We start from the raw sequence: 284,177 nt of genomic DNA on the forward strand, positions 1-284,177 counted from the left end.
TGAGCGTAACTGACGTGAGGTTAATCCAGTCAATCGCGCACACACACTAGCTGAATATGCAGAGCTAGCGCGCAAATATTACCTATTAAGCTAGCTAGTACCTATTCCATTTATGTGGCCTCGTCAAAGATGGAATCTTTGCTATCGTCAATTTATTCCAAGATCAGCATGCAGATGATGTAAGTTAGTGCTTCAAAGTCCCTGTGATAAGGTTAGCGATAAACTGAAGTCCAAACTGAACAGAACTACACTCTCTTCTACCATTGTCTTAAATATATTTAATGGTCTCGTTGCAAAAGCTAAATTGTCGCAAGGGAACTTTTATTTATTTATTTTATTTCACCTTTATTTAACCCGGGTAGCAAAGATTATAGCAAACACCACTGAAACGGAATTGGTGCTCGCTAGCTTTGCAAATTCAGCTATTGTTGGAAGCCAGCCAATATGAAACAAACTATTAAAATTACAAAAGGTTGCAGCATATGTTGTGTAAATGGTGAACTCATACAGCTGTCAACTCTTGTCATTTTAATCCGTTTCACATTTGCTAGCTACCTTTTAGATCGAAGCCCAAATAGAATGATAAAAGATAAGATGATAGAAGCCCATCTCCTACTGTAAATAACCTACACACTGTGTGTGTAGCCAGCCAGGTATTAAAATGGCAGAAAAATAAAAGACGGACATCAGAGTATTTTTCAATACACCAAAACGCATAGTAAGAACCCTAGTAGCCTAATATCTCAAAGACTAGTTGATAAAATGTTCATAAGAAAGAAATGAAATTCTAATGGAAATGTTTCACAATGATGTCATTAGGCAGAGCAGGCAACAGATGGCACACAGACAGCAGAGTTGGGGACAGATATGCAGGGACAGACTGGCAGAGACAGGGAGTCTCAGGTAAGTTTGTTGAGTCTTTGTTTGGCAACATTATGAAAGGTTCTAAATTTTTTTGACTTGTAAAATAGGAACATAATTGGAAAATGCCATGGATACCCCCACTCTCAACTTAAACTGGTGACTGAACTAAGATTTGTTAAAAGCAATGGTATTGCTGTTGTGATTAGTTGTGTAGTTTTGGGTACCGGTAGTTAGGAGTACGGCAAACACCTTATTTCTTTGGTTCCTCAATATACATTTACCATATTACAATGTAGGCTATGTGTTACAGCACTACCTTTGGTGTCCCCCTCAGGAATTGCTCTTGAGAAAATGTAATGTAATTGTCCCCTCCAAAGTTGATATCAGATTTTCGCCCCTGCATTAGGAGGAACCCAGGGCCAACCGCACCAGCATATGGTCTCACAAGGGGTCTGAGGATCTCATCTCGGTACCTAATGGCAGTCAGGCTACCTCTAGCGAGCACATGGAGGGCTGTGCGGCCCCCCAAAGAAATGCCACCCCACACCATGACTGACCCACCGCCAAACCGGTCATGCTGGAGGATGTTGCAGGCAGCAGAACGTTTTCCACGGCGTCTCCAGACTCTGTCACGTCTGTCACATGTGCTCAGTGTGAACCTGCTTTCATCTGTGAAGAGCACAGGGCGCCAGTGGCGAATTTGCCAATCTTGGTGTTCTCTGGCAAATGCCAAATGTCCTGCACAGTGTTGGGCTGTAAGCACAACCCCCACCTGTGGAGGTCGGGCCCTCATACCACCCTCATGGAGTCTCTTTCTGACCGTTTGAGCAGACACATGCACATTTGTGGCCTGCTGGAGGTCATTTTGCAGGGCTCTGGCAGTGCTTCTCCTGCTCCTCCTTGCACAAAGGCGGAGGTAGCGGTCCTGCTGCTGGGTTGTTGCCCTCCTACGGCCTCCTCCACGTCTGATGTACTGGCCTGTCTCCTGGCAGCGCCTCCATGCTCTGGACACTACGCTGACAGACACAGCAAACCTTCTTGCCACAGCTCGCATTGATGTGCCATCCTGGATGAGCTGCACTACCTGAGCCACTTGTGTGGGTTGTAGACTCCGTCTCATGCTACCACTAGAGTGAAAGCACCGCCAGCATTCAAAAGTGACCAAAACATCAGCCAGGAAGCATAGGAGCTGAGAAGTGGTCTGTGGTCCCCACCTGCAGAACCACTCGTTTATTGGGGGTGTCTTGCTAATTGCGTATAATTTCCACCTGTCGTCTATTCCATTTGCACAACAGCATGTGAAATTTATTGTCAATGTGTGTTGTTTAAGTGTCAATGTGTGTTGTTTAAGTGTTCCCTTTATTTTTTTGAGCAGTATATATGTATGTATATGTATATACATATACATATATATATATTACATACACACACACACACACTGCTCAAAAAAAATAAAGGGAACACTTAAACAACACAATGTAACTCCAAGTCAATCACACTTCTGTGAAATCAAACTGTCCACTTAGGAAGCAACACTGATTGACAATACATTTATGCACATATATATTCAGTTTCCTATTCCAAATACCATAGGCTAGACAACTACATTGCATCCATTCATTTAATTAATCTGATTTGTGTCTCCAAACAAAATGACTTAGAAGACAGTTTATATTATCACTAGACTATCCACATAGACACCTAATGGAATAATCATAACCCCTATAATAATGTGAAGGCTTCATTGAGACCACCTCAATTTCATTCAGGATTAAACACTAGACTACTGTGTTGGCTATATTGTTTGATATAATTTAAGACTCTAGATTTCAGGAAATGGCAGTTACCGGTTTTTCAAAAATGCACACTACTCCAACTTCCTGCTTAGGAATTCATCAGCAACACCTTGTCAGGAAATCGTCGGGAGAGCCCTGATTCTACATTAAAACACTTTTCTAGGTAGTTTCTGTAGAGCAGCCATTCCCATAAGTCTATAGCCTACTACCATTCATACTGAGCATGGTTACGAATCAGATTAATATAATAGTTTGTTTAAAATGTTTACATGCGTTGCAAGAACAATTTCCTTAATAATCCTGTTTACATGGACACATCTGAAACCAGGCTACCTGATGGGACTTGCAGAAAATCGGCAATCACAATAAACGTTCTACGACAGTAACTACGTTATTTTTGCGAAGTCTATTTGATTCTGAGTTCAGACATATTTATTTGTTGCCATGTGTTCAATAACATTCCATTTATTCCATTCCCGCCAGTACTATGAGCCCATCCTCCCCAATTAAAGTGCCACCGGCCGCCTGTGGTCTCTTACCATACCACTAACCACTTCCATATGATTTGGGTTATTTTTTTGCATAAGTAGAAGCTCATATGCAGCTCCAGAAAAATACACAAGAGGGCAGTGCTAAACTAGGGTTTTGCCTTTGGAGGAACCTTCTGTCCTGGGAGTTGTATGTGCCTGCAAAAATAAACTTATTGACATATATGGCAGGTGGTATTTCAGTGTTTATTCTAGCATTGAGTTGCTACCTGTGTTAATTCGATATAAGTGGGGATACATGTCCGCATTGTACCCACAACTGCATCCTGCATAGGAATTACGGCAAAGATCAGAGGCAATATCACCATAACTGATCAAATTCACGGCACTACATAAGACTGTAAAAAGAATATGTACGAAGCCATCAATGAAGTCACCCCATTATTTCCTATGTGAAGTCTCGGTGGCGAATTTGAAAATCACAAAGTGTCATTTTAGCGTGTAGCCATCTTGCTTCATGGGGAAGTTTTTGGAAACATCTAATGCTCAGTTTTAGCTACTCCAAGAAGGGATGTTGCAGTGTTGTCCCCTCTAATTGAGTATCTCAAGTTGAAGGCCAACCTGGGATCTGCAGGCTGCCAGTAGCAACTGAATTATTCTTAACTTCTTGAAATAATCGGTTCAAGGACATACATCTAATAATAAGAAGTTTAAATGTTTCTAAATACCATTTCACCTGTGTGATTCTTCCAATGATCTACAGTGCCCTCAAACTATTCATACCCCTTGACTTATTTCACATTGTTGTGTTATAAGATGATGCAGGCACCACTATGCTTGAAAATAGGGAGAGTGGTACTCAGTAATGTGTTGTATTGGATTTGTCCCAAACATAACACTGTATTCAGGACAAAAAGTGAATTGCTTAGCCAATTTTTTTGCAGTATTACTTTAGTGCCTTGTTACAAAAAGTATGAATTTGTAAAAATGTCTAAAACATAATTCCACTTTGATATTATGGGGTATTGTGTGTAAGCCAGTGAAAGAAATAACTAAATGTAATCAGTTTTAAATTCCGGCTGTAACACAACAAAATGTGGAAAAAGTCAGATGTGAATACTGGGTCCCGGTTGAGGCAGAATGCATGCAATTTATATGTCTTACCATCTCTGGGGCTACGAAACAGAAACAAAAAGAGACAAATACAAAAACATGTAGTTACTGCTTATGTATTTAGAATGATGTTACCATTACTACATGTCATGAGAGTTGGAGGGTTTAGTATTGTTTTTGCTTCAAGTTTGGTCCTTGCTTTGCCCTTCGGTGGGATGAGATCTGAAAGCTCCAGCTCAAGACAACAGCAAAGCTCATAATATAGCAGTTGTCACGAACCGAGCCTTATATTTGGTTTAGTATAATACAGGATTTTCTGTACTGAATCCATTACCCCCAACGAACTCAGCCAACGTGTATACTCTAACACTTAGACACAAACAACCATTGCACATTGGCCATATATGCACACAGAATTTAACTACCTGTAATTTCATTCCCTAGTATATCTCTGTGCAGCCTTATGAATAAGTGGAATGGTTCAGTTGGTGTGGCAAATGGCATTTTAGGGCCCACATAACAGGATGTCAATTTTAGAGCATAAAATTCACAGGAAGATATACAACGAGCTGTGTAAAACCCATTTTGGGCAACTGTGGCTTTGTTTGGCTCAGCCTCCAGTTTATTTCCCTCCCCCATCGTTGATGTTAGTTAAACACTCTCACAATAACCCACTGTCAGTGTAGTATTTCCCCAAGACTCTTGAAGCAATGCGAACTATGAAAAAAGTATAAATTACTAATGGCACTAAACGTCCACATCCTTTGCTGGTTCTTGTATGGGAAGGCAAATAAAGATTTTTGAGAGTTTCCCCATAAGCTATGGCTTTGGTAAGTAGTTGTTCTAGTGTGGTTACCACATCCCCTTTTGAAATGGGAGTGCACTCATGACATAAAACTTTGGAAAAAACATTGTTCCACTCTGATGGCATGCATATAAGCATAGCTTTTAAGACATTTGACATCTCACAGTGTATGTCATCATTTCCATGAAAATGCAATCAAGTGCTGACATTAAGTAGCCTAAAAGAATAAAATGAATTCATGAATATTCATTTCAGATCTGTGAAGCGATGTCACCTTAATTTTTGTTTAAATTCTCACAAGACTTTGATGACTGATTGATATCACCGTGTTCACCATATAAATGTTGCCATGTTTACATAGAATTTTTGCAACCAGGAAATGGCAGAGCGATTTCTGCATATTGCACCTTTTAAAGGTTACTTTACACTTTACCCTGCACATTTATTCTATTAGTAAAGGGATCTTACTTTATCAATGTTATGTTATTAGTGGTGTAGAATAAATGTTAACTCAAAAATGTACCTTGGAAAGTGTGAGAGCCTCATGTAAATTAAGTTGTTTTTAACGGTGTAATGGGACACCGTTAAAACAAAGAAAGCACACCAACCCAGGAACTGGAGGGTTATTTTATACCTGTGAGAGACCTGTCCCAATAACAGCCAATACTTGATAAACCTTGTTTCCATTGTCCTGTCCTCCTACACCCTCATAAAAAAAAAAAGTTATCACGGCTCAGGCTAAGACCCAGATGCAGACACAAGAGGCGGATAGTACGAGTCTCAGAGATGATTACAGTACAAGGGGCAGGCAATCGGTAGGTCAAGGCAGGCAAAGAGTCGTAATCCAAATCAGAGTCAGGCAGGATCAGGGTCAGGACAGGCAGAAAGGTCAGAACTTGGAAGACTAGAAAAAGCAAAAACTAGAGCACAAAGAACACACTGGTAGGATTTGACAGGACAAGACAAACTGGCAACAGACAAACAGAAAACGCAGGTTGGAGACAATCACAAGACAGGGTGTGACAATTTAGTGTTTGGGATGTGTGTGGTCATTGGCGAACACAATCATTTCCCACAGGAGTCATATACAACACAGCAGAATCTCACAGAATTGGGAATAATCACTTTTTAACTCAAGTTTATTTCCAGGTGTTTTATTAAATTAGTATGACAGTATGACCACGTATGGATAATAATGGTTGTGTTCTTCTTTCTCCCCTTGTGCTATTGAGTCTTCCCCTGTGAGTTAAAATCTTACCAATTAATCCTACGATCTTGCTTTCTTTCTCACTCACAGACACAGTTACGCATGCATATATATATATATATATATATATATATATATATATATACACACACATACATTCTGAACCCACCGTTATATAGTTGCCCTCTTCAGCTTTAAACAGTCCTGTGCATCAGTGAATGGCAACAGGAGAACCTCTCAGACACTAGTGGGATCTGCCTAACTAAAATCAACAGCCTTAACAGAGATTCATAGGGTACAGATCTCCAATCAGAGAAACTTACACAACTCTCATAGGAGAACACATTTATCTACACTTTTCTTTCAATTTTGTAAAAAGTACACAACTTTGGCCGAATAACGATTGATCCGGTTCAGGCTTGCATGTGGAAGAAAATGCAAATAAATATTTAGGGGTGAGTCTCTTGTGATCTTATCATGTTGTCATGTTTCACTGTAAGGTTGCAGAGGGAGGTGTTTAGTCCCAGGGTCCTTAGCATATTGATGAGCTTTGAGGGCACTATGGTGTTGAACGCTGAGCTGTAGTCAATGAATAGCATTCTCACATAGGTGTTCCTTTTGTCCAGGTGAGAAAGGGCAGTGTGGAGTGCAATGGACATTGACATTGTAATAAAATGTATGCACTCTACTGTAAGTCGCTCTGGATAAGAGCGTCTGCTAAATGACTCAAATGCAAATGCAAATCATCTGTGGATCTGTTGGTGAGTATGCAAATTGGAGTGGGTCTAGGGTTTCTGGGATGATGGTGTTGATGTGAGCCAAGACCAGCCTTTCAAAGCACTTCATGGCTACAGATGGGAGTGCTACGGGGCGGTAGTCGTGTTCTTGAGCACAGGAACTATGGTAGTCTGCTTAAAACATGTTGGTATTACAGACTCGGAAAGGGAGAGGTTGAAAATGTCAATGAAGACACTTGCCAGTTGGTTAGCGAATGCTTGCAGAACACGTCCTGGTAATCCGTCTGGCCCTGCGGCCTTATGAATGTTGACCTGTTTACCCGCCAGTCGTTTACCCGATGCCGACGTAAAGGCTAATCTGAAGATGGTGCTGGCTAAGGCTAAAATTGGCGAGTGTAGAGGGTATAGTGATATTGTTATCAACGTCGGCACTGTCGTTGTCACGCTTGTGTGTAAGAACGGACCAAGGTGAAGCGTGAGTATCATTCCACATCTTTTATTTGAATGTGAAACTTTGCAAGACAAAAACAATAAACTATAAACAAAACATCCAGGATCCTTTTCCCGTCCAAGATGTCCTCCCATGTCCACTCTGCTTGGTCCTTTGGTGGTGGGAGATTCTGTCACGCTTGTGTGTAGGAACTGACCAAGGCGCAGCGTGAGTATCGTTCCACATCTTTTATTTGAATGTGAAACTTTGCAAGACAAAACAATAAACCATAAACAAAACACAAACTGTGATGACAGAGGTGCAACATGCACTAACTCAAAAAGAATCTCCTACAAACACAGGTGGGAAAAACAACTACTTAAATATGATCCCCAATTAGACAACGATGACCAGCTGCCTCTAATTGGGGATCATCCAAAAAAAACAACATGAAAAAACAGAAACTAGAACCAAACAACATAGAACTAAACAAACTAGATAAACCCCCCCAGTCACACCCTGACCTACTCTACCATAGCAAATAAGAGCTCTCTATGGTCAGGACGTGACAGTAGTGTCTTTGGCTATGCCTGATTAAGTGATATGACATGCTATTCTTAAAATCCTTTCTCTGTAATTAATATTACCTGATTAAGCTAATCATGTAAATGTAATTAACTAGAAAGTCGGGGCACCACGAAAGAGTGTTTATAGAGCTGTTATCTTCTGAATAAACTCTTAAAGACCTAGTAATATTTTACATCAATAGCAGTCAATATTAACCATCACCTTATTTCAGTATCATCTGAAAGTTGTACATTCTTGGTTATCTTCATGAACCCTGGCTAACAAGTTGAATCAGCAATACAAACTTTGGTTTAATTATTTATTTACTAAATACCTAAATAATCACACAAAATTATACACAGAATGCAAATTATGTCATACAGAAAACGTCCCTGGTGGACGGAGCCGACATGACGGCTGGTTACACAAAGGAAAGGGGGTTGGTTTGACTGAAAGAGCGGGAATACTGAGGAACAAAGGGAGAAACTATGCTATCGTAAATACAGTATCTTATGCATTCTAAATTACCGGCCATTTGGAAAAGGAAAATGCAATAAATATTTACTCTGAGCTGCGCTTCGGTAGGTTGGTCATAGATGCTGGCCGTGTTGCCCAACAGAGATCTTCCTGTCCTCGGAAGAATGTCTCTGGTGGTAAATTGGATACGTTGTAGTATCGTCGTTGTGTGTCAGACTAGATCCGTCGTCCATCCTTTCCTAGCCCACGTTTACAGCGGCCGCTGCTAACTCAACGGCTAGGAGGTATCACTTCTGTAGTGAATAAGAGTTCAAAGTTCATACCATTCGCAACCAAAGCTCAAGCTGAGGTTGGCTTAGTTCTGTAGTTGACATGTTAGTCCTTTTCACGTGGGACCGACGTCCTCGGAACAGCTTATTATCTGAATCCTTCTGACATCGGACCGTCGCCCTACTGTACCCGGAACAGTTTATTATCGGAGTCCTTTTAATGTGAGGCTGCAGGCCTCGCATACTCAGAACAGCTTATTATCTGAATCCTTCTGACATTGGACCGTCGCCCTACTGTACCCGGAACAGCTTATTATCTGAGTCCTTTTAACGTGAGGCTGCAGGCCTCACGTACTCGGAACAAAGTTATATTTTTCGTAAAGCGCTATATATAGGAGGGAAGAGAAGGGCGTGTTTCATAGTTTATAACCAATGTCTCTTCACATGGGCGGGCCACTGAGTGAGCTAAAATTCCATTTAATCTTTTCACAAATAGTTTCATATTTAAACATTTAAATTGCAAAACAATTCCATGTGAATCTGATAACTATAATGTGTAGACTTTCCACGATACAGTTTGTGTCATCCTATCATTAATAAGAATGTCTCAGATGACAACCGAACTGACATCATATTCATTAAGTACCAACGCATAACTGGTTGGATTACCGAAATATGGTTCCTTTCCCCCCACCTTTTGATGTTCCCCGACTCTATGTTTAACAAAGGCTTTTCAAGAGTCCTTCAGTAGAGTCAAGAGAGGAAAGGGAGAAAGGTATTTATGGGGGGTCATAAACCTTACCAACAGGCCAACGTCATGACAGCACCAACGATGTTATGATGAAACAGTCAGAGGCCACCAAGCGCAACATAGCTTCAGCGTGTAAATCAGCTAGAAAGATGTGTCGGCATCGTGTAATTGTCCCAGGCCCCCTCCCAGCTAGACTCTCATAACTCAATCACTGGTTGAAAACTGTTTTCCACCCCTCCCAAAATATATAATTTGTTGATAATTTGCCCTCTTTCTGGGACTCACCCACAAACAGGACCAAATCTGGCCTGCTGAGGAGTGACGGACTCCATCCTAGCTGGAGGGGTGCTCTCATCTTATCCATGAACATAGACAGGGCTCTAACTCTTCTAGCTCCACAATGAGATAGGGTGTAGGCCAGGCAGCAGGCTGTTAGCCAGCCTGCCAGCTTAGTGGAGTCTGCCACTAGTACAGTCAGTGTAGTCAGCCCAGCTATCCCCATTGAGACCGTGTCTGTGCCTCGACCTAGGTTGGGCAAAACTAAACATGGTGGTGTTCACCTTAGCAAAACGGTGTTCGCCTCTCACTGGAATAAAGACCTCCTCCATTCCTGTCATTATTGAAAGTGATTGTGATACCGCACATCTCAAAATAGGGCTACTTAATATTAGATCCTCACTTCCAAGGCAGTTATAGTCAATTAACTAATCACTGATCATAATCTTGATGTGATTGGCTTGACTGAAACATGGCTCAAGCCTGATGAATTTATTGTGTTAAATGAGGCCTCTCCTAGTTACACTAGTGACCATATCCTCTGCGCATCCCGCAAAGTCAGGTGTTGCTAACATTTATGACAGCAAATTTCAATTTACACAAAAAAAAGACTGCGTTTTCGTCTTTTGAGCTTCTAGTCATGAAATCTATGCAGCCTACTCAATCACTTTTTATAGCTACTTTTTCCAGGCCTCCTGGGCCATAAACAGCATTCCTCACCGAGTTCCCTGAATTCCTATCGGACCTTGTAGTCATGGCAGATAATATTCAAATATTTGGTGACTAATATTCACAGACCCACTCCAAAAGGCTTTCGGAGCCATCATCGACTCAGTGGGTTTTGTCCAACATGTCTCCGGACCTACTCATTGCCACAGTCATACCCTGGATCTAGTTTTGTCCCGTGGAATAAATATTGTAGCTCTAAATATTTTTCCTCATAATCCTGGACTATCGGACCACCGTTTTATTACGTTTGCAAACACAACAAATAATCTGCTCAGACCCCAAACAACGATCATCAAAAACCGTGCTATAAATTCTCGAACAACCCAAATATTCCTAGATGCCCTTCCAGACTCCCTCCACCTACCCATAGATGTCAGAGTACACCTAACTGAGGATCTTAATTTAACCTTGCGTAATACCCTAGATGCAGTCGTACCACTAAAAACAAAGAAGATTTGTCACAAGAAATTTGCTCCCTTGTATACAGAAAATACCCAAGCAAGCTTCCAGAAAACTGGAACAGAAATGGCGCTCCACCAAACTGAAAGTCTTCCGACTAGTTTGGAAAGACAGTACCGTGCGATATCGAAGAGCCCTCACTGCTGTTCGATCACCCTATTTTTCCAACCTAATTGAGGAGAATAAGAACAATCCAAAATGTATTTTTGATACTGTCGCAAATCTAACTAACAAGTATTCAACAAGAGAGGATAGCCTTCATTACAGCAGTGATAAATTCATGAACTTCTTCAATGAAAAGATCATGATCATTAGAAAGCAAATTACAGACTCCACTTTGAATCTGCGTATTTCTCCAAAGCTCAGTTGTCCTGGGTCTACTCAGAACTGCCAGGACCTAGGATAAATGGAGACACTCAAGTTTTTAAATCTGAGACTGCACTCGTGAACGAGGTAATTACATTTTAATGGCGTCAGACCAAGGCTCTGCATCTGTCCTCGTGCTCCTAGACCTTAGTGTTGCTTTTGACACCATCGATCATGGCATTCTTTTGGAGAGATTAGAAACTCTAATTGGTCTACACGGACAAGTTATTACCTGGTTTAGATCTTATCTGTCGGAAAGATATCTGTTCATCTCTGTGGATGGTTTGTCCATTGTTTTCACTATATATTGGCCTAGGGGTGCGAAGGTGAAGGGCAAGGCACTGGAGCGACGAAATGCCCTTGCTGTCTCTGCCTGGCCGGCTCCCCTCTCTCCACTGGGATTCTCTGCCTCTGACCCTATTACAGGGGCTGAGTCACTGGCTTACTAGTGCTCTTCCATACCGGCCCTAGGAGGGGTGCATAACTTGAGTGGTTTGAGTCAGACGTGATCTTCCTGTCCAGTTTTATGCCCCCTCAGGCTCATGCAGTGGAGGAGATCTACGTGGGCTATACTCAACCTTGTCTCAGGGTAGTAAGGTGGTGGTCTGTTGATATCCCTCTAGTGGTGTGGGGGGGTGTGCATTGGCAAAGTGGGTGGGGTTATATCCTGCCTGGTTGGCCCCGTCCGGGGGTATCGTCGGACGGGGCCACAGTGTCCCCCAACCCACCCCTGTCTCAGTCTCCAGTATCTATGCTGCAATAGTGTATGTGCTGGGGGGCTAGGGCCAGTCTATTATATCTGGTGTAATTCTCCCATCTTATCTGGTGTCCTTTGTGAATTTAAGTATGCTCCCTCTAATTCCCTCTCTCCTCTCCCGGAGGACCTGATCCTGACCTGAAGACTCCTGGCTGTCCCCAGTCCACCTCGTCATGCTGCTGCTCCAGTTTCAACTGTTCTGCCTGCGGCTAGGGAACCCTGACCTGTTCACCAGACGTGCTACCTTGTCCCGGATCTGCTGTTTTCGTCTCACTCTCACCTGTTGTCTCAACCTATGAATGCTTGGCTATGAAAAGCCAACTAACATTTACTCCTGAGGTACTGACCTGTTGCACCCTCTACAACCACTATGATTATTATTTGACCCTGCTGGTCATCTATGAACGTTTGAACATCTTCAAGAAGAATTTTGCCTTAAATGGCCATGTACTATTATAATCTCCACCCGGCACAGCCAGAAGAGGACTGGCCACCCCTCAGAGCCTGGTTCCTCTCTAGGTTTCTTCCTAGATTCCTGCCTTTCTAGGGAGTTTTCTTAGCCACCGTGCTTCTACATATGCATAATCCAGCCGCTGTGTTAGATTTCAAAAAGACTTTACGGCGAAAGCACACCATGCGATTATGTTAGGACAGCGCCTAGCCACAAAACACCATAAAGACATTTTCCAGCCAAGGAGAGGACTCACAAAAGTCAGAAATAGCGATTAAATTAATCACTTACCTTTGATGATCTTCATCTAGTGGGACTCCCAGGACTGCATGTTACACAATAAATGTTTGTTTTGTTTGATAATGTCCCTCTTTATGTCCAAAAACCTGTTGGTGCGTTTAGTTCAGTAATCCAAAAGGCACAAAGCGCGCTCTCAACATCCAGACGAAAAGTCAAAAAGTACAATAAAAGTTCGTAGAAACATGTCAAACGATGTTTAAAAATCAATCCTCAGGTTGTTTTTGTCATAAATAATCAATAATATTTCAACCGGACAAAAGCTTCGTCAATAGAAAAGGAGAAACAAGAAAGGCGCGCTCCCGATCACACTCTGGACTCATGTCTGGAAATGTCCACTGTCCACTCATTGAAAGTGCTGTATCTCCCTCATTTTTCACAGTAAAAGCCTGAAACAATGCCTAAAGACTAGCCACATGTAGAAAAAGCCATAGAGATCGTGAACTGGGTCCTAAGTCTTTGTATGGTGGATAGGCTTTCAATGGAAAAACAGCCTTTCAAAATAATAGTACATCCTGGATGGATTTCCCTCAGGTTTTTGCCTGCCATATCAGTTCTGTTATACTCACATACATTAGTAGCAGGCAGTTTAATTAGGGCACGCTTTTCATCCAAAATTCCGAATGCTGCCCCCTACCCTAGTGAAGTTAATAACATTTGCCCTTGTATTTCAAGATTGAAACATATAATAACAATTGCATGGACCGAGCTAGCCTTTAAGGTCCCTCAACGCTCAAAGACAGATTCAATGGCTGTAGCATAGCATATTCGACTGAATGATTAGCTAATAAATATTTGAGAAATGATGAATAATAAGCATATGCTTTTACCTAATAGACTACTAATGATAATATAACAACTTCAAATATCGAGCTAGTAACGTTAATTAGCCTAGGTTAACTTAGCTGACCTTCAATTTTGGGAATTCAGCAGAGTTCTCTGAGACATTTTTACAACTCATTGAAACTCATGAGCAGATGTTACCAAACATCATAATAATAGGCCTGCATTACGGTAGGCAGCTAATTGTTAAATTACACTTTCCATCCTTATCTTGGAAGGTCACTGTCTCTGATCGCCTGTGAGTGAGACGCTAGCTAGCCAATGGGAGCATAGTAGAACGCCCCTCTGAATAACGGGGCGTGGTTTTGGCTTAACTGCGCTGGGGAAAAGAAAGACGCATCCAGAACCTAGATACTAGGCAGTGTCAAAGGAAGGCCCAAAAAATTGTCAAAGACTGCAGTCACCCAAGTCATAGACTGTTCTCTCTGCTAACAAGCGGTACCGGAGCTAGGTCCAAAAGGCTCCTTAACAGCTTCTACCCCCAAGCCATAACACCTCTAAACAATTAATCAAATGGCCAGACGGACTATTCCCATTGACACCCCCCTTTGTTTTTACACTGCTTCTACCTGCTGTTTATTATCTATGCATAGTCACTTTACAAATTTTGTATTTTTTCCCCTTTAGTTTATTTAGTCAATATTTTCTTAACTCTATTATCTTAAAACTGCATTGTTGGTTAAGGGAATTGTAAGCAAGCATTTCACAGTAAGGTCTACAAAATTTGATCTTCTAATCTACAATTAGACACTACCGCCATGTCAATAGGCTCTTTGGAAGGGTTGCCAGAAAAAAAAACTTTTATTGAGAGCAACCAACAAATGTAAACACCATTGACACTTGGATTGGAACCGGTGCTTTGGTCAGATGACATGAAAATAGAGCTCTTTGGCCACGCACCACAGTGGTGGGTTTGGTGTAAAAAAATATCAAGATTTTGCAATGGCCATCTCAGTCTCCGGTTTTGGACATCATTGAAAACCTGTGATTTGAATTGAAGAGGGCAGTCCAATAAGCACCGATGAAGGATATAAAAGATCTGGAAAGATTATGTTTGGAGGAATGGTCTAAAACCCTCTTCAATTCCCCTCCATTCTCATAAAACATTTTAGAAAAAGGCTCAGTGACATTATTCTCGCAAGGGGAGGGTGGCGGTGTGTTGAAAATAGGGGTGCCAATAATTTTGACACCTATCTTTTTGAGATTACTTGTTTAACAAAGCTCTTTCTCTGAGCCGTTGTATTAGTATAAAATAATATATAAAAAATGTTTAGCATACAATATAGCGCAGTATTTTTATTAATACTTTTTTACTGTATTTTTTGCTCATCTTTATCAAGGGTTCCAATCATTTTGGACCTGACTGTATATCAATGTTTTTCTTCTTCTGCCATGCTGAATTTTGCAAGTTTTAAAAACCATACTTGGCACGCTATTAAAACATGCCCCTTAAGTAATCTGTGCACACTGACTAACTTGCGCATGCATGCATCTCAAAAAAAGTATTAGCAACGTAGATGAGCAATTAAAGCATGAAATAGTGACCATACCTCTGCAATTATAGTTTGCCAACGCACTTTTGTACATCGCGCTGTAACATACAATTTACCTTCTTTCAGCACCCCAAAAAGTAATACTTCCAGGTCAACTGTAATATCAATACCATTGTAAAGCACAATTTCTCCCCTTTCCAGCAAAATCAATGACGAGACCTTCATACTGCCCATCTCTGCATGATTGAGGAAGGCAATGAGCTCCGTTGGGTCTTTTTAAAGTGTAACCTACTGTGTGATAGGGAAAGGGGGATAAGCCGTGTGGGGAAACTGCTTTTTTCACTTGATCTGTCCAACTTATCACCTCTAAAATGTAAATAAAACACTAAAGGATTTATATAATGTGTCATTACATACCTATTTGAAGGTTTGTGTTGAATTTGAATCGGATATTTAGGGTGGCGCTAAAGTTTTCAGAAGTAAACAGTGGCTGTCCTGGCTTTTGAGAGTCATGATGGCTTGCAGAGATGATGGGAAAAATGAACACATTCAGTTGTACAATTGACTAGGCATCCCATCCCCCCTTACCCGGTCACTGTCCCCTTCTTGTTTTTAACCTGAGAGAAGCGCTACACCTGGTGGAGAGAAGCTGTACGACAGAATGAGTTGAATTATAAGTGCTTTACGTTACGTCATGACACGTCATTATTTAACGTACAGCGTCAGAGAGGCCCGTTTTTTTCCGATACTATCGGGCCATTACCATGTCAATCAACGCTTGAATAGAAACGTAGTTCACACCCCAGATTTTGATGCCAACACAGTCACTACGGTCCCATTAGTTTTCCTTGCAGCCTCGTTTGAATGCCGCGGTTGCGCAAATTTGTACAGAATGGAGTTAGTCAACAGTAGTTTTATAGGGAGGTTGCGGATTGGAAGTCATGAACAGCCTAATTATAGACAGACTTTTGGATGTCCATGTAAGTGGGTTTGGATACTGCCTGTTGTTTTGGTTGGTGATGGTAGTGGACATTTTTTTATTCCACCATGACTGGATAATGTAATTTTTCATTAATCTATTAAATGTCATGTTCAAATCTGGATTGTGTTACTCCATGAATTGGTTTTAAATAATTTTGAGATGATTTGGGCATGAAATGTACTACATGCTTAACGGGGAAATACTGTACAGGTGTCTGCCAAAATAAAGGAAAACACCAACTGTGACGTGGTGAGGTTGGACCCAGGTGCAGATAAGAGACCAGAGGAGGAATCAGTGGTTAAGGATAAACATGAAATACTTTACTGAGAAAAAGTAGCCACAGGATCACAGTAGAAAAACAACACTACGTCTCAAACTCACTCAGGAAACGACCACACACGGTAAACAAATCAAACTTGTGCAAAGAACCACAGAAAACACACCTCTTTTAACAGGGACACAATCATGAAATAAGACACACCTGAGTCCAATAAAAGTCTCTAGGGCGGTCTCTGCCGCCCTCTGGTGTCAGAAGAAACCATGACACCAACAATGTCTTAATAGGGCGTTGGGCCACCACGAGCCAGAACAGCTTCAATGCACCTTGGCATAGATTCTACAAGTGTCTGGAACTCTATTAGAAGGATGTGAAACCAGTATTCTACGAGAAATTCCATAATTTGGTGTTTAGTTGATCGTGGTGGAAAACGCTGTCTCAGGCGCTGCTCCAGAATCTCCCATAAGTGTTCAATTGGGTTGCGATCTGGTGACTGAGGTGGCTATGACATTTGGTTTACATCATTTTCTTGCTCATCAAACCATTCAGTGACCACTCGTGCCCTGTGGATGGAGGCAATATCATCCTATGGGAGCAAAGCCATAGTAGCCATGACCCTAAGCATGATGGGATGTTAATTGCTTAATTAATTCAGGAACCACACCTGTGTGGAAGCACCTGCTTTTAATATACTTCACATCCCTCATTTACTCAAGTGTTTCCATTATTTAGGCAGTTTCATGTACTACCCTACAAAGGCAAAATGCAGTAACTATGCCAACAGTGAAACGGAGAAAAATGGCTTTACATTTTCTTTGCTAGCCAGCCACATATGTTGTAGGTAGATAAGTGATAATGCACCGATGTAAAATCTTATTATGAAGTAACTGTTATGCATATCAACCATGACCACCGATTTGCCTTGGTTTTTACGTGGATTTTGTAGTTACTATTTCGCAAGCAATTTTCTCTGAAACGGAACATAATTCAACCAGGACACTTTGTCACAAGATAAAACAGATACTACAAAGCCTGATTTCTGTATTGTTGGGCAGTTCACATAGGGAATTGATCTGGAAATGCTAATGTTACTGATTGTGCTTTATGTTTTGTAACTGCTGTTCTGGAGAAATGACATTGCATGATGTAAAGTCTGTCCCCTTGGTCACCAGTATTATCCAATGGAGCACCATGCCCTGAATACATTCCCCTGAGTGGCACCAGCTTGGCTCTGTCTGTCACCATGGAAACCACTCTCATGGCTTGAGATTGCCCCTCATTATCACTGTTTGTGTTGGACTGACGCTTAAGTGAGTGTGTGTGTGTGTTTGTACTATAACATTGACTGCAGTCAAGGCCATTCTTCACAGGGTGAGAGCATAGACATTAGGATAATTTAGTGTCTCTGGTCTTTAACTAGTCAGTCATGACATCCATAGGTAACACTTTTTTTTGCACTGAAAAATGCTAAAAAAAAAAATCCCTGCTAGGGGGAAATGCAGGTTTTAACGAATTAAACAAAGAATATGATCTACATGATCGGTCTCTGTGTGTAAAATAACAAGTGGTTAATGTGAACCTAACTCAAACCAAAAAAATGTAAGGAAAGCAATCCAATGTTATTTGTTGCCTAGACTTTACTGCAAATGACACTTAAGCCTTGAGAAAAAAACAATACACTAATATTGCAGTTAGCCATGACAGCCTTTATAATAGAATGCTTGTGACCACACACACACACACATCTAAATATTGCACTTGGGAAAAAACATCTTAAAGTTGAATGAAACAAAACACTATAGTAGACATCGATCAAGTGCACAAGGCTACATGTGAGCAAAAACTTTCACTGAGTAAAACATATAATAATCCCCAGTCACTAACACACAAGTGTTACTGTCAAGTTCAAAACAAAAGCAATATCTTTGGGCTACACTGCACGTTATTACATTGTACACTTTCTGCCTGTGGACATCTACAATGTGCCAACAGAGCATGAGACCCTTTGTTGGCATAACTGATCTCTTTCAGGCAGAGAGTACACCTGGCATATCCCTTTTTAGTGTGTTGTGTTCCTTTCACCTCTATAGTGGCATCCAGCTAAAGCCAGGCAGCAGCGCCAATTTTCACCTGATTCTCTCATTCTGAAAATTAACCACATACTGTAGAGGGAAAACATTAGTTCATAGACAGTAGTTAGTTTGTTAGCTGGTTAACATTTAACACAGATTGCCAGGGTCCAGTAAGCAACTAACGTTATAACTTCAGGAACGGCAAGAAGTCGTATACCAGTTAATACTATAGATAATTGGTTAGGTTACTAACGTTAGCTAGCTAACATTACAACATCAGATGAGCTAACGTTAGCTGTCTGACTTTATTGCCCAGCTGATTTTCACACCATAAAATCAATTATTTTCTCAGCTAAGTTGGCTAATGTTGCTCAACATTTCTCTGGCTAGCTAACGAAGAATTCGATCCAGCTAGCAAGGTACTTAACAATGCTAACAATTCTTGTTCCACACTTTCTCCCTCACCTCAAACTTTCCAAATGCCAGCTGTTTTTCGGTTCCAGCTCATGAAGTACGCTTCATCACTTTCTCAACCCAGTCTCCGTGGTCAGGCTTCTCACCTACCTCTTCTTTATCGTTCAGGGACGCGCTGCTCTAACTGTCAAACCGCCTTTCCAGAGCGCTAGCTGATGCTGTAACTAGCATGTTGGTTGTCTCTTCTCTCTTCAGTCGCTTGCTGTGCTGCATTCTGTTATGGAAACGAAACGCTCCAAACTTTTCTCATCGGCTCTACACAAATCACGTAGGTTACCTATTTTGGATTTAAAACGGCGAATTTCGCCGAAAGGTGACTAGTTTGCATTCCTGGTCGATGAAGGGGAGGAGACAGGTTAATGAAAGATGTTTATGCCTTGAGACATGGATTGTGAATCCGTGCCATTCAGAGGGTGAATGGGCAAGACAAAAAGATTGAAATGCCTTTGAACGGGGTATGGTAGTAGGCGCCATGCAAACCGGTTTGTGCCAAGAACTGCAACGCTGCTGTGTTTTTCACGCCCAACAGTTTCTCGTGTGTATCAAGAACGGTTGGAACCATTGGAGTCAACGTGGGGGGTGGAGGGGGTGCAACTCAATATTAGGAGGGTGTTCCTGTACACTCAGTGTACATCAGAATGGCACAATTTGTCAGCCATTTTAGCTGGGGCCTGATTGAGACGTCAAATAAAGCTACAATTCCAGTATATTGATACAGTGCCTTGCAAAACTATTCAGACCCCATTGGATTTCTTCACATTTTATTGTGTTGCAAAGTGGGATTACAATTGATTTAGTCAACAATGTACACAAAATTATCTGTTGTCAAAATGGAAGAAAAATTCATAACTAAAATATTGCTTAAGTGTTCAGCCACTTTTTTTTCGGCAAGCCTAAACACTGTGAAATAATAGCGGTTGACATGATTTTGAATGACTAACCCTTCCTCTGTCCACCAAACTTACATCTGTAAGGTCTCGCAGTCAAGTTTTGTATTTCAAGCACAGATCAACTACAAAGACCAGGGAGCTTTTCGAAAAGCCTCATAATGAAGAGCAATGATTGGTAGATGGGTAACAATAACAAATGAGACACTTAATATCTCTTTAAGTATGGGCAAGTTAATAATTATGTTGTGGATTATGTGTTAAACCACCCACACATCAAAGATAGTCATCCTTCTGAACTGAGCTGCAGGACATGAATGAAACCGCTCAGGGATGTTACCATGAGGCCATTGGTGATTTTAAAACAGCTACAGAGTTCAATGGCTGTGATGGGAGGAAACTGAGGATGGATCAACAACATTGTAGTGACTCAACAATAATGACCTAAATGACAGAGTGAAAGGAAGACTACAAATAAACAGAATAAAAATATTCCAAAACATGCATCTTGTACGCAACAAGGTACTAAAGTGATACTGCAAATCCAACACATCACTGAGTAACTGCCTCCTTATTTTCAAGCATGGTGGTGGCTGCATTATGGTGTGCTTGACATCAGCAAATACTGGGGAGTTTTTCAGGATGAAAAGAAATGGGATGGAGCTAAGCACAGGCAAAATTCTAGAGGAAAACCTGCTTCAGTCTGCTTTACACTAGGGACTGGGAGAGGAATTCACCTTTGAATAACATACAACACAAGGCCAAATCTATACTGGAGTTGCTTACCAAGAATGTCCCTAAAAGGCCAAGTTACAGTTTTGACTTAAATCTGCTTGAAAATCTATGGCAAGACTTGAAAATTGCTGTCTAACCATGATCCCTAACATCTTGACAGAGCTTGAAGAATTTTTAAAAGAATAAATGGGAAAATATTGCACAATCCAGGGGTGCAAATCTCTTATAGCCTTACCCAAGAAAACTCACAGCTGTATTTGATGCCAAAAGGTGTTTCTCAGGGAGCTGAATACTTACTTATGCAACGACTATTTTAGTTATTACATTTTTATTAATCATAAAAAATGCTAAAATTGTACTTCCACTTTGACATGAGTATTTTGTGTAGATTGTTGACAAAAAAAAAGAAAATTAAATCAATTTGAATCCCACTTTGTAACACAATAAAATGTGAAATCCAAGGGGTCTATGGTAGGAAATTACAAGATGATCTTATAATACTGTTTATGCATCGAATAACTTTGATGAGTGCTCTCTCATCTGTGTCTGTGTGACTGAGTTGGGCCTCTGGGGCTTAATGCTGGCAATTGATTTACGATGCCTTGGTGATAGAACCTATAGCATTCCATTGAATGATTAGTGTCTGTGAAATGCTGGCCTGCCAGGGCCAGGTGAACCCTCCCTCCAGTTTCTCTCACACATGCAGATGAACACTGGACTTGTTGCATTAGTATCTGTGTTAAGGAGTGCGAAACTGAGAAGATAACTCTGTATAAACAAGCCGTAAATGACCAAGAGACAGAAACCTGGCGCAATGTAAGTCTTGTTGTCTGTTGCTTGATTGCACAATGTACCTTTGTATAATTCTACACATCTGTTGTTTGTCATGAACATTCAGGAGGATGTACTTTGCTATAAAGAGCTATAGCCCAAATCTGCTTGTTGGGTTCTCAGCGATCAGGTTCGAGTTGTCGTTGACCAAATCCATTATTGCAATTGTTAATCGATAATAAAGATTGATTGTTTGTTATTTCTTCAAAGTCTCTCCCTCTTGGTTAGAATTTCCACCACAGGTCTGAATATGTTTGCAAGGCACTGTATATGGTATGGTCTGTGATGACAGCAGTGTTTCCAATCAATGAAAAAAATAGGCCTGTCATATGCGAGTTGATATCTCATGTCAATGTCATACTGAGTCAAGTCAAGTCAGATCTATCTAAAGTGTTGGGTCACAACACACTTATCATTAAAAATGAATTGTCGTGGAAATTCTACACCATGTCTTGGAAATTACCACAAGGGACACTCAAAGTCAATCTTAAATGAATCATTGTTTATTATTAGCACGCTGGAGAGGTTCCAACCAACTTAATGCACCATAGTGAACGAAGAAGTTCTAACGAGGCAGTTCCATTTAATTATCTTATATACTGCAGACAAGTCATATTTGCATGATTTAGCTTATTCATAATTGATTAATCAATAACGCTTGCTTCATAAATGTGACCGATCAATACTGGTTCAAGCATGTGACAGACCAATACCTCACAAGGCTTCTTCTCTCCAACCTGAGATCTTGAAACTGAGATATCCCTTTCTCTAAAAAAGGTTCTGGGCGTACTGCCAAATTGCAGACACTGATAGTGAGGATTTGTTCAATCAGTCACTTGCATGAACACAGAACTTGGTTTATAGAAACACAAACATAGAACATAAAAATTGGTAAATAGAAAAGCACCAAAAGAACAGTTTCCATCACAGAATAAAACTGATCCTCCTGATTCCTGCTTACAAGCAAAAACTAAAGCAGGAAGTACCAGTGACTCGCTCAATATGGAAGTGGTCAGATGACGCAGATGCTATGCTACAGGACTGTTTTGCTAGGACAGACTGGAATATGTTCCGGGATTCATCCAATGGCATTGAGGAGTATACCACCTCAGTCATTGGCTTCATCAATAAGTGCATTGACGACGTCATCCCCACAGTGATCGTACATACATATCCCAACCAGAAGCCATGGATTACAAGCAACATCCGCATCGAGCTAAAGGCTAGAGCTGCCGCTTTCAAGGAGCGGGACACAAATCCGGACACTTATAAGAAATCCCGCTATGCCCTCAGGCGAACCATCAAACAATCAAAGCGTCAATACAGGATGAAGATTAAATCCTTCTACACCGGCTCTGACGCTCGTCGGATGTGGCAGGGCTTGAAAACTATTACAGACTACAAAAGGGAAACCCAGACGCGAGCTTCCCAGTGACGCGAGCCTACCAAACGAGCTAAATGCGATTTATGCAAGCTTTGAGGCAAGCAACACTGAAGCATGCAATAGAGCACCAGCTGTTCTGGACAACTGTGTTATAATGCTCTCGGTAGCCGATGTGAGCAAGACCTTTAAACAGGTCAACATTCACAAAGCCGCGGGCCAGATGGATTACCATGACGTGTACTCAAAGCATGCACGGACCAACTGGCAAGTGTCTTCACTAACATTTTTAACCTCTCCCTGACCGAGTCTGTAATACCTACAGTTGAAGTCAGAAGTTTACATACACCTTAGCCAAATACATTTAAACTCATTTTTTAAAATATAATTCCTGACATTTAATCCTAGTAAAAATTGCCCGTCTTAGGTCAGTTAGGATCACCACTTTATTTTAAGAATGTGAAATGTCAGAATAATAGTAGAGAGAATGATTTATTTTAGCTTTTATTTCTTTCATCACATTCCCAGTGGGTCAGAACTTTACATACACTCAATTAGTATTTGGTAGCATGGACTTTAAATTATTTAACTTGGAGCAGTGGCTTCTTCCTTGCTGAGTGGCCTTTCAGGTTATGTCGATATAGGACTCATTTTACTGTGGATATAGATACTTTTGTACCGGTTTCCTCCAGCATCTTCACAAGGTCCTTTGCTGTTGTTCTGGGATTGATTTGCACTTTTTTTTGCACCAAAGAACGTTCATCTCTAGGAGACAGAATGCGTCTCCTTCCTGAACGGTATGACGGCTGCGTGGTCCCATGGTGGTTGTACTTGCGTACTATTGTTTGTACAGATGAACGTGGTACCTTCAGGCATTTGGAAATTGCTCCCAAGGTTAAACCAGACTTGTGGAGGTTACAATTTTTTTTTCTGAGGTCTTGGCTGATTTCTTTTGATTTTCCCATGATGTCAAGCAAAGAGGCACTGAGTTTGAAGGTAGGCCTTGAAATACATCCACAGGTACACCTTGAATTGACTCAAATGATGTCAATTAGCGTATCAGAAGCTTCTAAAGCCATGACATCATTCTCTGGAATTTTCCAAGCTGTTTAAAGGCACAGTCAAGTTAGTGTATGTAAACTTCTGACCCACTGGAATTGTGATACAGTGAGTTAGTTATAAGTGAAATAATCTGTCTGTAAACAATTGTTGGAAAAATTACTTGTGTCATGCACAAAGTAGATGTCCTAACCGACTTGCCCAAACTATAGTTTGTTAACAAGAAATTTGTGGAGTGGTTGAAAAACGAGTTTTAATGACTCCAAACTAAGTGTATGTAAACTTCCTACTTTAACTGTACATGTTTCAAGCAGACCACCATAGTCCTTGTGCCCAAGAAAGCGAAGGTAATCTTCCTAAATGATTACCGCACCTTAGCGCTCACGTCGGTAGCCATCAAGTGCTTTAAAAGGCTGGTCATGGCTCACATCAACAGCGTCCTCCCGGATACCCCAGACCCACTCCAATTCGCCTACCGCCCCAACAGAGCCACAGGTGACGCAATCTCAATCCACACTGCCCTTTCCCACCTGGACAAAAAGAACACCTACTGTATGTGAGAATGCTTTTCATTGACTTCAGCTCAGCGTTCAACACCATAGTGCCCGCAAAGCTCAACACTAAGCTAAGGACCCTGGGACTATACACCTCCCTCTGCAACTGGATCCTGGACTACCGCACGGCAAGCGGTACTGGAGGACCAAAAGGCTCCTTAACAGCTTCTACCCCCAAACCATAGGACTGCTGAACAATTAATCAAATGGCCACCGGACTATTTACATTGACCCCCCCTCTATTCTATGCTTATTATCTATAAATAGCCACTTCACCCCTACTTACATGTACAAATGACTTCGACTAACCTGTACCCCTGCACATAGACTTGGTAGTGGTACCCCCTGTATATAGCCTCATTGTTATTTTATTGTGTTACTTTTTAACTCTAGTTTTTTTTGGTAAATATTTTCTTAACTCTTTCTTGAACTGCACTGTTGGTTAAGGGCTTGTAAGTAAGCATTTCACGGTAAGGTCTACACTTGTATTCGGCGCATGTAACAAATAAGTTTTGATTTGATGTTTTTTAGCTAGATGTTTGATTTTCCTGGATGTCATACTTTTCAGTGACCTACTGTTTCTTGTGTAATTCTAAAAAACTAAAAAAAACTATTGCTTGTTCTCAGCAGACTCACCTGGTATACAATCTGAATACAATCTGAATACATGAATGTTTGAATGTTGTTTAACATCTAATCAATAGTTTTTACTATTTCAAATATCTTATTTTCACTGTACACATAGCCTTTATGCATCTCAATCTGGTTTCTAGTGGGATAGAATCAGTATCTACAATCCATATACAGTACCAGTCAAAAGGTTGGACACACCTCTCTCTCTAGGTTAGTTGAAGTAATTTTCTACAGGGTAGAATAATAGTGAAGACATCAATACTATGAAATAACACAAATGAAATTATGTAGTAATCAAAAAAAAAAAAAGTGTTAAACAAATCAAAATATATTTTATATTTGAGATTCTTCAAAGTAGCCACCCTTTGTCTTGATGACAGCTTTGCACACTTGGCATTCTCTCAACCAGCTTCATGGTGTATTCATCTGGAATGCATTTAATTTAACAGGTGTGCCTTGTTTGAAGTAAATTTGTGGAAATTATTTCATTCTTAATGCCTTTATAGCCAATCAATTGTGTTGTGTCAAGGTAGAGGTGGTATACAGAAGATAGCCCTATTTGGTTAAAGACCAAGTCCATATTATGGCAAGAACAGCTAAAAAAAAAAGCATAGGGAAATGACAGGCCATCATTACTTTAAGACATAAAGGTCAGTCAATGCAGAACATTTCAAAAACTTTGAAAGTTTCTTCAAGTGCAGTCGCAAAAACCATCCATCAAGCGCTATGATGAAGCTGGCTCTCATGAAGACCGCCACATGTAAGAAAGACCCACAGTTACCCCTGCTGCAGAGGATAAGTTCATTAGAGTTACCAACCTCAGAAAATGCAGCCCAAATAAATGCTTCACAAAGTTCTAGTAATAGACACATCTCAACATCAACTGTTCAGAGGAGACTGCGTGAATCAGGCATTCATGGTCGAATTGCTGCAAAGAAACCACACTATAGAACACCAATAATAAGAAGGGACTTGCTTGGCCCAAGAAACATGAGCAATGGACATTAGACCAGGGGAAATCTGTCCTTTGGTCTGATGAGTCCAAAGTTGAGATTTTTGGTTCCAACTGCTTTGTCTTTGTGATATGCAGAGCTGGTGAATGGATGATCTCTGCATATGTAGTTCCCACCGTGAAGCATGGAGGAGGAGGTGTGATGGTGTGGGGCTGCTTTGCTGGTGACACTGTCAGTGATTTATTTAGAATTCAAGGCACACTTAACCAGCATGGCTACCACAGCATTCTGCAGCAATACACCATCCCATCTGGTTTGCACTTAGTGGGACTATCATTTGTTTTTCAACAGGATAATGACCCAAAACACACCTCCAGGCTGTGTAAGGGCAATTTGACCAAGAAGGAGAGTGATGGAGTGCTGCATCAGATGACCTGGCCTCCACAATCACCCGACCTCAATCCAATTGAGATGGTTTGGGATGAGTTGGACCGCAGAGTGAAGGAAAAGCAGCCAACAAGTGCTCAGCATATGTGGGAACTCCTTCAAGACTGTTGGAAAAGCATTCCAGGTGAATCTGGTTGAGAGAATGCCAAGAGTGTGCAAAGCAGTCATCATAGCAAAGGGTGGCTACTTTGAAGAATCTCAATCTAAAATATATTTTGATTTGTTTAACACTTTTTAGGTTACCACATGATTCCATGTGTTATTTCATAGTTTTGAAGTCTTCACTATTATTCTACAATGTAGAAAATAGTACAAATAAAGAACAACCCTTGAATGAGTTGGTGTGTCCAAACTTTTGACTGGTACTGTATAACCTTGTCCGCATTTTCGAAACGTAGGTCATTGTCAGATTTTAAATAGCTGCAGTAGACAGTGTGTGTATGCAAATGTCTTTCGGCATGTGTCAATGTTTCACACTGTGTTTAACATTGAGTGAGTCTGTGGGTGTGTGTGTGTGTGTGTGTGTGTCCCTTATTGTCGAGTCATCTCCTACGGTCACATGCTTGTCAGAGGGCTAGAGGAGAAAGACTAACCGAGGGGGGGGTGGAATTTGGGGGAGGGTTTAAAACATTAGTTGGTGCTCAATGATTGCGAGTGTAGAGTGTGCGTTTGTCAGGGCGAGTGTGTGCGTGTCGTGTGTTAGGGGGAGTGCAGAGACAAGACAGGAATACAGCACTAACCACAATCTCCCTCACTCTCTTTTGCGCTGCCTCTCTCTTCATCCCTTACACACACGTTCTCTCCCTCTCCATCTCTCTCACAAACAATGCACACACTCCCTCTTCTCGGTGTTCTCTCCCTCTCACTGCCTTTCTGAATTCAGTGGGATTTGACTCTGTCACTATGATGTTTGCTGTTGCGAGAAGCTCTCTGCAGTGAGCAAGCTGAGGTAAGCTCTGTCACTCGCTCACACACACCTTGGTCACGTCGTCTGCTGCGAGCTCATAGACACACCGTTCAGACTTAACTCACTTTATACTCCTTGTCTTTTGAAGTGTTGTACATTATACACTAGCACTGTCTAGTGGGGATTCGCGGCAGTTATACTTATGGTTATGCTGCGGTTGAGACTCCTTGCTGTAGGCCTACCTACACTTACTGGGATAGGAGCACCCATTGTATAAGAGCATTCACTTAAATTATTTCAAAGTATGTGTTGCCTCTTTTAGCTCCTCTCCCTTAAACTCTGTCTTTCTCTGTTTGGGTTTCGGTGTCCGTTGTGAAGAAATATCCTCTCTCCTTTGTAAATGGAAGCCTCTAAGAAGCGGTTGTAATGTTATCATGTCACACACTGTAGCGCGACACAGAGGAGGTTTTGTTAGAGTTTTGTTTTGCCACTGTGTGTGTTTGTGTATGTGTGTGTGTGTGTGGGGGGGGGGGTCTGTGTATGTGTGGAAGGGGGTTGTGGATTCCTATCTCTTGAGTGAAGTGAAAGCAGAAGAAAAAATGTCAAGTGTTACTGACTTTTTTTATGACTGTTTCCTGTTGGATGGTAAAACAGATTTCTCTCCATTTTGTGCCTATGAGCACTAGCTGAGTAACTTGAGTCTGCATCACTACTCACTCAGCAGGTCACTACAATACAGCTGTGAACACACAACATGTACTGAAGGGGGCGATGAAAAAATCACGTTCTTTTGCAGCTTTCAATATGTCCTAAATCGCTGAATGTAGGCACTTCCTGTCTCTTTCTTTTCAATAAATTTCCCCCTCTCCCTTTTTTTCTCTCATTCTTTGAGAAGAGAAGAATGATAAGGTCTTGAGTTAGAGATGGTATCTAACTCATGACATCCACTATTTTGGAGAGATCAACGTTACCGCTTTGTGAAGCAAAGGGACATCTTTATGAATGATAATGACCAGTTAACGGATCATAATTATTCGTTTGTCATTTTCTCTAGTCTATGGAGTGTCTGTACTAGCCTCTAATCTTTGGAGACCAAACTCTTATTTTACATAGTAAATCTTGCCGGTATAGAATATGCTTAAACTTAGATTTTTGTGTGTGTGTGTGTGGCCTAGGCCCGTATTCTCAAAGCCTCTTAGAGTAGGAGTGCTGATCTAGGATCAGGTCCCCCGTTCATTTAATTATGATCTAAAAAGCCAACTTCTACTTTGAGACACTTTAAGAATACAGGCCTAAGTCACACAAAACAAAAATCACATTTTAAGCATATTCTATAAAACGGCAAGATTTACTTAATATGGGCCCTGATGAAGATCCATCTTGGATAGAAACGTTGTTGCAAAATTGGTGGTAGAGGAATAGCCCATGGGTCTTTATGTGTCTCTGCCTTATCATGACAATTTGTTTACCTTGGCATGTCTAGTGTCTTGCTGCTCTCTTGGGTCGCTAATACTCAAAAAGAACACTGCATCGCATAACCATAATAATACAACCTTGGTGCTGCTAGTTAGCCACTTCGCCAGCAGGCAATAATTTACTTCTCCAGCCACTGTTCAATACTGGACATATGCAGCTGGTGCAGTCACTGGCTGTTCAAGTGGCATAAGTGGCTCATGATATTTCTGCATTCTTTCCATCACCGAGTGCTCAGCCAAGCTGAAAGTCAACGGAGGGGCATAGCAACTACAGCACTGTACGTGTGTGTTCGCACCTGCTTTTGTTTTTGGCCAAGGCATGGCATGTTCACACCGATTGTGTGTCCCAAATGGCATCCTATTCCCCATATAATGCACTACTTTTGACCAGAGCCCTGTGAACCCCCGTCAAAAGTAGTGCACTATGTAGGGAATAGGATGCCATTTGGTACGCTGTCCAAGTAAATCTAGAGGGCAGGCCAGGCCGGTCAGCTAGCTCTGATCAGCTTTGACAAAACTAGGCATCGTCAATTACCCAAGATGGTGGGAATGACGTGTACTGCAGACCTAATGAGGTCATGACCTTTATTCCACATGCACTAGTGGTTGCAGACGCCATTGAAAACTCTGTTTTGACAGGACAGGGATGGGAAATGGTGTAGACCAGGGAAACACTTTGAATGAACGAAATTAAAGCCCCAAGATACTTTTTGAGAGTGGTTCTTATCGGCAACCATCAAAGCAGTTACACTTTTCAATCCATTGAAGGAAATGTTGCGTGTCTTTGTTGCACCAATATTTAGGCCATTTTATATCAGGGCTCACAATCCGATAGTCTGCCCCAGAGTGCGTGAATATCAGATGTGGTTTGCTGCTGAGTCACTGTCCTCTGTTACCTTGAGTCATGCCGGTTAATGAGAGGAGCTGGGGAGACATTTTCCACTTCTCTGATATAGCCTACTCAGGTGTCATACATACTGAAATATATATGGTAGTTGAATATATAAGCTGATGTTCAAAAATAAGGGGATTCGCACACAACAGTTTTGTGTTCGAATCACCCTTACATTTTTTTTACTCCATTATTTATTGGTTGTATTCACCAACCAGACTACTTACTTTTTCTAAGTTTAAGGACAATTCCACAATAATGGAATTACTCTTTGACTCAGATTTGTATGCCAAACAAAAACCATTGATTTCAAAGTTTATCAAACTGTGCAACTCTATGCATAAGGACTATTATGAACAATATACAAAGAACATTTCACAAAAACAGATTTGCTGGAAGAACTGCAGATGCGACCACATTTAATCTGTTCCAAATTACGATTCAATGATGTCAGCAGAAAGAATGGGGTGTCAGCTATGACATAACACCTTGAATTTGGGTTATTGAACTACAGTAGGTGAAGTGGATTTACATCTGGTAATGGAATTACATCATGGGGCCCTGAGCTGCACTATAGAGAAATGCATAATTATGGATATTAATATCATTCTCTTCATGGTGATCCTCGTATCCTGAATAGGTATACAAAAAGGTAGAAATATGCAATATCCCTCTTTTGCATATTTGGGTATTATTCTATTCTTGTAATGAGCTCCGCCCCCAAACAAGACCACATTTGGTTGGGTCCAGACCAAATCTGAAACAGAATTCCCTTGTTTCATAAGTTTTGACATCACAGCACAGGAAAGTAGATATGTTCAGTACAGTTGCATAAAACATCTTCATGAGGACAAATTTTCCCTTACCTAAGGGAATTGTTTAAAGGTGTGGCATATAGAGCCCATCTAACATTTCCTTAGGTAAGAGCAGAATTTAAGGTAGTTTGAAGGCATGTTGTAGTGGTTTTGACTTGAGGTTATCGTTTATAGGGGTGCCAGGTAGGTTGTGCCTACCAGAGAAAATATTGGTTTCTCCTTTTGGTTTGGGAGGGAATGAGTCCCATCTGGTCCGTCAAGTCTACACCAATACAAAGGACTCATGTAAAAGTCAGGATGGAAATACACTTGTCATAAACCCTTAAAACATCGTAAAGAACTTAAACTGTATTCTTGTGCGTGGTTGTATTACTAACATAAATGATCACACACACACAACAATATAACAAATAATGAGCTCTAAACAGCTCTGGTTTCGACAGAAATGTCCTGTAACTCGGGCCTAAAAAGAGTCCAGCCCGGTAAACAAGTTCAGGGAACTCAAGTGACCTTAGTCACGCAATGTTTGTCCGTTCATCCCAGTGTAGCGTAAACCCAGTGCAATCAAACAATCAAAATAACAAATATTTTACCACACATCTCAATAAGTCCTCAACTACAACTAACTACATAAATCATCACAGTATACATCACACGAAAACAAATGAAATACCGTATACAAAAAAGGTTGTAGTCAGTTGGTCAGTCAGACAATCCAATCCGCCGACAGATCTCCAGCGGAGAAAGGCCACGAAGAACAACGGGGAGGTGTAGTCCACGGACGCAAAGAGTGGACCCGGTCCTGGGTAAACTTGCTATTAGGCTACACAAAGCACACTTTTAAAGCAACACAACAAACGGAAGCGAGCAGCTTCAGAACTGAGGGTTGAACACATCCTCATTCATGTTTCCATCACAACCCCACTTTTGCGCAGCTGATGCTGGCTTTTTAATTGGGAATTAAAGGGAAATCGGCCTATTGGAAGGAGAAGCACTATTTAATTGGGAATTAAAGGGAAATCGCCCTATTGGAAGGAGAAGCACCATTTCATTGGGAATTAAAGGGAAAGCGCCCTATTGGACGGAGAAGCACTATTTAATTGTGAATTAAAGGGAAAGCGCCCTATTGGAAGGAGAAGCACTATTTAATTGGGAATTAAAGGGAAAGCGCCCTATTGGACGGAGAAGCACTGAGACGGTTCAGAAACATTCAAGGCCGTCACAATGTACTGCAGAAAGAGTCTCTGGTTAACATGGAGATGACATGATTCACTGGCTGAATCACATTTATTTTGGGAGATCACAAAATTGAACTTCTACATTCAAAACTGGAGAAATAAATTGATTCAGAAGATCACAAATCACATTTCTTTTAGTTAATTTCTTCTGAACTTATTTTTATTACTTTCTAGCACTAGCATGCTAACTTACAGAGTAGGTAGCTAGCCAGCTAGCTTTATAGCCATGGATTGTGCACCTTGCAATGTTTAGCTAAGTAGCCAGCTAGCTGGTGAAGGTTTTCCTTTTGAAACCAGGGCAGAGGAAAACAACATTCACCTCCACAAATGCTGTTTACATTGATATCCATACTGAATGAAGCACTTAAGGGACCTCATGGGCACCCTTAACTTTTTCACTTAATTTAAGTGGGAACTTCAGCAATGATTTTTTTTGTGCAGCTGACTAAAGTGAAGGAAACTTGAATGGAAAAGTTAAGGGAAAAATGTACTTAAGATGCTTTATGCAACCGGGCCCAGTACAATAAAGTACATTATACAGTACTCTAGTGTGCTGTATTGTACTCTACTGTGCAGTACATTTCTCTACTGTACTGTGCTCTCCAAACTTGTGAAACATAAACAACTATGATTGGTTCAGATTTGGATCGGTGCTCAGTGTTTGAGGATGCTTGTTACAGTAAATGGAAAGAGGGTAGGTGGTATGTGTCAGGGTAGGTGTCAGTAAGAGCCGGGAGAGGTGGCATTAACTGGAGAGGAAAGGAGAGAGGGAGCAGCAGAGAGAGAGAAAGGGAGAGAGAGGGAGGGGTTGTCCAGACTGTTTTAACAGCCTTGCTTTGACCACCAGACGACAGAACGAGAAAATAAAGTTATGAGCTGAACATAACAGTATGCCAGTGGAAGGGAGGACACTAACAGGTGGCCCAACTGTGGTTTGTGACTACTATGATTTCCCATTGTAGCCATTTCAATTGCAGTAATCCCGTTAGATTCTTCTATAATTCTGTTACCAATTTGGTAACAGGATTATGAGTTATAATCACGTAATAATTCATAAAGAAACTTGATATCAGTCAAAGCACTAACTAATTGGTAGGTATACCTTTACTTGTTACTTCTGTGAACTTTCATTATCCTCCCTCCTCATGAGGGCGAGAAATTAGAAGATATCTTACAGATATGTGGGGTTTTGGTAACGGAATTACAAGGCACAAGCCAATGTTTCTTAAACGTACAAAAGGCGAATAATTTATCCAAAACAAAATCTAATTGTTTTTGATATTAGTTGGCAGGGGTCTTAACTCCAACATGATTATTTTTTGATGTATTTATAATACTTTTTAAGACTATTTCAAAGCCTGAAAAATGCATATATGCCTTAATTTCTCAAAAATATAGCCAGACTCTTAGCTTTCACTTGACACCCAATTTGACATGCTACTGTGAACTCTACGATGGTGCTCATGGATCCTTTTAGATGGAAATGCCCTTAAGTGCAACGTTACCTGCTTTCTTTAAGCTGATATACAGTACCAGTCAGAAGTTTGGACACATCTACTCATTCAAGGGTTTTTCTTTATTTTCACTATTTTCTACACTGTAAAATAATAGTGAAGACATCAAAACTATGAAATAACACATATGGAATCATGTAGTAACCAAATTTTTTTTAAACAAATCAAAATATATTTTAGATTTGAGATTCTACAAAGTAGCCACCCTTTGCCTTGATGACAGCTTTGCAAAATTGGCATTCTCTCAACCAGCTTCACCTGGAATGCTTTTCCAACAGTCTTGAAGGAGTTCCCACATATGCTGAGCACTTGTTGGCTGCTTTTCCTTCACTCTGCTGTCCAACTCATCCCAAACCATCTCAATTGGGTTGAGGTCAGGTGATTTGTGGAGGCCAGGTCATCTGATGCAGCACTCCATCACCCTCCTTCTTGGTCAAACAGTCCTTACACAGCCTGGAGGTGTGTTGGGTCATTATCCTGTTGAAAAACAAATGATAGGTCCACTAAGCCCAAACCAGATGGGATGGCGTATCGCTGCAGAATGCTGTGGTAGCCATGCTGGTTAAGTGTGTCTTGAATTCTAAATAAATCACTGACAGTGTCACCAGCAAAGCAGCCCCACACCATCACACCTCCTCCATGCTTCATGGTGGGAACAACACATGCAGAGATCATCCGTTCAACTACTCTGCGTCTCCCAAAGACACGGCGGTTGGAAGCAAAAATCAAAAATTTGGACTCATTAGACCAAAGGACAAATTTCCACCGGTCTAATGTCCATTGCTCATGTTTCTTGGCCCAAGCCAGTCTCTTCTTCTTATTGGCATCCTTTAGTAGAGGTTTCTTTGCAGCAATTCAACCATGAAGGCCTGATTCAGGCAGTCTCCTCTGAACAGTTGATGTTGAGATGTGTCTGTTACTTGGACTCTGTGAAGCATTTATTTGGGCTGCAATTTCTGAGGCTGGTAACTAATGAACTTATCCTCTGCCGTAGAGGTAACTCTGGGTCTTCCTTTCCTGTGGCGGTCCTCATGAGAGCCAGTTTCATCTTAGAGCTTGATGGTTTTTGCAACTGCAGTTGAAGAAACTGTCTCAAACGCATTAAGAACGAAAGAACTTCCACAAATTAACAAGGCACACCTGTTAATTGAAATGATTTCCAGGTGACTACCTCATGAAGCTGGTTGAGAGAATGCCAAGCGTGTGCAAAGCTGTCATCAAGGCAAAGGGTGGCTACTTTGAAGAATCTCAAATATAAAATATGTTTCACACTTTCTTGATAACACATATGGAATCATATAGTAATTTCATAGTTTTGATGTCTTCACTGTTATTGTAAAATGTAGAAAATAGTAAAAATAAAGAAAAACACTTGAATGTGTAACTGTCTCCAAACTTTTGACTGGTACTGTATGGCGGGGCAGGGCAGATTGGCCCGCATGCATCGCGCCAATAGTGTTAACCCGCTTGGTGGGAATTGTAACGAGGCTCATATAATGAGGGTTGCTACACTGCCCCATTCGAACACAATGGCCTCAGGGTTGCCATCCCACTTCTGACACCAATGTAGCTAATTTAGGGGGTAGTCCCAACCAGGACTCAAACCCGGGACCAGCGACTGTCAAGCCAACACCTTTACACCAAGAGGTCTGAAACCTCTTGAGGTCGCTAGGTGTTGAGTTAAGGTCGCTACATCACCCCCCACGCTTCTCTATACCAAGTCCCTCACGTGTGCACTCCTCTCCGATGGCCTCACGGGCACCATCACACTTCTGACACCAATGTAGCAAATGGCAGGACAGGGATGCGAACCCAGGTTGCTGGCTTGAAAGGCAAACACCCTACGCATAGCGCAAATAGGGTTAACCCACTTGGTAGGAATTGCAACGTGGCTCATATAGCGAGGATCACTACATTATGTACTTTGAAGAGAGTGAAGTAAGGAAGTAAATGAACTGTAAGGAAAAGACACAGTGCACTCATAGCTATGACCTAAAAGAAGGTCAGTCCTCTTGCGTTTCATGCCCTAAGAACTACAGTAGAGTAGCTCCTGGCCTACCACATATCTTTAGAGTACCTGTAACTTTCCCAAAACCGTTTGGTCCGTTTTGGACCAAAAGTGCCAAAGCTTTTATCAAGTCTGACCAAACAATATTAGTTAAGGTCTTCGATCCATACGCTCACGAGTCACACGTTAACAATCACACTAATCTTTTCACACAAACATTTATTAGCCCTGTAATCCCTAGTGGGTTTCCGAATGCTGACCTTGTAGCCTTTTAATAATCGTCCCACCACCTGCAGGTCCACCACAGATTTACCTTAACATACCACCGACCACTAAAACAACGACAACAAAGGCAAGAGTAGGTACGGCACCGTAATCTCCCATATGCCTTTTGCCTTTCTCATTGTTGGCTGGCGAGTCATTGGTGCTGTTTTTCCACTAAGCGCTTTGATATGATTAAGCCCTTTGAATCGATGAGGGGTGTGGTGCTAGGGAAGAGGGTCGTCACCAAAGAAAACCATGGTCCCTTTGTGTAGACGTCTGCTCTCTAGGGTTTATACAGTCAAAAATGGTAGTCAGAGATTTCACTTCAGTAAACGCTGACGTGTGTAGTATGGTAATTTGTGTAGTTTTAGGCTTAGTGCATTTTTTGTGACCTCACGATCCTCTCTAAAATCACAGCTGTTTTCAGTGGGTTTTGAAAAGGCGTGAATAATCCTTGCTGTGCAATCGGCAGAGGAGATTATAAATTAGAAGCTTTGTGTATTGATATGGAAAGCTAATAACGCATTTTCTGCTGGAACTACTAGTGCTTCTTCTTTGGTGTTATTCTAACTGTTTTTGTCCTAGGAGAAGTATCGATTTGATTTCAGGGAGAGATGGGTCATGATTGAGTCATCAGATGGATCTCTTCCACTTTAATGAAATGAAGGTTGAACTGAACGAACCAATAACGTAATCAGACACACACACACACACACTGCTTCTATATCTGGAAGTAATATTGAGATTTATGAGGTCCCCTAATTGCTCTCTTACATGTGCCCTATGTATATCTGGCTCTCTGTGTGTGTCTGCCTGCTTCTGTGTCCTTTGAGGGCTTTCAGCTTCACAAGTTTCACCATAAAAATGGACCACCAAACCTCAAACAACACTTTGTAGTGAGTGATGACAAAATCTCAACATGAATCTCTAATGAACTCCCCTGTGACCTCACATGATTCAGCACTATCTGTACTGTAGATCCACAATTCCCACCCCCACTCAAATATAATAATATGATTATCACATATTATACATATGCGTAATATATGAGTATCATATCATTCCCAACCACACTCTTAGAAAAAAGGGTTCCAAATGGGTTCTGCTGCTGTCCCCATAGGAGAACCCTTTTTGGTTCCAGGTAGAACCCTTTTTTGGTTCCAAGTAGAACTCTTTTGGGATCCATTTAGAACCCTCTGTGGAAAGGGTTCTTCTACATGGAACCTAAAAGGGTTCTACCTGGAACCAAAAGGAGTTATTCAAAGGGTTCTCCTATGAGGACATTCGAAGAAATCTTTTTGGTTCTTTTTTTTTTTTTTTCCTAAGAGTTCATGAATTGTCATAGGATACCTCTAATGAACATCCTCCATCCCATTCCTCCTCCTCAGTTTGGGGCTGTGTTTTCCGAAGGCGGTGACATTGCAGCAGTGACCTTGTTGATGTAAACCACACTGACAGTCTCGTCCTGCAGTGGCGAGACTGGGGATATATTCCTTATCACTCATAGGGAGAGTAGTGTCCTCTCAGTTCAGTGCATGTAACGGCTGGGGGATGAGGAGAGGAAGCACCCTGTAGACTATTGAGATGCATCCATGGAAATCAGAGGGAGACATGGGTCCCATTTTGATTACACGAAAGTGAGAGAAAATTAAACATCTTTATTTTCATATGCCTCTATATGTAAATGTGTACATTTATTAATGCATATCCTTATTTTCAAATGTTAAACGAGACCAACATACTGTCAATACTTGGTGATATTCTACATATAATCACAAGAATGATAGGGAAAATGCTGAGCATGTCAATTCACTCACTGAAATGGTTTGGGCTAGTGATTAGGGGGATTTCCAAGTGGACTCTGCCTACACAATATGGCAACTAGAGCCTGTCCGATATGTTTCTTTGGGTCTGATACCGTTTCCAATTTTGGGGGGACAACTTACCGATACTGACATATCTGTATATACGGTTGTACAGTGGGGAAATGAAAAAGTGTAATTTTCCCACACTGAATTCTCCAAAATTTCCATCCAAAAGAGCAACTGTCCAATAACTATGCTTCAAATGTTGATTTCATATATTGTGAAAATGACATCATGAGAATGGCCACAAGTGTTCAGATAAGCATAAGATTAACTGTTTTTTATTCTATTTATAGAATATCAGTTATTGGTTGAATTGATAATATAGGTGAACTGATATATCGGTCGGGTTCTAATGGCAACCCCACTGACCACAGCCAGAACACAATCTGGCAACCCTGACCCTCAAGCCCTGCATTCAGATGTTCTGATGTCATTGAAGGGAGTCCTTCAAGATATTCTCTAAATATGTTATCTAAATACCATGTAGCAATCTGGCAACCCTGACCCTTACCCTCAACCCTGACCCTCACTGCTTCTAAAAAGAATACAGAGCCCTAATAACTGTAAATGTTATTCTCTTCTGTTGACAAACACTATCAGAGAAGCTCTCAGCTGTTTATGAATGTTATCTAACTTCTATTAGATGAGGAGCAGTGCATAACCTACCAGGACTAGGTCAGTGTTATTGGGCTGGCACTCGTACCATTGTTGGCGCCAATGTGACCTACTGGGTTCGTGCCCGGGTCGGCTTTCCGCCTGAACACTGTTAGCCCACTGAGCTAAGTCTTATGCGTTAGCTTGGAAACGTAATTTAAGTCTTCAGGTCTCAGCCAAGGTTACTTATCACGCAAACCAGGTGACCACTAATAGACCTTGGTAACACCAGCTGTCTACAAGTAGAGGTCGACCGATTAATCGGAATGGGTGATTAATTAGGGCCGATTTCAAGTTTTCATAACAATCGGTAATCGGCATTTTTGGCCACTGATTTGCCCATAAATATATATATTTTATTTAAAAAAATATATATTTTACACCTTTATTTAACTAGGGAAGTCAGATTAAGAAACATTCTTATTTTCAATGACGGCCTAGGAACGGGGGTTAACTGCCTTGTTCAGGGGGGATTCGTTTTTGCAACCTTCTGGTTACTAGTCCAACGCTCTAACCACCTGCCTTACATTGCACTCCACAAGGAGCCTGCATGGCAGGCTGACTACCTGTAACGCGAGTGCAGCAAGAAGCCAAGGTAAGTTGCTAGCTAGCATTAAACTTATCTTATAAAAAAACTATCAAACATAATCACTAGTTAACTACACATGGTTGATGATATTACTAGCTTATCTAACGTGTCCTGCGTTGCATATAATCGATGCGGTTCCTGTTAATTTCTCATCAAATCACAGCCTACTTCGACAAACGGGTGATGATTTAACAAGCGCATTTGCGAAAAAAGCACTATCATTTTACATTTACATTTTAGTCATTTAGCAGACGCTCTTATCCAGAGCGACTTACAGTAGTGAATGCATACATTTCATACAATTTCATTTTTTTTTCTGTGCTGGCCCCCCGTGGGAATCGAACCCACAACCCTGGTGTTGCAAACACCATGCTCTACCAACTGAGCTACAGGGAAGGCACCAATGTACCCAACCATAAACATCAATGCCTTTCTTTAAAATCAATACACAAGTACCGTAATTTCCGGACTATTAAGCGCACCTGAATATAAACCGCACCCACTGAATTAAAAAAATATATATATTATTTTGAACATAAATAAGCCGCACGTCTATAAGCCGCAGGTCCTACCGGTACATCTAAACAAATGAACTTTACACAGGCTTTAACGAAACACGGCTTGTAACAAAAATAAATAGGCTTTAACGAAACACGGCCTGACCAGTAATAGGGGTTATTTGTATTGTAGTTTGGTCAGGACGTGGCAGAGGGTATTTGTTTTATGTGGTTCGGGGTGGTGGTTTGTTTAGAAGGGTGTTTGATTTATTATTTCCGGGTTATGTTCTATTCTCTCTAGTTTAGTATTTCTATGTCTAGGTAATTGGGAGTTGGACTCAATTGGAGGCAGGTGTTTTTAGTTGCCTCTGATTGAGAGTCCTATATATAGGTATGTGTTTTGTTTGTGTTTTGTGGGGGATTGTTTCTGTGTATAGCTTCAAGCCTTACAGGACTGTTACTCGTCGTTGTTTCTGTACGTGTTTATTTTTGGTTTCACCTTCTTTGCCAACTAAATAAAAAAATAAGATGAGTGCACATTTCCCCGCTGCGTCTTGGTCCGCTTTATCCGACGACAACCGTTACAGCTTGTAACAAAAATAAATAGGCTTTAACGAAGCACGGCTTGTAACAAAAATAAAAATTTGCAGTAAACAGTAGCCTACCAAGAAAGTCATTGGTCACTATCTTCCTCCTCCTGTGCACTGAAACCATCTCCTTCGGTGTCGGAGTTGAATAGCCTCAGAATTGCTTCATCCGATATTGGATCATTTTCATTGTCGCTCTCGTCACTTTCATCCAGAAGCAAATCCCCCACTGAGCCCTCTTCAACACGCAGCAGTCCAGCCTTTCGAAACCCGTTGATGATAGTGGATTTGTTGACAATGCTCCACGCTGTCAGGACCCACAAATTTGAAAGCAGGAAAAATCCATATATTAGCCGCGCCATTGTTTAAGCCGCGAAGTTCAAAGCGTGGGAAAAAAGTTGCGGCTTATAGTCCGGAATTTACGGTATATATTTTTAAACCTGCATATTTAGTTAATATTGCCTGCTAACATGAAATTGTGATTACTGCTCTTGCGTTAATTGCCTGGCTCATTGCGAACTAATTTGCCAGAATTTTACGTAATTATGACATACCATTGAAGGTTGTGCAATGTAACAGGAATATTTAGACTTAGGGATGCCACCCGTTAGATAAAATTCGGACCGGTTCCGTATTTCACTGAAAGAAAAAAAACGTTTTGTTTTCGAGATGATAGTTTCCGGATTCGACCATATTAATGACCTAAGGCTCGTGTTTGTGTGTTTTTATGTTATAATTAAGTCTATGATTTGATAGAGCAGTCTGACTGAGCGGTGGTAGGCAGTAGCAGGCTCGTAAGCATTCATTCAAACAGCACTTTAGTGCGTTTTGCCAGCCGCTCTTCGCAATGCATTGCGCTGTTCATGACTTCAAGCCTGTCAACTCCCAAGATTAGGCTGGTGTAACTGATGCGAAATGGCTAGCTAGTTAGCGGGTGCGCACTAAGTGTGACTTGGGAGTGGTTGTTCCCCTTGCTCTACATGGGTATCGCTGCTTCGAGGGTGGCTGTTGTCGATGTGTTCCTGGTTCGAGCCCAGGTAGGAGCGAGGAGAGGGACGGAAGCTATACTGTTACACTGGCAATACTAAAGTGCCTATAAGAACATCCAATAGTCAAAGGCATATGAAATACAAATCGTATAGAGATAAATAGTCCTATAATTCCTATAATAACTACAAACTAAAACTTCTTACCTGGGAATATTGAAGACTCATGTTAAAAGGAACCACCAGCTTTCATATGTTCTCATGTTCTGAGCAAGGCACTTAAACGTTAGCTTTTTACATGTCACATATTGCACTTTTACTTTCTTCTCCAACACTTTGTTTTTGCATTATTTAAACCAAATTGAACATGTTTCATTATTTATTTGAGGCTAAATTGATTTTATTGATGTATTATATTATGTTAAAATAAGTGTTCATTCAGTATTGTTGTAATTGTCATTATTACAAATACATTTTAAAAACCGGCCGATTAATCGGCATCGACTTTTTTGGTCATCCAATAACCGGTATTGGTATCGGCGCTGAAAAATCATAATCGGTCGACCTCTAGTTACAAGACACTGCCTTACCAGCTTAGTTGATTTGCTTGCTTGGAAAAAAAGTGTATAAAAAAAAAAAAGGGGTTTTCCACCCTAAATTGGATGTTGTGGTCTTGCCAAGGGGGGTACATCATAAGCTCCTCTGAACCCTTCAGGACACAGCAATTCTTAGCAGTGTTTTCATGATGAAGCTATCACCTATGTTTTCATAAAAAAATACGTAACTTTTAGCTAAACTCAGAGCTACAGTAGAGAAATTGATTGCTTTTGTTATTTGCCGCTGTGTTGGCCCCATTCACAATCACAATACTGTAAGCTTGTTGTTCACTCACAAGGGATTGTCGATATGGTTAGAGCCAGGACTTTTTCCAGACCCTGAATCTTACCCTACTTTTTCCTGGTCTGGTGATGTGGCCCTAAATGTGTAAATGGCGTCATGACAATGGCGTTGCCTATGTCGTTATTATGGAGGTATAATCATCATGTAGGACGTACAATGAAATCACTAACCAAAAGATCATTTGGGTGACTGATGTAGCATTTGACCCAATTTACCAATAGTCACTTGACTAAGACCAACAATACCATTCCTGTCCTTTTCGCAGGTTATGCTACCCAAAAGTCCTCCGTTGAGTAAGAAAGAGAGTGAAAAGGGCTAAGGACTGCGTCGCAACATACTGCCCTGACCTTGTGATCCACACGAAGCCATGAGCAACCCTAAGGATGCCAGCGACACCAACGCTATGGCCACAGCCACCTCAGCTGTGAGTTTAAACCTTACATCTATCTATTAGTTATTCTATACACAGGTTCTATACACACAAAATTAGCTATTTATTGATGCATTTCTTTTTGAACTAATTAGTCAGGTAATGCTTATATCCGTGGTTCTGTGGTTGCCATGGCTCTGTGAAGCCTACCCACATGAAAAAAATATCATTGTGTGTACTATGGTAGGAATACTATAGTATTCACTGTAATGTTTTTGCAGACTAAAGTCTGACAAAATGTCAGTGAATACTGTTGTATTTATTATATAAATACTGTAGTATTTTTTTGTTGTTGTTGTATATACTATAGAAGTATGCTGTAGTATTTACTGTAGGTTTTTTGTGTACATTACTGTAGTATTTTTAATAAAGTGTTTTGTTTTATTATCTTTAACATAGAAGTGTGAGGCTTTCTCCTTGAGGAAACCTAGTGGAGAAACTAACAGATCTAACAAATATTCCATAATCTGTAGGTAGGTGGGTGGGTGGGTGGGTAGGTAGGAAGGAAGGAAGGACTGGGTTATGAACAGAGAGTTCAGGGCTTCTGCTCTTTTCTATAATCACAGGGAACACTATATGGTCTATACTTGACATGTAGGTTTCTCAGTTACGGTTGGCACAAATTGGGATGTGGGGATGGGAATGGCAAGGTATATGCTAATTAAATTACTATTTACTATAGTTAAAAAAAAAAAACATTGCTGACATTTCTGTAGCATTTACTAGTGTTTTTTCTGTGAATAATAATGTAGAATTTACTATAGTATACTACAAAATTCTATACTAAGTACTAAACATGATCGAGGGATACTACAGTGTGTAGTATTGTATACTACAGAAGTCTATAGTAAGTACTGTGATATTCTATAGTAAACTGTAGTATTTCTTTATGTGGGATATATCAATAAATAATATCCCGATATGTAATGGTATCTGTAAATACTGTACATATAATTTAAGCATTTTTTGTTGCATTTAAAAACAATGTACAAATGTATTGGTTTTATATAACCTGTTGTGAGTTGAGCTATAGTATCTGGTGGTGACATATGTAGGTATTGTATTGGTTTTATATAACCTGTTGTGAGTTGAGCTATAGTATCTGGTGGTGACATATGTAGTTGTATTGTATTGGTTTTATATAACCTGTTGTGAGTTGAGCTATAGTATCTGGTGGTGACCTATGTAGTTGTATGTATTGGTTTTATATAACCTGTTGTGAGTTGAGCTATAGTATCTGGTGGTGACCTATGTAGTTGTATTGGTTTTATATAACCTGTTGTGAGTTGAGCTATAGTATCTGGTGGTGACCTATGTAGTTGTATTGTATTGGTTTTATATAACCTGTTGTGAGTTGAGCTATAGTATCTGGTGGTGACCTATGTAGTTGCAGAACTGACGATGGCAAGTTTACTTGGCTTGGTTAGCTATAGCTAGCTAGCATATGTAATTTGAATGATGCATCAACACAGAACCATTTTTTTGTTCCACCTGCCCTGGCTTCTGGAAGGATTTGTACTGTGGTGTGAGGCGACGACAGAGGCTCGCCTCTTAAAAGACTGTTCCTGATTACGAGGCCAAACTGGGGGTGGTCTCTTGGGCGAAGGTGCCGAAGCATCATCCAGGATGGTGCTACACATTTGGTGGTGGATGTTCCAGCCTACCTACATAGAAGGAGTAGCTGTGAACTTCAGAGAGAGATGCCTGGTGGAGAGTTCCGGGCCTGCCTGTCTGACGTTTCTCCTTCCCTGGCTGTACCATCAATGCCACCTCCACTCAAGCTACTCCTTTACTGAACTGCTCCCATGAACTGCCAGCCCCCTGAATTTGTTTTTATTTTGAGATTCTGTATGAAAAGCGCTATATAAAATACATATTATTATTATAATATTGCACCAGAGGAAGCTGTAAAGCCAATTTAAAACTCTTCCAATATATTTCAGGTAGACAACTGTATACTACTCACACACTGTTAATATTTCATATTCAAAATATTTATTTGACTTCGTTACCACCCCACTAAATTTGTGAAGAAATTGCAATAAAGGGAGAACCATGGACAGTAGCGATCGTTTTGATTAACCTTATATCACAGATACATTTTTAAATGTTATTTGCACACCAAATTAACAATAGTAAAACATTTTTTACCAGATTTTCCAAATCTTTAAATTGAATTTAGAGAAATATAATCTATATTGTTCTGTCATTAATTATGTCATTAGATGTTTAAATGATCACTTATCTTTATTTTGGCGTTTCGGTGTGAAATGTCAATCATAGATATAATTGGACTCCAGATGGATATAACTCATTTTAGTATAGACATTGCCATTGAGGGCTTCCACCATTTAAAAGTAGTCAACTAGGTTAGTATTCCTATGTGTTGGGAGTGAATAGCCAATGATCAGAAAGCATTGTCTTCTTCAAATTGGTTTGTATTGGTTTGTAAACCAAAGACTAAGGTAATATCCAGGAGCCAAGACCAAGATTTATACCAGGACATTGGACCCAAGATCCAGACTCAGACCCAGTGAGTTGAGACCATGACAAGTTAAAGCCCGAATATGTGGTCTTGAGTGGTCTCAAGACCAAGACCACTAGATTAAGAGTCCATAGATCCTTTCTTCAATTGTAAGAAACTCATGTAGAGTAAACTTGAGTACAGTACAGTATAGCACAGTACAGTACAGTAGGGTACAGTATAGTAGAGTTCAGTATAGCACATCATACATGTCTAGGCCAAATAGACTGAACTAAAATATAAACGGAACATGTAACAATCTTTAAGATTTTTGACTTAGTTTATATAAGGAAATCAGTCAATTTAAATACATTAATTAGGCCCTAATTGGTGGATTTCACATGACTGGGAATACAGATATGCATCTGTTGTTCACAGATACCCTAAATTGAGGTGATGGTGGCGGATGAATGGCACGACAATGGGCCTCAGTATCTCATCACGGCATCTTTGTGCATTCAAATTGCCATCGATAAAATGCAATTGTGTTTGATGTTCGTAGCTTATGCCTGCTCATACCATAACTCCACTGCTACAATGGGGCATCTGTTCACAATGTTGACATCAGAAAATAGCTTGCCCAGGCGACACCATTTGCCATCTGCCCGCTACAGTTGAAACCGGGATTCATCCGTGAAGAGCACACTTCTCTAGTGTGCCAGTGGCCATCAAAGGTGAGCATTTGCCCACTGAAGTCACTCACGACAGTCAGGTCAAGACCTTGGTGAAGACGACGAGCACGCAGATGGGCTTCCCTGAGACGGTTTCTGACAGTTTGTGCAGAAGTTCTTCAGTTGTGCAAACCCACAGTTTCATCAACTGTCCGGGTGGCTGGTCTCAGATGATCCCGCAGGTGAAGAAGCCAGATGTGGAGGCCCCGGGCTGCCGTGGTTACACGTGGTCTGCGGTTGTGAGGCCAGTTGAACGTACTGCCAAATTCTCTAAAACAATGTTGGAGGTGGCTTATGGTAGAGAAATTAACATTCAATTCTCTGGCAACTCTGGTGGACATTCCTGCAGTCAGCATGCCAATTCCATGCTCCCTCAACTTGAGACATCCGTTGCATTGTGTTGTGTAACAAAACTGCATATTTTAGTGGCCTTTTATTGTCCCCAGTAAAAGTTGCACCTGTGTAATGATCATGCTTTTTAATGGTTTGGCCTACAAACCATTATGGAAATATGTGACTCACGAACACGGTGTTGTTCTCCATTTTGCTCTACGGCCCCCACAAGCATCTTGGGACTCGTCTAAAGTCGGTAGAGCCAATCTGCCAACTTCTGTCTGTAGCGTCCGAACAGTTTGGGCTACACACTAATATGACAAACATGTACATGTCGGTTGTTTTGCTTAAGGATGCCCACAGGCCTCACAAGACTCGTCTGAAGGTCTCCCGGTACCAGTTGAAAAATGTTATGGAAGTACAGTATACTGTATACAGTCTATGGAGTGCCACAAAGAACGGGTTAAATACACACACACCTATCTATCTATCTATATACACACACATACAGTTGAAGTCGGAAGTCATTAAAACTTGTTTTTCAACCACTCCACAAATTTCTTGTTAACAAACTATAGTTTGGGCAAGTCGGTTAGGACATCTACTTTGTGCATGACAAGTAATTTTTCCAACAATTGTTTACAGACAGATTATTTCACTTATAATTCACTGGCTTTAGAAGGTTCTGATACACTAATTGACATCATTTGAGTCAATTGGAGGTGTACCTGTGGATGTATTTCAAGGCCTACCTTCAAACTCAGTGCCTCTCTGCTTGACATCATGGGTAAATCAAAATAAATCAGCCAAGACCTCAGGAAAAAAAAACTGTAGACCTCCACAAGTCTGGTTCAACCTTGGGAGCAATTTCCAAATGCCTGAAGGTACCACGTTCATCTGTACAAACAATAGTACGCAAGTATAAACACCATGGGACCATGTAGCCGTCATACCGCTCAGGTAGGAGACACGTTTTGTCTCCTAGAGATGAACATACTTTGATGTGAAAAGTGCAAATCAATCCCAGAACAACAGCAAAGGACCTTGTGAAGATGCTGGAGGAAACTGGTACAAAAGTATCTATATCCACAGTAAAATGAGTCCTATATCGACATAACCTGAAAGGCCGCTAAGCAAGGAAGAAGCCACTGCTCCAAAACCGCCATAAAAAAGCCAGACTACGGTTTGCAACTGCACATTGGGGACAAAGATCATACTTTTTGGAGAAATGTCCTCTGGTCTGATGAAACAAAAATAGAACTGTTTGGCCATAATGACCATCGTTATGTTTGGAGGAAAAAGGGGGAGGCTTGCAAGCCCAAGAACACCATCCCAACCGTGAAGCACGGGGGTGGCAGCATCATGTTATGGGGGTGCTTTGCTGCAGGAGGGACTGGTGCACTTCACAAAATAGATGGCATCATGAGGTAGGAAAATTATCGGGATATATTGAAGCAACATCTCAAGACATCAGTCAGGAAGTTAAAGCTTGGCCGCAAATGGGTCTTCCAAATGGACAATGACCCCAAGCATACTTCCAAAGTTGTGGCAAAATGGCTTAAGGACAACAAAATCAGGGTATTGGAGTGGCCATCAGAAAGCCCTGACCTCAATCCTATAGAAAATTTGTGGGCAGAACTGAAAAAGTGTGTGCGAGCAAAGAGGCCTACAAGCCTGACTCAGTTACACCAGCTCTGTCAGGAGGAATGGGCCAAAATTCACCCAACTCATTGTGGTAAGCTTGTGGATGGCTACCCGAAACATTTGACCCAAGTTAAACAATTTAAAGGCAATGCTACCAAATACTAATTGAGTGTATGTAAACTTCTGACCCACTGGGAATGTGATGAAAGAAATAACAGCTGAAATAAATCTATATTATTATTCTGACATTTCACATTCTTACAATAAGGTGGAGATTCTAACTGACCTAAGACAGGGAAATTTTACTTGGATTAAATGTCAGGAATTGTGAAAAAGTTGAAGTGTTTAAATGTATTTGGCTAAGGTTTATGTAAACATCGGACTTCAACTGTATATATACACACACACACACAACACCGTTCAAAAGTTTGCGGTCACTTAGAAAGAAAATTAAAACAAAAACATTGTCCATTAAAAAAACATCAAATTGATCAGAAATAAAGTGTAGATATTGTTAATGTTGTAAATGACTATTGTAGCTGGAAACTGCAGATGTTTTATGGAATATCTGCATAGGCGTACAGAGGCCCATTATCAGCAACCATCACTCCTGTGTTCCAAAGGCACGTTGTGTTAGCTAATCCAAATAAAATGATATAAGGCTAATGATCATTAGAATACCCTTTTGCCATTATGTTAGCACAGCTGAAAACTGTTCTGATTAAAGAAGCAATTAAACTGGCCTTCTTTAGACTAGTTGAGTATCTGGAGCATCAGCATTTGTGGGATCGATTACAGGCTCAAAATGGCCAGAAACATAGACCTTTCTTCTGAAACTCGTCAGTCTATTCTTTTTATGAGAAATGAAGGCTATTCCATATGAGAAATTGCCAAGAAACTGAAGATCTCGTACAACGCTGTGTACTACTCCCTTCACAGAACAGCGCAAACTGACTCTAACTAGAATAGAAAGAGGAGTGGAAGGCCCCGGTGCACAACTGAGCAAGAGGACAAGTACATTAGAGTATCTAGTTTGAGAAACAGACGCCTCACAAGTGACCCCAAACTTTTGAACGGTAGTGTATTAAATAAGCTCAGCAAAAAAATAAACATCCCTTTTTCAGGACCCTGTCTTTCAAAGATAATTCGTAAAAATCCACTATAAACAAAAAAATTGAACTATATACAATTAATGAACATGCACCTGTGGAATGGTCGTTAAGACACTAACAGCTTACAGATGGTAGGCAATTAAGGTCACAGTTATGAAAACTTAGGACACTAAAGAGGCCTTTATACTGACTCTGAAAAACACCAAAAGAAAGATACCCAAGGTCCCTGCTCATCTGCGTGAACGTGCCTTAGGCATGCTGCAAAGAAGCATGAGGACTGCAGATGTGGCCAGGGCAATATATTGCAATGTCCTTACTGTGAGACGCCTAAGACAGCGCGACAGGGAGACGGGACGGACAGCTGATTGTCCTTGCAGTGGCAGACCACGTGTAACACCTGCACAGGATTGGTACATCACACCTGCAGGACAGGTACAGGATGGCAACAACAACTGCCGAGTTACACTAGGAACGCACAATCCCACCATTAGTGCTCAGACTGTCCGCAATAGGCTGAGAGAGGCTGGACTGAAGGCTTGTAGGCCTGTTGTAAGGCAGGTCCTCACCAGACATTACCGGCAACAACGTCGCCTATGGGAACAAACCTACCGTCGCTGGACCAGACAGGACTGGCAAAAAGTGCTCTTCACTGATGAGTCGCGGTTTTGTCTCACCAGGGGTGATGGTCGGATTCGCATTTATCGTCGAAGGAATGAGCGTTACGCCAAGGTCTGTACTCTGGAGCAGGATCGATTGAGGTGGAGGGTCCGTCATGGTCTGGGGTGGTGTGTCATAATATCATCATTTGACTGAGCTTGTTGTCATTGCAGGCAATCAAAGCTGTGCGTTACAGGGAAGACATCCTCCTCCCTGATGTGGTACCCTTCCTTCAGGCTCATCCTGACATGACCCTCCAGCATGACAATGCCACCAGCCATACTGCTCGTTCTGTGTATGATTCCCTGCAAGACAGGAATGTCAGTGTTCTGCCATGACCAGCGAAGAGCCCGGATCTCAATCCCATTGCGCACGCCTGGGACCTGTTGGATTGGAGGGTGAGGGCTAGTTTCATTCCCCCCAGAAATGTCCGGGAACTTGCAGGTGCCTTGGTGGAAGAGAACTGGCAAATCTGGTACAGTCCATGAGGAGGAGATGCACTGCAGTACTTAATGCAGCTGGTGGCCACACCAGATACTGACTTACTTTTGATTTTGACCCCCCCCTCCCTTTGTTCAGGGACACATTTTTCAATTTCTGTTAGTCACATGTCTGTGGAACTTGTTCAGTTTATGTCTCAGTTGTTGAATCTTATGTTCATACAAATAGTTACACATGTTAAGTTTTCTGAAAATAAACACAGTTGACAGTGAGAGAACGTTTAATTTTTTTGCTGAGTTTGCACAGTTTTATGATGCTGCTGTTGACATGTGGGGTTGACCTGTTAAGAAAGTGATATTGTTTACCGGTTGTCGTACTGGAGAGAAGACCAAGGTGCAGCGGAGTTAGTGTTCATCATAAGAATTTAATAGACCAACGTGAACACTTTACAAAAAACAAGAAAACTGACAGCCAAAACAGTCCTGTCAGGTGCAAACACTAACAGAAACAATTACCCACAAAACCCCAATGGAAAAACATGCACTTATGTGTGACTCCCAATCAACAACAACGAACTTCAGCTGTGCCTGATTGGGAGCCACACACACGGCCCAAAACAAAGAAATACAAAAACATAGAAAAAGAACATAGAACGCCCACCCAATGTAACACCCTGGCCTAACCAAAATAAAGAACAAAAAAACCCTCTCTATGGCCAGGGCGTTACACCGGTTGAAAGTACAGTGCTCGGTTAAATACTGCCTACGAATCTGATCATTTTTTGATCTGTTAGTTTTAACATCGACCTGTGTAATAGGCATGACAATAATTGTTTGAATATTTGTTCATTTAGTAGAAGGCAACATGACTTCCCTATATATAAAATGTAGGAGTGATTATATGGATGATATGTTTTTGCTGGTCCTGTAGATTTGATACATCAATGGCCCTGGTACAATATATTAGCCATCCATATGTTTTTGGTGGACATTTATATAGATATTGTCTGTGTGGTTAGTTCTGTTGCAGAATTGGTAAGTTGTAAAAAACAATTGAAGGACTTTAAGCAAGTAAAATGGATGCCACAAACATTTGTGAATACTCACCGAATTCCCTTCGGAATCTTAGGAAACTTACTACACCTCTGGCTCCATACATCAAAGGAAAAAAAATTGAAGCCGTCCAATAGGAACTCCTTGGCTGAGGTCAAGGTTGGCCGAGGTAAACAAAAATCTGCACTGTTGTTGATATCAGGCATGCCAAAACTATCAGTCATGTAGAAGTACCAAGCGACAGTCTTCCCTGTAATAAAGAAAGCAGAAGATGCAAAAGCTTCCCAATGTCCGCCAAATACCCTAACTTGCAATTCTAGATCTCTGCTAAACAAAGTGGATGAGTTTGAACTTTTACTCATATGATCCAGGGCTGAAATTGGTTGTGTAACGGAAACATGGGCACATGACAACATTCCAGATAAGTCCCTAAACATAGAGGGTTTTCTGGTGTTCATGTAGGTCAGAAATCCTAGCCTAAATATGAGAGGAGGAGGAGTGGCCATATATGTGGACGATAGTCTCCAGGTTAAGATACACACTGACCTTGAAAGAGATGAGTTTGAGTGTTTCTGGATTGTTGTTGGAACACTTTACCATCCTCCATGGGCTTATTGAGAATAAACTGCAACAGCAAGCTATTAGCTATCTCATTAACACCATTAACTCTGTGAAGCTGAAATCACCTGAAGTAGGTATTGTCTTATGTGGGGATTTCAATCATCTACCTACCAAGGCCCTAACCCTAACCCTTAACTCCCAGCCCGATCTAAAACAGGTTGTCAAAAATAAGACCTGTGGAGACTCCATGATTGATCTGATCAGCACCCCTACCGCACCACTCCCAGCAGTGTACCTAAACATGGGAAGGAAATGCAATACAGAGTAGGGCTACAGGTTGTTTGAGAGAAAGGAGGTCTAGCCTGGTGTCTGGCCATCACTGACTGGCCAGCTGTCTACAATGAGGAGAACATGGATGAAAAGTTGTAGATCTTTAACACCAACATACAAATGGCCCTTGATGTATGTATGCCCATTCAAAATAATAATAAAAAAACAGCCCGGGACAAGCCATGGATGACAGAACAACTAAAAGTGTCCATCCAAAAATATTTGACAGATGGGGGAAAACTGAGAAATAGAAAAAAGCGAGAAACACTGTTCAAAAGCTTATCTGAGGGCAATGAAAAACTACTACACAAATTAAATTCAAGCCCTTAAAAAGAAGAACCCAAACGAGTGGTGGGACTTCATCATTAAAGAGCTTGGTTGTTAAAAATCATTTAGAGGGATGATACAGATTGCGAATGTGGAAAATGACAATGTTGCTGAGGTCTTGAAAAACGTATTTGCTGAAGCATGGCAGGAAATACATCCTTCACTGTTTTTCCTCTTCCTAGGCTTGTTGGGGAAGGAGAACTATGCAACATTGGACAAATGAAACAAGCTCTTTCAAGACTCAGCCCTAAGAAAGCATGTGGTCCAAATGGTTACTCAAGGAATTTTCAGAAGTTCTAGCACCAGTGTTCACTCACTTAGTTAACACCTCCTATCAACTGGGCTCTGTACCTACAGAGTGGAAGACCGCTAACATCTGCCCCATTCCTAAGGTCTCCAGTCCTGGACAGAAAAATGATTGGAGACCAATCTCTCTGACATCCTGTCTAGGCAAAGTCCAGGAAAGGCTCATTGCCAAGAAGCTCATACCAGTTGATCTTGAAGAATGCAACAAAAAAAACAGCATGCATACTTGCCTAAACACAGCACAACAAATGCGTTGGTCAGAGCCTCACACACCTGGCTTACAGAGACAGATTCAAAGCAACCCATAATGGTCCTGGTTCTGCTGGCGGACATGCCAAAGGCTTCTGATCGTGTCGACCATGCTAAACTCCTCCAGCATCTGGCCAGTCTGTGTCTGTGTCCAAGGTTACTCACCTGGTTTCACAGCTGTACAACAGGGAGAACACAGAGGGTGATAGCAAATGGAATGTACAGCTCATGGCCAGAGGTAACATCTGGGGTCCCAGAGGTTGGGATCGTCTCGTCTTACCTCTTCCTGCTTCACATGTCCACTCGGAGAAAGTCATCTCTGAGGATACACTGGACACTGGCTGTGCCAATGACATTGGCCTGTCCTGTGCTTTAAGGCTAGCAAACATTGAAAATGGAAGAGGAGGCTAAGCAACTGGAGGAATGGACGACAGAGAACAACATGCTTCTTAATGGGAAGAAGTCTGTCGAACTAAGAATCTGCTTCTCACAAAATCCTCCCCAACCGGCTACACTAATACTGGGTGGACAGGCTGTTCCAGTTCTAACGAGCACAAAATACCTTGTCTTCTACTTGGACAACCAACTTAGTGGGAACCAACACATTGACCAGGCAGTGAAAAAGGCTTCAAGGCGTTTCCACTTCCTGACTGTAATGGCATGAAATGAGACCATGCCTGGAGTATGCCAGTGTGTTGCTGGTGGACTGCACAAAGAAGCCGCAAGCTGCACTGGATAGGGTACAGAAAAGGGCAAGCAAGATAATAACAAAAAACAGAGACATCCCACTGACCCTTCCACCACTAACATTCACGGATAGAGCAAGCAGAAGATTGGTCACTGACATGCACCAACCTGACCACCCTCTACATGATCTCCTACCACAGAGAAGGGGAGACAGCACTGTCAGAATCCTCCACATCCAGAGCCAACTGTCCATCATTAATGCAAGGACAAATAGACAAACATTTTAGCACTGCCATCAGACTTTAACAACCAAATAGACTTTTAAACTGTAATTTTTTTAATGAATGTAGTATACAGTCTTTTTTAAGCTTTTATCTAAATGTATCTGGTGACTGGTAAATGTCAGTCACCTGGCATTTACCTGTGGCCATGTCTCCCTCTAGTGTTGCCTATGGTAATCCATTTTTTATTTTAAAATGTAATCTTCATTTAACTAAGCAAGTCAGTTAAGAACAAACTCTTATTTATAATGACGGCCTACCCCAGCCAAACCCTAAAACGGACAGCGCTGGGCCAATTATGCGCCGCCCTATGGGACTCCCAATCGCGGCCGGTTGTGATACAGCCTGGAATCTAATCAGTGTGTGCAGATCGGTAAAAAAATCTATAAATATTTAATCAATTTTGAAATCAGGCTGAATCACAACAAAATGTGGAATAAGTCAAGTGGTATGAATACTTTCTGAAGGCGCTGTAAATCCATTTTACATGTTTGAAGATTAAGTATTGTAATTAAGGCTTGAAACATTTTCAGAAATGATTGAATCAGACAGCTTTTTGGGCACATTCTTACCACAATTGTGTGAGTAATTTGTCATGGGAGTCGTAGTGATGAGACCAAGGCGCAGTGGGTTGCGTGCTCAACATATTATTTATTAAAGCCATGAACACAAAAAAAAAAAAATAATAATAATAATAAAAATAAAAAAATACAAATAAAAAAATACAGTAACACAACAGGATCAGTTTAGCAGGCTAACAAAACGCAGTGCAAAAACAACTACCCACAACTAAACAGGTGAAAACAAGCACTTTAAATATGACTCCCAATCAGGAACAACGATGAACAGCTGTTCCTGATCGAGAGCCACACAGACCACAAAGAAATATACAAACTAGAAACCTAGAACACAAAATCCCAGAACATACACCAAAACCCTGGAACACATAAATACAACACCCCTCTACATACACATAACCCCCGAACCACATCAAACAAATACCCCCTGCCACATCCTGACCAAACTACAATAACAAATACTCCCTCTACTGGTCAGGACGTGACACATCGTTACATATCTGGCACACCCTGCTCCTTGGGTTGTGTATTCTACATCACTATGAACATTTTAAGATATTATTGGGCATACTACAATTATATTTCATACAGGTATGGTAATGCAGAGTTAATCCAATAAGATGCCATTGAGCTGTATCTCTCAAACATGTTTAACACCCTGTTCTAGCTGTGTATTTAACACCCTGTTCTATCACCAAAGTTACAATCCAAAAACATAGCTGCCCCACTACATGAAATTCTACAGCTAAGCTTCCAACATTTTGATATCAATGGCACAATAAGGGCTATTTTTAAACAATAGTTATAGCTGGTGCTTTCTAAGTTGGTTTTATTTTACATCATTTGAAAGTTAATTTCATGACCTTTCAGTACCACTTGTCAAACAAAGATTAAAACGTATCAGGATTTACTTTTTAAAGCAATTTATACAGGTATTCTGATATGTACCCTAGAGGTCAAATGTCAAGGTTCTGTTGATCTGAACATTCCAAAAATGTGTCTGATTGATAGCTGTGAATCTAAGCTAAGCTTTCCAATTATATATGATTAAAGGGTATACGTGAGCAATAACTTGTTGTATACTAAAATTGTTTGTTAAAGGGCAATGCACAAAAAATATAAAATCTTATGTAAATATGAATCCATGACAATGATGAAATAATCACTAACCTCGAACCACCCATCGACCACCCACCCTCCCCGGTCAAGCCACCGGCCCTTTCTAGGCGGAGTGAAGATGATGATGAAGAGCAGGACCTGAACAAGACCCTGGGGGTGCAGCTCTTCCAGCAGATCCTCCACCCACCGGCCCGTGGACCCCCAGAGAAACACCGTGCTTACAACGAGGAAGACTTTGAGTGTGAGCCACCAATGTTTTACTTGTTAACCTTCATATCTATTAAATCACTGTTTTATGTACCATAGAAAGAGTATCAGTTACCGTGTACAGCTTGACATCACATTCTGGTTGGAAGTAGTATTGAGTATGGGCCATGCCTGTACATCAAATATGTATCTTTCATCAAATCAAATCAAATCCAATGTATTTATATATCCCTTCTTACATCAGCTGATATCTCAAAGTGCTGTACAGAAACCCAGCCTAAAACCTCAAACAGCAAGCAATGCAGGTGTAGAAGCACAGTGGTTAGGAAAAACTCCCTAGAAAGGCCAAAACCTAGGCAGAAACCTAGAGAGGAACCAGGCTATGAGGGGTGGCCAGTCCTCGTCTGGCTGTGCCGGGTGGAGATTATAACAGAACATGACCAAGATGTTCAAATGTTCATAAATGACCAGCATGGTCAAATAAGAATAATCACAGTTGTCGAGGGTGCAACAAGTCAGCACCTCAAGAGTAAATGTCAGTTGGCTTTTCATAGCCGATCATTGAGAGTATCTCTACCGCTCCTGCTGTCTCTAGAGAGTTGAAAACAGCAGGTCTGGGACAGGTAGCACGTCCGGTGAACAGGTCAGGGTTCCATAGCCGCAGGCAGAACAGTTGAAACTGGAGCAGCAGCACGGCCAGGTGGACTGGGGACAGCAAGGAGTCATCATGTCAGGTAGTCCTGAGGCATGGTCCTAGGGCTCAGGTCCTCCGAGAGAGAGAAAGAAAGAAAGAGAGAAAGAGAGAATTAGAGAGAGCATACTTAAATTCACACAAGACACAGGATAAGACAGGAGAAATACTCCAGATTTAACAGACTGACCCTAGCCCCCCGACACAAAGTACTACAGCATAAATACTGGAGGCTGAGACAGGAGGGGTCAGGAGACACTGTGGCCCCATCCGACGATACCCCCAGACAGGGCCAAACAGGAAGGATATAACCCCACCCACTTTGCCAAAGCACAGCCCCCACACCACTAGAGGGATATCTTCAACCACCAACTTACCATCCTGAGACAAGGCCGAGTATAGCCCACAAAGATCTCCGCCATGGCACAACCCAAGGGGGGGCGCCAACCCAGACAGGAAGACCACGTCAGTGACTCAACCCACTCAAGTGACGCACCCCTCCTAGGGACGGCATGGAAGAACACCAATAAGCCAGTGACTCAGCCCCTGTAACAGGGTTAGAGGCAGAGAATCACAGTGGAGAGAGGGGAACCGGCCAGGCAGAGACAGCAAGGGCGGTTCGTTGCTCCAGAGCCTTTCCGTTCACCTTCACACTCCTGGGCCAGACTACACTCAATCATAGGACCCACTGAAGAGATAAGTCTTCAGTAAAGACATAAAGGTTGAGACCGAGTCTGCATCTCTCACATGGGTAGGCAGACCATTCCATAAAAATGGAGCTCTGTAGGAGAAAGCCCTGCCTCCAGCTGTTTGCTTAGAAATTCTAGGGACAATTAGGAGGCCTGCGTCTTGTGACCGTAGCGTACGTGTAGGTATGTACGGCAGGACCAAATCGGAAAGATAGGTAGGAGCAAGCCCATGTAATGCTTTGTAGGTTAGCAGTAAAACCTTGAAATCAGCCCTTGCCTTAACAGGAAGCCAGTGTAGGGAGGCTAGCACTGGAGTAATATGATCAATTTTTGTTGGTTCTAGTCAGGATTCTAGCAGCCGTATTTAGCACTAACTGAAGTTTATTTAGTGCTTTATCCGGGTAGCCGGAAAGTAGAGCATTGCAGTAGTCCAACCTAGAAGTAACAAAAGCATGGATACATTTTTCTGCATCATTTGTGAACAGAAAGTTTCTGATTTTTGCAATGTTACGTAGATGGAAAAAAGCTGCCCTTGAAACAGTCTTGATATGTTCTTCAAAAGAGAGATCAGGGTCCAGAGTAACGCCGAGGTCCTTCACAGTTTGATTTGAGACGACTGTACAACCATCAAGATTAATTGTCAGATTTAACAGAAGATCTCTTTGTTTCTTGGGACCTAGAACAAGCATCTCTGTTTTGTCCGAGTTTAAAAGTAGAAAGTTTGCAGCCATCAGCTTTTGATGTCCATTAAAAGACAGACAACGCTGCTCAACAAATATCATCTCAATGCAGACAAGGAAGTGTGTCACAAAATGACTACTTGACCAGACACGGTTTATTTCTCCTGTCTGCAGACCACCGCCACTCCTCCCACCACATCCACCACCCGTTGTCCAAACTACCTCCAGAAAGGAGGAAGAAGAAGAGCAAGAAGAAGGAAGCGGGATGGAGGAGAGGATCCGGGCCTGGCGGAGCACCCAACATAGAGGAGGACGAGGAAGAAGAGGCAGATGAGTCCTACAGCCAGAACGATGGAGAGGGGGGGCAGACCACCACACCCACACCTGATACAGACACGGACACACACAACGAGGATGTGCAGGTAGAGTCGCAAGCTTATAATGGTTTACATTATATTACAGTGGTTTATAGTATACACTGTATTTGTTACAGTATATTCGTTTTATAGTATACACACATACATATAGTACATACTGTACACACACACTCAGCTACTTTCTTTTTTATTAGGTAGGCCTCCTCCTCATTGACCCCAATCTTTCCTCTCTGTAGTTCTTCGTGTCTGAGGATGACCCTGCCAGTGTCACTCCTGCCCCCATGCACAGCAAGGCTGGCAGTGCCACCCTTCCCAGACGCCTCACCATCGTACCTGAGACTGCCCTGGGTACCAACCTGCCAGAGGATGCCACACCCACGGAGTAAGTGAGAAAGATGCACACAAACACACGTACACATAAACACATGCACAGACTGACACACACACACACACACACACACACACACACACACACACACACACACACACACACACACACACACACACACACACACACACACACACACACACACACACACACACACAAACACACAAACACCATGGAGGCCATGTGCTTGATGTATTTGATCCCATCTCCTATTCCGCTCCAACCACTAACCTCCTGTGACACACACACAAACTGATAAAGCAATTTACACACATTTGCAAACACATGCATGGAGTTAAGTGTGCGCACAGAGAAACACACAGTCACAGTACTTTATCTGTCTGCCTGCCTGTCCATCCGTCTGTCTAATTACTTGTACGTCATCATCGTTGTCCCAGTGAGCCAGTGGACTCAGTGTTGGCCCCCAACAAAGGGAGGAATGGCCTATCCTCCAGCCCCTCCCGGGAGTCCCACAACCCTTCCACACGGGGCTCCACGCCTCCCTCCTCCTCCGTCTCCTCTTCCTCCTCCAGAATACCGCCCCCTGGCAGCCGCAGCTACGACCTGCAGGAGCGCCGGCGTTTGGGCAACATGACGGGCGGGCAGCAGGAGCGCCACCAGCGCCAGGCCACCGACGACAGCGAGGCCCAGATGCTGGGGTCCGCCGACCTGGATGGCATCAAGAGTGAGTTCTAATCAATGAGTCAGTCAGTCAGTCTACAAATCAATTAATCAATAAATATAATTTTTCCGACCTAGAACCCCAAAGATCAAGCAGTACCACGTGGCAAGGAACAGCTATCTGGAAAGAGGAAAACTTTACAGGAACTATACTCAGAGGGGTATGATTTTTGGAGCATAGAATTACATCATGTAATTTTTAGAATTAAATAATTGCATTTCCATGACACAGGGGGCTGATTCACACTTTGTGACATAATAGCAGCATGTCATGACTAAACTTTTTTCAGCATGATTTCAATGACTTCACAGGGGATTCATTTTAGTATTACTATGACATCATTGCAGCAACTTTTTAATGACTTTACAGGAGACTAAATGTATATATTACTGTGACATCATTGCAGCATTATTTCCATGACTTCACAGAGGATGAACTTTGATATTACTGTGACATCATTGTAGCATTATTTCCATGACTACACAGGAGATTCATTTTGATATTACTCTGACATACGTCACAGCAGCATAATTTCAATGACTTCACAGGGGATTCATTTTGATAATACTATGACATCATTGCAGAATTCCAGGCCTACACAGGAGATTCATTTTGATATTACCGTGACATCATTGTAGCGTTATTTCTATGACTTTACCTGGGATTAACTTTGATATTACTGTGATATCATTGCAGCATTTTCATGACTACACAAGGGAATACTCTGAGTTGGTATTCATTTCATAAGAAATGAATATACAACTTCGTCTTAATTTTTTTGTAATACAGAATAATAAAACATACCTAAAAGCTGCTGTGTTGTTAAATGTAAATGTTACCAGGTCAAAAATCCCGACCTCCGGTTCGCTATTCTCCCACATAGGGAAATAGAGCCTGCAAGAAGAGCCCTGTGGCTTCAGGCTATTCAGCGTGGGAGAGTGGGAAATTGTGGGGACCCAGTGTCCAAGTAGGCTACCTGTAGCTATGTGTGTGGAAAACATTTCATGACAGGACAACTTGTTTAGTATAGTCTGTTTAGCACACTCACTATTTGTAGCTGTATAGTCTGTTTGTTTGTGTTGTTGGTCTTGACTAGCTTAATGTTCTGGTTGGTTGGTAGCTAGCTAGCATTTAGTCATGTGGCTAATGTAGCGCCATCATGAAAAGGGGCATGAGGGAAGCGCTACAATATTATGTTTTTCTAAGTAGTGAGAACGGTTGTAATCAGGGAATGTTGAAAAGTAATCTTTAGACATGTACTTTACTTAAATGTAGTTTGGTAATTGATTAAAACAAGCAGACAACAAGAAAATTGCATTTGAAAAAGTTTTTTTGCTGAGAGCCAAAAGTAACCATTGGTTGTTTTCCCCACAGGTTGGTGGGGTGGCAACTTTCTATTTAGTACTGACTGGGACTATACCTTTGATATTACTTTGACATCATAGCAGCATCATTTCAATGACTTCCCATATGTAAGAATGCAAGAATGATGTCATAGTAAAATCTGAAGTTATATCACACCACTGTGTGGTCATAGAAGTTCTACAGTACTATGATGTCACAAAAATGCCATGTTAATCTATAGGGTATTTGTCAGTAACTTTCATGGATAACCTATCCAACTGAAATCATCACTAGGAAGAAACAATAATGACTTGACCAAGACATGTTTTTATATCTGGATTGTCCTTACCCTTATGGAAAGCTTACAAAACCTTGATATTTAGACACAAAAAGCCCATTCTCCACAGTCAATTTGCATTTGTTATCTTAAATCTGATCCTAATACGGAATTTATTGTTCTGTGTACAAGCAAACAAGGCCATCCATCCCACATGCTCACTGCGCACCGTTGGAATGTGAGCATTTTCAAAGAGCCCATAGCTGCCCACCACCGGAGTTCTTTTCCAGTTTTCCATTGTTTGTTTCATGTTCAGATAAAAGTCTGTGAGCGCGTGTGTGTGACGTGTGCCCATTTGTCATTCTTTGGAAAACAATCATTCATTTTGGAAGCGTGGTTTGGTTCTGTGTTTTGAAAGTCAAAACGTTGCAACTGCGCTTTTCTTTGAGTCAGAGGGAATTTCTTTGTGAGTATCCATGACATATATAATTACATAGTTATTATATATACATATATATAACATATAATAGAATATGCAAGTTTGTCAATAAGATCAACATGTTAAAAATGTGTATCAATGGTTTGCTAACCATTATCTTAATGTGATAGCCACGAATGTGCATCTATTTGAGCAATGCGAAGTGAGCGAAGAAATGTTGGCTCGTTGATGATGGTGGGGTTAGTCTTGACAAATGTTAATTTGTTTTCTTTGGGTTTTAAAACCTTAGTCTCACAATGATTGCCTGGAAAGCTTTCCTACCAATCCTGAAATGTTATTTTCTAGAAAAGTACTCCTGTGGGAATCTGAGTGTGTTCTCACCGTACTTGTTAAAAGACACTGCAGGTGGCAAAACTAGTTGCAATGACGTTATTCTGAAGTTTTTTGTGAAGTCATGGTTTGAATGTAATAGGAGGTATTTTAGACATAATTTCAGCGACCACAAAAATACATATTTAACTGTTTGTAACCTGGTCAGATAACCAAAATATGGTGTCTTTCCCAAATGTGTTGATGTTGTCATGAAAAAAGACGGCTTTACCTGATCTGATGACTCAACAAGGAGAAAATCAGTTTGGGACCAGAAAATAACTTTATCTCTACTTTTCTCTTTCCATCTCTCTTTCTCTCTGTCCCCATGTTCCTAAGGTCACAGGTTCGAGGATGTGCCTGCGGTGCACCGTCACCTGGTCAGGAAGAGCAACAAGGGTCAGGTGGTGCACATCAGCAAGGACCACAAGGAGCCTAGTGCCCCCTGCAGCAAGTTGGACCGTACCCCACATGAGGTGGGTACCATGGAACAAGAGGATAATGAGTTTAATGGGCAGTGATTTTGGCCCAATTCCATGTTTTGCTACCGCTTCACCGGAATGGTCTATCATAGACTTCCATAACATTGTTGTATGCTATTACACTTAATTTGACCCCTACTGGTGTAGGCCAGTAGTGTTACTGCTGGTTATAAGTAGCAGGCAATGACGTGAGTAGCACACCTCAAGTTGTTTTTATGATGGAGAGTTTGGGTTAAGAAGTCAATGTCTCACCTGTACATTAACTCCCTGCTTTGGTACTTAATAAGTCAGTCAGGGAAAGGTGAGACGTTAAAAATGAACTTAAGAACGCCTTTCACATGCCACAAGTAAAAGAGGAGAGGTAACACGACACAAGGGGCTCTAGGAAGTAAGCGAGGGAGTTAAGTTTGTTGTATTAGGGTAGGGTAGCCAGGTAAACATAACTCTCTTCTCTGTGTGTGTGTGTGTGTGTGTGTGTGTGTGTGTGTGTGTGTGTGTGTGTGTGTGTGTGTGTGTGTGTGTGTGTGTGTGTGTGTGTGTGTGTGTGTGTGTGTGTGTGCGTGCGCATGCACGCGGGTGTGATAGAGTGAACGTAAAACAATGGACAGACCATTTCACATGCGCTCTCTTGTTGAGCCAGTAAATGTGTGTGCGTTAGTGTGTGCGTTAGTGTGTGTGTGTAAGGTAAGCCTGCCCTATTAGATTTGTCAGTATCTCTGCTTCTCACTCACCCAGCCAGTACTTGAGTATCGGTCCACCTCGCGTTCGGACAGAATGGTTCGCTTGGAGTTCGTGGGTCGTATGGCACGGCACCAGAAGGTAGGGTCGTTTTGAACCAGTACAACCTGGTTTTAGCCCAGGTAATTTTGGATTTGCTGTGTTAGCCTTCAGATTGGTTTGGACTGCACTTACTTACCTTCTAACACCACACCTATACAGCATGGTGTGTTTGTAGACACTTGATGCATGCTGGATGCTGCCATAATATCTTCATGCACCAGTTTTAACGTGTTATTGTTGTTCGTGGGAGCTTAGTCTGGTTGATACAGCACTTCTTTTTGATGTGGAAACTTTTGGATTTCTTCTTGGTCTCAGAGTATTAACACTAGAAACACTAATAAGTATGGTCCAATGTACTACATTTCTTTTGGTTATTGAGACACATGAGTTGGAACTCACCTAAAATTGGAAAATGTGTGTGTGACTTTCTAAACCCCCCAGTTCGTCTACAGAAAGACCCCGTGTTCCACCCAAATGTTTGCTGTGTGTTTTTGTGTGTTGTGTCTGAAGTTGGATTCGAGATTAGATGGTTTCTAGATTAGATGTTTCAGATCAGTACTACTGTGTACTATAAAGAATAGTGTTCGGCACAAACATCGATAATTCATTTGATATCGATTTGTGCAAAGCATATTATGATATCGGTCTATCATTCCTGTTAAGCTACTGTATTATGTAAAAAGGAGTACTGAGAAACCATCTCATAGACCTTCGCACAGGCTCTCAACGTGTGATTGCCTGCTGATGGGCCATCAAGGGCTTCACATTGTTTTCAAACTGATTGGGATATGTTAAAAGACTTCCAAAACATTCACACCTGGCCCAATGGACAATCAGGAAGCAGTTGTCTGGACTATATATATTGATATCGTATAAAAAAAAATCTCCCAGGTATTTGTGGAGCTGAATGAGTTGGTGATGGATAAGAACCAGGAGTTGCAGTGGCGGGAGACGGCCCGCTGGATCAAATTTGAGGAGGACGTGGAGGAGGAGACGGACCGCTGGGGCAAACCCCACGTTGCCTCGCTCTCCTTCCGTAGTCTTCTGGAGCTCCGCAAGACCATCTCCCACGGTGAGAGAAAGAGGGGAAGTGAGGAAAGAAAGGGGGAAGGGAGGGACTAGGTGGGAATAAAGAGGGCGAGGGGGGAGAAGGAGTTGGGAAAGGAGAGGGTGAAAGAAGGAGGGGAGTGGGTGAGTTAGGAAAAGAGAAAAAGGAGTGATGAAGAGAGAGGGGAGGAAGAGATTGGGGAGGAAGGGAAGAAAAGGGAGGAATAAATACAAATCGAGGGATGAGAAAGGCAAGAGAAGGAAGTAGCGTTTGTGGCATTAAAGGGACACATTGGGGGTGTTTTTTAGGTGCGGTGCTGTTGGACCTGAACCAGCACACCTTGCCTGGCATTGCCCATCAGGTGGTGGAGCAGATGATCATCTCTGACCAGATCAAAGTGGAGGACCGGGCCAATGTCCTCAGAGCCCTACTACTCAAACACAGGTATGTATTTTTTTCTTGCTGTATGCAGTCCTTTATCTACCCTGCTACCTTACGGTATTCACAGTGTTTATATACATCATTGGTACTTCTACACAATCTCAGTTCAGGCGTTCTCTCTCTCCTCTTCTCTGCCTGCAGTCACCCGAGCGACGAGAAAGAACACAGCTCTTTCACGCACAACATCTCTGCCGCCAGCCTGGCCTCCCTGATGGTGAACCACCACAGCAGCAGCAACCACATAGGCCAAGCCGAGCCCTCTGTCACTGACACCGTCATGGGTGGAGGAGAGGCCGCCTGCATCCTTCCAGACACCCGCATTGACATGGAGAAGAGCGAGGTCTTCACTTGAAAGTGTGGCTGTGTTTTTGGGAGTGTGTGGGGTTGAGTTTGTCTGTGTGTGCAGGATGTTTGTGAGTCTGAGCGTTTTTGTGTGTTGTTTGAGTTGTGTTTCTGGGTGGGTGTGTGCATTCATCTTTATCCACTTGTCTAGGTGATTGTTTATGTTTTGTTTTCTCTGAGTGTGTGTGAGTTTTTGGTGTCTAAACTACGTTTTCTTCTACAGAAAGACAATCCTCCCAAATTGGGTATGCACAGGTCCAAGTCCAAACATGAGCTCAAGTTGCTGGAGAAGATTCCGGAAAATGCAGAGGCCACAGTCGTCCTCGTAGGTATGCCTTACTATTCAAATAAAATAAAATGTTATTTGTCACATGCTTCGTAGACAAGCTGGTCAGCGCATGCTTTGAGTACGTGTCCTGGTAATCAGCCTGCGGCCTTGTGAATGTTGACCTGTTTAAAGGCCGTACTCACATCAGCTACGGAGAGCGTGATCACACATTCGTCTGGAACAGCTGGTGCTCTCATGCATGTTTCAGTGTTGCTTGCCTCGAATTATTAAAGTTCAATTACATTTAATAACTGTCTCTCGCAGGCACCGTGGCCTTCCTGGAGCAGCCATCCATGGCATTTGTGCGTCTGCAGGAAGCTGTGCTGCTGGAGTCTGTGCTGGAGGTGCCCGTCCCTGTACGTTTCCTCTTCCTTCTAATGGGCCCGCCCATCGCCAACATCGACTACCACCAGATCGGCCGCTCCATCTCCACACTTATGTCTGACAAGGCGAGTTAACCGTTGGGTAACCCATACTGCCCTGTGTGGCTCAGTTGGTAAGAGCGTGGCACTAGCAACACAAAGATTGTGGCTTCAACTCTCACAGGGATCACATACAAAAAAATGTATGCACTCACTGTCCTGTAAATCACTTTGAATAACTCTGATAAGTGGCATATATTATTGTTATTATTTTTCCGCAGCACTTCCACGAGGCGGCGTACCTGGCGGACGAGCGGCAGGACCTGCTGAACGCCATCAACAGCTTTTTGGACTGTAGCATTGTGCTGCCGCCGTCTGAGGTGGGCGGCGAGGAGCTGCTTCGCTCAGTGGCCAGGTTCCAGAGAGAGATGCTCCACAAGAGAGAGGAGCAGCAGGGCAAGAAGCTCAAAGTCAAAGAACCCAAGAGCCCAAAGGATAAAGGTAATAGTGACAGGCATACACTGATACACTCAGATGTGCACAGACATATACTACAGAGAGGAACCGAAGGTCAAACTACTGGCCAAAAAGCCCAAAGGTCCCATAGACAAGGGTGACAAAGACACGTACTGGAGGAAGGAGCTTGAGGGCTAACTGACCAGCAAATAACCCCCTCCCTCCCTCAGCTCTGCAGGCGTCCTTCAAACCTGGGGATGACCCTCTGCGCCGGTCGGGCCACCTGTTTGGGGGGCTGATCAGTGACGCCGCACGGCGCTACCCCAAATATGCCAGTGACTTCCGCGATGCACTCAACCCCCAGTGCATGGCTGCCATCATCTTCATCTACTTCGCTGCTCTGTCGCCCGCTGTCACCTTTGGAGGACTGCTGGGTCAGTCACTCAGAGCCCCATTGGGGGAGGGAAGAAAGGAGGGGAAGAGGGAAAGAAGAGGGACAATTACTAAATAGAAATGAAGCTTAAAAGAGTGATAGAGTCTATAGTTGGCTGTATCATTTTGAGTTGGTACTCACTTTCTCCATCCCTTCCTCTCTTCTTCTTCTTCTAGGTGAGAAAACGGGGGGGTTGATTGGCGTGTCGGAGCTGATCATCGCCACGGCGATGCAGGGGGTCATCTTTTCCCTCCTGGGGGCACAGCCTCTGCTGGTGGTGGGCTTCTCTGGACCCCTCCTGGTTTTTGAGGAGGCCTTCTACTCAGTGAGCAACTAGCCCAATTCTTCTATTCTGTTACTCCCCCTTCTCCCCAAATTTTGGTCACTCCCCTGGCAAGGATTTACAAGTAATAAACTGGTTTCAAAATTAATGGATTCCCAGTTGAAGGATTTCCTGCTTATTCCTTCCTAATTCCAGAAATCTTTTAACTGAAAAAAACTATAAACTTTGGGAAAGTTTCAGTGATTTTGCAACCCTAGCTGGTGCAAGGAATATGGTTGCAATGTGTGCATGATAATGTCACTTTCTGAACATAACCCAAAGTTGCCTCGTGGTTCTGTATTGCAGTTCTGCAATGCCAACCACATAGAGTACCTGACGGGCCGGGTGTGGATTGGCTTCTGGCTGGTGCTCATCGTGGTCATCATAGTGGCCTTTGAGGGCAGCTTCATGGTCCGCTTCGTCTCGCGCTTTACCCAGGAGATCTTCTCCTTCCTCATCTCCCTCATCTTCATCTACGAGACCTTCTCGAAACTGGGCAAGGTGAGGTTTAGAGGAGGAGCGCCCTTTAAAACCTGTTGAGCGGAACGCCTCGCCAATATCCAATGGTAGAGCGTGGCGTGAAATACAAAAACCTCAAAAATTGTATAATTTCAATATTTCAAACTATTTTACACCATTTTAAAGACAAGACTCTCGTTAATCTAACCACATTGTCCGATTTCAAAAAGGCTTTACAGCGAAAGCAAAACATTAGATTATGTTAGGAGAGTACATAGCCAAAAACAATCACACAGCCATTTTCCAAGCAAGCATATATGTCACATAAACCCAAAACACAGCTAAATGAAGCACTAACCTTTGATGATCTTCATCAGATGACACTCCTAGGACATTATGTTATACAATACATTTTGACACCCGCCAAGTTCGGGGCTCACTAAACTCAGAATTACTATTAGAAAAATTGTATTACCTTTGCTGATCTTCGTCAGAATGCACTCCCAGGACTGCTACTTCCACAACAAATGTTGTTTTTGTTCCAAATAATCCATAGTTATGTCCAAATACCTCCGTTTTGTTTGTGCGTTCAGGTCACTATCCAAAGGGTAACGCGTGAGCGCATTTCGAGACCAAAAAAAATTCAAAATGTTCCTTACCATACCAGGAAGCATGTCAAACGCTGTTTAAAATAAATTTTTATGGTATTTTTCTCGTAAAATAGTGATAATATTCCAACCGGACAATAGTGTATTCATTCAAAGAGGAAAAGAAAAAACAGCACGGTCGCGGGCCCGCGCATATCCAATCTCTTTGTCACCAGGCAGACCACTGACAAACTGTGCTAGTATACTCTGCCCAGAGACAGGAGACGCCTCAATCCGCTTTCTGAAGGCTTTAGAGAGCCAATGGAAGCCTTATAGAAAGTGCTTCGTAACCCCACATATACTGTAGTTTCGATAGAGAACCAAAAGAAGAACTACAAATTCTCAGACAGGCCACTTCCTGCTTGGAATCTTCTCAGGTTTTTGCCTGCCATATGAGTTCTGTTATACTCACAGACACCATTCAAACAGTTTTAGAAACTTCAGAGTGTTTTCTATCCAAATCTACTAATAATATGCATATTCTAGTTTCTGGGCAAGAGCAGTAACCAGATTAAATCGGGTATGTTTTTTTCATCCGGCCGTGAAAATACTGCCCCCTATCCACAACAGGTTATAAACACTGGGCTGGAGCTGATTGGGCTTGCTTGTCCACTGGCCTACAAGTTCATAGCTTTCATTGCTAGCATACCGCTGCATGCATTATGACTCCGTCAAGAGCATTTGAAACGGAAGTCATCTATCGCACACCTGACACAGAGGAAATGGTGCAGGAATGTATGAGACTCATGAGAAAACTGTCTGTCTGTGTGTTTACCTGTGTGTCTGCCTGTGTGTCTGCCTGTGTGTCTGTCTCTGAGTCTGTCTGTCTGTCTGTCTGTCTGTCTGTCTGTCTGTCTGTCTGTCTGTCTGTCTGTCTGTCTGTCTGTCTGTCTGTCTGTCTGTCTGTCTGTCTGTGCCTGCCTGTCTGTCTGTCCACCCAGATCTTTCAAGAGCATCCTCTCCAACGCTGTTACCTGGTCAACGACACATGGACATCATCATCATGCAACAACACTGTGGTTGGCGTGCCTGGCAAGGTGGTGGGGGAGCCCAACACAGCCCTCCTGACGTTGGTGCTAATGTCTGGAACGTTCTTCATTGCGTTCTACCTGCGCAAGTTCAAGAACAGTGCCTTTTTCCCAGGCAAGGTAAGTACAGTAAGCCTGGGCTGCCTGACCAGAGCCATACAGTATTGGTCCTTAAAAATACTTATTCAAAATGCATTAAAGGTGCACTATGCAGAAATTGCTCTGCCATTTCCTGGTTGATAAAATTCTAATAGTTCACCTAATTTCAGTTTATGTGACAAAATAAGCAAGTATAGTGTAGAGAATCATTGTACCATCTAAACTGCTGTGAAATATATTTTCCATAACCCCAAATAATTGTATTTTCAGGTGTTTGAAGTTGGTGTACAAAACTGAAAGTAAAAGACGCAGAAACGAAACTTGAGACAGGAAGCATAGAAATAGTGAACATCGAACAGATCTACCGCCTTTTAGACTTGCTTTTGGTAACATTGACCGATCTATGACTCTCATTTCTATGTATATTTTGTCAGGTCGCCCCAAAAGTTCCATATTGCAACAATGTTATATTCAATCTGACTTGTGCATGTTCTTTGTCTCAGCTCCGTAGGATGATTGGAGACTTCGGGGTTCCCATCGCGATTCTCATCATGGTGTTGGTGGACTACAGCATAAAAGACACCTACACCCAGGTGAGATATAGGTCAAGATCAAATGTCAAGAGAGAAATCAGAAGTGAGAATAGCCCAGGCTAACTTTTTCCCTTTGACCACTCCACCCTATTCAGAAGCTAAGCGTGCCCACAGGCTTCTCGGTGACCAGTCCTGAAAAGCGGCGATGGCTGATCCCCCCGCTGGGCTCAGACGGACAGTTCCCTGTCTGGATGATGGCCACCAGCATCTTACCTGCCCTACTCGTCTTTATCCTTATCTTCATGGAGACACAGATCACCACGTAAAGCCGGGTGTACACTACAAGGCCATGATTTAGCTGTCCCAGATACGTTTTTGAAATCGGAGACAAAATCCCCATGTCGTTGCTTACACAGGGTGCGCGGCTGTCACCGATGCTCGTTTAATATGAACGGGTCAGAGACACAATCTGAGGGCTACTGATCTCGTCTATGAGCAGTCCCAAACGTCCCAATATTTTCAAACATGTTTGATTTTAGAAGCAAAAAATCTGCAATGCTCTCGTAGTGTGAGATGTGCATATTATAGAGTAATACAACCCGTTACCTCTGCACCCTCATCTTACATATTATAGAGTAATACAACCCGTTACCTCTGCACCCTCATCTTACATATTATAGAGTAATACAACCCGTTACCTCTGCACCCTCATCTTACATATTATAGAGTAATACAACCCGTTACCTCTGCACCCTCATCTTACATATTATAGAGTAATACAACCCGTTACCTCTGCACCCTCATCTTACATATTATAGAGTAATTCAAGTCATCTCTCTCCCTACCCCCTCACTCTTTCTCTCCTTCACTCAATCCCTCTCCCTCCATGTTCCTCTCTTTTTATACACTCTTTCTCTCTTTGGTCCATCTCCTTCCGTCAGGCTGATAGTCAGTAAGAAGGAACGGATGCTGTTGAAGGGCTCCGGCTTCCACCTGGATCTGTTCATCATCGTGGCCATAGGTGGGGTTTCGGCCCTGTTCGGTCTGCCCTGGTTGGCCGCCGCCACCGTGCGTTCTGTTACTCACGCAAACGCCCTTACCGTCATGAGCAAGGCGGTGGCCCCCGGCGACAAGCCCCGTATCCATGAAGTGAAAGAGCAGAGGGTGACGGGCTTCCTCGTAGCTCTGTTTGTCGGTAGGCATGACCCCTCTAACTTAGCGCCCAGGACTAAATTGAGAGTAGGGTCGCACATTTCTTTCTCCCAAAAATCACATTTTCACATGTGAAATAGTTGTTTTCACATGTTGGGTTAAGATTTCACGTGAGACCATATTTTCACGTGAGTAGAATAACATGTTTTCAATCACATGAAAACTCCATGTGAAAATGGCACTTTGACATGTGGAATTGCAAATTCCCATGTGGGGTTGAAATAATGTTCGCCTCACGTGAAAAGATGGTGTTAACATGTTGCAGTAACAATGTTTCCACCGTTGGAATTAGGGTGACCACATCTAAAAAGGTAAAAAGCGGAACAAGGGAAAGATTTTGCGGGACATTCGAGGAACAGTGGACAGAATACATTTCTTGGGGGTAGGTTAATGGATCACGTTCAAATTGCCCCGCATTGGCTCTGCTCATGCTGGCTCTGAGTCTGTGAGTATCCATAGCAATGGCATCGCTTTGGCTGCTCTGTTCAATGAAGAGACACGAGACAGAAATTAGCTGTTAGCAACTTTTGGTCAATCTAAACTCCGACAAAACTCAAGACCATTGTTATTTTCTGTGAAATAATCTCTCCTGTTTTATATTTGGCAAGGTTAAATCACTGTTGTGACACCTTGTAATGATCTTAGTCAGATATGACGGTACGGCGCAGCAGAGCACGCGCAAATGGTTCAGCTTCAAATTTAGTGAAAAAACAGGTCCTATCTGGCCCCAACCCAATGTATAATGTCTGGGTCCGTCAGACGGGTTGCGTAGTAGAGCTTTACAAGGAAGTGGCCCCTGGCGACAAGCCCCGTATCCAGGAATTGAAAGAGCAGAGGGTGACGTGCTTCCTCATTGCTCTGTTCGTCGGTAGGCTTGACCCCTCTAACTTAGGGCCAAGGCCTAACTCGAGAGTAGGTTCGCAAAATTCCAGAAACTTTCCCAAAATGCACAGGTTTTCCAAAAATCCTGGTTGGAGGATCTCCCTGGAATTAGGAGGGAATAAGCAGGGAGAGGATCCTACAACCAGGATTTCTGGAAGACCTGGGAAGTTTGGGAACGGTTCTGGAGTTTTACAATCCTACTCCCCCTACAAAAAAAAACACATGTCAAATTTGCAGTTTCATATGTAAAATATCTGTTTCACATTTATTGAATTTAGAGTTCACATGTTAACACCACCTTTTCACATGTGAGGAGAATAACATGTTTTCACCTCACATGTGAATTACAGTTTCACATGTGAAATTTTACATGTTAAAAACATTCACATGTGAAAATCGGATATGCACTTTCACAAATGTAAAACAAAAGTTTGTGTGAATATCTGACTTTCACATGTGGAATTGCATTTTCACATGTGAAAAAAAATCATGTGTCTAAATGTAATTTGCGGTTTCACACGTAAGAATCCTCCACATGTGAAAATCTCATGTGGAGTTGAAATAATGATATTCTTCTCACATGTGAAAAGATGGTGTTAGTGTGTTGCAGTAGCAATGTTTCCACCGTTGGAATTAGGGTGACCACATCTGAAAAAAAACTAATGCGGGACATGGGAACGATTTTGCAGGACATTCGAGGAACAGTGGACAGAACCTTATTTTGGGGGGCAGGTTAATGGAGCATAGTTCTGCACTGTTAAGGGCTTGTAAGGAAGCATTTCACAGTAAAGTCTACACTTGTTGTATTCGGCGCATGTGACAAATAAAGTTTGATTTGATTTGATAGTTCTGCTGTATGAAGGCCACTGCCTGCTAAACGGGTAATATTTATTTACTACATCCATTTTTGGATTTATAAATTCCTTATATGTACCCATTTATTCCTGAAATGCCTCATGAGCTTAGTTCAACTGTTGTAACCCATTAGAACCCTAAATATAAGCTTGATTTAAGCCAAAGTAAATGTAAACAAACACATGTATATAGCCTTAAAACATGGTTAAAAATGTAATTTTTATATAATGGATGGTCAGTCCTTGCATCAAAAGCATAGTCTATGGATTCGTGTGTTTGCATTTCTCCAGCCACATCCCTCAGCTTTTTATCGAAACTGGCGGGGACAGGGGCGATTTTATCATGTGTATCTTGGTGGGGAAAACAAAACCAAAAAATGTAGATGCACGCCAGCAGAGCCAACAATACATTAAATGTACTATAACGGTGAAAAACAGTGTCCACAAACTGTTGGAGCCTACATAAAGCTGTCCCAACAGCAGAGCTTTCTTTTTAGCACTATGAAGTGAATCCTTACCACAGCTACACCTGGCTATCAGCAATCTCATTTATTGCCTTTTCAACAAGCATAACTGACAATTAGATGTACAAACTACAACACTGTCATGACGTGGCCCTTTCTGGGTGTAGATCGTGGCTTCTCCCCCCCTCACTCTCTCTCCTTAACCAGGTTTAGCACCCCAGGTCATAAATACAGGGTAGAACCTACCATGCAGTATTCAGAGAGAGAGAACGAAGGACTTCACTTAGCCAAACTCCTAAATCCCCAAAATGGGAGAATTAAACATTCGTTCTAGTTTTGAGAATGTGGGAATGATCCGTGAACACTTAAGGGATAGCTATGTTGAGTTCATTTGGTGATCTCATGAAAGACGAGAAACACACATAACAGTCTCTTAAAGTGTAAATTTCCCAGCTGTCAGGTTTACATCTAAATATTGTGAAACATATGTGATTAAATATGAAACTATTTGTGAAAAGATGTAATGTGATATTAACCTTCTAAATGAGAGTATGGATTTTCATATAAAGATTAACTAGTCAGTGGCCACACCCCCGTGAGCCCAGACATCACATTAGGCATCATGGAACCGTCCCTTTCCTACTGAAACGTAGAAAACCCACTCCTGATGAAATTCACACCAGACCACGTAAACCCTGATGTAAGCTAAGGTTGCAAACGGTTGAATTTCTAAGACCAAAACATGCCGGGTGATGCTGGTGTGTGAAGTGGTTTAAACTACAACTCTACCAAAGGACAAGACTATACCACGTGGAGCATTGGCTACACGGCTGGAAATGGTTAAACTCTGAGACTATCAATCTCTACAGAATAAGAGTAAATCTTAGACACAAATTACTAGTCTGCAGCTAGAAATTATGTAAACCTAGGACGAGAATACAGACATTCTATTCCGCTCTGAAGTATCCATTCTAACCACCTACAGGACGATTGAGGATTCCAACAGAGAACAACGACATACGGGCGTAAATATACAGTTGAAGTTGGAAGTTTACATACATTTAGGTTGGAGTCATTAACTCGTTTTTCAACCACTCCACAAATTTCTTATTAACAAACTATAGTTTTGGCAAGTCGGTTAGGACATTTACTTTGTGCATGACACAAGTCATTTTTCCAACAATTGTTTACAGACAGATTATTTCACTTATAACTCACTGTATCACAATTCCAGTGGGTCAGAAGTTTACATACACTTAGTTGACTGTGCCTTTAAAAAGCTTGGAAAATTCCAGAAAATAATGTCATGGCTTTAGAAGCTTCTGATAGGCTAATTGACATAATTTGAGTCAATTGGAGGTGTACCTGTGGGTGTATTTCAAGGCCTACCTTCAAACTCAGTGCCTCTTTGCTTGATATCATGGGAAAATCAAAAGAAATCAGCCAAGACCTCAGAAAAAAATTGTAGACCTCCACAAGTCTGGTTCATTCTTGGGAGCAATTTCCAAATGCCTGAAGGTACGACGTTCATCTGTACAAACAATAGTACGCAAGTATAAACACCATGGGACCACGCAGCCGTCATACCGCTCAGGAAGGAGACGCGTTCTGTCTCCCAGAGATGAACGTACTTTGGTGCGAAAAGTGCAAATCCATCCCAGAACAACAGCAAAGGACCTTGTGAAGATGCTGGAGGAAACGGGTACAAAAGTATCTATATCCACTGTAAAACGAGTCCTACATCGACATAACCTGAAAGGCCGCTCAGCAAGAAAGAAGCCACTGCTCCAAAACCGCCATATAAAAGCCAGACTACGGTTTGCAACTGCACATGGGGACAAAGATTGTACTTTTTGGAGAAATGCTCCTCTGGTCTGATGAAACAAAAAATAGAACTGTTTGGCCATAATGACCATCGTTATGTTTGGAGGAAGAAGGGGGAGGATTGCAAGCCAAAGAACACCATCCTAACCGTGAAGCACGGGGGTGGTAGCATCATGCTGTGGGGGGGCTTTGCTGCAGGAGGGACTGGTGCACTTCACAAAATAGATGGCATCATGAGGCAGGAAAATTATGTGGATATATTGAAGCAACATCTCAAGACATCAGTCAGGAAGTTAAAGCTTGGTCGCAAATGGGTCTCCCAAATAGACAATGACCCCAAGCATACATCCAAAGTTGTGGCAAAATGGCTTAAGGACAACAAAGTCAAGGTATTGGAGTGGCCATCACCAAGCCCTGACCTCAATCCAATAGAAGATTTGTGGGTAGAACTGAAAAAGCGTGTGCGTGCAAGGAGGCCTACAAATCTGACTCAGTTACACCAGCTCTGTCAGGAGGAATAGGCCAAAATTCACCCAATTTATTGTGGGAAGCTTGTGGAAGGCTCCCGAAAAGTTTGACCTAAGTTAAACAATTTAATGGCAATGCTACCAAATACTAATTGAGTGTATGTAAACTTCTGACCCACTGGGAATGTGATGAAAGAAATAAAAGCTGAAATAAATCATTCTCTCTACTATTATTCTGACATTTCACACTCTTAAAATGAAGTGGTGATCCTAACTGACCTAAGACAGGGAATTTTGTACTAGGATTAAATGTCAGGAAGTGTGAAAAACTGAGTTTAAATGTATTTGGCTAAGGTGTATGTAAACTTCCGACTTCAACTGCATATACTTTGCAATTACTCTCGAATGAGCGGCCGTTCATGTACAAACGATTAGCATTTCAATTAATATAATTATAGACTGTGTGTAATGAATCCATTTGTCTTTCCCAGTCTTTCTCAGTCCCACACCCTTCCCTTTGTCTACCAAGCCGTCATATTGGCTTAGCCCACTAGGGACTTTTCTACCATTGTTAGTAACCAATATCTACTGTTTGTTTGTGATGTATTTCTGTGATTATTTACTTAGTAATTAATGAATTAAGCCAGTTTGTATATTCCTGATTCATAATTTACGCTTGGGTTTGTGCAGATACCAAGAATATTACGACGTTCAGATGAGACTGATAGAAGGTAAAGAATAATTAATGATTGACTGCTATTGTCACGGTTGTCGTATGGTAAAGTGGACCAAGATGCAGCGGGTTGCGTGCTCATCATTATTATTTATTAAAGAGAACACGAAAAAACAAGAAAACACGACAGTTCAACAGTTTTGCAGGCTAAACAAAAAGCAGTGCAAAAACAATCTCCCACAAAGGGACAGGTGGAAAACAGGCTCCCTAAGTATGGCTCTCAATCAGAAACAACGATGTACAGCTGTTCCTGATTGAGAGCCACACCAGGCCAACAAAGAAATACACAACATAGAAACCCTAGAATACAAAACAAGAACATAAACCAAAAACCCCGGAACACATAAATCCAACACCCCTCTACATACACACACCCCGAACCATATAAAACAAATACCCCTCTACCTAAATACATAGCCCAAACCACATGAAACAAACACCCCCTGCCACGTCCTGACCAAACTACAATAACAAATAACCCCTATTACTGGTCAGGACGTGACAGCTATTGATATAAAAGATCTTCAGATTTTTAAGAGTGGATTCGGGAGATAGCCGCTCTATATAAACTAATTCTTCTGTGGTGCCCCGGATTCCTAATGAGCTAGTTATTGCCTGATTCATTTAATCAAATAATGAAATGTTAGGTAACCGATTTGAAAATAGCATGTCATCTCATTTAATCATACTAGAGACACGACAGCATAAAGGAACGATGAGCGGATAAGAGGCTATCCATAATTTAGATTAAGACGTTAATTAGCGAGCTAAGACAGGCGTAGTCAATTTAACTATTTGTTCAACACTTTTGAAATGTACAGCGACAGAATTCAGAACATGGGCCGTTCTTACATTATTCTCCCTGTTCACCAAGTCAGACCTGTAGGATAAATAACAGGGGCATATAAGCAGACAATGGAAGCTCTTACAATATTTGATGATGACATTTTCTAAAACAGGGACACTCTACACAGGGACACTCAAAGTCAATCTTAAATGAATCATTCTTTATTATCAGTGAGCTGGAGAGGTTCCAACCAACTCAATGCACCAAGTATACATGTCGATCAGGACCTTCACCCGGGGCAGTCCCGTTAGTTCTCATATATATATATATATAGACAAGTTATATTTGAATGATTTAGCTTATTCATCATTCATAATTAATTGATCATTAACGTTTTCTTTATTCATGTGACCGACCAATACTGGGTCATGCATGTGACAGACCAATACCTCACGAGGCTTCTTCTCTCTAAGCTGAAACTTTGAAACTGAGATATCACTTTCTCAAAACAAGGTTATGCGAGTAGTGTCAAATTGAAGATACTGATAGTGAGGACTTGTTCAATCAGTCACTTGCATGAACACAGAAATTGGTTATTAGAAAAGCACCAACATAAAATGTTCCATCACACAGGCTATAGGCTACATGTGCACCACCAAGTCAGAATAGTAGGCTAAGTTATGAGGGGGAAAGGGACCAAATTATTAGGGTGAGGCACATGGGCTACTAACAGCTTGCTACACAACATACACTTAGCATTACTTTCTTAGCTACAGTATACATATCTCCCTAGCATATTACATAATTTATGCAGCAGCATACATTTTTGGACTCACCTTGCTGTTCTGTGCTCACTTGAACAGGAAGGTGACGTGGCGGTCCTTCTTGTTGGCAAATTTTGTCATCAAACTTTGTCATCAAAGTCTGGCATTCTCTGGATTGATGGTGCTTTCAAGACAACTGGGAATTCTGAAAAAAACAAGGTTGAATCATGACGTCAGTGATCTTCAGGTCAGAGCTCTAGAAAGAGGCCAGAGTTCCCGACTTGGAATTCCGAGTTGGATGACCGTTCAAAATGTGTTTTCCCAGTCGGAGCTCATTTTTCTCACTGAAGTCTGAGATTTCCTAGTTCCGAGTTTCCAGTTCTTTTGAACACGGCAGAAATCATGCTGGATTGACAGCATGGCCAATGTATAAAACCTTTCAGGCCGATGGTGTTGTATGTGAATGTTTATCCTTTTTAAGCTTGGAAAAGAGACCCTTTAAACCCAGTGTTGTGTCTTTACTATCCTTAATGTGATGACAATTTCTTTATCAAATAAATTAACTATGTTTAATTATTACGATGATTAAATTAATCCTGTAACAATTAACTCATTAGCAATCTTGGGCACCACGGAAAAAGTTGATTTAACGAATTACCGTTTTCCGAATTAACTCTTAAAGATATAAAGATATAAAGATTTCAGCCATCAATCAGTCATTAATGAATTTACCTTCAGTCTCATTCTGAATGTCGCAAAATCTTTGGATATCTGCACAAACCCTAGAATAAATGATGAATCAGCGATATACAAATTGTCTTCATTATTTATTTACTAACTAAATAATCACACAGAATTACATAAACACACAAACAGAATAGCTGAGACATTGATTACTACATAATGCAATGAAAAGTCCCTAGTGGACTAAACCGATATGACCGATATGACGGCTTGTTACACAAAATGGGGGATTCAAAAGAGAGGGAAAGGGAGGGGCATGTAAGAAAGAGCGGGAGAAAAAGACAAAGGACTTCGCTAACGTACATACAGCTGAGAACTATGCTCATGGAAATGCGAATACTTTGCACATGAACGGCCGCTCATTCGAAAGAATTGCAATGTACATATTGACGTGAGTATGTCTTTGGTGTCTCTGTTGAAATCGCCAGTCCGTCTGGGGAGTAATTCGACAAAGTCTCTGGTTTGTTCACCAGAGATCAAAGTCTTTCGTAGTTGTAGCTCTGTCACGCTGTCCATGTACTGGTCTTGTAGAGTCTAACCATTCATGACGTGTGGTTCACACCGTCCCCCTGCATGGTCTCTAGTTTTAAACCATTTCTCATCCATGTAGCCACTGCTTCACGCTGACTGGTCTATAGAGATTTTCTTCTTCTCTGTTGAAAATTTCAGAGTGTCTAACCATTTTGTACCTTCCAGCTCACGCTGTCTAATGTAGAGCTAGAACCATTTTACACGCCCATAGCAACCCGGCAATGTACTGATCTCTAGAGATTTGAATTTCTTAACCATTTCAGCAATTCACCATTTCAGCACCCAAGGGGCTCGTCCTCACGTTCTCTGGTCTAATGTACATTTTGTCACTGGTCCTTTTATGCACTCTGGAAAAAGGGGCGTTCCATGATGCCGACATGTTTGTGCTCACGTGGGTGTGGTCACTGACTTGTTAAGACTTCATATGAAAAACAATTCTCTCATTTAGAAGGCTAACATCACATTACATCTTCTCACAAATAGTTTCATATTTAATCATATAAGTTCCACAACATCTAGATGTGAATCTGATCACTGGAAAATATAAACATTCAAAGATACAGTTATGTTGTTCTACTGTTCTTAGTTACATCACCAATTAGTAATGAATTTGACATGATTGTTCTTTAAGTACCCACGGACACTTCCAACTGCTTGGATTACAGAAATATTGTTTCATTATCCAATCTTGGATGTCACAGTACTACAAAATTTCTCTCTGTTGTAAAGAAGGGATTTTTAACTTCCCTTTCATTGTGTGTGAGAGAGAGAGTTCCTGCAGTTATTTACGATGTCATAAAACTGTGGTGGGAGGGGGGGTCTGGTGCCTATGATCCTCACCCAAAAGAGCAAGTCATAATACCAGACTTGGACTACACACCCTCTCCACTGAATAGCAGGCTAGTGATTGCTTTCCAACGCTTGCAGTTAGCCACTAATTCCTTCCAAACCACTCATTGTTGAATTTACGATTTCCAACTTGTGTAATGTTGTGTAATGTTTATGCCCAATGGCTGATGAGCGCTGATACGTTTATCTATAATTTCTTGAAAAGGATTGAAAAGGATTTGCCAGTAGATTGTCGACTTGATTCATGATGATGACTGCTAGCTAAGATTTTGAAAGTATGATGTTGACATGATCAGTCCAATCAAAGCTATGGTAGATATAATGTGATTTGACATAATTTTATCCGTGTCCAATGACCATGAGCCTTCTTAGATGGGCACTTCTAATGTAACTTTATGGCAGCACCCAAGGGGGTTGAATTTTCAAGCTTTCCCTGTAGATTTTGCGGTGACTTAGTGTCCCCATAAGTGACAGGAAACTGAGCCAATCATGGTGCAACTAGAGAACATTACCAACCCCTACGCTCTGTATTTTCAACTGGCTGCCCCACCACCACAGATAGCACTGAGCTAGCCTGAAACACCTGCATTTTGGAGCTGCCTTACTCAAGAAAGTTAAAAAGAGACCATGTTTGTATGCGACTTTATTAACTCCATTTTTTTTTTACATTGTTGCCAAGTGATATGTGACACGTATTAATGCCAATATAACAGACAACAACAAAAAACAGGTCTCTACCCCACCTGCCATGAATGACGGGTCACCACTGGGCAAGGAGAACACTTTGTTAAAGTTTCAATTAAGGATTGCCACTAAACTCTAAACACCTTAAATAGAGTCATATTGTTATTATATGGTGCCATCCTCTAGTGAGTGAGATGCTTTTCTGCCATTAATACTAAGCAAAACTTCTGATGTCGAGAACCAAATTCTTAGTATTGCAAACAATATTGAAAGCAAAACATATACCCAAAAGTATTGACAGCAAAACAAAATATTGCAAGGAAATTATTTTTGCAATGCGAGAACAAATGAATTGTAAATGTATGCAAAAAAATGTTTGCACTGAAATATTTTTTATGATAACATGACTAAACAAAATGTCTCCCTCTTCTCTGCAATCTTTGTTTATGTTATGGCCTTTTTCTAGTTGCAAGATTTGGCACATTCATTCAAGCAACAGAGCACTCTGCACCCCACTGCTGGTTTGTCTCTGAAGATAAGCAGGGTTGGTTCTAGCCAGTTCATGGATGGGAAACCAGATGTAACTTGAAGTTGTGAAAATTCTACAGGCAAAAAAATAAATTTAAATTACAAAATGTACTTGTGAAACTTCACTTGTCTGAAAATATGAAAATGTCAACAACAATTGTTTTTATTTTTCACAAGTGATTTGTTCACATGTTTATACATCTTGGAAAACGACGGGTTTTTTTCATGTCATTTTTTAAAATGTAATTTTTTTTTGAGATCCAGACACATGCTTCAAATAAATGGTGTGTTCATTTCCTAGGAAAAATGTTCTTCTCACGTCTGTTCCCCTGGCTAGGTTTGTCCATTGTGATCGGAGATCTCCTGCGTCAGATCCCCATCGCTGTGCTCTTTGGGATCTTCCTCTACATGGGCGTCATGTCCCTCAACGGTATCCAGCTCACCGAGCGCATGCTGCTGCTTTTGATGCCTCCCAAGTATCATCCTGACCACACTTATGTCCGGAAGGTCAGTACCACTAAACCACAACAACATCTATGTTTGCAAGGTCAGTACCGCCCAAATCCCAACCATACCTAGGGCTGCAAGGTCAGCACTGCTTGAATCCCTACCACACCTATGTCTGCAAGGTCAGTGTATTGCCCAAACCTCGACCACACATACGTCCACAATGTCAGTACTACCCAAACCCCAACCCCACCTGAAAATCCTGTGCTGCCGAGTAGCTGATCAAAACTTTATAACAACACTGGTTCTATCTTGTAAAAGTGTCCTTAGGATCTGAAGGGCTTTGAAAGCCAACTATTGACTCTGACTAGAACTGCTACTCTAATATGTGTGTGTTCCAGGTGAGGACCCTGCGCATGCATCTGTTCACGGGGATCCAGCTGGTGTGTCTGGCGGCGCTGTGGACAGTCATGTCCACCGTGGCTTCGCTGGCCTTCCCCTTCGTCCTCATCCTCACCGTGCCCATCAAATGGTTCCTATTGCCCCGCATCTTCACCACTCGCGAGATGCAGTGTGTAAGTCTAACCACACACACACCGTCTAGCACTGTTACCACCGCCTAAAGGAGTTGGGGTTTTATTGGTTTTAGTTTACAGTGGGATGTTGCTTCGGGGGCCTTTGTCTGGGAAATAAGCTGTGGGAAAGTCTGGTATCCTATGCAGCTGAACCCTGGCAATAACCTTGACCCTTGACTTCTACTCCTGCTCTCTCTTTGTGTCTTAGTTGGATGCAGATGACGCAGAACCTAAGTTTGATGAGAGGGAGGGCCAGGATGAGTACACAGAGATGGTGCCAACGTGATGGACATTCTGCCAACCAATATACACCTTAGCCCTACAGTATACTCCAGGAAGTTGCTCCAAACCCACCAAATCCTTTGTTTGTTCACCTGATATTTTATAACGCACCACTGATGGTTTGAAATGTTTTACTCAATTTATATTTAATTGTCTTGAAAGTTTTTTAGGATCCCAACTCCCAAATAATGTTTTTTGTCTATTTTCACTACATTGCTTTTTGGAAGGTGGATTTGTCCTTCGAAATAATTTGAGTTACAATGTCAATTCCTGTTTTTAGGTATCTTTGGGGTGTGTTTTAATGTCAGGTGGGAGTTTGAATTGCTATGTGTCAAAGACTAGAACCCAATTCCAAGTCTCCACCTTCTGCTCAAAGTGCTTTTAGCAGAAACTACATCCTCTGAGGTCATGACCTAAGAAGAAGCACTTTATTACGATAGGATCAGTACAGATGTAGTATACATCTTATCACATTGTACTGATAAATATATACAACATAGTCATAGACAAACATTTACCATTCAGTCTAGTTCCCACGATTAGGCGTATCATTGCAGTAGTCTTTTGAATGTTACATATTTATTATTACTATGGTACATTTTTCATTCAAGAGTGGGTAAAATGTACACTACATGGTTCTCAATTGACATGATTTTACATGGCCCTCCAGTATGGCAAATTCATTTAATTAATTTTGTAGCTTCACTGAGAAGCACTTACTATAATGCACACTCACAGAAGTAAAAGCAACAAAAACTTGATAAATCTAATGGTCCCCCATCAAAAGGGCAACTAGGCCACGTTCAGTTAATTGTTGTTTTCAATGAGGATGGTTTCTGTGCCCATTCCAATTGCCTTTAGTCCAATACAATATGTTTAACTTGTACTGTACCTCAAATTGCTTAAATACAAGAGTAGAAAAGCTTTGCATTGTAGAGCAATCAACCAATCATTTGCAGTGTGTGTTTTTGGGGCCTGTCCAACTCTCTTTCGGCAAATAGCATGTGACTGTGACACCATTATAACTTTATGTATAATACGGTTTGAATGGTATTTGTATTTATTATGGATCCCCATTAGCTGCTTCCAAAGCAGCAGCTACTCTTCCTGGGATCCAGCAAAATAAAGGCAGTTTATACAATGTAAAAATATTACAATACATTCACAGAATTCAAAACACACTGTGTGCCCTCATGCCACTTCTCCACCACTACCACATATCTATAATACTAAATCCATGTGTATGTATAGTGCGTATATTATCGTGTGTGTGTGTGTGTCTGTGCCAATGTTTGTTTTGCTTCACAGTCCCTGCTGTTCCATAAGGTGTTTTTTTGTCTGTTTTTTAAACCTAATTTTACTGCTTGCGTCAATTACTTGATGTGGAATAGAGTTCCATGTAGTCACAGCTCTCTGTTGTACTGTGTGCCTCCCATAGTCTGTTCTGGACTTGGGGACTGTGAAGAGACCTCTTGTGTCATGTCTTGTGGGGTACGCATGGGTGTCCGAGCTGTGTGTCAGTAGTTGAAACAGACAGCTCGGTGCATTCAACATGTCAATACCTCTCATAAATAAAAGTAGTGATGAAGTCCAGCTCTTCTCCACTTTCAGCCAGGGGAGATTGACCTGCATATTATTAATATTAGCTCTCTGTGTACATCCAAGGGTCCGCCGTGCTGCCCTGTTCTGAGCCAGTTGCAATTTTCCTAAGTTGTGGCAAATTTTCCTTCTGTAGCACCTGACCACATGACTGAACAGTAGTCAAGGTGCGACAAAATTAGGGCCTGTAGGACCTGCCTTGTTGATAGTGTTGTTAAGAAGACAGAGCATCGCTTTATTATAGACAGACTTCTCCCCATCTTAGCTACTACTGCATCAATATGTTTTGACCATGACAGTTTACAATCTAGGGTTACTCCAAGCAGTTTAGTCTTCTCAACTATCACAGTCAAAAGCTATTTGCCACTCTTGAATTTAAGCAATTTGAGGTACAATACAAGTTAGACATATTGTACTGGACTAAAGTCATTTGGAATTGGAATGTTTTATACAGTATATGGACCCACCTCTGGGTAGCTGATCGTTTTGTACGTGTAGGTGGTAACCAGATTTGACACTGTTGTTTAAAAGCAGCCCTTATTCAAATTGATTCATTATTTGCAATTGAATGAATACAACCCTAGAAATAAAGTAGCACTACAGTACCCCATTGTGTATATTTGGGATGATAGACAGGGGAAGCCTTCATTAATTCATTTGGCAATCTGTGCCTAAGAAAGTAAATGTGCCAACAATTTAAAAAAAAATAATCCTATCCTGTGGGACTGACAAACCACATTATATTATTTGAAGAGCACACACTGTAAGTCGCTTTCTACCGATTACTTGCTGCTTAGATCTCGCCATTGTGCTTCTCCAAATATGTTAAATATGTTTGGTCCCATTACCTACATAGTCTATCATACATGAATACACTACATACCACAATTTACTTGATTTTCACTGTTGTGCACTCCTAGTTGTATAGTCTTGGTTTAACTGTCTGAACAACAGTATGTACAGTATGTCAGCTTTAATGTACAGTAAACAAAAGTAGGAGACATTCTATTCAATACAAATTAAGGTATTTCTAAGTATGCACATCTTGTTGGGCCCCAGTAGCTAATCATGTCTATAAAGCCAATGAGGATAGTCCATTAATAACAGCTGTTTCCATCTTAAAATGTCAATGAATGTGTTGTAACATACACAGTCATAATACAAGTTATTGAGATTCTGTTTACTTTCTACCACAAAGTTAAACACTGAAAAATTTGAGTCATTTGCAAGTATTTCAAAAGTGTGTAGTAGGAAGACTGTGTCTCATTCAATCACTGCAAAGGAAGAGCAGTGGCTGCCATGTATGTGTATGTTGTCATCATGTGGTCCAAATGGCCTCCTTTGCAGATTTGCTTGCTGTTGTTAGTTTTCAATTTGTGTGCTTTGTCAAGTTCACCAGGTCATATCATCTTTCCACTCAAAATACAATGTGAGAGAACATAAGATACCACAAATATTTTAGTATATTTCTGGATGCTAGCTTTGCAACATTGCTTTGGGATAATTAACTGCAAATAGTATAGCATGAGTGAGAAATAAAGAAGAAAGAAAATATATTACATACAAATATATCCATATATTTTCTTAGGAAACAATCATGGTTCAAGTGCTTTGGTTTTAGATACATGTAATGCTCGGGCGTAGCGGGAGAGGAATCAAACGCAGGAAGCAGCGATACAGGGCAGTGGCTTTTAATGAGCCAAATGGCGATGAGAGCGCACACAAAACAAAGTGCCCCAAAGACAGGGGCAAACACAGTCGGCGCAAAAACCATGCACTAGCGCAAAAACACAATCAGCGTGTACACAAGCAAACAACAGAGAAACAGCTAGCTCATATAGCCCCGCTAATCAACCCAACTACGGACAGGTGCAAACAATAACAGAAAGGGGGAAACAAAAAAGGAATCAGTGGCAGCTAGTAGGCCGGTGACGACGACCGCCGAGCGCCACCCGAGCAGGAGGGGGCGCCACCTTCGGTGGGAGTAGTGACAATACATTGCAAGATGTTAAAATAGACAATCTGCCTTGCTCTTATCCATAGCTAGCTGTACAATGGTAGACAGTCCCGCTTGTCGGGAACTGTTTTCCCGCAGTTCTGTTAACGCTTAGCCAGCTAGTCCTAAGGAGGACTCCGGTACACAACAGGTGGGAGGCTGGGACGACACTGTGTGCTAGCTAGTCAACTAGCAACCTAGCTAGCACACAGTGTCGTTTACTATCAAGCTAGGTAGTACACGGTGTCACCCAAGCATCCCGCCTGCTATACTATGCTAGTGGGGACAACCAGTAGGCAGTGTCCTTCGCTCCCGCCTGCTGTGTACCAGAGAAATCTGTGCCCGACAGTGTGCTAGCTAGCGAACTCGCATGTTAGCACACGGTGTCGCCCCAGCCTCCCTCCTGTAGTGTTAGTGGGAGGCTTGGGCGACCGGTAGACAGTGTCCTTCCCCCCCGCTGGTCGGGCACTGTTTTCCCGCAGTTCTGGTAACAATGGCAGGAGTGAAGGACACTGTGTTCTAGTTTAGCCAGCTAGTCCTAAGGAGGACTCCGGTACACAGCAGAACGGGGCAAAACCGCGTGCTAACTATTAAGCTGCTGTGCCCCGCCTGTCGAGTTTTCTCCAGGAGCCGGGGGCAACATTGTGTGCTAGCTAACTAACTAGCAAGCTAGCACACGGTGTCGCAGCCTCCCGCCTGCTGTGCTGACATGAAGCAGGGCCGACCGGTAGTGTCCTTCGCCCTCGTATGGTGAGGGCAGGTTGGAGCGAAGGACACTGTCTACCGGTGAAAAAACTCTACTTTTATTGCCCTTTTGACCCACATTCAAAAGTGTCACACAAGCGTGAAGATGTTGTGCTTGTGGGGAGGGGGGAACAATGAGGTGCTCAGGGTGGGTGTTCATGCAGGAACCAATGGGATAGTCGACATGGGGGGGCTCATGAAGGAACCAATTGGACGCTCAATAGGAATGCTCCGAATTGCGGGCTGCAGTTGCACTGGGTGCTCGAGGGGGGGCGTTCATGCAGGATCCAAGGGGGAGGGTGTTCGTAAAGGTGACACAATGGGACTCTAGATCACATGCAGGAACGCCCTGAATTCCTGGCTGCAGTTGCAGACTATTGGTGTTGGAAGCCTACTGAGGAAAAAGTGAAGTATGTCCATTGTCAAGAGTTGTCATTTCAGAATAGGCATTAGCAAACAAGACCTTGGATATTAACAGGACACATGCATGCAAATGTATGGCTTGCTACTGCTATAAGCTCCTTGAACGTTTCATTTATTTTCCCTTGCCTTTCGAATCCGAGCCTTGAATGAAACTTTCCATCCATCCTTGGATCGCTCAAGTCCCATTGTGGCTTGTTATTCCGAGGATAGGCTAATCGGTTTAGCACGTCATGGACTCTGGCTAAAATGAAGGGGGTGGCAGATAAATGTCTAGTTACAATTAAGTATTTTAAATAATAACACACTATTGATAATCACTATAAGAATAAAATACAATCATGAATTGTCAACAAATATCGAAATGATTTTAAATTGATAAAATGTGTAAACTAAATGCGTTATTCATTAAAGATATTACAGAACCACAATCAAACAATTTCTTATGAAATACTGCCGTCTTTGTCTCCTTTTTTCTCGCATGTTTTCCCTTGGAGTTCCTCCCCCTGCGGCGCTGGGCGGGGTTTCATACCGAAACAGACGCTTCTTTTGTCGGATCCGTTTCAACCTGACTCCCTGGGGTTTACGGCTGAAAAATAGACACTTAAACAGCCCTAAAATAATTAACACGAATACCTTGATTTTTAGTATCAACGCTGGTTTCTAACTGTCACGAAAGGTGAGTGAAAAGTTGTGTTTTGACGACGTTATAAGCGATTTTCAAGTCGTGTCTCCCCCAGTCTTTGTAACACTCATGGCGGCTCTGCAGTGAGAGCTTTGGGGCAAGAGCAAACAGATGCGCCCGCTCGCGTATCTGTTTTTCAGGAAATCCTCACTTTATAAGCGTTTCTGAAATGTGCACTTACTCTTTTTGGTAGTTTATAAAACCACATTGACAGTTAATTGTGCAATCTCCTCCAAATTATACAATTAAAACGACTTTTCACAAAATAACGAATTATACTACCAAAATGCACGTGTCCTACACATCCAGGCTGCTAATAAGAAATTAAGTCGACTGAGCGTTTTTTTTATTTAACATTTCGTTGTATAATATATTATTTTCAAAAATGTGTTTTGGTAAGAATACTTTTCGTGCCAGCGGAAGCTGCGTTTTGACTCCTGCCGGAATAAGGGCGCCATTACTGGGGTAGAAAGCAGAAAACGGTCGGTGTTCCCAAGACAAATTTACAAGGCTATGAGTAGCCTTGACTCAAAAATAGAAGTACATTACATTAACAATGCCACGGCCCCTCGAAATATTTGAATGAAGTATATGATGAGCGTTGTATATATTTTCATACATTTTGGGAATATCTTTTAACAGCCTAAAACTATCGGTAGATGTAAAATGCATGCATGTGGCAAGTTTTTTTGTGTGTAATGTATGCTTATGTTTTCGAATAAGTTTGGAGGATCTGTTGTGTGTGTTCCGAAGTTTGACCTTGTGAGCGGGCCATAACACTAGCCTATACACCGAGAAAGCGGCGCCTCGGTCGGGTGCACAGCTGCGCCACCGAGCGGGGGTAGTCGCGCACTTTCTGGCAGTTCGATTCAGCCCGCCGCCATGGAATGTTAAAGCTGTTCCAACATTCTATTCCCTTCTCTAAAACGCTCCCTCCGCCTAGGCTATCTACCAAGGCTAGCCTATATACCAAACCAGTCGCGGTTAGTTAGGCTTTCGGTCAGGGGCCTGATGAAAATAAGCTGAAAAAGGCCAGCCTGGCCGCGGAACTAATCGGCCCCTAGCCCCTGATCATGACTCCGTTCCATTACATATTGTCATTAGACCTAGGTGTCTTCTGTACGGGAGTTATGTTAAGAGCCCTGTAGCTTGGTCTAAACATTAACACGCGCTTGCGGTACAGTTCTGGAAGCTTAAGGACCTTATTTTCATATCTGCAATAAAAAATAGTTCTGCTGCCATTGAAAAACCACACGATGAAACAATACATTGATCGGTCCTACAATTATCATATTGTGTGCCACTGCCCTGAAGTAGGCTACGCAATGTTGTTCTCTCATATGATAAAGGTAGCATAGATAGATAGATGGATAGGATGGACTTGGGCCGAGGGTCCATGTAACGCTTATTAGTCTAATGATCTAATACACTCAGATTTGATGTTAGTTTCAATTTCTTAAGTTCTCTATTTTCTGATCCACATGTTTAAATTGATTAATATAAAGCTGTTTTTAATTGATACATTTTCTACACTGTAAAATTGAGATTATGATATTGTTTTGATAATTTAGAAAAGTATCTTTATTCCTTTGAAAATGAAGGGTACTGTCACTGACTGCGAAGACATGGAGTTGTGTGCATCAGTCCCTACAGGCTTCCCTTCAAATTCACTACAATGTTATCCTCAATCCCCTGCATATGCCAACACCTTGCATAGAGAATCTAACAGCTAGGCCTAGCCAATATGTCGAAATGGATGGTTCATTTACAAATCTGCCTAACGACATGGTGTTTTGCGTACAATTCCAATGAAGTAGCCCAATAGGCCTAAACGTATTATCTTGTGAATGTAGCCTGATGCACGGTTTGCGTCGAAGGATTGTGCGTCGAGACGATGCCCCTGTTTTGGGATAACCTATGCAGCCTTCATTCCTCCCATCCTTGAAGACATCACCGATAGATGCGTGAAAATAGATTTTATGCAAGGCTACCAACCAAGTCATGTCAGATCAGTGATTATTTCTATGGCCTATGATCATTGGTCACCAGTGATCATATATATAAACTCAGCAAAAAAAGAAACGTTCTCTCACTGTCAACAAACTTGTGAAAATATTTGTATGAACATAACAAGATTGAACAAATGAGACATAAACTGAACAACTTCCACAGACATGTGACTAACAGAAATTGAATAATGTGTCCCTGAATAAAGGGGGGTCAAAATCAAAAGTTACAGTCAGTATCTGGTGTGGCCACCAGCTGCATTAAGTACTGCAGTGCATCTCCTCATGGACCGCACCAGATTTGCCAGTTGTTGCTGTGAGATGTTACCACACTCAGGAGGGGTCCTTGAATTGCTTCTTTTCCCACAGACACGTTTGCGGATGATCCCTGCTTCACTCCCCACACAGCCGTTGGATAGGCCTATAATGCTGATATGCTATAGTCTAATTTAAAGTCCCTTGCCCAGGTCCATATAGGACATTATTTACTAAATAAACTAAAGTAAAAAAAGTAACAATAAAATAACAATTAACAAGGCTATATACAGGGGTTCTAGACTATGACTATGTAAGGTGTTCACCTAGGCTACGCAGTAGAACTTTGCAGCAAATTCGGAGGGCAGACTGACAGGGACTCAGTCCCAGGTCTCTTCGCGGTCAACAGTGCAAAGAGAGTTTCTTCATTTGGTTGTGCTTATAACGCATCATGGCCGTTTTAAGAGTGTATGCCTATAGTCTGAAGTTGCCCAGGGGAAACCTGTGTGCACAGTGACGCCTGTAATACCAAACATTAGGAACACCCCCTGGCAACTGTGCATGGCCTATTGGTTAGCCTACTTGTAGTAAAGACGTTTGGCCTTCGTCAGCTGAATAATTGGCACGACGTGCACCCTCTCCGTGTCAATGTTTTTGAACATATTTAGTCGTGGACATAACCATAGGATAACGTATTAGGACCCGTGGTTGGAACGTCAAAAGTCAGTTCTTGAATTTGAGAAATCTTCTTGTGTAGATCAATATCTTTACATATTGGAATATCTGCCTACATGTACAAATTACCTCAACTAACCTGTACCCTGCACACTGACTTGTACCGGTACCCCCTGTATATAGCCTCGTTATTGTTATTTTATTGTGTTACTTTTTTATATATTTTTTTACTTTAGTTTATTTGGTAAATGTTTTCTTAACTATTCTTGAACTACACTGTTGCTTAAAGGCTTGTAGGTAAACATTTCACGGCAAGGTCTACACGTATTCGGCACATGTGACAAATAAAGCTTGATTTGATTTTGTGGTTCCAGAATCTCTAGGAATCGGGTCAGTTGAGCTGCACCATGAACGGCAGCAGCAGTGTGCCCTCTGCCTCCCAGACCATTCAGATAAAAACTGAGCCAGGTAGGCCAAATAATCAAACCACCATTCATCAACCACAAGCTATATTATTTCTTCAAGTAATAGTTTTTTCAATTTTGTGTATCCTTCCTTCATGCTTATGTAATTAGATGTAGGAGTATGTTTTTATCTTGTAATATTGTGTTGAATTCTGGTTGACTTTGAATGATCAATGTGTTTGACATTTACTTAGGTATGTCTGTCAGTTGTTTATCTATTCCAGGGTCAGCTTGAGGTTTATTGTGTCTACTAAAGGGGCCAGTCAAAACAAATGAAACACATGCTCTTTGATGTTGCTTGATGGTTGTGTGTTTGTCTATGTTTTAGTTGTGGATGCATGGAGTAAGGAGGACTGCCTCACTCTTTTGGAGAGGATTCAGAGCCTGTTGCCTGATGGTGATGCCATGAAATACAAAACCACAGAGTCCCACTTTGACTGGGAGAAGGTCTGCTTCGGAGACTTTACTGGCGACATGTGCAAACAGAAGTGGGCGAAGGTGTCTACTGAGGTTAGCCAATCACAATTTCAGCCAATCACAAAAGCAGGAAATCTATTTTCTGTGTTGAATCTGTGGAGGGAAGAGTGTCACAGAAATTGCAGAAAAAAATGTCTGTAGTCTCAATCTACTGGCAAAATGGCACTATGAAAATGTTTACAACAGAATTTCCATTTTTTATCTATTTGATACTGTCTTCAGGTGCGGAAGTTTAGGACTATGACAGAGCTCATAGTTGACGTCATTGAGTTTGTGAAGAACCCTTACAAAGGGAAGAAATTGAAGGTAAAGAATCAGATTATACCTTGTACTCATGACATTCCATGAAATACTAGGGTTATTTGGAGGAGAAGACTTGATCATTCACAATACTGTTGCCAATCTCACGCCTGCTACCATATGAATGACAATTATTCTGTTTTCCACCCTATTAGACACACCCAGACTTCCCAAAGAAACCCCTTACACCGTATTTCCGGTTCTTTATGGAGAAGCGAGCTAAGTATGCCAAGATCCACCCGGAGATGAGCAACCTTGACCTCACCAAGATTCTGTCCAAGAAATACAAGGAGCTCCCAGACAAGAAAAAGGTGATGATCAACTCTGCCATGCTCTTTCATTATGCCTTTGGGATAATCTTTATTTAATTCAAAGCCGCTCTCGCATCTAAACATGACATCACTGTATAGAAAACTGAGTGGTTTGTGAATACACTTACCTGAACTAATTACTTTTATTTTCTTGCTTCAGATTTGATAGCTTTCTGTACAGCTATACTTCTTCAATTGTAGCAGCTCTGTTTAGTTTTTCAGTTAATAGCTAATTGACTGAGGGTTACTCTCTGATCCCCACAGCAAAAGTACATCACAGAGTTTCAGCGAGAGAAGGAGTCCTTTGAGAAGAATATGGCCCGATTCAAGTGAGTGGCATTTTCTGTCTCGTTCAAGCCGGTTAACAAGTTACTTAGTGTTCAGTGGCCAAATTAACTTCCTCTTGAAAAAAAAACACGCAAGTGATCACTCCTCTATCTGTTTGTTGAAAGGGTATACCACCCATAACGTCTTTGCTCTTGTTCACGTCCAGAGAGGACCACCCGGAGTTGATAGAGGAGAGAAAGAAGTCGGACCTTCCTGAGAAGCCCAAGACGCCCCAGCAGCTGTGGTACAACCATGAGAAGAAGACCTACATGAAGCTCCACCCTGATGTGAGTGTTTGCAGAGGACCCATCCAGCTAAGTCTGGGATTTCACTGAATGGAACTGTTGAGTGTTGTGCTTCAAAAGAAAATGTCCCTGTTGGAATCCTTTGTGGTGAATGATGAATGCCTTTCCTTTCTCTGGGGTTACCAGGTGAGCCAAAAGGAGCTGAAGGAGGCTCTAAGAAGACAGTGGTCCCAGCTCTCAGACAAGAAGAGACTAAAATGGATCAGCAAGGCCCTGGAGCTGCAGAAAGACTATGCGGTAAGAGGTTAGAGGTGAAGGGTCAAGAGTAATATTCCATAGTATAGCACCTTATCAGGACACAACTTGGTAATCCTTTACTACCTTTTCCTGGTAGAGTAAACCAGCACATTTTCCACTTCATCATGCGTGATATACACTGCCTAGAGAGTAACATGCACATGCACATTCTAAATAAATAGTATTTAATCCCTTTTCGAAAGTCACAATCGATTTCGACAATTTCACAGATTAAGTCTTGATGAGGAAATTGTCCATAATTTCTCATTGTCAACCAAAACGTTTGATTGAATCTATGGTTCTCTACAGGGTAGTATGAAGGTCTACCAAGAGGCCCATCCAGATGCTGAAGAGCACGTCAAGTCCGTCCTCACCAAAGCTGAGCGGCAGCTCAAGGACAAGTTTGACGGCAGGCCAACCAAACCACCGCCGTAAGTTGCTTGATCGGAGTCACATTATTTGAATGAAAGAACAGTGGGCAAGTGGAGGGAGGGTAGAAGAATGTATAGGGGCACAGAAAAGCGACTGAGGTGGCGCTCAATCCCCCGTCGCCAGGAAATATGTGGTCCAGTGTCGGCAGCGCTACCACTGCCAGACCCCTGTGGTCTCTAGGCAGTTCTGTAAAGACCAAAATGGATTTTTGCCCTCCTTTTTTTTATCCAGAGATTATGGATAGGAGATCCTTTATTTATTTGCAAACAGTAAGTTAGCTCTTGGTTTCTGTGGGGTTTAAAGACCTGTGGTGTAGTTGAATTCTATGGCGCTGAGCTAATGGTTTTCGGTCTTCAGGAACGGTTACTCCCTATACTGTGCCGAGCTGATGGTGAACATGAAGGATGTTCCCAGTACGGAGCGCATGGTGCTGTGCAGTAAGCAGTGGAAGATGATGACACAGAAGGAGAAGGACATGTTTCAGAAACGCTGCGAGCAGGTCAGTCTTGTTCAGCTCTGTTCATGAGGAAATGCAATGAAACACCAGTATTTTCCTCTTTCATTTCGTAAACAAGTCCTGGACTAGGTCCTCTGCTTCTTTTTAATAGCTGCTTCAAGTATTTTGGCCTCTATTGGTTTCAATTGTTTGTTTTTTGCTGCCATGTCATGCTGCTTCTGGGAAACCTTGCAGAAAATATAGAGAAATACCTGTTTAGAAGTGTTGTGAAGGTTTGAAAGGGTTTCTGTCATGATAACAAAGTTTTTGTCATTCACAAATCTGAGAAATGCTCTTTCTTTCACCCTGCTGCTGGTGTTTCTGGCTACAGAAAAAGAAGCAGTATGAAATTGACCTACAGAGGTTTCTAGAGGTAAGTAGAACTGAATATAACCATATCCGTAGTACTGTACATATCACACTACACATGCTTAGCTGACCTGAGTTTTAGAAGTGGAAGTCTATGAAAGCCTCTGTCGGTTCTGTTTCCCCAGAGTCTCCCGGAGGAGGAGAGGGACCGCGTGATGACGGAGGAGAAGCTGGGGGGCTCGCGGCTTGGCGTGGGGGCTGCTGGCAGCCCGCATGGAGCCAAGTCCCCCTCTGCCAAGGTGGGTCTCACAAAACTACAACAGGTATGTCACCACCTATCAGCCACTTGGCAAGTTGGGATATAGCTTTCTAAGTTACAGTAAACGCTTTTTTCACCTGGTCAGTCACAAGTAAGGTTTACTAAGTATTTCATATGTTGGGTCATGGGGATGTTTGAGCTGATAAGATACAGTGAGGGTGGATCGTTTACATTTTAAAGCAGTGGAGGCTGGTGGAAGGAGCTATAGGAGGACGGGTTTATTGTAATAGAAAAATGGAACAGTCTCAAACATAGTTTGATATTGTTCCATTTATTCCATTACAATGAGCACGTCCTCCTATTTATCCTCCCACTAGCCTCCTCTGTTTTATAGGTGTACTAAGTACACAATGTATATGTCACCTGCATTGACGCCAGGTTTGTCTCTATTGCATTCCTTCAGGAGTGCTGTCGCGAAGCTGAGCTGGAGCACTGGGTGCACGCTGGCCTGACGGCGAAAGAGAAGCGCGACGGCAAGAAGAGGACCAAAATCCCTGAGACGCCCAAGACTGCCGAGGAGATGTGGCAACAGAGCATCATAGGAGACTACCTGGCCAAGTACAGGGTGAGAGAGCAACATTTTGTGTCTGCAAAACAGCCCTAGATAAAAATATTTTTTCATAAACTGTAGGTCCATAAACATTTTTATAGTTTTCTATTTGGTTTTAGTGTTTCACATTTATATTAAAGTAGTTATCTTTCCCAACAACATAACATAAAATTTTTAAACACGGTATACCTTGGTGGGTCAAATCAAATTGGCTCGTGGGCCAGTTGTGGCCTACGGGCCGCCAGTTGAAGACCCCTGCCGTACTGCATCTAGGGATGCGCTTTAATCCATACAGAGCTAAGGTGGGATAAAAATTCTGTGTCCCGTGTCTTGTGGTTACAGAGTGACCGCAAGAAGGCCCAGAGTGCCATGGAGTCGGCTTGGAAGGCCATGGAGAAGAAGGAGAAGATCCCGTGGATCAAGAAGGCGGCTGATGACCAGAAGCGATACGAGGTTCAGTACCGGCCCGTGGTCAGTGACCAGACGTTTTGACCGCTGTCTTCTTCGGTTGTGCTGAAGAAATGTCAAAATGTTGGTTGCCCTCCCCACCCCCTGCCCCTTCTCTTTCCTCTCTCTCCATCATCCCTCTTCGTCGCACACCCTCCTCCAAGCTACCCCCGACAGAGGTGGAGTTGGAGTTGGTGGATCCGTCCCGTCTGAATGCGTTTGAGTGATCTCAGTTTTTCTCGTTCTTCTTTGTTTCTTCTGCTTTCTGCCATTGTACCAGAGTCTTGACATTTGTGTGTTTGTTTGCTGGATGTCACTGTTTGCACACTGTTGAAGTATGTAATGTGAGGGCCTCCCGAGTGGCACAGTGGTTTAAGGCACTGCATCGCAGTTGCTAGCTGTGCTACTAGAGATCCTGGTTAGAGTCCAGGGTCTGTCGCAGCCGGCCGTGACCTGGAGACCCATGGGGTGGCGCACAATTAGCCCAGCTTCGTCTGGGTTAGAGGAGGGTTTGCCTGGCAGGGATGTCCTTGTCCCATCGCACTCTAGCGACTCCTGTGGCGGGCCTGGCGCAAGCACGCTGACACGGTCGCCAGGTGTACGGTGTTTCCTCCGACACATTGGTGTGACTGGCTTCCGGGTTAAGCAGGTATTGTGTCAAGAAGCGGTGTGGCTTGGTTGGGTCGTGTTTCGGAGGACGCGTGGCTCTCGACCTTCGCCTCTCCCGAGTCCGTACGGGAGTTGCAGCGATGAGACAAGACTGTAACTACCAATTGGATGCTATGAAATTGGGGAGAAAAAGGGGTAAAAAAAAAAGTATGTAATGTGTATTTCTATTGATTATCCATTCAACTGTCCCTGTGTGTAATTTTCATGAGCCATACCATTAACCATATTGCTGACCTGGGTCAAATACTTGATTTAATTTTCCCGATACAATGGAACCCTTGGGATAGTATTCCAAGTATTTGACATGTCCACTACACCCGTGTGTGTGTGTGTGTGTGTGGTGGACTGTGCTTGTGGTGTAATAACAGTTATTGTCCCACAGAGGGAATTGTTGGAGTCTAGAACGCCCCAGTCAGGAGCAGGCCAGAGGAAACCCAAGTTTGAAGGGGAGCCCAAGAAGCCACCAGTGTGAGTATCCACACGCCGACTCTTTTGAGTGTTATTGCTATTACTGCTGTCTTTTTATCATATGGTTTCTTTTCTTGGCTTATCCTGGCCCATGTTCTTTTTCATTTTCTGTCTCTTTGCTCAGTCCCTTTTCCCCAAATGTCTTATTTTCTTTTCTTATTTTTCCACACCCTCTCACTATCATTGTTTTGCTAATTTTTCATGTCGTTCACCACCTTATTCGGGCACTTTATGTCTAGAAGCTCTTAGATTCACTTACTTTTGTGTGTTGCTAATTGTGTAGGTCCTTTTTATCAATTTATATAGTGCCTTCAGAAAGTATTCACACCCCTTGACTTTTTCCACATTTTGGTGTTACAGACTGAATTTAAAATGTTTTGAGTTTTTGTTCACTGGCTTACACACAATAGCACAAAATGTCAAAGTGGATTTATGTTTTTCAAAATGTTTACAGATTTTTAATTAAAAATGAAAAGCTGATATGTCTTGAGTTAATAAGTATTCAACCCTTAAGTCAATAAGTTATTGCAAGCCTAAATAAGTTCAGGAGTAAAAATATGCTAAATAAGTTGCATGAACTCACTCTGTATGCAATAATAGTGTTTAACATGATTTTTGAATGACGACCTCATCTCTGTACCCCACACATACAATTATCTGTAAGATCCCTCAGTCGAGCAGTGAATTTCAAACACAGATTCAACCACAAAGAAGAGGGAGGTTTTCCAATGCCTTGCAAAGAAGGGCACCTATTGGTAAATGGGTACAAATAAAAAAAGCAGACATTGAATATCCCTTTGAGCATGGTGAAGTTATTAATTTCACTTTGGATGGTGTATCAATTAACTTAGTCAATGCAAAGATACAGGCGTCCTTCCTAACTCAGTTGTCGGAGAGGAAGGAAACCGCTCAGGGATTTCACCATGAGGTCAAAGGTGACTTTAAAACAGTTAGAGTTGAAGGATGGGTCAATAACATTGTAGTTACTCCACAACACTAACCTAACTGACAGTGAAAAGGAAGCCTGTACAGAATAAACATTCCAAAAGATGCATCCTGTTTGTGACAAGGCACTAAAGTAATCCTGCAAATGTGGCAAAGCAATTAACTTTTTGTCCTGAATACACAATGTTATGTTTTCAGCAAATCTAGTACAAAACATTACTGAGTACCATTCTCCATATTTTCAAGCATAGTGGTGGCTGAATTATGTTATGGGTATGCATGTAATTGGTAAGGACTGGAGTTTTTCAGCATGAAAAATAAATGGAATGGAGTTAAGCACAGGCCAAATCCTAGAGAAAAACTTTTTAGCAGGACAATAACTTAAAAGGCAAAATCTACACTGGGGTTACTTACCAAGAAGACAGTGAATGTTCCGAGTTAGGCAGATTTATGTCTAAACTATGGCAAGACTTGAAAATGGTTGTATAGCAATGATCAATTTGACAGACCTTGACGATTGGGGGAAAGGTTGCACAATCCAGGTGTGGAAAGCTCTTAGAGATTTACACAGAAAGACTCAGATTGTAATCGCTGCCAATGTTGATTCTAACGTGTATTGACTCGGGGTGTAATATGTAACTAATCAAAATATATTAGTGTTCAAATGTTTCTTCCACTTTGACATTATTCACACCCCTTGACTTTTTCCACATTTGGTTGTGTTACAAAGTGGGATTAAATGGATTTAATTGTAATATTTGGTCAACAATCTACACAAAATCTGCTTTGGGCAGGTGACATTTTATCCTGAAGACAACCGTTAATTCATGTTGACTTCCTTCCATTTCATTGTGTGCATTAGCGACTCGCAACAAAGAGTAAACAGCCAAGTGATCAGTTCCTCTTCTCCCTACATTCTCCTTTCCTTCCATTTACGTTTCTCTCACTCAATTTCCATCTGACCAGTCTTGGCTAGGTTTATTTTAGGATTTTTTGCAAACTGCTATAGTGTGCCATTTTTAGAATAGGTTACAACCCCCATAACCTTAGACCGGTTCCAGACTGAAATATGCAACAAAAACATTGTTTTGATGGAGGCAAATTGTGTATTCATTATTCTAGGGGCCTACTTTGTTTCATGTTTAACAAAATCCTGCCCACTAAGTTTAAACTCACAAATGAAACACAGGGCAAAATAAAACAAGCACCAAATGTGGGTATCTACCGGTTAAAAGGGGAAGAAATGTAGCTTTCTAATGCTGCTAGCTGTATGTCTCAACTCCCACTATAAAGAGAATAACACCCCGTTGGAATAGGAGTAATGGTGAACAGTGATATTGATGAGAGACGCACCTGTTTCAGTAGCGCGAGTTGCGGCTCAAATGGGCTTGGCAGTCCTTCATTTGGCCACATATCAACTGCAATCATTTCTGTAATCAGCGCTTTGTTAAAGATGTGTGTCGTGCTTTGTATCTGTGGCAAATCATTTGAAAGATGCTGCATATCCCTTCTTACTAATATTACAGCATTGTTGCGTTAGGTTAGGCCTATTTTGTTAAATATTCCCCTTTATGATGAGGAGTGGGACCTGTTAGTGGTCATTTTGTGATAACTGCACTGTGATTTAAAAAAAAAAAAATCTGTTTAGGGATTTTTTTTCTTAATGTTAAGGATTACATTTCATTTAAATGTTCACACCTTTAGTTTGTATTGAGTGATCTGTGGATGTAATTAATCTTGAATTAAACCATTCTCCTCGTCGCTCTCTCCCTCTCTCTCTGCAGGAGCGGCTACCAGATGTTCTCCCAGGAGCTGCTGACCAACGGCGAGCTGAACCACTTCAGCCTGAAGGAGCGCATGGTGGAGATCGGCAAGCGCTGGCACAAGCTCAGCCAGAGTCACAAGGACAAGTACAAGAAGCTGGTGGAGGAGCTGCAGATTGAGTACAAGGCCGAGCTGGAGGCCTGGGTCAAGGTAAGGGAGGGTAATCTTTGGGGTCAAAGAATGACTATTTGTTAGGCAACTTTCTGAACAGTGGACACCGAAGGTCACCTTGCCTGAAAATAATCAAATAAGCATTAAAATATCAAACGGAATGAGAGATCGCATAAGGAGACATTGATACAAGACGCAAACTTATAACCTGTGTATTCTTCTAAAATCATTAAACAGTTGAAATGATAGATCAAATGTTAACATCAGAGGCTTTGGAAGAAATCAGTCTTAACAGAATTTATTTTGTCATTTCTTCCCCCTTATTATTTTTTTCGTCTTTCTTTCTCTTTTCCCCTTCAGTCTCTCTCTCCCCAGGAGCGAGCGGTTTATAAAGAGTTCTCCACCACAGTGAGTTGCACTCTCTCAAATATGTTCTTGACATCCCACTCAACCCTCATTCAACATAGCACTTCATATACAATGCCACAAACATGCATTCATGCTATAACCCTTCAAATCAAATTGTATTTGTTACATACGCCGAACACAGCAGGTGTAGACCTTACAGTGAAAGGCTTACTTACAAGCCCTTAACCAACAATGCAGTTAAGAAAAATAAGTGTCAAGTAAAAAATAGATAAGTAAAATTGTTTCAATAAAAGTAACAAATAATTAAACAGCAGCAGTAAAATAACAATACAGGGGGTATAGTCAATGTGTGGGGGCACAGGTTGAGGTAATTGAGGTAATATGTTCATGTAGGTAGAGTTAAAGTGACTATGCGTAGACAGAGTAGCAGCAGCCTAAAAGGGGGGGGGTCAATGCAAATGGCCTGGGTTGCCCTTTGATTAGCTGTTGAGGAAAGGGGGATACCTAGTCAGTTGTAAAACTGAATGCCTTCAACTGAAATGTGTCTTCTGCATTTAACCCAACCCCTCTGAATCAGAGATGTGCAGGGGGCTGTCTTAATCGACACCCACTACTTCTTCGGCACCCGGGGAACAGTGGGTTAACTACCTTGCTCAGGGGCAGAACGACAGATTTCTACCTTGTTGCTGAATCAAATCCCTGAGCTGACCTTTCGGTTACTGGTCCAACGTTCTAACCACTAGGCTACCTGCCGCCCCAGGAGTCTTATGGCTTGGGGGTAGAATCTGTTAAGAAGCCTTTTGGACCTAGACTAGGTGCTCCTGTACCGCTTGCAGTGCGGTAGTAGAGAGAACAGTCTATGACTGGGGTGGCTGGAGTCTTTGACAATTTTTTAGGGCCTTCCTCTGACACCGCCTGGTGTAGAGGTCCTGGATGGCAGGAAGCTTGGCCCCAGTGATGTACTGGGCCGTAGGCACTACCCTCTGTAGTGCCTTGTGGTCGGAGGCCGAGCAGTTGCCATACCAGGCAGTGATGCAACCAGTCAGGATGCTCTCGATGGTGCAGCTGTAGAACTTCACACTTCTGCTATAACCTGTCATACTCCTGGTATAACCCCTAACACTAATGCTATAATAGTTGTATTCCCCATTCACATCCTTCATATGCCATAGCTACAGCTACTCTCTTCTCTGCAGCTGGAGTACTAAAAGCTGACACCAAATATATTTGATTTAGATTAAATTGCCTTGTTCTGTCTTTGTAGCCTGATGTGACTGCAATAGTGACTATCTGTATGCACAAGCGGGCATCTAACATTACTGCATTTGAATGGGGGAAAAAACGTAATCATATTAGCATCTAGCTACTAATCATCATTGCTTTGAACTTGAACCGTGTTTGTGTGCTGCCCACCCTCCATCTTTGCCGCCCTGTTCTCTCCCTCACCACCCACCCACCTTCCTCCATCCTCCTCTTCCCTCCTTCCCAATCTCGCCTCCACCCGTCTCAATTGCCCGCTCCCCCCATGCAGAAACGGCGGAGCACCACCAAGGCGCGGGGCGCCCAGGGGGCCAAGCTGTGTATGATGGCGACAGTGAAGGGGAAGGCGGTAGGTGCCAGAGCCGCAGCAGTAGGGGTCGGAGGGGGCAAGCGGGCCATGGCGTACCGGGCCAAGGTAACTCCGCCGCTCTCGCTAGACTGCTTCTCTCTCACACGCACACACACAAGCGTTAGTCACACTCACTCACTTACACACAGGCAGCGGCATGGGTGGTGGTCAGACTGTGGTACCCTGGGCTGTGTGTGTGGGCTCCTGCAATTTTAATGGTTTAGGATAAGTTAAAGCAGGGGCCCCCCGGGCACTAAACAGTATAATTATTTGAATCAGCTGTGTAGTGCTAGGGCAAAAAACAAAATGTCCACCCAGGGGGCTCCCAGTACTTTGGGAAACCCTGAGTTAAGGTAGATCATCAAGACCTGGATTCCTCTGTGAGCTTTAGTAGTCCCTACTGTGATTAAGGCTGTCTGCATTTTGTCTGTGGCAGTTGGAGTATGACACTGGTTACTCTTACATGCTTTTAGTTTGTGTGTTTAACCTGTTATCTTAGGGTGTTTTGTGTGCGTGGTATTTGTTATGCTATCGTGTTTGTCCTGTAATTGTGTATTCCATGTGCTGTTATAAGTGTGTATGCTGTGCACCATTCTGTAAACGTGTGAGTTTGCGGTAAAGGCGTGACCCTGTGCTCTCCAGCAGGATACGTCCGACTCGGACGAGGATGATAAGACGGACTCGTCAGACTCTGATGATGAAGAATCGTCCGGCAGCTCCGACAGCGAAGATGATGATGATGATGAGGTAAACGGCACTATGCTTTAGTGTAGACTTAAAGTATTTGAGGTGTGCTTAGTTTACCTGAGTTTGCATTTTGAGTGATCTGATTGCCTAGTACAATGGAACCAATCGAAATCAAACACAGCACTAATAGTAAAATGGATTTGACCCAGATGTTCTACTGTCTCTGTCCTCTAGAATGATGACGACGACCCATCCGAGGGCTCCAGCAGCTCTTCCTCAGAGGACAGCAGTGACTCGGACTCAGACTAGCCCCCCCCCCCCAATAGGAGGGGCTGTGCGGGACACACCTCCTCGCGAGTCAGGCGCAGTTATAGCGGCGTCATCAAATCGCTCACACATTGGCTGCTCCCACCTCTTTCTCACAAGGAGAAATGAGACTGGAGAAAGCGAGATGAAATAAAGGGAGGAATGGAAAAGTCATGCTCCCCCTGTTGACCTGGAGCACTTTTATTCAACTGGGACGAGATCTTTTACAGGGGCTTTGTTACACGTTCAATGCCTTTCTAGGTGTTTATTATGAACTTGTTGCGACATTTTCTTATTTTAAACTTTGAAGGAAATTTCTAATTAAAGCGGTTGAGGCTTTTATGTTTTTGAACAAGACTGGTTTCTACAGAGTTTTTGACTGGGAGGGGCATATTGAGGAGTTTGCCGTTTTTTTGTCGTTGGGTCTAACAGTCCGTGCAGAGGGAGGACTGTTGCTGCTTTCCCTCCATTGAAACATCTGGTCAAACCCTCTAAAATAAAATGCACTTTTTTCTCGTGAATTCTTCGTGTGATTTCAACCGTTAATTGATGTATATTTCATTGTACTGGATTTATAGAGCTTTAATGTAAGAAGTATGCTCAGCTCTGTTACTGATGGGGTAGGTTTGCAACCTATTCCATATAATACACAACTTCTAGCCATAACTTATGCTGCGTTCATAACCAAGTGGCACTTGAAAGTGTACTTATTAGTGGGAAACTAGTCTCATCATCCCTGAGCTCTGACTTTTCACACATGCGGACCTCTGTCACCTAAGGAAATTACATGCTACAAAACACAAGTTTAAAATGTAAATGCATCCAACTGGTAATTTACTTGGGCATGAACGCAGCATTAGACATTTCTATGAAGGGACGATCCACAAAATACAGCCATACTTTTTTCCACTAACCTTGGCAATAGTCGATTTCCCTAAACAATTGTTAGTACCTGTATGTACTAAGCTTCAGTATTTGACATTGCAGAAGTATCCCTTTCTGAACACATCTGCAAAATAACTTTTTGGGCAACCTGACCAAATTCACAAATGTGTGTTACAGATCCATCACTCACTGAAAGCAAGTCTAAGACACGGTAGATCTATTTCTATGCTTCCCGTTCTTCAGTTTTTGCATAGCAGTTTCAAACAGCTGAAAATATATTTCTCAGCAGTTTAGATGGTACATTGATTCTCTACACTATATACTAGCTTGTTATTAGAATATTTGCAACCAGGAGATGGCAGTGATAGCTGCATAGTCCACCTTTAAATTCTGATGCATCAATGTCAATTCAAAACTAAGTCATGCAATTTTCCATTAAACATTCATTACAATTGCTCATACTGTCTTTATGTAAAATGTACATAATTCACAAAACAAAAATTACATGTTGCTTTTATAGACATTTCTATATATAAAAACAATCTTCAAACTTGTCTTTCCCCAGATATAATACACATACAGCCACACATCCCCTGTACCAGGAGTGATACCAATAAATACAAACACCTGTGCATAGTGCTTTGTAAAGACTTGCAACAAGCATTCAGAACAGCCCATGGATCCTTACAAATGCATTCATTAATATAAACCCCGTAAGGTCTGTCCACAACTCTGCGGAAATCTAATTAGCATAACATCCCCATAAAAATCTGTAATTTATACATTGGATGCATCTCAATCCACCGCATCCGCGGTGAAAGACAGAGCCGTGTTTGTCAGACCATGAGACATCCCGAAAATCGATCTTCTCACAAAATTGTCTGTGGCATCTGAACAGTTTGGCCTACATACTATTATGAATCCTCCATGGAAAGATGACTCTCGCGAACACGTACAAGTCGGTTGTTTTGGCCTCAAGCTTTGTCTGAAGGTCCCCTGGTACCAGTTGAAAAAAATGTACGGAAGTATATATGGACACTGTTTAGTGCCAAAAAAGAAAGGGGTTAGATACACGTAAACAAAAATCCTGATCTTTCAGATAAAGGACAGACACTTCAGAACAAACTTCCTTTAGATTTTTTGTTTGGGGGGGGGGCTAGCTGTTTCATGTAGTGAATGTTATACAATGTGTTTGCATGGGCTAATAGTAGTAAGGCCCAATTTCTTTCTTCTATCAAATAATGTACTTTTTTTTCTCCTTCCATACTTCAAGGGGTCTTAAGCCAAAATCAAATAGTAAAATGATCCTTGGTATGACCTTAAAACAATTGCATTTAGCTTTGCCTGGGGAGTGCCAAGATGAAGGCACGGTAACTTCATCACAGCGCCCTCTATCAGTCCTCTAGTGTAAATATAAATCCTTGGCGTTACCCTATTCCCTTCCTGATCGGCTACATAAACTGAGAGCAAAGACGAAACCACATTTACATTTAAGTCATTTAGCGGACGCTCTTATCCAGAGCGACTTACAAATTGGTGCATTCACCTTATAATATCCAGTGGAACAACCACTTACAATAGTGCATCTAAATCTTTTAAGGGGGGGTTAGAAGGATTACTTTATCCTATCCTAGGTATTCCTTAAAGAGGTGGGGTTTCAGGTGTCTCCGGAAGGTGGTGATTGACTCCGCTGTCCTGGCGTCGTGAGGGAGCTTGTTCCACCATTGGGGTGCCAGAGCAGCGAACAGTTTTGACTGGGCTGAGCGGGAACTGTGCTTCCTCAGAGGTAGGGAGGCGAGCAGGCCAGAGGTGGATGAACGCAGTGCCCTTGTTTGGGTGTAGGGCCTGATCAGAGCCTGAAGGTACGGAGGTGCCGTTCCCCTCACAGCTCCGTAGGCAAGCACCATGGTCTTGTAGCGGATGCGAGCTTCAACTGGAAGCCAGTGGAGAGAGCGGAGGAGCGGGGTGACGTGAGAGAAATCCCACAAGCCATTTCTGCCTACCTTACAAAGTCCAAGTGTTTGGGGTCGTGTAAAAAGGTAATGGACTGTCTCTACAAATATTTGTATCGCTTTGAGAAAAAAACTTGAAATAAAACGGGTCATTGTCAGCAAGTCCAGTATCAAACACCAATTTGCAATTTGTCCATGCAAATCACTGCATGACTTAACATTACCTCAATCATGCGAAACCTAGGTCAGGGTTCCATTTCAAATGCCACTGAGAAAACAAAAGGTTCTCAGATTAACTGTATCCACTTGTCTATTTCATAGCAATACACTCACTGTACTATGGAACTGACAATACATCTAATTTAACTAGACTGGTGTCTAGCAATTCCCCACTGGAAAACTTGTTTTATTGTCAATGCAATGGTGGAAACTCAATTAAGGAATTACAAATTCCTCTCTGAATGTCATAAGTAAAGTACCAAAGACAAAACAAAGAGACCAAGTAGAAAATAGACGATCCAACGTGCATTGCTTAGTTCTGGACCCTGGAAAAGCCATTCTAGTGAAGACAAAAATATATAACACTTTTCATTAACTTCATTTATCCATTTACATCCTACAGACCATTCGTCTACATACGTTGCACACAAGTATTAGAAAACACAATGAAGAGGCCCCATTTGTTAGTCTCAATATCACCCAGTTACATTTGATCCGAATGAACAGTTGCGGTTCTGACGTCCATAGCGAACCTATTACACAGTCCCAACCAACCAAAGTAGTCCCGACATGCTTTACAACTGCAGTTCAATAAAACATAATTATTATGATTTCTTTTTTAAAGGGACTTTTTCATACACCACCAGAACATTGTCATCTCCATATGACTATTATAATAATAACAACAACTTACTTCCCACTCGTCCACACCAAACCATGATCAAATCTAGAACTATAGAAATACGCTGGTCAAAATCTAAAATCAACACAACTATTTTGTCATGCTATTGTGATATATTCGAAATAGTCCGTAGATCAACAGCACCTCTTCAACCTCAGGAGGCTGAAGAAATTTGGCTTGGCCCCTAAGACGACAACTAACTTCTACAGATGTTACCATTGAGAGCATCCTGTCGGGCTGTATCACCGCCTGGTACGGCAACTGCACCGTCCGCACCCACAAGGCTTTCCTGAGGGTGGTGCTTTGAGCCCATGCATCACCGTGGGCACACTGCCTGCCCTCCAGGACATCTACAGCAACCAGTGTCACAGGACCTCAGCCACCCGAGCCACGGCCTGTTCACCCCGCTACCATCTAGAAGGCGGAGACAGTACAGGTGCATCAAAGCTGGGACCGAGAGACAGCTTCTACACTACATTTACATTTTAGTAATTTAGCAGACGCTCTTATCCAGAGCGACTTACAGTAGTGAATGCATACACCATGAAAAACCATGAAAAACCTCCCCAGACCATTATTCCTCCTCCACCAAACTTTACAGTCTGCACTATGTATTGGGGCAGGTAACATTTTCCTGGCATCCGCCAAACCAAGATTCGTATGTCGGACTGACAGATGGTGAAGCGTGATTCATCACTCCAGAGTGTGGCTCAGTTGGTAGAGCATGGTGTTTGCAACGCCAGGGTTGTGGGTTCGATTCCCACGGGGGACCAGTACGGAGAAAATGTTTTATGAAATGTATGCATTCACTACTGTAAGTCACTCTGGATAAGAGCGTCTGCTAAATGACTAAAATGTAAATGTAGAACGCATTTCCCCTACTCCAGAGTCCAATGGCAGCAAACTTTACACCACTCCAGCCGAAGCTTGGCATTGCGCATGGTGATCTTAGGCTTGTGTGTGGCTGCTCGGCCATGGAAACCCATTTCATGAAGCACCCGATGAACAGTTCTTGTGCTGACGTTGTTACCAGAGGCAGTTTGGAACTCGGTAGTGAGTGTTGAAACCAAGGACAGATGATTTTTACGCAGCTACGCTCTTCAGCGGTCCCGTTCTATCAGCTTGTGACACCTACCAATTTGCAGCTGTGCCATTGTTGCTCCTCGACATTTCCACTTCACAATAACAGCACTGACAGTTGACTGGGTCAGCTTTAGCAGGGCAGAAATTTGACAAACTGACTTGTTGGAAAGGTGTCATCCTATGATGGTGCCACGTTGAAAGTCACTGAGCTCTTCACTAAGGCCATTCTACTGCCAATGTTTGTCTATGGAGATTGCATGACTGTGTGCTCGATTTTATACGCCTTATACACAACAGTGGGGGCTGAGATAGCCAAATCCACTCATTGTGTCCACATACTTTTGTATATATGGTGTATTTCTTTTGTTTCGGACCGACATTGCTCGTTCTTATATTTCTTTCTTTCTTTATTAATTCCTTTCTTTTAGATTTGCGTGTATTGTTTTTGTATTTTTAGGCATTACTGTACTGTAGAAGCTTGGAACATAAGCATTTTGCTACACTCGCGATAACATTAGCAAATTATGTGTACGCGACCAATAAAATTAGATTTGAACCGTTGTGAAGTGACAATGACAAGATTACATTGACAACAAGCGTGGCAACCTGATACTACACATGCAATCAACTGGGGACGTGACTGGTTGCAAATAGGCTGGCGCCATTTTGATAAATGCAAGTTGCCAGAAACTCTTCCGTTTTAGACTTTGACCAGGGTTTGTCTTCCACCCCAAACAAAGCCCCCTTTCCCAATCCCACCAACAACCGTCCTATTCCAAGCAGCCAAAATGGCATACACTCACACACACAAACACGCACTCAAGTCTTTTGTTGTCATAAGGGGACCTCCAGGAGCTTTTTGTGGAGGTACTGCTTCACCTCCTCTATACCATTCAGCTTCTCCAGCTCATGATAGGGCAGCTGTGGAATAGAGGAACAACAGAGGGAGTGAGGAAAAAGAGGAGCAGAGGAGAGAGAAAACACAAGGAGGGATGTCAGTAACACTGTTAGTTTTTACTTATTGGCAAAGCGGACCATTAGTAGACCAGTTGCCTGGTAGCAGTTGCCAATTCAAAAGCGTCATCGGATGATTGTAATGGAGGTAAAGGAATACTGACATTTGGTTGAAATGTGGCTGTAAGATGTTTAAAATGTGGTTTATAAAATGTTTTTAAAAAATGTGGTTTTTAAGATGGTATGGGCTTACCTGCAGAATGACGTATCCCAGGAGCAGCAGATGACGGTCTCTCATGGCCCGGGAGCCCACCAGCACCTCAGAGTTGTGACAGTAGTGCCACTTGTCATTCACCGACATAACCACTCTGAAAGAAGAAAGGAAGTGGTATATAGCGATTAACAAATTATTTCTCATTTAGAAATACATTTCTTATTCACACAAGTGGCAAAAGACAGTAGAAAGATGGCAGACCTCCCAGCAAAACAATCTTTCTTAAAGTTATTCGCTAACTTGCATTGCTCCACTGATGCATTATCAAGCATTTAGTTGAGTAGTATAAGGATAGAAATCTGACTGGACAGGTTTGGGGATCCCATCAGCACTGACCTCTTGAGCTGCCGCTGGTCCCCAGCTCGATCAGCCGGGTGCAGTTGAAGTGGTGAGGTGGGCTTCACGTCCCCGTTTGCCTCATAGAATGCAGGAAGCTCGCAGTTGAGCCCCTGACTCGCCGGCCCCACATGCGCCCCTCCCTCGTCCTCCAGGATTTTTCCAATGGAGAATTGGAAGAGGGAATTGGGGGCAGCCGTGGCAGATCCCCCTACCCCGGAGGCCCCTGGATGTGCCAGGCTGTCTGAGGGAGGGCTGCTGAGCGTGGAGCTGTCTTGGCTCTCCAAAGAGTGCTCCTTGGCCAGGCTGGAGTAGTAATCGGCCGACGTGTAGTAAGGGTTGTAGTCCAGAGGGCCCCCGCCGTTAGGGCCCGCCCTCTGGGCCGAGGAAGGGTTTGCCCCTCGCTGCATGTGGTAGGGCAGAAAGTTCACCGCATCGTCCCCCTCGACGGGTTGCTGGTCCCCCCCTACCTCTAGTGGGGCGAAGGGGGAGAAATTTTGAAAGTCTGAAGTGAGGACTGTCACGGCTGTGGATCCTTCTGGGGTTTTGGGGGCCATACTTAGGGAGGTCCCTGCCCCTGTCCGGATAGGGAGAACTCGGCCAGAGCCATCAATCCACAGCAGGAAGTCTAAAAAGGAATGGGGATATAGAGGATTAGGATTGCAACATTTAGGGTTGAAACTTTCCCTAATATTCCTCAAACTTGGAATTTAGGAAAACCTGGGAATTTTGTGAAAGTTTCCAGAATTCTACAACCCCAAAGAGATTACAGTACTACATAATGATATACCATTGTGTTCAACTGTGTGGTATCTTACAGTAGAGTCTACATCAGGTTGGATATCCGCAGTACCCCGCGGTTGACCTGCAAAAAAACTCTGCTGGTGGGTGAGAATGAAAACATTCTTTCAACCCGTATGTCGGCTCGCAGTTTGAACAATTATATTACGGGTCAGAAACATTTGAAAACAAGATAATGTTTTACAAACCCAGGAGCTTGTTGTGTTACAGAATGGAATTCGCAACATCATGCGAGTGATGAGGCAGACATGCAGCTCTGGAAAAAATTAAGAGACCGCTGCAAAATGATCAGTTTCTCTGGTTTTACTATTTACAGGTCTGTGTTTGGGTAAAATGAACATTTTTGTTTTATTCTATAAACTACTGACAACATTTCTCCCAAATTACAAATAGAAATATTGTCATTTAGAGCTTTTATTTGCAGAACAATGACAACTGGTCAAAATAACAAAAAAGATGCAGTGCTCTCTTACATTTTTTTCCAGAGCTGTATACTGTAGGGCACAAGCCATGCACACAGTGAATCAGAGAACTGTCCATTATTCGTGTGGTGCTGAAAACATATGTTTCATTCCCCCACGTGAGAATACGTTGCCAAGCTTAGGCTACTTTTCCTGGCTTGCATAGCTCACGTGAAAATGGCTAACGTAACTGGAGAAATAGAAAGGTTCTGAAATACACCATAGTGGAAACAGGTGGTACGTGAGTGAAATCTCCGGTTTGGAAGGATTTTGGAGTCATTGTGGACAAGGACAACAACCCCAGTAGATGGATACACAGCCTGCAAAAAGTGCAAGCCCGTATTTGTTTACCATAGGCTAATTCAGTTTATTACCAGTGAATTATTACGTTAATTCAGGCTTTTGTTCATTTAGACCATAGACTACACAGGCCACATCAAGTTTATTTGCCAGCAACATACCACCCTGCATCCCACTGCTGGCTTGCCTCTGAAGCTAAGCAGGGTTGGTCCTGGTCGGTCCCTGGATGGGAGACCAGATGCGGCTGAAAGTGGTGTTGGAGGGCCAGTAGGTCTAAAAACATATCCCAATGCCCCATGGTAGTGATTGGGGAAATTGCCCTGTTTAGGGTGCAGTCTTTCAGATGGGAAGTTAAACGGATGTCCTGACTCTCTGTGGTCACTGAAGAGCCCATGGTATTTATCGTAAGAGTAGTGGTGTTATCCCCGGTGTCCTGGCTAAATTCTCAATCTGGCCCTCATACCATCATGTTAACCTAATCATCCCCAGCTTCCAATTGGCTCATTCATTCCCATCCTCATCCCTGGTCGTTGCTGCAAATGAAAACGTGTTTTCAGTCAACTTAGCTGGTTAAATAAAAGTTTAAAACAGTGCGAAAGGTAACATTTTGAGTTAGGCTATAGCCTACAAAATAAATGTATTTTTGCAACCTATATTCGATTCTGGGAATTGTTTACTTAAGTTTCAATTAAACTATTTGATTATCATATTAAATGTTAATGTCTTGTTTTGTTGTTGGCTATAGGATTTCATTCGGTAAGAAAGCTAATTAGAACACGCTTTTCCCTCCAGAGCGATTCAAGTTGTCAATGTGCCGCATCTCATTGTGAAAATACAAATATATTGTTCTTAGTTCATGGCATGGTTTCCTTTATCCCAATATTGATTATACATGTAGACAAATTAATTCATGCAGGGAGGGGAAAAATAGCCTAATCTAAAACAATTAAATAAATTGGTGTTATTTGGTGTGTCACGGATCAGCTCTAAGAACAATTCTATTTGGGTGGGTCGGGATGTTGAGAATAATCTGTCCTGGTGTCGGGTGGTGTTCGGAATTGATAAAGGCCGGCGTGGGGCAGGTGTGGCTAAAAAAAAAAACTGACCCGTGCAGGTCTCTATCTTACAGTGGTTGTTGGGTTTAACACACAATCTGGTGTTTGTTCAATGTACCTGTGTAATACCCAGGGGCCAGGACTTCATCTTGCTTGTAGCCATGCTCTCCAACCAACTGTCTGAGGGCTTCAGCAACAAGACCCTTGTAGCTGAAAAACACACAGAAATACAATCAGGTCAACCAGATACTTTTCATGCTTCACTGGGATTTGCAATGAAAAGGCAGACATAATTCAATAAAGAAAATAGATGACCATGCACCAACTAACAGTTGGTTAACCAATCACTCTAGTACTGCACCGTACCTGTATTTGCGGTTGACCTCATCAGCGGTCAGCGCATGGTCAAACATAAGCACCTTGTGCGTGTCCTGGAGCCGTGGACCGGTGTAGTCCTGGTACTCCAGCTCAACCGCTGCGTCCAACAGAGACAAGTAGCGAAGCACGATCAGCGCATAAGGACTGTCTACAAATGGGGGAACCAGATCCACAGAAACAAAGACATGAGCGAGAGCAACTGTCTAAAATGGCCGATCATTAAAATGAATCACATACAACTGAATGGGATTGAGTTGGGGTATGTGGGGGTACTATTGCACTTCATGCATCAGTTCATTTATGTGTGAGTTCATTAGTTGTTTATTAGGGGTCACAGCTTGAGGTTTATTGTGTCTACTGAAAGGGGTAAGTCAAAAGAAATGAAACACAGCTGTTCTTTGATGTTGCATGATCACTATATGCGTGTGTGCGTGCCCCTCACTGGTGACGTTGCTGATGAAGGCAGTGGAGAAGACCCTGTGCAGCACCAGGCCGGGAAAGTGGCCCAGCTGGAACAGGGACATGAGGATATTGACGGTGGCTAGCGGGGAGCTCAGGGCCTTAAGCTCCAGCATCACCTCCAGCTTGGAGAAGAACTGGACCTTGTTGGACGGCAGGTAGTTCATCCGGCTGAAGGGGAACACCAGCTTCTGGATAACCTGTGGGGAAAAGAGAAAAGCCATTATCGTGATATTACCAAGTATCAATTTTTGCTGCGAAGAGACAATCATTAGATCATTTGTTTTGGTGCTGTCCATATTTAGCTTGTTTTTGGTCGCAGGTTCAGGAATGTCTGAAAAATTGCAACATTTACCTGGAGCTAACTCTGCAAATAGCACTGCTGGGTGATTTAAAAAGTCAGTCAATCGATCAATAATATAATAATACTCTTAGCAAAAAAATGTATCTTTAATTTACAATCTGTAAAAACTGAGAATAGAAAGGTTCAGAAAGTTAGTGAAACATCACAGCACAGTTGAAAAATATATGGCAAATAGAAATCAAAAATGGATGGTCTTCAGCGATAGAGGGGAGTTGTTGAGGGTAGCTGAAGGATGGGACTAAAAACAAACAAAAGATAACTATTGTAAAATATATTGTGTCTGTAAAATGTATATAGTATGTATAAACTGGATGTAAAAGCCTAAGTGGTGTTGTCCATTAGTTTACTCCAAACAGGGGAGGGGTGGTAGGGTTAGGGAAAAATAAAAGGAAAATATATAAAACAATTCATATTTTTTCTAGATAGATACACACACTACCGTTCAAAATTTTGGGGTCACTTAGAAATGTCCTTGTTTTCCATTAAAACATACATGAAATGAGTTGCAAAATGAATAGGAAATATAGTCAAGACATTGACAAGGTTATAAATAATGATTTTTAATTGAAATAATAATTGTGTCCTTCAAACTTTGCTTTTGTCAAAGAATCTTTGGCATTCTAGTTGTCAATTTGTTGAGGTAATCTGAAGAGATTTCACCCCATTGGCTCCAAATTGGCTCCAATTAAGTGCCGTCCATAGGGTACGGCATGGCGTTGCAAAGTGGAGTGATAGCCTTCCTTCTTCAAGATACCGTTTACCCTGTACAAATCTCCCACTTAACCTCCACCAAAGCACCCCCAGACCATAATATTGCCTCCACCATGCTTGACAGATGGCGTCAAGCACTCCTCCAACATCTTTTCATTTTTTTGCGTCTCACGAATGTTCTTCTTTGTGGTCCGAACACCTCAAACTTCGTCTGTCCATAAAAAAAAAGTCCAATCTTCCTCTGTCCAGTGTCTGTGTTCTTTTGCCCATCTTAATCTTTTCTTTTTATTGGCCAAGTCTGAGATAGGGCTTTTTCTTGAGACTGGTGTTTTGCAGGTACAATTTAATGAAGCTGCCAGTTGAGGACTTGTGAGGCGTCTGTTTCTCAAACTAGACACTCTAATGTATTTGTCCTCTTGCTCAGTTGTGCACCGGAGCCTCCCACTCTTTCTATTCTGGTTAGAGCCAAAATGATCAAATAGCCTTTTAAAATGATAAACTTGGATTAGCTAACACAACATCCCATTGGAACACAAGGAGTGATGGTTGCTGATAATGGGCCTCTGTATGCTAATATACATATTACATAAAAAAATCTGCAGTTTCCAGCTACAATAGCCATTTACAACATTAACAATGTCTACACTGTATTTCTGATCAATTTGATGTTAATTTTAAATGAACAAAAAAAAAGTGCTTTTCTTTCAAAAACAAGGAAATTTCTAAGTGACCCAAACTTTTGAACGGTAGTGTATATACAGAACTAGTCAAAAATGTGGACACATCTACTCATTCCAGGTTTTTTCCCCCATTTTTTCCCTCTATTTTCTACATTGTAGAATAATAGTGAAGACATCAAAACTATGAAATAACACATACGTAGTAGCAAAAAATATATAATTGTTAAACAAATCTAGAGATTCTTCAAAATAGCCACCCTTTGCCTTGATGACAGCTTTTCACACTCTTGGCATTCTCTCAACCAGCTTCATGAGGTAGTCACCTGGAATGCATTTCAATTAACAGGTGAGCCTTGTTAAAACTTAATTTGTGGAATTTCTTTACTTCTTTTCTAATGTGTTTGGATGCCTGGGAGAGGTGGACCCAGCCATGACTAAGCATCTTTAGTGTCAGCTACATAAAAACTCTGAATTGTCTGTAAGGGTTAGGCTGCTCGGCTTGACTAGTATCATTATTGCAGTAATTAATCGATATTAAATAAAGATGATTGTTTGAAGAAATGACAAAGTCTCTCTCAGTATTAATTTCCACGACACTTGCTTGGGCCAAGAAACATGAGCACTAGTCATTAGACTGGTGGAAATCTGTCCTTTGGAGTCCAAATTTTAGATTTTTGGTTCCAACCGCTGTGTCTTTGTGAGACGCAGAGTAGGTGAACGGATGATCTCCGCATGTGTGGTTCCCACCGTGAAGCATGGAGGAGGTGGTGTGATGGTGTGGGGGTGCTTTGCTGGTGACACTGTCAGTTATTTATTTAGAATTCAAGGTACACTTAACCAGCATGGATACCACAGCATTCTGCTCTGGGACAAGTCTCAATGTCCTTGAGTGGCCCAGCCAAAGCCCGGACTTGAACCCGATCGAACATCTCTGGAGTGACCTGAAAATAGCTGTGCAGCAACGCTCTCCATCCAACCTGACAGAGCTTGAGAGGATATGCAGAGAATGGGAGAAACTCCCAAAATACAGGTGTGCCAAGCTTGTAGCGTCATACCCAAGAAGACTCAAGGCTGTAATCACTGCAAAAGGTCCTTCAACAAAGTACTGAGTAAAGAGTCTGAATACTTATGTAAATGTGATCCTGCAAAAATTTGTGAAAACCTGCCTTTTTATTTTTTATTATGGGGTATTGTGTGTATATTGATAAACTATCTACACACAATACCCCATAATCATTTTAAGTAAGTAAGTAATGAATCTGCTAGCTTCTGATATGACTTAGTGCATCTATAAAAAAAAGCAGTTGATGAGTTACCAAAGTAGCTCTATCTATTGATTGCCAGGAGCTATTCCTAATCTGTTTTCGATTTGAAACGCAAAGAAGTAGAAGAAGATTGTATATGCCCTAAGTTTCTGACTTGTTGGGGGTGGTCAAAAACAGCAGTTTGGAAAAAGTTGGTAAAAAAATGTGTTACTGTAACAGCAGTATCGTTAGATCCGTAGCAGATATTTTTGTTCCGCTAACAGATTTGAAAAGCAGAGTGTTCTAACTTGTCTAAGTTGTTGGCAAAGTGGTTGAAGTAGCTGATTTGTGTCAAAATTTGCATTTACAGGGAATGTAATGTTGGAAGTGATGTCACAATGGGGACCATTTAGAATGTTGAAAAAAGTCCCATGAAAGTGAATGAAGATGGGCAAAAAGGAAAAAAACTTTAAAAACTTGGATACAAACAACTCAATCCAGACCAGTCTACACGTTTTAAAATGTCAACGGCATTTCTAGCTTAAACGGTGTAAGAGGAGTTGAATGCTAAAGAATAATAACAAGTATGTATAAGATTTAAGCGGGGACTCTTGTTTCGCAAGCCCCACAATAATAATAATAATAATAATTATGAGTATGTAAGAAATCTATAGTTGTGCATTGATAACATACAAATTACATTCAAATTATTAATTTAATAAAACAACTATCTTTTCCATGTAGTTTCTATGACGTGCGCCCCATAAAAAGGCCGGTAGCCTTCACATCTGTAGATTGTTCATGTTGGTAAATGAAAGCGTTAAAGAGGCTGAGTGTGTAGCAAGTGGAGTGAAAGTTCACTAATGCAATGCAAGATGGAATAAAATGAGGGAATTAAAAGTTGGCGAAATGAGAAGGAGTAGGCTACAATGAGCAACTAACAGGTTGGCTGTTGTTTTATCTGAATGGGGTTGGGGAGAAAGCCTAAATTAGCCTAGCTAGCTTAGCTTCTCTGGGCTACTCCAGTCACGACAGGCACTGTTATATGGGATGATAAATAACATTGGGACTGCTACAATTTAGCTAGTCTTGGTTATAGTTTCCGTGGCTACTGCATCTCTCTCTCGGTCTGCTCGCCCCCGCACACACCAGCCCCTCGGCAGTGGCAGCCTCTCTCCCTCATGCAGCAGTGCTCAGATTAAAAACACAAGTTAAAAAAACATGTATTTAGCAAGAATCCGGATATCGGACAAAAATATATGTTACTACTCGAATAGTGAAATTATTTCAAACCCCCATCCAGTAAATAACCAACATTTCAGGTGTAATAATAGCCATTCATAAAAAAACTGTATGCCCAATAATAAGCAGCAATAAACAGATAGAGTATGGCCACAGTCGCAACACCGGAGTTGCTCAACAGTAGTTTAAATGTATGACAGAGATTTTCTAGAGATGAGTGGCCAGCTACCTTGCTGTCCAGGTATTCGCCCTTTTTGACCAGAAAATCAGCGATTGTGTCAAGAAGTCGAGTCTCTCTGAGCCGGTGGCGGGCAATGTATTTGGCAATGAGGGCCATGGTGAATGGGGTTATGCTGTCCACTTTTTCAGGCAATTCCTCTATCGAGAAAAGAGCAGACCGTTATCTTGGAAATTATAGAAATATGTAGAAAGACAGATTAAACAGCTGCCAGATAATGGCAGAGGAGGGGAAGGGAGGAAAGGAAAACTCACCAGCCAGGCTGTACACAAACCTCTCCTGCCTGTTCTGGTAGAAGAGGTGCGAGCTGAAGATGAGCTCTAGGCTCTTGTTGTTAGCTTCACGTGCACACACAGCCAGCATCTCGTCCAGCAGCGCCATCTCCTGGTCGCGCACACCACTTACGCTAGCCAGAGTGTGTTTGACCAGTCGCAGGATCTTCCTGTTGGTAGGTTGAGCGGGACAATGGTGGTTGTTACTAAATGGAGTACAGCTACAAGTGGAAGTGAATTTTCGTAGCTGGTTAAGAGAGCATTTTAACTAGCCCTAACCTTAACCTAATTCTCATAACCTACTGCGAAAAAGTCACTTCCGGTTTTAGCTGTATATCACATTGTCTCCATTGATTTCCTATCGAAAGCAACCCAGTTGTACTTCATAACCCTGCATTGCCTCTACTTGGATGGCTAGTAATGAATTATGAATGGACCTCTTACAAACAAGAGAACCAAATATAACATGTAAAGTTGTATACATTTGTCTATATTACCCTAAACGGGTAATTAACCATCATACCAAACCTACCTGTTGGCCAGAAGCTGCTCTGGGTTGGGGCGTACATTGGCAACGTTCCCGGCCGTCGTAGTGTCAGTGGGTTGCAGCGAGTGCCACTTGAGCCGGTAGTAGGAGAGTAGCAGAAAGAGGGTCTGCGGGTGGCGCTCCCGCTCCAGGTTCTTCTCCAAGCCTGCGAGGCAGGCCTCGGTCAGGGGGTGCTGGCTGCTGGGGTGCAGCTTCATGCTGGAGCTGAACACCATGGAGACATCCTTCTGGTTGAACTGGTCCAGCCGCGACTGTGACTCTGCCTCCAGCACCTGCACCACCTGCGAGTCGCTGGGAAGGCCTAGAGGAGATGGGAAGTTCAAGGTTTATTTGGTTTACTTAATTTCTTTATAAGGAATATAGTCCGTTTTATATATCAGGGTTATGTACAATAATTCCTTTCATATCCATAAGAAAACAATTGAATACACGTATAAACCAGTAATTAGCATTTAAAGTAGTAATTGCCATTTCACTATGTTCATGTCTCATTCATAATATCAAATGCATAAAAACGATGATTAACCTGCACTAGCAATATTACTTCAAACTGCCTCCATGCGACCACCTAGCCTCACCTAGTGCAGCCACAGCGTACAGGCAGTTGACGATGCTGAAGTTGTCGAACTTGACACAGTCGCTCACGATGGCGTTGCACAGCGTCTGGAAGTCCTGGTGCTCCAGGATCTGTCTGCCTTCGTTCTCCACTCCTCCACCGGCTCTGGGAACCAGGGCTGCCTCTGAGTCACCACCGCCCCCTCCTGCAGCCCCGGCATGTAGTAGCTGGCCAATCTTCTGCAGGGCGATGGGGTAGTGGTTGTGCGAGATCTTGCCCGGGTTCTGCGTCACCCAGCGCAGCACCTCGTCGCCCCGATGCGAGCGCTCTATCAGCCGCTTCATGGTGAAGAAGGTGTCGTAGCTCATCTTCTCGTGGATGAAGTTCCACGTCTTCTTCTTGTTGCCAGCAGCGCCAACAGTGGCGTGGTGGTGCAGCTGGGCGTACAGGGGCATGGGGGGAGGCAGAGGAGGGGGGGCCAGGTGCGGGTGGTAGTGCTGCTGGTGGTGGTGACTGTGGAAGTGGGGCCCCCGATGAGGGTCAGGGCGCCCCTGGTAGAGGGGCGGGTAGCTGGGGGTTGGAGTGTGCACGTGGTGGGGGTGGTGGTTCTCCAGCATGGGCAGCCCTCTACCCCCCAGGCCCGGCCGGCGACCTGGCTTTCCCCCTCCTCCTCCCCGACCTCCTGAGCTGTACAGGCGGGCAGCGTGCATGCCGGCGAGGGCAAGGACACTAGGGCGATGGGCGTGTCGTGGGCAGAGGGGCGAGGGGATGATGATGCTGCCGCAGCTCAGGAGGCCCAGGCCGGAGTGCAGCCACAGCATAGTATATGGGTTAGTCCACCGCTGGGGCACTGCACACTACACCTACAAGGAGAGAGGAAGGGACAGAGAGAGGAAAACAAATAGGCTAAATAAAACACACTCCAGTTTAGAATGTGTGAGAATCCCTGGAGGATCACAAAGTACATGTACACACTAGGGGTGAAATTGGGATACTTTAGTATTTTGGGTAATTTCCTACTTAACCAGAGTCAGACCAACTCATGTATACCATTTTTTTGTCTGTGTGCAGTTTGAAGGAGGTTGAAGGTAGTATATCGTTAACTTAATGCAATTTCTGGTAGAGCATGGTGTGTGCAACGCCAGGGTTGTGGGTTCGATTCCCACAGGGGGCCAGTACAAAAAAAAAATGCTGAAATGAAATGTATGCACTCACTACTGTAAGTCGCTCTGGATAAGAGCGTCTGCTAAATGACTAAAATGTAAAATGTATCTACTAGCCAGCTCCTCTCAAAAGCAGGGAAATAGACCCAACTAGTCCAAAGCTGGGTGGTTAGTAACTTATAGTCTTAAAAAATGTTATGGACAGGCGTTCCGCTAGCGGAAGGCCTCACCAATATCCAATGGTAGTTCCTGGCGCGAAATACGAAAAACCTTAAAAATGCTATAATTTCAATTTCTCAAACATATGACTATTTTACACCATTTGAAAGCAAAGACTCTACTTTATCTAACCACATTGTCCGATTTCAAAAAAGGCTTTACAGCAAAAGCAAAACATTAGATGTCAGAAGTGACACTGCCATCCCACATTGTTTATGAAAATGTATAACACTCCAAAATATACCGTAACCCTAAAGATCTTTATTTATTAAATGTTTTTAAGTTAGTATTCAGACCCCTTGACTTTTCGCCACATTTTGTTACGTTACAGGCTTATTCTAAAATTGATTTTTTTTAAATACTAAAATGTTCATCAATCTACACAAAACACCCAATAACAAAAAAGCAAAAACAGGTTTTTAGGAATTTTTGCTAATTTATACATATATAAAAAAAACACACCTTATGTACATAAGTATTCAGACCCTTTGCTATGTGACTCGAAATTGAGCTCAGTTGCATCCTGTTTACATTGATCATGTTTCTACAACTTGATTGGAGACCACCTGTGGTAAATTCAATTGATTGGACATGATTTGGAAAGGCACACACCTGTCTACAGTATATAAGGTCCCACATTTGACAGTGCATGTCAGAGCAAAAACCAAGCCATAAGAGTGAATGAATGGTCTGTAGAGCTCCGAGACAGGATTGTGTCAAGACACAGATCTGTGGAATTTCTGCAGCCTTGAAGGTCCCCAAGAACAGAGTGGCCTCCATTATTCTTAAAAATGGAAGAAGTTAGGAACCACCAACACACTTCCTAGAGCTGGTCAGGGAGGTGACTAAGAACCGAATGGTCACTCTGACAGCGCTCCAGAGTTCTCTGTGGAGATGGGAGAACCTTCCAGAAGGACAACCATCTTTGCAGCACCCCAATCAGGCATTTACAGTAGAGTGGCCAGACGGAAGCCACTACAGCCCGCTTGGAGTTTGCCAAAAGGCACCTAAAGGACTCTCAGTCCATGAAAAACAAGATTCTCTGGTCTGATGAAATCAAGATTGAACTCTTTGGCCAGAGTGCCAACTGTCACATCTGGAGGAAACCTGGCACCATCCCTACGTTGAAACATGGTGGTGGCAGCATCATAATGAAGGGATGTTTCTCAGCAGCAGGGACTGGAAGACTAGTCAGGATTGAGGCAAAAATGAACAGAACAAAGTACAGAGAGATCCTTGATGAAAACCTGCTCTAGAGTGCTCAGGACCTCAGACTGGGGCGAAGGTTGACCTTCCAACAGGACAACAACCCTAAGCACACAGCCAAGAACACGCAGGGGTGCCTTCGGGACAAGTCTCTGAATGATCTTGAGTGGCCCAGCCAAAGCCCAGACTTGAACCCGATCAAACATCTCTGGAGTAGAGGTCGACAGATTAATCAGAATGGCCGATTAATTAGGGCTGATCTAAAGTTTTCATAACAATCGGCAATCGGTATTTTTGGCCACCGATTTGCAGATTTTTTTTTTACACCTTTATTTAAGTCAGATTAAGAACACATTCTTATTTTCAATGACGGCCTAGGAACGGGGGTTAACTGCCTTGTTCAGGGGGGATTCGTTTTTGCAACCTTCTGGTTACTAGTCCAACGCTCTAACCACCTGCCTTACATTGCACTCCACGAGGAGCCTGCATGGCAGGCTGACTACCTGTTACGCTAGGGCAGCAAGAAGCCAAGGTAAGTTGCTAGCTAGCATTAAACTTATCTTAGAAAAAAAACTATCAATCTTAACATAGTCACTAGTTAACTACACATGGTTGATGATATTACTAGTTTATCTAACGTGTCCTACGTTGCATATAATCGATGCGGTTCCTGTTAATTTCTCATCGAATCACAGCCTACTTCGACAAACGGGTGATGATTTAACAAGCGCATTTGCGAAAAAAACACTGTCGTTGCACCAATGTACCTAACCATAAACATCAATGCCTTTCTTTAAAATCAATACACAAGTATATATTTTTAAACCTGCATATTTAGTTAATATTGCCTGCTAACATGAAATTGTGTCACTGCTCTTGCGTTCATTGCACGCAGAGTCAGGGTATATGCAACAGTTTGGACCGCCTGGCTCGTTGCGAACTAATTTGCCAGAATTTTACGTAATTATGACATAACATTGAAGGTTGTCAATATAACGGGAATATTTAGACTTAGGGATGCCACCTGTTAGATAAAATACGGAACGGTTCCGTATTTCACTGAAGGAAAAAACTTTTGTTTTCGAGATTATAGTTTCTGGATTCGACCATATTAATGACCCAAGGCTCGTATTTCGGTGTGTTTATTATATTATAATTAAGTCTATGATTTGATATTTGATAGAGCAGTCTGACTGAGCGGTGGTAGGCACCAGCAGGCTCGTAAGCATTCATTCAAACAGCACTTTAGTGCGTTTTGCCAGTAGCTCTTCGCAATGCATTGCGCTGTTTATGACTTCAAGGCTATCAACTCCCAAGATTAGGCTGGTGTAACCGATGTGAAATGGCTAGCTAGTTAGCGGGTGCGCGCTAATAGCATTTCAAACGTCACTTGCTCTGAGACTTGGAGTAGTTGTTCCCCTTGCTCTACATGGGTAACGCTGCTTCGAGGGTGGCTGTTGTCGATGTGTTCCTGGTTCGAGCCCAGGTAGGAGCGAGGAGAGGGACGGAAGCTATACTGTTACACTGGCAATACTAAAGTGCCTATAAGAACATCCAATAGTCAAAGGTATATGAAATACAAATCGTATAGAGAGAAATAGTCCTATAATTCCTATAATAACTACAACCTAAAACTTCTTACCTGGGAATATTGAAGACTGATTTCAAGGTTTTACTGCTAACCTACAAAGCATTACATCCTACCTATCTTTCCGATTTGGTCCTGCCGTACATACCTACACGTACGCTACGGTCACAAGACGCAGGCCTCCTAATTGTCCCTAGAATTTCTAAGCAAACGGCTGGAGGTAGGGCTTTCTCCTATAGAGCTCCATTTTTATGGAATGGTCTGCCTACCCATGTGAGAGACGCAGACTCAGTCTCAACCTTTAAGTCTTTACTGAAGACTTATCTCTTCAGTAGGTCCTATGATTGAGTATAGTCTGGCCCAGGAGTGAGAAGGTGAATGGAAAGGCTGGAGCAACGAACCGCCCTTGCTGTCTCTGCCTTGCCGGTTCCCCTCTCTCCACTGGGATTCTCTGCCTCTAACCCTATTACAGGGGCTGAGTCACTGGCTTACTGGTGTTCTTCCATGCCGTCCATGGGAGGGGTGCGTCACTTGAGTGGGTTGAGTCACTGACGTGGTCTTCCTGTCTGGGATGGAGGCCCCCCCCCCCTTTGGGTTGTGCCGTGGCGGAGATTTTTGTGGGCTATACTCGGCCTTGTCTTAGGACGGTAAGTTGGTGGTTGGAGACATCCCTCTAGTGGTGTGGGGGCTGTGCTTTGGCAAAGTGGGTGGGGTTATATCCTGCCTGTTTGGCCCTGTCCGGGGGTATCATCGGATGGGGCCACAGTGTCTTCTGATCCCTCCTGTCTCAGCCTCCAGTATTTATGCTGCAGTAGTTTATGTGTCGGGGGACTAGGGTCAGTCTGTTACATCTGGAGTGTTTCTCTTGTCTTATCCGGTGTCCCGTGTGAATTTAAATATGCTCTCTCTAATTCTCTCTTTCTCTCTTTCTTTCTTTCTCTCGGAGGACCTGAGCCCTAGGACCATGCCTCAGGACTACCTGGCATGATGACTCCTTGCTGTCCCCAGTCCACCTGGCCATGCTGCTGCTCCAGTTTCAACTGTTCTGCCTGCGGCTATGGAACCCTGACCTGTTCACCGGACGTGCTTGTTGCACCCTCGACAACTACTATGATTATTATTATTCGACCATGCTGGTCATTTATGAACATTTTAACATCTTGACCATGTTCTGTTATAATATCCACCCGGCACAGCCAGAAGAGAACTGGCCACCCCTCATAGCCTGGTTCCTCTCTAGGTTTCTTCCTAGGTTTTTGGCTTTTCTAGGGAGTTTTTCCTAGGGAGTTTTTCCTAGCCACCGTGCTTCTTTCACATGCATTGCTTGCTGTTTGGGGTTTTAGGCTGGGTTTCTGTACAGCACTTTGAGATATCAGCTGATGTACGAAGGGCTATATAAATAAATTTGATTTGATTTGACATACATACATTTTTAAAGAATATACCTTTATTATTATTCCCCGCAAACCCTACCACTGATCCCCCAATTGGAGTAAACTAATAAACACTTCGGCTTTTACCTTAAATTTATTCATCTTATACACATTTTAGACAGTCGATTTTACAATAGTTATTTTTTGTTTGTTTTTAGTCTTTCCTATATTTCTGATGTCCATCCAGTTTGATTTCTATTTGTAACTGTGCTATTTCACAAAAAGTTCTGAACCTATATACATTTTACAGACCCCGTATGTTTTACATTGTTTATCTTGTTATTAGTCCCACCCTTCAGCTCCATTCAACCCCTCCCATCTATCTCTCAACAGCATCCATTTCGGATTTCTATTTGCCATATATTTTTCCGCTGTGATGCTTCACAAAACAATTGAACCTTTCTATTCTCATAGCTTCTACAGATTGTAAATTAAACATTTTTGCTAAAATAATTATTCTATTATTGATTGACTATGGCTTGTCAAATCACCCAGTATTGCTATCTGCAGCATTAGTTCTAGGCAAATGTTGCAATTCTTCAGCCATTCATGGACCTGTGACCAAAAACGAGCTACATATGGACAATACCAAAATAAATGATCTAACGACTGCCTCCTCACAGCAGAATCTGCAGAGCTGGGAAGATTGTTTTATATATATATATATTAGGGGATACATTCTATTAGTTGCAAGAATTTTGTATAGTAATTTGAATTGAAAAATGTGAAGTTTTGAATCCGGCGTTGTTTTGCGTATCAATTCATAAACCTTGTGCCATGGAATGGGTACATCGAAAATCTCTTCCCAACTATTTTGCAATTTATATGGCACAGCTGTCAGTTTTTTGGTCCTTAAATGAAATTGGTATATGCTTTTATTTATCATACTTTTCTTTAACCATTTATGTTCTTTAATACAGGGCCAACATACAAGTTCCTTACTTTTTTCCCCTTCTACTTGCTTCTTCCATTTTTGTGGTAATGCCGCAATTAATTGGTTGTAATTTTGGGTAGAGCAGACATTTCCATATGTATGTGTTAGCTGTATGTGTGACATCACTCCACCAGTCCTATTTATAATATCATTCACTAAAATTATACATTTTTTAAACATTTCTTCGAAGAGTACAATTTTTTTAATCAATTACTATATTTGAATTTAACCACAATATTTGTTGTATTATTTGTTCTGTCTTTTCAGGTGGATTAAACTGAAATTGCAACCAACTTTCTAAGGCTTGTTTAAAAAATAAAGATATTTTGGAGATTATTTCCTTTTCAAACAACCGAAAGTGGGCAGGTGTAATCTGCATAAAGGGAAAAAGGCCCTTCTTGAACATAGGATGAGACATTCGTACCAATTTACTAGAAAACCAGTTTCGATTTAAGTATAACTTTGGTATGACTGATGCCTTTAGTGAGAGGTCTAATGCTTTAATATTTAATCATTTCTGCCCTCCGAATTCATTTTCGTTATATAAATAGTCCCTTTTAATTTTACCTGGCTTGCTGTTCCAAATAAAATTGAATATTTTTTGTTCATATAATTTAAAAAGCAGGTCACTAGGTGTAGGCAAAACCATAAGCAAATAGGTAAACTGTGATATGACTAAAGAGTTAATCAGGGTGATTTTTCCACAAATAGACAGGTATTTTCCTTTCCATGGTAGCAATATCTTATCTATTTTTGCAAACTTTCTATAAAAATGTATTGGAGTGAGATCATTTCTTTCTTTTGGGATTTGTATACCGAGTATGTCCACATCTCCGTCAGACCATTTAATTGGTAAACTACATGGTAATGTAAAATTGGCATTTTTTAGTGATCCAATACGTAATTTGATTTTAACATAATTTGGTTTTAATCCAGAGAGGATAGCAAAAGTATCTAGATCCTCTATGAGGCCGTGGAGAGACTCCAATTGTGGTTTTAAAAGAAAACATGAATCATCGGTGTACAATGACACCTTAGTTTTTAAGCCACGGATTTCTAATCCCTTAATATTATTGTTTGATCTAATCTTAACCTGTTAGGGCTAGGGGGCAGTATTTGCACAGCCGGATAAAAAAAACGTACCCGATTTAATCTGGTTACTACTCCTGCCCAGTAACTACAATATGCATATAATTGTTTGATTTGGATAGAAAACACCCTAAAGTTTCTAAAACTGTTTGAATGGTGTCTGTGAGTATAACAGAACTCATATGGCAGTCAAAACCCTGAGACAAATCCTGACAGGAAACTGAAATCTGATGTGTGGATATCACTTCAAATATTTGCCATTCATTCACACAGGGGCTTGCAATTCATTCACTTCCTATGGCTTCCACTAGATGTCCCCAGTCTTTACAAAGTGGTTTGAGCCTCCTACCATCAAAATTGACTGAAAGAGAGGATGTTTACCTTGGTCACAGGGGATGGGCCATTACCATTGTGACGTCGGCGCCCATGGGTACTCTCCCTTTTCGAAACGTTTTGAAAGACAATGCAACCGTCCCAATGGAATATTATTGAAGCCCTGGTTGAAAAAGCCCCTAAAGATTTATGTTATACAACGTTTGACATGTTTGAACGAACTTAAATATATATTTTTTGCTCATTCCTGACGACAAGTCAGACGCACACGGTACATTTTTACTAGCCTTTGGAGCGCGCTAACACTATTGGGACATAAATTATTAACTTTTTTTAAACAAAACTACATTTGTTATGGACCTGGGACTCCTAGAAGTGCCTTCTGATAAAGATAATCAAAGGTAAGGGATTATTTACAATAGTATTTTTTATGGTTGATCGTTCCAAGATGGCTCCAACATAGACTTCTTTTCTGGGCATACCACGTCGTTTATTGCAAAGTGTGATTTCCCAGTAAAGTTATTTTTAAATCTGGCAAAGAGATGGCATTCAAGACATGTTAATCTATAAGTCTTTGAATGACAATATTACATTTTAACAATGTTTTCGAATAGTAATTTTGTAAATTGTAGCGCTGATCATCGGAAGCATTTGAGGGAAAAGATTTTCTGAACATCATGCGCCGATGTAAAATGCTGTTTTTATACATAAATATGAACTTTATCGAACAAAAAATGCATGTGTTGTGTAACATGATGTCCTAGGAGTGTCATCTGATGAAGGTTGTCAAAGGTTAGTGCTGCATTTAGCTGTGTTTTGGGTATTTGTGATGCATGCTAGTTGCTTTGAAAATGGCTGTGTGATTATTTCTGGCTGGGTACTCTGCTGACATAATCTAATGTTTTGCTTTTTCTGTAAAGCCTTTTTGAAATCGGACAACGTGGTTCGATTCAGGAGAAGTGTATCTATAAAACGGTGTAAAATAGTCATATGTTTGAGAAATTGAAGTTATAGCATTTATGAGGTTTTGCATTTAGCGCGACGCGATTCCACTGGCCCAGACAGGTTAACAGCTAACATTTCGATGGCAATAATAAATAAATATGCCGATAGTGGACAACCTTGTTTTACTCCTCTAGATAGTTTAAAACTTTCTGAGATGTAGCCATTATTTACTATTTTACACCTAGGGTTACTACACATATCTTTTACCCATTTTATAAGAGATTCCCCAAAATTGAAATATTCTAGGCCTTTATATATAAACTCCAGTTGTACTTTATCAAAAGCCTTTTCAAAATCAGCTATGAAAATGCAATGGAAGTTTGTTAAAGATTATAGCCAACCACTTCCTTGGTTTGTAATTGCACGTTTTTAGAGCACACCCACAAACCATTCTCAATATTGGACAAGTGATGGTAGTCCATCGATGTAAAACAAGTCTCATCACACATAGCTACGTAAGCTAGCTAGTAACAGTAGCTTGAAAATACTTCCAGCAGTGTTAACAATCTTCACAGTCATTGCTGCGAGAAAAAATATTGCTTTGGACGAGCAATGACAGTCTGTTGATAAACTCTTCTTCTGTAGGGTTTATCGTTGATGTCTTCTCACACTTTGCTTACTTGATATCTAGCAAACACGATAGAAACTGTGAAGCTGTGTTGACACTCATGCACGGCCTATCCTTGAGCCAGCCCACATCACAGCGGATGAGACAAATAGTTATAATAAAAAAAAAAAAAGTTCAGACAAACAAATATAAATATTATAATTTCATATAGACTTGTAAAGAATACTTAGAGTAAAGTGCTAACCACCCAGCTTTGGAGGAGTTAGGTCTATTAACCTGCTTTTTGGAGGAGCTGGCTAGTAGATACCCATAGACTTCCACCATTGTGGTAAGCTAACGATATGCTACCTTCAACTTCCTTCAAACTGCATGCAGAGACAAAAATGTTTACGAGGTCGTCTGACTCTGGGTAAGAAAGATATTACCCAAAATATTGAAGTATTACTATAACGTTAAATTAGAAATAGCTATTGATAACAAATGTGTATTTTGTGGTTGAGACCCATAGCTCTGAGATATGAATAATAAAATCATACACGTAACGTTAGCTAATAAAAAAAATGCTAACGTTAGCTAGCGAGCCAGCTAACGTTAGCTAGCGAGCTAGCTAACAGTACACTTTAACTTGAAATGAAACCACTTTTCTGCATCTACTTAGCTATCATACTCGAATTCCACTGAACTCGGTCCTCCAGAAAGTGGAGAGCAACACTTGTGCAGTTTTACTACGCGATACTTTTTTTTTTAAAGCTGCGTTAGACAGGATTACCAACCCATACTGACCAGCTCAAATAGACGGAAGCGTGCTATATGGCAGACCAATCCAATCTCTCTGCATGTCCAGCCCACTCATTCTCAGTCAATCATGGCTAGCGGAAAGGTTGCTGTCTTTTTCTGTGGCTTAACCAACTAGGCTCATAATTTAACAATTTTATTCATATTTACAGACGGCATACAAGTAAGTTATTAAGACACATAAACGTTTACATGTTCGAGACGTGAAGTAGTGACCCGCAACATATGCCTAGTTTCCTGAAACGGGTCACATATGAACTGTAACTCAGTAAAATCTTTGAAATTGTTGCATGTTGCATTCATATTTTTGTTCAGAATAATAACAAGTGAAATGAAGAACGCAATGTCCTTCATCACCTAACATATTGCACAAGTTGACTGCAGGTATTTGCTTAATAAAAAGTAACAAAAAAATATTCAAATGTATTAAAAAACTTCAAAGAAATAGCTTCAACAGTATTGAAAAGCCATCACGTGGCTTTTTCCAAATACCCCAGTTACCACCCAAGCCTAATTCCAACCTTGTTTAGGATTAACTAGTACAATTGTGGCATGTTTTCACTATTTGTCTCTGTTTGCATCAGTTTCAAATGGGGGACCTTTACTTTGAAGGCAAACTACCGATTCCATTATTGTTGTTCACTACACACACACTCACTAGGGCCAGGAACATTTTCAGCTACCTTATTTATTTTATTTCACCTTTATTTAACTAGGCAAGTCAGTTATGAACAAATTCTTATTTACAATGATGGCCTACCAAAAGGCAAAAGGCCTCCTGCGGGGATGGGGGCTGGGATTAAAAATAAAAATAAATAAAATAAAAATATGGGACAAAACATACATCACGACAAGAGAGACAACATTATATAAAGAGAGCCCTAAGACGAAAACATAGCATTGCAGCAACACATGACAACACAGCATGTAGCAACACAACATGACAACACAGCATGTAGAAACACAACATGGTAGCAACACAAAACAGGGTACAAATATAGTTGGGCAAAGACAACAGCACAAAGGGCAAGAAGGTAAAGACAACAATACATCATGCAAAGCAGCCACAACTGTCAGTAAGAGTGTCCATGATTGAGTCTTTGAATGAAGAGATGGAGATAACTGTCCAGTTTGAGTGTTTGTTGCAGCTTGTTCCAGTCGCTAGCTGCAGCGAGCTGAAAAGAGGCGACCCAGGGATGTGTGTGCTTTGGGGACCTTTAACAGAATGTGACTGGCAGAACGGGTGTTGTATGTGGAGGATGAGGGCTGCAGTAAATCTCTCAGATAGGGGGGAGTGAGGCCTAAGAGGGTTTTATAAATAAGCATCAACCAGTGGGTCTTGCGATGGGTATACAGAGATGACCAGTTTACAGAGGTGTATAGAGTGCAGTGATGTGTCCTATGAGGAGCATTGGTGGCAAATCTGATGGCTGAATGGTAAAGAACATCTATCCGCTCAAGAGCAGCCTTACCTGACGATCTATATATTACGTCTCCATAATCTAGCATGGGTAGGATGGTCATCTGAATCAGGGTTAGTTTGGCAGCTGGGGTGAAAGAGGAGCGATTACAATAGAGTAAACCAAGTCTAGATTTAACCTTAGCCTGAAGCTTTGATATGTGCTGAGAGAAGGACAGTGTGCTCTCTAGCCATACTCCCAAGTACTTGTATGAGGTGACTACCTCAAGCGCTAAACCCTCAGGAGGTAGTAATCACACCTTCTTCTTACCAAACCACATGACCTTTGTTTTGGAGGTGTTCAGAACAAGGTTAAGGGCAGAGAAAGCTTGTTGGACACTAAGAAATCTTTGTTGTAGAGCGTTTAACACAAAATCCGGGGATGCTGTCAGAGGCCATTAGTTAGGTCGGCTACAGCTAGCTACATTACCATCGTATGGCTTAATATAAAAAGCACTGGATAAACAAGGTATCTAGCTAGAGTAGCTAACTATTGATACAATGGCATGCCAATCACCCATTGATGAACATACTTACATGATGTCAACGCAGAAGAGGGATATCCAGATCGGTGGTGGTGGTTCTATCTAGCAGGGAACAATAACATTTAATCTGACAGTGACACTCCCAATAATTTACCACAAAACTCAGTAGTAGCTAGCTAGTTATTAACGCAGTTTTATCAAAGGGATATTTCGCTTGGTAGCCCATTAAAGGCCTTGCCTTCTAGGGGACTTGATGGGACGTCTACTGTTAGATAATTTAGCTAGCTACGTAAATTAACTAGTCAGCTAACTATCTAATCCGGTGACGAATTAACGTTAGCAGCAGTGTTAGCTATCAAACATAGGAGTGACTACCAGCCCGTCAGTGAAAACCTTGACAATCTATATTGACCATTTCACTTAAAAGGGAATAATGGCATAATACTCTAACTTATTGGTCGTGGCCGTCCATGCAATGATACCGTCGTTTGCAATCTATCTAAGGTACTATAGTTGCGCTAACTAGCTATACTGCTAGGAATTCAATTTGACACGCTGTGCCCAGCAGCAGTGGACATGGGTTGGTGTATATTCACACTGACCAAGGGAGACTTTACTCTGGTAGCTTGGACGCATCTACACTTGGAACACGATTGATGTCATTTGCCGCAAGAACGACTCGGTTCCCCGTCCTCTCAGTCCACGTTACTAACGACGTTTGCGTCCTCAGTGTCGCCCATCTTCCCAGCATGCAACTTTTTGGTCTTGTTCTGTTGATGGCTTTGCCAACATTTGGTGCATTACAGCCACCTACCGGTCTGGAAGAGTATGATGACGGCAGAAAGGCCCGTCAGTCTATTGGTGGGCTCAATTCACTAATAAAGCCTTAGGACAGCACTCAGGCAATCTGGCCCAACCAAATTATAACAAAAATAAAATTAAAATATCACCTATTGGAGAGAATCCAAAGCACACTTGAATGGTATTTGGTCTCCAGTAGTACTCTGTAACAGATGTATGATCACTGTGACTAATAGAAAACGGAGGAAAATACTGACTTGACTATGTACAGACTCAGTGAACACAGCCTGGCTGTAGATACCCTAGGTTCATTATGGTACTTATAACCTTGTAGAAACCGGGCGTCACAGGCAGACCTGGCTGCCCAGAGAGGACATGCAGGCTGTGTGCACTCTGCCCTGAGAGGGGTAGAAACAGAGCTGCATTTTCTCTTACGCAGCAAGACAGAATAAGGAGAAGAAGAATTTGATGAGTGCTTACATTTCTTAAAATCAAATGCTAAGATTTTGAAAAAAACGAAGATCCAATAATTGCTTTCTTGTTTCATTTGTTGTTTCTTTCTATGTAAATGTTTTTTGGGGGAGTTCCACCCGTCATATACTGCTATACTGGTAAATTTTGTGTAAGCTTGACTCTATATTCAAAAGTAATATTCTTTAGTAAGCGTACAACATTGTAATAAGCAGTGGTGTAATCCATGTGCATCTTAAGTAGTAGAATGTTCTCACTTTTGCTGTTAATATATGTGGAGAATCAGGAAAGAAGGGTAAGTTTAGCATTTTGCCCTATGTGGTTTAAGGCAATTTAACAATCCCAATTTCGTTCATGTTCACACTCCTAGTACAGTATAATGTTCTGTATTGTGCTGTACCCCACTGTACTTTACACTACTTAACTAAACTCTACGGCACTGCACTGTAATCTACTGTGCTCTTCTGTACTGAACTTTGCTGTCCAAATTTATGAAACATAGACGTCTCTGACTGGTTCAGATTTGGTCCGGTCTGGAACGACCAAATGTGGTATTTTTTTGGGTGCGGATCTCATTAGAATACTCAAGCTCTGCGCCTGCAGGCCTATGTATCAAAACCATACAATAATAGCTTACAATGCAAGTAGCAGATTGATTAGAAACTATAATGCATTAACAATATATTGCATGCTTGGTCACCTATTCAAATACTGTATGTGTCGGGCAAACAATATATAAAACATAAAGAGTAAGTACATGGACTACAAGTTTACTTTATACAGAGCACATCTGAACAAAGGTAAGACTGGTCATCGTTTGGTCCCACTTCTCTTGATATCACTGAGACAGAATCAAAATCCACACTGGCTAAATGATTACGGCCAGTCAAATATTGATGAACTACTTCCACAGACTGATTAGCCAATTGTTAAGAGTGCATGAGACAAACATGCTGATATCGGCAGTCATTCAGTAGACTGGTGGATCATATCTTATCATAACTGATAGAGGTAATGATAAAACTATGTACATTCTGGAGTGTATACAGGATACATTCATGTATAATTTAGACAAGATGTCAATCAAAAAAGCAACTGTGTATCTTATGTCAGGTTCTGATGTTGTCGCTCAATTCATCATAGTTGCTACAGTATTTAAAGTTACTGTAAAGGGTTAACAACTAGTTACTGTAGAGGGTCAACGACCAGCACGCCCAGGGTGTTATTGAAGATAACCCTTCCCTCTACCTCTTTACTATAGTCTGGGTGTCTCAGCAGCTCCAGAGCTCTGCAGGAGCCGTGCTGCTGAAGTTCAACACCTCAGTCAGGAAGTCCAGCGGTAGCTCTCCTCTCTGGTCCCCCTCAGTGAAACACTCTGTGATATCAATCTGAGAAGGTAGCTCGTAGCTCTGGAAACTCACTGTCTTAGAGTCCAGGTAGGTTTTAATATCACCTGTAGTGACACAGTGACTGCTCTCTGTGTTACACAGCTGGGTTTTGAAGGTCCTCCAATGCTTCCCCCAGCCACTCTCACCTACAGAAAAAGTATAACAATATAACAGTTCACACAGTATTTTTGATTTTGTGTATCATGTGTATGCCAGGAATCCCTGTATTGTTGCCAGACAAACATTCCTATTAGACAAGTATGTATTCAAATCAATAAGTAAAACATATAACAGAGCTCTGGCAGGCATGGGTTCTGATAAACCTATTTGACTCACCAGACACCAGATGATGAGTAGTTTTCCTTTCTTGTCCAGAAGGCTCTGGTAGAATGACACTGTAGCACAAGGATCCTTCACCTAATACATCTGGATGGAACCCAGAGGAACTATCTGATTATTCTCATAAAAAAGACTCATTGTGATCTTAATAATGCAATACAAATGAATAGCAATAGCTATGTATGGTACATACAGTGCATTCGGAAAGTATTCAGACCCCTTGACTTGTTCCACATTTATAAAAACCAAAAACATAAATACCTTATTTACATAAGTATTCAGACGCTTTGCTATGAGAGCTCCGGTGCATCCTGTTTCCATTGATCATCCTTGAGATGTTTCTACAACTTGATTGGAGTTCACCTGTGGTAAATTAAATTGATATGACATGATTTGGCACACACCTGTTTATATAAGGTCCCACAGTTGACAGTGCATGTCAGAGCAAAAACCAAGCCATGAGGTTGAAGGAATTGTCCGTAGAGCTCCGAGACAGGATTGTGTCGAGGCACAGATCTGGGGAAGGGTACCAAAACATTTCTGCTGCATTGAAGGTCCCCAAGAACACAGTGGCCTCCATCATTCTTAAATGGAAGAAGTTTGGAACGACCAAGACTCTCCCTCGAGCTGGCCGCCCAGCCAAACTGAGCAATCAGGGGAGAAGGGCCTTGGTCAGGGAGAAAGATCACTCTGACAGAGCTACAGAGTTCCTCTGTGGAGATGGGAGAACCTTCCAGAAGGACAAACATCTTTGCAGCACTCCACCAATCAGGCCTTTATGGTAGAGTGGCCAGATGGAAGCCACTCCTCAGTAAAAGGCATATGACAACTCGCTTGGAGTTTGCCAAAAGGCACCTTAAGGACTCAGACCATGAGAAACAATATTCTCTGGTCTGATGAAACCAAGATTGAACTCTTTGGCCTGAATGCCAAGCGTCACGTATGGAGAAAACCTGGCACCATCCCTACGGTGAAGCATGTTTTTCAGCGGCAGGGACTGGGAGACTAGTCAGGATTGAGGGAAAGATGAACAGAGCAAAGTACAGAGAGATCCTTGATGAAAACCTGCTCCAGAGCGCTCAGAACCTCAGACTAGGGTGAAGGTTCACCTTCCAACAGGACAATGACCCTAAGCACACAGCCAAGACAATGCAGGAATCGCTTCGAGACAAGTCTCTGAATGTCCTTGAGTGGCCCAGCCAGAGCCCGGACTTGAACCCGATAGAATATCTCTGTAGAGACCTGAAAATAGCTGTGAAGCGACACACCCCATCCAACCTGACAGAACTTGAGAGGATCTGCAGAGATTAATGCTCTACTTTCCGGCTACCCGGATAAAGCACTAAATAAACTTCAGTTAGTGCTAAATACGGCTGCTAGAATCCTGACTAGAACCAAAAAATTTGATCATATTACTCCAGTGTTAGCCTCCCTACACTGGCTTCCTGTTAAGGCAAGGGCTGATTTCAAGGTTTTACTGCTAACCTACAAAGCATTACATGGGCTTGCTCCTACCTATCTTTCCGATTTGGTCCTGCCGTACATACCTACACGTACGCTACGGTCACAAGACGCAGGCCTCCTAATTGTCCCTAGAATTTCTAAGCAAACGGCTGGAGGTAGGGCTTTCTCCTATAGAGCTCCATTTTTATGGAATGGTCTGCCTACCAATGTGAGAGACGCAGACTCAGTCTCAACCTTTAAGTCTTTACTGAAGACTTATCTCTTCAGTAGGTCCTATGATTAAGTATAGTCTGGCCCAGGAGTGTGAAGGTGAACGGAAAGGCTGGAGCAACGAACCGCCCTTGCTGTCTCTGCCTTGCCGGTTCCCCTCTTTCCACTGGGATTCTCTGCCTCTAACCCTTTTACAGAGGCTGAGTCACTGGCCTACTGGTGTTCTTCCATGCCGTCCATGGGAGGGGTGCGTCACTTGAGTGGCTTGAGTCACTGACGTGGTCTTCCTGTCTGGGTTGGCGCCCCCCCTTGGGTTGTGCCATGGCGGAGATCGTTGTGGGCTATACTCGGCCTTGTCTTAGGACGGTAAGTTGGTGGTTGGAGACATCCCTCTAGTGGTGTGGGGGCTGTGCTTTGGCAAAGTGGGTGGGGTTATATCCTGCCTGTTTGGCCCTGTCCGGGGTATCATCGGATGGGGCCACAGTGTCTTCTGATCCCTCCTGTCTCAGCCTCCAGTATTTATGCTGCAGTAGTTTATGTGTCGGGGGCTAGGGTCAGTCTGTTACATCTGGAGTATTTCTCTTGTCTTATCCGGTGTCCTGTGTGTATTTAAATATGCTCTCTCTAATTCTCTCTTTCTCTCTTTCTGTCTTTCTCTCGGAGGACCTGAGCCCTAGGACCATGCCTCAGGACTACCTGGTATGATGACTCCTTGCTGTCCCCAGTCCACCTGGCCGTGCTGCTGCTCCAGTTTCAACTGTTCTGCCTGCGGCTATGGAACCCTGACCTGTTCACCGGACGTGCTTGTTGCACCCTCGACAACTACTATGATTATTATTATTTGACCATGCTGGTCATTTATGAACATTTTAACATTTTAACATTTTGACCATGTTCTGTTTTAATATCCACCCTGCACAGCCAGAAGAGGACTGGCCACCCCTCATAGCCTGGTTCCTCTCTAGGTTTCTTCCTAGGTTTTTGGCCTTTCTAGGGAGTTTTTCCTAGGGAGTTTTTCCTAGCCACCGTGCTTCTTTCACATGCTTTGCTTGCTGTTTGGGGTTTTAGGCTGGGTTTCTGTACAGCACTTTGAGAATATCAGCTGATGTACGAAGGGCTATATAAAAATAAATTTGATTTTGATTTGATTTGATTAATGGGAGAAACTCCCCAAATACAGCTGTGCCAAGCTTGTAGAGTCATACCCAAGAAAACTCAAGGCTGCAGTCGCTGCCAAAGGTGCTTCAACAAAGTACTGAGTAAATGCTCTGAATACTTACGTAAATGGATATTTCAGTTTTTTAAATTCTAAAAAACAGTTTTTGCTTTGTCATTATGGTGTATAGTGTGTATATTGATGAGGGGGGGAAACAATTGAATTCATTTTAGAATAAGGCTGTAACGTAACAAAATGTGAAAAAAGTGAAGGGGTCTGAATACTTTCCAAATGCACTGTACTGCAGCACACATACCAGGCATCCACTACACAAATCCATGTGGTTAGTTCTAACCTGTATCATGTGTATGAAGTCCATCTTCTTGGTATAGTTCTTCTCTCGCCAGTCCATGTCAAACTCAGTGGCAGTCATCTTATTCCAGGTGAATTTAATGTCATCTAGATTTGGTTTCTGGGACACCAAAACTACACAAGATGAAGATATACACTGAGTGTACAAACATTAAGAACACCTTCCTAATATTTAGTTGCAGCTTTTGCCCTCAGAACAGCATAAATTAGTCAACATGGGCCACAAGGATGCTGGCCCATGTTGACTCTAATGCGGGGCGGCAGGTAGCCTAGTGGTTATAAAATCAAATTTTATTTGTTACATACACATGGCTAGCAGATGTTAATGCGAGTATAGCGAAATGCTTGTGCTTATAGTTCCGACCATGCAGTAATATCTAACAAGTAATCTAACGTAACAATTTCACAACAACTACCTTATACACACAAGTGTAAAGAAATGAATAAGAATATGTACATAAAAATATATGAATGAGTGATGGCCGAACAGCATAGGCAAGATGCAGTAGATGGTATAGAGTACAGTATATACATATATGAGTAATGTAGGGTATGTAAACATTATATAAAGTGGCATTGTTTAAAGTGGCTAGTGATACATTTATTATTATATCAATTTTTCCATTATTAAAGTGGCTAGAGTTGAGTCAGTATGTTGGCAGCAGCCACTCAATGTTAGTGATGGCTGTTTAACAGTCTGATGGCCTTGAGATAGAAGCTGTTTTTCAGTCTCTCTGTCCCAGCTTTGATGCACCTGTACTGACCTCGCCTTCTGGATGATAGCGGGGTGAACAGGCAGTGGCTCGGGTGGTTATTGTCCTTGATAATCTTCTTGGCCTTCCTGTGACATCGGGTGGTGTAGGTGTCCTGGAGGGCAGGTAGTTTGCCCCCGGTGATGCGTTGTGCAGACCTCACTACCCTCTGGAGAGCCTTACGGTTATGGGCGGAGCAGTTGCCGTACCAGGTGGTGATACAGCCCGACAGGATGCTCTCGATTGTGCATCTGTAAAGGATTGTGAGTGTTTTTGGTGACAAGCCGAATTTCTTCGGCCTCCTGAGGTTGAAGAGGCGCTGCTGCGCCTTCTTCACCACGCTGTCTGTGTGGGTGGACCATTTCAGTTTGTCCATGATGTGTACGCCGAGGAACTTAAAACTTTCCACCCTCTCCACTACTGTCCCGTCGATGTGGATAGGGGGCTGCTCCCTCTGCTGTTTCCTGAAGTCCACGATCATCTCCTTTGTTTTGTTGACATTGAGTGTGAGGTTATTTTCCTGACACCACACTCCGAGGGCCCTCACCTCCTCCCTGTAGGCCGTCTCGTCGTTGTTGGTAATCAAGCCTACCACTGTAGTGTCGTCTGCAAACTTGATGATTGAGTTGGAGGCGTGCATGGCCACGCAGTCATGGGTGAACAGGGAGTACAGGAGAGGGCTGAGAACGTACCCTTGTGGGGCACCAGTGTTGAGGATCAGCGGGGTGGAGATGTTGTTACCTACCCTCAGCACCTGGGGGCGGCCCGTCAGGAAGTCCAGGACCCAGTTGCACAGGGCGAGGTCGAGACCCAGGGTCTCGAGCTTAATGACGAGTTTGGAGGGTACTATGGTGTTAAATGCTGAGCTGTAATCGATGAACAGCATTCTTACATAGGTATTCCTCTTGTCCAGATGGGTTAGGGCAGTGTGCAGTGTGATTGCGTCGTCTGTGGATCTATTGGGGCGGTAAGCAAATTGGAGTGGGTCTAGGGTGTCAGGTAGGGTGGAGGTGATATGGTCCTTGACTAGTCTCTCAAAGCACTTCATGATGACGGAAGTGAGTGCTACGGGGTGGTAGTCATTTAGCTCCGTTACCTTAGAGTGTTGGACTAGTAACCGAAAGGTTGCAAGATCAAATCCCCGAGCTGACAATGTAAAAATCTGTCGTTCTGCCCCTGAACAAGGCTGTCATTGAAAATAAGAATTTGTTCTTAACTGACTTGCCTAGTTAAATAAAGGTTTAAAAATAATAATAATTTAAATGCTTCCCAGAGTCGTGTCAAGTTGGCTGGATATCCTTTGGGTGGTGGACCATTTTTGATACACATGGGAACTGTTGAGCGTCAAAATCTCAAAAACTCAGCAGTGTTGCAGTTCCTCACACAAACTGGTGCGCCTGGCACCTACTACCATGGCACTTCAATATTTTGTCTGGCCCATTCACCCTCTGAATGGCACACATACACAATCCATGTCTCAATTGTCTCAAGGTGTGAAAATGATTATTTAATCTGCCTCCTCCCATTCATCTACACTGATTGAAGTGGATTTAACAAGTGAAGGGATCATTCATCTGTTCAGTCTATGTCATGGAAATGTTTTGTACACTCATGAAGTCAATCAACATAAAAAGTGCCTGTAAGATTAAGTTGTTCGGATATTCCATTGAATGAAACATGTACTACACAATCATACTGAAATTAAAAATATACACTTATAGTTGTCTTAAACCTTTCCGTTGGAGTCTGCAGTCCCGTAATTGTAATAACGTTATACCCTTTTAATTGTGGTACGGGTAAACCCTTGCATTACAGTCTACTTTACCTTTATAGTTGTATTGTACTACTGTCTAACTCTAACCATACCCTTATAAAGGTGTAACTGCTGCGTAGAGGTCGACCGATTAATCGGAATGGCCGATTAATTAGGGCCGATTTCAAGTTTTCACAACAATCGGTAATCGTTTTTTTTGGCCACCGATTTGCCGATTTTTTTTAATTAATTTTTTTATTATTATTTTTCTTTTATATTTTTTTTTTTTACACCTTTATTTAACTAGGCAAGTCAGATTAAGAACACATTCTTATTTTCAATGACGGCCTAGGAACGGGGTTAACTGCCTTTTTCAGGGGGGATTTATTTTTGCAACCTTCGGTTACTAGTCCAACGCTCTAACCACCTGCCTTACATTGCACTCCACGAGGAGCCTGCAATGCAGACTAACTGCCTGTTATGCGAGGGCAGCAAGAAGCCAAGGTAAGTTGCTAGCTAGCATTAAACTTATCTTATAAAAAACTATCAATCTTAACATAATCACTAGTTAACTACACATGGTTGATGATATTACTAGCTTATCTAACGTGTCCTGCGTTGCATATAATCGATGTGGTGCCTGTTCATTTCTCATTGAATCACAGCCTACTTCGACAAACGGGTGTTGATTTAACAAGCGCATTTGCGAAAAAAGCACTGTCATTGCACCAATGTACCTATCCATAAACATCAATGCCTTTCTTTAAAATCAATACACAAGTATATATTTTTAAACCTGCATATTTAGTTAATATTGCCTGCTAACATGAAATTGTGTCACATCTCTAGCGTTCATTGCACGCAGAGTCAGGGTATATGCAACAGTTTGGGCCACCTGGCTCGTTGCGAACTAATTTTCCAGAATTTTATGTAATTATGACATAACATTGAAGGTTGTCAATATAACAGGAATATTTAGACTTAGGGATGCCACCTGTTAGATCAAATACGGAACGGTTCCGTATTTCACTGAAAGAAAAAACTTTTGTTTTCGAGATAATAGTTTCTGGATTCGACCATATTAATGACCTAAGGCTCGTATTTCTGTGTATTTATTATATTATAATTAATCTGATATTTGATATTTGATAGAGCAGTCTGACTGAGCGGTGGTAGGCAGCAGCAGGCTCGTAAGCATTCATTCAAACAGCACCTTCGTGCGTTTTGCCAGCAGCTCTTCGCTGTGCTTCAAGCATTGCGCTGTTTATGACTTCAAGCCGGGTGGGTATAATTTGTGGAACGTTCCAACAGGAATCTATTCCAAAAACTTCGTAAATAACAAGGTTGCCAAAAAACAACGCATACAAAGTTGTATAGCGGCAGAATAAGATACCGGGTAGGGAGTGGTCTATTTCATTGCGTTTTTCACTCGTCACGTTTATTCCGAAAAATGTCTGTCCTCATTCTGGTTGCCTATGGACAAACATTAAGAATAAGCTACGTGGTGAGTTGATGCCTATTCGGCAGCTAGTTAGCTAGGTTTGTATGCATTGCAACTTTGTATGCGTTGTTGGTTGGCAACCTTTTACTTTACGTTTTTTGGAACAGATTCCTGTTGGAACGTTCCACAAATTATACCCACCCCTTCAAGCCTATCAACTCCCAAGATTAGGCTGGTGTAATCGATGAGAAATGGCTAGCTAGTTAGCGGGGTGCGCGCTAATAGTGTTTCAAACGTCACTCGCTCTGAGACTTGGAGTAGTTGTTCCCCTTGCTCTGTATGGGTAACGCTGCTTCGAGGGTGGCTGTTGTCAATGTGTTCTTGGTTCGGGCCCAGGTAGGAGCGATGAGAGGGACGGAAGCTATACTGTTACACTGGCAATACTAAAGTGCCTATAAGAACATCCAATAGTCAAAGGTATATGAAATACAAATCGTATAGAGAGAAATAGTTCTATAATTCCTATAATAACTACAAACTAAAACCTCTTACCTGGGAATATTGAAGACTCATGTTAAAAGGAACCACCAGCTTTCATATGTTCCCATGTTCTGAGCAAGGAACTTAAACGTTAGCTTTCTTACATGGCACATATTGCACTTTTACTTTCTTCTCCAACACTTTGTTTTGCATTATTTAAACCAAATTGAACATGTTTCATTATTTATTTGAGGCTAAATAGATTTTATTGATGTATTATATTAAGTTAAAATAAGTGTTCATTCAGTATTGTTGTAATTGTCATTATTACAAATAAATAAATAATAATAATTTTTAAAAAATCGGACGATTAATCGGCATTGGCTTTTTTTGGTCCTCTAATAATCGGTATCGGCGTTGAAAAATCATAATCGGTCGACCTCTACTGCTGCGCGCTGGGCTCCACCACCTGATTGTCCACGGTTACGGCAAGATGCTTTAGACGCAGCTCCGAGATATCTCCAGGTCAACCTCACCTGTTAATGTGGGAACATCAGAAACACACAGACAACCTATGAAGAGCTGGAACCAGACCCTAAAGCAGGGGCACTCAACTCTTACCCTACGAGGTCCAGAGCCTGCTCATTGTATCTGATCATTAATTGCACACACGTGGTGTCCCAGGTCAAAATCAATCCCTGATTAGAGGGGGAACAATGAAAAAATGCAGTGGAACTGGCATCGAGGTCCAGAGTTGAGTTTGAGGCCCCTAAAGGAAGGCTTTTCTTCTAGAATCAAACAGAAAGAGTTCGAACCGCAGGACATAAAGTCATGTTATCTTATAAATAATGTTAGCTACCAAATAAGTGACAGACATTGTGTGAACCAAAAATAGATTGTCTTCAGTTATGATTTGCAGAACTTGGTGGACGTAATCTGCCTAGAATAAAACAGGTAAATTACTTTACTTGGTATGCTCTTAGGTAAATCAATGTCGTTAAACAAATATTTGAATTGTTTATCTATAGTACTTTAATGCCTTGTATATTTCTCACCTGCTCGACTTCCGACTCCCGTCACATTAAGATTGGCTTTTCCCTCTCCAATGCTGGGGAAGACAAAGGCAGGATATTGTGCTATCGGGACAGGTAGCTACTATCATAAAACACCCCAGAGTCTTAGCTACATCCTTGTTACCTGGCTAGTATGTCAGGCAGGATGACGTGGATGATGTCCTGCATGCACTGATGTTCAGAGGAGCATTCCAGGAACAACTGGAAGGACTTGAGGTATCTGTTATCATCCTCCACCAGACTCCTCATAGCATAAGACATTGCTAAATGGTCTGTCAAAACAATCACATCTTACACTCCTTTCAGATGAGAATGACAGGACACATGAGTATGACAGGACACATTCACTGTACCATCAATTCCGGACTATAAGCCGCAACTTTTTTCACAGTTTTGAACCTCGCGGCTTAAAACAATGACGCGGCTAATATATGGATTTTTCCCCCTTTCAATTTTTTGCGATTGATCTGGCTGTTGGAAAAGGAAATAGAGCTGCTGCACGGGAGCTTGGTCTTAATGAGTTGATGATAAGACGTTGGAAACAGCAGCGTGAGGAATTGACTCAGTGCAAAAAGACAACTAAAGCTTACTGCTAATTTTTTATTTTTTGTTACAAGCCGTGTTTCGTTAAAGCCTATTTATTTTTGTTACAAGCCGTGTTTCGTTAAAGCCTATTTATTTTTGTTACAAGCCGTGTTTCGTTAAAGCCTATTTATTTTTGTTACAAGCCGTGTTTCGTTAAAGCCTATTTATTTTTGTTACAAGCCGTGTTTCGTTAAAGCCTATTTATTTTTGTTACAAACCGTGTTTCGTTAAAGCCCATTTATTTTTGTTACAAGCCGTGTTTCGTTAAAGCCTGTATAAAGTTAATTTGTTTCAATGTACCGGTAGGCACCTGCGGCTTATAGACATGTGCAGCTTATTTATGTTCAAAATAATTTTTTTTTTTAATTCAGTGGGTGCGGCTTATATTCAGGTGCGCTAAATAGTCCGGAAATTACGGTATTTATATGAATGCAATAAGGCAATACAGCACAACAGTGCCACCAAAGAAACATAACCCCTCCCACTGTACTTCGTTCTTTGTGAAAGCGGGGGAAGGCTGATCCTTTTAAGGTTGTATTGTTCTTTAATTCCCATGGGGACAATTTGACAATGTGAGGATGAACCAGCTAATCAAGGGACTTGGGTTTCCAGTCAATCTACCTCCTCATTCATTTTCGGAACATCTCCTTAATATTCATGATGTTCTTCCTTTGCACTCAAATCAGTCAAACAACATTAAACGCTATTAAAGTGATGTGTGTGGCGGTAACTACGGTAACAGATAAATCATGATTAAACTGAGATCTAGATCTCCCAGCTGTTCAGAATGAGCTGATGCCTGGGACTAAAACAGACTGAACCAGATTAATTAGATCTAACAAGAAGCCGTGTTCAGGGCTGCTCATCTGGCTGGCTGTGATACTACTGCTCTAATTCACTTCAGCCTTAAATAGAAGTGACAATCTTAACTAAATTAATTGGATTAAACAAAATATTTTAACTCCACTTCCCCCATCCCCTGAATAGATTGAAATTAAGTGAGAGGCCGTCTGTCAATCTATGCAGAGTGTGTATCACATGATGCATCAATCTGAAAGGGAAACAACTTGTTCATAACATCATCAACAACTCCATTAACAATCAACAACTCAAACTATTTTGTCAAGCCAGGTCAACCAATCATCTATACTCTGAGGTAAATGTTCTTGCTTTTCACACACAAACAACAAAACAGAGAACTAAAGTAAAACCAAATTATGAAATGAATTAAAATGTTCCTCTGCTGTTTAGTAAGGAAGAACAACATTATCTCCATAATTATTATCACAAGAGACAACAGAGGCACAAATAAACCACACAGATCAGTGCTATATTCACGATTAAACTTCACTCAGTCTCTGATCAACTCATAAACTGATTCAGCAAGTTGCTGAAATGGTATACTGTATACTGCATTTTCACATTTCACATTCATTTTGATGGGATGAGTTGTATGAACAACCGACTAAATAAAAATAAATAGCAACATTAAATAAAAAATATAATTTGCATTATAAATGAATAATTATGGCTGTAAATAAAGTAGGAAATACAGAGAAACATTTTAGGACCTTAAACCTATCTGGTCATAATTATTATAGGCTGCAAAATACAAACACAACATTGTCTTGTGGGTCTGTTATCTGTATTCCCTGCATGTCTACAGCCTGTGCTCTCGTTGGAGCTCCATTCTAATGCACTAATTCACAGCACAGCAGGGAACTTAAAGACGGAGGAGAACCCAGGCCGGATGCCATATCCTTACATATCTCTGCTTATAATCATAACAGGAATAGCCTAACCTGCTTACACATACTGTATTTAAAAAGGTAGAACTTTCTGTACAAGTCTTTTTCTAGTGTTTTTCCATCACCCCTGTTTATCAGATCAAAAAAGACACTTATGACAAACAGATGACCATCGTTCTGTACAGAACATCATGGCCCAAGTGGCCAAAGTCTCGCTGTCTTCATTTTTCAATGTATCAGCTCCCTGTCAATTAACGTCATGGACAACAGTTACCAGAATCTAGACACTGACAATAAACGAATGTTTTATGACAGGAAGACACTGAATAATCATGATATAATAATGAAGAGCATAAAACATTGACAATGAAGACACATCATTGCATTAGCCTTTGCATTGTCACATGACCATGTCTACCCCAAAGCTCTGTATTAAAACTTTTACTTTAACCGGATCCTGGAAGTCAAGTCTTTAACCTTTTCAAAGTCAACATTACACTCTTCAGTTTGGTGTCAAATAAGGAGGATTGTCTTGTTGATTTAGGGGCTTATTAAATGCTCACACATTGTGATAATCGTAACTGCATACAAATAGTAGTAATATATATGGCAGGGGTCCCCACCTGGCGGCCTGTGATTTAATATTTTATTTGTACCCCCCAAGGTCTTTGAGCCCCAAAAAAGAATAATGTTGGACATAAAAGACTAAAAACACCAGTAAATCATCTCAACGTGATTTTGAACATCTGTTCCAAAGTATTCCCACGCATAATAGAGAGGTAGATATATGGGATCATAAGACATTTTAAGGTTTGAATTTATTATGCTTTAGTCAAATATTATATTTGTTTGGGCTACTTGCGGTCAATTTGCAGTCAACAAATGATTCATAATTATGTTCCGGCCCTTTGACCATTCGCTCAATAAAATGTATTTATTTAAAAAATCAGAATTTAGTTGATGGTCCCTGGTATATGGGGGATGTATGCACTTGGGTGGAAGGGTTTCTCGCATCCCCTCAAAATATGCCGATTTGGCTCTCGCCTTCTGTAAGAAGAGGGCGACTAAATTACCACCCCATCGACGGGGGGATTGTGCGATAAATCTCCTGGTAGACTCAGCACTTCCCAGGAGTCACGTGTATCCCCTGTCACAGGAGGAGACGGCGGCTATGGAAACATATGTCTCCGAATCCCTGCGTCAGGGATACATTCGGCCCTCCACTTCACCTGCCTCCTCGAGTTTCTTTTTTGTGAAGAAGAAGGATGGGGGTCTGCGCCCGTGTATTGACTATCGAGGGATCAATCAGATCACCGTGAGGTACAGCTACCCGCTGCCTCTCATCGCCAGTGCAATCGAGTCAATGCACGGGGCGCGCTTCTTCACAAAATTGGATCTCAGGAGCGCTTACAACCTGGTGTGTATCCGGGAGGGGGATGAGTGGAAGACGGCATTTAGTACCACCTCAGGGCACTATGAGTACCTTGTCATGCCGTACGGGTTGATGAGTGCTCCATCAGTCTTCCAGGCCTTTGTTGACGAGATATTCCGGGACCTACACGGGCAGGGTGTAGTGGTGTATATCGACGACATTCTGATGTACTCCGCTACACCCGCCGAGCATGTGTTCCTGGTGCGCAGGGTGCTTGGTCGACTGTTGGAGCATGACCTGTACGTCAAGGCAGAGAAATGTATGTTCTTCCAACAGTCCGTCTCCTTCCTAGGGTACCACATTTCTACTTCACAGGTGGAGATGGGGAGTGACCGCATTTCAGCCGTGCGTAATTGGCCGACTCCCAGCACGGTAAAGAAGTGCAGCGGTTTCTAGGGTCTGCCAACTACTACAGGAGGTTTATCCGGGGTTTTGGTCAGGTATCAGCTCCCATTACCTCACTGCTGAAGGGGGGACCAGTGGTCGGCTGAGGCGGACAGGGCTTTTGGACACCTGATGGCTCTGTTTACCTCGGCTCCCGTGCTGGCTCATCCGGATCCCTCTTTGGCGTTCATAGTGGAGGTGGATACGTCCGAGGCTGGGATAGGAGCCGTGCTCTCTCAGCGCTAGGGCACGCCACCAAAGCTCCGCCCCTGTGCTTTCTTTTTGAAGAAGCTCAGCCCGGCGGAGCAAAACTATGATGTGGGGGACCGGGAGCTGTTGGCTGTCGTCAAGGCTCTGAAGGCGTGGAGACATTGGCTTGAGGGGGCTAAACACCCTTTTCTCATCTGGACTGACCACCGCAATCTGGAGTACATCCGGGCGGCGAGGAGACTGAATCCTCACCAGGCAAGGGGGGCCATGTTCTTTACCCGTTTTGTTTTCACTCTGTCCTACAGACCAGTTTCCCAGAACGCTAAGGCAGACGCCTTCCCTGTAGCTCAGTTGGTAGAGCAGGTGTTTGCATGGTGTTTTCAACGCATGGTGTTTGCAACGCCAGGGTTGTGGGTTCGATTCCGACGGGGGGCCAGTACGAAAAAAATATATAAAAAAATAATGTATGAAATGAAATGTAAGTCGCTCTGGATAAGAGCGTCTGCTAAATGACTAAAATGTAAATGTATGACACAGAGGAGCGGTCCATGGATCACACTCCCATACTTCCGGCCTCTTGCCCGGTGGTGTGGGAGCTGGACATTGAGCGGGCATTACGCACAGAGCCCACTCCCCCCCAGTGTCCATCTGGGCGCCTGTACGTTCCGTCTGTTGTCCGCGACCGTTTGATCTATTGGGCCCGCACGTCACCCTTCTCTGGTCACCCTGGCATCGGTCGGACAGTGCGTTGCCTTAGTGGGAAGTACTGGTGGTAGAGGTCGACCGATTATGATTTTTTTTTTCAGCACCTATACCGATTACTAGAGGACCAAAAAAGCCGATACCGATTAATCGGCCAATTTTTTATTTGTTTGTAATAATGACAATTACAACAATACTGTATGAACACTTATTTTAACTTAATATAATACATAAATACTATCAATTTAGCCTCAAATAAATAATGTGACATGTTCAATTTGGTTTAAATAATGCAAAAACAAAGTGTTGGAGAAGAAAGTAAAAGTGCAATATGTGCCATGTAAAAAGCTAACGTTTAAGTTCCTTGCTCAGAACATGAGAACATATGAAAGCTGGTGGTTCCTTTTAACATGAGTCTTCAATATTCCCAGGTAAGAAGTTTTAGTTTGTAGTTATTATAGGAATTATAGGACTATTTCTCTCTATATGATTTGTATTTCATATATCTTTGACTATTGGATGTTCTTATAGGCACTTTATTATTGCCAGTGTAACAGTATAGCTTCCGTCCCTCTCCTCGCTCCTACCTGGGCTCAAACCAGGAACACATCGACAACAGCCACCCTCGAAGCAGCATTACCCATGCAGAGCAAGGGGAACAACTACTCCAAGTCTCAGAGCGAGTGACGTTTGAAACACTATTAGCGCACACCCGGCTAACTAGCTAGCCATTTCACATCGGTTACACCAGCCTAATCTTGGGAGTTGATAGGCTTGAAGTCATAAACAGCACAATGCTTGAAGAATTGCTTAGAGCTGCTGGCAAAACGCACGAAAGTGCTGTTTGAATGAATGCTTACGAGCCTGCTGGTGCCTACCACCGCTCAGTCAGACTGCTCTATCAAATATCAAATCATAGACTTAATTATAATATAATAAACACAGAGAAATACGAGCCTTAGGTCATTAATATGGTCGAATCCGGAAACTATCATCTCGAAAACAAAATGTTTATTTTTTCAGTGAAATACGGAACCGTTCTGTATTTTATCTAACGGGTGGCATCCCTAAGTCTAAATATTCCTGTTACATTGCACAACCTTCAATGTTATGTTAGAATTATGTAAAATTCGGACAAATTAGTTCGCAACGAGCCAGGCGGCCCAAACTGTTGCATATATCCTGACTCTGCGTGCAATGAACGCAAGAGATTTGACACAATTTCACCTGGTTAATATCGCCTGCTAACCTGGATTTCTTTTAGCTAAATATGCAGGTTAAAAAATATATACTTCTGTGTATTGATTTTAAGAAAGGCATTGATGTTTATGGTTAGGTACAGTCGTGCAACGATCGTGCTTTTTTCGCAAATGCGCTTTTGTTAAATCATCCCCCGTTTGGTGAAGTTGGCTGTCTTTGTTAGGAAGAAATAGTATTCAGACAGTTTGCAACGAGCCAGGCGGCCCAAACTGCTGCATATACCCTGACTCTGTTTGCAAGAGAAGTGACACATTTTCCCTAGTTAAAAGAAATTCATGTTAGCAGGCAATATTAACTAAATATGCAGGTTTAAAAATATATACTTGTGTTTTGATTTTAAGAAAGACATTGATGTTTATGGTTAGGTACACGTTGGAGCAACGACAGTCCTTTTTCACCCCATCAATTATATGCAACGCAGGACAGGCTAGATAAACTAGTAATATCATCAACCATGTGTAGTTAACTAGAAATTATGATTGATTGATTGTTTTTTATAAGATAAGTTTAATGCTAGCTAGCAACATACCTTGGCTTCTTACTGCATTCGCGTAACAGGCAGGCTCCTCGTGGAGTGCAATGTAAAGCAGGTGGTTAGAGCGTTGGACTAGTTAACCGTAAGGTTGCAAGATTGAATCCCCAAGCTGACAAGGTAAAAATCTGTTGTTCTGCCCCTGAACAAGGCAGTTAACCCACCGTTCCTAGGCCGTCATTGAAAATAAGAATGTGTTCTTAACTGACTTGCCTAGTTAAAAAAAAATATATATATATATATATATATATATTTAAAATCGGCGGCCAAAAATACAGATTACCGATTGTTATGAAATCTTGAAATCGGCCCTAATCAATCGACTATTCTGATTAATCAGTCGACCTCTAACTGGTGGTCCACCTTGGCCAAGGACGTGAGGGTTTATGTTTCCTCCTGCTCGGTGTGCGCCCAGTGCAAGGCTCCTAGGCACCTGCCCAGAGGGAAGTTACAAGCCCTACCCGTTCCACAACGGCTGTGGTCGCACCTGTCGGTGGACGTCCTGACGGATCTTCCTCCCTCACAGGGCAACACCACGATCCTGGTCATTGTGGATCGGTTTTCTAAGGCCTGCCGTCTCCTCCCTTTGCCCGGTCTCCCTACGGCCCTACAGACTGCAGAGGCCCTGTTCACTCACGTTTTCCGGCACTACGGGGTGCCTGAGGACATAGTCTCTGATCGCGGTCCCCAGTTCACGTCCAGGGTCTGGAGAGCGTTCATGGAACGTCTGGGGGTCTCGGTCAGCCTCACCTCAGGTTTTCACCCCGAGAGTAACGGGCAGGTGGAGAGAGTAAACCAGGATGTGGGTAGGTTTCTGCGGTCATATTGCCAGGACCGGCCAGGGGAGTGGGCGGTGTTCATCCCCTGGGCAGAGATGGCCCAAAACTCACTCCGCCACTCCTCCACTAACCTCTCTCCCTTCCAGTGCGTACTGGGGTATCAGCCGGTTCTGGCACCTTGGCATCAGAGCCAGATCGAAGCTCCTGCGGTGGACGAATGGTTTAAGCGCTCGGAGGAGACCTGGGACGCCGCCCATGTGCACCTCACGGCAACGGGCCGTGAGGCGGCAGAAGGCGAGCGCCGACCGCCACCGCAGTGAGGCGGGGGACCGGGTCTGGCTCTCGACCCGAAACCTGCCCCTCCGCCTGCCCTGCCGGAAGCTGGGTCCGCGGTTTGTGGGGCCATTCAAAGTCCTGAGGAGACTGAACGAGGTATGCTTCAGGTTACAGCTTCCCCCAGATTACCGTATTAATCCCTCGTTCCATGTGTCTCTCCTCAGGCCGGTGGTGGCTGGTCCACTCCAGGAGTCTGAGGTGCGAGAGGTTCCTCCGCCCCCTCTGGACATCGAGGGGGCCCCGGCGTATGCTGTTCGAGCCATCCTGGACTCGAGGCGTCGGGCGAGGGGCCTTCAGTACCTCGTGGAGTGGGAGGGGTACGGTCCGGAGGAGAGATGCTGGGTGCCGGTGGAGGACGTCTTGGACCCTTCGTTGCTGCGGCAGTTCCACCGTCTCAATCCGGATCGCCCTGCGCCTCATCCTCCGGGTCATACCCGAGGTCGGTGTCGGCGCGCTACTGGAGCCGTGCGTCAAGGGGGGGGTACTGTCACGACTTCCACCGAAGTCGGTCCCTTTCCCTGTTCGGGCGGCGGTCGGCGGTCGACGTCACTGGCCTTCTAGCCATCGCCGATCCACTTTTAATTTTCCATTTGTTTTGTCTTTGTCTTACACACCTGGTTTCAATTCCCCAATTACTTGTTCATTATTTAAGCCTCTGTTCCCCTATGTTTTTTGGTGAGTAATTGTTTATTGTATTGCGGTCCGTATTTTGTGGCCTTGTATTTTTACAACGTGTATTGTGATATTATTGAGTAAAATTGCTTTCATGACTCATATCTGCTGTCCTGCGCCTGACTCATCTCACCAGCTATACAAAGACACTTTACATGGGCAAATAAGACAATGAAACATGGAAGATATGCAACCTTGGTTAACGCAGCAAACAAGCTGGTAAGCTTTATTATGTTTTCCTCAAAAGATTTCTGCATTTCTAGCTTAGGGAAATGATAGGCCCTATGCACTTATTTGTTGTCTCATTGTTGTTGTCTCATTTAAGACTGTAAATCTAAATGTCATTATTTGACTGATATTTGTTGTGTTTCTGGAAGTTATTTTGTCATTAATGATTCCAGGTACATAGGTTCCACAAGGTAGGAGTGTACCCCCTGCTACTCCTCAGCAAAAGGAAGGATAACATTTTGTCGTCAACTGCACTGTGTCAGACCTCAATGGCAGCAATCCAAAGGTTGTATGAGGCAATTGTGAAAGGTATTTGGACAGAAATATGTATGTTTGTCTACCTTAAGACCCTATCCCTCAACCACCACATCCGTCAGACTGTAAAAACCAAATTATTCCACTTATGCAAATTCACCAAAGTCAGCCCCTCCCTCTCCTGTCCTGCTGGCTGAAACTCTCATCCATGCTTTCTTCTTCTCCCGAATAGACTATTGCAACTCACTACTCCCCGGCACTAACACAAACTCCCTCGATAAGCTCCAAATGGTTCAAAACTCAGCAGCCCATCTCCTAACCCACACTAAATCATCCTGGCAGCATATCACCCCCATCCTCTGTGAACTCCACTGTCTCCCTGTCTCCCACCGCATTAATTACAAGATCCTTCTGACCTAAAAAGCTCTCCACCACCTTGCTACCCCTGACCTCTCTGACCTTCTTCTCTCCTACCAGCCCTCATGCTCTCTCCGCTCAACCACAGTTGGCCACCTTGTCATCCCCAGGTCCAAGCTCCAGAGTTTCAGTGACAGGGCCTTCTCCAGGGTTGCTCCTAGGCTCTGGAACTCCCTCCCCCCAGCCATCCGTGGCTCTTGAGTCCATCGTCATCTTTCAGTCCCGCCTAAAAAACCCACCTCTTCACCATGGCCTACCCTTCCCTCCCCCTCCACCATTCCCACACACACCTCTTCTGTTTCACACCCTCGCACACACACACTCACACATACGCGCAACACCTGCTCGCTCACTCACCTGCTGTTTCACTCACATACTCACACATCACACCCTTTCCTTGAGCCCTTCCTACCTCTATTTAGCCCCGTTTATACCTGGTTCTAACATGCATTATATGTCCTGATCTTGTCCACAGTTTGATTGTTCCCACATTTTCAGACAGGTGTAAAGGATTAAAAGAAGCATTGTGATCCGATTTTCCTGACCGCATCTGGAGTTGACAGTGAAACCATTAAAATCATCCCGTCTTCTAAAATCATTGACAGGTGGCACCATTGACTTATGGAATATATATGTGTCTTAAAATAAATAAATAAGTATTATTTTGAAAGAATATCTGTCAAAGATTAGCATACAAGGCGGGACCAGTAAATCTGTTCACAATGCGGACACAGTGGACTGACAAGACCACGTGTAGACGCATTTCTAAAAATGTGGGCACAATCAGAATGTGGACAAGATCAGGACAAAGGATGCATGTTTGCGCCAAAGTATTTTGTTTAATGTTTTTCTTCCTTTTCTTTAGTCTGCTGTTGTTTAGTTAGATTATTTATTGTTTGTTTGTCACAATGGGTGGCCTGAGGAATCAGGAGAGGTGGAGACAGGCGCAGGAGACAGATGATTCCGGGAATACACTTTTAATAAATATTTGCACGGAAAAAATGACAAAAGAACGGAGTGCAGGGTGTGCTAAATAAAAGGCACCACCCTCTTACGAACGATAACCAGGGACGCAGCCCAAAACAATACTTCGTAATCCCAAGAGGGAAAAACACTGATCCTCATAAACAACATACAACCCGGACAACAAACAATCCCCTACAAACCTAACTAGCTAGGCTAAATACCCTTCCCCACTAACAACTAATACAAAACAGGTGCGTAACTAACCTAGGCCTAACTAACAGAACGTGAAACATAAATCAGTGGCAGCTAGTAGGCCGGCGACGACGACCGCCGAGCGCCGCCCGGGCGAGGAGGGGCGCCACCTTCCATAGGTGTCGTGACATTGTTAGTTTCTACAGTTGTAAAGCTATGTATGTTTCATGTATAATTATTGTTATTATTAAAGTAGAGGAGTTAGTTCAGGCAAGCAACATTTCAACACATTCTTTTCACATATCCTGTGTAAAAGTTTATTTATAAATTGGGTGGTTCCAGCCCGTAATGCTGATTGTCTGAAAGCCTTGGTATATCAGACCGTATGACAAAACATTAATTTTTACTGCAATAAGGCACCTCGGGGGTTTGTGGTATATGGCCAATATACCACGGCTAAGGGCTGTATCCAGGCACTCCGCATTGCGTCATGCGTAAGAACAGCCCTTAGCTGTGGTATATTGCTATATACCACACCTCCTCGGGCCTTATTGCTTAAATAAACATGCTCACCTCTGCCAATGGAAACTGTTGCCCACTTGTCTGTCCCATTCCCTTAATATGTTCTATTTCACAGTGGCAATCAACACCCATGCCCCCACACTACAACCCTCCAACCCTCCTCCTGTTGCTGCCTAAGAACTCTCTGATACAGTTGCTCCCCAGGAGACCAGCTACACCCCCATCCTCACCCAGGTTGAACCCCCGATATCCCCCACCACCCAGGAGACCAGCTACACCCCCATCCTCACCCAGGTTGAACCCCCGATATCCCCCACCACCTAGGAGACCAGCTACACCCCCATCCTCAACCAGGTTGAACCCCCAATAACCCCCACCACCCAGGAGACCAGCTACACCCCCATCCTCAACCAGGTTGAACCCCCGATATCCCCCTCCACCCAGGAGACCAGCTACACCCCCATCCTCAACCAGGTTGAACCCCCAATAATCCCCCACCACCCAGGAGACCAGCTACACCCCCATCCTCAACCAGGTTGAACCCCGATATCCCCACCACCCAGGAGACCAGCTACACCCCCATCCCCAACCAGGTTAAACCCCCGATATCCCCCACTGCCCAGAAGACCAGCTACACCCAAACCAAGCCAAAGAAGACGGGGAGAAAGTCCTGTCACCCTGTCACCGTCAAAAAACCCTCCAACTCGCTGAGCATGACACAGTCAATCCCATCCAACCCCATCCAACACCGACCAAGGAAGAGGAAATATGACTACATGCAAAAACATAAATCAGTATCTAACTTATATTGTTTATTCATAAATGTTAATGATGTCAATAACTTCATTTATGTTTTTAATAAATTAATGAAACAATTCCAGTGATTCATAGTCCCCTACTTTTCAGGAGGCAGGCATACTGTACACTCTTAGAAAAAAGGATTCCAACAGCTGTCCCCAAAGGACAACCCTTCTGGTTCCATGTAGAACCCTTAAGACAAAGGGTTCTACATGGAACCAAAAGGGTCCTACCCGGAACCAAAAAGGTTTCTCCTAAGGTGACAGCCAAATAACCATTTCTAAGAGTGTAGTCTAAGGCTAGGCATAGATGTAAAATGAATAATGCAAATGACTGTCCCGCTAACTTTATTCATGTTCTGGTGGGTGGTGATTAAATAAATACATGGATTCATTGTTTCAGAGTGTCCAGTGCATCCGGGGCAAACGATTTTCCCTATTCTCAAGATTCTTGCCAATAGAACTTCAAAGGAGGTAAATCTGCAGTACATTTAAATTCCTGGGACTGTATTTACAGGCTAATCCTAGTGCAACACCAATTGTAGTTAACTTGCAGTGCATAGACCTTGTAGTTAAAGTGGCAATATGTAACTTTTTGGGTGGCCTGACCAAATTCACATAGAAATGATAGTTACAGATCATCATTCTACTTGAAAGCAAGTCTAAGAAGCGGTAGATCTGTTCTACTGTGTGCCTTATTTCTATGCTTCCCGTTCCTAAGTTTTGTTATTGAGTCTTTTACTTTGGTTTTGTACAACAGCTTCAAACAGCTGATATTAGCTACCATGACATTGTGGAGCAATTTCTGCATGGTGCAGATTTAAAATCAAACAGACATTTGTATTTGTTGCATAATAAAGGGTCAGGAGCAGAAAGTGAGGTGGAAGCCATGCTCTGGATGGTATGTTACTTCATCTAATCTCCTAGAATGAATTGAGGATATACTGTACAACCAACACCATATTTATTTTGACAATGAAGCTAAAATGTAAAATTTTACTCTAAACTCCAGCATTTTGGATTTGAGATCAAATGTTTCATATGAGGTGATAGTACAGGGCACCTTTTTACAATTTAGAAAGGAAATCACTTCATGTATATAGTCCCCCCAATTTGAAGAAGCCATAAGTATTTGGACATATTCACTTGTGTGAAGTGTATTAAAGTTGTAGTACATGAAACCTTTTATTTAAAATACTAAATTCTGGAGTATGGATCCAAATTTCACATTTTATCTTCACTCTCCAAATACAATGGTTTTGGCTGTACCTTGGTATTGGACGTTACAGTGCCTTGCAAAAGTAGTCATACCCCTTGGAAACGCCTTTGACAGTGATTACAGCTGTGAGTCTTCTTGGGTAAGTCTTTTAGAGCTTAACACACCAGGATTGTACAAAATTAGCCCATTATTCTTTTTAGAATTCTTCAAGCTCTGTCAATATGTTGGGGATCATGTCTAGACAACAATTTAAAAGTCTTCAATAGATTTCCAATCAGATTTAAGTCCAAACTTGAACTTGGCAACTCAGGAACATTCACTGTCGTCTTGGTAATCAACTCCAGTGTAGATTTGTCATTGTGTTGTAGGTTATTGTACTGCTGAAAGGTGAATTCCTCTCCCAGTGTCTGGTGGAAAGCAGGCTTTGCATTTAGGCCAGAAAGTAAATTCCTTTGCAGTTCTTTTCAGTATTAATACCAGTGCCTTGTTGCGTGATTAGATTTTTTTTTATTCTGTATATTTGTATTCTTCTTTTCACTGTAATTTAAGTCATTATTGTGGAGTCACTACAATGATGTTGATCCATCCTCAGGTTTTCTACCATGACAGCCTGTAACTGTAAAATCACCAATGGCCTCATTGTAACACCCCTGAGCAGTTTCATTCATGTCCTGCAGCTCAGTTCAGAAGTACGACTATCTTTGATGTGTCTGGGTGGTTTAATACATAATCCGCACCATAATTATTAACTTGATCATGCTTAAAGAGATATGCAATGTCTGATTTGTTATTGTTACCCATCTACCAATCACTGCCCTTCTTTATGAGGATTTAGAAAAACTCCCTGGTCTTTGTAGTTTAGTCTGTGCTTGAAATTCAATACCTGACTGAGGGACCTTACAGATGTTCTATGTATGGGGTACAAAGGTATGGGTAGTTAATTCAAAACGAATGTCAACCCCTATTGAGTCCATATAACATATTATGTGATTTGTTAAGTCAAATGTAACTCGTGAACTAATTTAGGCATGCCTTTATAAAAAAATCTTAATTTTCTTCCACTTTGACAGAGTACACCATTTTGAGTTGCTTGTTGACAAAAAAAAATCGAAATTAAATCCATTTCACTCTGTCAAGGTTATGCGCTACTGGTACGAAGTCAGGTGCAGCAGAGCAGTGAGTTGTGATCAGGCGCACTTTATTTGGCAGAGGCACAAAAGACAGAGGCAACTGCGTCCAAAAACCTCCAGCCATATGTAAAAGTAAACAAGCGCGAAAACACTCACAAATATACAAAATGTATGACAAATACATACAACGGGTCAAAATACGATACCCGGGAGAAAACCAGTCTGGCGCATCACACTAAACACGTAACAAAACAATTTCACACAAAGACATAGGTGGGGAACAGAGGAATAAATACATGCAGTGTGATTAGGGAATGAAAACCAGGTGTGCAGGGAACAAGACAAAACAAATGGATACATGAAAAATGGAGCGGCGATGGCTAGAAAGCCGGTGACGTCGACCGCCTAACGCCGCCCGAACAAGGAGAGGAGCCGACTTCGGCGGAAGTCGTGACACACTCCAACGTTGTAACACAATAAAATGTGAAGAAATCCAAGGGCTATGAATACTTTTGCAAGGTACTTTATGTAGTTGAAATATTATATTTGAGAGGAGAAGGCACTTGACCAACGTGAGATTAGGTGCAACCAAAAATCATAAAACCCTTTGAAAGGAATAGGTGCAACCCTTGCTCACGATTATTTATTGAATGATTTATTTTCTATTTCTGCTTAAAAACATGACATTCCTTTTTATGTTTTCTTTCTTGTCTTACAGTGGCAAGAAATGGGACGATGACTGGATCAATGCCGAGGACCGCGTTTCTCCAGTTTAACCTACTTTATGCACAAATGTATTCCTCACTCTCCCTTCACATGTATCCCTGTCAATCATAAATGTTTGGTCAAATTCACCATGATTTACCATTGAAACATTCATGGAGCGTCAGCATGCCAACCATTTGATCTCAATCAGTTTCATGAGAATATGCATTTAGATATTCTTCATATAAAGTGAGCTACAAAAGTATTGCAACAGTGACACATTTGTTGTTGTTTTGGATCTGTACTCCAGCACTTTGTATTTGAAATTATGCAATGACTATGAGGTTAAAGTGCAGACAATTAGCTTTAATTCGAGGGTATTTTCATCCATATCTGGTGAACTGTTTAGAAATTACAGCACGTTTTCTACATAGCCCCCCCCCTCATTTTAGTGGACCAAACGTATTGTGGTAAATTCACTTATATATGTATTAAAGTAGTCAGAAGTTGAGTATTTTTGTCTTTTATGTTTGTATTGATTCATTTTACTATGCTATTAAATATACACGTTTAATTTCACTCTCATTTTTTACCTTTAGTCTATGCCCATTTCTATAACACAATGCACATAGCTGATTATCTTATGGAATAGATACAATTATATTTACTAAAGACAGTTCATTTGCAAGTTTAATAGTCTATTTTTCTCCAGATCAAACGTGTTGTTCGTTCAGCCAAAGCACCCCATACAGAAGCAATCAGTTGATATAATAAAGAACAAACATAAATCAGGCTATGTGAATCAGACAGTAGAAGGTCAGATGGTTGAAAATCACAGAGTCATATTGTGATTTGAAATGCCAAAGTTTACAGTAGGCAAAAATCATCTTGTGGTCTTCGTTTTTGTTGTTAGTGACGCTCTCCAGTCTCCACTGTCGTGGTTCTGAACTCGCCACGGCATACCCTGCATTTCTGCCGCACAAGCTAACAGTAGCTGTCCGTGGTCCTGAAATAAAACTCCAGCGCACTATTAAAAAAGGCGCACAGGTTAACATACACAGTTCTTCATTTTACCTGGGCCTTTTCCAATATAGTAAAGCTACAATATTCTGTTTGGGAAAAAAATTATGGAAATCTGAGACTTAAAGGTCACTTGTTTCCTTCTGTTTTTCTACTGGAAGACTGTTAGTAAAGGTACTGGATCATTTCTTTCCAAATGCCACCCTATTCCCTTGAAAGTGCACTACTTTTGACCAGAGGCCTAGGCACATAGTGCAATGTTGATACATTAGATATGAGCAGTGGATTGGGCTGATCAACTGTAGTACTTAGTGAATGTCTCAGTAATGAGAAAAGAATCATCAAAAGTGATGAGAATGTAGCATTTTGGCCGACTGACCTTGAACTTCACAATTCATATCAAAGTTTATTATAGGCCTGTAGGCTAGGCGTAGCTAGGCTATATATTATAATTCATAGGACTACGTATATATCAACATAGTTTACATATGTATGGATTATATATACAGTATATATAATGCTATTACATATATTATTTGACCTGCATTTTTTCTGTTGGATATAGGCCTAACCCTGAGTCATATTGGCATGCAGCATGTTTAGCGCATAGAGGCAGACCGTCTATCTGCTTGGTCTCTAGGCTAGTTGTCCACGGAAAATATTTAATGGAGGTGAAAGCCAAATCATTCCACAACTGCTTTTTTAGAATAGGCAGTGAGAATACATTTTCAACATTGTTGCTTATCAGGAATATGATGTGCCGAGGACCATGGCAATAGAGCGGTTATGGGGCCTTGTGGGGCCATGTGGGTAATGGGTATCGGGGTTGAAAGGCCACATACTGACTGTTGAATGTCTATTTTTGAACTTCTAGAAGCGTCACTATCGATGTAACAACGTTTATATAAGCATTTCTATACATACACTTGTTTTCTGCCATGAACCTTTATACACCCCTAGAAACCTTTGTAAGAGGTCAGGTCTGGACATAGAGTCCCCCAAAAATATGTTTTGGTTGTTTTTTGTAGCTCAGTCTTATGGCTTGGCACAAATAATCCTATGCATGAATTAGACATAATTATGCAATCCCATACCCCTGGTGGCCATGGGGTGCTCAGTAGCCCCACCAACAGTTGACTTTTTCCCAAATTTTGATGATTTAAAAAAAATCAAGAATAGATTAACATATCCGAACGTTATTTGACATGAAGGTTTAGTAAGGGGACCTTATTAAATCAAAAGAATCACATGTCAAGCTTAAATAGTTATGACGAAAAACACATTTCAAAAAGTGCACTACTTCAGACATTGAATTGGCATGTGCTGATGCAGTACAGCGTTATGTATGTCCTAATGAATGTACATATCATTCTACACATCAATTAGAATGATATTGGCGAAGATATTGATAAAGAACAAACCGGTTAGGGTTAGTAAGAAAAAACTACAAATTGGCGCCACATTTGTAGTTCACAACTTTTACGGTTTCTGTAACATAAGAATGTATCTGTTACATCAATTATTTAATAGAATCCGACAATGTTTACGACATTCAAATGAAAGTAACATTGCGCAAAAATAATTTATGAATAGTTTAAAAATGTAATCAGAAAATTCTGAAACATAGTCTATTACGTCACGGGCATTGCGACGCACATAACCAAAACAAACTCTGACCGAACGACCCAACCGAAGACGTGGCCAAACGCTGTGACCACGCAGATATATATATATATATATATATATATACGTGCATGTTCAAAATTCTCCCACTATGTCAGACCTGCCTGCAGAAGTTTCATTTTTTTCATCTAATTTTAATAATACGGTGTTGCTAATAGTACCGTTAAGAGTATGTCACTTACAACTGGCCTGTTCAGGATGGGACAACTCCCATTTCAATAGGAACATTTCCAAGTTTGCAGCTTAACACACAAGGGCTATGCATTATTCTCCCCAAAATATGTCATGGGTCATAATTGGGTCAGCATAATAAAATACAATAATCACTTCAATCATGCTGTGTCCATACTTTTGATGATTCATTGCAAGTGCCTCTAGATTCTAGGCAACATTTTTCAACTAACCTGTTTCATCTGCAGCTGATGGGAGTCAGTTCTTGTACTCAAGTACAAGTAAAGTAGCCCTCTCGAAAACTACGAGAGTAAAGTAGTAACTGGTCAAAGTACTCAGTACTAGGTAAGCATTTGTACATCTCATACATACATAAGTAATTGTTGACTTAAAAGCCCATGACTAATGTACTGATGTAGCTCCATCAGGATGCAAATGATTACTTGAAGACAAGGATAACCTGTTTTAGTTTTTTATTAACTAAACTAATAAGCACACGAGCACAGTACATTACAGTTTAACAATGTTTAAATCTGAAATCAGCAGGTGAAACAATAAATCGTTCTCCCCGCCAATGGTTCTGTAAAAAGCAGAGGGATGGGGCTGGAGAAATGTAACCATAGTTTAAACCATGTTTCCAGGCTATAGTCCATTGATGTCAATCTCATTCCAATGAGAGCCTAGTGTCTGCTGGTTTTAGTTTTTTCCTTTCAATTAAGACCTAGACAACCAGGTGAGGGGAGTTCCTTACTAATTAGTGACCTTAATTCATCAATCAAGGGAGGAGCGAAAACCTGCAGACACTCGGCTCACCCGTGGAATGAGTTTCACACATGCTAGTGTATGTTTACATTTACTTTGTTTACACACATTGGAGTAAATATATATATATATATATATTTTGAGATCTGATGGGGTACGGCAGTTGAACTATGTTCATGAGGCATTTATAAATTATATTCTTCAAGAATCCAAAAGTGGATGTAGCAACTGCAGACTGGCCATTTAAAGGGGTGCATCGGACCTGGTCATGTAACCGGGCAAAAGCAGTAACAGACTAGCGCCCTTCTCAAATCTGTGTCACATGATCACATTGTCAACAAGGAAGAAACATAAGTTTATTTTCCATAAAATGTTCAAACTATTTTTCCTTTGGAAGGCAGATAAAGCACATATGCAAAACAAATGGAATCACTTTTCACCCAGTGCAAACTGCACCCACCCAAACGAACACCTTCAGTCTGTGATAGATTCCTCGTCATCAGAGCTGTAGTGGATGCTGTCATAGATGTCATCTAGGTCCTCTTCCAGGAGGTCATCTATGAAGTTATTTTCTAGGAGGGAGGTGTCTTGGGCCCATAGCTTTGCTGTATATCAGTTTGACAGAGTCCTGGTGTCTTCTGAGGCTGCTGACTCTCCTCTGAAGCATGGAGAAGAGACCTCTGCTCCCAGCTTCCGACTGATTCAATTGCCAGCCTAACACCAACAATCGTAATGTGTAGGGTAAATACAATGAAGTATTCCTTAAATACAATAGCAGTTACAGGTTGCCAACATCAATTGTACATATTAATGAAAGTTCCCCTACTTTGCCTGCTTAGGTCAGGTGCCACATGTGAAGCAAGGTCTTGCACATTCTCCGATTCCCTCTTTAGGCTTTCCCAGTGCTGCTTGACTTCCTTTAGGACAATTAACTCCTCCTCCTTCAGCTGTCTCAGGAGCATCACCCGGTCAAAGGCTATTTTCTTTGTGAGTAGGTCAGCTGTAAATTCATAAGAATGCAATGTGGATTTGTAACTTTAATGGCAGTGCTGTCTGTATTTGCGCAACTGAACAAACACAGATAGCAAAACAGAAACATAGTTATTGTGACACACAAACATACTACTTACTTTGTCCATGCAGCTCCCAAGGTCATGCATGAAGGTCTGGGGAAAGGATCTCATCTGCAGATGGTATTGCTGAATCTGGTACAAGGGTGTTGTACTCCATGGCAGCTGTCAATTTGGCCTTTTCTTCAAATATCTTTCTGTGCAGATGGTATCTTTTCTTGCATCCATCTGCCATCAATACAAGGAGAATGGAATTATTTGTTACATTTCATGACTTTGAAATGAAAGAGAAATGAAGTGTGTGCAATTCAATATTCATGAAGTTTAACAAACCTGTCTGACGGTAGAGGTTCTGTTTGGTTAAGTATGGTCAAAAGTTGCAGATCACATCCGTACACATGAATTGTATGTTCCTGCTGCCAGACAATTCCTTCTGCAAGAACAGTGGGTACGCAAAGATCTCTCTACGCATCATGTTGAGGCTCCTCAGAAGTATTCGTGGCGGCAAACAGCAACTGTGAGTCCCTCTTCATCAAGTTTGTCTTTTGTTTTCCTTGACGACTCTTTAGCTGCTGTCCACTGGGATGCTCCACATACCCCTTTTCCATAACCCTAGACAAGGAAGTAGAAGAGTATAGGTTTACATTTTTTGTGGGGGGGGGAAGTGTTAACGGGACAGTGGTAAGGTTTTTAAAATCTAGCTGAGGGCGCTGAGCTACCCCCCTGTGTTTGCTACAATGGAGATCAGAAGTTGGAAATTGACTGTAAAAAACAAGCACTTGTAAAGTGTGTTGCATTTCTGAACAGAGGGAGTGGTGTAACGACCCTGGACTTGAAGAGAGAGGATTACCATCTCTCCAAAATGATGTTTTTATTGGAATAGTGTATAACGAGTCTGCCTTTAAGTCAGATGGCCCGAGGCCAGTCCTATTTCACAGATTAGAAGATACACAGGAAACATACATGTTTAGTCTTTGTATGGACATAGTTCAAAGTCAGACACATCCTCATCCTTGCAAATAAATACGCCATCAAAGAATCCTTTGTCATCAGTCCTTGAAAGGATGCATGAAATACATTAAATATATGACATATGAAATAGCAAATCAACCTCAGTAACTGATTGGGGGACACATAACAATGTTGATAATTCAATTCATTTCATTACAAACTCAAAAACATTTAAGATAATAATTAGCTCAACTGTATTTGAAAACTTTCACACTGGACAAAGAAAAGACAAACCTTGTTTGGATTGTTTAAATGATAGAGTACGGTGTTATTTGATCAATTACGAATAGTTTTACATACCCTTTTTTGAATCGATACAGCTTCTTGTTCCCATCTACAAACACTGCAAGCATTCCGGGGGAACAGATCGCAGACTTGATCAATTACAGAGCGGCAGTACATCCACTCAAAGAAGCTTTTTTGAAAAGTGTCCCCACAGATCATTCTGTTCTGGTAAGGGAAAAATACATATGGGAAATATATGAAATAAGTTACAACAATACTATAAACAAAACGTACTATAATTCACTATGGCTGACTGGATTTGAGTTAAAGCAGGGCCAGTGCATAGTGTTGCCAGCAAAGCAGGTGAAAGCCAACGCAAAATTAGGACGAGTACTTATGTTGTGAAGAGCAGGAAATATTGGATGCAAGAGGGGCACAGATAAGGGGCATGGTAGGACAGTGGTGTAGGAGGCTAACACATACTGTAGCAAGAGACCTGCAGTTTTAGCATAGTTGTAGTACTGGAAATACATTTTGTTACAACGCTTTGTGTAACATAACTAACATATTGTTAACCTGAAGTCATACATTGGTAAAGCTGAGTATAATTGATTGTTACCCTGCCAAAGAAATCAGTTCGCTGCTCCAAAATCCGCATAAACACCAGCCGGGACATTCCTGGGGCTGACACTTTCAGCTCCTCAAAAGAGCTTCTCAGATCTCTGGTAAATGGTGTCACAGTTGACAGTGGCAGGCCAGTACCTATTCTTTATCAGATCTGCCAAGTTTGCTGTCCAGGTGCTGAGACAGGTTGTGCAGGTCAGCACAGGCACTGTGACATTGTAGCGACCTTGAGGAAAAAAATGTAGTCTGAATTAATGTTGTTTTACATTGCATTGCTACATCACTGTTTGGTTCTTGTAGATATTGCACATACCATTTATTCCTACGAGGATTATATGTTTCCCAGGGCCAACAAGGATGGTGCTTGTCAGGCAACCACATATCACCTCTGGTACGTCCAATGGTAAGAAACAATCTAGGGACAATATTTTATACAACAATAAACAAGAATACATTTGAACTTTGATGTAATACATTCAACCGCCAAAAAATATAAAACACACCCTGTTCGTGAAGTGCATATTTGCCATCACTGTGGAGAGATATGGCTGTGGTTGGAGGAAGGGGTGTGTAGAATCCCTCGATCATGGACTCTGTTGTGCAGGGGGAACTTTGCATGTGTAGAGACATCGCAGTCTTCACAGTAAAGCTGTTTCGGCAGACAGTCTCTACATCGCAGAATAGCCCTTTTCACATTGCATGACTGACAGATCTTCTGAGAAGCATTCTCTGCAGCCAGCAGTGAATCTACGATCTCAGGCCTGGACTCCCTCCACCTATCCTGTGAGAGTTCCTTCCTCACATTCCAATTGTATGATGCATCAGGCACAGCAGGATTTGCACACTCAGGGTCTTCTAAGTCAGCTAGGAGGATGTTAATTTCTCGTTGAAGTATTGCTTTTTTGAAAACACAATAAAAATGGGAAAATTATTAAATAAAAAATATATATAATGACTCTATTAAAATGCACATAGGGATGTAAGTAGGTGAAAGCAAATATATCTCTGCACAATCTATGGTGTGACAAGCCAAAAACTCTGATTCTACAGTAAATTCAATTACAGGGCAGACCAAAATATTGAGTAAAGTCTAAATTGGAATATCAAACAATAGAACTTGATCCCATCGTCGAATAGAAATCCTGAATGTTCTTAAAACAGCAAAAACACACTGAGTGTACAAAAAATTATCTTTCCCTGACAAACTGACCAGGTGAAAACTATGATCCCTTATTGATGTCACCTGCTAAATCCATTTCAGTGTACATAAAGAGGAGGAGACAGATTAAAGGAGGATGTTTAAGCCTTGAGACAATTGAGACATGGATTGTGTATGTCTGCCATTCAGAGGATGACTGGGCAAGACAAAATATTTAAGTGCCTTTGAACGGGGTATGGTAGTAGGTGCCAGGTCCAACGGTTTGTGTCAAAAACTGCAACGCTGCTGGGTTTTTCACGATCAACATTTTCCTGTGTATATCATGAATGGTCCACAACCCAAAGGACATCCAGCCAACTTGACACAACTGTGTGAAGCATTTGAGTCAACATGGGCCGGCATCCCTGTGGAATGCTTTCGACACCTTGTAGAGTCCATGCCCTGACGAATTGAGGCTGTTCTGAGGGCAAAAGGGAGTGCAACTCAATATTAGGAATATTTTGTACACTCAGTGTATTTTGACTACAGAGTAAACTCTCCTTACATTTTAGTCATTTTAGCAGACGCTCTTATCCAGAGCGACTTACAGTAGTGAATGCATACATTTCATTTCATACATTTTTTTTTTTCTTTTTATTTCTCCGCACTGGCCCCCCGTGGGAATCGAACCCACAACCCTGGAGTTGCAAACACCATGCTCTACCAACTGAGCCACAGGGAAGACCAAAGGCAAATGCTTCCAGCTTCCACAATTACAGACAGTGGTTGCAAAAGGAACGACACTGTGTAAACCTTACAATAGTGGATTTGAATGAATTCAACTAAGATTAATTCCATAATGTGGAATGGCAGATTGCTTCATATTAAAGGAAATGTGCAGGAGAAATCTCTGCCAGGATGTTGTTATTACACTCTCCTACAGAAGAATTTGGACAGTGATGCTAAAATGTTGAATTAGTCTCTATACTCCAGCATTTTGAATTGCATTGTCGAGAAGCAACCTGCAAGCAAGCATTTCGTTGGATGGTGTTACCATCAGTATCCTGTACATACGACTAATAAAACTTGCAACTAGCCCCACCATTTGACGATGTCATAAGTATTTAGACACATTTCATGTATGTATTAAAGTTGTCAAATGTTTAGTATTTGGGCCCATATTCCTAGAACACAATGACTACATTAAGCTTGTGAATCTACAAACTTGTACAGCTTGTTTGGTTGTGTTTCAGATTATATTGTGCCCAATAGGAACTGAATGGTGAATAATGTGTCATTATGTAGTCACTTTTATTGTAAGTAAGAATAGAAGATCTTGATGTAGTCATTGTGTGCAAGGAATATGGGACCAAATACTACACATTTGACAACTTTAACCCACTAAGTGATATGTGTCCAAATACTTGACATCTTCAAATGGGGGGAGGGGGTGGACTAGACATATAAAGTGCTTTCATTTCCAAACGGTAAATCAGAAAAGTCTGAAAATGCCCTGAAATAAAAGGTGACATTCTGTACTGTAACCTCATATCAAACATTTGATCTCAAATCTGAAATTCAGGAGACTTGAGCCACATTTAAAAATGTTGCATCACTGTCAAAATAAAGATGTAGTGCTGTATAATTCAGTAACACCAAGATGACCCCAATTTTGAAAGTAAAACAATTTAAACATATCTATTTCTTCATAAATGTTTAAACTGGAGTGGATTCCAATCCACTGGTCCTTGTCTCTAAAATAAGATCTGCAAAAAAGGAAAGGATTAGACTTAAAGGGGCATTCAGAAGTTGATAAAGCCATTTTTGGACTTATATTAATGATATATACCATTGATTCTAGAAGATTAGAACTTATTAATGCCTCATGAGTTTAATTCAACTGTTGTAACCCATCAGAGCCCAAACTATAAGCTTGTTTTAGTCAATGTTTGCAAACAAAGTAAATGTAAAAAAAACACTGTATAGCCTTAAAACATGGTTAAAACTATTATTTTAATAACATTGATGGTAAGTTATTGCATCCATAGCTCTGTCAATAAATTGAAAGTGGTTACATTTCGCCAACCCCATCACTCAGCTTTTAACCAAAACAGGGGAGGGGAGTGTGCTTTGTTATTGTTTCAACTACCGATTACAGATTTAATAAAAATACAATAAATGAATTACAAGGCCACTGAATAACAAGGAATTGTAAAGATTAATATAGTCAATCGCTCATCAATACCTGATTCTTCCTCCTCAGTGACTGGCCCAAAATGTTGCACTAGTCTGGCTCTTGATGTACTAGCCCTTGGAGCTGAAATAAATGATAATAAAAAGGTTTTGAATTCAAAAGATTTGCTGGAGTTCTGACTCTCCTTTCGTTAAATATGTATTTTCATCAGAGACAGACAACAGTTAGACACAGGGAAAAGTGGGATCAGACCTGCATGTAATGTATTATGTGCTGTGGGTAGATAGTACTAGACAGGCCTATGGCACGGCAACAAACGTTTGATATGCTATGATACAGCATGTTTGAAAGGAAAAAGTCACATCAGGGACGAATAAAATTAAACACCTAGACGGGATGAAATTTACCAAGAGAAGTGGATGTAGTTGCCTTCCTGGTTTGAGGAACAATCTGTCCTCTCTCATCCCTTTGTCTCCATCTGAACCTAATCCCTTGTTTGTCTTTTTCTTCTTATTTTCCTAAAAAGTAAATTTAAAATATCATGGCTGGCCCACTAATAAAGGTCTCCCACAAGCATGGCTGGCCCACTAATAAAAGTCTCCCACAAGCATGGCTGGCCCACTAATAAAGGTCTCCCACAAGCATGGCTGGCCCACTAATAAAAGTCTCCCACAAGCATGGCTGGCCCACTAATAAAAGTCTCCCACAAGCATGGCTGGCCCACTAATAAAGGTCTCCCACAAGCACGGCTGGCCCACTAATAAGGTCTCCCACAAGCACGGCTGGCCCACTAATAAAGGTCTCCCACAAGCATGGCTGGCCCACTAATAAAAGTCTCCCACAAGCATGGCTGGCCCACTAATAAAGGTCTCCCACAAGCATGGCTGGCCCACTAATAAAGGTCTCCCACAAGCACGGCTGGCCCACTAATAAAGGTCTCCCACAAGCACGGCTGGCCCACTAATAAAGGTCTCCCACAAGCACAACTGGCCCACTAATAAAAGTCTCCCACAAGCATGGCTGGCCCACTAATAAAGGTCTCCCACAAGCATGGCTGGCCCACTAATAAAGGTCTCCCACAAGCACGGCTGGCCCACTAATAAAGGTCTCCCACAAGCACGGCTGGCCCACTAATAAAGGTCTCTCACAAGCACGGCTGGCCCACTAATAAAAGTCTCCCACAAGCATGGCTGGCCCACTAATAAAGGTCTCCCACAAGCACGGCTGGCCCACTAATAAAGGTCTCCCACAAGCACAACTGGCCCACTAATAAAGGTCTCCCACAAGCACGGCTGGCCCACTAATAAAGGTCTCCCACAAGCATGGCTGGCCCACTAATAAAGGTCTCCCACAAGCATGGCTGGCCCACTAATAAAGGTCTCCCACAAGCATGGCTGGCCCACTAATAAAAGTCTCCCACAAGCATGGCTGGCCCACTAATAAAGGTCTCCCACAAGCATGGCTGGCCCACTAATAAAGGTCTCCCACAAGCATGGCTGGCCCACTAATAAAGGTCTCCCACAAGCATGGCTGGCCCACTAATATGGAGCACAAGCAATACTTTTATTTTCACATAAGGTGAAGTGATTTGTCAGCTGAGGAAAGGCACCTGCAGTAGACCCACGTTCTGGCTCACTCACACAGCTAACATGTGTAGAAGTTCACAAGGATCCTAACAAGTACACCCTTGTGCCTAATGGGCAATGGGCAATATCATTGATGCCCGTGTTCAGGTCATATCACAGAGTCTACGTTTAAATTCACATTTGTGCCATGTGGGGTCTACTTTGACAAACAAAAAGCAATGATAAATCATAACGATGTGGTGCTGGGGTTGTGTTGTGAATATTTGTGCACGTATGGGAGGGGTTACATTACCTGTTCTGGGTTGAGCTCCTCAGCCAGCCTTTTTGCCTCATTAATGGCCTCATCCAGTTGGGCTTGTGGGTCCTCTTGGTTGAGCTCCTCAGCAAGGCGTTCTACCTTTTTAATAGCCTCATACAGTTGGTCTTGGGGGTCCTCAGAGGCCATACCATCTCAAAAGAAACAGAGAGACAACTTCCAATCCTAACACATTCCTTCACTTAGTAACCTCCCGTCTATGAGAAAAGCTGCATGTCATTGATAGCATGTGTTTTACTATGTCCTGCACGTCACTAAAGGTCTTCATCCTCTTCCACACACAGACTGACTGATCTACAAATCACTTTGCATAACAAATACATATTTATTATTATTACTTGCACATCAGTCAGTGTGTCACCATTTACCAACAATGCACTATTAGTCTGTCACTTTCTTTTTCATGTTGTTCTATGATGTGTGCAACTCCAGTCCGTAAAGGCTACAGTGTCTACAGGTTTCGATCAATTTAGATTATTGAGTAGTTAGGACCTCCTCTCACCTGATTGTCTGTCTTATCAGGATTTCATCAATTCCTTTATGTCCCTCCTAGGGTTCCTCTTAGGGTCCCTCTCTCCTTCTTCCAAGGAGATGTCACAAGATGAATACAGATTGAGTGGCAATGTGCATTTCTTTGAAGATGCAAAGAGGAAAAAGGGGAATATATAGCCTAATGTATAGGTGGCTAAAATAATAAGTGAGAATGATATCCAAATATATGCAAGTAATGCAACAAAAATATCCACACATTCTATGTTGTGTATGCAACTTTCTTTATTCACCTTAGTTACGTAACCTTCCTTACTGGTTTAACACGTTTTTTAAATCAAACCCTTTAACAAACACGAAAACAAATGTGTATGTTTTCTGTATTTCTGACAAGGGACGAACTGGCGACCTACCTGTTATCTGTCCAGGGTCCAGACATCTGGTGTGGGCGAAAAATCTATAAACAAATGTCACATGACCGGATGAGGTAACCATTCTTGTTCTTCTTGTAACTTTCCGGTAGGCTAGAAGCTTTCCGGTGTTTTGCTGCTCGTCACAGGTCGACGCAGGTATTGCACTTGATTTATCGTTCTCATAACCTTAGGTGCAGCCAAGTTGAAATCGAAAGTTTTCTAGCTATTTCGCACTGACGGTAATTTGAACACAAGAAAGTTTCTAGTGAAAAGTTGCTTACACTCAGAGCCATGTATTTACACTCAGCCAGCTCATAGTACAATTCCACCCTAACCTTTGTACGGGTTAACGTTTTGTTCATTTTGGTTGGCCAACAAAATGTACATTTACAATGACAACATACATTTCCCAAAATGTTATACGAAAAAAAAAAACTGTTTTGGTATTGATGGACAATGGCAAGGCTGCTATTGTATTTTCAGTTACATTCTGGTCAATAAAAATGGTTTACACGTTTGTTTTTCACTGAATGTGAGGTTGGGCTGAACCCGGACGACGATTTGCCAATTGTGCGCCGCCCTATGGGTCTCCCATTTAGAGCTGTGAAGTGAAGACCATGAGCTCTGACGTCAGATATTGCATGTTACTGTAGAGTTACTTCGTTCCAATTTAAGCACCCATCAGTGTCCTAATCTGCCATTTTCAACCCGTACGAGTGTAAAGGGTTAACTCTAAAATCTGTAAAGGGTTACATTTATCCTATAGATCTACATAACCTATTCCACATTTTTTAAGTGAAAAAAATGTTTTTAAAACATTTCCCAAATTACTAAGAAATACAAATAGAGGTTGTATTGATTGAGTATGTCTTCACACCACAGAGTTAATACTTGGTGGAAGCACCTTTGACAGCCATTACAGCTGTGAATACTTTTTTATAAGATTCTACCAACCTTGCACAATTCTGAAAGAAATACATTTTTATAGAAAGTTAGCAAAAATAGATAAGATCTTGCTACCATGGAAAGGAAACTACCTGTCTATTTGAAGAAAAAAAATCACTTTGATTAACTCTTTAGTCATATCCCAGTTTAACTACAGTGCCTTCAGAAAATATCCCCTTGACTTATTCCACATTTTGTTTGGTTACAGCCTTATTCTAAAATGTATTAAAAGGTTTTTTTCCCCTCATCAATCTAAACACAATACCCCATAATGACAAAGCAAAAACATGTTTTTAGAAATGTTTGCTAATATATTAAAAATCAAAAAATGAAATATAACATTTACATGAGTATTCAGACCCTTTACTCAGTACTTTGTTGAAGCTCCTTTGACAGCAATTACAGCCTTGAGTCTTCTTGGGTATGACGCTACAAGCTTGGCACACCTGTATCTGAGGAGTTTCTCCCTATCACGGAGGCTCTCTGCACTGCCAAAGCTGAATCGCTCCCTTTCTCATCCTCCTAGATCTACAGTGCCTTCGGAAAGTATTCAGAACCCTTGACTTTTTTCAACAATTTGTTAGGTTACAGCATTATTCTAAAATTGATTAAATAGTTTTCCCCCCTCATCAATATACACACAATATCCCATAATAACAAAGCAAAAACAGGTTGTTAGGATTTTTTGCTAATTTTAAAAGTATTCAGACCCTTTATTCTGTACTTTGTTGAAGCACCTATGGCAGCAACTACAGCCTCGAGTCTTCTTGGGTATGACGCTATAAGCTTGGCACGCCTGTATTTCTCCCATTCTTCTCTGCATGTCCTCTCAAGCTCTGCACAGCTATTTTCAGGTCTATCCAGAGATGTTCTATCAGGTTTAAGTCCGGGCTCTGGCTGGGCTACTCAAGGACATTCAGAGACTTGTCCCGAAGCCACTCTTGTCTTGGCTGTGTGCTTAGGGTTGTTGTTCTGTTGGAAGGTGAACCTTCGACCCCAGTCTGAGAGCTCTGGACCAGGTTTTTATCAAGGATCTTTCTGTACTCTGTTCATCTTTGCCTCAATCCTGACTAGTCTCCCAGTCACCGCCGCTGAAACACATCCCAACAGCATGATTCTACCACCATCATGCTTCACCGCCAGGTTTCGTCCAGACGTGACGCTTGGCATTCAGGCCAAAGAGTTCAATCTTGGTTCCATCAGACCAGAGAATCTTCTCGTCATCTGAGAGTCTTTAGGTACCTTTTAGCAAACTCCAAACAGGCTGTTATGTGCCTTTTACTGAGGAGTGGCTTCTGTCTGGCCTGATTGGTGGAGTGCTGAAGAGATGGTTGTCCTTCTGGAAGGTTATCCCATCTCCACAGAGGAACTCTAGAGCTCTGTCAGAGTGACCATTGGGTTCTTGGTCACCTACCTGACCAAGGCCCTTCTCCCCCGATTGGTCACTTAGTCCGGGCGGCCAGCTCTAGAAAGAGTCTTGGTGGTTCCCAACGTCACTGTGTTCTTGGGGACCTTCAATGCTGCAGAAATGTTTTGGTACCCTTCCCCAGATCTGTGCCTCAACACAATCCTGTCTCGGAGCTCTACGGACAATTCCTTTGACCTCATTGCTTGGTTTTTGCTCTGATATGCACCGTCAACTGTGGGACCTTATATAGACAGGTGTGCGCCAAATCATGTTCAATCAATTGAATTTACCACAGGTGGACTCCAAGTTGTAGAAACCTCTCAAGGATGATCAAGCTCAACGGCGACAAGACTGAGCTGCTCTTCCTCCTGGAGAAGTCCAGCCCACTCAAAGACCTCTCCATCACAGTTGACAACTCCAAAGTGTGGCCCTCCCACAGTGCAAAGAACCTTGGCATGACCCTGGACAACACCCTGTCGTTCTCTGCAAACATCAAAACAGTGACTCGCTCCTGCAGGTTCATGCTGTAAGACATCCGAAGAGCACGACCCTACCTCACACAGGAAGCGGTGCAGGTCCTAATCCGTCTGCACTACTGCAACTCACTGTTGGCTGGGCTCTCCGCTTGTGCCATCAAACCCCTGCCTTCAAACTCTCCCGAAAGGGGGAGTAGCAGTGGTCAAGTGTTTTCCAGCGTGAGTACTGTGTTGATAGAACTTCGGTAGTGTTTTCCTCAAATTTGCTTTGTTAAAATCCCCATCTACAATAAATGTGGCCTCAGGATATGTGGTTTCCAGTTTGCATAAAGTCCAGTGTAGTTCCTTGAGGGCCGTCGTGGTATCGGCTTGAGGGGAAATATACATGGCTGTAACTATAACCGAAGAGAATTCTCTTGGGAGGTAATACGGTCGGCATTTGATTGTGAGGTATTCTAGGTCTGGTGAACAAAAGGACTTGAGTTTCTGTACGTTATCACAATCACACCATGAGTAGTTGATCATGAAACATACACCACCACCTTTCTTCTTCCCGGAGAGTTCTTTATTCCTGTCTGTGTGATGTACTAAGAACCTAACTGGCTGTATGGACGGGGACAGTATATCCGGAGAGAACCATGATTCTGTGAAACAGTATGTTACAGTCCCTAATGTCTCTCTGGAAGGAGATTCTCGCCCTGAGCTCGTCTACTATATTGTCCAGAGACTGAACATTAGCGAGTAATATACTTGGATGCGGTGGATGGTTTGCACGCCTCCTGAGTCGGAATAGAAGTCAACTCTGAAAACCTTTTCTCCACTGGCGGCATCTTTCCAGCTGTATGTAATAACACAAAAAACGTTCGGGACTAATAACATAAGAAATAACACACAAAAAAACAAAATACAGCAAAGTTGTTTAGGAGCTAGAAGCAGAGCTACCATGTCTGTTGGCGCCATCTTCCGACCATGGTGCTTACCTACAGAACAGCAAGAGGAACTCCCCTCCCTACTTTTAGGCTATGTCATAGGCTATGCAATTGTCCAGGCCCTGTGTGTCCACAGGCACTCTCATTTGTTGACTTCTGCAACCGTAAAAGCCTTGGGTTCATGTATGTTAACATCAGAAGCCTCCTCCCTAAGTTTGCTTTATTCACTGCTTTAGCACATTCTGCCAACCCTAATGTCCTAGCCGTGTCTGAACCCTGGCTTAGGAAGGCCACCAAAAATTCTGAAACTTCCTCCCCAATTACATTTTCCGTCAAGACAGAACTGCTAAAGGGGGCAGAATTGCAATCTACTGTAGAGATAGCCTGCAGAGTTCTGTCATACTATCCAGGTCTATGCCCAAACAGTTCGAGCTTCTACTTTTAAAGATCCATCTCTCCAGAAATAAGTCCCTCACTGTTGCCGCTTGTTATACACCCCCCTCAGCTCTCAGCTGTGCCCTGGACACCATATGTGAATTGATTGCCCCCATCTATCGTCAGAGTTTGTACTGCTTGGTGACCTAAATTGGGATATACTCTTCAAAAGGGGGGACACTCTAGACCCAAACTGTTACAGACCTATATCCATCCTGCCCTGCCTTTCTAAAGTCTTCGAAAGCCAAGTGAACAAAATTTCGAATCCCACCGTACCTTCTCCGCTAAACAATCTGGTTTCCAAGCTGGTCACGGGTGCACCTCAGCCACGCTCAAGGTCCTAAACGATATCATAACTTCCATTGATAAAAGACAGTACTGTGCAGCCGTCTTCATCGACCTAGCCAAGGTTTTCAACTCTGTCAGTCACTGTATTCTTATCGGCAGACTCAACAGTCTTGTTTTCTCTAATGACTGCCTCGCCTGGTTCACTAACTACTTCTCAGATAGAGTTCAGTGTGTCAAATCAGAGGGCCTGTTGTCCGGACCTCTGGCAGTCTCTATGGGGGTGCCACAGGGTTCAATTCTCAGGCCGACTCTTTTCTCTGTATATATCAATGATGTCGCTCTTGCTGCGGATGATTCTTTGATCCACCTCTACGCAGAAGACACCATTCTGTATACATCTGGCCCTTCTTTGTAGAAAAGGTTCTACAGCTGCAACATCGAGAGCATCCTGTCCGGTTGCATCACTGCCTGGTACGGCAATTGCTCGGCCTCCGACCGCAAGGCACTTCAGAGGGTAGTGTGTATGGCCCAGTACATCACTGGGGCAAAGCTGCCTGCCATCCAGGACTTCTACACCAGGCGGTGTCAGAGGAAGGCCCTGAAAATTGTCAAAGACCCCAGCCACCCCAGTCATAGACTGTTCTCTCTACTACCGCATGGCAAGCGGTACCGGAGTGCCAAGTCTAGGACAAAAAGGCTTCTCAACAGTTTTTACCCCCAAGCCATAAGACTCCTGAACAGGTAACCAAATGGTTACCCGGACTATTTGCATTGTGTGCCCCCCACCCCTCTTTTTACGCTGCTGCTACTCTCTGTTTATCATATATGCATAGTCACTTTAACTATACATTCATGTACATACTACCTCAATTGGGCCGACCAACCAGTGCTCCCGCACATTGGCTAACCGGGCTATCTGCATTGTGTCCCACCACCCGCCAACCCCTCTTTTTACGCTACTGCTACTCTCTGTTCATCATATATGCAGTCACTTTAACCATACCCACATGTACATACTACCTCAATAAGCCTGACTAACCAGAGTCTGAATATAGCCTTGCTACTCTTATTTTCAAATATCTTTTTACTGTTGTTTTATTTCTTTACTTACCTACACACACATACCTTTTTTCCCCGCACTATTGGTTAGAGCCTGTAAGTAAGCATTTCACTGTAAGGTCTACACCTGTTGTATTTGGAGCACGTGACAAATAAACTTTGATTTGAATTGCACTCACATAGGTGTTCCTTTTGTCCAGGTGGGAAAGGGCAGTGTGGAGTGCAATAGAGATTGCATCATCTGTGGATCTATTAGGGTGGTACGCAAATTGGAGTGGGTCTAGGGTTTCTGGGATAATGGTGATATGAGCCATGACCAGCCTTTCAAAGCAATACATGTCTATGTAGCGTGGTTCGTTCTGCGTTGTGTACTTTTAAATAGGACACTGCCACAACTGGAGGTCTGCTTGTTGCATAATTTTTTTTTGCCCTGCACACGAAGAGACAACACACAATATTTTAGCCCTTGGCGCAGTCACAGCTCTCAGGCACCTCGCTAGCCGAAGGTCAGGCAAAAAAAAGAGAGTGCCAAAAAGAAATAACAGGTGCTGTGTGCACACATTCAGTGCACAACAGCACACCATACAATACAAGTAAAATGACATAACATAATTCTGACAAAATAAAAGACATACCTGCACACGAAGAGACAACATACAATATTTTAGCCCTTGGCGCAGTCAGAGCTCTCAGGCATGTGCACATGGAAACTTACTCAAAACACTGTCCCAAGTGCTCACAAGTTACAATAGGTACCCTAGTTATCGAGCTAGATATGAAAAAGTGTTTGAACACCAAAAAATAACATTAGCTATGCAGCTGTAATTAAATTTAAAAAAAACACTGAATTATTATCAACATCCCCTCTTGACCTGGCCTATTTGAATTGGTCCTTGTGTGCAACTTGATGCATAATCTAGGGGAACATCACACTGCTACATCTACAAACATGAGTGCTACGGGTCGGTAGTCATTTAGGCAGGTTAACCTTAGTGTTCTTGGGCACAGTCACTATGGTGGTCTGCTTGAAACATGTTGGTATTACAGACTCAAACAGGGAGAGGTTGAAAATGTCAGTGAAGACACTTGCCAGTTGGTCAGTGCATGCTCGCAGTACACATCCTGGTAATCAGTCTGGCCCCGCGGCTTTAGTGAATGTTGACCTTTTTAAAGGTCTTAATCACATCAGCTGCGGACAGCGTGATCAGTCTTCCAGAACAGCTTGTGCCCCCATGCATGTTTGTGTTATTTGCCTCGAAGCGAGCATAGAAGTAGTTAGTAGTAGCTCGTCTGGTAGGCTTGTGTCACTGGGCAGCTCTCAGCTATGCTTCCCTTTGTAGTCTAATGGTTTGCAAGCCCTGCCACATCCGACGAGTGTCAGAGCCGGTGTAGTACCATCTAGTTAACTGTTAGGCAATTTTGAACTAGCTATCACGGTAGCTTACATGTCCATGTTGACGTCGCTGGACTACAGATACAATTATTTGTAGTTGTCGTAAGCTAGCGGAATGCCAATGAGACAATGATTTTTACCTGCTACAGTTGTCAATCATGCAATTATGACCCAAATGCAAACACTTGTAGAAAACACTTCTGGTTTCTACCTTCAAAATAAAAGCGCCTATAGACAATGAGCTCCAAAGGCTAAAAATAAAATGAAAATGCTTAATGTATGCTTAGAACTTTGTCCATGAACTGATGAGTCAAAGTTATCACAGTCATGTAACTAAAAACAAAACAAGTCAGTTATTTTGCTCCTTTATTCATACAATCCCATTATTGCAGGTACAGTTAAATAATGACAAAATAATAAAAAGCTATTTTAGAGTAAAAGGAAATAAATTGGTACAGGCGGCTAACTTCCTACTATATCTGAACTGTGGAAAAATGCACGCGTTCTCTACCACATTGATGGATAAATTATTTATTTTAATTGAGAAATCAAGATACCATATGTATGCCTGTGAAGGGGGTAGCAATGGAAGGCAACTAGGTCGCACCACAACCTTCCAGCAGCCTATAAAAAGAGGCTTTAAAAGCAGGAGGAATTGGGCATCTTGAAATGGAGTAACATGCTTCGAGTTATATAGCCACGTGAAGAGGGAATGGGAAAAATGGGAGTCCACAGTCTTGGGACAGTGCAGTCTTGAATCTGGGGAGGTATTTCAATTTTCTATACACCATGAGAATTTTTGTCTATCTTCTTTTTCAAATGGTCTTTGTAAGCCAAGATGTCCCGGTTCCATTTGGTGATGGTTTGCTTTTCGCACACCCAGATCTCCTGGGCCACCTATGGAAAACAAAGGAGAAAGGGGGTTAAATAGGGACACAAAAACAGGACAAGCACATACAAGTGCATTAATCCCAGTTCTTCCAACAAATCATTTCAATAAGTAAACTAGAGCCATTTCTGATAAGCTCATTCAAAATGTTGACTCCACTGCTGTATACTAGTGGAGTTTAACGGCTCAGCACCATTGTGCTATTGGCATGGTCGAGTATGTTCAGACACTGTGGCCCACAAATGCATTGCCCTCATTAGGGTTGGAGTAAATTTCTGTTAATTTTTAAAGCAACCCTTTCAAACAAATCTGGTTCCAATTGTCCGATCCTCACCTGCTGGATGAGCCTGAAGTCATGGCTAACCAGCATCATGCCGCCCTCGTACTCGTTGATGGCGTCGGCCAGGGCATCGATGGTCTCGATATCTAAGTGATTGGTGGGCTCGTCCAAGAAGAGCATGTGGGCGTTCTGCCCGGCCAGCCAGGCAAAGCACACCCGGCACTTCTGCCCGTCAGACAAGTTTCTAATGGGGTTCACCTGGGGGGAAAAAAACCCAGAAACGTCACCAATTGTCAGAAGACAGTTCCCTCAATTCATATATAGGGGTTTAATTCAATTACCGACTTGGGTTGAATTTCAAATGACTACAACCCTGCCTGGGTTCAAATAGTTATTTATTTTCCATACTTAAGCTGTCCTTGGAGCTTTCGTGATACAAATGTAACAGTCCCAAAAGTACAAACCCCACTCCCCTGGCACAACAGACAGTCTCCAACGTTAAAATGACTTGAAAGCAAAACAAAATGTTATCTGAAGGCAGGTCTGCAATTGGGAGATAACAATATTTGAGGATCACAATTGATCACTAATGATCAAACTGACCTGCTGTTTGCCTGTCAGCCCATAGCGGCCAATGATCTTCCTCATCTCCTCCCTCTCCTTGATCTCTGGGTAACACTTCATCATGTAATCCAGGGGGGAGAGGTCGAGTTCCAGCTGCTCTGTTAGATGCTGGAGAAAATAGAGTAGGTTCAGCCATGTGAATCATGGAGATTTGTAAAAAATGTCTAACTTAACTTCAATCAAGTTAAATAAAAAAGTAATCCACTTCACAACCACGCACAAAATCAGTTGGTGGAACCACAGATTCACTCAAATTTGCAGACTACTCCAATGTTGGAATTGTAGAGCATACGCACTTAAATGATCTAAGACAGTTCAGGATACCAGTGTGCTTTAATGGAATGGTACCTGGTGATATCTGCCAATCTTGACGTGGGAGTTCTTGCGGATCATACCGTCAGTGGGGAGGAGCTGAGGACAAAGACAATGAGGAGACATTGGTAGGGATGGAAAGATGGCAGTTGTGGGATATCTGTTCAAAGAAATGCATAGGCAACTGAACAGGAAATAAAAACAACAGCTTACATTTGGTTTCTTATTGACCATTCTCACATCAGTAAAAATTAAACTATAAACTATTATGGTAACGTGTCATGGTATGGCTGAATAACAGGAGAACAATTCAAGTCTGCTAAATGACCATAACAATGTCAAGACTAACCTCTCCCATGAGGAGTTTAAGCAGGGTGGACTTCCCGGCCCCGTTGGGCCCCACAAGGGCCACTCTGGTGTCGAGGTCGATACCGAACTCAAGGTTCTTGTATATATGGGGCTGAATCGTCAAACAAGGGAAAACATAAGACAACAATATTGCGAAAAACATGATACAGTATAGTTTGGAGCTGGAATCTCTTTAGTCTTTCGTTTTAGGAACAGTTATAAAAAACAAAGTTGAGCAAAACATTCGTTAGGCAGAAGTGAGGTTGGACAAACGCATACCTGGTCATCAGAGTACTTGAAGCTGACATTTTGGACCATGATGACAGGAGGGGGAATCTTCCCACAGGGAGGAAAACAAAATGACAGGGTCTAAAAAAAAAGGAAAAGGATGAGTTAAGAGTTTAGGATGGTTTGCAGGTGTTATTCTTTGATTCCTGCCTTGTGATACCCTGAAGGAAGCTATGGAATTATGAATCCTCTTTTGCATTTTACTATTATCCTGGAGCTAACAGAACCTGTGGCGTCAGCTCTACACTCCTTGGCATGCTGCTTAGATCAGGAAAACTTGTCGGCCAATTTTTTGTCACCGTGCCCCTTCACGGAGAACACACTGCCTGGCAGGGGCACTATAATTCGGCCTTTTGTTGATATCATACCACAGCAGCAATAATAAGAGTACACCCAAACTCTGGTCACCTGCCTGCAGTAATATCCACTATAACTAAGGTCCATAGATTTCTGATCATGTGACTCCAAACTTGTTATACCAAAAAGAGCACCTGTTCCTAACCTATAGGGAAAAGCACAATCAGCCCTGTCAAAGTCACTAAACAGACTTACTTGGTCATTCTTAACACTCTCAGTCAGGCCCGAGGCCACCATCTTCTGCAGAGTTTTCTCTTTACTCTGGGCTTGGCGAGCCAGCTTGGCTGAGCCGTGCCCAAACCGGGCTATGTAGTTCTGGTGGGGTAGTAAGGAGAGAGAGAGAAGGGTTTAGAAAATTACTTATGTTTGATGAAGCAGTTCACTCCCAACACTTCCATCGGCCACAAGCTAGGTGGTTCCAAAATAACCCATCACCATGGGTGATGTATCACATTACTGGCGTCAGCCCGAATTTCACATACTACTTGTGTATGTGAAAGTGTCCTGAGAGAAAGGGGAGTTTACCTTCATGTGTTTGATCTGGTCCTGCTCCCAATTGAACCGCTTCATCTGGTTCTCTTCCAACTCCTCCCTGGTCTTAATGTACTGGTCGTAGTTGCCCTTTGAGGAAGTAAACAAATATTTGTTTTCAGATGATTGTGTACCATTTAACAATTAAAAAAAGGGATGTACCCCCACATCTTTCATTTACTTTGTTTTTATGACTTGAACATAGTAAGCTTTTAAATCATAGTAACTCACCAAGACAAAATAGACTATCACATGTAAACGCAGAGTTCAATACACATCCTGACAGATGGAATTTCATGACATCTAACCAAATTACCATTACCACCAATTGGTGGCGTCTATGCATGTCTAAAAAAGTAAGCGTATTGTGGTATCGTCGCTGGGAGGCTGCTATGATCCCATGTACCATCTCTTGTCATTGTGTAAGGTCAAGCAGCAGCACAAAAATAAGTGTACAAGACACCTGTCTGACTTGTGCCTGTGAGTGGACTGACCCATTGTGGAGGCAGTGGAGATGGCACAGTCCAAGACCTGTGCTACTGAAAAATTGTATATGGTGCAACAAATAAAAAATATTTTAGAACAAAAAGGCGCTTTCTCCCACGTTAGATACTGGTCGCAGTCCTGAAACGCATCAGTGCGCTGTTGAATTGGCGCCTTTTCCTAGACCATGTTCCTATGTGCGTAATAGCAAAGTTAACCACCACATTGGTTTGTCAAAAATCTGTCTGTTTTTAATCTAGGCCATGCATTAACTTTTTAGTGACAGGGGGCAGTATTCGAAATTCAGATGAATGACGTGCCCAAATTAAACTGCCTGCTACTCGGGCCCAGAAGGTAGGATATGCATATTAGTAGATTTGGATAGAAAACACTCCAAAACTGTTTGAATGATGTCTGTGAGTATAACAGAACTCATATGGCAGGCAAAAACCTGAGAAAAATCCAACCAGGAAGCATGGAAATCAAAGGTTTGTAGTTTTTCAAGTGATTCCCTATCCAGTGACTTAGGGTTCATTTTGCACTTCCTAAGGCTTCCACTAGATGTCAACAGTCTTTAGAACATTGCTTCATGCTTCTACTGTGAATAGGGAGAGAATAAGAGCTCCTGGAAGTAGACGACTGAGAGAATGACATGAGTTCAGTGGCGCGTGAGAGTTAGCAGTGTTCCTTTTCTTTTCTGAAGACATTGGAATTGTCCGGTTGGAATATTACTGAAGCTTTATGATAAAAACATCCTAAAGATTGATGCTATACATCATTTGACATGTTTCTACGAACGTAAATATAACTTTTTTTTGTACTTTTCGTCGTGACATTTTGCGCACGCTTCCTGCATTTGGAGTAGTGGACTACACGCGTGAACAAAAAGGAGGTATTTGGACATAAATGATGGACTTTATCAAACACTTATTGTAGACCTGGGATTCCTGGGAGTGCATTCTGATGAAGATCAAAAAGGTAGGTGAATATTTATAATGCCATTTCTGATTTTAGTTGACTCCAAAATGGCGGGTATCTGTATTGCTTGTTGTTGTTGTCCGAGTGCTGTACTCAGATTATTGCAAAGTGTGCTTTCGCTGTAAACTTTTTAAATCTGACGCAGCGGTTGGATTAAGGAGAAGTGTATCTATAATTCTTTGAATAACGTTTGAATATTTTATCAACGTTTATGATGAGTATTTCTGTAAATTGATGTGCTCATTCACTGGAAGTTTTGGGAGGCAAAACATTTCTGAACATTACACGCCAATGTAAAATGGGGTTTTTGGATATAAATATGAACTTTATCGAGCAAAACATACATGTATTGTGTAACATGAAGTCCTACGAGTGCCATCTGATGAAGATCATCAAAGGTTAATGATTTATTTTAGCTGTATTTCTGGTTTTTGTGACGCCTCTCCTTGCTTGGAAAATGGCGGTGTGGTTTTTCTTGTCTCGACGCTGTCCTAACAATGTTATGCTTTCGCTGTAAAGCCTTTTTGAAATCGGACAATGTGGTTGGATTAACGAGAAGTGTATCTTTAAAATGGGATATAATAGTTGTATGTTTGAGAAATTTGAATGAGATTTTTGTTGTTTTGAATTTGCCTCCCTGCTATTTCACTGGCTGTTGAATAGTGTGTCCCGCGGGTGGGACGCTAGCGTCCCACATTTCCCAGAAAGGTTAATAGAGGCTGTACATTTTGTTAGACCAGCCTCTCTGGTATTATTTATTTAGTGTTGTTTACACTGTCCCAAATTTTCTGAAAAATTATTAATATTAATCCACATTTTTTCCTTGATCTCATTATCATAATAATTCTAATATTAAGTAATGTCATTATTATTAGTAGGCTTAGTATAGCAGCCTTGTATAACCACCACCGAGCTGTAGGCCTAAGAGCGCATCTTGTTTAGTCTAAAATACCGTAACTTACTTAGGCCTATATTTCAATACTTATATAGGCTACTGTATCAATAAATGATTTATTTGTTCATGTCACACAGCATAAGAGTCATTCATGATTTGAAATGCAATCAAGCATTTAATTTAAAAATAAAGCAACCATTGAATAATTAGCGTAAAACAATTGGCGTAAACCGTTCCATTTCGGAAATTGAATTCACGAATGAATGCAACTTTAGTATTTACTGTAATAAAGGCTTAACAAAAAATGACAGATACGCTTATAATCTCTACATTTTTATTTATTTAGGGGGTAATTTATTTAGTGTTTGCTTGTCTGAAGTAGAGGACCTCATAAGCTTTAGACCACACCATCTACCAAGACAGTTCTCATTTATATTTTTCATCAAGGGTCTCTGTACTTCGCTCCGTTCATCTTTCCCCTCGATCCTGACTCGTCTCCCAGTGACCACCGATGAAAAACATCCCCACAGCAAGATGCTGCTGCCACCACGCGTCACCATAGGGATGGTGCCAGGTTTCCTCCAGACGTGACCCATGACATTCAGGCCAAAGAGTTCAATCAGAACAGAGAATATTGTTTCTCATGGTCTGAGTCCTTTAGGTGCCTTTTGGCAAACTCCAAGCGGCCTGTCATGAGTCTTTAACTGAGGAAAGGCTTCATGTGGCCACTTTACCATAAATGCCTGATCGGTGGAGTGCTGCAGAGCTGGCAGAACCTTCCAGAAGGACAACCAACTACAGAGAAACTCTGGAGCTCTGTCAGTGACCATCGGGTTCTTGGTCACCTCCCTGACCAAGATCCTTCTCCCCCAACTGCTCAATTTGGCCAGCTGCAGAAATTTTTTGGTACCCTTCCCCAGATCTGTGCCTCGACAGTAACCTGTCTCGGAGCTCTACGGACTATTTCTTCGGCCTCATGGCTTGGTTTTTGCTCTGACGAGCACGGTCAACTGTGGGACATTATATAGACAGGTGTGTGCCTTTCCAAACCATGTCCAATCAATTGAATTTACCACAGGTGGACTCAAAGTTGTAGAAACATCTCAAGGATGATCAATGGAAACAGGCTGCACGTGAGCTCAATTTACAGTCTCATAGCAAAGGGTCTGAATACAAATGTAAATATGTTTTTTTCCCCTCTCGCAAAAATGTCTAAGAACCTGTTTTGCTTTGTCATTATGGGGTGCTGTGTGTAGTTTGATAAGGGGAAAATATTTATTCAGTTTTAGAACGAGTCTAACGTAACAAAATGTGGAAAATGTCAAGGGGCTGAATACTCTCCGAATGCACTGTAAATAACATTCACTCCCTAATAGCTAAACAGTTACCTACAGGGTACAAGATATGTTTTGAATTGCCAACCTAGTGAGTCATATATTTCATAGGCTAGGCCTACCTGATGCTGCAATGTCCGACTTTCTCTCCTTGAGCAACGGCCCACTTGTCTCGCACACATGTAGGTGATGCACACAAACACAGACGTGTCATTCCGATCCTGGCAGATGTCGCTTTAAATTTTATTGATATAATATTAACTGCCTGAATAAATTACACCAACAGAAATTAATGTTCAAGACTTTTCAAAATTCTCAGATTTGATCATTTTCCAAAACTTATCCAAGCCTGGAAAACACCATTTTAAAATGATGACTTTCACAGTATTTTCATGACCGTACAAATCCTGTAAATGGTGGAAGTCTGAGCTTTAACTGGGTCCATTTGGGTAAGTTTAGTGAACTAGTGATTATTTATCAACTGAGGGCAGGAAATGCAACTGCTCAGACCTGGAGAATTATTGTAAACCATACAAACATCTTGTTGGTCCATGGTGGCTCATGACAGAGTGCAGTTGCTCTTACCGTGTAGTATTTCAGCTTGCGCTCGTGCAAGTGCATGATGTTGGTGCACACGCCGTTGAGGAAATCTTGCGAATGGGAGATCAGGACCAGAATACGTTTGAATCTGTAGAATAGGAGAAAGGTTGAAACTTCGGACACTTCTAAATAGTAACAATGACAATTCTTGAGTTACACGACCAATAGGCATTATCCGTACAATGTCAGGGACCAAAGTCAAAAGGTAACTGCCAAAGTAATGGAAACACTTGAATAAATGAGGGCTACAAAGAATATGGAAAGCATGTGCGGTTCCAGAGCTAGCTAAGCAATTAACATCCCATCCTGCTTAGGGTCATCTATAAAAATGCTGGGCAGGCCATTATTTTGGTTACCACGGCTATGCCTTGCCTGGCTACCCAAATGCCTTGCTCTGGCCAAACGCTACGCACACGGACATGAGTTTCTCCGTAATAAGTCAGGATTTGAGTACCTCTAATGATTTATAGAACGAACACATTCTTAGTTATTCTGAATAAAGCTGCATTTAGAAAAATATGTCATTGGCTGTGATACCGATTGGTTAGAGATAATCCAATCGCTGATGACAGTTTTGTACAACACCCCTCCTTTTGACATCACCACAAACGACTAACGATGGCAGTCACTGACTGAAACATGTGGTTAACATAGAGCAACGGAGGAATTCAGTGAGTCACCAGGCAAGGCTATGACCCCCACAGGGCACGAGTGGTCACTGAATGGTTTGATGAGCATGAAAACCATATGCCATCTCAGTCACCAGAGCTCAACCCAATTTAACACTCATGGGAGATTCTGGAACAGCACCTGAGACAGCATTTTCCACCATCACCAAGAAAACACAAAATTATGGAATTTCTGGCAGAAGAATCCATCCAATAGAGTTCCAGACTTTCTGGCTTGTGGTGGCCCAACGCCCTATTAAGACACGATGTCAGTGTTCTTTATTTTGGCAGTTACCTGTATATAGCTAGTTAGCGCATAACTATAAACTCCATGAGCAATGTCTAAAACAAAATCGGTTATCTTGGAAGTAACAAACCCTGTGGCATCAGCTCTACACTCTTTTTGGAATGCTGCTTAGATCAGATAAACGCTTCGGTCTAGTTTTTGTCAACGCGCCCCCGCACCGAGAACAAACTGCCTGGCAGGGGCACTACAATTCGGCCTTTTGTTTACATCATGTCACAGCAGCAATAAGAGCATGTAATAGCAGATAAGAATTAGTAGATCATGTAAATATTGCACGATTTTCCAGTTTACCTCTGGAGATGTCACTTTAATGTCATAGAAGAAACCTGCCTTCAACCAATCTAAGGTGGCTTTTCACATGAAAAGTGATTATACAGGCCCAATTGTTTCTATAAACGTCATGTCCGACGTCTCACACGTCTAAATGGCCTTACTGGCTAAGCTCTTCCTCCAGCCACACACAGGCATCCAGGTCCAAGTGGTTGGTGGGCTCATCCAGCAGCAACATGAACGGCTTCAAGAACAGGGCCCTGGAGATGAGGAACGCACAAACCCAGGTTAGTAGGTCTTCAAAATAAGTGCTAAAATAGGCTTATTCACACCCTCACCAAAACAACAGGGCATTTGTAAATGAAAAACACAATTCACAGGTACGTCTTATTGGAGGTTGTGAATTAGATGTTTTAAATATAAAACCTCTTAAATAGTTATGACTAAAGGCATTTGGGCAAAGTGAAACTCAAGAGTGAACAGAACGGCAGGGATCAGATAAACTTTTGTCACTGTGCCGCTGCACTGAGAACATACTGCTTGTTGGCGGCGTTATCATTCGGCCTTTCTTTACATCACTCCAAACAGTTCTGAGTCAAACGCCTGTGCATCATTAGAATATAGTTGGTGTCCATATTTTGTTAGGATTCGACCAGTCAAGTTAGGACAGTCAAAGATAAAGTGGGAAAGAAAAATGTTTGTGGCTTGATGTTATTTAGCCAACTCCAAACAATCCAATTCCCCATCGCTCTTCATGTAGATTGCCAGTTTTCTGGACAGGTGTAGACAGTTGAAGCGAGGATTGAGAGAGTCTAGGAAAAAAGATTGCGCTCAAGGCCTGTATTCATATAGTGTCTCACAGTAGCAGTGTTGATCTAGGATCAGTTTTGCTTTTTACATTATAATGAATGAACAGGGGCTTGGGGCAGAGCTGGGACCATATTCGCAGAGTAGTGGTGCATATCTAGGATCAGGTCCCACCTGTCCATTATGATCCAAAAGTTAACTGATGCTAGATCAGCGTGCCTACACTTTGAACCTTTATGAACAAGGGCCCAGATCCCAAATATGCACTGAGACGCTTTATTAGTATAGGTAAAGGTTTGTCTTTGTATTGTAAAGGGTGGGTTTGTACCTGGCCAGAGCGACGCGCATCCTCCAGCCGCCGCTGAAGTCCTTAAGCTTCTTCTGCTGCATGGCGGCGGTAAAGCCCAGGCCGTGGAGGATCTGGGAGGCCCGCACCTCAGCCTTATCTGCGTCCAGCTCCTCCAGGCGCTCATAAAGCTCCATCAGCTTCTCACACTCGGCTTTAGGGGGGAGAGAAAAAGGAGAAATAGAGAGATGAGCGTTTGGGTGGAGGACAATGGAAAAGAGGGAGACGAGCAGGATAAGAAGAGAAGATAACAGTTGGGGTGGGTGGAGAGAAACTTTTACTCTACGGTGTTTATTTTAACTGGTTGGAGCAAAATGGAATCACAGTTATTATCCCACCAATTAAGCCTTTGTGCCCTTGTCCCGATGCTACATCATCAAGGGAACACATTATGCAGGGCTATGCGGGACATGGGAGGTAGTGTACCACACCTAGGAAGGGAAGCTGCCACAGTGAGCACAGTTCCCATGGTAATTCACAGTACTACAACCAAACCACCATTATAAAGCAACTCACAGTCCTCGGATGCCAGGCGCTCTGCCTCCTTCTCCAGATGGATCCTTTCCGCATCCACCTCCATGACACACTGCAAGGCCGTCTTCTCACTGGGAGACATCTCACGGGTCAGGTGGTAGATGTCAATGTGCTCTGGGATAGGTACCTCACGGTGGCCAATGGCTGCCAGCAACATGGATTTACCTGGAAAGAGAAAGATTGGTAAATGTGTCATTTAAGTGTCCCCGTAGAGCTCAAATTTGTATTTGTAAATAAGGTGGGGATAGTTCAAATAAACTTCTACACAGAAGAAAAGGGTCTACGGCTGCTGTTCTGTTATAAATGTTATAAGAGGCCAATACATACACACAAAAAGTAACCCTACCCCAGCTAGAGGTTGCTCCTGGGAAAACTAGGGCATATTATGTCCTGAGGAGATAAAGGCTGAGTTGGCTGAAAGATGTCCCGTGTGGACAGGTGTGACTAACGAAAATGACCAATGGCGTAGCAAAACGAGGTGTCCCAAAGGCACTGTTCATTAGAGTACACCATAAAATGTTTTCCAATGAAAAGTCTTAACGGATAAATTCTTACCCAAAACGCATTCAAAAGCGCTTACTTCCTCTTTGTGCCTACTGAACACACCCCATGTGATGTAGCCACTTACCGGTGCCATTGAGGCCAATGAGGCCGTAGCGGCGGCCCGAGTTGAGCTCCAAGCTGGTGTCCTGCAGCAGCTCCTGTCCATGGAAGGTGAGCGACATGCTGGTGACGTGCACATCTGTGCTGTTGGGGTGCGAAGCCAGCACGCCAGTCACCGCCCGCGCCTCAGTCTTCTTCAGCTCAAACTCATCCATCTCCTTGGTCAGGCTTTCCACACCTGTAATTCAGTGACATGGAGGGCCATTTAGTAAGAAATTTCTCCAAATGAAGGGTTACCCATCTCTACTTACATTAATCTGCATACCAGCCTATCCATTTAACATGAGAGAACAACCACCTGGAATACAAATACATTTCTGAAACCTGAACTAGCAGTGAAGAGGATTTAAACTTGAGCCCTTCTTTAGTTGCTCTATGATTATCAACTATTACCGTTGCTTATGGCTCCATTCTCCTGACCTTCATCTGGTTTCTCTCCCTCTCCATCCTCTGTTTTTTTTGTCTTCTGGCGGGATTTGGCGGCTTCCTTCTTCTTCTGCGCCTTCTTCTTGGCCAGGTCTGAAGGCATGGCTGCTGCTGACCTCGACAAAATTAAACTTGAAGACAGAGAGCTGGGGGACAAAGCAGGGAAAACTGGTTCAGTAAGTAACATTGTGTTGCCTGCATCTGGATTATCAGGAGTATCTAATATGGTAAGCAGTCATCACGTGAATCAAAAGGCTGGTGCCATTTCGGTTTGTTTGATACACCTCATTACCACTACCAAGACAAATGGAAGTAATATCAATTTGGTTGGAAAGGGTCGCCCGTTTGTTATCTTCATTCATGAAGTATGTTGCTGACCAGCCAAATGACAAATTAAATGTACCTAACCCTCTTAAAGCTCTGCTTGATCTGGCTTTTGTCGAACTGCTTTCAAGTCCTCCCTTCGTTGTCATTCATATGAATCACAATCGAAGACGATACGTAAAGAAATTGCTCATCCAGCGATGGTTAGACCGAGGATAGATTTTACGCGCAGTTACCTAATCATATTGCGCAACTAGCAAGCGTTAGTTAGGAAGCTAATCATATTGCGCATTACATTATAAATGCCAGCATCCTTTACCTGGTCAGTTGAGTTAGTCATCTTCCAGCATAACAGTAAACGCTGAATAACTGGGGTAGCTAGCCAGGTGGCCTAGTATGGCTAATCTCACGTATCGTCCTCATACTCCTTTCCTGCCATTTAATTTACCATGGTTGGCTACATGACTATGTTATATTCGCTCAGAACTGTAACTAACGTTCGCTAGCTATCAGCATTTAAATCAATTTGCCAACTGCAAATTAAAGTTAGTTACCTAGCTGTTAAACTGGCATCCTGGGCCATTGTACTTTAGTGACTGAAATATTTAGGCCCTACCAGTTAGCTAAAACTGGCTAACCAAATTACCTCCGAATCTCGAGCTAGTAGCTAAGCAATTTGATCACAAATCCAGGAAGTCCGTGTGGGCTTTGTTATCTTTCGATTTGTCAGATGCCAATCATCCCACTGGATAGAAACCCCCAAATGATTTTAGAGTCACAGACGCCGGTAAGATAGCTGGTGGCTAATGCCGAGAAACTCGTGGTCCTCTTTTCATTGCATTGTGTAGTAACTAGAAACTAAACGTTAGCTAGCTAACGTTATCAAACAATTCCAAACTAACAGATCCTGCCAACAGTTTATCAGATACAGTTTTACTAAATCCAACAAGATTTAAACACTATTGGTGACTATGTTAGATATTTACGGTATATTTTCTTACCGGTCTTTTTCCACTTCACCCGCGGCTGCGACGATGTTGGAAACGCACAAGAAAGAATGAGCTCGTTGTCGCGTGTCCCAATGCCGGCTCACCGACCAATGAAATGCCGAGTTGTCTTTCCAGACCGGCATTCGCATTTTAATAAAGGGCGGGTTAAATAAGAAGGCTTGTGGGAAATTGTGTTTTCTGAACGTTATTATTAAATAAAGACCAGAAATGATTCATTATTGCAACATCATTGACAGAGTGGACCTCATTTTTCACAGACCGTTCATGGTTACCGCTTGTCAGAAATGTCACTTTTTTTTTATTGGAACACGGTTTAGGCTACATAGAACTCCAGTGAAACAAAAATAATGATTGTTATTCATTAGGCTTAAAATAAATAATTGTAACTATTGAGCTTATTTACACATCTAAAGACTCAAGCAGGGTTGGGGTCAGTCAATTCCATTTAAATTCAGTCAATTCAGGAAGTAAACTGACAATTACAATTTTTCTCATATTGAGTAAAATCTCAAATTCAGTTACTATATTGGTTTGGATCAGTTTAAAAAATATATGACAAGATGACAACATTCAATCATAACAACAGCAAATACATATAATCCGTAACCAAATACATCTATCTAGATTTAGAAATTGCACTATGGCTTAGCGGTCAAGGGTTAACCCTTGCTTAATAAATCAGACTGTGATACCAGCTTTCTGGGGACACAGTTTAAATTAAAGCACAGCAAAAATGTGGATAGTTTCCTTACAAGCAAGAATGCTGAATAAAATTACATTTGAACTTACTGTACTGGGTGTCTGAAAAATATCCACAGGAAAGTATTATTTACCCAACTTTTTGGAGCGCCTGTACTACAGTTGAGATTTCTGTCACCTGGCACATGCACAAATGAATTGAACCATTTTAACACCTGCAAGACTTCAGTTAGAATGCATGCATCGCATGCCTTAGGTGACACGCAAACAAATCGTGATAACCACACACAGAGACCTGCATTTTGAAGTCGATTTAGTAATACCATCAGAACCCAAAATATAAGCTTGTTTCACTCCATTGTTTGTAAACAATATAATTAAACAAACAGTGTAGGCTATATCCTCAAAACATGGTTAAAACTATCATTTTGATCTCATATATGATCTGTCCTTGCATCCATAGCTTTGTCTATGAATTTGAGAGTGGTTACAGGCTGGTTGAGAGTAACCGCTTGTTTGAACTGCAGATTGACCCTTTAAGTTTCCGTTCTGACGGTCGAATATACACTTTCTGAAGCTAGGGCATACGTTGCATATTTTGATTTGTGATAAAATATTGGTGTTAATATGTTAAACATAAATTCAAGGAAGTTTTCACTTGTCAACATACTGCTTTTCCATGGCATTCTACCTTAAAACAACCACATCACAATATTGCTTCCTTCGTCACAAAAAGGAAGGGCTTAGAACAGGTCCCACCCAAGACATGCCTATTTAGATTTAAGGTTGTCTTGAACACAGCAGACTCCTTCCGCCACAAGCTTTGACAGAAGAGACAAAATGCAGCGGGTATCTTTGGCATTGGTCATTTTCACCATTGCAATAATTACAATCCAATCTGTGCCAATAGAAACAAGTGGTGAAATGGTAAGCTTGTTATATGATTTCTTATTCACTATCTTAAAAGGTTTTGGGGAGTAACATTGTTCTTTGGGATTGATTTTGATGAGTAGACTAACATTGGTTAGCAATCCTTTGATTCTTTGACTCTTGGATCAGAGGAAACCTTTTTAATGTGGGACATTCATTGCATCATTTCATTTCGTTTGCTTTGGAATAGGATGGTAACATGTAAGAGCTTTGACATGTAGGGGCACTAGCTATCGAGATTATTTAACAGTTAATCATAATCATCAAAGGGTTAAAAGCACAAAGGTCCCCTGAATGCATGTCCCGCCAACAAAAAGAAATACAAAAAAGCAAACACCTGATCATAATCAAATTTGCAGATGTTCTTATTTTCCCTATAGTCCCAAGCTTAACTCCAGATCTGTGTGTTAGTCTTTACTTTCACATGAATTGTGCATTGATGTCAATGGGAGATTTGGGTAAACTTCTGAATTATACCTATAGATATAGTAAACAGTAAGTGTTGGTTCACTGTCCTCCGCAGATTGAGAAAACACAACATGTCAGCATGAGCCCGTTTCGCAGGAGACGGGGGACTGATGACTCATTCAAGAAACCCTCACGCTCCTGCTCTGGCTGCTACTCTGTCATAGGAGACCCCACTGCAACATGATCATCACGCTAGTGAGGTGAGCCATAATTTCACAGCCCATAAAGTACCCTCAGATCAGTAGGACTACATGTACTGTATTGAAATGTAACTTAAGTTGAGCTGTTTATTAATACTATATACAACCACCTTGACTCACCCTGCAGGAGCTGGTTTCACTTTTCCAGGGGACAAATCAACAAACGCGGAATCACCAGAAACTCCACTCCAAAGAGCAAGAAGAAAATACTAAACCAAGGAACTATCCTCAATGTAAACATCATCACTGGCACCCCCTGTTTTCTAAGACAAATGAATGACACTTTCATATGAATCGTGCATTGTATTGATGAACGCTGGCTGTGTCTTGTGGGAGCGCCTGCTGAAATGTCCTTTCCCCATCCTCATTTTGACTCATAAGGGCAAGAAGTACAATTTAGGCATGTCATTATCAATGACTTCAATTTAGAGCTTTACACATGCTGAGTCACAGCCTGGTTAAACCAGACTGAATGCTGTGCTAATGATTGTTTCAGGTCATGTTGAGCACAAGTCTCAGTGTGGTTTAAGCAGGCCAGCTGAGTCATAGGCTGGTTGAGGCACAAGTGGTATTTAACAAATGAGTCATTGAAACCATGCCACAACTCCAAAACCATATTGGCTAAGTTTGTAACCAATTAGCGGTTTTAACCAATCAGCATCCAGTATTGGACCCACCCCTTTGTATAAGCTTTGTTAATGTATCAACAAAGTAGTCTTATGTGCCATAACTGAAAGCAGTGTCCCCAAAAGGAAAATTCCAATCTAACCCCAGTCTATTTGAATAAAGAGGCCTAGTTGAAAAAAGAGGACCAGATGCTTTCTTGCAGAGGTTTCAATTTTATTACACTCTTTAGTAAGAACATGGTCTCTGAAGGAAACTGCACAGATACCTTGGAGATCAACGGTGTGAGAGCTTCATGTTCATTGGTGTTATTCCAAACCCAAGGACAGTTGATCATAACTTGAGCTCCAACATTAAGAAGTGGCCTTGTCCCCAAATGGTCCTCAGTCTTTCCACTAGTAACTAGATGTGTTGGAACCTGATAAGACAAAAAATGCATAATAAGTAGTTCATTATACCAGAATAGTATCGGACCCCAGTAAGACTAGCTGTCACCATTGGAGTCGGCTATTGCGGACCCTAATAAATCAAATCAAGTATAAAGGACTTGAACAATGTTTAATAAAGATATATAATTTACAAATAGTATGAAGAAAGGTGAGAATGTGTTTCTGCACTTGCAGAAATTATTTCCGTCCTCAATGAAACAACAACCTACTAGTATGGTGGACCAGGAGTGACAACATTTTTTTTCAAATAAATGTGAACATAAACCAATGATTAAATTAGAAAAGTAATTGACTATTAATGCGTTAATAATGTACTTCTAAATTAATAAACAAATAATAAACCATTTGAAAACTGATGAGGAAATATATACATTGATTTCTATACATTTTCATTATTCATGTATACATTTTTCTAAAAGATTTCTCACTCCTGGTCCTCCATAATTACAAGCAACCTAACAACAACTTACCCCTTCTGGTTTCTACAAGGGTGACTAGCACTTGGAAGATGCTCCAAAAAACAGGGAACAACGTCACACATCGCTCACACGCTAGTCAGCTTTCACATGCAGGTGTGTGAAATGTTTGAGGAAATCAAAATCATTGTCATCTGTATGTGGATATGCTTTAGGAACAGATACACAGGTAACTGCCAAGATAAAGGAAACACCAACATAATGTGTTTTAAAAGGGTGTTGGGCCACAATGAGCCATCAGAGCCCCAAGAACAGCTTCAATGCACCCTGGCATAGAGTCTACAAGCCTGGAACTCTATAGCAAGGATTCGACACCATTCTTCTATGAGAAATTCCATAATTTGGTGTTTTGTTGATGGTGGTAGGAAACGTTGTCTCAGGCGCCGCTCCAGAATCTGCCATAAGTGTTCAGTTGTTTTGAGATCTGGTGACTGAGACACACACACCCTTTAAACCCCCTATGCTCCTTTGACACCCCTCTTTCAAAGTCACTGAGATCTCTTCTAATAGCCAAAATAATGGCCAACTGGACATGACCCTAAGCATGACGGGATGTTTAAATTGCTTAATCAGCTCAGGAACAACACCTGTGTGGAAGCACCTGCTTTCAATATACTTTCTATCCTTCATTTATTCAAGTGTTTTCTTTATTTTGGCAGTTACCTGTATATGTGAATATTCTAAACAATCAGGCTGTTTTAAGATATTGTTCAATTGAACTTGCCACCACAATAGAGGTATTTTAATATCATGATGAGTGCCTTGCTCCTCCTCGGTTTTTGAACGGGACTGTAGTAGACTTTACCTTGAGGTGCTGGGCCGCCATGGGGCTCCGAATGGGGAGGAAGGGGAGTTTGTCCCCCCTCAGGCTCTGATGCACCTGTGCACCTGTTGAGAGGAACATGTGTCAAAGGAGGTCATGCAATCTCACCCATTGGAATATATTGCGTGGAGTTCACCTTGATATCCAGTGCTTGACTTGAGCAGGATTTCACCTGAGCTGAGTACCGGCACCTAAAATGTTCTACTGCTTGAGCTCCTGTTCCTCTTATAGAACATTAGCTCACCTAAATATAAACAGTACCGGCTCCCAAAATGAGTACTGGAACCTATTTCAGTCCAAGTCAAGCACTGTTACTATAATAGCATAAACAGAAAACAAGTTTACAACCAGAAAATTATATCATTAAGAAGTCATGTGCCAATGGTATTTTGCCTGCTGGGCTATTAATCTTCTTTTTTGATATTGCCTTTGCCTCAGAGGTTATCTCTAAAGTTAGCTACTCACATCGAGGGGTGGTAGCGGCTCTCCTCCCCATCCAAGATGCCGTGGTAGGTGCCGATCTCCAGCTCCAAGCGCATTTTGTTACCTAGCAACGTCTCATAGTCACGGCGTTGCTGTTCAATGTCGCCGCGGACATCGCCCAGCTCTGACTCCAGCTTGCCAATGACGGATCCCAGGTTCTGCAGCTCGATGTCATGCCAATGCTTGGCGTCGTTCAGGGAGTTCTCCAGACCGCGCTTCTGTTGGAGCAAGTTGACACAGTTGATGCAGTTGACACCTACGAAACACACACACACACTTTGTGTTTCATTCGTTCCATTCCAACCATTCCAATTAGCCCGTCCTTCATATTTCTACCTCCACCATTCTCCACTGACATACACACTATTGGTGGTGTTGGGCTGTCCCCAAAAACGTTGCCCTATATAGGGACACTGTAGAGGTGACGGCACAATAAATACCAGTGCTCTGATGGACTCAGTTTCGGCCTGCAGACTCTGGATTTTACAACCAGCGTCGTTATACTCCGTCTTCAGACTCTCCAGCTCCTCCTCCTCATGACTCAGCTTACTGCTCACACCCTCCTCCTGCTGAACACACACACACACACACACACACACACACACACACACACACACACACACACACACACACACACACACACACACACACACACACACACACACACACACACACACACACACACACACACACACAGCCGTCAAGCTATGTCAAATAAGCAGGTGTATTCCATTTGTTTTGACTGGCCCCTAGTAGACACAATAAACCTCAAGCTGACCTCATAATAGATAAACAACTAACGACAAATGTAAATACATTTCAACTACACATTGATCTATCATAAGTAAATATCGATTTCTCCCCTTTTTACTCAGATGTTAAAGGTTGTACGTTTGGGGAACTACAGTATGAACTTACCTTGTGTTCCAGGTAAGCATCGGTCTCGGCACGGTTCTTCTCGATGACTCTTTCCCAGTGGGAGCGGATGTAGGCCAGTATCTGGTCCAGATTGGTCTCAATGGGAGAGTCCGGCTCATCCACCTCACGGCCTGCCATCTGTTTGTAGAGCACCCTCACGTCCTGGAGGGAGCAGAAGAACACCTGGAAAAAGGGCCTTTGTTCCACCCCAACACTAATACACCGGATTCATATAATCAATATGATCCTAATTATCTGATTTCAAATAACAACCAGCTGGATGAGGTGTGGGCTTCCACCCTGGGTTGGAGGTAAATGCTTGTCAGTGGACAAACCCCACAAGGAGGAATCCTATGGAAATGCTAGCAGTTAGGGTTTCAAATGTGCTCCATTTATTTCTATGCTGGGTAAATAAACTAAACAAATACACAAGAACTGTCTTGGGGATTCAACTAAGTGGGAAATTGTATTTTGTTAGATTGTATGTTGACGGGAATATCCCTTTCTCTAATATCCCCCTCTGAAAACCCGACAAGGAACCCTATGACAAAGTTAGCGGTTTGCTGGTAATCTGTTTTTTCCAGTATGTGCTCCATCCTTCATGCTTGACTCACCTCCTCGTGGTTGCGGGCCAGGTCTCGGAGCTCAGCCCTCATGCTGTCCATCTGGCTCTCCAGGTCTGACTTGGTCAGGTTGGCGTCGTCAATCACCTTGTACAGAGAGCTGATCTCCTCCTCCACCGCTTTCCTGAAGGGCTGCTCATTCTCATACCTACAGGATGGAGAGAAAGTGAATCTCAAAAGTCAAAGTGTTCTTCTCCATGCTCTTCTCGATTCCCCAGGTTCTGACATTTTGGGAAGGAGGTGAGGAGAGAGGAGCTGAGGAGAGAGGATGTGAGGAGATAGGATGCGAGGAGAGTGTATGCTCACCGGTCCTTGAAGTCCTCAGCGTTGGCCTGCACATTCTCTGTCTGCAGCATTAGCCTGGCATTGTCAAGGATGGACTCACTAACCTATGGGGGAGATTTTGCAATATTTCAGTCTGTCCACTAGGGTGCATGTATGCGCCTTTACAATGTCTTATTACAAGGCTTATGGTATGTTAAGTCTCTCTATGCAGGTCATTTTCAATGGACTCAAAATAGCTGTTATTAAGTGAGGATCATTATGAGATGATAATAAGACCAGACATTATAAGCAGGGATGTAGAGGAGGGTAAACGCAGGTAGACATCATTTACACAACTTTTTTATTTTGCACGAGTGTTTACCCACCTATCGCTGTAAACTGCATACAGGGAGTGTTACTTTATACACCGCGAAAGGTGGTCAGCTTTTACCCACCTATTTTGTTTACTCACTACATCACTGATTATAAGGGGGTCATGCATGCCTGTGCCAAGTCTTGGAGTGCATTATAATGGCATCACAATGCATTGCACCTCATCTATGGAAGACTGCTATACTTCAACATTATTTCTTAATTGGAAATCCAGTCGCCATCAGACTCCCTCTCAAGACTGGCTGGCTCTAGAAGTTCCGTGGGTCTCCACAGAGTCCGGAAGATTGGATTTCTTTATTGTGCCCCTAGCGCATGGAATGACCTGCAGGCCACTTTGAGGCTAGACTCTCTGGTCTCGAGGGGTCAGTTTGGGACTTTGATGAGGAATGTGGTGATGTTTTGATAGAGGTATAATTTTATCTGTCACTTTTGAATTTGATTTGTTGTAATGTGTCATTGTAACTGTATAGTACTGAGGCTGATCATGTTGATGTATTGTTCCCAGAGCAGCCTTATAAATGAGACCCTGGTGTCAATGGGTTTCCCCTGGTTAAATAAAGGTAAACAAATTAAAATATGCTAACAGTCTCACAGTGCAATAAACAATTGAGGATCATGAACACTGCTTCAATGTTAGACTCCCCATTCCAAAACTGTCACTTTTAAATGAACGCACTATCCAGCGCAAATCCTGCCACAATCTCTAGCTCCAATCACCCACTCAATCAATGCTTCAACCTACTCCCATCTGGTCGGAGTCATAGAACAGTAAAATGCTGCACTGCAAAATGCTGCTGCAAAATCTTAACTTAATTCTAGGACTTGTGAACAATTCAACAACTCCCTCTCTTATTTACCTGTACCTAGTTGTCTTCCCAGTCCTTCTCTACCCCTCCTCCCGTTCTTTCTCTTTCCCTTCTTATCAGTCTGTACCCTCTACCCATCATACTCAACTCCCTCCTCCCTCTCCCTCTTCCTGTAGAAGTCCTCCTAGTCCTTCTTTACCCCTCTCCTCCCTGCTCTGCATTCTCCCCCTTACCTATCTGTAACATCTCTACCCATCATCCTCAACTACCTCCTTCTCCCCCCTTCCTTACCTGCCTGTAGACGTCCTCCCAGTCCTGTCTGAGGGGACCCCAGGCTCCGGCGCTGAACGCCTTACGATCCAGGTAGTGTCTGATCTGCTCCTCCAGCTGCTGGTTGAGCAGCTCCAGGGCGTGCACCTTGTCCCTGTACTCCATCAGGCAGCCGTTAAGGCTCTCAGCACCCCCGGGGTGCTGCCTGCCACCAGCCCCAGCCCCATGCGGCATAACAGGCACGGCCGTGCTCCTCAGCCCCTGCAGGAACACACTACTGATGCCCAGGGCACGCCGCGACACGCGCGTGCCCAGGCTGGTGCCGCCCATTGGGGCTGTCCCCACAAAGACGCCCCGGGGGGCTGTGGTGATGCCCGCGGTGCTAGTCCTGGTGCTGGCGCTACCCGGGCGCTCTGCAGCGGAGGGCTGGCCCAAGAAGGAGGATCGACGTCTTGGCAGAGGCATGGCCCTTGTTCTTGGAGAATTTGGGTATGAGACGAGAGAATGCGGGAGCGTGTGCGTGTCAGAAGAAGGCTAGTCACCATGCATAGACATCATTGAGTGGCTTGAGAATCTGTTTGGTGACCTGTGGTGTCAAACAGCCGGTGTCCCTGGGCGCATGGCTCTTTATTGTGACCTGGGCTTCTGGAAAGCAGAGGGGCTTATTGTTCCCCTGTGGTGTTTGTGTTGTCATTGTGACAGTGGCCTGGTTCAGGTTGGTGGATTGGGGCTCTTTGTGTGTGGGTGCTGGTTGTTTTTTTTGGCTGACTCAGCATTGGAGTCCTCTCAGGAAAACTCCATTGAGCGCTGGCTTGCTCACCCTATCCCCAAGCACAAACTGCCACCGGTGCGTCGTCTGACTAGACAAAATCTGACTGGAGATGCTTCTACCTCCTCTTTTTGCATGTGTGCATGAGTGAGTGAGTTTGTGTGTGTGTGTGTGTGTGTGTGTGTGTGTGTGTGTGTGTGTGTGTGTGTGTGTGTGTGTGTGTGTGTGTGTGTGTGTGTGTGTGTGTGTGTGTGTGTGTGTGTGTGTGTGTGTGTGTGCGTCAATTTATATGTGAAAACTTCCTAAATCAGGTCATGCAACAGTGTGGAGAGTATGCCCAATGGCTGTAAACATGAAAGACTGGAGAAGGGGCCAGAGGAATGTTCAGTATGGCCTGTTTTTTAAAGTCCAAAGTTGGGATATGTTTGATCAAAATACATTGAAGGCCCAAGGATTTATTAAATAATTGTTGTATATTTTAAATAGAAATGTTGTTCTAATTTCTATTTTCAATAATATTTCAATGATATTCTGAGAGCCTGATTATATTCATATTTTCAATGATATTCTGATTTAATCTCTTCAGTTTGTGTTGGAAAGGAAAGGGTTAAAACCGAGAAAAAAGATTGAATCAGGATTTTGCTTATTAGTGATGTGATGGTGATGTTGGCTATCTAAGCTCATGTGTAGCAACACATCACCGGGTCCAACGGTTGTCTCACACTGAACTGTTCATGTGCAGGCCGTCAAGTTAAAGGCACTTCTTCGATATAAAGTAGTTTTTGACCAAAATGAAAACGTGTCAGTTTGTCACTTTCACAAGGTTGGAGTAATATCATGACCAACTACTTAAGACATTGGCTCAAATCTAGGTCATGCCTTTCGATTTCGAGAGAATTAACAGCTAAGGAATATTTGTTCATATGTCTCATTGACTTCTCAAAACCAAAACCCCGACCTGGTCTGCTTCTGCTTCCTGGGAAGTCTTGTGATGTTGCACCTCTGGGTTTAGAAACTCAGTAGATACATCTATAGATAACTCACCACTGACTAGGCAAGGGTAGGCAACCCTGTTTCTGGAGTGCTGCAGGTACTGCAGGATTTTATTCCAACTAGGCACCACACCTGACCAACTGATCTAACTGATCAGGTCAATGATTTCCTAAATTCAAAACACCTGGTCTTCCAGGTCGGTTAAATCAAAAACATGAAGTGTCTGCGGCACTCCAGGACCAGGGTTGCCTACCTCTGGGCTAGGCCCTCAGAAGTTTGATAGAAGGCTGTCTTTCAACTGTATTAGGGCAGACAGTGGAATCAACCAATCACATTTTGACTTATAATGGGTGGGACCATTTTTACAAAAACATATGGAAACTTCTGCCTTCACGAAGGCCAACAGATCACTGCTCAATACCGAGCAGTAGTTTTCCCATGGTCTAAGCTAGCTAGTTTTTGTTGTAGGATAGTGTGCGGCGGCTGCAATAGCTACAGGTGTTATCAAAGAAGATGTTGATGCTCATTTATTATCTTTGCCCTTTTCAAGATGAACTTTCAACAAGAAGTTACGTTTCAAATGATCATCATCTGGTGAGTGGAAGTTTTCTTTTTTTATTGCAGCTCACTTGCAGTTGTTAGCTATCGCTTTGATAAAAATGTGTTCCGTGTGTGAAACATTGTTGCATTTAAACTTTGTTCACTGGTTATTTTTTGTGCTGAATGTAATGAAGATGTTTGCAATGGGAAGTACAGTATAAGTACAGTATAAGGAGGACCAAAGTACTCAAAATGAAATATATATATATATATATATATATATATATATATATATATATATATATATATACTGCTCAAAAAAATAAAGGGAAAACTTAAACAACACATCCTAGATCTGAATGAAAGAAATTATCTTATTAAATACTTTTTTCTTTACATAGTTGAATGTGCTGACAACAAAATCACACAAAAATAATCAATGGAAATCCAATTTATCAACAAATGGAGGTCTGGATTTGGAGTCACACTCAAAATTAAAGTGGAAAACCACACTACAGGCTGATCCAACTTTGATGTAATGTCCTTAAAACAAGTCAAAATGAGGCTCAGTAGTGTGTGTGGCCTCCACGTGTCCGTATGACCTCCCTACAACGCCTGGGCATGCTCCTGATGAGGTGGCGGATGGTCTCCTGAGGGATCTCCTCCCAGACCTGGACTAAAGCATCCGCCAACTCCTGGACAGTCTGTGATGCAACGTGGCGTTGGTGGATGGAGCGAGACATGATGTCCCAGATGTGCTCAATTGGATTCAGGTCTGGGGAACGGGCGGGCCAGTCCATAGCATCAATGCCTTCCTCTTGCAGGAACTGCTGACACACTCCAGCCACATGAGGTCTAGCATTGTCTTGCATTAGGAGGAACCCAGGGCCAACCGCACCAGCATATGGTCTCACAAGGGGTCTGAGGATCTCATCTCGGTACCTAATGGCAGTCAGGCTACCTCTGGTGAGCACATGGAGGGCTGTGCGGCCCCCCAAAGAAATGCCACCCCACACCATGACTGACCCACCGCCAAGCCGGTCATGCTGGAGGATGTTGCAGGCAGCAGAACGTTCTCCACGGCGTCTCCAGACTCTGTCACGTCTGTCACGTGCTCAGTGTGAACCTGCTTTCATTTGTGAAGAGCACAGGGCGCCAGTGGCGATTTTGCCAATCTTAGTGTTCTCTGGCAAATGCCAAACGTCCTGTACGGTGTTGGGCTGTAAGCACAACCCCCACCTGTGGATGTCGGGCCCTCATACCACCCTTATGGAGTCTGTTTCTGACCGTTTGAGCAGACACATGCACATTTGTGGCCTGCTGGAGGTCATTTTGCAGGGCTCTGGCAGTGCTCCTCCTTGCACAAAGGCGGAGGTAGCGGTCCTGCTGCTGGGTTGTTGCCCTCCTACGGCCTCCTCCACATCTCCTGATGTACTGGCCTGTCTCCTGGTAGTGCCTCCATGCTCTGGACACTACGCTGACAGACACAGCAAACCTTCTTGCCACAGCTCGCATTGATGTGCCATCCTGGATGAGCTGCACTACCTGAGCCACTTGTGTGGGTTGTAGACTCCGTGTCATGCTACCACTAGAGTGAAAGCACCGCCAGCATTCAAAAGTGACCAAAACATCAGCCAGGAAGCATAGGAACTGAGAAGTGGTCTGTGGTCTCCACCTGCAGAACCACTCCTTTATTGGGGGTGTCTTGCTTATTGCCTATATTTTCCACCTGTTGTCTATTCCATTTGCACAACACCATGTGAAATTTATTGTCAATCAGTGTTGCTTCCTAAGTGGACAGTTTGATTTCACAGAAGTGTGATTGACTTGGAGTTACATTGTGTTGTTTAAGTATTCCCTTTATTTTTTTGAGCAGTATATATCCCTTGCGAGTGGCCATGAAATGAAAAATACAATGAAATCGGAAATACATTATGAAATGAAAAATGAAATGAAAAAACCATTGGGAAATGCAATGTATTATAATGAAATTAAATATGGTAACATTATTGTGAAAAGTGACATTGTGAAAAAGATTTCAAATAATGTGGCACTTATTCTTAAAGTATTTTAAAATAATATATTTAATTATTTACTTCATTTTGAGTAATTTGGTCGTTCATAGAATGAATGGTTCTGTTTTTGTATTCTTACGATTGGGACCTACTGCCTTATTATGTCTGAGTGAATGGGCTGCTTGTTCTTTAACATCATGCTGTTTTTCTATCAAAAGTGCACTCTCCTGCATGGAGTGCATAGGTATTACGGTCGCTGTCCTTCCAGCATCACAAGCCTGTCAAACTCATGTCTTTGATGTGTCACTGTTGTCGCTTTTGGGGATGTTGTGACAGTGGTGGCGTTAGGCTGCCATAGGTTGTTGTTGCTGGTAACGTTAGTGCGCTGTCTCTGTTTTTCTTAATTTTTGAGTTTGGTACAACGTTTTGGACGATTTTTTTCTCCCACTGAAGGCCAAGGTCAAATAGCCATGGTTCGTCACTGATATTTTCAAGGATCATTTTCTCAAGTTTTAAAAGAAGTGTTAAAGAATTCAAGCGTTAAAGAAGAGTTAAATAATTATATTATTAAAGAAGTGTTGAATACCTGTGCTAAATTTAAACTCATGCCCTGAATTAACTGGTCAGGTCCAAGTGCCGCTTCCGAAGCAACCGGGGATGCCTCAACTGGCTTGTCAGGTTCTCAAGCATCGGTTGGCTCAGCAGGCTCCCCATGCCTCAGCCGGCCTTTTCAGGCTCCCATACCGGCCTTTTCAGGCTCCCATGCCGGCCTTTTCAGGCTCCCATGCCTCAGCCGGCACGTCAGGCTCCCATGCCTCAGCCGGCAAGTCAGGCTCCCATGCCTCAGCCGGCAAGTCAGGCTCCCATGCCTCAGCCGGCAAGTCAGGCTCCCATGCCTCAGCCGGCAAGTCAGGCTCCCAAGCCTCAGCCGGCAAGTCAGGCTCCCATGCTTCAGCCGGCAAGTCAGGCTTCCATGCTTCAAGTCAGGCTTCCTGCACCTCAGCAGAAGTGACCGGCCCGCTCCTGGTCCTCAGGACCGTCCCTCTGATTGGTGTCCTCTGGCGGCTGGAGCCGAGTGTCAGGGAGGGGGTACTGTTACGTTTACTCCCGCTCTCCCTCTCTGGTGCTCGACGTCGCCAGTTGTCTCATTACGCACACCTGCCACCATTGTTACGCACGTGCGCCTCATGACACTCACTTGGACTCCATCACCTTCCTGATTACCTCCCCTTATCTGTCACTCACCTTTGTTCTTTCCTCAGGCGTTATTGACTCTGTTTCTGTTTCATGTTCATGTTCTATTTATTATTAAATGTGCACTCCCTGTACTTTCTTCCCGACTCCCAGCGTACACGTTACAAAACTGTAACAATGTGCTCTATTGAGGTATTTTGTGCTGTGTTGTGATATTGCATCATCCTTACCAAAGTAACAAATGTCAAAATGTAAATTCATTTTAATTCTTTCCACTTCATATAGATTTTTGACTTTCTTGAGATTGTACAAATTTCGGCATATCAGTGTGAACACTCTTTAAGTGTTTCTAGGAGAGGGTCGTGGCTTCGTGTCAATAGTTCCGGCAAAACACTTGCAAGAAAGAACTTTTCAGCCTTAGGTAGGGCTTTTTGCAGTATTTCTTCATCTCTGATTATGCGACGCACAATGACCTCAGCACTTGTCCAAACCACAAAGTCACAGTATTGGACATTGCATACAAACATGTGAAGTTGAACTTGGTGGTAATATTCATGATTCTTCTTTAGGTGCAGTGATTTGTCCAAGCAGAACTGTGTGTCATCACTGCACCCTGTAAGGCCATCACGGTATTTGTATGGGCACTTAACTTCAAGGGTTCCTCTCCCACAACAGGAACAGTTCACTAATCCATCTGGAGATGCCCCGAGATGTGGTTGATTTGTCACGACTCCCGCCGAAGTCAGCCCCTCTGCTTGTTCGGGCGGCATTTGACGGTCGACGTCACCGGCTTACTAGTTGCCACCGATCGATGTTTCACTGTTTGTTTGGTTTTGTCTTTATTGTGTACACCTGTTTTTGATTTTCCCTAATTATGTTCATTATTTAACTCTCTGCATTTCCTGTTTGTCTTGTCGGTGATTGTTTCCTGTTTTGTGTGGTTGGAGGTGTTTCTCCGCAATATGTATTTTTTCTATGATAAGATTTATTGATTTTTCAAGTAAACACGTTTGTTTACATTGATCCCTGTGTCCTGCGCCTGACTCCTCTACTTCTCCAAGGAAAACCATTACATGATCATTCTGCACGACAAGACCAGAGAGCTTCACACTGAAGTTGGCATGGATTTTGCTCATTTCTGCCGTGTAGTACTTTCTGGCTTTGTCCTCCATGTCTCTTCCCCAAAGTACAGCTGGGACATGATGCAACTCACTGTCATTGTAATGCATTGTCTTTTTCACCAAGTTGATTTTGTCTGTGTTTCTGCCTGCTGTGCACACACGATGGAAGGCGGTGCTTGTTATCCATCTGATTCGGTTGGTGTGCCAGGCCTGGCATTTGGACTGTTCCTTGGAGGTAAGCTCAAGGGTTTCACACTGATCACGGGTCAGTTTCTGTTTCGATCTCTGGAAAGCTTCTTCACTTTTCTCCTTTATTTCAGGTGGTGAGAGGTCACTTAGATTGGCATCATACAGAGCTGTGAGTGGCTCTGGCAGGTCTTCTGTGTTGGTGTTTGCATCTACTGATGCAGTATCTACATCATTGTGGTCCTTCGCCATCCTGGTGAGTACAGTTGATTTTGGTGTAAGGAATTTCAGCTCTGCCATGTTTTATCTATTCTTTGAATTTTTACATTTTTATTTTTTATCCTAGGCCATGAAGCCTGCTACATATAGACAAAGTGGTTGCTTCGAGACAACTTCTTCACTGAACGTAGATACTGCCATCAACACGTGCACATCCACATATCGTGCTAGTATTTGTACACAAAGGAAGCGGTCTATAGCGATCTGGATTCTTCTACAAAGACCTACACTATTCAACCCGTACATTACCTCTACAAAAGCTTTTCAGGACCAAAAGCTGTTGGGTAGTTCCACGAAATGAGTCACTTTTGGGTAGTGTAACTTGGTGGGAAAAAATCGTTTTATTTCACCTTATTTTGACATTCTGTCATGACGAGCACATGTTCAACTTAATGAAAAAAAACATGCTTTCCCATCTCAAGAGGGATAATAAAAGATGACTATAGTACGTGCCTATTAAAGGCCCAGTGCAGTCAAAAACATGACATTCTTGTGTTTTATATACAGTGTACAAAACATTAACACCTGCTCTTTCCATGACATAGACCTAACCAGGTGAATTCACATCAAAGCTATGATCCCTTATTGATGTTACCTATTACATCCACTTCAATCAGTGTAGATGAAGGGGAGAAGACGGGTTAAAGAAGGATTTTTAAGCCTTGAGACAATTGAGACATGGATTGTATATGTGTGCCATTCAGAAGGTAATTGGACAAGACAAAAGTTTTAAGTGCCTTTGAACGGGGTATAGTAGTAGGTGCCAGGCGCATCGATTTTAGAGTTAAGAACTTTTTTCAGACTGCGCTTTTATGCCACTCCACAGGGGACTATCTAGAAAAAACAGCAGAGATGCACAATAGGTTTCAAAGGAGGCTACTTTCCACAATGTGTGGAGGAAAAAAGTTAATGAAATCAATAATTTGCTAACATCAGATAACATTCATACATTAGCCATTGCTGAGACTCACTTAGAGAATTCATTTGATGATAAAACAGTAGCAATACAAGGATATAACATCTATAGAAGAGACAGAAATGCTTATGGTGGTGTTGCTGTATATATTCAGAGCCACATCCCTGTAATGCTTAGAGAAGATCTTATGTCAAGTGTTATTGAAGTGTTGCTGTTGCAGGTTCATGTAGCACATCTAAAGCCTTTTCTTTTGGGGTGTTGCTATAGGCCACCAAGTGCTAACAGTCAGTATCTAAATAATGTGTGTGAAATGCTTGATAGTGTATGTGATGTAAACAGAGAGGTCTACTTTCTTGGGGACCTGGAAATTGACTGGTTTTCATCAAGATGTCCACTCAAGAGGAAACTTCTCACTGTAACCAGTGCCTGTAATCTGGTTCAGGATATTAATAAACCTACCAGGGTGTTTACAAACACTACAGGAACAAGATAATCCACATTCTACAGTATTAGTAAAAACAATTGATTTTACTAATACTGTAGAACTTTGTTCTAAAGCTTTATCCGTATCCTTTGGATGCAGTGATCACAATATAGAATGGCGCAAATGTTTCTGCCGCCATCTCTTATGACCAAAAATACCTTCTGGATATCAGAACAGTGATTACTCACCTCGAACTGGATGAAGATTTTTTATTTAACGAGTCGGTCAAGAAGGATTTAGTCCAGATACCCGACCAGGCCCAAATCCCCATCATTCACATGAAGAGAAGACACCGATACAGGGGACGCAGGTCAGGGTGCCTTGTTTGAATTCATTGGCGAGTGGGTAACCCACCTCTACCGTCCTTCCTATTGGCCAACGTGCAGTCATTGGAGAACAAACTGGATGAGCACTGTTCAAGACTATCCTACCATGAGACATTAAAAACTGTAATATCTTATGTTTCACCTAGTCATGGCTGAACGACGACATGGATAATATACATTTGTCTGGTTTTTCTGTCCATTGGCAAGACAGAACAGCTGCCTCTGGTGAGATAACGGGTGGCAGTCTTTGTCTATTTGTCAATAACAGCTGCTGTGCGAAGTCAAATATTAAGGAAGTCTCAATGTTTTGCTCGCCTGAGGTAGAGTATCACATGATAAGCTGTAGACCACACTATTTACCAAGAGAGTTTTCATCTATATTTTTCGTAGGTGTCTATTTACCACCACAAACTGATGCTGGCACTAAGATCACACTCAACGAGGTGTATAAAGCCGTAAGTAAGCAAGAAAATGCTCATCCAGAGGCGGCGCTCCTAGTGGCCTGCGACTTTATTGCATGGAAACTTAAATCCGTTTTACCTCATTTCTACCAGCATGTTACATGTGCATTGAGAGAGAAAACAAATTCTAGACCACCTTTACTCCACACACAGAGACGGGTACAAAGCTCTCCCTCGCCCTACATTTGGCAAATCTTAAAAGCAAAAACTAAAGCAGGAAGTACCAGTGACTCGCTCAATACGGAAGTGGTCAGATGACGCAGATACTGAGCTACAGGACCACATCAGTCTCTGACTTCATCAGTAAGTGCACTGACGATGTTGTCCCCACAGTGACTGTATGTCCATACCTCAACCAGAAGCAATGGATTATAGGCAACATCCGCACTGAGTTAAAGGGTAGAGCTGCCGCTTTCAAGGAGTGGGACTCTAACCTTGAAGCTTATAAGAAATCCCGCTATGCCCTCAGACGAACCATCAAACAGGCAAAGTGTAAAGATAGGACTAAGATTGAATCATACTACATCGGTTCCGACGCTCGTCAGATGTGGCAGGGCTTGCAAACTATTACAGACTACAAAGGGAAGCCTAGCCGTGAGCTGCCCAGTGACACAAGTCTACCAGATGAGATAAATTACTTCTACACGCTTTGAGGCAAGCAACACTGAAGCATGCATTAGAGCACTAGCTGTTCCGGATGACTGTGTGATCACGCTCTCGTAAGCCGATGTGAGTAAGACCTTTAACCAGGTCAACATTCACAAGGCCGCAGGGCCAGATGGATTACCAGGATGTGTACTCAGAGCATGCGTCTTCACTGACATTTTCAACCTGTCCCTGGCCGAGTCTGTAATGCCTACATGTTTCAAGCAGATCATCCTGGTCCCTGTGTGACTACCGACCCATAGCACTCACGTCGGTAGCCATGAAGTGTTTTGAAATGCTGGTCATGGCTCACATCAACACCATCATCCCAAAAACACTAGACCCACTCCAATTTGCATACCACCCCAACAGATCCACAGATGACACAATCTCTAGGCAACAACACATCTGCCACGCAGATCCTCAACACGGCGGCCCTCAGGGGTGCATGCTTAGCCTCCTCCTGTACTCCCTGTTCACCCATGACTGCGTGGCCAAGCACAACTCCAATACCATCATTAAGTTTGCCAACGACACAATGGTGGAAGGCCTGATCACCAATAACGATGAGACAGCCTATAGGGAGGAGGTCAGAGACCTGGAAGTGTGGAGCCAGGACAACAACCTCTCCCTCAACAAGATCAAGACAAAGAGGATGATCGTGCACTGCAGGTAAAGGAGGGCCGAACACACCCCCAATTCTCATCGATGGGGCTGCAGTGGAGCAGGTTGAGAGTTTCAAGTTCCTTGGTGTCCACATCACCAAAACACTATCATGGTCCAAACACACCAAGACAATCGTGAAGAGGGCATGACAATGGCTATTCCCCCTCAGGAGACTGAAAAGATTTGGCATGGGTCCTCAGCTCCTCAAAAAGTTATTCAGCTGCACCATCGAGAGCATCCTGACTGGTTGCATCACCACCTGTTATGGCAACTGCTCGGCCTCTGACCGCATGGCGCTACAGAGGGTAGTACGTACGGCCCAGTACATCACTGGGGCCAAGATTCCTGCCATCCAGGACCTCTATACCAGGTGGTGTCAGAGGAAGGCCCTAAGAATTACATCAACCCTAGTCATAGATTGTTTTCTCTGCTACCGCACGGCAAGCGGTACCAAAAGGCCCAAAGGCTTCTTAAGGCTTGCGGGTAGAAGCTGTTAAGACTGCTGAACAGCTAATCAAATGGCTACCTGGTCTATTTGCATTGACCCCCCCCCCTTTTTTTGCACTGCTACTCGCTGTATGTTAGCTATTATCTATGCATTGTCACTTTACCCCTACCTACATGTACATATTTCCTCAATTAACTCGACCAACTTGTACCCCCGCACATTGACTCGGTACCGGTATCCCCTGTATATTGCCTCGTTATTGTTATTCTATTGTTTCTCTTTTATTTATTTTATTTTATTTAGTAAACTCCTATTTTTCTTAACTGCATTGTTGGTTAAGGGCTTGTAAGTAAGCATTTCACTGTAAGTTTTACACCTGTTGTATTTGCCGCATGTGACAAATACAATTTGATTTGATTTACATCCAGGAATGACACATTTCCAAAATCTGGGCTTAAAATAGTGTATAAGATATCATACAAAATATTTTGCTGTGACTCTTATTTGGATGATGTTGAAAATATTTGTTGGTCTGATGTGATTAATAAAGAGCACCCAGACGCTGCACTTGATGAATTTATGAAATTGCTTCTTCCAATTATTGATAAACATACACCTGTTAAGGAACTGAGTGTTAGATCTGCTCCATGGATTGATGAGGAATTGAAGAACTGTATGGTTGAAAGAGATTGGGCAAAAAGAGTGGCTAATAATTCTAGCTGCACATCTGATTGGCTGACTTACTGCAAATTGAGAAATTATGTGACTAAACTCAACAACAAAAAATAAGTCACTATTATGAAGACAAGATCAATGATATGAAGAATGATGGAAAAAAAACTTGAGTGCTTTAAATTAAATTATGGGCAGAAAAACTAATTCAACTCCATCTTTCATCGAGTCAGATGGTTTATTCATCACAAAACAATTTGTTGCCAATTATTTGAATGATTACTTCGTTGGCAAAGTGGGCAAACTTAGGTAGGATATGCCAACAACGAACAATGAGCCATTGTATTCATGCATTAAAAATAGGAATAATGAAAGAAAAGCATTGCAAGTTTGAATTTTGTAAAGTTAGTGTGGGAGAGGTGAACAAATTATTGTTATCAATCGGTAATGACAAACCTTCTGTCATTGACAACTTAGATGGAAAGCTACTGAGGATATTAGCTGACTCTATAGCCACTCCTATCTGTAGTATTTTTAATCTGAGCCTAGAGGAAAGTCTTTGTCCTCAGGCCTGGACGGAAGCCAAAGTCATTCCACTACCCAAGAGTGGGAAGCGGCCTTTACTGGTTCTAACAGCAGACCTATCAGCTTGCTGCCAGCTCTTAGCGAACTGTTGGAAAAAACTGTGTTTGACCAAATTCAATGCTACTTCTCTGTAAACAAATTAACAACAGACTTTCAGCATGCTTATATAGAAGGGCACTCAACATGTACTGCACTGACACAAATGACTGATGAATGGTTGAAAGAAATCGATAAGAAGAAGATTGTGGGAGCTGTACTGTTAGATTTCAGTGCAGCCTTTGATATTATTGACCATAACCTGTTGTTGAAAAAACCTGTGTTATGGCTTTTCAACCTCTGCATTATCGTGGATTCAGAACTATCTATCTAATAGAACTCAAACGGTTTTCTTTAATGGAAGCTTCTCTAATGTCAAACATGGAAAGGGTGGTGTACCGCAGGGCAACTCTCAAGGCCATCTACTCTTTTCTATTTTTACCAATGACCTGCCACTGGCATTAAGCAAAGCATGTGTGTCCATGTATGCTGATGATTCAACCATATATGCATTGGCAACCATAGCTAGTCGAGTCACTGAAACCCTTAACAAAGAGTTGCAGTCTGTGTTGGAATTGGTGGCCAGTAATAAACTGGCCCTGAGCATCTCTAAAACTAAGAGCATTGTATTTGGTACAAATCATTCCCTAAGTTCTAGACCTCAGCTGAATCTGGCAATGAATGGTGTGCTGTTGAACAAGTTGAGGAGACTAAATGACTTGGTGTTACCTTAGATTGTAAACTGTCATGGTCAAAACATATAGATTCAGTGGTTGTAAAGATGGGGAGAGGTCTGTCTGTAATAAAGAGATGCTCTGCTTTTTTGACACCACACTCCAAAAAGCAAGTCCCGCAGGCTATAGTTTTGTTTTATCTTGATTATTGTCCAGTCGTGTGGTCGAGTGCTGCAAGGAAAGATCTAGTTACGCTGCAGCTGGCACATCTTGCTCATCATTGCAATCAGAGGGCTGATATAAATACTATGCATGCCAGTCTCTCTTGGCTAAGGTTTGAGGAGAGACAGACTGCATCCCTTCTTTTCATAAGAAACAATGTGTTGAAAATCCCAAAAATTGTTTGCATAGTCAACTTACATGTAGCTCTGACACACACACTTACTGCAACAGACATGCCACCAGGGGTCTTTTCACAGTCCCCAAATCCAGAACAAATTCAAGAAAGTGTACAGTATTATAGAGAGCCATTATTGCACGGAACTCCGTTCCATCTCATATTGCTCAAATGAACAGCAAACCTGGTTTAAAAAAAAACAGAAAGCAACACCTCACGGCACAACACCTCTCCCCTATTTGACCTAGTTTTTGTGTACAGTATGTATTCATATGTAGGCTGAGCTGTTCTTGTCCATTCATGTCTGTATTATGTCATGTTTTGTGTGGACCTCAGGAAGAGTAACTCCTGCTTTTGCAACAGCTAATGGGGATCCTTGTCAGATGTCAGTTTGTGCGGAGGTGAGGATAGAGTCAGACGCAGGACACAGAACTGAGTAAAATAATGTACTTTACTCTCTGAAAAAAATCATAAGCCAATAATCCACGCAGGGATAACAATCCTGACCCAAACAACTAACATAAAGACAAGAAACAATCACGCACAAAACATAATGAGAAGCAGAGGGTTAAATAAGGAAATAATCATAACGAGATGGGAACCAGGTGTGAACATTCAAGACATAACAAATGGAAAAAGAAATGTAGATCGGTGGCAGCTAGAAAGCCGGTGAAGACGACCGCCGAACGTCACCCGAACAAGGAGAGACACCAATTTCGGCAGAAGTAATGACAGTACCCCCCCCGATGCGCGGCTCCAGCAGCGCGGCGACACCGGCTTCGGGGATGACCCGGAGGACGAGGCACAGGGCAGTCTGGGGGAGACGGTGAAATTCCTGCAGCAAGGAAGGGTCCAGTATGTCCTCCACCGGCACCCAGCATCTCTCCTCCGGACCGTACCCCTCCCACTCCACGAGGTACTGAAGACCCCTCACCCGATGCCTGGAGTCCATGATGGCTCGCACAGTATACGCCAGGACCCCCTCGATGTCCAGAGGGGGCGGAGAAACCTCCCGCACCTCAGATAGCTGGAGCGGACCAGCCACCACCGGCCTGAGGAGAGACACATGGAACGAGGGATTAATACGATAATTAGGGGGAAGCTGTAACCTATAAAATACCTCGTTCAGTCTCCTCAGGACTTTAAATGGCCCCACAAACCACGGACCCAGCTTCCGGCAGGGCAGGCGAAAGGGCAGGTTTCGGGTCGAGAGCCAGACCCGGTCTCCCGGTGCATATACCGGGGCCTTACTACGGTGGCGGTCGGCGCTCGCCTTCTGTCGCCTGATGGCCCGTTGCAGGCGTACATGGGCAGCATTCCAGGTTTCCTCCGAGCGCCTAAACCAATCATCCACTGCAGGTGCCTCGATCTGGCTCTGATGCCGTGGTGCCAGAACCGGCTGATAACCTAGTACACACTGAAACGGAGACAGGTTAGTGGAGGAGTGGCGGAGGGAATTTTGAGCCATCTCTGCCCAGGGGATGAAAACCGACCACTCCCCCAGCCGGTCCAGGCAATAAGACCGCAGAAACCTACCCACATCCTGTTAACTCTCTCCACCTGCCCATTACTTTCGGGGTGAAAACCTGAGGTCAGGCTGATGAGACCCCCAGACGTTCCATGAACGCCCTCCAGACCCTTGATGTGAACTGGGAACCCCGATCAGAAACTATATCCTGAGGCACCCCGTAGTGCCGGAAGACGTGTGTAAACAAGGCCTCTGCAGTCTGTAGGGCCGTAGGAAGACCGGGCAAAGGAATGAGATGGCAGGACTTGGAAAACCGATCCACAACAACCAGAATCATGGTGTTTCCTTGTGACGGAGGAAGATCCGTCACGAAATCCACCGATAGATGTGACCACGGCCGTTGTGGAACGGGTAGGGGTTGTAATTTCCCTCTGGGCAGGTGTCTAGGTGCCTTTCACTGAGCGCACACCAAGCAGGAGAAAACATACACCCTCACGTCCTTAGCTAAAGTGGGCCAGCAGTACTTCCCACTAAGACAGTGCATTGTCCGATCGATGCCAGGATGACCAGAGGAAGGTGACGTATGAGCCCAACAGATCAATCGATCCCGAACATCAGACGGAACATACTTACGTCCAACTGGGCACTGTGTGGGAGTGGGCTCCGCACCTAACGCCCGCTCGATGTCCGCGTCAACCTGCTTCCTGCAGAAGCAGGAATTATGGGAGTGGGATCCTTGGACCGTTCCTCTGTGTCATACATGTGAGAGTGCGTCTGCCTTAGTGTTCTGGGAACCTGGTCTGTAGGATAGGGTGAAAACAAAACGGGTGAAAAACATGGCCCACCTTGCCTGGCGAGGATTCATTCTCCTCGCCGCCCGGATGTACTCCAGATTGCGGTGGGCAGTCCAAATGAGAAAAGGGTGTTTAACCCCCTCAAGCCAATGTCTCCACGCTTTCTGAGCCTTGACGACAGCCAACAGCTCCCGGTCCCCCACATCATAGTTTTGCTCCGCCGGGCTGAGCTTCTTTCAAAAAGAACGCACAGGGGCGGAGTTTAGGTGGCGTACCTGAGCGCTGAGACAGCACAGCTCCTATCCCAGCCTCGGACGTGACCACCTTTTCTATGAAGGAGGAATCAGGATGAGCCAACACAGGAGCCGAGGTAAACAGAGCCTTCAGTTGATTAAAAGCCCTGTCCACCCCAGCTGACCACTGCAGTCGCACCGGTCCCGCCTTAAGCAGTGAGGTAATGGGAGCCTACCTCCGGTAGTAGTTGGCAAACCCTAAGAACAGCTGCACCTCCTTTATCGTGGTTGGAGTCGGCCAATTACGCATGGCTGAAATGCGGTCATTTTCCATCTCCACCCCTGACTCTGACAGACGATACCCTAGGAAGGAGACGGACTGTTGGAAGAACAAACATTTCTCAGCCTTCACATACAGGTCATGCTCCAACAGTCTACCAAGTACCTTGCGCACCAGAGCCACATGCTCGGCACATGTAGCGGAGTATATTAGAATGTCATCTATATACACCACTACACCCTGCCCATGCAGGTCTCTGAAAATCTTGTCTACAAAGGATTGGAAGACGGATGGAGCATTCATCAACCCGTACGGCACAACGAGGTACTCATAGTGCCCAGAGGTGGTACTAAATGCCATCTTCCATTCATCCCCTCCCGGATACGCCCCAGGTTGTAAGCACTCCTGAGATCCAATTTGCTGAAGAAGCGCGCCCCATGCAATGACTCAGTCACACTGGCTATGAGAGGCAGAGGGTAACTATACTTCACAGTGATCTGATTTAAACCTCTATAGTCAATGCACTGGCGCAAACCTCCATCCTTCTTCTTCACAAAAAAGAAACTCGAGGAGGCAGGTGAAGTGGAAGGCCAAATGTATCCCTGTCCCAGAGATTCGGTGACATGTTATCGGACAATCCCCCCGTCGATGGGGTGGTAATTGAGTTCACCTTTTTACAGAAGGCGCGAGCCAAATCGGCATATTCAGAGGGGATGTACATGGTGGAGACCTGGTTTGGACTCTCCACCATAGTTGCACCTATGGAAACACCTATACACCTCCCTGAACACTGACGTGACCATCCCTTGAGAGCCTTTTGTTGCCAAGAAATAGTGGGGTCATGATAAGCCAACCAGGGATACCCCAACACCACAGGAAACGCAGGAGAATCTATCAGGAAGAGACAAATTCTCTCCTCATGACCCTCCTGCGTTCTCATGCATAGTGGAGCCGTGACCTCCCTAATCAGACCCGATCCTAAAGGACGACTATCTAAGGAATGTACAGGGAAGGGCACATCAACAGGAACAATAGGGATCCCTAAACTACGAGCAAACAAACAATCAATAAAGTTCCCAGCTGCGCCTGAATCTACTAGCGCCTTATGCTGAGAATGTGGGGAAAACCCAGGAAATTCTATAGATATATAGATGTGCGCAACAGGAAGCTCTGGGTGAGTTGGGTGCATACTCACCTGGGATGACCCACCAGTGCCCTCCCTGCTGCCTCGACTTCCTGGGGTAACTCTCCAGCACCAACCAGCAGTGTGTCCTCTGTGGCCACAGGTAGTGCAGGAAACAGCTCCCCCTCCGGTCCCCCTTAAAGCAGCACCTCCGAGCTCCATAGGTGTAGGATCGGAGGTGCTGGGGAACGGAATGGACGGACCCTGATCCGGACGTCCACGGGTAGCCAACAGGTTATCCAGCCGGATGGATAAATCCACCAGCTGGTCGAGGGTAAGGGTGGTGTCCCTGCAGGCCAGCTCTCGACGGACGTCCTCACGTAGACTACATCGGTAATGGTCGATCAGGGCCCTCTCATTCCATCCCGCGCTGGCAGCCAGGGCCCTGAAGTCCAGTGCGAATTCCTGTGTGCTCCTCCTCCCCTGCCTTAGATGGAACAAGCGTTCCCCCACCGCTCTCCCCTCAGGTGGATGATCGAAGACCACCCGGAAGCGACGGGTGAAATCCTCATAGCGGGCCAACGTGGCGTCTATACTCCCCCATTCCGCGTTGGCCCACTCAAGCGCTTTCCCAGACAGACAGGAGATGAGGGCGGACACGCTCTCGTATCCCGAGGGAACCGGGTGAACGGTTGCCAGGTAGAGCTCCATCTGAAGCAGGAACCCCTGGCACCCGGCAGCCGTCCCATCATAAGCCCTCGGAAGCGAGAGCCGAATCTCACTGGGTCCAGGTGACAGAGGGGTGGACAGCTGTGGGGATTGTGGTGTTGGTTGGAGTGATGTGGATGAAGTTGTGGGAAAAAACCCTTTTTCCCATCGCTCCATGGTGAGCAGCACACGATCCTGGGCTGTGCCAAGATGTTGTAGCATTGTCGTGTGCGGCTGGACGCGTTCCGCTACTGGTACCGGAGGAATGGATGCACCTGCTGACTCCATAATATTGGTGCATGATTCTGTCAGATGTCAGTTTGTGCGGAGGTGAGGATAGAGTCAGGCGCAGGACACAGAGCTGAGTAAAATAACGTACTTTACTCTCGGAAAAAATCATAAGCCAATAATCCACGCAGGGATAACAATCCTGACACAAACAACTAACATGAAGACAAGAAACAATCACGCACAAAACATAATGAGAACCAGAGGGTTAAATAAGGAAATAATCATAACGAGATGGGAACCAGGTGTGAACATTCAACACATAACAAATGGAAAAAGAAACGTGGATCGGTGGCAGCTAGAAAGCCGGGGACGACGACCGCCGAACGCCACCCGAACAAGGAGAGGCACCAACTTCGGCAGAAGTCGTGACAATCCTAATAAAATACCAATACCAAAATAAGTTCTGTAAACAATAACTCATTTACCATCATTTTTAAATTTAAAAAAAGTTTACATACACTTAGGTTGGAGTCATTAAAACGTGTTTTTCCAACCACTCAACCATTAAAACTTGTTTTTCAACTGCAAACTATAGTTTTGGCAAGTCAGTAAGGACATCACTATGTGCATGACACAAGTCACTTTTCTAACAATTGTTTACAGATAGATTTATTTCACTTATAATTCACTATATCACAATTACAGTGGGTCAGAAGTTTACATACACTAAGTTGACTGAGCCTTTAAACAGCTTGGAAAATTCCAGAAAATTATGTCATGGCTTTAGAAGCTTCTGATAGGCTAATTGACATAATTTCAGTCAATTGGAGCTGTACCTGTGGATGTATTTCAAGGCCTACCTTCAAACGCAGTGCCTCTTTGCTTGACATCATGGGAAAAATCAAAAGAAATCAGCCAAGACATCAGAAAAGTACTTATAGACCTCCACAAGTCTGGTTCATCCTTTGGAGCAATTTCCGAATGCCTGAAGGTACCACGTTCATCTGTACAAGCAATAGTACGCAAATATAAACACCATGGGACCACGCAGCGTCACACTGCTCAGGAAGGAAACGCGTTCTGTCTCCTAGAGATGAACGTACTTTGGTGAAAAAAGTGCAAATCAATCCCAGAACAACAGCAAAGGACCTTGTGAAGGTGCTTGAGGAAAAGGGTACAAAGGTATCTATATCCACATTAAAACGAGTCCTATATCAACATAACCTGAAAGGCCACTCAGCAAGGAAGAAGCCTCTGCTCCAAAACCATCATAAAAAAAGCCAGACTATGGTTTGCAACTGCACATGGGGACAAAGATCGTACTTTTTGGAGAAATGTGCACTGGTCTAATGAAACGAAAATGGAACTGTTTGGCAATATTGACCATCGTTACGTTTGGAGTAAAAAGTGGGAGGCTTGCAAGCTGAAGAACACCATCTCAACCGTGAAGCACGGGGGTGGCAGCATCATGTTGTGGGGGTGCTTTGCTGCTGGAGGGACTGGTGCACTTCACAAAACAGATGGCATCATGAGGTAGGAAAATTATGTGGATATATTGAAGCAACATCTCAAGACATCAGTCAGGAACTTAAAGCTTGGTCGCAAATGAGTCTTCCAAATGGACAATGACCCCAAGCATACTTCATAAAGTTGTGGCAAAATGGCTTAAGGACAACAAAGTCAAGGTATTGAAGTGGCCATCACAAAGCCCTGACCTCAATCCTATAGAAAATGTGTTGGCAGAACTGAAAAAGCGCGTGCGAGCAAGGAGTCCTACAAACCTGACTCGGTTACACCAGCTCTGTCAGCAGGAATGGGCCAAAGTTCACCCAACTTGCTGTGAGAATCTTGTGGAAGGGTACACAAAACATTTGACCAAAGTGAAACAATTTAAAGGCAATGCTACCAAATACTAATTGAGTGTATGTAAACTTCTGACCCACTGGGAATTTGATGAAAGAAATAAAAGCTAAAATAAGTAATTCTATATAATATTATTCTGACATTTCACATTCTTAAAATAAAGGATTACTAGGATTAAATGTCAGGATTTGTGAAAAACTGAGTTTAACTTCCGTCTTCAACTGTACACTGAACAAAAATATGAACGCAACCTGTAAAGTGTTGGTCCCATGTTTAATGAGCTGAAAGAAAAGTATCCAGAAATTTTCCATACGCACAAAAGCTTATTTTTCAAAAAATCTGTTCACAAATTTGTTTAAATCTCTGTTTTTGAGCATTTCTTATTTGCCAAGATAATCCGTCTACCGTCGAGGTGTGGCATATCAAGAAGCAGCATGATAATTATACAGGTGCACCTTGTGATTTCCAAGATGGCATAGCAGTCAGACGTCTTTTGTCCTCGTCTTGTCGTGTCCCGTGTATATATCTTTTTGTCTTTTTTCTTTGCATATATTTGTAAAAAAAAATCTTAACCTCAACTTCAACATACTCTCCTGCAATTCGCCTCACCCAATGTGGTATGGATCTGCTATTTTCTTTACTTTTGAACCGGAACCCCCAACAGAAGCTAGCCAGCTAACTAGCTACTAGCTAGTAGTCAGCTAGCCACAGCTAGTGGTCATCAGCTACCTTTAGCCCGGACAACTCTCGCCAGTCTGCACAGAGCGACTCAAACCAGAGCAAAATCAGACTTATTTTTCTCCATATCTCCGGATTCCTACTGCAAGCTCTGTACCTTTTCACCTGGATCATCGCAGCTAGCTAGCTGCTATCCGAGTGGCCACTCCTGGCTAACGTCTCTATCCCGAGGCAAGAACCAATTAAGCTGGAGCTAGCCTTTGCTAGGCCCATCTCCCGGCTAGCCAAAGAGGTCCATCAGCCACTCCTTGTGCTACAATACCTATTTTGCGAAATTGTCTGGACCCCTTTTACTGCCGACACGGAGGTCCGCTGACCCATCACAACTGGACTACCAACGTAATTCGCTTAAGGAGGTTTTTCAACTGGCTCATCCATCGCGACGTCCCCTGAATGCCAATGTGCTAACCTGCTAGCCGCGGCTAGAGCATATTGGACTGTTAGCTGAAGAGGCCCATCGGACAAATTCTTTGGCCGCTATACCTATTCTGCCAATTGGCCTGGACCCTTTTACCACACGGAGCCCTGCTGATCCATGACGACTGGTCTACAGACGTAACAGCACAAGGGGGCTACAACAGACTTATTCCATCGCGACGTCCCTCTAAGGCCCTTCTGCTAGCTTGCTTCCCCCGGCCCGCTAGCTGTCTGAATCACCGTGTCTCTGGCCCGCCGAGCTACTCACTGGACCCCTATGATCACTCGGCTACGCATGCCTCTCCCTAATGTCAATATGCCTTGTCCATTGCTGTTTTGGTTAGTAATTATTGCCTTACTTCACTGTAGAGGCTCTAGCCCTGCTCAATATGCCTTAGATAACCCTTTAGTTCCACCTCCCACACATGCGGTGAACTCACCTGGTTTAAATGATGTGTCTAGAGACTATCTCTCTCACTATCCCTCAATGCATAGGTTTACCTCCACTGTATTCACATCCTACCATACCTTTGTCTGTACATTATGCCTTGAATCTATTCTACCATGCCCAGAAACCTGCTCCTTTTACTCTCTGTTCCGAACATACTAGACGACCAGTTCTTATAGCCTTTAGCCGTACCCTTATCCTACTCCTCCTCTGTTCCTCTGATGATGTAGAGGGTAATCCAGGCCCTGCAGTGCCTAGCTCCACTCCCATTCCCCAGGCGCTCTCATTTGTTGACTTCTGTAACCGTAAAAGCCTTGGTTTCATGCATGTTAATATTAGAAGCCTCCTCCCTAAGTTTGTTTTATTCACTGCTTTAGCACACTCCGCTAACCCGGATGTCCTAGCCGTGTCTGAATTCTGGCTTATGAAGACCATTTCCATCCCTAACTATAACATTTTCCAACAAAATAGAACTGCCCAAGGGGGCGGAGTTGCAATCTACTGCAGAGATAGCCTGCAGAGTTCTGTCTTACTATCCAGCTCTGTGCCCAAACAATTTGAGCATCTACTTTTAAAAATCCACCTTTTCAGAAACAAGTCTCTCACCGTTGCCGCTTGCTATAGACCACCTTCTGCCCCCAGCTGTGCCCTGGACACCATATGTGAATTGATTTCCCCCCATCTATCTTCAGAGCTTGTGCTGTTAGGTGACCTAAACTGGGACATGCTTAACACCCCGGCCATCCTACAATCTAAGCTTGATGCCCTCAATCTCACACAAATTATCAATGAACCTACCAGGTACCACCCCAAATCCGTAAATACGGGCACCCTCATAGATATTATCCTAACCAACCTGCCCTCCAAATACACCTCTGCTGTCTTCAACCAAGATCTCAGCAATCACTGCCTCATAGCCTGCGTCCGTAATGGGTCTGCGGTCAAACAACCACCCCTCATCTCTGCCAAACGCTCCATAAAACACTTAAGTGAGCAGGCCTTTCTAATCAACCTGGCCCGGGTATTCTGGAAGGATATTGACCTCCTTCCGTCAGTAGAGGATGCCTGGTTATTCTTTAAAAGTGCTTTCTTCACCATCTTAAATAAGCATGCCCATTCAAAAAAAAAATGAACCAGGAACAGATATAGCCCTTGGTTCACTCCAGACCTGACTGCCCTTGACCAGCACAAAAACATCCTGTGGCGTACTGCGTTAACATCGAATAGCCCACGCTATATGCAACTTTTCAGGGAAGTTAGGAACCAATATACACAGGCAGTTAGGAAAGCAAAGGCTAGCTTTTTCAAACAGAAATTTGCATCCTGTAGCACCAACTCTGTAACACTGTAAAGTCCATGGAGAACACTGTAAAGTCCATGGAGAATAAGAGCACCTCCTCCCAGCTGGCCACTGCACTGAGGCTAGGAAACACTGTCACCACTGATAAATCCACGATAATTGAGAATTTCAATAAGCATTTTTCTACGGCTGGCCATGCTTTCCACCTGGCTACCCCTAACCCGGTCAACAGCCCTGCACCCCCCACAGCAACTTGCCCAAGCCTCCCCCATTTCTCCTTCACCCAAATCCAGATAGCTGATGTTCTAAAAGAGCTGCAAAATCTGGACCCCTACAAATCAGCCGGGCTAGACAATCTGGACCCTCTCTTTCTAAAATGATCTGCCAAAATTGTTGCAACCCCTATTACTAGCCTGTTCAACCTCTCTTTCATATCGTCTGAGATCCCCAAAGATCGGAAAGCTGCCGCGGTCATCCCCCTCTTCAAAAGGGTGAGACACTCTAGACTCAAACTGCTACAGACCTATATCTATTCTACCCGGCCTTTCTAAGGTCTTCGAAAGCCATGATAACAAACAGATCATCGACCAAGTCACAGGCGTCGTATTGAAGAGACCAAGGCACAGCGTGTTGAGTGCTCATCTTTTACTTTTAATGAAAGCACTTCACAAAGATAACAAACGACAGCCAAACAGTTCTGTCAGGTATACTAACAAACTAAATAGAAAGCAACCACCCACAAAATCCAATGGAAAACAGGCTGCCTAAGTATGGCTTCCAATCAGAGACAACGAAAGACACCTGCCTCTAATTGGAAACCATACTCGGCCAAACATGGAAAAAGAAACATAGAAATAGAAAACTAGAACAAATTCCCCTAGAACCAAAAAACCCCAAAACACACAAAACAACCCTCCTGCCACGCCCTGACCATTCTACTATGGCAAATGACCCTTTTCACTGGTCAGGACGTGACAGACCATGTCGAATCCCACCGTACCTTCTCCGCTATGCAGTCTGGTTTCCGAGCTGGCCATGGGTGCACCTCAGTCACGCTCAAGGTCCTAAACGATATCAAAACCGCCATCGATAAGAGACAATACTGTGCAGCTGTATTCATCAACCTGCCCAAGGCTTTCGACTCTGTCAATCACCACATTCTTATCAGCAGACTCAACAGCCTTGGTTTCTCAAATGACTGCCTTGCCTGGTTCACCAACTACTTCTCAGACAGAGTTCAGTGTGCCAAATCAGAGTGCCTGTTGTCCGGACCTCTGGCAGTCTCTATGGGGGTGCCACAGGGTTCAATCCTCGGGCAGACTCTTCTCTGTATACATCAATGATGTCGCTCTTGCTGCTGGTGATTCTCTGATCCACCTCTACACAGAGTATACTTCTGGCCCTTCTCTGGACACTGTGTTAACCAACCTCCACACGAGCTTCAATGCCATACAACTCTCCTTCCGTGGCCTCCAACAGCTCTTAAAATCAAGTAAATGAAATGCATGCTCTTCAACCGAACACTGCCCACACCTGCCCGCCCGTCCAGCATCACCACTCAGGACTGTTCTGACCTAAAATATGTGGACAACAACAAATACCTAGGTGTCTGGTTAGACTGTAAACTCTCCTTCCAGACTCACATTAAGCATCTCCAATCCAAAATTAAATCTAGAATCGGCTTCCTATTTCACAACAAAGCATCCTTCACTCATGCTGCCAAACATACCCTTGTAAAACTGACTATCCTACCAATCCTTGACTTCGGTGATGTCATTTACAAAATAGCCTCCAACACTCTACTCAGCAAATTGGATGCAGTCTATCACAGTGCCATCTGTTTTGTCACCAAAGTCCCATATACTACCCACCACTGCGACCTGTATGCTCTCGTTGGCTGGCCCTCGTTTCATATTCGTCGCCAAACCCCACTGGCTCCAGGTCATCTATAAGTTTTGCTAGGTAATGCCCGCCTTATCTCAGCTCACTGGTCACCATAGCAGCACCCACCCGTAGCACGCTCTCCAGCAGGTATATTTCACTGGTCACCCCCAAAGCCAATTCCTCATTCGGCCGCCTTTCCTTCCAGTTCTCTGCTGCCAATGACTGGAACGAACTGCAAAAAATCCCTGAAGCTGGAGACTCAAATCTCCCTCACTAGCTTTAAGCACCAGCTGTCAGAGCAGCTCACAGATCACAGTACCTGTAAATAGCCCATCCAACTACCTCATCCCCATACTGTTGTTTATTTTATTTATTTTGCTCCTTTGCACCCCAGTATCTCTACTTGCACACTCATCTTCTGCACATCTATCACTCCAGTGTTTGCTATATTGTAATTATTTCACCACTATGGCCTATTTATTGCCTAACCTCCCTTATCCTACCTCATTTGCACACACTGTATATAGACTTTTTCTATTGTATTATTGACTGTATGTTTGTTTATTCCATGTGTAACTCTGTGTTGTTGTTTGTCGCACTGCTTTGCTTTATCTTGGCCAGGTCGCAGTTGTAAATGAGAACTTGTTTTCAACTAGCCTACCTGGTTAAATAAAGGTGAAATAAAAATGTTTTAAAAACTTGTGCTGGGGACAATAAAAGGCCACTTTAAAATGTGCAGTTGTGTCACACAACACAATGCCACAGATGTCTCAAGTTGAGGGAGCGTGCAATTTGCATGCTGATTGCAGGTATGTCCACTAGAGCTGTTGCCAGAGAATGTAATATTAATTTCTCTACCATAAGCCTTAGAGAATTTGGCAGTACGCCCAACCGGCCTCAACTGCAGACCACGTGTATGGCGTCGTGTGGGCAAGCGGTTTTCTGATGTAAACGTTGTGAACAGAGTGCCCCATGGTGGCGGTGGGGTTATAGTATGGGCAGGCATAAGTTTCGGGCAACGAACACAATTGCATTTTATCGATAGCAATTTGAATGCATAGAGATACCGTGACAAGATCCTGAGGCCCATGATAATGCACCAGACATGTCACCCATGTCACCCATTGACAAAGTTTGGGATGCTCTGGATGGACGTGTACGACAGCGTGTTATAGCTCCAGCCAATATCCAGGAACTTCGCACAACCATTGAAGAGGAGTGGGTCAACATTCCACAGACCACAATCAACAGCCTGATGTGTCGCACTGCATGAGGAAAATGGTGGTCACACCAGCTACTGCCTGGTTTTCTGATCCATGCCCCTACATTTTCTTAAGGCTCCCATTTGTGAAATCCATAGATTAGGCACTCATGAATTTATTTCAATTGACTGATTTCCTTATATGAACTGTAACTCAGTAAAATCTTTTGAACTGTTGCATTTATATTTTGTTCACTATATATTGCGTGAACATCAATGGAATATTATGTTAAACCGAAAACAAATATGCTATGAACGTCATAAAAACAGACTTATTTGAAATTGCAAAACATTGTGCAACATTGTGGTAATGTCTTGTGCAACCTAAATGAATATCACAATAATCTTGCAACATCCCAGAAAACTCGCATAACTTAATGAAATGTTCTGGGAACTTAGACCAGGTGTTCTGTCAACATTCTTATAACATTATATGAATGTCATCACATCTGAGCATATTTTGCACTTTGGGAACCTATCTCTTGTAATGTACCCACAACATCAAAGGAATGTTTCATGTACCCTGATACAAACATGATTTAAATGTCAGCACAACTGAACTGGACAGTTTTAGTCTTTTGGGAACCTTGTCATATAAAATCAAATTTCATTTGTCACATGCGCTGAATACAACAGACCCTAACCTCTCCTGGTTGAGAGGGTGTGTCAGGTCAGTGGCAATTCTTGCTCCTGATTTTATTTAATCTCAGTTGTTGTTGTTGTCCTTTTTAGTATATCTGTTGTGTGTTTGCAGTTCAGGAGAGTCCAACCAGTTATTACTATGTTGGGTTGATAAAACTATCTGAAAACTGTTAGCCGTGACCCTTTAAGATTCTTCAATTTGTTGAAATGATGCCTTGACAGGATAGCTTTTATGTTGCGTGACCCTTTTATCCTAGTCTCAGATTAATTTTGCCCCTCAGTAGACAAGCTTGGGGTTAGATGGATCTGTTCTATACCTTACATTGAAATGGTTGGCTGCATGTTATGTTGCAGGTTTGACTTTGCACAAGGTATGAAGTTTCAGCTGGACTGACATTTCAGCCATGAAGAAGGTAAAGAGAAGAACAAAGATGGTGGTGGAGCATTTTTTTTTACTCTGTCCCTCTAACTTGTTCAGCATGTTCTTGTAGATGTACAGTAGCTGAAATATACTATTATCACTTTTTTTCCTGGACATAGATATGGCATCCGAATTACGTATTGATTTGGATGCCAAGTACACAAGCTTGAAGAATGAACTGGACTTTGTCACCAAAATGCAGGAGGTACAGAGAATTAAATCTTTACGTTAAGAAAGTATGAGAATAGTAAATGTGTCATTATTTTGATATCTGGTTGTCTAAATGTTTGTGTTCATTGCAAATACCTGACTCTGTACATCACTGTCCATCATCTATCCACACAGGAATTGTCCACTCTGCAGTCCAAACTGTGCGCCACGGCTATAGACACGTCTGTGTCGATGATCGAGGTGGACACAGGCAAGTCTTTCGGCATCTCCACCACTCTCAACAAGATCAGGATGGAGTATGAGAAGTCTGTGCAGTAACACAGAGAGGAGGCGGACGCTTACTACAAACTGAAGGTGTGTACAAGCACCTTATGCTAACTTCAACAATTTACTGCACCTACAGTATCTACCCAGCTACCTGCCTACCCTTGCCTGGTGTCTGTTTTTGTCAGCAACAAAGCATTCTTCTGATACTCTCTGGTAATCAGTATAGTGCAACACTATACTGAGTGGTAACTTCAAGGTACCAAGTCACAAAATGGTGCTTGTTTAAATTAGCTAATCCCAAAGAAAGTAAATGTAGAAAAATAAAGTGTAAACAATACGTCACACACTGTTTTAACAAGGCGCGTCTCTCTCCTCTTGCAGGTAGAAGAGATACAGACAGCTACTGCCAAGAGTTCAGAGACCGTCTCAGAGGCCAAGATGGAAATGTCAGGGGCCTGGAAGGAGCTGCAGGCGCTCAGTCTAGAGTTCCAATACCTGGTCACTTCAGTGAGTTGACCCTCCATCTAGCTACTTCACCTCACACTAAAATTGCACAATGGGCCAAGATCACAACTTGAGATCTGCATACGGCATCCATGTTAGGAAGTTGTCATTTCATTTTTTCACGCAAGTCTCTTTGACATCAATGCATGATTAATGTAGAGGCCTGTCTATAATGTATTATTGGCTACCTCTGGTGTAATCTCTATACATTAAAGTCATGGGGGATTTGGGGGTGGGAGGGGACACCTAACATTTTGATTTCAAAAGTCCCAGTTTATCTGTTCTATCGTGGAGTACAACGGCCACTAACACCACACAGTGACACAGTAGAACTGTTACCACAGAGAATCCCCACCAGAGTAAGATCACATTTACATTTTTTTTTTTTACATTTTAGTCATTTAGCAGACGCTCTTATCCAGAGCGACTTACAGTAGTGAATACATACATTTCATATGTTTTTTTTTTTTTTGCGTACTGGTCCCCCGTGGGAATCGAACCCACAACCCTGGCGTTGCAAACAGCAAGGTCAATTTCAGAAGATAAAACTACAGTAAAAACAACTTAGCAAGACTTTGCACATTGTGCAAACTGTGCCTTTACCAACAAAGCAAAAACATTTTTCACACGGTTTCCTAGCTAAAGCAACTGTTTACAAAAATGAACTTTCTTCAGTACACTGTAGTGCTGAGCGATTAACCAACATTTCATTTTTTGGGGGGTTACTAAACTAATTGGCCGACATCGGTTCAATTACATGAATTCCATTCAGTTCAGTTTTTTTGTGAGCCCAATGCGCCTGTTTTTTCCGGCTCAGACAGAGATGGATGCACTTTGACCCTGCTACGTTAGGTTAGATACACACAGACCGCATGAGAGAGGAAATTACACAACGATGACAGAGGGATAGAGACAGTTTGTGAAAGTGTGCCTCATCTACTTTGAAGAACTAGTAACCAGCTCTGCAGCAGGCTAGCCTTGCTAAATAGGATGACTAAAGACAGTACAGTATGGAGAGCACAGCGAATGTTGTCTGTCTGCTACTGCCTGAGCAGAGATGAGATTATGAGTTGAAGGAATTAAAAATAAAGTAATCAAATAGCAACTAAGTAATATGCACACCTGAAATATTTTATTTCATAGTAATTTCCTATTGTTCAATTGATGTCTACCCGATGTGAACCGGATAGAGACAATCGAATATTTTCAATGTTTTGGCAATTGAATGCTCACTATTTTTGGCTTTTGAATTTCCAGTAAAAAGGTCAAATCATTCTAATGTCATTATTTCATAATGCATTTAATGTGAAAAATGTATTTGAAAATGAAGAAAAGTTCTACATTTTTCATAATCGAACCGAAACCCAGCAGATCCCTATCAGACTTTACGATAAATCACGTCAGGAAGTAGTATGCAGAAGACAAAGGAAGTGGTTGAATTTGTATTTGGTTATCTGTATGAAAGTCCCTACTGCCACAGATCACACAGCTATGAACGTACTAGGCAGACTTTCAAAGAGGAAACAGGCACCAATTCAGTTGCAGTCAATGTTTTTTCCTGTTGAAAAAAAAAAAATGTTCCTTCATGAAACAGACATGTCAAAACAGCTAGATCGCTAACACTAAAATACCCACTACTAGCAGTCATGTATTAATCTAACAGTAACTGTCCTAAAAAGAGAGCTGCTGTGATGAGCAAGCCACTTGATGTGCTCTCCAGCAGAGAGAAAAGGCTTATGATTGTTGTTACGGATACAGGTATCCTGTGTGTGTGTGTGTGTGTGTGTGTATTTCTTTTCTCTCCTTCTCCCCTCACAGGTGGCAATCATCATTCCCCAATCAGTCGCTAATCAGAAGACACCTGCTCCTTTTCCCTTACCCTATCACAGCCTCTTTCTCTTGGTTTAAAAACCCAGTCGTTCAATCTCTGTTACTCAATCTCTCTGTTATTCCTCTAGCAACTATTTTACAACCAAGATATTTGGTATGGCTTTCAGATACGAAGTCTGCAAAGTAAAACGTTTTTGATCCCCTGCTGATTTTGTACGTTTGCCCACTTACAAAGAAATGATCAGTCTATAATTATATTAGGTTTATTCGAACAGTGAGACAGAATAACAAAAAAATCCAGAGAAACACATGTCAAATGTTATAAAATGATTTGCATTTTAATGAGGGAAATAAGTATTTGACCCCTCTGCAAAACATGACTTAGTACTTGGTGGCAAAACCCTTGTTGGCAATCACAGAGGTCAGACGTTTCTTGTAGTTGGCCATCAGGTTTGCACACATCTCAGGAGGGATTTTGTCCCACTCCTCTTTGCATATCTACTCCAAGTCATTAAGGTTTCGAGGCGGATGTTTGGCAACTCGAACCTTCAGCTCCCTGCACAGATTTTCTATGGGATTAAGGTCTGGAGACTGGCTAGGCCCCTCCAGGACCTTAATGTGCTTCTTCTTGAGCCACTCTTTGTTGCCTTGGCCGTGTGTTTTGGGTCATTGTCATGCTGGAATACCCATCCACGACCCATTTTCAATGCCCTGGCTGAGGGAAGGAGGTTCTCACCCAAGATTTGACGGTACATGGCCCCGTCCATCGTCCCTTTGATGCGGTGAAGTTGTCCTGTCCCCTTAGCAGAAAAACACCCCCAAAGCATAATGTTTCCACCTCCATGTTTGACGGTGGAGATGGTATTCTTGGGGTCATAGGCAGCATTCCTCCTCCTCCAAACACGGCGAGTTGAGTTGATGTCAAAGAGCTCCCTTTTGGTCTCATCTGACCACAACACTTTCACCCAGTTGCCTTCTGAGTCATTCAGATGTTCATGGGCAAACTTCAGACGGGCATATGTATTCTTGAGCAAGGGGACCTTGCGGGCGCTGCAGGATTTCAGTCCTTCACGGCGTAGTGTGTTACCAATTGTTTTCTTGGTGACTATGGTCCCAGCTGCCTTGAGATCATTGACAAGATCCTCCCGTGTAGTTCTGGGCTGATTCCTCACCGTTCTCATGATCATTGCAACCCCACGAGGTGAGATCTTGCATGGAGCCCCAGGCCGAGGGAGATTGACTGTTCTTTTGTGTTTCTTCCATTTGCGAATAATCACACCAAATGTTGTCACCTTCTCACCAAGCTGCTTGGCGATGGTCTTGTAGCCCATACCAGCCTCATCCTTGGAGAGCTCTTTGGACTTGGACATGGTGGAGAGTTTGGAATCTGATTGATTGCTTCTGTGGACAGGTGTCTTTTTCACAGGTAACAAGATGTGGTTAGGAGCACTCCCTTTAAGAGTCTGCTCCTAATCTCAGCTCTTTACCTGTATAAAAGACACCTGGGAGCCAGAAATCTTTCTGAGGGGGTTAAATATTCATTTCCCTCATTAAAATGCAAATCAATTTATAACATTTCTGACATGTGTTTTTCTGGATATTTTTGTTATTCTGTCTCTCACTGTTCAAATAAACCTACCATTAAAATGATAGACTGATCAATTCAGCAGGGGATCAAATACTTTTCCCCCCCCACTGTATGCATTTCCTGCTATTGGATTTTGAAATGTTATACAATCATAAGCCTTTTCTCTCTGCTGGAGAGCACATCAAGTGGCTTGCTCATCACAGCAGCAGGCCCAGGTGCTCGGCAGACACTTTCATTACAGGAATCATGAGGATAATGCACTTTACTGTTTTACCAAATCATGGTTTTGGGGGAAACTTGAGTGAGGCGACCATGGAATGATCTCTCATTGAAATGTTGCATCTGGTCTACGCCATAGTTAAAGTGCTCCAAATATCACCCCTTTTTAGCCAGGAGCTTTTACCACTTGGAGTAGCCATGGCTTATTTACACCAAAAATAAATTCCCTGCCAGATTGCGGTAACACTGAAAAGATCAATCTCTCCAAACTATTGTCCAGTCCACATCTCGTTTGTCAACCCAAATGAAAAATAATTGATTTCATTTTTTCTGAGTCATCTCGTCAATTGCAACAAGTGTTTGACGAATGTTCATCACTAGCTTAGTTTCCGAAATTAACACTGCCCCTGAGACAGACACGTACTGGATTGAGCAGAGTAGCGTAGCGCTGCCTCCACTTTTGTTTTAACAGTATGGTCTGGCGTCAGAGGCTTCGACACACCATAACTTAATACAGATGTAGCAAACAAGCATCTTTATTAGGCAAATTCATAGGACAGCATGGAGTACATGACTTAGTAGGGAGCCTATGCAACTCAACCTGAACAGGCCTATAAGAACAAACTGGTATAAGGAGCAGGCTATGATCATAATTACACACTAGGTGACAGTGCACACAATAGTGAGAACACACGGTTACACTGCAACCTGAGCAGCAAAAAGGTTACACTAACATGTGACTGCACTGCAAATAAGGGCTTAGCCCAATAAATAGCAGTTCTACAAAACGTGCAAATTCCCTGCAAACAGGAACCAAATACACACGGTCAAAAGACCCACACGTGATAAAGTAATATAGATCCCAGCCAACTAAGCTAATATCTGCAGTCACCTTTCTGCTTGCCCCTCACAACCCACGCTGTATTTTAAAAGGCTAAAGACCAAATGGGAGACATTACATTGAACATTTAAAATGTCGCATTTAAAAACACTTCACTTCTCCAACTGATGAGACCCCTCCATGAGGTTTGAGTATGTGCATTCCTATTGAGCTGGCCAGCATGGCAAGCTGTAGACAGTGTATCCATGGTGCACTGAATTATCTACAATGGACTAAACAGGATCAACAGCTAGGCTACACTAGGATTCAGGTTAAATCACTGTGAATGCAGAAAACCACAATAGGGTAGAGAAATGCCGTAACCTATGCTCGGGCTTAGCCTGATTAAATACATTGAATAGAAGGGTGCGCTGCAACTCACTAACACAGGGGAGAGGGCTATCACTCCTAGAAACCCCACTATCTTACCTGGTTCCCCAAATTCCCCCTAAATACCTCGCTTCGTCGGCAGCCACCCTACACAGCAGCGAATGACAACCTCCCACCATCAGTGAGTGCAAACCGGTTAATTGCGAGGGTTACAAAACCCCATGTCCATCAGAGAACCAGCTCCCCCACAACCCCTTGCCTGCTTTCTCGGCTCTGACTTATAACGAGATTTCCAGAGTCTTCCTGCAGAGTTGGCAAGCACACACAGGTGCGAGCAATTAGTTAATGATTCGTTGACGTTATTACTTGCAAGCTGTAATCACAGTTTCTTCAGATTTAATATAGCTAAATACTGTGGTGTAGTGTTCATAATCTCCCTCCCCTCGTTGCTTTCCTGTTCTTCTTTCTTCTCCCTCTTTCCATTCCTGTCCCCTTTCATTAACCTCTTTTCCTCTCCTTTTCCCCATCTCCCTTAATCTTTCTCACTCCTTTATTCTCCTAACCTACTCTGTCCTGAATCCCCACCCTCACACTCCTCCATTCCTCTGCTCTCTCTACCCTGCTCTCCAGAACATGTCCCTGGAGCAGAACTTTGCAGAAGCACAGTCCTAGTTCAACATGGGTGTGGCAGGGTACCATGCTCAGTTCTCCAGCTTAATGTTGGCCATTGAGATGGCCAAAACTGACCTCCACAACCAAATCCTGGCCTACCATGAGCTTCTGGATGTTAAGCTGGCTCTGGATGTGGAGATCTCAACCAACAGAAACCTGCTGGAAGGAGACGATCTCAAGTAGGTATAAGCACTACATACAGTATTAAAGCTGGTTTATCAGTGTAATCCAAGTCTGTCAGCCAGCTCAGCTAAAGCCTATAGGCTTTAAACAACTGTGGTGTAGGTGGAAGCATGTTTACACATGTAGTCAAATATAAGATAATGTAATTTAAAAAGACTGTAAGGAAGCTGTTTACACTCATATTTTCACTCTTTCTCTCCAGATTTCTAGAGAAATCTTTACAGCAACTTCCTATAGTTTCTCAGGTGAGAGACATTTTAAACAAGGGTATATAGTGGAGCTGAGTAGTGTCCAAAAATACCATGTGGGAAAATACAACAAAAAATGTCTGAGCCATCCTAGGCTTTCATTTTGTGGTGGGTAGCTTTTTGGTAGCACAAAAAAATTAGACCCAAATGGGTAGCACACAACAGTAACAAAATATACAATAATTGTTATTATTTATATATAATCTCACAAATGAAATTGCCCATCTTAGAAACACTTTCTAGTGCTCTCAAATCATATATCAACCTTTAAAATTGATGTGGACCCCCTCGACTGGCTAATTTATTTATCAAGAAATGTTAACTAATCCATTGTGGAGATGGCCCAGTCAGACCACCTGAAGGATGGTTTATCAGTTGCGCCGGGGGAATTTCCGGACCACATGAGCTGACCTGTTTCACAAGTTGGCCCGCAGGGGGCAGGAGTGTAGGGTAGACATAGCCCTCACTCACCTCACTCATTTCCATCCTGCAGGCTGGGACTCCCCCTTACCTTCTGCCCAGGCTGGATACAAAAGCACGTTTCCACACATAGAGGGAGCATCAGGGTAGGAGAATGGTTACCTCGCTGATTTGGAAAACTGTATAGTCATATTTTCTCTGAACTATTTAATAGCTATTTTGTCTTTTTGAACACATCTCATTGACAAATGTACATTTTGAACTGAAGAAACTGTCTGGCTTATATGATCATGTACTCTTAACTTCAACCTGGTACAGCCAGAGGAGGCTAGGCCTCCCCTTTTGAGTCTGGCTCCTCAAGGTTTCTTCCTTTTAAGGATGTTTTTCCATTCCACTGTGATTATTCTTGCTCTTTGGGGGTCTAGACAGGGTTACTGTTAAGCATTTTGTGTATTAAGTGCAGAAGCAAAAAGCTTTGTAAAATAACACTGATTAATTTCATGTATTTTATGGGTGAAGAGGTAGTAGTCTGTGTATGCAGAACCGATGACATCGGTAACACATTTATCTTCAGTAAAAAGTTGTGAATATGGCTAAGCAAATTATCTCCCTTGCTATCTCTTCTGTGCTCTTTCTTTATCCCCACACCCCATTTTCCTTTCATATCTCTCTTTCTCTAGTAGGAGGGGGTTTTCAAGTTAAAGATATCAGGTCAGTCAGTCATTTTGATATGGTATCTTGACTTCAATGTGTCATAACATGTTATGCAATGCTGACACCATTAAACATACACAAGGTTTCTGCATGTTATCATGTCAGGCTATTAGTCAATATAAAATAAATGCATAGATATGCATGTATATAATGTGAAGTGAATACACATGCAGCTCAAAGACCTACCAGCTCTCACAGTCTCATGTCAGAATTAGATCAAATCAAATTTATTTTTATATAGCCCTTCGTACATCAGCTGATATTCTCAAAGTGCTGTACAGAAACCCAGCCTAAAACCCCAAACAGCAAGCAAAGCATGTGAAAGAAGCACGGTGGCTAGGAAAAACTCCCTAGGAAAAACTCCCTAGAAAGGCCAAAAACCTAGGAAGAAACCTAGAGAGGAACCAGGCTATGAGGGGTGGCCAGTCCTCTTCTGGCTGTGCAGGGTGGATATTATAACAGAACATGGTCAAAATGTTAAAAAGTTAAAATGTTCATAAATGACCAGCATGGTCAAATAATAATAATCATAGTAGTTGTCGAGGGTGCAACAAGCACGTCCGGTGAACAGGTCAGGGTTCCATAGCCGCAGGCAGAACAGTTGAAACTGGAGCAGCAGCACGGCCAGGTGGACTGGGGACAGCAAGGAGTCATCATACCAGGTAGTCCTGAGGCATGGTCCTAGGGCTCAGGTCCTCCGAGAGAAAGACAGAAAGAGAGAAAGAGAGAATTAGAGAGAGCATATTTAAATACACACAGGACACCGGATAAGACAAGAGAAATACTCCAGATGTAACAGACTGACCCTAGCCCCCGACACATAAACTACTGCAGCATAAATACTGGAGGCTGAGACAGGAGGGATCAGAAGACACTGTGGCCCCATCCGATGATACCCCGGACAGGGCCAAACAGGCAGGATATAACCCCACCCACTTTGCCAAAGCACAGCCCCCACACCACTAGAGGGATGTCTCCAACCACCAACTTACCGTCCTAAGACAAGGCCGAGTATAGCCCACAACGATCTCCGCCATGGCACAACCCAAGGGGGGGGCGCCAACCCAGACAGGAAGACCACGTCAGTGACTCAAGCCACTCAAGTGACGCACCCCTCCCATGGACGGCATGGAAGAACACCAGTAGGCCAGTGACTCAGCCTCTGTAAAAGGGTTAGAGGCAGAGAATCCCAGTGGAAAGAGGGGAACCGGCAAGGCAGAGACAGCAAGGGCGGTTCGTTGCTCCAGCCTTTCCGTTCACCTTCACACTCCTGGGCCAGACTATACTTAATCATAGGACCTACTGAAGAGATAAGTCTTCAGTAAAGACTTAAAGGTTGAGACTGAGTCTGCGTCTCTCACATTGGTAGGCAGACCATTCCATAAAAATGGAGCTCTATAGGAGAAAGCCCTACCTCCAGCCGTTTGCTTAGAAATTCTAGGGACAATTAGGAGGCCTGCGTCTTGTGACCCTAGCGTACGTGTAGGTATGTACGGCAGGACCAAATCGGAAAGATAGGTAGGAGCAAGCCCATGTAATGCTTTGTAGGTTAGCAGTAAAACCTTGAAATCAGCCCTTGCCTTAACAGGAAGCCAGTGTAGGGAGGCTAACACTGGAGTAATATGATCAAATTTTTTGGTTCTAGTCAGGATTCTAGCAGCCGTATTTAGCACTAACTGAAGTTTATTTAGTGCTTTATCCGGGTAGCCGGAAAGTAGAGCATTGCAGTAGTCCAGCCTAGAAGTAACAAAAGCATGGATTAATTTTTCTGCGTCATTTTTGGACTGAAAATTTCGGATTTTTGCAATGTTACGTAGATGGAAAAAAGCTGTCCTTGAAACAGTCTTGATATGTTCTTCAAAAGAGAGATCAGGGTCCAGAGTAACGCCGAGGTCCTTCACAGTTTTATTTGAGACGACTGTACAACCATCCAGATTAATTGTCAGATTCAACAGAAGATCTCTTTGTTTCTTGGGACCTAGAACAAGCATCTCTGTTTTGTCCGAGTTTAAAAGTAGAAAGTTTGCAGCCATCCACTTCTTTATGTCTGAAACACAGGCTTCTAGCGAGGGCAATTTTGGGGCTTCACCATGTTTCATTGAAATGTACAGCTGTGTGTCGTCCGCATAGCAGTGAAATTTAACATTATGTTTTCGAATGACATCCCCAAGAGGTAAAATATATAGTGAAAACAATAGTGGTCCTAAAACAGAACCTTGAGGAACACCGAAATTTACAATTGATTTGTCAGAGGACAAACCATTCACAGAGACAAACTGATATCTTTCCGACAGATAAGATCTAAACCAGGCCAGAACTTGTCCATGTAGACCAATTTGGGTTTCCAATCTCTCCAAAAGAATGTGGTGATCGATGGTATCAAAAGCGGCACTAAGATCTAGGAGCACGAGGACAGATGCAGAGCCTCGGTCTGACGTCATTAAAAGGTCATTTACCACCTTCACAAGTGCAGTCTCAGTGCTATGATGGGGTCTAAAACCAGACTGAAGCGTTTCGTATACATTGTTTGTCTTCAGGAAGGCAGTCAGTTGCTGTGCAACAGCTTTTTCTAAAATTTTGGAGAGGAATGGAAGATTCGATATAGGCCGATAGTTTTTTATAATTTCTGGATCAAGATTCGGCTTTTTCAAGAGAGGCTTTATTACTGCCACTTTTAGTGAGCTTGGTACACATCCGGTGGATAGAGAGCCGTTTATTATGTTCAACATAGGAGGGCCAAGCACAGGAAGCAGCTCTTTCAGTAGTTTAGTTGGAATAGGGTCCAGTATGCAGCTTGAGGGTTTGGAGGCCATGATTATTTTCATCATTGCGTCAAGAGATATAGTACTAAAACACTTTAGTATCTCCCTTGATCCTAGGTCCTGGCAGAGTTGTGCAGACTCAGGACAATGGAGCTTTGGAGGAATACCCAGATTTAAAGAGGAGTCTGTAATTTGCTTTCTAATGATCATGATCTTTTCCTCAAAGAAGTTCATAAATTTATTACTGCTGAAGTGAAAGCCATCCTCCATTTGCGAAGGCTGCTTTTTAGTTAGCTTTGCGACAGTATCAAAAAGAAATTTCGGATTGTTCTTATTTTCCTCAATTAAGTTGGAAAAATAGGATGATCGAGCAGCAGTAAGGGCTCTTCGATACTGCACGGTACTGTCTTTCCAAGCTAGTCGGAAGACTTCCAGTTTGGTGTGGCGCCATTTCCGTTCCAATTTTCTGGAAGCTTGCTTCAGAGCTCGTGTATTTTCTGTATACCAGGGAGCTAGTTTCTTATGACAGATGTTTTTAGTTTTTAGGGGTGCAACTGCATCTAGGGTATTGCGCAAGGTTAAATTGAGTTCCTCGGTTAGGTGGTTAACTGATTTTTGTCCTCTGACGTCCTTGGGTAGGCAGAGGCAGTCTGGAAGGGCATCAAGGAATCTTTGGGTTGTCTGAGAATTTATAGCACGACTTTTAATGCTCCTTGGTTGGGGTCTGAGCAGATTATTTGTTGCAATTGCAAACGTAATAAAATGGTGGTCCGATAGTCCAGGATTATGAGGAAAAACATTTAGATCCACAACATTTATTCCATGGGACAAAACTAGGTCCAGAGTATGACTGTGGCAGTGAGTAGGTCCAGAGACATGTTGGACAAAACCCACTGAGTCGATGATGGCTCCGAAAGCCTTTTGGAGTGGGTCTGTGGACTTTTCCATGTGAATGTTAAAGTCACCAAAAATTAGAATATTATCTGCTATGACTACAAGATCCGATAGGAATTCAGGGAACTCAGTGAGGAACACTGCATATGGCCCAGGAGGCCTATAAACAGTAGCTATAAAAAGTGAGTGAGTAGGCTGCATAGATTTCATGACTAGAAGCTCAAAAGACGAAAACGTCATTGTTGTTTTTTTTTGTAAATTGAAATTTGCTATCGTAAATGTTAGCAACACCTCCGCCTTTGCCGGATGCACGGGGGTATGGTCACTAATGTAACCTGGGGGTGAGGCCTCATTTAACACAGTAAATTCATCAGGCTTAAGCCATGTTTCAGTCAGGCCAATCACATCAAGATTATTATCAGTGATTAGTTCATTGACTATAACTGCCTTGGAAGTGAGGGATCTAACATTAAGTAACCCAATTTTGAGATGTGCGGTATCACAATCTCTTTCAATAATGGCAGGAATGGAGGAGGTCTTTATACTAGTGAGATTGCTAGAGCGAACACCGCCATTTTTAATTTTGCCCAACCTAGATCGAGGCACAGACACGGTCTCAATGGGGAAAGCTGAGCTGACTACGCTGACTGTGCTAGTGGCAGACTCCACTAAGCTGGCAGGCTGGCTAACAGCCTGCTGCCTGGCCTGCACCCTATTTCATTGTGGAGCTAGAGGAGTTAGAGCCCTGTCTATGTTCGTAGATAAGATGAGAGCACCCCTCCAGCTAGGATGGAGTCCGTCACTCCTCAACAGGCCAGGCTTGGTCCTGTTTGTGGGTGAGTCCCAGAAAGAGGGCCAATTATCTACAAATTCTATCTTTTGGGAGGGGCAGAAAACAGTTTTCAACCAGCGATTGAGTTGTGAGACTCTGCTGTAGAGCTCATCACTCCCCCTAACTGGGAGGGGGCCAGAGACAATTAATCGATGCCGACACATCTTTCTAGCTGATTTACACGCTGAAGCTATGTTGCGCTTGGTGACCTCTGACTGTTTCATCCTAACATCGTTGGTGCCGACGTGGATAACAATATCTCTATACTCTCTACACTCGCCAGTTTTAGCTTTAGCCAGCACCGTCTTTAGATTAGCCTTAACGTCGGTAGCCCTGCCCCCTGGTAAACAGTGTATGATCGCTGGATGATTAGTTTTAAGTCTAATACTGCGGGTAATGGAGTCGCCAATGACTAGGGTTTTCAATTTGTCAGAGCTAATGGTGGGAGCCGTCGGCGTCTCAGACCCCACAACGGGAGGATGTGGGGTCCATGTTTCTCAATCATCACATTTAGAAGCATTTAAGGTTAACTTCAGGCATTAACTCCAAATTCTTAAGATTAGGCATTAACTCAAAATGGTTAAGGTATGGCTGAAGGTTTGGGACAGGCTTAAAACAACCAATCCAGCGATAGAAAGTTGTTTTTGAACTTGTGACCTTTGGAATCAGAGGCAGATGCTTACACCCATCCGCCATCCCTGTTCACGACGCCCTAGCAAAACCGAAACCTACTTAAAGGTAACAGCTTTCACGGGTTCCACGTCATCTCCCGAGGTCCTCAGACATGGGTGGACATCGAATACTGACTTGTATCACGGGTGACCTGGCTGTAAAAGACAGTGTTCCCCTATAATATTCCATTCAGTCTTGTGCTAAATGTACTTATTAAACCCTACTTATTAACGCACTTCTTCCACTTAGAACACATAGAGCCCTTGCTGATTTTGGACCCCACATCTGCAGATGAATCTGAATCTACCTGATTCCACCAGGGTACCTCTGGACTGGTGGATGTTCAGATACTAAAGTGAGTCTTTTAACCAAACCCCCTAGCTTCTCTGTCAATGTATGCCCAATTTTTAGACTACCCAATAAACATTGCATCTTAGATCTGGGCCTCTGTTCATTTAGGTTTGCTTATGTGTTAATGCTGTTACATTATATAAGGTTTTGCAGATGTTATTATTTTCAATAAATTTTTTTAAAAGTCATCATTTCATAAGTGGATGTGTGAGTGTCAGTGCACTCCTCAATTTACTGTGTTTCGATTTGAAATTTGAGTTGCATAATTGTTGTTTGTGAGTAGAAAAGGAGAGGAGAGGAGCATGTAAGAATGTTAGTGTGTGCTTCTCTCTCTCATCTCTACCCTGTTCCTCAAATATCGTTTATTTTGCGGTCTGCTCTTGGCATGCAAGGCCCCAGAGAAAGTACACCGCACAATGTTCTAGACAGTACAGCCACTGGTAAACAGGTTGAGAGAGAGAGAGAGAACGTCATAACCAACCCCACCCGCAACTGCTGTGAAACTTTGTCACGCTATGCAGGACTGACTCTTGCCACGACAACCCTGTTGTATGTGGGGTTTCCATTTACGAGGTTTATATATTTTTTGTTGTTGCACTGCTTCAAATCATTCATATTTCTTTATGAAGTATCAGCTGACAACCTGTAGCAGTACTGGATGTTTTAGCAAACAATTTGTAGTGTTACCAAAATTACAAACTTCAAAATATGTTTGAGTACTGCAAGGGAGCATTAGGAAAGCTAAACTAGCTATTGAAAAAGTGAGGAATTAAACAAATTGGCCTTTGGCTTGTCAAATCTAGGCAGCTACTGTATGTACTCTGTAGGCTTAGAGCTGACAATATAATTCTGAAGACACGTGTAGAGCCTTGCCCTACATGCTGCTAGGTGCTAACCACTTCTTGTTTTAGGCTACTAGCTTTGGCCACAGTTTTACCTCTTGTTCTTCACTTTCTGTGTGCAACTGCGTGGGTACTAGGTTCGAAATACATTTTTGTGACATTGGTTTCTGAGGTGGTCATTGAGTACATTGCATTCCTTTGAAATGAAATCCAAATCCAAAATTAGACCTAATTGGTCAGATAAATGACAACTACAGTGCCTTCAGAAAGTCTTCATACCCCTTGACTTATTCCACATTTTGTTGTGTTACTGGATTACATTTTTTTTTAAATGTCATCTACACTCAATACCACATAATGAAAAAGTGAAAACACATGTTTTTTTTTAAATGTTTGCAAATGTATAGAAAATAAAATACAGAAATATCTAATTTACATAAGTATTCACACCCCTGAGTCAATACAAGTTAGAATCACCTTTGGCAGCGATTACAGCTGTGGTCTTTCTGGGTAAGTCTCAAAGTGCTTTCCACACCTGGATTGTACAATATTTGCCCATTCTTTTCAAAATTCTTTAAGCTCTGTCAAATTAGTTGTTGATCATTGCGAGACAAACATTTTCAGGTCTTGCCATAGATTTTCAAGCAGATTTAAGTCAGTTATAACTTGGCCACTCAGGAACATTCAATGTCTTCTTGACAAGTAACTCCGGTGTAGATTTGGCCTTGTGATTTAGGTTATTGTCCTGCTGAAAGGTGAATCAACCTCCCAGTGTCTGGTGGAAAGCAGACTGAACCAGGTTTTCCTCTAGGATTTTACTTACACTTAGCTCTGTTCCACTTCTTTTTTATCCTGAAAATCTCCCCAGTCCTTAATGATTACAAGCATACCAATAACATGATGCAGCCACCACTATGCTTAAAAATATGGAGTGGTGCTCATTACTGTGTTGTATTGGAATTGCCACAAACTTAACTTTTTGTCCTGAATACTAAGTGTTAATTGCTTTGCCACATTCTTCGCATTATTACTTTAGTGCCTTGTTGCAAACAGGATGGACGTTTTGGAATATTTTATTTCTGTATAGGTTTCCTTCTTTTCACTCGGTCAATTACATTAGTATTGTGGAGTAACTTCAATGTTGTTGACCCATCCTCAGTTTTCTCCTATCACTGCCATTAAACTCTGTAACTGTTTAAAGGCACCATTGGCCTCATGATGAAATCCCTGAGCGGTTTCCTTCATCTCTGGCAACTGAGTTAGGAAGGACGCCTGTATCTTTGTAGTGACCGGGCGTGTATTTAATAACTTCACCATGCTCAAAGGGATATTCAATGTCTGCTTTTTTTTACCCATCCACCAATAGGTGCCCTTCTTCGCACGGCATTGGAATTCACTGTTTGACTGAGGGAACTTACAATTATCTGTATCTGTGGGGTCATGTTAAACACTTTTTTTGCACACAGTCCATGCATATTATTATGTGACTTGTTAAGAACATTTTTACTGCTGAACTTATTTAGGCTTGCCATAACATAGGGGTTGAATACTTACTGACAAGACATTTCAACTTTTTCTTTTTATTAATTTGTAAACATTTCTAAAAGCATAATTCCACTTTTACATTATGGGATATTGTTTGTAGTCCAGTGACAAAAATCGAAATGTTATCAATTTTAAATCCAGGCTGTTACACAACAAAACGTGAAAAAAACCAAGGGGTATGAATACTTTCTGAAGGCACTATCAGTTTAAGCTAAATCAACAACATACTGTATGATTGGTACACTCTCCTGCTATCTCTAACCACACCAGATGTGTGCACGTGTGTGCCATGTCCTCTGCGGATGTAAACAGAGAGATGAGATGTACCCACACTGGCCCACTTCCTCTTTTGTGCTCTATTATTCTCTGAATGTAAACAGATGCCTAACTATAGCTATGGTTCACTGTTTGAAATATCCACTGTCCGATGAAGTCCACAAAGCATATTGCATGTAACAAATAGTTACATTTTATTATTTATTTAACCTTTATTTAACTAGGCAAGTCAGTTAAGAACAAATACTTATTTACAAATGACGGCCTACCAAAAGGCCTCCTGCGGGGACGGGAGCTGGGATTAAAAATATAGGACAAAACACGCAACACCACAACACTACATAAAGAGAGACCTAAGACAACAACATAGCATAACAACAACACAGCATGGTAGCGACACCACGTGACAACAACATGGCAGCAACACAGTACAAACATTATTGGGCACAGACAACAGCACAAAGGCAAGAAGGTAGAGACAACAATACATCATGCAAAGCAGCCACAACTGTCAGTAAGAGTGACCATGATTGAGTCTTTAGATGAAGAGATGGAGATAAGACTGTCCAGTTTGAGTGTATTTTTTTTTTTTGCAGCTTGTTCCAGTCGCTAGCTGCAGCTAACTGAAAAGAGTGACCCAGGGATGTGTGTGCTTTGGGGACCTTTAACAGAATGTGACTGGCAGAACGGGTGTTGTATGTGAAAGATGAGGGCTGCAGTAGGTATCTTCGATAGGGGGGAGTGAGGCCTAAGAGGGTTTTATAAATAAGCATCAACCAGTGGGTCTTGCGATGGGTATACAGAGATGACCAGTTTATAGAGGAGTATAGAGTGCAGTGATGTGTCCTATATGTAGCATTGGTAGCAAATCTGATGGCCGAACGGTAAAGAACATCTAGCCACTTTAGAGCACACTTACCTGACGATCTATATATTATGTCTCCATAATCTAGCATGGGTAGGATGGTCATCTGAATCAGGGTTAGTTTGGCAGCTGGGGTGAAAGAGGAGCGATTACGATAGAAGAAACCAAGTCTAGATTTAACCTTAGCCTGCAGCTTTGATATATGCTGAGAGAAGGACAGTGTACCGTCTAGTCATACTCCCAAGTACTTGTATGAGGTGACTACCTCAAGCGCTAAACCCACAGAGGTAGTAATCACACCTGTGGGGAGAGGGGCATTCTTCTTACCAAACCACATGACCTTTGTTTTGGAAGTGTTCAGAACAAGGTTAAGGGCAGAGAAAGCTTGTTGGACACAGCTTTGCTGTAGAGCGTTTAACACATCTGGGGAGGGGCCAGCTGAGTATACGTGACCTACAGCGTGGTCAAGCAAGATCATGTTTCAGACATTCAGACCACTAAACAACTATTGATTTAGAACAACAGAGAGTTACGACAAGTCGGAAAGAAAACAGGAGCTGCCTCCACTATTCCAGAACCATTTCACCTTCAACATTTCAAGATCATCAAATCACCTATGCTTAGTCTAATGCAGTGACAACTAAATTATACCAAAAAACAATTTAGTCCAATCAACATAAGCTAAATATGATTTGGCTGTCCATGGTTCTGATTTTGTGTGTGCGTGCGTTTTATGCAAGTAGAAAAAACATGTTGACTCACCTTACTTGTAGAGAAACGCCAATGCCATCCTCCTCTCTTTCATGTTGAGAAAATGGTCTATGACTCCTTCATACAGTAAGCTTTTTGTTTTTGTTGTCATAGACTACCTGGCTAAAATGCTTACTCGCTAATCTAACTTCCTTTCATGGGCAACGATGCGCCAGGCCAGCTAGTTAAGTTATTCTGAAAAGAATAATTGGCAAATATTTCACAATCCAAGTGACAGGCGCACAAATATCATACCCCCAAGACATGCTAACCTCTCACCATTACAATAACAGGGGAGGTTAGCATATTTATGCCTCTGTAACTTTCTCATTCATCATTATTCACGATTAATTCAGGATTATCTGTAATCATGGTAGCATCGACACTAATACAGAAGTGTTTAGAAACATTCTATTCTTATTTGCAACAAAAGTGACAATACATTATTTACCATTTTGATTGGGCACAAAATAATCTGAAACGCAACCAAAACGAACATTAAAAAAATTCAACAAGTTTGTAGAGTCACAAGCTTGAAGTAAGCATTACATGCTAGGAATATGGGACCAAATACACAACTTTTGATTACTTTAATACACACACGTGAATTTCCTAACTAATATTTTTGGTCACCTGAAATGGGGGGAAGGGGACTACTATGTACAAAAAGTGCAGTAATTTCTAAACAGTTCACCCGACATGGATGAACATACCCTAAAATTAAAAGCTGACAGTCTGCACTTTGAGGTTAAAGTCTTTGTATAATTCCAAATACAAAGCTCTGGAGTGCAGAGCCAAAAAAACAACAAACAAATTCACTGTCCCAATACTTTTGCTGTGCATTCAGGAAGCAAAACATTTTGTTAGGTTACAGCCTTATTCGAAAATGGATTAAATAAAAAAAAATCCTCGTCAGTCTACACACATTGCCCCATAATGAAAAAGTGAAAACAGGTTTTTAGAAATGTTTGCAAATGTATCAAACATAAAAAACTGAAATACCACATTACCATAAGTATTCAGACCTTTTACTCAGTACTTTGTTTAAGCACCTTTGGCAGCAATTACAGCCTCGAGTCTCCTTGGGTATGATGCTATAAGCTTGGCACATCTGTATTTGGGGAGTTTCTCCCATTCCTCTCTGCATATCCTCTCAAGCTCTGTCAGGTTGGATGGGGAGCGTTGCTGCATAGCTATTTTCAGGTCTCTGAGATGTTTGATCGGGTTCAAGTCCAGCTCTGGCTGGGCCACTCAAGGACATTCAGAGACTTGTCCCGAAGCCAATTCTGCGTTGTCTTGGCTGTGTGCTTAGGTTCGTTGTCCTGTTGGAAGTTGTACCTTTTGCCCCAGTCTGAGGTCCTGAGTGCTCTGGATTAGGTTTCAATCAAGGAGCTCTCTGTACTTTGCTCCATTCAGCTTTGCCTCGATCCTGACTAGTCTCCCAGTCCCTGCCACTGAAAAACATCCCCACAGCATGATGCTGCCACCACCATGCTTCACCGTAATGATGGTGCCAGGTTTCCACCAGATGTGACGCTTGCCATTCTGCTGCAACTGCCTGCTGCTCTTCACAGACCTCATAGTCACCGACTGTTCTAGCTGCGGCTATGGAACCCTGACCTGTTCACCGGACGTGCTACCTGTCCCAGACCTGTTGTTTTCAACTCTCTAGAGACAGCAGGAGTGGTAGAGATAATCTGAATGATCGGCTATGAAAAGCCAAGTGACATTTACTTGTGAGGTGCTGACCTGTTGCACCCTCGACAACCACTGTGATTATTATTATTTGACCCTGCCGGTCATCTATGAACATTTGAACATCTTGGCCATGTTCTGTTATAATCTCCACCCGGCACAGCCAGAAGAGGACTGGCCACCCCTCATAGCCTGGTTTTTCCTAGCCACTGTGCTTCTACACCTGCATTGCTTGATGTTTGGGGTTTTAGGCTGGGTTTCTGTACAGCATTTTGTGACATCAGCTGATGTAAGGGCTTTATAAATAAATTTGATTGATTGAGGTCAAATATATACATTTTGGTTTCATCAGACCAGAGAATCTTGTTTCTCATGGTCTGAGAGTCTAGGTGCCTTTTAGCAGACTCCAAGCAGGCTGTCATGTCTTTTACTGAAGAGTGGCTTCAGTCTGGCCACTACCATAAAGGCCTGATTTGGTGGAGGGCTGCAGAGATGTTGTCTTTCTGGAAGGTTCTCCCATCTCCACAGAGGAACTCTAGAGCTCTGTCAGAGTGACCATCGGGTTCTTGGTCACCTCCCTGACCAAGACCTTTCTCCCTTGATTGCTCAGTTTGGCCGGGCGGCCAGCTCAAGGTAGAGTCTTGGTGGTTCCAAACTTCTTCCATTTAAGAATTATGGAGGCCACTGTGTTCTTGGGACCCTCAATGATGCAGACTTTTTTTGGTAACCTTACCCAGATCTGTGCCTATCTGTGTGTTACCAATTGTTTTCTTGGTGACTATGGTCCCAGCTGCCTTGAGATCATTGACAAGATCCTCCCGTGTAGTTCTGGGCTGATTCCTCACCGTTCTCATGATCATTGCAACCCCACAAGATGAGATCTTGCATGGAGCCCCAGGCCGAGGGATATTGACAGTTCTTTTGTGTTTCTTCCATTTGCGAATAATCGCACCAAATGTTGTCACCTTCTCCCCAAGCTGCTTGGCGATGGTCTTGTAGCCCATTCCAGCCTTGTGTAGGTCTACAATCTTGTCCCTGACATCCTTGGAGAGCTCTTTGGTCTTGGCCATGGTGGAGAGTTTGGAATCTGATTGATTTATTGCTTCTGTGGACAGGTGTCTTTTTTACAAGTAACAAGCTGCGGTTAGGAGCACTCCCTTTAAGAGTGTGCTCCTAATCTCAGCTCGTTACCTGTATAAAAGACACCTGGGAGCCAGAAATCTTTCTGATTGAGAGGGGGTCAAATACTTATTTCCCTCATTATAATGCAAATCATCTTCTAACATTTTTTACATGCGTTTGTCTGGATATTTTTGTTATTCTGTCTCTCACTGTTCAAATAAACCTAGCATTAAAATTATAGACTGATCCTTTCTTTGTCAGTGGGTAAACGTACAAAATCAGCAGGGGATCAAATACTTTTTTCCCCCCACTGTATATTGAGACCCAATCACTGACCACTTTAATAAATGGCTCACTAGTCACTTTATACAATGCACTCTAAATAATGCACACTTTAATAATGTTTACATATCTTACATTACTCATATCACATGTATATACTGTATTTTATACCATCTATTGCACCTTGCCTATGCCGCTCGGCCATCACTCATTCATATACTTACATGTACATATTCTGATTCACCCATTTAGATTTGTGTGTATTAGGTAGCTGTTGGGGAATTGTTCGATTACTTTTTAGATATTACTGCAATGTCGGAACTAGAAGCACAAGCATTTTTCTACACTCGCATTAACATCTGCAAACCATGTGTATTTGACAAATAAAAGGTTATTTTATTTGGTTAGGAGATCTTATACATTTTGATCTATGAAATATCTTCATCAGCTAATGTCACTTTTTGTGACTTTTGAAGGATTTATGTAATCAAAACAAGCACATAAAAGCTTCATTATTCAAAAGGTCATGTGAACTGACTGATATTATCGCATAGAATTTTTTTAATAATATCTCCCAAGCTTGTGTCAACCTCTGACCTTATTTTTGGCATTTATCCTAAAACCCCATTCTTTCCCCATTCATTTCACCCATAGTAATGGCTGAACGAACTAGAGGTAACTCATTTCTGCTGAGCTCTATGGAGAGAAACCCATTGCATGTGGAATAATTTTATTTGTTAACAAATTCTGTAAACAAATTTAAAACTCATCCACAGACATCATTTGACTGGCAAATGCAGATTTGACTGGTTCTAATGCGAAAGTGTTGTGTTGAAATGATTGGATACCTACACATCGCAATGCTTTTATTTATAACTTTGGAAAGATGTTTGTCAGTTCTTTTGTTTTTATCTACACATCGTGAAGTTTGTTTGAAAATGAGAGTTCATTTACTCACAGATCTTTATCCATATTTACGAATTTTGGATTTATGAAAATGTTTTCCAAATACAAGTCGAGATGTTCGTGTGTGGATAGTCAATTAAATTTGTGCGTTGTGTTTTTTGTTTACGGATCATGGTACACATTTGTAAGCTATACTCTATCTCCATGCAGTCAGGCCTTAGACACAAAAATAGGGAAGTAGTAACCCACACTACTATCATGCGTGACACAACCTGCAATTCTCATACCACACAGACATCTGTTTCTCTATTTATGTTCCAAAATGTTGTCTATGATTGAGGTTGCTCTAAAGTTCAATAAGGTGAAGCCATTGTAATGGAATATCCTGATTTTAACGCAATGGCGCGTAAGAGTGGTGGGTCTAAAAAAAAATAATAGTGGCAGCAGCAATGGCAGCACCAGCAGATTTTGTATAAATTTAAACAGATTGAATTAACATAAACAAATACATTTTCAAACTTTATGAATTACAATCTGTGTGGGGTTTACAATCTTAGTAGTTGCCAGAAATGAATGTCTGTTTTGCTGCATATGTAGCAGTGTGGAAAAGGCTGCTGTGGAGTTTGTGTAAGAATTAGAATGGGTTTCATGTTTGAAATGGAATTGGTCCTAATTGAGTTGATTGCTAACTGCTGTGTCTAATTAACAGTGGTGCTGCACCCTTTAAAAAGGGTTGTTCCCTCAGCACCACAGGGCCCGGTTTCCCAAAAGCATCTTAAGGCTAAGGTCATCAGTAGAACCATAGTATGAACATCAGTAAATCTCTGAGCTGTTTCCCAAAACCATCCTTATTAAAGTTGTAGTTGAAAATCAGAAAAGCTAAGTGCATTGTTAGCTGCTTTTTTGCCCTTCCATGTCCCTTAATACACAGAAGATATATGCTAAACATAACATCCTGATTCTGTCTCTCTGTGACCACCATTTGCTCACATTGTATATAGACTTATTTTTCTACTGTATTATTGACTGTATGTTTGTTTTACTCCATGTGTAACTCTGTGTTGTTGTATGTGTCGAACTGCTTTGCTTTATCTTGGCCAGGTCGCAGTTGTAAATGAGAACTTGTTCTCAACTTGCCTACCTGGTTAAATAAAGATAACATTTAACTTCAGAACAAAGTTGACAAAAAATACAAAGTTGACAATATCTTTGCAATTGCTAAAACAAGCGAAGGATGAAAAAATGCTTTAAATGAAAACCGAGAACTGCATTAAAAGATACAGTATATATCATATTGATATTAAATAAATGACTTATTTTTCTAATTGTAGGCTACTGTCTAATTTTTGCCTCAATACATTTCATGATGTGTTACATGTGCCCAATGATGTGCCAAATCTGTGATTTTAGTGCATTATTATAGGGTAAGCATTCAAATATGCCACCTCAATATTTGCAGTCATATAGTTGATAATCTCTCTAGGAGCTGATCTGTCATCAGTATTGTTCAATAATTATAGTGTTAAAGTAAGATTTGAATGGAGAAAGCTGATCTGAGAGCAGCGCTGCCTTCCTTACGATCGACACATGCTCCAACGACACACATGGTGAACATTCTGTCTACGTGGTGTTTTGGGAAACGCATGTGGCGTCTTCGGACGTTATTGGAACAATGCATTGTTAAAACACTTGCTGAAGTGATCTCAAAATTCTCTTTAATCTGCAGTCTAGTTTCTGTGCTTTGCTAGTTATTGTCTCTTTGGATGGTGTGTGTGGTTGGTGTTCAGGTAACATTTGGATTGGCTTATTGTACTTTTAAACTGTATTGTTCCTGTGTATTTCTAAAGGGGTTAGCTACTTCAGTCTCTACTTAGTTGTGTGTTCCTTGGTACCAGGCTTATTGGTTTGCTGTGATCACAGAGCTACTAATTATGATTAGCCTATTACAGTTTGGAGTGTGATGATGACTACATCTAACTATATTAGAAGTGAAACTACATTTGTGTGTGAGAATTACGACTCACACTCAATAATATATCTGCATGTAACCTGCACTTGTTTACTAACGGGGATATGTGCAATAGAACTGTTGAGAACATTCTACTCCTGGGTTGGTCCCATCCCCTTGCCTTAAACTGTATTTTAATTGTGGCAAATAAAGATTACTCTATTTTTTTATAATCCTGTGTTGTGGACTTCCATACCAGTACTCAGTTCAGGTCTCTATTTATCCGGCCCTATACCAGATCCTGTGGGTGATCCTCATGCTCCTCTGCCACATGTGTATCTGACTCCAAGCTTACATCATCCTGTGGTCAACTCAAAACAGCTTCCTGTAAAGAAATGTCAAATTTTCCCTCCACATCGTCTTTGAACACGATCAAGACTCAAAATATCTGCGACTGTATTGGGAGCTAATGGTTTATCAGTGGTGTGTTCATGGAGGGCAAGGAAAGCCAGGCTTCCTCAAAAACTTTTTTTTAATCTTTCGTCTCTGTGTTTCATAATTGTCCTTCAATTCTCAAGAGGATGAATGTATCTCACTGGAGAAAGCATCTGAGTAAGCGAAACACCGACCCTCTGTCTCTGTATGTGTAGCCCATCTATCTGATGCTGTCTGGTCAAAGAGTATGACATTGTTGCTACCTGAAGCATTGAACACAAGGGAAGCCAGCGAGCATTTGGACTCCCTTGATAAAAAAAAAGAACAATTAATAGCCAATCAGCGTTGACCTAAACTGAGTTAGCTCAACTGTGAATGGTCCTTGCACCAAAGAAAAAATAAAGTGTCAAGGGAAGCCAGTTTGGATTTAGCTTCAAACCAATCACATCGAGAGCACAACGTCAAATGACAGAAAATACTTGAATTGTTGCATCTCGTAGTATTGTTGTCCTCTGGTGACTAGCTAGCTAGCTAAAATTGTCAGATTCCTAAATTAGCAATGGATGGAGATAGGGATTTGGACTTGTGGGTTTTACTTAAATTTCCATACTGGCCAATGATAATAACGGCGATTCTGATCCAACCATAAATTCATACTTTGTGCCCCTGGCCTGAGAGGATGCAAGTTCAATATATAGCTAGATGTAGTCGACTAAAGTTAAGCTCTGTCAAGATGTTGGGGACCATGGCTACAGTGAGTGAAAAGTATTTGATCCCTTGCTGATTTTGTACGTTTGCCCACTGACAAAGAAATCATCAGTCTATAATTTTAATGGTAGGTTTATTTGAACAGTGAGAGACAGAATAACAACAAAAAATCCATAAAAACATGTCAAAAATGTTATAAATTGATTTGCATTTTAATGAGGGAAATAAGTATTTGACCCCTCTGCAAAACATTACTTAGTACTTGGTGGCAAAACCCTTGTTGGCAATCACAGAGGTCAGACGTTTCTTGCAGTTGGCCACCAGGTTTGCACACATCTCAGGAGGGATTTTGTCCCACTCCTCTTTGCAGATCTTCTCCAAGTCATTAAGGTTTCGAGGCTGACGTTTGGCAAGTCGAACCTTCAGCTCCCTCCACAGATTTTCTATGGGATTAAGGTCTGGAGACTGGCTAGGCCACTCCAGGACCTTAATGTGCTTCTTCTTGAGCCACTTCTTTGTTGCCTTGGCCGTGTGTTTTGGGTCATTGTCATGCTGGAATACCCATCCATGACCCATTTTCAATGCCCTGGCTGAGGGAAGGAGGTTCTCACCCAAGATTTGACGGTACATGGCCCCGTCCATCGTCCCTTTGATGCGGTGAAGTTGTCCTGTCCCCTTAGCAGAAAAACACCCCCAAAGCATAATGTTTCCACCTCCATATTTGATGGTGTTCTTGGGGTCATAGGCAGCATACCTCCTCCTCCAAACACGGCGAGTTGAGTTGATGCCAAAGAGCTCCATTTTGGTCTCATCTGACCACAACACTTTCACCCAGTTGTCCTCTGAATCATTCAGATGTTCATTGGCAAACTTCAGACGGGCATGCATATGTGCTTTCTTGAGCAGGGGGACCTTTGCGGGCGCTGCAGGATTTCAGTCCTTCACGGCGTAGTGTGTTACCAATTGTTTTCTTGGTGACTATGGTCCCAGCTGCCTTTAGAGTTCTGGGCTGATTCCTCACCGTTCTCATGATCATTGCAACTCCACGAGGTGAGATCTTGCATGGAGCCCCAGGCCGAGGGAGATTGACAGTTCTTTTGTGTTTCTTCCATTTGCGAATAATCACACGAACTGTTGTCACCTTCTCACCAAGCTGCTTGGCGATGGTCTTGTAGCCCATTCCAGCCTTGTGTAGGTCTACAATCTTGTCCCTGACATCCTTGGAGAGCTCTTTGGTCTTGGCCATGGTGGAGAGTTTGGAATCTGATTGATTGCTTCTGTGGACAGGTGTCTTTTTATACAGGTAACAAACTGAGATTAGGAGCACTCCCTTTAAGAGTGTGCTCCTAATCTCAGCTCGTTACCTGTATAAAAGACACCTGGGAGCCAGAAATCTTTCTGATTGAGAGGGGGTCAAATGCTTATTTCCCTCATTAAAATGCAAATCAATTTATAACATTTTTGACATGCGTTTTTCTGGATTTTTTTGTTGTTATTCTGTCTCTCACTGTTCAAATAAACCTACCATTAAAATTATAGACTGATCATTTCTTTGTAAGTGGGCAAACGTACAAAATCAGCAGGGGATCAAATACTTTTTTCCCTCACTGTAGAAAGCAATTTTCAAGTCTTGCCATGGATTTTCAAACAGATTTCAATTCAAACTGTTACAACTCCAGTGTAGATTTAGCCTTGTGTTGTAGGTTATTGTCCAGCTAAAAGGTGAATTCCTCTCTCAGCCTCTGGTGTAAAGCAGGCTGAAGCAAGTCTTCCTCTAGGATTTATCCTGCACTTAGCTCCATCCTGTTTCTTTTTACCCTGAATAATTCCCCAGTATTTGCCGATGACAAGCATACCCATACCATACCAGCCACCACCATGCTTGAAAATAAGGTGGCAGTTAATCAGTGATGTGTTTGATTTTCCCCAAACCTTAGGCTTTGCATTTAGACCAAAAAGTATATTCCTTTGCTGTGTTCTTTTTCAGTACTACTTTAGTGCCTTGTTGCATACAAGATATGGATATGTGTATTATTTTCACTCTGTCATTTATGTCAGTATTATGTAGTCATTACAATGGTCTTGATCCATCCCCAGTTTTCTACCATCGCAGACATTGACCTTTGTAGCTGTTTTAAAATCACCAATGGCCTCATGGTAACATCCCTGAGCAGTTGCATTCATGTGCTGCAGCTCAGTTCAGAAGGACAACTGTATCTTTAATGTGTCTGGGTGGTGTAATGTATAATCCACAGCATAATTATTAACTTTATCATGCTTAAAGAGATATTCACTGTCTAATTTATTATTGTTACCCATCTACCAATCACTGCCCTTCTTTATGAGGATTTAGAAAAGCACCATGGTCTTTGTAGTTTAGTCTGTGCTTGAAATTCAATACTTGACTGAGGGACCTTACAGATGTTGTATGTATGTGGGACAGAGTCCATGTAACATATTATGTGATTTGTTAAGCCACATTTTACTCCTGAACTAATTTAGGCTTGCCTAAACAAACTGGCTGAGTACTTTTACTACAACTATATTATAGGTATGAAGTTTTAATTAATCAAAACATCTCAAAAATAAAATGAATTCCACTCACATTACTGAGTATTTTTTTTGTAGATTATTGACAAAAATGACAATTAAATACATTTAATCCTACTGTGTAACACAATAAAATTGGAAGAAATCCAAGGGATCTAAATGCTATATCCATCTCTGTATGGACCACAGTCTTCTTGTCCCTCAGCCCAGAGATGAGTCTCATTGCCAGGCCTTCGACAGCTGTACCGTGCCCAGGTGCCCAGGGTCCCCGCTCATCTGCGTGAACGTGCCTTAGGCATGCTGCAAGGAGGCATGACGACTGCAGATGTGGCCAGGGCAATAAATTGCATTGTCAGTACTGTGAGACGCCTAAGGCAGCGCTACAAGGAGACAGGACGGACAGCTGATTGTTCTCGCAGTGGCAGACCACGTGTAACAACACCTGCACAGGATCGGTACATCCGAACATCACACCTGCGGAACAGGTACAGGATGGCAACAACAATTGCCTGAGTTACACCAGGAACGCACAATCCCTTCATCAGTGCTCAGACTGTCCGCAATAGGCTGAGAGAGGCTGGACTGAGGCCTTGTAGGCCTGTTGTAAGGCAGGTCCTCACCAGACATCACCGGCAACAACGTCGCCTATGGGCACAAACCCTCCGTCGCTGGACCAGACAGAACTGGCAAAAAGTGCTCTTCACTGACGAGTCGCGGTTTTGTCTCACCAGGGGTGATGGCTGGATTCGCGTTTATCGTCGAAGGAATGAGCGTTACACCAAGGCCTGTACTCTGGAGCGGGATTGATTTGGAGGTGGAGGGTCCGTCATGGTCTGGGGCGGTGTGTCACAGCATCATCGGACTGAGCTTGTTGTCATTGCAGGCAATCTCAATGCTGTGCGTTACAGGGAAGGCATCCTCCTCCCTCATGTGGTACCCTTCCTGCAAGCTCATCTTGACATGACCCTCCAGCATGACAATGCCACCAGCCATACTGCTCGTTCTGTGTGTGATTTCCTGCAAGACAGGAATGTCAGTGTTTTGCCATGGCCAGTGAAGAGCCCGGATCTCAATCCCCTTGAGCACGTCTGGGACCTGTTGGATCGGAGGGTGAGGGCTAGGGCCATTTCCCCCCCAGAAATGTCCAGGAACTTGCAGGTGCCTTGGTGGAAGAGTGGGGTAACATCTCACAGCAAGGTGCAGTCCATGAGGAGGAGATGCACTGCAGTACTTAATGCAGCTGGTGGCCACACCAGATACTGACTGTTACTTTTGATTTTGACCCCCCTTTGTTCAGGGACACATTATTCCATTTCTGTTAGTCACATGTCTGTGGAACTTGTTCAGTTTATGTCTCAGTTGTTGAATCTTGTTATGTTCATACAAATATTTACACATGTTAAGTTTGCTGAAAATAAACTCAGTTGACAGTGAGAGGATGTTCAGTAGGTCTAAGGTCAGCTACAAAAAGGTCTGTCAAAGCTATTTAATTGGTGTCAGATTAAGGAAAAATCACTCCCACTGTTAGACCTTGGAGAATCCTCACTAAGCCTACATGGGTGCTTCACACATTCCCTCATCTCCTGGGGTGTTTTCAGGGAGGTGAAACATTCAGGGAGGTGAAACGTTCAGGGGTGAGTTTTCCGGAAGAATTTTAGCATTAAACTATTCGTTTTACAAGTCCTTTGTAGGCGACGGTTGTAAAATGATCTTAGTGTTATGAAGCTTTCGGGAAAACGTGCACAGAAATGTAATGAATAGACGCAACACGATTCCTTATTCTACATGACAGATATTCCCATAGCTGTTCTACACATATCTGTGTTACATTTCTATGTGAACATTTATTGACGTTGCACCCCTCTGAACAGGCCCCAGTGGTCATAGCACCAAGTATTGACGTTTATCAACACAATGACAGTCGGTTCAAACACATTTTCCATATCAGTCCAGTCATCATAACTCATGAAGCGGCCATGGTCTACTCACACCCGTAACACTGGTTCAGTCATAGATAGGAGATGACTCTATGGAATCCTCTATACCAAACGTTTCATTAAGATACACCTGAATTCTGTTGATGTACAACAGAAGAAGAAAAAAAATATTAACCTGCATATTCAAGATATATTTTTAAAGTTATTGTGTATATATTTTTCTCCATTAGAAATATCACTATCTTCTGAAAGGAAGAACTTCCAACTAATGTAATAATTATAATTTCACCCATAAATCTTTGAAGTACAGTATTTACACACACTGAGCGTAAAAAAACATTAAGGACATCTGCTCTTTCCATTCCCTGGTATTACCAGGTGAATCAAATCAAATCAAATTTTATTTGTCACATGCGCCGAATACAACAGGTGTAGACCTTACTGTGAAATGCTTACTTACAAGCCCTTAACCAACAATGCAGTTAATTAAATAAATAGAGTCAAGAAAATATTTACAAAATAAACTAAAGTATAAAATAAAATAAGTAACACAATAAAATAATAAGGCTATTTACAGGGGGTACTGGCATCAAGTCAACGTGTGGGGGTACAGGTTAGTCAAGTAGTCAAGGTCATTTGTACATGTAGGTAGGGGTAAAGTGAATACGCATAGATAATAAACAGCGAGGAGCAGCAGTGTAAAAACAAGCAGGGGTCAATGTAAATAGTCTGGGTGGCCATTTGATAAATTGTTAAGCACTTGTATGGCTTGGGGGTAGAAGCTGTTAAGGAGCCTTTTGGACCTAGACTTGGCACTCCGGTACCACTTGTCGTGCGGTAGCAGAGAGACTTGGGTGACTGTTTTTGACAATTTTTGGGGCCTTCCTCTGACACCGTCTAGTATATAGGTCCTCGATGGCGGGAGGCTTGGCCCCAGTGATGTACTGGGCCGTACGCACTACCCTCTGTAGCGCCTTACAGTCAGATGCCGAGGCAGTGATACAACCGGTCAGGATGCTCTCGATGGTGCAGCTGTATAACTTTTTGCGGATCTGGGGACCCATGCCAATGTGTTGTTGCCTACCCTTACCACCTGGGGACGTCCCGTCAGGAAGTCTAGGATCCAGTTGCAATCCAGGTAAAAGTAATGATCCCTTATTGATGTCACTTGTTAAATCCACTTCAATCCATGTAGATGAAGGGGAGGAGACAGGTTAAAGAAGTATTTTTAAACCTTGAGATATGGATTGTGTATGTGTGCCATTCAGATGGCGAATGGGCAAGACAAAATATTTAAGTGACTTTGAACAGGGCATTGTAGTAGGTGGCAGCCGCACTGGTTTGTGTGTCAAGAACTGCAGTGCTGCAGGGTCTTTCCACGCTCAACAGTTTCCTGTGTGTATCAAGAATGGTCCACCACCCAAAGGACATCCAGTTAACTTGACACAACTGTGAGAAGCATTGGAGTCAACATGGGCCCGCATCCCTGTGGAATGCTTTCGACACCTTGTAGTCCATGCCCCAATGAATTGAGGCTCGGGGGTGGGATGCAACTCAATATTAGGAAGGTGTTCCTAATGTTTTGTATACTCAGTGTATATAATGCAGAGACCATTTAAAAACAATCTGAAACAATGTGAAAATAAATGTTCAATCGATAAAGTTTCTAATTCTATTTATATTTTGAACAACCTTACTTACTCGGTCTCATCTTACAAACTATTTTCCTTTTTTTTGTTGTCTGTGTCACGTCGGTTGAAAGGAGAGGACCAAGGTGCAGCGTGGTGAGCGTACATATTATTTTTTTTAGAAAAGACGACGAACAAAACAATAAACACTACCCAACAAACCGTGAAGCTAAAGGCTATGTGCCATAAACAAAGTCAACTTCCCACAACACAAGGAGGGAAAAGGGCTACCTAAGTATGGTTCCCAATCAGAGACAATGATAGACAGCTGTCCCTGATTGAGAACCATACCCGGCCAAAACATAGAAAATAAAGAACATAGAAAAAGGAACATAGAATGCCCACCCTGGCCTACCCAAAATAAAGAATAAAAAAACCTCTCTATGGCCAGTCTGAAAAACAACTGATGATTGCAGCGTCCAGCCCAAAGGTTGTCTTCAAACATCTTGTTTTTCTCCCATCATAATTATGAATAAAGAAATAACAGAAACAAGAAAGAAAATCAGTGCAAAATACTCAAGCTGTGATATTCTGATTTAAATGTAAAAAAAAAAAATTATAGTTAAAGGAAGCAAACTGCTCTGATCTCCCTTTGCATTGAACATGAGATTAAACTGCACCAGGGTCAGAGTCAGGAACGAGAGACTAGGTAGAAGACATAGCACCTGTCCCAAAACAACACCTAGTCCCTAACTCCTAGGCAAGATCTCAGAGGACTGGATAGTGGAACAAATGTGGCTACTACCATATTGATTAAACCTATCCATTTCTTTCAGATCTACATGAAGTGCTGTGGGGTTAGGAGTTGTTTCTGAACAGGGCCAAGCTATTAGAGACACGCCCGGTCTGAAAACAAGCTCTAGCTCTTACAGGGGTTGTTTTTGGACCTGGCTAGAGAGGTTTGAGAGAGGGAAGAAGAGCGGTGTAAACAAACAAAGTACAGCCCAGCCAGCCTCCCCTCTCTGAACAGCAACAGTTTAAATACTCCCGGACAATTTCAAGCTTTCACATGATCCTTTACACCCTTTTCAGACTGTGGGCCTCTCCATCACTGGCCCACTGTAGCTATATATTGTTCTATCTAAAGATGAACAGAACAAAAAGAATGCTGGTGCTGTTGATGATGAAGGTGTAAGAGACAGTGAAGAACAGCGCTGTGGGGAAGTGGGGCTAGGTCATCCTGTCCCATCCTGACTGTCTGGCTGTGTGTGGTCTGGTGGAGCTTGGTTTAGTTTAGCAGCACTAGCACCATGGCTATACTACAGTCCCACTGGGAGAGTTACTGTCATGTAGTAATATGTTGTTTATCTGTTAAAATAAACACATTTAATTGTTAGTAAATGTATCGCATTCTGTAAATTGATAAATCATTGAACATCTTTGCCATTCGATGAAAATCCTGAAGATGAATTTGTGCAAAGTTATCTTAACAATATCATTATATGTCGAGTAAGACAAGCATGAGCATAATTTCATTTAGCTTTATTCTTACAGATTTATGGGGTGATCACATCTGAGCTAAAGCAAAGTAGTAGTTACAGAAATTATCACACTCTAGGATAAAAAAAGCATGGAAAATGTAGAAGACATTAAATAATACATTTTCTTTCATTCACACCAACTAACATAGAGTTGAAGTCGCAAGTTTACATACACTTAGGTTGGAGTCATTAAAACTTGTTTTTCAACCACTCCACAAATTTCTTATTAACAAACTATAGTTTTGGCATGTCGATTAGGACATCTACTTTGTGCATGACAGAAGTCATTTTTCCAACAATTGTTTACGGACAGATTATTTCACTTATAATTCACTGTATCACAATTCCAGTGAGCCAGAAGTTTACATACACTAAGTTGAGTGTGCCTTTAAACAGCTTGGAAAATTCCAGAAAATTATGTCATGGCTCTAGAAGTTTCTGATAGGCTAATTGACATAATTTGAGTCAATTGGAGGTGTACCTGTGGATGTATTTCAAGGCCTACCTTCAATCTCAGTGCCTCTTTGCTTGACATCATGGGAAAATCAAAAGAAATCAGCCAAGACCTCAGAAAAATAGTTGTAGAGCTCCACAAGTCTGGTTCATCCTTGGGAGCATTTTCCAAACTTCTGAAAGTCCCATGTTCATCTGTACAAACAATAGTACACAAGTATAAACACCATGGGACCATGCAGCCGTCATACCGCTCAGGAAGGAGACGCGTTCTGTCTCCTAGAGATGAACGTACTTTGGTGGGAGAAGTGCAAATCAATCCCAGACCAACAGCAAAGGCCCTTGTGAAGATGCTGGAGGAAACATGTACCAAAGTATCTATATCCACAGTAAAACTAGTCCTATATTGACATAACCTGAAAGGCCACTTGGCAAGGAAGAAGCTACTGCTCCAAAACCGCCATAAAAAAAGCTAGACTATGGCTTGCAACTGCACATGGGGACAAAGATTGTACTTTTTGGAGAAATGTCCTCTGGTCTGATGAAACAAAAATAGAACTGTTTGGCCATAATGACCATCATTATGTTTGGAGGAAAAGGGGTAGGCTTGCAAGCCAAAGAACACCATCCCAACTGTGAAGCACGGGGGTGGCAGCATCATGTTGTGGGGATGCTTTGCTGCAGGAGGGACTGGTGCACTTCATCATGAGGAAGGAAGATTTATGTGGATATATTGAAGCAACATCTCAAGACATCAGTCAGGAAGTTAAAGCTGGTCGCAAATGTGTCTTCCAAATGGACAATGACCCCAAGAATACTTCAAGTTGTGGCAAAATGGCTTAAGGACAACAAAGTCAAGGTATTGGAGTGGCCAACACAAAGCCTTGACCTCAATCCTATAGAAAAGTTGTTGGCAGAACTGAAAAAGCGTGTGCGAGCAAGGAGGCCTACAAACCTGACCCAGTTACACCAGCTCTGTCAGGACGAATGGGCTAAAATTCACCCAACTTATTGTGGGAAGCTTGTGGAAGGCTACCCGCAACGTTTGACCCAAGTGAAACAATTTAAAGGCAATGCTACCAAATACTAATTGAGAGTATGTAGACTTCTGACCCACTGGGAATGTGATGAAAGAAATAAAGCTGAAATAAATCATTCTCAACTATTATTCTGACATTTCACATTCTTAAAATAAAGTGGTGATCCTAACTGACCTAAGACAGGGAATTTTTACTTGGATTAAATGTCAGGAATTGTGAAAAGCTGAGTTTAAATGTATTTGGCTAAGGTGTATGGTAAAAACTTCCGACTTCAACTGTAACTGTAACTCTTGTGATTGCCATATCAACAGAGTTGACTGGGATTTGTTAGTGTAGCTCATACAAACAAAAACAGTAGACAGTAAAAACTGTATCACAAAATAAAATACAAAACATATCAAATATGAATGTTATGTAAGGTACATACTTGTGACAAGTGCTAAACAGAAGAGTATTGACCTCACTAAAGTTCTTGTGAGAGGAAGCTACTAGACTATTGAGAAGCAGCGCCAGTGTGTGACCTCAAGGTGAGGAGGTGTTGAAGGTGTCCCCCGGGGGTCAGTGGGAGGTGAAGGGGGAGTACTCTCGGGTGAACATGAAGATGTTGCTCGGTTTCCGTAGTAACAGGAACTGCAAAAAGTCTGCCATCATGGCGTGGAGCTCCGGGTGCTGCCGCAGGTATGAGGCCTGCTCCGCCTTCAACTCCTCCTGTCAGGTCATGTTGGAAACTTGGGGGTTAAGAGTAAGGAGCTAGGGTGAGAGTAGGGGGTAATGGGTAGGGTGTAGGGAAAGACTAATATGTCACCTTTCTGTCCAGGAACTAGTACATCTGCATGTCCTCCTCCCACACCAGACATATCATCCCACACAAACATGTAAATAGGGGAACAATCCTAATAGTGTGTGTGTGTGTGTGTGTGTGTGTTTGTTTGGGGCGGGAGCAGCAAGTGCCTCATGTTGATGGGAGAGCTCAGCTGGCAAGGTGTCTAAACAGGAACAGGATATGACATCACACAGGGAGAAAGAGATGGCAGGAGTAGTGGTGCCCTGTATGTCCCTGGTTTCTCTGGTTACTGTAAAAGCACGCTGTGACAACTGCTGGTGTAAAAAAAAAAGGCCTTATTAATTTGATTGATTGTAAGTAGAAGTGATGTCCTCTTAACCATCAGGTAGGAAGTAGCAATGGCTGGGATGTCCTCTACTGAGTCCACCGTCCTCTTCACCCTAAACACCTTCACTCCCACCGTCTGCTGTCTGCACCCCAGCTCCTTCTAACTACAGATAGACCGCCCATAAACCACACAGCATAGACTTAAACAACTGACATACACATGCAACCACACACAGACACACTAACATTTGTGGAGGTTGAGATGTGTGTGTCCTGGTCAAAGGATCTTCTTCCTAAAAGGGGGCAGGTTAGAACCCTCACACACTAACCCCTTCAGAGAGGACAGAGGGTAAGACAGTCTGCCTCAGTCTGGCTTCTCACACACACACAGTCTTATTCACTTTATCTTCACCCTTCGCCATAAGTTCTACATAACACTAAAAAAATTGCATGCCAGATGTTTTAAACAGTCATGTTTGTGTCAGCTTATGGCACCTGGCTTTACAGTGTCGGGGCAAAAGCTGTTGTCTAGCTAAGCTATTGGTTAGCGATATGCCTCGTCAGTTTGCTGGTGTAAACTCTGATTTGTGTCATTACAGTGGTTATAGGCTTTATTATCATTATAAGCAGTCCCTTATGATGAAGAGTTCAAGTAAAGTTTTAAAATATATCTTATTACAGTGTAGGGCACACACACACACTTCTGTTTAATTTCCATTAAGTTATACTGCTTTTCCCGCCCACGTCTGTGTTTCTCAATATGTCTTCTCTCAAATTATGTGCAGATGCACTTGATATGACAGGTGAAATATCACTAGTTGTTCATTAACACAGTACAGCGGCCTAAAAGGCGAGTCAAGGCAAGCATGAAAGTGTCGACTCTCCATATTCTGCCGGGGGCATCCAGGGATGGGATGTTATTACGAGACTAGACATTTTGAAATTACTGTTCATACACTTTTAGAACCTAAAATAAACTGAACTCTTAGAACCTCCTATCTACAACCTAAATAGGTTATTCGGCTGTCGCCATAGGAGAACCCTTTGAAGAACCATTTTGGGTTCCATGTAGAATGGCACTGGAGGGGATGGCTGCTGTTTTACTGGCTCCTAACCAATTGTGCTATTTTGTGTGTTTTTTCGCATTGTTTGTAACTTATTTTGTACATAATGTTGATGCTAATGTCTCTTATGACCAAAAATAACTTCTGGATAACAGAACAGCGATTACTCACCTTGAACTGGATGAAGATTTTTTTCTTTAATGAGTCTGACGCAAAGGATATAATGTTGCTCCCGGACAAGGCCCAAATCCCCATAATTCGCTTGAAGAAAAGAAGGAGATACAGAGGGCGCAGATCAGGTTGCCTTGTGAGAATTAGTCGGCGAGTGGGTAACCCGTCTCTACCATCCGTTCTGGCCAACGCGCAATCGCTGGAGAATAAACTGGATGAGCTCCGTTCGAGACTATCCTACCAACGGGACATTAAAAACTGTAATATCTTATGCGTCACCGAGTTGTGGCTGAACGACAACACGGATAATATACAGTTGGCTGGGTTTTCCGTGCATCGGCAGGACAGAACAGCTACGTCTGGTAAGTAGAGGGGTGGGGGAGTGTGTCTATCTGTCAATAACAGCTGGTGCTCAATGTCTAATATGAAGGTAGTCTTGAGGTATTGCTTGCCTGAGTACCTCATGATAAGCTGTAGACCACACTATCTACCAAGAGAGTTTCCATCTATATTTTTCGTAGCCGTCTATTTACCACCACAAACCGACGCTGACACTAAGGCCGCACTCAACAGGCTGTATAAGGTCATAAGCAAACAAGAAAATGCTCGTCCAGAAGCAGCGCTCCTAGTGGCCTGGGACTTTAATGCAGGCAAACTAAAATCCGTTTGACCTCATTTCTACCATCATGTCATAGGCTTTATGTCACATGTGCAACCAGAGGGGAAAAAAACTCTAGTCCACCTTTACTCCACACAGAGATGCGTACCAAGCTCTTCCTCACCCTCCATTTGGCAAATCTGACCATAATTCTATCCTCCTGATTCCTGCTTCCAAGCAAAAACTACAGCAGGAAGTACCAGTGACTCTCTCACTGGTGTCTGCGTCAGATGATGCTACACTAAAGGACTGTTTTGCTAGCACAAACTGTAATATGTTCCGGGATTCATCCAATGGCATTGAGGAGTATACCACCTCAGTCACCGGCTCTGATGCTCGTCGGATGTGGTAGGGTTTGTAAACTATACGGACTACAAAGGGAAACCCAGCCATAAGCGATGTGATGTGAACGATGTGATGTGAGCCTACCAGACAAGCTAAATTCCTTCTATGCTCACTTCGAGGCAAGCAACACTGAAGCATGCATGAGAGTACCAGCTGTTCCGGATGACTGTGTGATCACGCTCTCTGTAGCCAATGTGAGCAAGACCTTTAAACAGGTCAACATTCACAAGGCCGTGGGGCCAGACGGATTACCAAGACGTGTACCCAAAGCATGCGTGGACCAACTGGCAAGTGTCAGCACTGACATTTTGAACCTCTCCAAGTCTGTAATACCTACATGTTTCAAGCAGACCACCATAGTCCCTGTGCCAAAGAAAGCAAAGGTAACCTGGCTAAATGACTGCCGACCCGTAGCACTCACATCCATAGCCATGAAGTGCTTTGAAAGGCTAGTCATGACTCACATCAACCCCATCATCCCGGAAACCCTAGACCCACTCCAATTTGCATACCACCCCAACAGATCCACAGATGACACAATCGCAATCCACCCTGCCCTTTCCCACCTGGACAAAAGGAACACCTACAGTGGGGGAAAAAAGTATTTGATCCCCTGCTGATTTTATACGTTTGTCCACTGACAAAGAAATGATCAGTCTATAATTTTAATGGTAGGTTTATTTGAACAGTGAGAGACAGAATAACAACAAAAATATTGAGAATAACGCATGTCAAAAATGTTATAAATTGATTTGCATTTTAATGAGGGAAATAAGTAGCTTGTCAAACAAAGGTACAGTAACACTTTGAGCTATTTTTAACTTGGCGGCATTTGTTTTGAGTGTATCACCTTACTTATCTGCTCCAGTGTCAACCTGGCGCCTCTACTTACCAAGCTAATGTTTGACAAGCAGAGACAGACTAAAATCTACATGAATATAATATATAATAACATACCGTATATAATTAGGATTTAAGCGATGGAACAATAGGTTTCTACCTCCACCCATGTTGCAGCCTTATGTTACAGTGTTGGTTTTCATCCTTCCCTCTAATCAGGGACTGATTCAGCCCGCGACACCAGGGCAGTGGACTCGCTAGCCAAGGTGAGGGGACCATCTCCTCAATCAATTACAGTAATATTAGGAAATGGTAACCACAACATTATGCCATGGTGCCTGAAATAAACCTAAGTAAATTTGTGCAGTATAGGCCTTCACTCCTAAGAGGAGGGCAGAGGATAATTATGTGTGTGGTGAGTGTGCGTATATGTGTGTGGGCCCTCAGCAAAAATCATAATGCATAATGCATATGCTTAATCTACAGCCAAGAAGTCTAAAACACATTGTAATAGCATTTTTGATTGTCACATTGGAGATTTCAAAGCGAAATCTCTGAACCAAAATCGAAATGTAAGTACACCACTGAGCAATTTACTGTAAATCAGTATGTGAACAAAGGTGTCTTGAAAGCTTTCATAGGGCAGAAGAGAATTCTGCTGAGAATAGAAAAAGTAATTTCCTATGACTCATCCATTGTATACAGGGCAGGTACATTCACAATTTCATAAATGACTAATATCCCTGAGAAGTTTAAATCAGTCTTTATGCATGCTGCAGGTTTGCACTGGCAAGAGGGGCAAAACACCCAAATTAATACTATAGAATATCATTCTGCTTTGCAAACTGATTTCACGCACGTCACTTGTGGTTCAACTGAATTCTTCAAAAGCTTCTGCAGAACAGACTGTTGCCAGACAGTTCCCTAAAGCAACTTAGCGATAAGGAAGCGACCAACAAGCATTTTGAATTCAAGCGCCTGATTGACATCACTCATAATAGCAGAGAACGACAGTAAGTCAAATTGTCTGAAAAGCTGGTCTCATGCAGTGTTCTAAAATGTATCAATAACGCCATGTATTACTATAAAGTAAGCACTTTATGGTATTGTAATATTTCTGTCTGACTTTGTTTCTTTACATCATGCTCAGAAATAGATTAGCCACAGACAGGATGTGTGTTTGATATTTAGATACTTCACTGTCATTCCCTTATTTCTGAATGATGTTCAATCAAAATGATTAAAATGCTAAGAGAGGACATTTCTAAATGTCATGACACATTGTTTTGTGGTATTTCTGTCAGATTGACTGCAAGTGATAAGAAATGGTAAAACAAGGAGGATGTGTTCTTGCCTAACAATGTGCAATGATATGCAAGTCTAGAGAAAATATAGAATTTGTGAAGCATTGACTATCTACAAGCAGGAGACTGTGAGAAACAGAGCATACATTACTATATAGGCCTGCCAATATTACACAATGACATATGTTGAATAGCTGTGTATTATTTTCCTGACTATGTTGTTTTCCTCTTCCTTCTCTTTTCAGATGCCAATTATAGGTGACTTGGTGACTTCACCAATGGTTTCAGAGGTAAACAACTTATACATTTTTTTACTACTTTTTTTTTTATTTTTAATTTGTATAAAAGATTGTGTTATATTTGTATGAAATAGCAAATTATTTTCATATCAAATTTCTATTATTTTAATTCATACCTGTTTCAAGTGATCAATTACATACATATTGTTTTTTTTGTTGCTCTTATTAAATAAAATATTGGAGACCCCTGGTCTATATACTGTGTTTTCTGCTCGTATCATTTACTCGCACAATTGGTCCACATGTCCAACAAGCTACAATATGCTGTCCTGTCTCATTCCCAGGTGTATGACTATGACTCCAGCTTCACCCCCACGGCTGGTGAGGACGATCTGGAAGACTTTATGTGCGACAAATCTCCCGTCAGGGCATTCCGAGGCCAGTACGAACCGCCTCTCTACTGGACCATCATCATCCTGGGCGGCCTGGGCAACCTGACCGTGGTTTGGATCTACCTGCACTTCCGCCAGCGTCTCAAGACCATGACCGATGTCTACCTGTTGAACCTAGCTGTGGCCGACCTCTTCTTCCTGGGCACTCTGCCCCTCTGGGCTGTGGAGGCCACCCAGGGATGGAGCTTCAGCTCGGGCCTCTGCAAGGTCACCTCGGCCCTCTACAAGATCAACTTCTTCAGCAGCATGCTGCTGCTCACCTGCATCAGCGTTGATCGCTACGTGGTCATCGTCCAGACCACCATGGCCCAGAACTCCAAGAGACAGCGCCTGAGCTGCAGCAAGTTGGTGTGCGCCTGCGTCTGGCTACTGGCCGTGGCGTTGGCCCTGCCCGAGTTCATGTTTGCCAACGTCAAGGAGCTGGAGGGCCGGGACTACTGCACCATGGTCTACTGGAGCAACCAGGACAACTCCACCAAGATCCTGGTCCTGGCGCTTCAGATCTGCATGGGCTTCTGCCTGCCCCTGCTGGTCATGGTGTTCTGCTATGCCGGCATCATCCGCACCCTTCTCAAAACCCGCAGCTTCCAGAAACACAAGGCGTTGCGCGTGATCCTGGTGGTGGTGGCTGTGTTTGTCCTCTCCCAGTTGCCATACAACACCGTGCTGGTAATGGAGGCCACACAGGCGGCCAACAGCACTGAGACAGACTGCAGTGCGGCAAAGCGGTTCGACGTGGTCGGCCAGATGCTGAAGAGCCTGGCTTACACACACGCCTGCCTCAATCCCTTCCTGTATGTGTTTGTGGGCGTACGCTTCCGCAGGGACATCCTTAAGCTTCTCCGCATCTACCACTGCTGGCCGGCCAAGGGGAAACTCAGCAAGATCCAGGGAGGCCCCGGGCGCTCCTCAGTCATGTCCGACACGGACACCACACAAGCACTCTCGCTTTGAACGCACGGTCATAGTAGAACCTTTCACTTGTGACCAGAAGTCCCTCATAATAATTGAGGTCTGTACAAACTTGTTTGCGTACATGCGCTCTATTCCATGATGCAGAGATTGTAGTGTTTTTTCCCCCCGGTTGCCCACTCTTGCATTAGACTTTGACTTCTTTGGTTATCGAACCATTGCTGAGGCTGAGGCAGTGACATGGGGAAGGAAGAGGTCCCTTTCTGAGAGCTGGGGGAATGTCGACAAAGACCTCTTGGCTCTTGGGTGCATTGTTAGAAGCGTTGGTTATGATGAGACTCTTCTTTGGCTGGTCCAAAGACCTCATTTTTCCTAGTGACTTCTCAATTTTGCTGGATGGACATTCACAGTCTGGTTGGGGGTTTGTGTTTGACGATGCCAGGGATTGGAAAAGAGCTAACCATGACAACATTGGTCCTGCACTGGTCTAATGCATTTGCAGTTGTCTATAATCATCTGCCAATTCAGCCATGTTGTTTTCGTGTCTTTTTTTGCATTTGTTCGGAAAGCTGAGAGATGGGAAAGAGAAGACACCTCTTTTCTTTGCAATGATGGATTTTGTGACAGCATGGGAAGCGCCATTGTGGACTATCTCCATTTTAAAGTTTATTAGCAGTTTGTAAACAAACGGGAAAGGTGCATACCATCACCTACTGTGCTGGATTGTGCATAGTCTGAAAACGTGTAAAGCGCTGCTGCTTTTTGGCAAGTGTACCCTCTATCCATCTCTTTGTTATGGATATTATTTGTATCAATTTCTTTGTCAGGAGCATATCAATGAACTGTTCAATTCTTTGAAATACTTTCTAAGTAGGAAAGACTATTTGTGATGAGTAAGTTTAGCATTCACAGTGAGAGTGAATGTGTCATAAACAAAAAGTTGTATAAAATGCCTATGATTGAGACTGCCCTGTTCACAATGACAATTCTCAACATAATATATGTAAATATACCCATGTCTTTAAAAAAATTCAGGTCACTGTTATTGTGTCTCATAAATGTGCATCTATCTTAATAAACATCTATAGTCATTCACAAATGCACAGACTCATGCACAGACACACTTCTCACCAACAGATTGTTTTGTTGCTGTCAAAAAGTATTACACAACTTTGAATGTTATTTTTTATGTTGTCATCATCAGTCAGTTTACAAGAACCAAACCTGCAAATATAGTATATCACTTTATATCTGTATCTCCCATCTGTTTGCAAAGCTTAACGGCCCATACAGGGCTACATAGCAGAAGGGGCTGGTGCTGGAGGCCTACTCATATGTGGTTGCTCATTGACTCTATCTAGTGGCCAAATAGGGAAGCAGCAGCCTGGTTTCCCAACAGACTTGCCTAATACATGTATGCACAATCTTTTCCCTCCCCACGATTTATTTCCTATGAGATGAAGAAAAACACGTTGCTCAAATGAGTCAATAAGTCAAAGCTTGATTGAGCCAAATGTCTTTTGGCTAATTGATCAAATTATCAACATTATTTCATACCCAATACTGTGCTTGGTTTTCCATCTAAAAGGAGTGACCTATTAACAATCAATCCCTTAAAAACTAAAACATTCTCTCAGCCTGCTGTACTTTTGTACACAAGGGGGCACTCCAAAGCTTCCAAGTACTAAAACAGACAAAGATTAGAAGGTCAAGATTTCCATAGATACAGTATCACCAAATATGTCACTGCTTTAATTAAGTCATAAAGGAGGATGATTCGGAGACTATAGTACAATATTAATATCTGCGTGTAAATTAGAAACATGCAGCAAAATTCTCCAGTGTATACAACGGCTTCTTAAAGTCCAAATCTAAAAATACACTATACATAAAGGACAAATGGGAATGGGAGGGTAACATGGTCATTTCTGTGGAGTGGGAAACCTTGTGCCAATCACAATGGAAATCAACAAGCTCATTGACTTTGGGGGAATTTGGAAGGAAAACATTATGCGGTTCTTTATCACTCCTCTGCAGAAAAGACATCAGTGTTATAGAACGGAGTGATGGAGCAACAATTACCACGTATTTTGGGAACGCCTTAATCTTGTAATAACAACCCCCTGTTCAACTGTTAATAGTTACTGTAAAAGGGGAGACATTTTTTAAATCATCGGGATATACAGAATTATTAAGACCTTTGATCTTTTTGACTCACTGAATGTTTTAACTTTTGTTTTCCAACTTTTATTGTGCTCTTTAACTTTATACTTTTCATTGTCGACCTCTTGCATATTCTCACTTAATTATGGTGGCAACAAAGTACATTCTATGAATGGACTTGTCGGTGTGGCGTGGCCTTGAGGGTTGCGTTGCATGACTAGACTTCTAGTCACCTTGTCCGAGAGAGATTTACATGGTTATCAAAACATCAAGCCAGGGTAAGCCTACACGAAACACAGCCCTTATTTTAAAGTGTTTCTAAAATTCACTGTGGGAAAAATGAATGGAGGAAAAACGATTGGAACCATTTCCCTGTTTGAACGCTAAGTTTTATGGGTATTATGACACCTCCACTGTGGGGCTCTATTGGAATCTATTTCTTAATGCCATTTAGAAAATATTGGCATGTATTTACAATTACTTCAAATACATATTGTTGGAAATATTTGAAAGATAGTATTTTCAAATAAATATTAGAATTATTTGGATGTATTTGAAAATAGTTGTGAATGTACTTAAGTAGTTTCATTTGAAATAACAAACTACTTAACATGTAAAGGCTTCATTTCACTTTTTAATAAAAAAATATAGCTTATACCTTACATTGGTGTCTCATGAAAGAGAACAAGAAGCCATTTTCCATTTAAAAAGCTTGTCAGACATTGAGCAGTGATGTAGTCTGATCAAATAAAATTGTATTTGTCACATAATTCGTAAGCAACAGGCACGGCAAGTGGTACCGGAGCGCCATGTCTAGGTCCAAGAGGCTTCTAAACAGCTTCTACCCCCAAGCCATAAGACTGCTGAACATCTAATCAAATGAATACCCAGACTACTTGCATTGCTCCCCACTCTACCCACATGTATATATTACCTCAATTACCTCGACTAACCGGTGCCACCGCACATTGACTCTGTACCGGTACCCCCTGTATATAGCCTCCACATTGACTCTGTACCGGTACCCCCTGTATATAGCCTCGCTATTGTTATTTTACTGCTAATCTTTAGTTATTTGTTACTTTCTTTTTTGGGGGGTATTTTTCTTAAAACTGCATTGTTGGTTAAGGGCTTGCAAGTAAGCATTTCACTGTAAGGTCTACACCTGTTGTATTCGGCGCATGTGACAAATAACATTTGATTTGATTTATTTGGACTAACAGTGAAATGCTCACAGGTCCTTCCCAACAATGCAGAGAGAAAGAAAATAGAGATATAATTGAAAAGTCAAACAAGTAATAATAGATACAAAATGAGAAAGATAACTCGGCCATATACAAGGGGTACCAGTACCGAGTCGTTGTGCAGGGGTACGAGGTAATTGATGTAGATATGTACATACTGTATAATTAGGAATAAATTGACAACTAGTAAATAGTAGCAGCAGCGTACGTGATGAGTAAAAAAAAGTTTGTGCAAAACGGGTCAATGCAGACCAAATAGCTACCCGGACTATGTAAAGCTGCAAAATATAACTTTTTGGCAGACTGACTAAATTCACATAGAAATGCAAGTTATAGATCTGTCATTCTCATTGAAAGCAAGCCTAAGAAGCGGTAGAATTGGTCTAAGAGAGCTATTTCTATGTTTCCTGTTCTTAAGTTCCATTTTTGCATCTTTTACTTTCGGTTTTGTACACAAGCTTCAAACAGTTAAATAGAATATTTTTGGTTATGGAATATATATTTCACAGGTTTAGATGGTACAATGATTCTTTTCACAATGACTGCTTGTTTTGTCAAAGTGAAATTAGGCTAACTATTAGAATTTTCGCAACCAGGAAAGGGTGTAGCGATTTCTGCATATTGCACCTTTAACGATTTAGCAGTCTTATGGCTTGGGGGGTAGAAGCTGTTCAGGGTCCTGTTGGTTCCAGACTTGGTGCATCAGTACTGCTTGCCGTGCGGTAGCAGAGAGAACAGTCTATGACTTGAGTGGATCGAGTCTTTAACAACTTTTAGGGCCTTCCTCTGACACCACCTGGTATAGAGAGATACGGCCTCCAATGCTGAAAAGCCACGGAGGATGTTGGGACATGTAGGTACTCAGCAGCAACTCTGCTCAGTGTTAGTTACACTACATGACCAAAAGTATGTGGACGTCCGTCGGGGACTGCCAGATGGTGAAGAGTGATTCATCAGTCCAGAGAAAGTGTTTCCACTGCTCCAGAGTCCAATGGCGGCGAGCTTTACACCACTCCAGTCGAAGCCTGGCATTGTTAACTTAGGCTTGTGTGCGGCTGCCTGGCCATGGAAACACATTTCATGAAGCTCCTGATGAACAGTTCTTGTGCTGACATTGCTTCCAGAGGCAGTTTGGAACTCTAGTGAGTGTTGCAATTGAGGACAGACGATACATACTTCAGCACTCGGTGGACCCGTTTTGTGAGCTTGTGTGACCAACCACTTCATGGCTGAGCCATTGTTGCTCCTTGACGTTTCCACTTCACAATAAAAGCACTTACATTTGACCGGGGCAGCTCTAGCTGGGCAGAAATTTGAAGAACTGACTTGTTGGAAAGGTGGCATCCTATGACGGTGCCACGTGAAAGTCACTGAGCTCTTTAGTAAGGCCATTCTACTGCCAATGGTTGTCTATAGAGATTGCATGGCTGTGTGCACAATTTTATACACCTGTAAGAAACGGGTGTGGCTGAAATAGCCGAATCCACTAATTTGAAGTGGTGTCCACATACTTTTGTATATATAGTGTATGTGTTACTGTATGTATTCCAAAATATCAGAGCGATGGAAGATAAGGGGGGATGAGGTACTACTCAATTTTTCTGGTGTTTCGAGTACATGCAGATGTGCTTGGTTGTTCCATTAAACCAAACGGTTCAATCGACTCTTCACTCGTGGTGGTGGCTCACTGTGTGGTAGAAGCTGTTTAGAAGCCTCTTGGACCTAGACTTGGCGCTCCGGTACCGCTTGCATTGCGGTAGGAGAGAGAGAACAGTCTATGACTGGGGTGGATTGAGTCTTTGACAATTTATAGGGCCTTCCTCTGAAACTGCCTGGTATAGAGGTCCTGGATGGCAGGAAGCTTGCCCCAGTGATGTACTGGGCTGTTCGCTCTACTCCCTGTAGTGCCTTGCGGTTGGAGGCCGAGCAGTTGCCATACCAGGCAGTGATGCAACCAGTCAGGATGCTCTCGATGGTGCAGCTGTAGAACCTTTTGAGGATCTGAGGACCCATGCTAAATTTTTACAGTCTCCTGAGGGGGAATAGGTTTTGTCATGCCCTCTTCACCACTGTCTTGGTGTGCTTGGACCATGTTAGTTTGTTGGTAATGTGGACACCAAGGAACTTGAAGCTCTAAACCTGCTCCACTGCAGCCCCTTCGATGAGAATGGGGGCATGCTCTGTCCTCTTTTTCCTGTAGTCCACAATCATCTCCTTTGTCTTGATCACGTTGAGGGAGAGGTTGTTGTCCTGGCACCACATGGCCAGGTCTCTGACCTCCTCCCTATAGGCTGTCTCGTCGTTGTCGGTGATCAGACCTACCATTGTTGTGTCATCGGCAAATTTAATGATGGTGTTGGAGTCGTGCCTGGCCGCGCAGTCATGAGTGAACAAGGAGTACAGGAGGGGACTGAGCACGCACCCCTGAGGGGCCCCTGTGTTGAGGATCAGCGTAGCGGATGTGTTGTTGCCTACCCTTACCACCTGGGGGCGGCCCGTCAGGAAGTCCAGGATCCAGTTGCAGAGGGAGGTGTTTAGTCCCAGGGTCCATAGCTTTTTGATGAGCTTTGAGGGTACTATCGTTGAGCTGTAGTCAATAAATAGCATTCTCACATAGGTGTTCCTTTTGTCCAGGTGGGAAAGGGCAGTGTGGAGTGCAACAGAGATTGCATCGTCTGTGGGTCTGTTGGGGTGGTATGCAAGTTGGAGTGGGTCTAGGGTTTTTGGGATAATGGTGTTGTGAGCCATGATCAGCCTTTCAAAGCACTTCATGGCTACAGACGTGAGTGCTACGGGTCGGTAGTCATTTAGGCAGGTTACCTTAGTGTTCTTGGGCACAGGCACTATGGTCGTCTGATTAAAACATGTTGGTATTACAGACTTGGACAAGGAGAGGTTGAAAATGTCAGTGAAGACACATGCCAGTTGGTCAGCGCATGCTCGCAGTACACGTCCTGGTAATCCGTTTGGCCCTGCTGCCGTGAATGTTGACCTGTTTAAAGGTCTCACATCGGCTGCGTAGAGCGTGATCACACAGTCATCCGGAACAGCTGGTGCTTTCATGCAGTGGTGCTTTCAGTGTTATTTTTCTCTAAGTGAGCATATAAGTAGTTTAGCTCGTCTGGTAGGCTCGTGTCACTGGGCAGCTCTCGGCTGTGCTTCCCTTTGTAGTCTGTAATGGTTTGCAAGCCCTGCCACATCCGACGAGCGCCAGAGCCGGTGTAGTATGATTCGCAGAGGTGGGACCAAGTCATTGTTTTACAAGTCCCAAGTCAAGACAGGCAAGTCCGAGTCAACTCTCAAGTCAAGAAGGTCAAGTATCAAGTCAAGTCTCAAGTCCTAAACTTTGAGTTTCGAGTCCTAAACAAGTCATAATGTGCTCTTCACCAAATGTAATACCATTTCATATTTTTAACAAGAGTAATAGTTAGTATATTACATTTACGCAAATCATGAATGCTTTTAAAAATATCTATATATTTCTTACTTTCCAAATAAACATTATTTCCATGGAAATACATGGGTAGCCATGAGAAAGACCCCCCCCAACCCCCCGATAGTGATCGACTATCGCTATGGGGCACAATCGGGCAAAGTAGGCTTATGAACAGTCGCCCAACCTTAACACACACACACACACACACACTCTGTGTGGTTACAGTAGGCTAACGTATGTCAATGGTTTTAGGAACAGCAGTAACATCAGGCAGGATTTAGGCTACCAACTGCCTAGCCAGTTGTAGCTCAAACCTGGTTGAAATGATTACGTTCCTGCACTGACTGACTCTGTGGAGGCTCATTGATTTAACGTTACGTTAGCCTACATGCTACACTAGTAAAGTTATAATTTGTATAGCTGTCGGTTATATTAGCCATGACTTACCATTCTTTGTGTAGCTTCAAATGTCAAACAAAGTTGGAAATTGTTGAACCTCCGTCTGTAATTTTCTTCCCGCATGTTTTGCAAGTTGCAATCCGTTTTTTTTGGATACAGCTTAGTCTTTGTATCCGAAAATAATAATTTGGGGTATCATCTTTCCAAGGGCTCCATCTGAATTCACCCGCCGACGTTCCTCTGCACTGCACAACGTTTTCTCAGCTGGCACAATTTGATTGGCTGCTGTCCGATTCAAACTGTTATCCATTAAATGAAGAGTTGATGCGCTGTACACTTTTTAAAATAGCATCATTTTTTATATTTGGGCTTGGGGAGGGTATCAAGTCAGGTCGAGTCAAAAGGCTCAAGTCCAAGTTAAGCCACGAGTCATTGGTGTTAAAGTCAAAGTCGAGTTGCAAGTCATCATATTTGTGACTTGAGTCTGACTCGAATCCAAGTCATGTGACTCAAGTCCACACTTGTGACGATTTGATCTTAGTCCTGTATTGACGCTTTGCCTGTTTGATGGTTCGTCTGAGGGCATAGCAGGATTTCTTATAAGCTTCTGGGTTGGAGTCCCACTCCTTGAAAGTGGCAGCTCTAGCCTTTAGCTGAGTGCGGATGATGCCTGTAATCCATGGCTTCTGGTTGGGGTATGTGCGTATGGTCACTGTGGGGACTACATCATCAATGCACTTATTGATGAAGCCAATGACTGATGTGGTGTACTCCTCAATGCCATCGGAGGAAGCCTGGAACATATTCCAGTCTGTGAAGTGCACCTGTCCCTCCTGCAGCAAAGCACCCCCACAACATGATGCTGCCACCCTTGTGCTTCATGGTTGGGATGGTGTTCTTTGGCTTGCAAGTCTACCCCATTTTCCTCCAAATATAGCGATGGTCATTATGGCCAAACAGTTCTATTTTTGTTTCATCAGACCAGAGGACATTTCTCCAAAAAGTACGATCTTTGTCCCCATGTGCAGTTGCAAACCGTAGTCTGGATTTTTTAATGGCAGTTTTGGAGCAGTGGCTTCTTCCTTGCTGAGCGGCCTTTCAGGTTATGTCGATATAGGACTCGTTTTACTGCGGATGTAGATACTTTTGTACCTGTTTCCTCCAGCATCTTCACAAGGTCCTTTGCTGTTGTTCTGGGATTGATTTGCACTTTTCACACCAAAGTACGTTAATCTCTAGGAGACAGAACACATCTCCTTCCTGAGCGGTATGACGGCTGCATGGTCCCATGGTGTTTATACTTGCGTACTATTGTTTGTACAGATGAACGTGGTACCTTCAGGCGTTTGGAAAATGCTCCAAAGGGTGAACCAGACTTGTGGCGGTCTTGGCTGATTTCTTTTGATTTTCCCATGATGTCAAGCAAAGAGGCACTGAGATTGAAGGTAGGCCTTGAAATACATCCACAGGTACACCTCCAATTGACTCAAATTATGTCAATTAGCCTATCAGAAGCTTCTAGAGCCATGACATCATTTTCTGAAATTTTCCAAGCTGTTTAAAGGCACAGTCAACTTAATGTATGTAAACTTCTGGCCCTCTGGAATTGTGATACAGTGAATTATAAGTGAAATAATCTGTCTGTAAACAATTTTTGGAAAAATGACTTGTGTCGTGCACAAAGTAGATGTCCTAACCGACTTGCCCAAACTATAGTTTGTTAACAAGAAATTTGTGTGGTTGAAAAACGAGTTTTAATGACTCCAACCTAAGTGTATGTAAACTTCCGACTTCAACTATATTCAACTGTATTGTGTGCATCAGGACCAAATCGGAGAAGTAGGTGGGAGCAAGTCCATGTAATACTTTGTAGGTTAGCAGTAAAACCTTGAAATCAGCCCTAGCCTAAACAGGAAGCCAGTGTAGAGAGGCTAGCATTGTAGTAATATGATCACATTTTAGGGTTCTGGTCAAGATTCTAGCAGCCATTTTTAGCACTAATTGAAGTTTATTTAGTGCTTTATCCAGGTAGCCGGAAAGTACAGCATTGAGGTAGTCTAATCTAGAAGTTATAAAATCATGGATTAGCTTTTCTGCATCATTTTTGGAGATCAGGGTCCAGAGTAACACAGAAGTACTTCACAGTTTTATTTGAGATGACTATACAACCATCAAGATTAATTTTCAGATCAAACAGCAGATCTCTTTGTTTCTTGATATCTCTGTTGTGTCCGAGTATAAAAGTTAAACATTTGCTGCCATCCTCTTCCTTATGTCTGAAACACAGGCTTCCAGGGTAGGCAATTTTGGGGCTTCACTATATTTAATCAAAATGTACAGCCGTGTGTCCTCCGCATAGCAGTGAAAGTTGACATTGTGTTTCCGAAAGACATCACCAAGAGGTAGAATATATATTGAAAACAATAGTGGTCCTAAAATGGAACCTTTAGGAACACTAACATTTACCATTAATTTGTCAGAGGACAATCCAACTACAGAGACAAACTGATATCTTTCCGATCATAAGATCTAAACCAGACAAGAACTTGTCTGTGTAGACCAATTACCAAAGTGGAAATAAGGTCTAGGAGCACGAGGACAGATGCAAAGCCTTGGTTTGACGCCATTAAAAGGTAATTTACCACCTTCACGAGTGCAGTCTTAATACTATGATGAGGTCTAAAACCAGACTGGAGTGTTTTGAAGTTATATATACAGTGCTCCAAAAAATAAAAGGAACACTTAAACAACACAATGTAACTCCAAGTCAATCACACTTCTGTGAAATCAAACTGTCCACTTAGGAAGCAACACTGATTGACAATAAATTTCACATGCTGTTGTGCAAATGGAATAGACAACAGGTGGAAATTATAGGCAATTAGCAAGATACCCCCAATAAAGGAATGGTTCTGCAGGTGGTGACCACAGACCACTTCTCAGTTCCTATGCTTCCTGGCTGATGTTTTGGTCACTTTTGAATGCTGGCGGTGCTTTCACTCTAGTGGTAGCATGAGACGGAGTCTACAACCCACACAAGTGGCTCAGGTAGAGCAGCTCATCCAGGATGGCACATCAATGCGAGCTGTGGCAAGAAGGTTTGCTGTGTCTGTCAGCGTAGTGTCCAGAGCATGGAGGCGCTACCAGGAGACAGGGCAGTACATCAGGAGACGTGGAGGAGGCCGTAGGAGGGTAACAAGCCAGCAGCAGGACCGCTACCTCCGCCTTTGTGCAAGGAGGAGTAGGAGAAGCACTGCCAGAGCCCTGCAAAATGACCTCCAGCAGGCCACAAATGTGCATGTGTCTGCTCAAACGGTCAGAAACAGACTCCATGAGGGTGGTATGAGGGCCCGACGTCCACAGGTGGAGGTTGTGCTTACAGCTCAACACCGTGCAGGACGTTTGGCATTTGCCAGAGAACACCAAGATTGGCAAATTCGCCACTGGCGCCCTGTGCTCTTCACAGATGAAAGCAGGTTCACACTGAGCACATGTGACAGACGTGACAGAGTCTGGAGACGCCGTGGAGAACGTTCTGCTGGCTGCAACATCCTCCAGCATGACCGGTTTGGCGGTGGGTCAGTCATGGTGTGTGGTGGCATTTCTTTGGGGGGCCGCACAGCCCTCCATGTGATCGCCAGAGGTAGCCTGACTGCCATTAGGTACCGAGATGAGATCCTCAAACCCCTTGTGAGACCATATGCTGGTGCGGTTGGCCCTGGGTTCCTCCTAATGCAAGACAATGCTAGACCTCATGTGGCTGGAGTGTGTCAGCAGTTCCTGCAAGAGGAAGGCATTGATGCTATGGACTGGCCCGCCCGTTCCCCAGACCTGAATCCAATTGAGCACATCTGGGACATCATGTCTCGCTCCATCCACCAACGCCACGTTGCACCACAGACTGTCCAGGAGTTGGCGGATGCTTTAGTCCAGGTCTGGGAGAAGATCCCTCAGGAGACCATCCGCCACCTCATCAGGAGCATGCCCAGGCGTTGTAGGGAGGTCATACAGGCACGTGGAGGCCACACACACTACTGAGCCTCATTTTGACTTGTTTTAAGGACATTACATCAAAGTTGGATCAGCCTGTAGTGTGGTTTTCCACTTTAATTTTGAGTGTGACTCCAAATCCAGACCTCCATGGGTTGATAAATTGGATTTCCATTGATTAATTTTGTGTGATTTTGTTGTCAGCACATTCAACTATGTAAAGAAAAAAGTATTTAATAAGATTATTTAATTCATTCAGATCTAGGATGTGTTATTTTATTGTTCCCTTTATTTTTTGAGCAGTGTATATACACAAAAGTTTGGACACACCTACTCATTCAAGTATTTTTCTTTATTTTAACCTGTTAGGGCTAGGGGGCAGTATTGACACGGCCGGATAAAAAACGTACCCGATTTAATCTGGTTACTACTCCTGCCCAGTAACTAGAATATGCATATAATTATTGGCTTTGGATAGAAAACACCCTAAAGTTTCTAAAATTGTTTGAATGGTGTCTGTGAGTATAACAGAACTCAAATGGCAGGCCAAAACCTGAGAAGATTCCATGCAGGAAGTGGCCTGTCTGACAAGTTGTGTTTCATCTTGGCTCTTTTTATTGAAGACTGAGGATCTTTGCTCTAACGTGACACTTCCTACGGCTCCCATAGGCTCTCAGAGCCCGGGAAAAAGCTGAACGATATCGAGGCAGCCTCTGGCTGAAACACATTATCGCTTTTGGCAAGTGGCCGATCAGAGTACTATGGGCTTAGGCGCGTGCCCGAGTCGGCCGAATGCTTTATTTTCTTTCGTCTGTTTACCTAAACGCAGATTCCCGGTCGGAATATTATCGCTTTTTTATGAGAAAAATGGCATAAAAATTGATTTTAAACAGCGGTTGACATGCTTCGAAGTACGGTAATGGAATATTTAGAATTTTTTGGTCACGAATTGCGCCATGCTCGTCACCCTTATTTAGCCTTTCGGATAGTGTCTTGAACGCACGAACAAAACGCCGCTGTTTGGATATAACTATGGATTATTTTGAACCAAACCAACATTTGTTATTGAAGTAGAAGTCCTGGGAGTGCATTCTGACGAAGACAGCAAAGGTAATAACATTTTTCTTATAGTAAATCTGACTTTGGTGAGTGTTAAACTTGCTGGGTGTCTAAATAGCTAGCCCTGTGATGCCGGGCTATCTACTGAGAATATTGCAAAATGTGCTTTCACCGAAAAGCTATTTTAAAATCGGACATATCGAGTGCATAGAGGAGTTCTGTATCTATAATTCTTAAAATAATTGTTATGCTTTTTGTGAACGTTTATCGTGAGTAATTTAGTAAATTCACCGGCAGTGTTCGGTGGGAATGCTAGTCACATGCTAGTCACATGCTAATGTAAAAAGCTGATTTTTGATATAAATATGAACTTGATTGAACAAAACATGCATGTATTGTATAACATAATGTCCTAGGGTTGTCATCTGATGAAGATCATCAAAGGTTAGTGCTGCATTTAGCTGTGGTTTGGGTTTATGTGACATTTTATGCTAGCTTGAAAAATGGGTGTCTGATTATTTCTGGCTGGGTACTCTGCTGACATAATCTAATGTTTTGCTTTCGTTGTAAAGCCTTTTTGAAATCGGACAGTGTGGTTAGATTAACGAGAGTCTTGTCTTTGAAATGGTGTAAAATAGTCATATGTTTGAAAAATTTAAGTTTTTGCATTTTTGAGGTTTTTGAATAACGTGCCACGGGATTACACTGGCTGTTACGTAGGTGGGACGATTTGGTGCCACCTACCCTAGAGAGGTTAAGTGTAAGAACAATTCTAACATTTGTAAAAAATGTATGAAAAATAAAACGAATATCTTGATGAGATAAGTATTCAACCCTCTGGGTCAATACATGTTAGAAATACCTTTTGCAATGATTACAGCTGTGAGTCTTTCTGGGTAAGTCTCGAAGAGCTTTCCACACCTGGATTATGCAACATTTGCCCATTATACTTTTCAAAATTCTTCAAGCTTTGTCAAATTGTTAGTCGCTCATTGCTAGACAACCCTTTTCAGGTCATGCCATAGATTTTCAAGCATATTTAAGTCAAAACTGTAACTCGGCCACTCAGGAACATTCACTTTCTTCTTGGTAAGCAACCCCAGTGTAGATGTGGCGTGTTTTATGTTATTGTCCTGCTAAAAGGTGAATGCAACTCCCATTGTCTAGTGGAAAGCAGACTGAACCAGGTTTCCCTCTGTCAATTAGGTTAATATTGTGGAGTAACTAAAATGTTGTTGATCCATCCTCAGTTGTCTCCTATCACAGCCATTAAACTCAGTAACTGTTTTGAAGTTACCATTGGTCTAATGGTGAAATCCCTGAGCAGTTTCCTTCCTCTCCGGCAACTGAGTTAGGAAGGATGACTGTGTCTTTGTAGTGACTGGGTGTATTGATACACCATCCAAAGTGTAATTAATAACTTGGGATATTCAATATCTGCTTTTCTTATTTTTACTTATCTACCAATAGGTGCCCTTTTTGAGAGGCACCTATTGGTTTTTGTGGTTGAATCTGTGTTTGAAATTCACTGCTCAACTGAGGGACCTTAAATGTAATTGTGTGGGGTACAGAGATGAGGTAGTCATTCAAAAATCATGTTAAACACTATTATTGCACACACAGTGAGTCCATGCAACTTATTATGTGTCTTGTTATAAAAGTAAGTGTTATTGATATTTCACAGCGGTTTAGATGGTACATTGATTTTCTACACTAGTCATCTGAAGGTAAACATTGCTTGTTTTGTAACATAAACTGAAATTAGGCGAACTATTCTAATTTTTGCAATCAAGAAATGGCGGAGCGATTTCTGCATATTGCACCTTTAAAGCAGCACTAAAATTAATGCATTTCAATAAGAGCTTTGTTTTTCTTTACTCTTTGTGGGCTGAATCTTTTGGTTGGGACTTTATTTGTGCATGCAGTCATCTACTGTGCGGTAGTGTATGGTCACTCACGTTACATTTTGTGATACAAAAATAAAAACCGAAATGGGAAAAGGAAAGTATTCCACCACCAACTAACCCTACAAACACACAACTAACCATACACCTATATCACTGGCATAACACAGTTTCTCTGGACCCCCCAAAGTCCAGAGAATATACAACTGTCCTGTATAGGCTACCTGAACCTGCATGACATACATTTACGTTATTTAGCAGACGCTCTTATCCAAAGCGACTTACAGTAGTGGATGCATACCTTTCATTTCATGCATTTTTTTTATACTGGCCCCCCATGGGAATCGAAACCACAACCCTGGCGTTGCACACACCATGCTGGCGTTGCAAACACCATGCTCTACCAACTGAGCCACAGGGAAGACTAATGTGAGCCGTCCTCACACTCTCCAGCTTAGATAGAAAGTTGTGTGTAAAACCAGTCTATTAATGCCTAATAATACAGTCAGTCCACCCTCAAAACACTTAGCTTACTAGGGATTGTTTCATTATGCAGTGTGCTATCTATAACTATATACTGTATTTAGCTGCTATTTATAAACTTTTTATAAAAATTACACATCAAATACCCAAACAATGAGCAAAAAAGTAGTTGGCTTGAGGATAAATTCAGCCACTATTTTGTCTGGGCAATAGCGTACACAAATGGACTGCAATATTCAAGGTAAATTAAATCAAATTAAATCTATTTAAAGCACAACTACCTTCTTCCTCTAGTGTCCTGAGGTCCTTTTTTGTGTGCAAATGTTTTCACCACGGCCTCTAGGTCCAGGTTGCGGGCTCAACTGTTTTCTGTACTGAGTATTGCGAACCCAGACAGTCTTTCCTGAGACATTGTGCCTTATTTGACCATTGTGCTGCACACAATTTAAACTTAGCCGAATGATGCACGCTGGTTCACCAGTATGAACGAAATTGCAAAAAGCTTTTTTTGTTCAAGCCCTCAATAACTGTTGTCTGCTAAAGATGATAATCTGTTTGCATCTGCCAATGTATTGGATGTCCAGTATCCAGACGACCTGTCCCCAGAGTTTCCTATACAGATAATATCTTTCCGTAACGTGTTGAGGCTGGCAATTACTAACGTGTTGAGTCTGGCAATTCAGGAGAATGAGAGGCTCAATTAAAGATGTTACAGGACTGCTGTATTTAAAGCACAACTATCTTTTTCCCAGTTTCCCTGATGTTACTACGGCAATTAATCTGTTTTTACCATCCCTGTAACTGTCGCTTCTGCGGAGAGATAATTTTTAAAACTAAAACTCATAAAGAACTACTTATGAAGCATTAGGCTCTCGGTCTGATATGGACTTTTGAACACCTGAGTAAGCTCCACTAATTGCACTGGCACTGTTGTAGCTTTAACCATGGCTTTTGTTCACCAATATCCCCTTTATAGTTTAAACGTTTCTTTTTCAAGGCCTGAGGCACTTTTTCAGTAACCATTGTAGCTTTGACCATGACGTTTGTTTGTTGACATCCCCTTATACTTTCAATCAGTTTATTTTAAATGTTTCATTTTTTTGGTCACATTCCTGAAGCCCAAGAAAAAAACACATTTTAATTATAATTTATTTATTTATTTACTGAATATCCAAAACATAGTGGGGCAAAAAAGTATTTAGTCAGCCACCAATTGTGCAAGTTCTCCCACTTAAAAAGATGAGAGAGGCCTGTAATCATAGGTACACGTCAACTATGACAGACAAAATTAGAAAAAAAATCCAGAAAATCACATTGTAGGAATTGAATGAATGAATTTATTAGCAAATTATGGTGGAAAATAAGTATTTGGTCACCTACAAACAAGCAAGATTTCTGGCTCTCACAGACCTGTAACTTCTTCTTTAAGAGGCTCCTCTGTCCTCCACTCGTTACCTGTATTACTGGCACCTGTTTGAACTTGTTATTAGTATAAAATACATCTGTCCACAACCTCAAACAGTCACACTCCAAACTCCACTATGGCCAAGACCAAAGAGCTGTCAAAGGACACCAGAAACAAAATTGTAGACCTGCACCAGGCTGGGAAGACTGAATCTGCAATAGGTAAGCAGTTTGGTTTGAAGAAATCAACTGTGGGAGCAATTATTAGGAAATGGAAGACATATAAGACCACTGATAATCTCCCTCGATCTGGGGCTCCACGCAAGATCTCACCCCGTGGGGTCAAAATGATCACAAGAACGGTGAGCAAAAATCCCAGAACCACACGGGGGGACCTAGTGAATGACCTGCAGAGAGCTGGGACCAAAGTAACAGAGCCTACCATCAGTAACACACTACGCCACAAGGGACTCAAATCCTGCAGTGCCAGACGTGTCCCCCTGCTTAAGCCAGTACATGTCCAGGCCCGTCTGAAGTTTGCTAGAGAGCATTTGGATGATCCAGAAGAGGATTGGGAGAATGTCATATGGTCAGATGAAACCAAAATATAACTTTTTGGTAAAAACTCAACTCGTCGTGTTTGGAGGACAAAGAATGCTGAGTTGCATCCAAAGAACACCATACCTACTGTGAAGCATGGGGGTGGAAACATCATGCTTTGGGGCTGTTTTTCTGCAAAGGGACCAGGACGACTGATCCGTGTAAAGGAAAGAATGAATGGGGCCATGTATCGTGAGATTTTGAGTGAAAACCTCCTTCCTTCAGCAAGGGCATTGAAGATGAAACGTGGCTGGGTCTTTCAGCATGACAATGATCCCAAACACACCGCCCGGGCAACGAAGGAGAAGCATTTCAAGGCCCTGGACTGGCCTAGCCAGTCTCCAGATCTCAACCCCATAGAAAATCTTTGGAGGGAGTTGAAAGTCCCTCCAAAGATTTGCGACAGCCCCCAAACATCACTGCTCTAGAGGAGATCTGCATGGAGGAATGGGCCAAAATACCAGCAACAGTGTGTGAAAACCTTGTGAAGACTGTGTGTCATTGCCAACAAAGGGTATATAACAAAGTATTGAGAAACTTTTGTTATTGACCAAATACTTATTTTCCACCATAATTTGCAAATAAATTCATAAAAAATCCTACAATGTGATTTTCTGGATTTTTTTCTTCTCATTTTGTCTGTCATAGTTGAAGTGTACCTATGATGAAAATTACAGGCCTCTCTCATCTTTTTAAGTGGGAGAACTTGCACAATTGGTGGCTGACTAAATACTTTTTTGCCCCACTGTACTTGCAGTGAAGCTGCTCAACAACTACATCATATCAGTCATCCAGCAGATTCAGAGCGACACAGAAGCATCCAGGGTCAATGCCCTGCTCAAGGACACGTTGACAAATCTACCACCAGGCCAAAAAACGTGAACCCGAACCCTCCAATATCCCCCCCACACTTCCCCAATAGCTGTCCCTCAACCATTCGAGACCCCTCCCACACCCCTCCCCAAGAAGAAACAAACACTTAGCTTCCTAGTACATATGGTAATTAAAACGTTTTATTGAATGACTTTGAGGATTACTGTCAAAATGACTTATTAATGGAGAAAATAGACATCGATGACAGGCGCATGGGCCCCCAGAGCTCATGGGCTCCCCCCTCCTTGCGGGTGTGTCCGGTAGACCAATGACCTACAGTGGGGAGAACAAGTATTTGATACACTGCCGATTTTGCAGGTTTTCCTACTTACAAAGCATGTAGA

The 284,177-nt window shown here is 42.4% G+C and overlaps 7 protein-coding genes, 4 long non-coding RNA genes, 1 other non-coding gene and 2 pseudogenes across 33 annotated transcripts; 8 read left to right on the forward strand and 6 right to left on the reverse strand.

The window, feature by feature from the left end:
• Window positions 1–27,113: 27,113 nt before the first annotated feature.
• On the forward strand, window positions 27,114–82,435 carry LOC106568665 (anion exchange protein 2). 4 transcript variants are annotated; one of them, XM_014139178.2, is made up of 24 exons: window positions 27,114–27,409; window positions 41,920–42,078; window positions 55,047–55,197; window positions 57,398–57,645; window positions 57,837–57,982; window positions 58,387–58,673; window positions 61,439–61,575; window positions 62,317–62,400; window positions 63,253–63,433; window positions 63,718–63,853; window positions 63,992–64,190; window positions 64,416–64,521; window positions 64,785–64,969; window positions 65,164–65,383; window positions 65,569–65,772; window positions 65,948–66,096; window positions 66,400–66,594; window positions 68,141–68,347; window positions 68,830–68,919; window positions 69,015–69,181; window positions 69,801–70,054; window positions 80,520–80,689; window positions 81,031–81,204; window positions 81,413–82,435. In XM_014139178.2, exons 2-24 carry the CDS (start codon window positions 42,022–42,024, stop codon window positions 81,488–81,490), a joined length of 3,825 nt encoding a protein of 1,274 aa, XP_013994653.1. In that variant the 5' UTR covers window positions 27,114–27,409; window positions 41,920–42,021; the 3' UTR covers window positions 81,491–82,435. The 4 variants fall into 4 exon arrangements, 3 of the variants coding, with proteins under 3 accessions (XP_013994653.1, XP_013994655.1, XP_045549767.1); XR_006758713.1 differs by lacking the exon at window positions 69,801–70,054; XM_014139180.2 differs by lacking the exon at window positions 62,317–62,400.
• Window positions 82,436–86,696: 4,261 nt separating this feature from the next.
• On the forward strand, window positions 86,697–102,349 carry LOC106568666 (nucleolar transcription factor 1-A). Of its 6 annotated transcripts, none has more exons than XM_014139183.2 (20): window positions 86,697–86,924; window positions 90,241–90,334; window positions 90,659–90,840; window positions 91,030–91,113; window positions 91,263–91,418; window positions 91,683–91,747; window positions 91,912–92,032; window positions 92,177–92,287; window positions 92,597–92,718; window positions 93,077–93,218; window positions 93,547–93,588; window positions 93,710–93,847; window positions 94,247–94,408; window positions 94,736–94,864; window positions 95,892–95,977; window positions 98,707–98,896; window positions 99,218–99,265; window positions 100,758–100,901; window positions 101,478–101,582; window positions 101,757–102,349. In XM_014139183.2, the coding sequence occupies exons 2-20, from the start codon at window positions 90,274–90,276 to the stop codon at window positions 101,829–101,831; spliced, it is 2,163 nt and encodes a 720-aa protein (XP_013994658.2). In that variant the 5' UTR covers window positions 86,697–86,924; window positions 90,241–90,273; the 3' UTR covers window positions 101,832–102,349. The 6 variants fall into 6 exon arrangements, with proteins under 6 accessions (XP_013994658.2, XP_045549770.1, XP_013994659.2 ...); XM_045693814.1 differs by having other exon boundaries at window positions 101,478–101,577; window positions 101,755–102,349; XM_014139184.2 differs by having other exon boundaries at window positions 101,481–101,582.
• Window positions 102,350–107,076: 4,727 nt separating this feature from the next.
• LOC106568668 (FAST kinase domain-containing protein 3, mitochondrial) lies at window positions 107,077–130,571 on the reverse strand. 5 transcript variants are annotated; one of them, XM_045693813.1, is made up of 14 exons: window positions 130,401–130,571; window positions 129,851–129,896; window positions 129,327–129,401; window positions 117,544–118,384; window positions 116,951–117,266; window positions 116,401–116,588; window positions 116,138–116,286; window positions 111,651–111,867; window positions 111,197–111,356; window positions 110,949–111,040; window positions 109,004–109,078; window positions 108,214–108,841; window positions 107,857–107,971; window positions 107,077–107,570 (listed from the first exon to the last, which is right to left on the reverse strand). In XM_045693813.1, exons 4-14 carry the CDS (start codon window positions 118,340–118,342, stop codon window positions 107,484–107,486), a joined length of 2,826 nt encoding a protein of 941 aa, XP_045549769.1. In that variant the 5' UTR covers window positions 118,343–118,384; window positions 129,327–129,401; window positions 129,851–129,896; window positions 130,401–130,571; the 3' UTR covers window positions 107,077–107,483. The 5 variants fall into 5 exon arrangements, with proteins under 5 accessions (XP_045549769.1, XP_045549768.1, XP_013994663.2 ...); XM_045693812.1 differs by having other exon boundaries at window positions 129,851–129,900; XM_014139188.2 differs by lacking the exon at window positions 129,327–129,401.
• Window positions 130,572–132,255: 1,684 nt separating this feature from the next.
• On the reverse strand, window positions 132,256–141,759 carry LOC106568777 (histamine N-methyltransferase-like; annotated as a pseudogene).
• Window positions 141,760–150,005: 8,246 nt separating this feature from the next.
• LOC106568673 (uncharacterized) lies at window positions 150,006–153,584 on the forward strand. The gene is made up of 4 exons (XR_006758675.1): window positions 150,006–150,141; window positions 150,275–150,357; window positions 150,540–150,675; window positions 152,834–153,584. It is a non-coding gene; the product is annotated as an uncharacterized lncRNA (long non-coding RNA).
• A 6,317-nt stretch (window positions 153,585–159,901) lies between these two features.
• Window positions 159,902–169,510, reverse strand: LOC123726646 (uncharacterized). 6 transcript variants are annotated; one of them, XR_006758715.1, is made up of 13 exons: window positions 169,272–169,509; window positions 168,872–168,949; window positions 168,346–168,503; window positions 166,875–166,985; window positions 166,519–166,590; window positions 163,639–166,039; window positions 163,449–163,550; window positions 163,131–163,361; window positions 162,587–162,736; window positions 161,609–161,887; window positions 161,336–161,503; window positions 161,032–161,205; window positions 159,902–160,919 (listed from the first exon to the last, which is right to left on the reverse strand). It is a non-coding gene; the product is annotated as an uncharacterized lncRNA (long non-coding RNA). The 6 variants fall into 6 exon arrangements; XR_006758716.1 differs by having other exon boundaries at window positions 162,587–162,731; window positions 168,872–169,001; window positions 169,272–169,504; XR_006758714.1 differs by having other exon boundaries at window positions 168,872–169,001; window positions 169,272–169,504.
• A 7,047-nt stretch (window positions 169,511–176,557) lies between these two features.
• LOC106568669 (ATP-binding cassette sub-family F member 2) lies at window positions 176,558–189,585 on the reverse strand. The gene is made up of 15 exons (XM_014139193.2): window positions 189,470–189,585; window positions 188,112–188,290; window positions 187,684–187,896; window positions 187,038–187,220; window positions 186,504–186,675; window positions 185,533–185,628; window positions 184,109–184,211; window positions 179,828–179,923; window positions 179,498–179,617; window positions 178,937–179,026; window positions 178,659–178,769; window positions 178,346–178,408; window positions 177,977–178,105; window positions 177,428–177,631; window positions 176,558–177,101 (listed from the first exon to the last, which is right to left on the reverse strand). Exons 2-15 carry the CDS (start codon window positions 188,245–188,247, stop codon window positions 176,985–176,987), a joined length of 1,833 nt encoding a protein of 610 aa, XP_013994668.1. The 5' UTR covers window positions 188,248–188,290; window positions 189,470–189,585; the 3' UTR covers window positions 176,558–176,984.
• Window positions 185,205–185,318, reverse strand: LOC123726953 (small nucleolar RNA SNORD89). The gene has a single exon (XR_006759060.1). It is a non-coding gene; the product is annotated as a small nucleolar RNA SNORD89 (small nucleolar RNA).
• A 1,355-nt stretch (window positions 189,586–190,940) lies between the features above and the next one.
• On the forward strand, window positions 190,941–191,974 carry LOC106568672 (uncharacterized). The gene is made up of 3 exons (XR_001320371.2): window positions 190,941–191,104; window positions 191,631–191,775; window positions 191,903–191,974. It is a non-coding gene; the product is annotated as an uncharacterized lncRNA (long non-coding RNA).
• Window positions 191,975–192,598: 624 nt separating this feature from the next.
• Window positions 192,599–198,555, reverse strand: LOC106568670 (phakinin-like). 2 transcript variants are annotated; one of them, XM_014139195.2, is made up of 8 exons: window positions 197,926–198,555; window positions 196,478–196,560; window positions 196,163–196,319; window positions 195,549–195,710; window positions 195,071–195,196; window positions 194,613–194,848; window positions 194,130–194,212; window positions 192,599–192,817 (listed from the first exon to the last, which is right to left on the reverse strand). In XM_014139195.2, exons 1-8 carry the CDS (start codon window positions 198,367–198,369, stop codon window positions 192,795–192,797), a joined length of 1,314 nt encoding a protein of 437 aa, XP_013994670.1. In that variant the 5' UTR covers window positions 198,370–198,555; the 3' UTR covers window positions 192,599–192,794. The 2 variants fall into 2 exon arrangements, with proteins under 2 accessions (XP_013994670.1, XP_013994669.1); XM_014139194.2 differs by having other exon boundaries at window positions 195,071–195,199; window positions 197,926–198,550.
• Window positions 198,556–203,638: 5,083 nt separating this feature from the next.
• On the forward strand, window positions 203,639–206,046 carry LOC123723839 (uncharacterized). The gene is made up of 3 exons (XR_006758722.1): window positions 203,639–204,771; window positions 204,857–204,978; window positions 205,069–206,046. It is a non-coding gene; the product is annotated as an uncharacterized lncRNA (long non-coding RNA).
• A 19,197-nt stretch (window positions 206,047–225,243) lies between these two features.
• On the forward strand, window positions 225,244–226,158 carry LOC106568671 (keratin, type II cytoskeletal 1-like; annotated as a pseudogene).
• A 3,266-nt stretch (window positions 226,159–229,424) lies between these two features.
• Window positions 229,425–239,847, forward strand: LOC123723841 (keratin, type II cytoskeletal 68 kDa, component IA-like). 3 transcript variants are annotated; one of them, XR_006758721.1, is made up of 4 exons: window positions 229,425–231,762; window positions 231,969–232,011; window positions 232,508–232,580; window positions 238,558–239,847. XR_006758721.1 is itself a non-coding variant. In XM_045693818.1 (3 exons), the coding sequence occupies exons 1-3, from the start codon at window positions 231,590–231,592 to the stop codon at window positions 232,565–232,567; spliced, it is 276 nt and encodes a 91-aa protein (XP_045549774.1). In that variant the 5' UTR covers window positions 229,428–231,589; the 3' UTR covers window positions 232,568–233,429. The 3 variants fall into 3 exon arrangements, 1 of the variants encoding a protein (XP_045549774.1); XR_006758720.1 differs by lacking the exon at window positions 231,969–232,011; XM_045693818.1 differs by lacking the exon at window positions 238,558–239,847 and having other exon boundaries at window positions 229,428–231,762; window positions 232,508–233,429.
• A 24,374-nt stretch (window positions 239,848–264,221) lies between these two features.
• Window positions 264,222–267,377, forward strand: ccr9a (chemokine (C-C motif) receptor 9a). Of its 2 annotated transcripts, none has more exons than XM_045693616.1 (3): window positions 264,222–264,460; window positions 264,921–264,965; window positions 265,259–267,377. In XM_045693616.1, exons 1-3 carry the CDS (start codon window positions 264,446–264,448, stop codon window positions 266,318–266,320), a joined length of 1,122 nt encoding a protein of 373 aa, XP_045549572.1. In that variant the 5' UTR covers window positions 264,222–264,445; the 3' UTR covers window positions 266,321–267,377.
• The last annotated feature ends 16,800 nt before the right edge of the window (window positions 267,378–284,177 follow it).

The sequence above is a fragment of the Salmo salar genome, chromosome ssa14, assembly GCF_905237065.1.
Source record: "Salmo salar chromosome ssa14, Ssal_v3.1, whole genome shotgun sequence".
Taxonomy (NCBI): Eukaryota; Metazoa; Chordata; class Actinopteri; order Salmoniformes; family Salmonidae; genus Salmo; species Salmo salar.

Bases quoted from the DNA above. Each gene is read 5' to 3' on its own strand.
- LOC106568665 (XM_014139178.2), top strand. From the start codon at position 42,022: ATGAGCAACCCTAAGGATGCCAGCGACACCAACGCTATGGCCACAGCC. The intron at 55,198-57,397 runs GTGAGCCACCAA...TCCTGTCTGCAG, and splicing joins CAACGAGGAAGACTTTGAGT to ACCACCGCCACTCCTCCCAC. The intron at 68,348-68,829 runs GTAAGTACAGTA...TCTTTGTCTCAG, and splicing joins GTGCCTTTTTCCCAGGCAAG to CTCCGTAGGATGATTGGAGA.
- LOC106568666 (XM_014139183.2), top strand. From the start codon at position 90,274: ATGAACGGCAGCAGCAGTGTGCCCTCTGCCTCCCAGACCATTCAGATA. The intron at 92,288-92,596 runs GTAAGAGGTTAG...GGTTCTCTACAG, and splicing joins AGCTGCAGAAAGACTATGCG to GGTAGTATGAAGGTCTACCA. The intron at 100,902-101,477 runs GTAACTCCGCCG...TGTGCTCTCCAG, and splicing joins CCATGGCGTACCGGGCCAAG to CAGGATACGTCCGACTCGGA.
- LOC106568668 (XM_014139188.2), bottom strand. From the start codon at position 118,342: ATGCTGTGGCTGCACTCCGGCCTGGGCCTCCTGAGCTGCGGCAGCATC. The intron at 117,267-117,543 runs GTGAGGCTAGGT...CATCTCCTCTAG, and splicing joins GTACGCTGTGGCTGCACTAG to GCCTTCCCAGCGACTCGCAG. The intron at 109,079-110,948 runs GTACATTGAACA...GTTTTTTTGCAG, and splicing joins GGCCCCTGGGTATTACACAG to GTCAACCGCGGGGTACTGCG.
- LOC106568669 (XM_014139193.2), bottom strand. From the start codon at position 188,247: ATGCCTTCAGACCTGGCCAAGAAGAAGGCGCAGAAGAAGAAGGAAGCC. The intron at 178,106-178,345 runs GTACCATTCCAT...TATTTTCTCCAG, and splicing joins AGATTGGCAGATATCACCAG to CATCTAACAGAGCAGCTGGA. The intron at 177,632-177,976 runs GTCAGTTTGATC...TTTTCCCCCCAG, and splicing joins GGCTGACAGGCAAACAGCAG to GTGAACCCCATTAGAAACTT.
- LOC106568670 (XM_014139194.2), bottom strand. From the start codon at position 198,369: ATGCCTCTGCCAAGACGTCGATCCTCCTTCTTGGGCCAGCCCTCCGCT. The intron at 196,561-197,925 runs GTAAGGAAGGGG...TCTCCCCCATAG, and splicing joins GGGAGGACGTCTACAGGCAG to GTTAGTGAGTCCATCCTTGA. The intron at 196,320-196,477 runs GTGAGCATACAC...TCCATCCTGTAG, and splicing joins GCTGAGGACTTCAAGGACCG to GTATGAGAATGAGCAGCCCT.
- LOC123723841 (XM_045693818.1), top strand. From the start codon at position 231,590: ATGGGTGTGGCAGGGTACCATGCTCAGTTCTCCAGCTTAATGTTGGCC. The intron at 231,763-231,968 runs GTAGGTATAAGC...CTTTCTCTCCAG, and splicing joins CTGGAAGGAGACGATCTCAA to ATTTCTAGAGAAATCTTTAC. The intron at 232,012-232,507 runs GTGAGAGACATT...TCCATCCTGCAG, and splicing joins AACTTCCTATAGTTTCTCAG to GCTGGGACTCCCCCTTACCT.
- ccr9a (XM_045693616.1), top strand. The intron at 264,966-265,258 runs GTAAACAACTTA...TCTCATTCCCAG, and splicing joins CTTCACCAATGGTTTCAGAG to GTGTATGACTATGACTCCAG.